Genomic DNA, 288,358 nt, shown 5'->3' on the forward strand with positions numbered 1-288,358 from the left:
TTTTGGGGTCGCTGTCCCACATTATCAATGACATCCCTTGGATTCTTCTGTGAGGCACTGCACCAACGAGTTTCATTTCTATAGTCACCAAGGGTAGCATTAACATTCTGCAGTTTTATCCATTCATGCTTTAGCATATTGTCCTGACACTTTTCACAAACCAGCTGGATACAAGCGTCCATGGGCACAGATCCCAGCAATTCCAGTTCCTGTGGTTCAATGTCTATTTCCAGGAGGCAATTAATCCAAAGTGCCATGCTAGTATTATTACAGTTTGTTGCAATGCCTCTGCATCGACCACTATTTTGAAACAATTGTGTGGTGCTGCTGTAGTCATCAAGGGGGATGCCAACCAAGCATGTGTGGAACGGGTTTTCTGGAGATGCCATAGCTAGGCATATGGAGTCCTGGTCAGTCATGTTGGCTAAAGTACTCCACATGTTAGTCTTTGTCTGTGCCGGCTTCCAAAACACAGCAGCTGCAACAATCATTGTCAGGAAGATAACACAGGTTTCACGTTTCGTGCCAGCAACCATTGCGGCCCTTGATCTGTAAAGACACAAGCATAACCTCTCCCCCAGGGTATCAATTGATGTGGCCTTTTCCATTGACCATTAACTAGTGATTTGGCCATAACTAATGTAGGTTCTTTCTGATTTAGCATGGTTTTGGGTCACACTTGGAAAGTATTTCATCACATACAATGATTTTGACAATTGGTTTTGTGGTGTTTTCCCTACTTCTCCCTCCTTTTTGTTTTAAAAAAAACCAAAACCAAAACAAAAAACCACAGTTCAGAAGCAGATACGTGCATTGGACCTTGACTACGTACTCAGAATCACAAATCAAATTTAGAGGTTCCTCCTTAAAAAGCTCTAAGTAATGTAAATCTGTGCCAAGTTCTGCTAATTGGGTTGAACCTTCAATAATTTTTACAGAATGATGCCAATTGTTATCTTTATGCCAAACTACTACAGCTTTATGAGACTTCCCAGAACCCTCAACAAAAACTTTGCAAGTATGTAGGATCAGACCAAATACAAGTATGGCCTATGACCTGATGTTAAAGACTTGCAGGTTCTGCAGCAATTTACATTTTACATTTATGCATGCCAAAAGCTGTGCTGTTAAGAAAACCAGCTAGTGCAACTTACAAAGACATAGATTACAAATAGAATAAAAAAATCTGAATTAAATTTCACAGATGGTACATATATGACAAAAGGATCATGGCCTATTGAAACTTAAATTCATTCCCTGCTTTTCTTGATCAGAGTAACAAGCAGTATATCAGTCTGCTAGCAATCTCATCATACTGTCCCACAATAGCCACAGGTTGTTTCTATGTTGCAGCTATAAATAGACAAATCTGCAAGTCCAATCGAACGCAGCCAGCCTGTAAGGTTGTCACAAATTTATTCCTCAAAGTTTCCAACTCCATTTTGGCTGTCATATTTATAGGGTATTGTTTTCCTTTACCAGATCGAAGTCCTGTTTCAGATCTATTAGTGTAGTATTTGCTTTATCGAAACATTGGCTATTAAGAGTAGTGGAAATACAGCATTTGAAATTTCCTTGGAGATTTCTCACTTGCAGCAGGCAGATCTGCACCATCCCAGCAGCTTCTTGTAGGCCATGCAACTAAACAGAATTATCAGAAAATGTTATTTGAGCTTACAATTTACTTAACAAATCTTAACCTAAGAGAGGTGTAGGAGTTTCTAACAACTATAAGAATTCATGTATTATAACTTTGTTCCAAATTTGGCATTCCATTGGTCTCAAAAAACGGCCTTTCTTTTGTTCTCTCTCATGACCTCAAAAACTAGCATGGTGAATTTACTAAGAAGTCACTTACAACTAATTACCACAGAATAAGTCTATTAACAAAGTTTTGGTTTAATTTTCCAGTTTCATTAGAACTATGGATCCACTGGTGATGCCTTTAAAGTTCACCCTCAGACTCCTTCACGCAGTATTACAGCTCTCTAGCAGTAACATTGCTTGGGGGAGGAGCGCGAGGGGGAATAAAACTTCCCTCTCGCCCCCATCTGAGATGGCAAGACGTACAGCCCAGCATGAAAACACATCCGTTTGAACTCCACATCAAATCGATGTGGCTCCACTCCACACTCAAATCAGTACCAGTCTGACCCAGAGAAGCACTGAACACTGTGACCCCCCCAAAGCTGACCGGTGTGAAAAGACTGACTTCAGCAAGGAGGTAAAAGTATGAGCTCTTTTCCCCAGATGTGCCAAAACCTAGGAAACAAGACAGAAGCAAAAATAAACAACACCAACAACCCCTGATTCAAAGCCGAAAAACAAGAGAGTGCCACAACAAAAATGGATGACAATACTTCAGGGAAAAAAAAAAAGGACAGATTGGGGGCAGTAAAGCCCCCCTTTCTCTGCTTAGCAGCGGGAAAACAGGTTTTTTCCATTTTTGTTTTTTTTTTTTCTTTTTCTTTTTCTTTCTCTTCTCACCGCAGTTCAGATATAGCCAAGGCCATGCAGCTGGTATAATCACTGGTACGAAGTGGGAGGCTCTGGCAAACTCCTCAGTTACAATGAGCTGCACATAGGCCTGGGATATTTTGCTGTTTTGTTTTCCCATTTCATTCCAGCTAGACTTTATATGCAATTTCAAGTAGCTCAGAAATAGTTACATTCCTTAGCTCCATTTACCTTTTACAATTTAGAGATGTCAAAAACCAGTATAAACCAGTATAATAAACATAAATCCATTAGTCTATTTTCCTAGATCCAAATCAGTTAATATTCTAGCAATTTTTAAATATAACCTCTTCCAAATTCACAGCTATCATAGCATTTTAACAATTTAAATGCTTTTCTAACAATATAAGCAATCATTCTAATGTGTAAGGATGCATCCTAAGGGGAGGCAAGGTGGAATTTTAGCAGTGGAACCGGTTCCCATTTTGTAATTATCTCCCCAAACAAGATTCTTTTGGTACCAAATATGAATATGCAAACTAAAATACTGAGCTCAGATATGAAACCCATATACCCAGTTCAAATATGCAGATGGATCACAGTTACATCAATTTAAGACAATATCTCAATTTTTGCATTGCACCTTTGGGCCGCCTACTGCTCAGCCAGGTGGAGGTACCTCTGGGTCTCCCTGACAAAATAGGTCAGTGCGCGCTGGAGCCCAAGCGGCACCCGCCCCCCCGCCGCAGCGAGCCAGACTGGGCAAGGCCTTTTTTTTGTTTTGTTTTGATTTGGTTTTTTTAGTGTCTCATCTGGTGCGCCACAGCTGTTATTCCAAAACCAGGATTCTTTACATGATGTGCATACGGAAAAACCAAATCCAGCACACCGAGATGAGACACAGCCTGTCACAGAGTTGCGCAAGTCTGAATGCCAGAATAAAGGTAGCACGCTAGAGAAAAAAAAACCAAAAAAAAAAACCAAAAAAAAAACCAGCTGCTACACACAAAATTTACTATCACATTCACGCAGTAATGAACTAAATTACTTATGATCTTCTGTATTATCACAAAACGTACATTTTGAGTCAATGAATTCTCATGATTTAACAGACTGTGAACTTATCATACCATATAACAAAGACCTACCAAAATTGCAACATACTTAAACAGATACCCACAAAGAGAACAGGTTAATAAGGAAAGCATCTTGCAGACTTTAACAAGTTTTCTGTGACCTGTGTGTTATCAGTTAATTCTCTCTCAGCTTGTTGACGTTCAAATCGTTCCAGCTGTAAAACTGTCTGTAATGATCTAATGATCTCTTGTAGAGATTTATTTTGTCCTGCTCTTCTCACCTTAAAAACAACATTAATTGCAATAAAATTCTATTCTCCAGACAGTTTTCCCAATCATTTAACTTATACCGCAGCCACCATTAATTACAATATTTAACAAGATCTTCCTTCCTTATAATTCCGAGTGCTTTCCTAAGTTTTAAAACACCTCCCAATACTTATTTTTCAGGAACACAACTGAAAACAATTACTCCTGACCCCATCTTGCAAGTAAAAACCTTGAGAAGGGGGAGGGAGGGAGGGGTGCTACTTGCAGTACGACTGGGAAAAACGGGGAGAGAGTTTTACGGTGCACTTATACCACAAAGAAACAATTCTAACAACAACCAGTAAAACAATTAACTCACATTCCTGACAAGCTGCTTGATTTTCAGAGAGGCAATACACAGAAACACATAATATGTACTGTAAAACTTGCAGATAGCAAACATTAGCATTCTCTACTGCTAATTTCAACACCAATGCTTCCTTAGCTTCTAAGTTTTCAACCTGCTTATTGATGGCCTCTTGAAGATGGTCAATAAATTGCATGTAATTCTCGCTGGGACCCTGATTAATAGTTGCAAATGATTTGGCTGCTTTCTTGGTTTCAGGCACCTTTATCATAGCTTGATATGCGAGGTCTGTTGACTGCCTCAGGATTTCAGAAAGTTATCGTGCCTGTAGTTGTGGTGTGTCAATTAGTGTCTCTTCCAGAAACGCACAGGGTCCCGTGGTTTAACTGTAATCGAAACTGGGGGTAAATCCCAGCTTTTTGGTAAGTTCGGTTTATGCTCTGAAACTCTACCCCCACCCTCAGGAATTTGCTTTGCAGCAGCATGGGAGGGAGGTGGGGGCAGGTTGGGGGGACCCAAATCTATAGGAATTATGTTATTTGGCTCGGTCTGGCTCACCATGGGGGGCTCCTCCCCACCCAAATCTCCAGGCAAGGGGGGATAGGAAAAAAAAATGTCCATTTTTTTCTTCCGCAACTGATAGCGGCGGGGCAGAGGGTTGAACTGTGATTAATGGCGGTGACGCAGACGGCATAACCGCGGTTGATGATGGTAGAGGAGAGGTTTGAGCCGTGATTGATGATGGCGGAGCAATCGGCCAAACGCACTGCTCTGATCGGTGCTCCGACCGGTGCTTCGAGGGCTCCTCCCGAGACCATGCACAACCCAACGCTGTTTTTTCATGTGAGTCTTTCATAGCTTTTATCTAATCTCAGGGCCACACATATGTATACGACTCTTTCATAATTTTTTTCTGATCTCGGGGCCACACATACGTGCGCTCCTCCTTTATTCCTTTTAACTTTCCAAGAAAGTGCCGCGGATCCTTATCCATGTTAGATAATATGGACTTGGGCGGTTTTGACGAATCCTTAGTAACAGGGGGGGTCGGAGTAGTACTTAATCTTGCTTTTTTCTCCGAATCTGGCCCAGGAGAGCCAGGAAGACCATCCCCCTCCGCTACCTCTGCCTGTTGCTGTTTTAACTCTTTCAGAGTATCTAATAACAAGCGCCATGTCATTAACAGTTCAGTTGCTTCCTTGGACCCTTGGGTAGCACTATCAAACAATTTATCTCCCAAGTCCATCCATTGTGACACACTAAATGCTGTCACAGGATTAACCTCTAAACCTTGTGCTTTGCCCCATAGTAACATTTTTCTTAAAGTCAGTTCCGGAAGGCTAACACTCTGCTTCTTCAGAAGCAGCTTCCATGTAGATAATATAGTACCCTCTTCTTTAGATAAGTTTCACCCCCCCTGTTCCCGGTAGCTCACCCACTCCTTAGCGAGATGTCTTTTCAATCGATCCGGATCATCGGCAGCTCCTTTGACTGCTCTCATCAGCTGTACCGGGCTCCATCTCCACAGTTCTTCTTCGGCTGTTCATAGCTTCCACGCTGTCACCTTGTTAGGCGAGATCCTCTTCAGGCAGGATCACGTTGGGGTCACCATATGTCGCGGTTGAGACGGACAAACGACATGGACCAAATTCTTTCAGGGTGAAAGTAATAGGTGCCATTTATTGCTACAAGTGCATTTTATACAATTCTACCAGTTAATGTGTCTCTTCACTATTGGTTACAAGTTACAGCACTAACATCTCATTGGTTAATTTTGCTATCATCCATGTTATTCTTCTATCCCCTTCTCTCTCACGGGTAAATCTCTCCTCTCTCCGGATACTCCTTTACTCCCATCCTTCTCAAGGGTAAATCTTAATATCTCAAGGCTGATCTCTACTCTCATATTTTCTGTCAAGGATTCCACAGACCCGCTGCAGTTTCCCACAGTTTTGCCATAGACATTGTTTATGGTCCATAGACATTGTTTATGGTCCATAGCCTTGCAGGTACTGTTTTGTCTGAATAAATACTTTCTTTTCAGTGAAGTGCAAAATAGGCCCCATTTTGCAGATGTCTGTAATGTCTCTGCATTAACCTTGGAATCATTATTTTTCTGCAGTCAGTTCTGTTCTTCCCAGCAAATTGCAAACTAGGCCTTATCTTGCAAGTGCTCAGTGTAGTTTATAGTTGGTTTTGGTAAATAGGAGCAGAACTTTCCAGCTTATGATTTTAGCAAATCCAGCTTACCGAGTAACATGAAGCAAAGAGTATATTAAAAACATAAAACTTTATACCGCTAAATGATTCATTATATTTAGTGTGCATTTACTTAAACTAATTGATTGATATTAAATTGGGCTCATCCACTGACCTGTGAGTAATAATACCATTGCCATACAGCTCACTTATTTAGCAGGGAGAGCTCAAAGTAGGCTCATCTAGGCTGCCATATTTATAGAATGAATTGGTTGACTTGTAGCCAAATTGCATACAGTAGGAAAAGTATGCACGAGACTCCCTGTGTCCACAACTCATCAGTGTTCAGTGTGCTGTTCTGCTTCCTTGTGGGTTTCCTAGAAGGAGTTCTTGGCCTGGCTATGGCTCAGGCCCGTCCCTCCTCTGGATCCTGGACCAAACTGCTGCTGGTTTGGCTGGGAGGGGGTTGAGTGCATCCGCCACAGTAGGTGCGTTGGACTAGATGGTCTCCAGAGGTCCCTTACAACCCTAACCATTCTGTGATTCTGTGATTCTCTGGGTGAAAGGACCCCCCTCTTGGACAACTCACCCTGCGTCTTCATCGTGGATAACCCCTCCTGTGAGAAAAATTGGTGTACCAGGTCCCCACATCCCTTGGTCCCCAGCACCCTTCCCTGTGGGTGTATGGCCACCCGGTTCCCACAGGCAGCTGGACCATGCTGACATCCCTTCCTCCCTGCAGCCCCTCTCCATGCTGGCCATCCAGGGTTTGGGCACTGGCCTCACCTTCATCATGTTCAGCATTTCCAGCTTCCTCATCTTCAGGTCAGTTGGGGCTGGGGGGTGCCTCTGCCTGGGCACTGGGCACCCCTCAACCTGGTGGGGGAGTGGACAGGACAGGGGCCTGCAGGGACCTGACCCCCATGTGCCTCCCAGGAAGCTTATGTTGGAGAAGGAGCTTGCCAGAATGCTCAGGAGGATCTGCTGGGATGAGCTGCCATTTGAGAGCCCCGAGCAGTACCACAAGGCAGCAGGCAGCTGTCTCACCCTGTCCCTGGTTGAGCTGCCAGTCCTGGGGTACCACCTTCCTCCTGACCCTGTGCCACCCTCCCTTCCTGCACAACACTCCTCCCTTACAAGGCTGCATCATGTTGATCCCCTACACAACCCTTCCTCCCTCCATAGCTCTACATCCCCTATAAAGCTACATTTCATCCATCTCCTATGTGACACTCCATCCCCTACACAGCTCTGAATCCTCTACAGAGCACCAGACCTCATCTGTCCCCTATGCAGTCCTCTGTCCTCTGTGCAGCCACACCTTATCCATCCCCTGCAGTGCACCATAACTCATCCTATAGACTTCACCCTCTCTACAGAGCATGCAGAGCTTGTGCTGACCCATCAGAGCTTGTCCTGCACTATCCCCTGTACACCCCTGGGTGTCCCTGCCTGCCTCCATTGGTGCTTGTCACCTCTCACCCCAGGGTCCCCACCCCTAACTCTCTCCTTCCCCGCAGCACAGCTCCAGCTACGGCTCCCTGATGACCACGCATGGCAAGTATCAGATCTTTGCCAACACCTACCACTTCAAGGTCAGTGTGGCAGGTGGGGAGTTTAGCCCTCTCCCCAAACCCCCCTAGTCCTGCTGGAGTGCTCCCTCTTGGCTGCATGTGGGGGACTATGGTGGGTCTGTGGATTCCCTGGCGGACGGTATGGGAACAGAGATTGACCTTGAAGATATTAAGGTATAGTCTGCAGTTGATTTTGGTAAATACAAGCAGGACCTTACAGCTTAAAATTTTAGCAAATCTAATCTACCAACTAACATGAGTCAAAGAATACACTAAAAATCATACAACCTTATATCACAGTATCACAGTATGTTTGGGATTGGAAGGGACCTCAGAAGATCATCTAGTCCAATCTCCCTTCCAGAGCAGGAATGCCTAGATGAGGTCACACAGGAACATGTCCAGGTGGGTTTTGAACGTCTCCAGGGAAGGAGACTCCACAACCCCCCTGGGCAGCCTGTTCCAGTGCTCCGTCACCCTCACTGAGAAGAAGTTTCTTCTCAAATTTAAGTGGAACCTCTTGTGTTCCAGCTTGATCCCATTACCCCTTGTCCTATCATTGTTTGCCACCGAGGAGCCTGGCTCCATCCCCATGGCACTCACCTTTTATATACTTATAGACATTAATAAGGTCCCCCTCAGTCTCCTCTTCTCCAAACTAACGAGACCCAGCTCCCTCAGCCTTTCTTCATAAGGGAGATGCTCCACTCCCTTAATCATCTTGGTTGCCCTACGCTGGACTCTCTCAAGCAGTTCCCTGTCCTTCTTGAACTGAGGGGCCCAGAACTGGACACAATCTCTAAATAATCCATTACATTTGGTGTGCATCTACTTAAGCTAAATGATTAATATTGAACTCACTTATTTAGCAGGGAGAGCTCAAAGTGGGCTCATCCAGGCTGTCGTATTTATAGAATGAAGTGCTTGACTAGTAGTCAAATTGCATGCAGTAGGAAAAGTATGCACGAGACTCCCTGTGCTCACAAGTTACTGGCATTCAGTGTGCCATCCTGCTTCCTTGTGGGTCTCTTGGAAGGAGTTCTTGGCCTGGCTGCAGCTCAGGCCCTTATCTCCTCTCGAGCCTTGACCAAACTGCTGCTGTTTTGGCTGGGGGGGGTGGTCGAATGCATCCGCCACACTCGCATTTAAATGGACTGGGTTATAAAACTTGCTCACTTGGGACACTTTTTAGTCTGTGTTGTTTGTGTGGTTTTTGTCTTTGTGTGTGTGTGTGCTGCATGGCATTAATGAAGTTTTGTACCCACCACAAGCTAGAACAACAGAGTGGTGAGATCTTATCTTTCTTCTGATATCTTAAACTATCTCTCTCCTTTTCCTCTCTCTCTCTCTATTTCTAATTTTATTCTGGGCATATAAGAGTAATATTGTTTTTGTTGTTAAAGTATTGCTAAGTTTTATGATATAGTTACTAACTTTTGCCAAGCCACTATTCCCTGTAATTCTGAGTGATGTTTTTAGTAAATTCATGATTTAATTGAACCTCTTGAGTAATTGTTGTCACTTTGTATTACCACACAGAATATTCCAAAAGTTAACCTTTGCCCTCATCCCAGCTGAGTTGGGATGGGGCAGGAGCCCAGGATTTACTCACTCCCCCTGACCCAGCAGGTGGAGACCATTGGGGATGCCTACATAGTGGTGTTGGGGCTGCTGGTGCACAAGAAGCAGCTGCATGCCTGAGAGATTGTTCGCATGGCTCTGGCCTTGCTTGAGGCTGTCAAAACCTTCAAGATCCATCACTGGCCCAATGACCAGCTCTGCTTGCGTATTGGCTTACACACCGGTGAGCTCTTACACCAGCTAACACTGTGGCTGGGGGATGCTCACCTGCCCTGCAGCAGTCTCAGGCATCTCTGTGCCTGTAGGTTCTGTGTGTGCCAGAGTTGTAGGTCTGAAGATGCTGCGGTACTGCCTGTTTGGGGACATGGTGAACACTGCATTCTGCATGGAGTCCAACAGCCAGGGTAAGCCGCAGGACTGGCAGCTGGGGTCCGGTGCCACAGGTCATGCCTTGCTCCCAGACACAGTCATGTCCCTTTTGCCCCTCTGTGCTATCCATCTCTGAAGATCCGCATCTCCTCCACCCCTAAGGAAGTCCTGGATGAGTTTGGCTGTTTTGAGCTGGAGCTGCACGGGGATGTGGAGAGAAAGGTTAGGGTGCAGGGTCTCGGGCTGTCTTCCTGCCACAGGGTCATGTGCTGGGTGGACAGGTGGGGGCTGGGACCTTCTGTCCCACTCGATGCTGGGCATAGCACCCGAGAGGCAGCACCGGGAGCTGGGGAGGGTCTCACCGCCCACCTCTGGCCCCTAGAGCAAGGGGAAGATGTGGATGTACTGGCTGCTGGGTGAGAGGAAAGACCCCAAAGTCATTTGATCCTGGTGGTGGAGCCCCCAACCCCAATGGGCCGCTATGCTTCCCAGCACCTGGCCCCTGGGATGGACCAGGGCCCCCCGCCACTGCAGCTTCCCCCTACCACTGCAGCCCCTCTGCTTCAGCAGGGCTTGAGTGGGCCAGTGGCCATGGCACCATCTGCCCCTCTCCATCAGCACCAGCAAAGTCCACCTGCCTCTGCAACCTTCACTGGAGGGGGAACCAGCCCCAATCCAGCCTGGAGGACCCCATATTCCCTCACCCTCTGGGATCTTTGGCCCCCCTGCCTTCTCCCCAGCGGCTCAGCTGTCTCTGAGCTGCTCTCAGGACCTAGCTGCCCCGTAGGGCACTTTGTGGTCTCTTATTGGTACCTAGCTCCTGGCAGAAGTTGTGACACGTCACCCCCTCCTGGGGCAGGGGAGAAACAGAGGCTCCTGCTAGGACTGGCCCCTCAGCCACAGCAGGGCAGACTTCAATGCCGTGGCTCCCCCCTGCCCAATCTCCCCCATCCCTGTATATAGCCCCATGGGGTCATGTAAATACATAATCCCAAATGTAAATATAAGAGTCACTGCAAACTATTTTGTTGAAATACAAACTTCCCCAAACCCCTTCATCCCCTGACCTCTCCTTCACTCTGGCCTGGAGCGCCACACAGGTTGCGGGGAGCCAGGGAAGACCCCAGCATCAAGCTCAGCCTAGGCTGGGAACGGCTGCCCAGAGCATACTGGAACATTGTACCCCGGGGTTCTGGACATGGCATGGGGCATGGGTCTGAGTGGGTGTGAGGAGACAGAATAGGGCAGCTGTGGCACAGTGGCAGCTGGCGAGGGCCTGGGATGGTGTTGGGAAGGTAGAGCCATAGCAGCAGGGTTTGCTTTGGCAGGAAGGCTGCGGTGCATTCCTCTGAGCTCACGCTCTAGCCACACTACTGCCACCTTTTGCTGGAACCCACCTGTGTCTGGGGACAGGGATGGGGGCTGCATGTCAGTTGCTGCAGGCACCAGGAGAGGCTGGGCCATGCCAGGGCTCTCCCTCCATGGAGGAGGGTTGGGACCATGCTATGCCCTGGGGGACAGATGGGGCAGCAGAGGGGCTGTTCCCACATTTTGGAGCAGTAGTGAGCAGATGGGCTGAAGGGTATTCCCACTCCCTCACTGCACACTCCTATGGGGCTTGGGGTGCCCGGGACATGGGGCTCCCCCTCCAAATGCCCAGCCTGAGGACGCCCTGTAGTGGTGGGGATGCTGGGACTGCCTGTGCCCCCCTGCTCCTTATAATTTGTGTGGTCTGAGCCAGCAGTTCTGGGGGGCACAGGACAGGAGCTGCTCCAGATACTCAGTGATAGGGGTGTCAAGGTATGTGGAGGGGTTTTGATAGTGATGTGATTGAGCAGCTCTGGGACTTTGAGGACAGCCTTGCTGTTTCTCTGCAGGCTTGTGTCTCTGCTGTGGAGAAACTATGTGAAAAATCTGATGAGTGGTTCAAAAAGCTGTTGCAAGAAATCAAAGAACTCAGAGAAGACAGGTACCATTCATGACCTGTACGAACCAATGTTTCAGCTATTAGGAGAAGGCGTTTCGAATCTCGAGAGAGAGGACAGAGGCAGCCCACAAAAAGAGGTTCACTGTGGTTCTTCCTACATGAGCAGGGAGAAAACATGAATAAGTGGCATGGAAGACCTACCTGAGAACTTCAGGAATGGGTACGTGAGATAAAAGGAAAAACTCCTAGGAAGGTGGCTGCTCCAGTTTACAAAAGGAGCAGAAGAGATTCTGATGCTCTTGAAGGAACCTCTAATTCACACCCAGAGACTGTGCAAAACAGAAATTAGAGGTGCCCTGCCTCCAACCAGGTGGAGGAAAGAGATAACAGAGTTTATTGGACTGTACAAATACGGTGGCCTGGTACAACACACTCCCCAGGAGTACAAAGCTTTAGTGGACTCTGGTACTCAGTGCACAATAATTCCTTCTAATTATAAAGGAACGCAATCCATCGATATTGTTGGAGTGACTCGGGTATCCCAGCAGAGACTGTTGTAGAGGCTGAAATGAGCCTAACTGGAAAAAACTGGCAAAAGCATCCCATTGTGACTGGTCCAGATGCTCCGTGCATCCTTGGCATAGACTACCTCAGGAGAGGATATTTTAAGGACCCAAAAGGGTGGCATTTGGTATAGCAGCTGTGGACACTGAGAAAATTGAATAGCTGTCTGATTTGCCTAGTCTTTCACATAATCCTTCTGTTGTAGGACTGCTGATGGTTGACGATCAGCAGGTGCCAATTGCTACCACGACAGTGCATCGCCGGCAATATTGCACCAATTGAGACTCTTTGATTCCTATCCAGAAGTTGATCCGTCAATTGGAAAGCCAGGGTGTGATCAGTAAGACTTGCTCACCTTTTAACAGCCCAATCTGGCCAGTGCGTAAGTCTAGTGACGAGTGGAGACTAACTGTAGACTATCGTGGCCTGAATGAAGTTACGCTCAAGTGGAAGAGAAGAGTTTATAGATCATGGAAGGAGGGGCTGGCCACTTGGGGAGAATATAAGGCTGTTGTCAGAGGGTGTAGGGAGGCAACTAGGAAAGCTAAGGCCTCCTTAGAATTCCACCTGGCCAGAGGGGTCAAGGTCAACAGGAAGAGCAACTGTAGACTATTGTGGCCTGAATGAAGTTACGCCACCAGTGAGTGCTGCTGTGCCTGACATGCTAGAACTGCAATTTGAACTGGAGTCAAAGGCAGCTAAGTGGTATGCTACAACTGATATTGCTAATGCATTTTTCTCTATTCCTGTAGCAGCAGAGTGCAGGCCGCAGTTTGCTTTCACCTGGAGGGGCATCCAGTACACGTGGAATCGCTTGCCCCAGGGGTGAAAACACAGTCCTACCATCTGCCATGGACTGATCCAGACCACGCTGGAGCAAGGTAAAGCTCCCGAACACTTGCAATATATTGATGACATCATCATATGGGGCAACACAGCAAAAGAAGTCTTCAAGAAAGGTGAGAGAATAATTCAGATTCTTTTGGATGCTGGTTTTGCCATAAAACAAAGCAAGGTCAAGGGACCTGCACGAGAGATCCAGTTTTTAGGAATAAAATGGCGAGATGTCCGTCGTCAGATCCCAATGGATGTGATCAACAAAATTGCAGCAATGTCTCCACCTACTAATAAAAAGGAGACACAGACTTTCTTGGGCGTTGTAGGTTTTTGGAGAATGTATATTCCTGAGTACAGCCAGATTGTGAGCCCTCTTTATCGAGTGACTCATAAAAAGAACCAGTTTCAGTGGGGCCCAGAACAACAACAAGCCTTTGAACAAATTAAGCGTGAGGTAACTCATGCGGTGGCCCTCGGAGCGATTTGGACTGGACTAGATGTTAAAAATGTGCTCTACACCGCAGCCAGAGATAATGGACTTACCTGGAGCCCCTGGCAGAAAGCACCAGGAGAAACCCAAGGTCCACCCTTAGGTTTTTGGAGTTGAGGATACAAAGGATCTGAGGCCCACTATACTCCAACTGAAAAAGAGATACTGGCAGCATATGAAGGAGTTTGAGCTACTTCAGAAGTGATCGGTACTGAAGCACAGCTCCTCCTAGCACCTTGACTGCTGGTGCTTAGCTGGATATTCAAAGGGACGGTTCCCTCTACACATCATCCAACCGATGTTACATGGAGTAAATAGATTGCATTGATCACGCAACGAGCTCAAATTGGAAATCCCAATCGTCCAAGGATCTTAGAAGTGATTACAGACTGGCCAGAAAGCAAAGACTTTGGGATGTCTCCAGATGAGGAGGAAGTAACACGTGCTGAAGAAGCACCACCGTATAATACTCTTTCAGAGACTGATAAGCAGTATGCACTGTTCACAGACAGATCCTGTCGTCTTGTAGGAAAACATCGAAGGTGGAAAGCTGCTGTGTGGAGTCCCACACAACAAGTTACAGAAGCCACTGAAGGACAAGGTGAATCTAGTCAATTTGCAGAAATGAAAGCCATCCAGATGGCTTTGGACATTCCTGAACGGCAGAAGTGGCCAGTACTTTATCTCTATACTAAGTCATGGAGGGTAGCAAATGCCTTGTGGGGGTGTGTGGAGGGGTTTTGATAGATAAAGACTTTGTTGCTGAATTAGTCTGGCTCAAAGGAATCTCAAGGCCACTTCGAGAAGCTGGGAACAGAATCTGCTGTGAGAAAGAGGGGCGTTTCTCAATCAGCGGGGTCCTGGCGTGGCGTGAATCATCGGACGTATCATCAGTGAGACTCCAGTGCATGGACAGCCCATGATACTCATTTAGTAAATCCATGCTTGGAGCGTGGACGCGTGATTAGAATATAGTTGCATATATAAGGAGGCTTGTTTCTGTAATAAATGGCTTTAGCGTGATTCACATTGAATTGAATTGTTTGCTGAGTCCTTTATCGCTCCAACAAATGGTGAGCCCAACATGATACTCTGAACGGCGTGCCACTGAGGTCGGGGAAAAGCCTGGAGCGGCCCAGCCGGAGGCGGATCAGCTGGACTGAGAACTGGGCAGAGGCGTACGGACATTCCGCATTAATTTTGTTGAAGAAAGCACCGGAAAAGGTGAGCGGCTGGGAGCAGGAGGAGGGAAAAGTTAAGTTACGGGGCAAAATATATCCTCTGAGGCTATAGTTAAACTCCTCCTGCATATTCTCTCTATGAGAGGACTTAAATATGAAGAAAGTAACATCCGTAGACTGTTGGTTTGGTGTAGAACTAACGGCTACCCGACAGAAGCTGAAAAAGCTTTAAAAATTGAACTTTGAGACGATATAGGGCAGAAATTATGGGATAAGATTACCGATGGAGATAAAGAAGCTAAATCACTAGCGACTACATGGAAGCTTATAATTACCACCTTAAAAGAACTTAAGGCTGAACTAGCTGCGGTTACTGGAATTTTTACAGTGTTGCAGCCTGATAAGAACTCTAAAAATAACTGTGAAGCTTACCCAGTTTGTGTCTTTGATTCTTTTCCTGCCCCAAGCCCTATTGTGCCATCGGCACCCCCGATGATACAGCAGTCTGGGGCGGGGGGAGGAAAATCACTCAGTACATGGCCTCCTATACCATCACATGACCCTAAAGAGACCAAGCAGTCCAAGGAACTGGAGTCAGACAATTTGTCAAAAGAACTGTTGAAAGCTGAAAATGCTAAAGTCATAAATAAGTGTAATATCAGTCCTTTTACTGATTCGTGTCCGCCTTTACCACCTTCTACCACTCTAACTTCTACGCCAGAGCAAAAGGAGTCGCCGGAAAAGAACTGGACAAAAGAACCGTGTGAAAAAATAGATCAGCTACTACTGAAAGAATCCAGCACTCAGAAAGGCAATTATCTTGATGGTGACCAGAAGGGGGGTGCGGCAGGGGGTGCGTCGGGGGGTTCAGGTTCTACAGATGATTATGACATTAAAAAACATTGGCGAGGAATTATCAGAAATGCGATGATAGAAGGTGAAATAACAAGTGCATACCCAGTCATTTACCAGCGAGACGAACAGGGTAATCAGAATCCTGGGTGGGCTGGGTTGCGTTCGGAGGAGATAAAAGAGGCTAGAAAAGCGATGCAACAGTATGGATTGCATGGAAAGTATACACAAGGCTTTATTAGTACTCTTTTTGATGGGCAAATACTAACGCCTTACGATTGTCGTCAGCTGGCTGCGTTGCTACTAACACCAATGCAAGAAGTTCTCTGGAGAAGTAGGTGGATTGATGCTTGTGAGGAAGCAGCTATTCTTAGATCGCAATGACGGAGACCCGTTGCGCCTTGCTTCGAAAGACAAGCTGATAGGGGCGGGGGAATTTGCTAACCCTCAGGTGCAGGCACAGTTAGATACTGCCATCTTGCGGCAGAGTTCCTCTCTTGCAAGAGATATTCTCCGAACTCTACCGGAAGAAGGTAAAGCAGTCCCTCCGTACTCTCAGGTAAAGCAAAAGGACAATGAATCGTACATGGCTTTTCTTAACGGTCTAAGGGAAGCTTTGGATAGGGCACCGATTGATAGTAATGTAAAAGAACCTTTGCTTATGACACTCGCAGTTGACAATGCTAACCCAGTCTATAAGAAAATTTTGCTTGCTTTACGAAAGCATAGCTCAATAGCTGAGATGATGGATGCTTGTGCCAGGGTGGGCTCAGAGGAAGAGAAATTTGGTCTTATGGCTTCTGCATTTGCGGCTGCTATGAAGCCCCTGTTAGCTCACAATCCAAATAGATCAGGCCGAGTTTGTTTCAAATGTGGAAAAACAGGGCATTACAGATCCCAATGTCATGTCAATCAGACTTATCGAAGATCAAATAAGAGTGGTACAGGTCCAATAGACAATAATGTATGTTACCGCTGTGGAAAATTTGGACACAAAGGTAAAGACTGTAGGTCTATTCTTCATAAAAATGAGCAGGCACTGGGAAACGGGGAAACGAGCACACCGAGACCCGGCGCGATGACACAAGTGAGGTCTCAGGCTGCTTGGACACAGTCACCGCTGCCACCTCAGGGAGTGACGGAGTGGATGTAGAAACTATGAAAGATGTAACATTAATTGACACTCAGGTACAATGCATACCAACAAATGTGACTGGACCACTAGGGCATGGTTTAAGTGCTTTGCTTCTAGGGAGACCATCTGCCACTAGAAAAGGCATGTTTATACTTCCAGATATAATTGATGCAGATTTTGCCGGCATCATTTCGATTATGGTATGGACTCTTGGTCCACCAGTCCACATTCCCAAAGGATCAAAGATAGGTCAATTGGTTCCATTTAAAGCAAATGTTCCAAAAGTTTCAATTAAAGAGTGTGCAGAAGGAAGCTTTGATTCTACTGACAATGCAGAGTTGTATTTAGCTCTAGACATTAGTAAGGCTAAGCCAATGGAAAAGGTGACTCTTTTAGACAAAACTGGCTGTTCACAGACTTTTGAAATTCTGGTAGACACAGGTGCTGACGTGACTATTATCAGCAAAAAAGATTGGCCAGTTTGGTGGTCTCTCGAGTCTCCGCAAATACCAGTCATGGGTGTTGGGGGTATGCAGAATACCCAGGTGAGCAAACATCACTTACAAATGCAGTTATCTGATGGTTCATTATGTTCTGTACGACCTTATGTGATGTCTATCCCTGTTTCTCTATTAGGACGAGATGTGTTAGGACAACTAGGAGCAACTCTGGTGACAAAACAACAGCATTTCTAGAAGCGGCCATTGATGATGGGCGACCAGTACTGAAATTACAGTGGAAAAATGATGATCCGGTCTGGGTAAATCAATGGCCGCTCAGTAAAGAAAAACTCGCCCATGTCGAAGGTCTAGTACAGGAACAGCTTGAAAAAGGGCATTTAGAGCCGTCTACAAGTCTCTGGAATACTAGTGGGTGATCTGAATTGGGTCCGGACCGTTTGTGGGATCACTAATGAGGATTTAGCTCCAATTGTAAAACTGCTAAAAGGGGATAGTGACATTAGGTCTCCCAATTCAGATCACCCACTAGTTTCTGCACATCATTTAAGGATCGAATGACAGGCCGACATACTATTTTCTGAGGTTTCACTGTGGACTGAGAAATTTCCCAACCAAGATATTTCCATGCTGGTTGAATTTGTACCTTTTCTGGAGTAATTTGTAATCCCCTATGCTGCAATGTATCAGATACTTCATTTATCAACAAATCAGTCGAAAAAGTTTCCCCAGCTATTAATATGTCATCCATGTAGAACCCGAACCCCCCGACGCACCCCCTGCCGCACCCCCCTTCTGGTCACCATCAAGATAATTGCCTTTCTGAGTGCTGGATTCTTTCAGTAGTAGCTGATCTATTTTTTCACACGGTTCTTTTGTCCAGTTCTTTTCCGGCGACTCCTTCTGCCCTGGCGTAGGAGTTAGAGTGGTAGAAGGTGGTAAAGGCAGACACGAATCAGTAAAAGGATTGATATTACACTTATTTACGACTTCAGCATTCTCAGCTTTCAACAGTTCTTTTGACAAATTGTCTGACTCCAGTTCTTTGGACTTCTTGGTCAGTTTTGGGTCGTGTGATGGTATAGGAGGCCATCTACTCGGTAATTTTCCTCCCCCTGCCCCAGACTACTGTATCATCGGGGGTGCCGACGGCACAACAGGGGTTGGGGCAGGAAGGGAATCAAAGACAAGAACTGGGTAAGCTTCACAGTTATCTTTAGAGTTCTTATCAGGCTGCAACACTGTAAAAATTCCAGTAACCGCAGCCCGTTCAGCCTTAAATTCTTTTAAGGTGGTAATTATAAGCTTCCATGTAGTCGCTAATGCTTTAGCTTCTTTATCTCCGTTGCTAATCATATCCCATAATTTCTGCCCTATATCGTCCCAAAGTTCAAGTTTAAAAGCTTTTTCAGCTTCTGTCGCGTAGCCGTTAGTTCTACACCAAACCAACAGTCTACGGATGTTACTTTCTTCATATTCAAGTCCTCTCATAGAGAGAATATGCAGGAGGAGTTTAACTATAGCTGCTTCCTCTGAGGATATATTTTGCCACTAACTTCACTCTTCTCTCCTCCTGCTCCCAGACGCTCACCTTTTCCGGGGCCTTCTTCAAAAAAATTTATCTGCGGAACATCTGTATGCCTCTGCCCGGTTCTCAGTCCAGCTGATCCGCCTTCGGCTGGACCGCTCCAGGCTTTTCCCCTGTCTTAGTGGTATGCCATTCAGAGTATCATGTCGAGGTCACCATTTGTTGGAGCGATAAAGGACTCAGCAAACATTCCAATTCAATGTGAATCACGCTAAAGCCATTTATTACAGAAACAAGCCTCCTTATATATGCAACTATATTCTAATCACGCGTCCACGCTCCAAGCATGGATTTGCTAAATGAGTATCATGGACTGTCCATGCACTGGAGTCTCACTGATGATACGTCTGATGATTCATGCCACACCAGGGCCCCGCTGATTGAGGAACGCCCCTCTTTCTCACAGCAGATTCTGTTCTCAGCTTCTCGAAGCGGCCTTGAGATTCCTTTGAGCCTGACTAATTCAACAACATATCTCCTTCTAGTGAAACCCCTCCACAGCCCATCACAGAGTTGTGCAAGTCTGGATATTGGAATAAAGCTAGCATGCTGGAAAGAAAAGTAACAGCTACTACACACAAAATTTTGCCATCACATTCACGCACTAAAGAACTAAATTACTCATGATCTTCTGTATTATCACAAAATGCACTTTTTGAGTCCATGGATTCTCATTATTTAACAGTCTATGAACTTACTGTACCATATAACAAAGACCTATTAAACTGTAATATGCTTAAACAGATACCTACAAAGAAAACAAGTTAATAAGGAAAGCATCTTGCAGACTTTTGCAAGTTTTCTATGACCTGTGTGTTATCAGTTAATTCTCAGCTCGTTCAAGTTCTAACCGTTCCGCCTGTAAAACTGTCTGAAATGATTTAATGATCTCTTGTAGAGATTTATTTTGTCCTGCTCTTCTTGCCTTAAAAACAACATTAATTGCAACAAAGTGTTATACTTCAAGATTCTATTCTCTGGACACTTTTCCCAATCATTTAACTTATAGAGCAGCCACCATTAATTACAATATTACACAAGATCTTCCTTCCTCATATTTCCAAGTGCTTTCCTATGTTTTAAAACACCTCCCAATACCGATTTCTTGGGAACACGACTGAAAACAGTCATTCCTGACCCCATCTTGTAAGCAAAAACCATGAGAAGGGGGGGGGTGTGGGGGGGGGAAGCACAAGGCTGCTTGCAGCGCAAGTGGGAAAAGTGTGGAGAAGGTTTTACGGTGTACTTATACCACAAAGAAACAATTCAAACAACAACCACTAAAACAATTAACTCACATTTCTGACAAGCTGCTTGATTTTCAGAGAGGCAATACACAGGAGCACATAATATGTACTGTAAAACTCACAAATAACACGTTGATAGCAAACATTAGCATTCTCTACTGCTAATTGCAACACCAGCGCTTCCTTAACTTCTAAGTTTTCAACTTGCTTATTGATGGCCTCTTGAAGCTGGTCAATAAATTGCATGTAATTTTCATTGGGATCCTGATTAAGAGTTGTAAATGATTTGGCTGCTTTTTTGGTTTCAGGTACCTCTATCATAGCTGACAGAGCCTGACAGAGTCTGACAAAGCACGCCAGAGCTTGACAAAGACTGACAGAGCACGACAGAACCCGTGAAAGCCCAACAGAGCCTGAGAAGGCTTGACAGAGTCCAATAGAGACTGACAGAGCCCGACAAAGCCCAGAGGAGCCTGAGAGAGCCCGAGAAAGCCAGACAGAGCTTGACAGACCTCGAGAGGGACAGACAGAGCCCGACAAAGCCCAACAGAGCCTGATAGAGCATGACAAAGCCTGACAAAGCATGACAGGGCCCAACAAAGCCTGAGAGAGACTGACAGAGCCCAACAGATCCCGACAAAGCTTGACAAAGCACCACAGAGCCTGACAGAGCCCAACAAAGCCTGACAGAGCCCGTCAAAGCCTGACAGAGCGCGACAGAGCCTGACCAGCTTCGATAGACACCAAGAGGGACAGACGGAGCTTGACAAAGCCCAACAGAGCCTGATACAGCCTGACAGAGACCGATAAAGCTCGACACAGCCTGAGAGAGCCCAACAGGGCCCTAAAGAGCCCGACAAATCCCGAGAGAGACCGAAAAAAAAGACAGAGTTTGATAAAGCCCAATAGAGCTTGATAGAGCATGACAGTGTACAACAAAGCCCGATAGAGCCTGATAGAGCACAAAGGAGCTCGAAAAAGCTGTACAGAGCCCAACAGAGCCCAGCAAAGGCCGCAAGAGCCTACCAGAGGCCTACAGAGCTTGACTAAGCACGACAAAGCCTGACAAGGCCCAACAAAGCCCAACATAGCCCGAAAGAGTCCGACAACACCCGACAAAGCTCAAAAAAGTCCAACAAAGCTTGACAGGGCATGACAGAGATCAAAAAAGCTTAAGTAAGTGTGAACACATCTCGACAGAACCCGATAGGGCCCAACAGACCTCAACAGAGACCGATAGAGCACGACAGAACCCAAGAGAGGCCTACAGAGCCCGACTAAGCCCGACAGAACCTGAGAGAGGTCTACAGAGCCCGGCTAAGCCCGACAGGGCCCGACAGAGCCTGACAAAGACTAACAAAGCTAGACAGAGCCCAACAGAGCCCGACATAGCCTGACAGAGCCCAACAGTGTTTGACAAAGCCTATTAGAGCCCTACAAGCACAGACAGATCTCAACAGAGACCGACAAAGCTGGACAGAGCCCGCCCATTCCTGACAGAGCCCAAAGAGCCCAAAAGAGTTCAACAAAGCCCGAGAGTGTCCAACAAAGCCTGACAGAACCCAAGAGACCTGGACAGAGCCCGACACAGACCGACAGAGCCCAACAGAGCCTTACAAAGCTTGACAAAGACTGACAGAGCTAAACGGAGCTCGAAGGAACCTGACAAAGCATGACAAAGCCCAACAGAGCCTTACAAAGCTTGACAAAGACTGACAGAGCTAAACGGAGCTCGAAGGAACCTGACAAAGCATGACAAAGCCCAACAGAGCCTGACAGAGCCCTACAGAGCTCGACAGAGCCCGACAGTGCCCTTCTCAGCCCAACAGAGCCCGACAAATCTCGACAGAGCTTAACAAAGCTTCACAGAGCAAACAGAGCCCTACAGAGCTCGACAGAGCCCGACAGTGCCCTTCTCAGCCCAACAGAGCCCGACAAATCTCGACAGAGCTTAACAAAGCTTCACAGAGCCAAACAGAGCCCGACAGAGCAGGAGAGAGCCTATCAGAGCCCGACAGGGCCAGACAGAGCCTGACAAAGCCCAACAGAGCCTCACAGAGCTTGACAGGGCCCAACAAAGACTGAAGGAGACCAATAGATCCCAACAAAGCCCAACACAGCCTGATAGAGCACGACAGAGCCTGACAAAACCCAACAAAGCTTGTCAGAGCCTTAGAGAGCCCAAAAGTGCCCGAAAAAGACCAACAGAGCCTGACAAAGTGCAACAGACCTCAACAGTGCCCAACAAACCCTGACAGAGCCTGAGTGAGACAGAGAGAGCCCGACAATTCCTGACAAAGTCAAACAGAGCCTGACATAGCCCGACAGGGCTTGACAGGGCCTGCCAGAGACTGACAGAGACCGTCAAAGCCTGACAGCGCCAGCCAGAGCCCGACAAAGCCCAACAGGACCTTACAAAGCCCAACAGAGCCCAACAGAGCCCGAAAACGCCTGACAGAGCTGGACTGAATCTGACAGAACCCAATAGAGACTGAAAGAGACCGACAGAGCCAGACAGGGCCCGACAGAGCCCGGCAAAGCCTGACAAAGGCAAAAAGAGCCCGAAAGAGCCCGGCAAAGCCTGACAAAGCGCAACAGAGCCCGACAGAGCCTGACAGGGTCCGACAGAGCCTGGCAGAGCCTGACAAAGAATGACAATTCCTGACAGAGCCCAAAAGAGCCCAACAGAGTTCGACAAACCCGAGAGTGTCTGACAAAGCCTGACAGAGCCCAAAAGAGCCCAACAGAGTTCGACAAAACCCGAGAGTGTCTGACAAAGCCTGACAGAGCCCAAGAGATCCTGACAAAGCTGGACAGAGCCCGACACAGACTGTCAAGGCCAATAGAGCCCAAGAAAGCCTGATAGAGCCTGACAGAGCCCGAGAGGGACTGACAGAGCCTGAGAGGGACCGACAGAGCCCGACAGGGCATGACAAAGCCTTACAGGACCTGACAGGGCCCGACAGAGCCCGACAACAGCTGACAGACCCGGACAGGGCTCAAAAATCTTGATAGGGCCTGACAGGGTCCGAAAGGCCCTGACAAAGCCCGAAACAGCGTGACAGAGACTGACAGAGCCTACAAGGCTTGACAGAGCCTGACAGAGCCCGACAGAGCCTGACAGGGCCCACCATAGCCCAACATGCCCAACAGGGACCGAGAACGCCCAACAGGGCTTGATAGAGCCCAACAAAGCCTGACAGGGTCCAATAGAACCCGACAAGGCCTTACAGGGCTCAACAGAGACTGGCAGGGCCCGACAGATCCTGATAAGGCCCGACATGAACCCAAAGAGCATGACAAAGCTCCAAAGTGCTTGATAGAAATTGACAGGGACTGACTGGGCTTGACAGAGCCCAACAAATCCTGACAGAGCCCGACAGAGTCTGACAAAGTCCAACAGAGCCTGACAAAGCCCTAGAGAGCTCGACAGAGACAGATAGAACCCGACAGGGACCAACAAAGCCTGAAAGCGCTTGACAGAGACTAACAGAGCCTGACAGAGCCTGACAGGGCACACCATAGGCCAACAAAGCCTGAAAGGGCCTGAGAAAGACCGACAGGACCCGACAGAGCCTGAGAAAGCCTGACAGGGCCTGACAGAGACTGACAGAGCATGAGAGATTATTAAGGGAGTGGAACATCTCCCTTATGAGGAAACGCTGAGGGAGCTGGGTCTCTTTAGTTTGGAGAAGGGGAGACTGAGGTGTGACCTTATTAATGTTTAAAAATATATAAAGGGTGAGTGTCACGAGGATGGAGCCAGGCTCTTCTCAGTGACAACCAATGATAAGACAAGGGGCAATGGGTTCAAACTCCACTTAAATTTGAGAAGAAACGTCTTCTCAGTGAGGGTAACAGAACACTGGAACAAGCTACCCAGGGGGGTTGTGGAGTCTCCTACTCTGGAGACATTCAAAACCCGCCTGGACACCTTCCTGTGTAACCTCATCTAGGTGTTCCTGCTCAGGCAGGGGGATTGGACTAGATGATCTTTTGAGGTTCCTTCCAATCCCTGACATTCTGTGATTCTGTGAAAGAACCTGATAGGGCTCAACAGAGCCTGACAAAGCCCAAAAAAGCCTGATAGAGCCTGACAAGGCCTGACAGGGCTTGACAGAACCAACAAAGCCCAACAGGACCCAACAGAGACCGATAAGGCTTGACAAGAACTGAAAGGGTCTGAAAAAGCCCAAAAGGGCTTGACAGAGATTGACAGGGCCTGACAGGGCATGTATCGAGGTTTGATTGTCAGGTAACCTGTGACAGAGGGCCACATTTTATTTCAAAAGTTGTACAGCAAATCAGTCAGCACTTGGGAATAGACTGACAGCTACATACTCCTTATCGTCCTCAATCCACTGGCCAGGTAGAAAAAAAATGAATCATCTAATAAAACAACAAATTGTAAAATTGGGGCAGGAGGTGAACTTGGTTTGGCCTCAATCTTTGCCTTTGGCCCTCTTGCATATCATAACAAGTCCAAGGGCAAAGGAAGGGTTGAGTCCTTTTGAAATCCTGTATGGGAGACCCTATAGTTTACAGAAGGGGATGTCTGCACAAGTAGGGGATGAAATTATGACTTCATATATGGTAGCATTGGGTAAACAATTTAACAAAATTGGAAAATGTGTTTGGAACTTGAAGTAGAGGTTTGGATGGGCCAGTACATAACATCCAGCTGGGAGATTATCTGTATGTGAAGTCTCTTTCAGAAAAGACTTTGAAACCACAATGAGAAGGTCCATTTCAAGTCTTCTGATATCTTTCACTGCTATCAAGATTAAAGAACAGAATGCCCAGATCCATCATTCCAGAGTGAAGAAAGCCTGCAAAGCACCATGAAGGATAACCCAGGTGCAACCTTGTTGGAGTGATAAAGGACTCAGCAAACAATTTGATTCAATGTGAATCACGCTAAAGCCATTTATTACAGAAACAAGCCTCCTTATATATGCAACTATATTCTAATCACGTGTCCAGGCTCCAAGCATGGATTCGCTAAATGAATATCATGGGCTGTCCACGCACTGGAGTCTCACTGATGATACGTCCGATGATTCACGCCACGCCAGGACCCCGCTGATTGAGGAACGCCCCTCTTTCTCACAGCAGATTCTGTTCTCAGCTTCAGAAGTGGCCTTGAGATTCCTTTGAGCCTGACTAATTCAGCAACAAATCTTTATCTATCAAGACCCCTGACTTCTGCATTAACATTAAAAATCTGTTTAAGGATAGAGATGGGTTTTCTCAGGTAGAAGTAGCCTTCTTACCTGTGGCCAGAGAAAACATAGATAAAGAATCATCACATTAGTAAAAGAATTTCCTAACCTCTTAGAAAAGGGGGGAATGATACAGCGAATTAACAATTAACTAATTAACACTTAAAGAACTAACACTTAAAGAGTTAAAGCTAACAGAGAGCTAACCCTTTAACCCACATCACTATTGTCTAGCCTTGCTTCGCTTTGTGTAACTTATTGTATGAGAAACAGGAGTTTGCTGACACCTTGTAAAGGTAATAATCCTTAGGTGTATCCTTGGTGCATCCTTGGGTGAACTAGATAACAGAAACTTGGGCACAGGACAGGAGATACGCCAGTTTAAACCAACTCAGCAGTCTGAGTCCTAACCAACTCATCACACTAGACCAAAGGTGACCATGTACAGAGAAGAGGACCCGGGTTCACGATCACTGCGCAGCTGCAACCAGGAGGAACTGGAGGTGGAGACTATGGAAATGGTCTCCCGGAACTCATTGTAATAAGAACCGCCTTCTCAGGGACAGGTTATGAATATGTATAGGCGTTCCTAAAACTTTCATGAATATGTAACACTTGACTGCATTTAACCAAGCTTACAGCTACTGGAAATTTACACATGTATTAGGTGAAATTATTCCCCGTGTGTCTGGTGCTGTGTAAATAAACCCCCGCTGAGGCGGGTCGCGTCTCGATCCTGCTCCGGCTAGCACCGAGGTATTCTTGGGGAGTGCATCGGACGCGGCCGACCCTCTGCTGCTCATGACGGACCTCTGACTGGTAAGAAGGTGCTTTATCTGGATTATTTGGTACCCACCTGGTCTGGTTTTGGTCTGGTAGCCTGCTGGTCAGGCATCTGGTAGCCTGCCGGTCAGACGCGGCGAAAGCCATGCTCGGTTGGGCAGGGAGCTCCCGGGGTATTGCCTAGGCAGCCGTCCGTCAGACAGAGGGAAACCTCTGCAGGCTCGGCATCTGGTTATTTGTGCCGCAGGCTCGGCACCTGGTCTGGTTATTTGTGCGCACCTGGTCTGGTTATTTGTGCTGCTCAGCACCTGGTCTGTAGTTCTGGTGATTTAATCTGTATTTACTGTTGAAACCGGTGATTTGATCCGTGTTTACTGTTGTTCTGGTAAAGTTACCTGTGTTATCTTTCTGTGTTAGTTATCTGTATCCTTCTGTGTTGATATGTGCGATACAAAGATGTCACCATTAGATTGCCTGTTGAAACATTGGAAGGAGGGTGGATTCGGACAATCAATGAGTAAAAAGAAATTAACTGAATATTGTACTCGCCGGTGGCCTGAATATGACCTGCCTAATGAAGTACAGTGGCCACCGGAGGGTTAATGTTAGTCCGGAGGAGTGGTACTAATGATAAATGTATGGAATGTACAGCAGAAAAGAAATGCACGACGTGTATGGCTATAGAAAACAGTAGCAGTAGCGCTTTAGAATTGGATCTGCCGTGTCTTGATGTTGCACCTTCGGAAACAGAACCCTCTGCACCTAAACCCCTTAAACCCTCGGCACCCGTGCGTTTTACTGAAAGTGATACCGATTCCAGTGGTGATGAGGGGGCAGCAAGCGGTGTAAAAGGAGTAACAACACCACCAATATCCCACAGGACTAGGAACAGACAAAAGGAAGCCCAAAAGGGGGGTGGACGATCAAAGGTAATAGCACCCCTAAGACAGGCGGTAGGATGGGGGGGAGAACCAATTTATGTAAAAGTTCCGTTCTCAGGAGATTTAATGATCTGGAAACAATCAGCTGGTCCTTACCGAGAAAACCCGGACAAGGTTGCAAAGGTAATTAAAATGATAATTAAAACGCAGAATCCTGATTGGGATGATTTGCAAGTGATTCTTGACGCATTAATGGACTCTACAGAAAAAGATATGGTTATACGGGTAGCAAGAGATAAAGTAAGGGAGGATATTCGGAATGGGACAGTGGGCGGTAATGTTGATGAAAATTTTCCAAAGGAGGATCCCAATGGGATTATAATACTGGAGGCGGTTTATGTTGCCTCCAGAGCTATCAGGACTGGTTATTAATCGGCGTTCAGACTGCTATACCTAAACAAATGAATTGGTCAAAACTGTATAGTGTTAAGCAGGAAAAGAACGAATCCCCTTCAGCCTTTTTAGAAAGATTAAAGGAAACTGCAAAGAGATATACAGATTTAGATACTGAAACAGAACAAGCAAGTGCTCAGTTAGCTTTAATCTTCTTAGGACAGTCTCAAGATGATATTCGAAAGAAATTACAGAAGCTGGAGGGGGCGCAATTACAAGATCTGGATGTTATGTTAGAAACAGCCTGGAAAGTTTATAATAATAGAGAAAAGGAACAGTCAAGGCGTTATCAGCAAGACCTGTTGGCCCTGGTCCAAGGACAAGGTGGGGGAGTAGGAACAGGAGTCCGTGGTAGAGGAATTAGAAACGGTCAAGGGCGTGGGTTTCGGAATGTTCAGGGAATTCCTTTGGGACCTGTTGTAAAGCTTAGTTCAAATCAATGTGCTTATTGTAAGCAGCAAGGACACTGGAAAAATGAATGCCCAAACCGTCCTGGTTCCATGAGTCGGGTATCAAATGCAGTAGGAAATGCAGTACAAACTATGGTGCTGGGGGAGGATAGTAATGACAGCTGACTATATGAAAGCATGAAAATGGATACCCAGAATAAGGAGCCTTTGGTGACAGTACAAGTGGGGGACCGGGATGTGAGATTTTTAGTGGACACGGGGGCTACCTATTCTGTGCTAAATTCCTTACAGGGAACAGTAGGTCATAAAACAACAACGACTGTTGGTGCCACAGGGAAGGAAGAAGTACGGCCATTCCTACAACCCTTAGATTTGTGTTTTGGAGGAAAGAAATTAACCCACGAGTTCTTATATGTTCCAGACTGTCCAGTTTCCCTTTTAGGACAGGATTTATTGACCAAATTGGATGCTGTAATAACATTTGAGGATGGAAACCTGGTAATGAAAATTCCAGAATCTAAGGTAGGACAAATTCTGTTATTAAAAGAAAACCAGGTAGTGAAAATACCGCAAGCAGTGGAGGAGGCTGTGATTCCTATGGTATGGGAGACTGACATACCTGGGAAATCAAAAACAGCCCAGCCCGTAAAAGTGGAACTGAAGGAAGATGCCAAGGCAGTACAGTTGAGGCAGTACCCACTGAAACTAGAAGCTAGGTTAGGAATAGTACCTCTAACTGGAAAATTCTTGAAATATGGTATTCTAGAGGAATGTGAATCAGAATATAATACTCCAATTTTTCCAGTAAAGAAACCTGATGGTAGTTATCGATTAGTCCAAGATTTGCAGGCTGTAAACCAGATCACTAAGGACATTTATCCGGTAGTTGCAAATCCATATACCTTGTTAACATCTGTGAAAGAGAAATATAAATGGTTTGCTGTACTTTATTTAAAAGATGCCTTCTTCTGCATACCCCTTGACCATGAAAGCAAAAAGCCTTTGAATGGGAAAATCCACACAATGGGAGGAAAACTCAATTAACCTGGACACACCTTCCACAAGGGTTCAAGAATAGCCCAACCATCTTTGGAAATCAACTAGCCAAGGAACTCGAGGAATGGACTACAAAAGGTCATATCATGATCCCTCGACAATGGTATTTGTTGCTACAATATGTAGATGATATTCTGATTGAGACTGAGACACGAGAACTCTGCATCCAGGTAACAATTGAAATATTGAACCAGTTGGGAATGAACGGGTACAAAGTATTGAAAAATAAAGCTCAGATTGCATCCGAGACTGTGATCTACTTAGCATGTGAGCTCTCTCAAGGACAGCGAAGGCTAAGCCTGAACAGGATACATGATATTTGTGCTATTCCAGAACCACAAAACTTACATGAGTTGAGATCTTTTTTAGGAATGACAGGGTGGTGCAGACTCTGGATTATGGACTATGGGTTGATCGCCAAACCTTTGTATGAAGCACAAGGGAATAAAACGTTCAAGTGGGGAAAGCCACAACGTGAGGCCTTCCAAAAGCTAAAACAGGCTTTGATGCAGGCACCTGCTTTGGGCCTGCTGGACTTGAGCAAAGACTTCCAGTTGTTTGTACACGAGCGACAAAGACTTGCCTTGGGAGTATTAACCCAACGACTAGGATCCTGGAAAAGACCTGTTGGCTATTTTTCCAAACAGCTAGATCCGGTAAGTGCTGGGTGGCTGGCACGCTTACGGGCGGTAGCTGCTACAGTAATGCTGATCCAGGAGGTCCGAAAATTAACTATGGGAAAAAGGATAGAAGTGTTTGTATCCCATATGGTGACAACAGTATTGGAACAAAAGGGGGGCCATTGGCTTTCCCCAAGCAGAATGATGAAATACCAGGTAATTCTGACAGAACAAGATGATGTTGTTCTGAAAACTACTAACCTAATGAATCCTGCTGAGTTTTTGGGTGCAGGTACTGAAGAAGGAGATCTGGAACATGACTGTGTGGAAGTCATCGAATACACCCATGCAAGTCGTCCTGATCTGAGAGACACCCCGCTGGCAGAAACTGACTGGGAACTCTTTACTGATGGTAGTACCTTTGTGGAAAGTGGAGTACGGTATGCAGGATATGCGATCACTACTGTCAAGACAGTAATTGAGGCCAAACCCTTACCACCAAACACCTCAGCACAAAAAGCGGAATTAATCGCCTTAACCAGGGCATTTGAACTCAGCGAGAACAAGAAAGTTAACATATGGACTGACTCAAAATATGCTTTCGGAGTTGTTCATGTGCATGGAGCCCTTTGGAAAGAGCGGGGACTGCTCTCTTCACAAGGAACAAACATTAAATACCAGAAGGAAATACTGAACTTGATTAATGCCATTCAGAAACCATCGCAAGTTGCTATAATGCACTGTAAAGCTCATCAAAGTGGAACATCGAAAATTATTGGGGGAAATCGGCTTGCTGATCAAACAGCTCGGTCAGTGGCACGGCAAGTGAGAACAATGGTGGGTCTTGTCTCCCAGAAGGTAAGAGTAATTGATTTATTACCTTCAGAGCCACCTAAATATTCCATAGAAGATGAAAAACTGGCAAGTCTAGTAAGAGCCAGCAAGAATAATTCTGGGTGGTATGTAACCACCAATGGACAAGTTGTGGTGCCAACCACTATTATGAGAGGAATACTTCAGACGGAACACCAGAAGTGTCACTGGGGTGCAGAAGCATTGGTAACTTATCTAAGAAAACAAATTATCTTGGTCCAGATGTTAACAATGGCAAAGTCTATTACAGCTAAGTGTGAAATTTGCTTGAAAAATAATACTCTAGTAAAAAGAAAAATAGAAATGGGGAAAATTAAGACAAGCATGCAACCCGGGGATTATTGGCAAAGAGATTACGCGGAACTCCCCAGAACTCGTGGATATAGGTATCTACTCGTTGTGGTGGATACCTTTTCTGGATGGCTAGAAGCCTTCCCTTGTCGCACCAACCAAGCAAAAGAAACTGTGAAATGGTTATTAAAAGAAATAATCCCTAGATTTGGGGTACCAATAGGAATATCATCCGATAGGGGGCCCCATTTTGTGGCACAACTGGTAAAGGAGATTAGCAGATGTTTAGGGATTCAGTGGGATCTGCATACTCCCTGGAGGCCCCAGTCCAGTGGACAGGTAGAGAAAATGAACCAAACTTTAAAAAGACAACTTAGTAAGGTCTGTCAGAAGGCAAAGATTCAATGGCTGCAGGCCTTACCAATAGCATTGTTGAGTATCAGGATAAAACCTAAGAGCGGAATGTCAGTAAGTCTGTACGAAATTCTGTATGGCAAACCCTATGAAGCACCAAACCCAAATCCAGAGGTCCACATAAAGGGTAATCAGGACTTGTACAATTATGTGTTGTCTCTTGGCAGGACACTGAATCAACTCCCATCTGCATTAGTGTGGATTCGACCACTGGCACTTGAAAATCCAGTACATAATATAGAACCTGGGGACACTGTATATGTGAAAAACTGGAACGAAGAGCCTTTGAGAGAACGTTGGGATGGACCCTACCAAGTACTCTTGACCATGTTTACCGCAGTTAAAGTTGCCGGAGTAGACTCCTGGATACATTACACCCGTGTGAAGAAGGTTCCAAGAGCGTGGTCATCACATATCCTAGGTCTAACCACACTCAAGATTACATCGCAATAATGCCTGGTTTGCATTACCAAGCTTTGGTTTTGGTTATACCCCGAGTTTTTGTGCTTTTGAAAATTGGAGAGGGAAGTGCCACTCTATTCCACAAGGCCCCTGATAGACAGTGGGAAAGCTCGCCCGATGCATGGAAAATTTATAAATGCAAAAATGAGACTATTTGAATGGAATTGCAAATTAGGCCACGAAGAGCAGTAGATAGTAATGAAAGTACCCAGATACCACAGGTAGTACAAAGTGTACAAAATCAGGCAGAGAACCTAATGATAGGATTAATCCGAGACTTTGCACGAACACAAAATATCAGTAGCATCGCTGCCTGCCTTCCCATACCAAAATCAGCTGAGGACCCAGTACAGTGGGGAATAATCGCTACTACCTTACCAGAAATAAACAGAACGGGTAAGATAGCATGTGAATCCCACACTAGAATAGAAGAAGTCCCAACTGAACAAAGGATAAGAGAACGACAAAAATGGAAAATGCCAGGACACAGGGCAGATTGTTTAAAATTACCTAAAGCGAGGTATATTACAATAGGACGATTCCACGATGTAGGATGATGCTTCTATGACAAGTGGACCACTAAAACAGTGAATCAAAAGGTTGAACAGACCTACTGGGAATGCAAAGATCAGGATAACAAAAACATAACTGAATTATGGAACAATATGTGGACATTAAGTATTGTACAACAATACCAATACAGTGAAGCAATTCCATGGTGCATACGGTGGTCCGATGTAACAGAAGGAATGGCAGTACCATGGTGGAATTGCTCACGGGTGATAAATTGTCAAACAGACATTAAAGAGATACCTTTGTCCATTGTCAAAGTAGCAGTGATTACAGGCTGCATTTGTTGGAAACAATTAGACTCACAGGCAGCCTTTAAAATTGGCATTGATAAAGACAAAATTGACTGTAAAGGAGTTATAGGCAGTATGGGACATTTAGTTTGGGCCTTAAGTGATGGGACCTGGACTACACATTTGCCAATGGGAGGACCAATTAGAGAAATTACTTTGGGGTTGCCAATACTATGTCCCATTTGGAAAAGGTCACCTTTGAAAAATAGGCAAGAACTTTTACAGGTCAGACATAAACGAGAAATAAACGAGGATGATGTGTGGCATGAACCATCCAGCAGTGTTAAATTTGGCTGGGCACTAGAATCTTTCTTTGCACCAATTGCAGCCTATAGGAATAGAGAAATGATTGATAAATTGATCGGGCAAATGGATCGATTGGCCAGAATAACTAAAAAAGGTTTTCGAGATCTTAATATACAATTACAAGCTACGACTAAAATGACCTTGCAGAATAGAATTGCACTCGACATAATGTTATTGAAAGAAAATGGCGTCTGTGGATATTTGAAAGACAGAATCAATCACTGCTGCATCCATATTCTAGACATAACTTCAGAGGTTGAGAAAGACATTTCCGAGCTGACCCAAACAGAAGTGGAGCTGCAAAAAGAAAGACAAGATGCAGAACAGAGCTGGATAGGAGCTCTGTTGAATAAATTCGATTTAAATTTGGGAGGATGGGTGCATTCACTACTAGAAAGTGTAGTTGTACTTGCAATTGTGATTGTTCTTCTTTGTTGTATGTGGGTATTAAGCGCATAATTAGTCAAACAAATGCTAGGAATAATCACATTTTCAGTATCCTGAGTAGGAATTATGCTAATTCTATATTTGATAACCCTCCAGCTTATGAAGAGGCACGACTGGAACTATCACACCTGAAGGGGATTACCAATCAATAATAGCAAATGAATCAATAATTGAAGAAATTGATTGAGGTGAAAATGCATTGTCTAAGAACAGAAAAGCATTTTCGAAGGGGGGAAATGTTAGCAACAGAACCAGTTTTACAAAATGTTCCTGAAAGGATGAATCAGTTTTGTAAACTGTCCCTGAAAGGATGTTCAAGCATATCATGTTCGAGTATACTCTTATCTTAACAACCTAGCTTTATCTTAGCCTAAATACGCATAGAGTGAGGAGAAGTACATGCAGTATCTCCGGAGGTTGAGCAAGTCAGCAGTTATCTAGCTATAGAAGTAATACGCCTGTGCAGTACCCAAAGGTGAAAGGGACAGAAGTGATGAAGACTACTTACTTCATCCTGAAGACCCCCTGAAAGACCACCAGAGGACACTGCACATGATCAAAATAGTTCCAAGATGTTGCAATCGATGTTGCAATCAATGTTGAGTAACCGTTACGTATCTTAATGAATATATGAATATGTATGTGAATGGACTGTATAAATACTGTGTAACTTAAAGTGACCAGCGAAGCCAGCTTTGGGTGTGAACCCCTGGTTTCCCAGCGCTGAAATAAAGCACCGCATATAACTGCACCCGTGGTTATGTGTCCTGATTGCTAACATACCTCTTTACAATCTTAGGGGTTGTAAAGTAATTTCTGTGCCTCATTACTTCCTCCTCATCTGGAGATATCCCAAAGTCTTTATTTTCTGGCCAGTCTGTAATCTCTTCTAAGATCCCTGTGTGATTGGGACTTCCAATTTGTTGTGTGATCGATGCAATTCATTTACTCCACATAACATCGTTTGCATGATGTGTAGAGGGAACCGTCCCTTTGAACATCCAGCTCAGCACTGGCAGTCGAGGTGCCAGGAGGAGCTGTGCTTCAATACCAAGCACTTCTGAAAGCAGCTCGGACTCATTCATATGCTGGTAGTATCTCCTTTTCAGTTGGAGTATAGGTGGCCTCAGATCCTTTGTATCCTCAACTCCAAAAACCTAAGGCTCGACCTTGGGTTTCTCCTGATGCTTTCTGCCAGAGGCTCCAGGTAGGACCATTATCTCCATCTGCAGTGTAGAGCACATTTTCAACATCTAGTCCAGCCTGACATAGCCCTAGAGAGCTCGACAGAGCCAGATAGAACCGGACAGAGACCAACAAAGCCTGAAAGCGCTTGACAGAGACTAATAGAGCCTGACAGAGCCTGACAGGGCACGCCATAGTCCAACAAAGCCTGAAAGGGCCTGAGAAAGCCCAACAGGACCCAACAAAGCCTGAGAAAGCCTGACAAGGCCTGACAGAGACTGACAGAGCATGAAAGAACCCGATAGGGTCCAACAGGGCCCGACAGAGCCTGACAGAGCCCGACAAAGCCTGAAAAGGCCTGACAGGGACTGACAGAGCCTGACAACACCTGATAGGGCCCGATTGAGCCCCACATGGTCTGACAGAGCCCAACAAAGGTCGATAGGGCCCAACAGGGACCGAAATGGCCCAACAAAGCCTGAAAGGGCTCAACAGAGACTGACAGAGCCTGACAGGGCTTGACAAAGCCTGACAGAGCCTCTTAGGCCCGACAGAGCCTGACAGGGCTTGATAGAGCCTGACAAGACCTGACAGGGCCTGACAGAACTCAATAAGGCTGGACAGGGACAGAAAGGGCCCAACAAAGCCCGCAAAGGCTCGACAGAGATTGACAGGGTCTGACAGGGCCCGACAAAGACTGACAGGTCCCAAGAAAGCCTGACAGAGCCTGACAGAGTACAACAGGGCCCGACATAGCACGACAAAGTCTGACAGGGCCCGACAGTAACTGACAGAGCCCGACAGAACCCAACAGGACTTGACAGAGCCTGAAATGGCCCAGTAGAGCTCAACAGAGCCCGACCGGTCTCGACAAAGCCTGACAGGGTTCAACAGAGCCCGACAAAGCCCAAGAGGGCCCAATAGAACCCGAAAAGGGCTTACATGGCTCAACGGAGCCCAACAGGGCCCGACAGATCCTGATAAAGTCCAACATTAATTGAAAGGGCCTTGCAAAGCCCCAAAGTGCTAGACAGAGATTGACAGGGACTGACAGGGCTTGACAGAGCCCAACAAATCCTGACAGAGCCCAACAGAGTCTGACAAACTTTGACAGAGCCTGACAAAGTCCGACAGAGCCTGACAAAGCCCTATAGAGCTCGACAGAGCCAGACAGAGCCTGACAGGGACCAACAAAGCCCTAAAGCACTTGAGAGAGACTGACAGAGCCTGACAGGGCACGCGATAGCCCAACAGAGCCTGAAAGGACCTGAGAAAGCCCGACAGGACCCAACAGAGCCTGAGAAAGCCCGACAGGGCCTGACAGAGACTGACGGAGCATGACAGAACTCGATAGGGCCCGACAGGGCTCGACAGAGCCTGGCAAAGCCCAAGAGGGCCTGATAGAGCCTGACAGGACTCAACAGAACCCAGCAAAGCCTGACAGGACCCAACAGAGCCAGATAAGGACCGACAGGAACTGAAAGGGCCTGACAGAGCCCGAAAGGGCTTGACAGAGATTGACAGGGCCTGACAGTGCCCAAGAGAGACCGACAGGTCCCGAGAAAGCCCAACAGATCCCAACAGAGACTGACAGAGTCTAACAAAGTCGGAAAAGGCCTAATAGGGCCTGACAGAGCCCGACAGGATGCAGCAGAGCCTGTCAAAACCCAACAGGGCCGGACAGAGCCTGATACAGTCCGATAAAGCCCGAGAAGTCCCGACAGGGCCTGACAGAGACTGACAGAGCACAGCAGAGCTCGATAGGGCCTGACAGGGCATGACAGAGCCTGACAAAGCCCAAGAGGGCCTGATAGAACCTGACAGGACTCAACAGAACCCAGCAAAGCCTGACAGGACCCAACAGAGCCAGATAAGGACCGACAGGAACTGAAAGGGCCCGACTGTGGATGGGTTTTGATAGATTAAGACCTGTTGCTGAATTAGTCAGGCTCAAAGGTATCTCAAGGCCACTTCGAGAACAGAGTCTGCTGTGAGAAAGAGGGGCGTTCCTCAATCACCGGGGTCCTGGCGTGGCATGAATCATCGGACGTATCATCAGTGAGACTCCAGCGCACGGACAGCCCACGATACTCATTTAACGAATCCATGCTTGGAGCGTGGACGCGTGATTGGAATATAGTTACGTATATAAGGAGACTTGTTTCTGTAATAAATGGCTTAGCGTGATTCACATTGAATCGACTTGTTTTGCTTGGTCCTTATCTCGCTCTACACCCAACAAAGCCTGAAAGGGCTTGACAGAGATTGACAGGGCCTGACTGTGCCCGAGAGAGACCGACAGGTCCCGAGAAAGCCTGACAGATCTTGACAGAGACTGATAGGGTCTAACAAAGTCCGAAAAGGCCTAAGAGGGCCTGACAGAGCCCGTCAAAACCCGACAGGGCCCGAAAGAGCCTGATATGGTCCGATAATGCTCGAGAAGTCCTGGCAAGGAACCGACAGGGCCCAACAAAGGCCAACAGGACCCTCCATAGCCCAACAAATCTCAACAGGGCCTGACAGACACTGACAGAACCCAACAGGGCCTTACAGGGCCCGACAGAGCTCAACAGAGCTTGATAGGGCCAGAAAAAGCATGACAGGGCCCAACAGAGCCTGAGAAAGCCCAACAGGGACTGACATAGCCCGACAACACCCGACAGGGCCCGATAGATCCTGACAGGTCCTGACAGGGCCTGACAGGACACAACAGGTTGTGAAAGGGCCCAGCAGACCCTGACAAACCTGACAGGGTGTGATAGAGCCCGACAGGGCCAGACAGAGCCCAACAGGGCTGGACAAGGCCTGACAGGGTCTGACAAAGGCCAAAAGGGCTTGAAAGAGACTGAGAGAGCCTGACAGGGCTTGACAGAGTCTGGCAGAGTCTGGCAGGTCCCAACAAAAACCGACAGGGACTGACAAAGCCCTAATGAATCTGACAGAGCCTGCAATAGCCCAACAAAGCCCCCTACAGGGTCTCACAGACACTGACAGAGCCAGACAGAGCTTGACAGGGCCCAAAGAAGCCTGACAGGGCCTGACAGACACTTACAGAGCCCGACAGGGACTGAAAGGGCCCGACAAAGCTTGAAAGGGCTCGAAAGAGTCTGACAGAGCACGACAGAGCCCAACGGGGCCTGATAGGGCCCGTCAGAACCTGACAGGGCCAATATGGGGCTCAATAAAGCCCGACAGAGCCAGACAGACACCGATGGAGTCCGACAGACACTGACAGATCCCAAAAGGGCCGAACAGATCCTTACAAAGCCTGACAAAGCATGACAAAGCCCCACAGGGCCTGACAAAGCCCAACAAAGACTGACATAGCCCGATAGAGTCCGACAAAGCCTGACATGGCCCGATAGAGTCCGACAGTGTCCAACAGAGTCCAACAGGGCCCGACAGAGCCCAATAAGACCTGACAGGGCTAAACAGAACCCGATAAGGCTGGACAAGGATAGAAAGGGCCCGACAAAGCCCGCAAGTGCTCGACAGAGATTGACAGGGTCTGACAGGGCCCGACAAAGACTGACAAGTCCCAAGAAGGCCTGACAGAGTACAACAGGGCCCGACAAGGCTGAACATAGCTTGACAAAGTCTGACAGGGCCCGACAGTAACTGACAGAGTCTGATAGAACCCAACAGGGCCTGACAGAGCCTGAAATGGCCCAGAAGAGCTCAACAGAGCCCGACCGGTCTCGACAAAGCCTGACAGAGTCCAACAGAGCCCAACAGAGCCTGACAATGCCCGACAGGGCCCAACAGGGCCTGACAGAGCCTTAGAGGGCCTGAGAAATCCTGACAGGGCCTGACAAAGCCCGACAAGGCCTGACAGAGACTGTCAGAGCCTGACAGGGACCATCAGGGCCTGACAGAACCCCACAGGGCTTGACAGGGCCTGACAGAGCCTGACAGAGCCACACAGAGCCTGACAGATCCTAACAGAGCTTGACAGAGTCCAACAAAACCCAACAGAGCCCTACAGAGTCCGACAGGGCCCAACAAAGCCCGACAGAGTTTGATAGAGCCCGACAGAGCCCTACAGGGATCAACAGAGAACGACAGGGCCCGACAGAGCCTGTCAGGGCCTGACAGGGCCTGACAAAGCCCGACAGGACACGACAGACAGTGACAGAGCCTGACACAGACCAACAGGGCCCAAAAAAGCCTGACAGGGACGGACAGAGCCTGACAGAGCCTGACTGGGACTGAAAGGGCCCGAAAAAGCTTGAAGGGGATCAACAGAGTTTGACAGAGCACAACAGAGACCAACAGGGCTTGATAGGGCCCGAAAGAACCCCACAGAGCTTGACAGGGCTTGACAGAGACTGAGAGAGCCCGACAGGTCCCAACAAAGCCCAACAAGACCTAACAGAGCTTGAAAGAGCCTAAAAAGGCCCGACATAGACCGAAAGGGTCGACAGAGCCTGACTGAACCCAACAGAACCTGACAGAGACGGACAAAGACCAACAGGGCCCAACAGAGCCCAACAGGGACCGATAGAGCTCGACAGAGCCTGACAGAGACCGACAAAGCCTGACAGGGACCGATACAACCTGACAGAGCCTGATAGGGCCTGACAAAGCCTGACAGAGCCTGACAGAGCTTGACAGGGCCTGACAGAGCATGACAGGGTCTGACAGAGCCTGACAGAGCCCGACAGGGCCAAATGAAGCCTGAAAGGTTTTGACAGAGACTGACAGCACTCAACAGAGACCTACAAGTTCCGACAGAAAACGACAGGGCCCTATAGGTCTTGACAGAACCCGACAGAACCCCAATGAGCCCAAGAGGGCCCGATCGAGCCCAACAGGGCCTGACAGGGCCCGATAGAGACTGACAGAGCCCGACAGATGTCGACATGGCCCAACAGAGTCCGAAAGAGCCCAACAGAGCTAGAAAGGGCTTGACAGAGACCGACAGGGCCCAACAAAACCTACACAGGGCCCGAGAGTGGCTGACAGAGAATGACAGAGTCCTCCAGAGCCCGAAAGGGCCTGATAGGGCCCAACAGAGCCGGACAGAGCCCAACAGACACTTATAGAGCCCAAAAGGGCCTGACAGGGCCCGACAGGGCCTGACGAATCCCAACAGGGCCTGACAAAGCCTGAGAGGAACCGACATAGACTGAAAGAGCCCGACAGAAACTGACAGGGCCCAAGAAAGCCCGACAGGGCTGGATAGAGACTGACAGAGCATGTCAGAACCCAACAGGGACTGACAGAACCTTACAGGGCCAGATAGATCTCGACAAAGCCTGATAGGGCCTGACAGAGCGCGACTGGGCCCGACCAATCTTGATAGGGCTCAACGGGGCACAACAAAGCCTGAAAGAGTCCGACAGTGCCAGATAAGGCCTGACAAAGCCCGAAAAAGCTCAAAATGGCCCGAAAGATCCTGACAGAGCCTGACAGGGCATGTCAGGGCCCAACAGAGCCCGAAAGAGTTTGACAGGGCCTGACAGGAACCAGCAGAGCCCAACAGAACCTGAAAGGGACCGACAAAACCCAACAGGGCCCAACAGGGACCGACAAAGCCTGATAGAGCCCGATATTGCCTTACAGGGCCCAAAGGGCCCGAAAAAGTCCAATAGGGTTCGACAAACCTGACCGGACCCAACAGAGATGGACGGGGCTCGACAGAGACCGACAGGAACCAAAAGAGTTCCTGAAAGATCCCAATAGAGAAGCCTGACAAGACTCAACAGAGACTGACAGAGCCTGACAGGGATCAACAGAGCCCGACAGAGACTGACAGAGCCTGACAGAGCCCAACAGAGCCTGACAAAGCCTGAGAGGGCCTGACAGGGCCTGACAAAGCCCGACAGGACACGACAGACAGTGACAGAGCCTGACACAGACCAACAGGGCCCAAAAAAGCCTGACAGGGCCGGACAGAGCCTGACAGAGCCTGACAGGGGCTGAAAGGGCCTGAAAAAGCTTGAAGGGGCTCAACAGAGTTGGACAGAGCACGACAGAGACCAACAGGGCTTGACAGGGCCCGAAAGAACCCAACAGGGCCCAATAAAGCCCGACAGGGTCTAACAGAGCTCGAAAGAGCCTGAAAGGGCCCAACACAGATGGACAGGGCATGACAGAGTGCGAAAGGGGCTGACAAGGCCCAACATAGCCTGACAAAGCCCGACAGAGGGCGACAGAGTCCGACAAAGCCCGACAAGGCCTGACAGGGTCCAACAGAACCCAGCAGGGCCCTACAGGTCTCGACAGAGCCTGACAGAGCCCATCAAAGCCAGAGAGGGCCCGATCTAGCCTGACTGGGCTTGACAGAAACTAACAGAGCCCTAGGGGGCCCAACAGAACCCGACAGAGCCCTATAGCTCTCGAGAGAGCCTGATAGTGCCATTCAAAGTCTGAGAGGATCCGATCGAGCCCAACAAGGCCTGACAGAGTCCAAGAGGGACTGATCGAGACCGACAAGGCCTGACAGGGCCTGACAAAGCTTGACAGAATCCTACAGTGCCCAACAGGTCTTGACAGAGACTTGCAGAGTACGACAAAGCCTGACAGGGACTGACAGAGCTTGACAGGGTCCAACAGAGCCCGACAGGTCCTGACAGAGACTTACAAGGCCCGGCAAAGTCTGACAGGCCTGACAGGGCCCCATCAGGCACTGACAGAACCCAACACGGTTTGACAGGGCTCGACAGAGCACAGCAGATGCCGACAGGGCCTGACAAACACTGACAGGGCCCGACAGGTCCAACAAAGCCCGACAGGGCCTGACAGAGACTCACATAGCTCGACAGGGCCTGACAGAGCCAGACAGGGTCCAACAGAGCATGACAGGGCTAGAGAGGGCTTGACAGATCTTGTCAGAGCCCGACAAAGCCTGACAAAGCACTACAGGGCCTTACAGAGAGTGACAGAGCACGACAGAGCCCAACAGAGCCTCAAAGGGCCCACCTTAGGCTGACAAAGCCTGACAGGGCCCAACAGAGACTCACAGAGCACGACAGAGCCTGACAGGTCCCAACAGAGACTGACAGAGCATGACAGAGCCTGACAAGGCCTGACAGAAACCAACAGGGCTCAACAGAGACTGACAGAGCCCGACAAAGCCTGATAGGGGCAGACAGGGTCAAACGAAGCCTGAAAGGATTTGGCAGAGACTGACAGAACTCGACAGAGATGTACAAGTTCCGTCAGAAAACAAAAGGGCCCTATAGGTCTCGACAGAACCCCAATGAGCCCAAGAGGGCCCGATCGAGCCCAACAGGGCCTGACAGAGCCCGACAGAGACTGACAGAGCCTGACAGAGTCCGAAGGAGCCCAACAGAGCTAGAAAGGGCTTGACAGAACCTGACAGGGCCCAACAAAGCCTGACAGGGCCCGAGAGCAGCTGACAGAGAATGACAGAACCTGCCAGAGCCTGGAAGGGCCTGATAGAGCCCAACAGAATCTGACAGAGCCTGTCAGGGCCCGACAGGGCCTGATGAAGCCAGACAGGAACCAACATAGACTGAATGAGCCTGACAGAAACTGACAGGGCCCAAGAAAGCCCTACAGGGCTGGACAGAGACTGACAGAGCACAAAAGAACCCGACAGGGACCGACAGAATCTGACAGGGCCAGATAGGTCTCGACAAAGCCTGATAGGGCCCGACAGAGCCTGACTGGGCCTGACCAATCCCGACAGGGCCCGACAGGGCACGACAAAGCCTGAAAGAGTCCGACAGTGCACAATAAGGCCTGACAAAGCCTGAAAAAGCCCCAAATAGCCTGAAAGATCCCAACAGAGTCCGTCAAAGGCAGAGAAGGCCCAATCAAGCCTGACTGGGCTTGACAGAAACTGACAGAGCCTTGGAGGGCCCGACAGAACCCGACAGGGCCCTACAGCTCTCGAGAGAGCCTGACAGTGCCAAACAAAATCTGAGAGGGCCCGATTGAGCCCAACAACAACTGACAGAGTCCAAGAGGGCCTGATCGAGCCCGACAAGGCCTGACAGGGCCTGACAAAGCTTGACAGAGCCCGACAGAGCCTTACAGGGCCCAACAAAGCCAAACAGAGTCTGACAGGGCCCAACAGGTCTCAACAGAGACTTGCAGAGTACGACAAAGCCTGACGGGCTGACAGAGCTTGACAGGGTCCGACAGGGCCTGACAGTTCCCAACAGATATTGACAGAGCCTGAAAGAGCCTTACAGGGCCCGACAAAGCTTGAAAGGGCTTGATAGAGTATGACAGAGCCCAACAGGGTCTGACAGGGCCAGTCAGGGCCCCACAGAACCCTACAGGGCTCGACAGAGCCTGATAGAGCCCAACAGGTCCTGATAAGGCTGTAAAGAGCCTAACAGGGCCTGACAGAGCCTGACAGGGCCCCACAGAGTCCGACAGGGCTCGACAGAGACCAACAGGAATCGAAAGGGCCTGACGAAGCTTGACAGGGTCCGAGAGATACCGAGAGAGCCTGACAGAGTCCGACAGGAGCCGACAGATTCCAACAGAACTCGAAAGGGCCCTGTAGGTCTTGACAGAGCCCGACAGAGCCTGAATGAGCCCAAGAGGGCCTGTTCGATCCTGACAGGGGCTGACAGGGCCTGACAGGGCATGATAGAGCCTGATAGGGCCAGGCGAAGCCCGACAAGGCTTGACAGGGACTGACAGGAACTGAAAAGGCTCAAAAAAGCCCAACCCTGCCCAACAGAGCCCGAAAAAGGCCCGACAAAGCCTAAAAGATCCCAACAGAGCTTGACAAGAACTGACAGAGACCGATAGGTTTAAACAAGGCCCGACAGGGCCCGATGGAGCCCGAGAGGGACTGATAGAGCCTGACAGAGACAGACAAAGCTTGGCAGGGATTGATAGAACCCGACAGAGCCTGATAGTGCCTAACAAAGCCTGACAGAGCTTGACAGTGCCTGACAGAGACCCATAGGGCTAGACAAAGCCTGACAGAGCCCGACGGAGCCTGAAAGAACCTGACCGGGCACGACAAAACCCAACATTGCTTGACAGAGACTGACAGTGCATGACAGAGACCGACAGGGCCAGACAGAACACACCAGGGCCGGACAGGACCCAACAGAGACCGACAGGAACCGAAAGAGTTCCTGAAAGATCCTGACAGAGCTCAACAGGACCTGACAGAGGCCGATAGGGCTGAATAAAGCCCAACAGGACCCGACAGAGCCCGACAGGTATCGACAGAGCCCGACAGGTATCAACAGAGCCCGACAGAACCTGATAGGGCCCGACAAAGCCTAACAGAGCCTGACAGAGCTCAACAGGGCCTGACAGAGCCCGACAGAGCAAAACAGGGCCTTACAGAGCCTGACAGAGACGACAGAGCTCAACAGGGCCTGACAAACACTGACAGGGCCCGACGGCCCAACAAAGTCCGACAGGGCCTGACAGAGCCTGACAGGGCTAGAGAGGGCTTGACAGAGCTTGTCAGAGCCTGACAAAGCACGACAGGGCCCAACAGAGACTGACAGAGCACGACAGAGCCCAATAGAGCCTCAAAGAGCCCATCTTAGGCTGACAAAGCCTGACATGGCCCGACACACACTGAAAGAGCCTGATAGATTGCGACAAGGCCCGACAAAGCCTGATAGGGCCTGACAGAGACTGACAGAGCCTGACAGGGTCAACAGGGCCTGACAGGGATAGAGAGGGCTTGACAGAGCTTGTCAGAGCCTGATAAAGCCTAACAAAGCCAGACGGGGCCCAAGAGAGACTGACAGAGCTTGACAGAGCCTGAAAGAGCCTGACAAGGCCCGACAAAGATTGAAAAGGCTTGAGAGAGTACGACAGAGCCGAACAAGGCCCGACAAGGCAAGTCAGGGCCCGACAGAACCCTACAGGAGCCGACAGAATCCGACAGAGCCTGACAGGGCCCAACTAATCCTGATTGGGCTTGAAAGAAACTGACAGAGCCCGAGAGCGCCCTAGGGGGCCCAACAGAACCCAGCAGGGCCCTATGGCTCTTGACAGAGCTTGAGAGAGCTTGACAGGACCTGACAGGATCGGACAGGTGCTGATGTAGCCCAACATGGCCTGACAGAGACCGACAGGGCCTGACAGGGCCCGCCTGACAAAGCCCGACAGGGCTTGACAAAGGCTGAAAGATGCTAAAAGCACCCGACGAAGCCTGACAGGGCCTGACAGGGGTCGACAGAGTCAGACAGAGCCCGACAGGGCCCAGCTAATCCTGACTGGGCTTGACAGAGCCCGACAGAACCCTAGGGGTCCTGACAGAACCTGCCAGGGCCCTATAGCTCTTGAGAGAGCCCAATAGAGCTCTACAAAGTCCGAGAGGGCCCGATCGAGCCTGACAAAGCTAGACAGATTCTAATAGGGCACAACAGACTCCGACAAAGACTGACAGGCCCTGACAAAGCTTGACAGAGCCTGACAGAGCTTGACAGGGCCTGATAGAGCCCAATAGGGCTAGACAAACCCTGACAGGGACTGATGAAGCCTGACATGGCCTGACAGAATCCGACAGAGCCTTACAGGGCCCAACAAAGCCCAACAGAGTCCGACAGAGCCCGACAGGTCTCAACAAAGCCCAGCAGGGCCGGACAGAGCGTGACACGCCTGACAAAGCCTGACAGGGTCCAACACAGAGTGACAGAGCCCGACAGAGCCCAACAGGGCCTGACAGTTCCCGACAGATACTGACAGAGCACGAAAGAGCCTGACAGGGCCCAACAAAGCTTGAAAGGGCTCTACAGAGTATAACAGAGCCCAACAGAGCCTGACAGAGCCTGACAGGACCTGACAGAGACCGACAGAGCTCGATAGAGACCAACAGAAATCGAAAGGGCCCGACAAAGCCCGAACGGGCCCAACCGACCTGAAGGGGACTGAGAAGGCCTGACAATGCCCGATGAAGCCTGACAGGGTCCGAGAGATACTGACAGAGCCCGACAGGGCTCTATAGGTCTCTACAGAGAGCCTGACAGGGCCAGAAAGGGCCCATCAGGGTACGACAGAACTCCACAGGGCCCGACAGGGCCTGACAGGGAACCTGACAGAGCACGACAGAGCCTGACGTTGTGTGACAATGCCTGACTGAGCCCAACATATCCTGACAGGGCCTGACAGAGTCCAAGAGAGTAGACCAACAAGACAGGGACCGACATTGCCTGACTGTGGCAGAATGCAACCACCCCTCTCTCCCCCTCCCTCCTTCAGTATGGAGGAGTGGGCACATCTCCCTCTCTCCCGGCTACTTGAGGCTAACAGCTTCTTTTGTTTGGCCCCAGAGCACCCTGGCCAGGGCCATTAGAGCCGCTGGGCGCCCACGCCCAGGGTGGGGGATGTTTTTGGGAGGCTTCGGGGGCACCCACAGCCAGTGTGGGGGGTGCAGAGGAGCTTAAACAATGCCTACAGTCAGGTCTGATCAGATAACAAAAACAAGATTCTCGTCGAAACTCAGCCCATTGTCGCGGGTCTCTCGGAGCACGAGCTTAGCCACTGCCGCCAGGAGTCACGGCCCCCCTCCGCTCCCCGGGACGGAGTCTCCTCTTGCCTCGCCACCACGGCTGTGAGTAAAACTTCTCACAGGATTGCGAGTATATTTATACTTTCCATGCACATATGCACGTGTAACTTTCCGTGCACATTTGCACGCGTACTTTAAATTATTTCCTCGCACAATCGCGAGTGTACTTTCCTCCCGTGCTTCCACGTAAGCACGTGTAATATTCCATGCACATTTGCACGTGTAAGTAAATTAACTCTCGCAGGATTGCGAGTGTATTATAAATTTACCCTCGTGGAGTGTACACTTTCTGTACTCACTACGAGTACGTGTATCTCTTTAAAATAATCCCGCATCGTGTTTAGGCAAGTGTGTACTTCTCCGGGACTCAGGGGCGACTCCGGCTTTGTTTTGAGTGAAGCCATGTGCATGCACTCTGTGGACTGCCTGTTGTATTGGTTGCTGCCCCTAAATAATTTTCCTCAACTGATATCCGAACCTGTATTTAAGTCACTTTTGGAGTGCTAAAACCTTGTTTCTCACCGGTTTAATAAAAGTTGTTTTGGACCCTGTTGTCCCTTAAATTAACCTCGGGGTGCCTCCGTGACACTGACAAAGCCTGAAAGAGCCTGACAGGCCCTGACAGGGCTCGACAGAGTCCAACAGTATGACAGAGCCAGACAGGGCCCGACAGGGACTGTCAGGGCCTCACAGAAACCCACAGGGCTCGACAGGGCCCGACAGAGCCTGACAGAGCCAGGTGAAGCCCGACAGGTCTTGACAGGGCCCAATAGGGTCCAACAGGGCCCGAAAGAGCCCTGCAGAGTCTGACAGGGCCCGACAGTTTGATAGAGCCTGAAAGATCCCTACAGGGATCTACAGATACTGACAGGGTCCGGCAAAGCCCAACAGAACCCAACAGGGCCCTACGAAGCCTAACAGGGCTTGACAGAGACTGACAGGGAACGACAGAGCCCGACAGGGAATGACAGAGCCTGACAGGGCCCAAGAAAGCCCAACAGGGCTGGACAGAGACTGACAGAGCCCAACAGGGGCTGAAAGAGCCTGACAAAGTTTGAAAGGGCTCGAAAGACTCTGACAGAGCACGACAGAGCCAATAGGACCTGAAAAGGCCCATAAGGGATCGACAGAACCCTACAGGGCTCGACAGCGCTTGACAGTTCCTGACAGAGCCCGACAGGGACCGACAGGAACAGAAAGAGCCCGACAAGGCCTGACAGGGCCTGACAGAATGCAAAAGCGGCTGACAGGACCCGACATAGTCCAATGAAGCTCAACAGGCGCCGACAGAGTCCGACACAGTCATACAGGGCCCAACAGGGTCCGACAGAACACGACAGGGCCCTACAGGGCTTGACAGAGCTCGACAAAGCCCAAGAGGGCCCAATTGAGCCCGAGAGGGCTTGACAGAGCCAGATAGAGGTGAACAGGTCCAGACAGGGAACAACAGAGCCCCACAGAGCTTGACAGGGACTGACAGGGCCCAACAGAGCCCGACAGAGCCTGACAACGACCTACTGTGGGGGACTACAGTGGGTCCATGGATTCCCTGACGGAGGGCATGGGAACAGAAATTAGACTTGAAGATATGAAGGCCTACCCATGAGAAAGATGGGAGCAAAGGAGTATCCGGAGATGTTAAGGATATACCCCTGAGAGAGAAGGGAGTAAAACAGTAACATTGATGATAGCAAAATTAGCCAATGAGATGTTACTGCTGTAACTTGTAACCAATAGTGAAGAGACACATGAATTGGTAGAACTGTATAAAAATGCACTTGTGGCAATTGCGAGCAGCGGAGGAACAAGCTGAGACAACTCAATATGAGTGATAAAGCATAGTTCGATTTATTAACGATAACAGCACATATTTATACAGGTTACACTAATTATGCCTACTAGTCACTTACTAATTGGCTTAAGCTCTAATGATTACATTTGCATGGTCCTCCTACTTGCGGTTAGCTAGCTATGCAAGTTCCTTGTTCTTTCAGCTCTCACTTCTTCAAAGTTGTTTAGGGAACTTGTCAAGGTCACAGTGTCCTTGCCGTTTCTCTTAAGATCAGCAATTTCTGCTGGGGCATAGTTATGCTAAGCTCCTGAGTCATGTCAAGCTACCAACTTATCTCTATCAGAACAAGCTCTGATCGTACAATTTTTCCATGGATTCGTGTCCATTATCTTTGAGCCATTTCCCGACAATTCCCTCTTTTTCTTTTTGTATGAGCAGAGCTTGTCTCAACGTGCGCTCAAATATTCTCTTAATACAAGATAAAGCACAGCTTAAACACAAAGCCCAATAACTGCAATAATCACAATAGCTAACAGACTTTGCAAAAGGTCTTTGACCACTCCCCCCAGTCCCAGCCACTTCGTCAAACTTTCTAGGCCGAAAAAAACCATATCCTTTTGAATCTTTTGGGAGTGGTCCATAAGTTGTTGAATTTCCTTATGGATTGAAATCTATTTATCTTTTAGGTCCATACAGCAGAGACCATCAAATTCTTCACACCCATGTCCTTGAGCTAATAACAAAAGTCTCCTGTGACTGTATTCTGCAGTGTAGCATGTTTTACAGAATCTACATCTAACAAAAGTCCACTTAAAGCCTTAGAAGTTCTGCTAGTTTGCTTAACTAGCCAGCATCCTAATTTTCCTAAAGTATTTAAAGCTTTAGCTGTGCCAACACCAGATACAAGAGATCAAGAAAATGCAGGGAATGAATTTAAGTCTTAATAGGCCATGATCCTTTTGTCATATATGTACCATTTGTGAAATTCAATTCTGATTTTTTTTTTTTTATTTGTAATCTATCTTTATAAATTGCACTAGCTGGTTTTCTTAACAGCACAGCTTTTGGCATGCCTAAATGTAAATTGCTACAGAACCTGCAAGTCTTTAACATCAGGTCATAGGCCATACTTGTATTTGGTCTGATCCTACATACTTGCAAAGTTTTTGTTGATGGTTCTGGGAAGTCTCATAAAGCTGTAGTGGTTTGGTGTGAAGATAACAATTGGCATCATTCTGTAAAAATTATTGAAGGTTCAACCCAATTAGTAGAACTTGGCACAGCTTTAAATTACTTAGAGATTTTTAAGGAGGAACCTCTAAATTTGATTTGTGATTCTGAGTACGTAGTCAAGGTCCAATGCACGTATCTGCTTCTGAACTGTGTTTTTTGTTTTGGTTTTGTTCTTTTTTAAAACAAAAAGGGGGGAGAAGTAGGGAAAACACCACAAAACCAATTGTCAAAATCATTGTATGTGATGAAATACTTTCCAAGTGTGACCCAAAACCATGCTAAATCAGAAAGAACCTACATTACTTATGGTCAAATCACTAGTCAATTAAAAAGGCCACATCAATTGATAACCTGGGGAAAAGGTTATGTTTGTGTCATTACAGGCCGAGGACTGAAGTGGATTCAACAAAGATTCAATGGATGCAGATGGACAGGAGGGAGATAAGTTGTGAGGACTGTTTCAGTTGTAAACCATGGATCCTAATTCAGTTTTATAGATGCTCACAGACCTGGTGGTCTAGAAGCATATTAGCCAGCAGGTGGTGTACCTTCTGTGGAGAATGGCAATTTGAACAATCAGCAGGAGATCCAAAAGGGTGATGTTATCATTAGATAGTCAATGCATAGATAAGGTAAAATTATGAGATATCTCTACCATAGTAATCTAAGTTTAGCAACTTATAAAGTTTTAGAAGGGATATTAAGGTTAAGCTATTGATCTTTTAAATAGGTTAAGATAACTTTTAAGATATTAATTCAATTATTAGTATATACTGATGGTATTAAGTATGTTACCCTATAAACTGCGCAGTTATAGATTTTTTAGGAATTTAAGAGAATATATTGTATTAACTTGTCTGGTTATTTTGAATCTATTAAAATAGTGTGTTAATAAGGTTGTCATAATAGAATTAAGGTTTTAAGAATAGGCAGGTAGTTGTTTGATCTTATTAAGTGAGGTTTAACTGCATTATATGCAATTGTAATTATGTTGTTAATCACGTGTTCTATGTTGCAGTATATTTCAAAAATGATGCACCGTGCGGTTAAAGGTGCCTGACGAATTCAAGAACAGAAAGGGGGAAGTGTGGAGGGGTTTTGATAGATAAAGGTTTGTTGCTGAATTAGTCAGGCTCAAAGGTATCTCAAGGCTGCTCCGAGGAGCTGAGAACAGAATCTGCTGTGAGAAAGAGAGGCGTTCCTCAGTCAGCGGGGTCCTGGCGTGACGTGAATCATCGGACGTATCATCAGTGAGACTCCAGTGCTTGGATAGCCCATGATACTCATTTAGCGAATCCATGCTTGGAGCGTGGATGCGTGATTAGAATATAGTTGCATATATAAGGAGGCTTGTTTCTGTAATAAATGGCTTTAGTGTGATTCACATTGAATCCAATTGTTTGCTGAGTCCTTTATTGCTCCAACACAGAGCCGCACAGGACCCAAACTAGTCCAACAGGGCCCGACAAACCTGAGAAGGCCCGACAGGGACCGACTGACACTGACAGAGCTTGACAAGGCCTGACAAGACCTGACAGAGCTCGATAGATCCTGATAAAGCTCAATAGAGCCCAACAAGGCCTGACAGAGTCCAAAAGAGACCCACAGGGCCCAACAGAGCCTGATAAATCTTTACAAGGCATGACAGAGACAGACAGAGCCTGACAGGGCCTGCCAAGGCTCGACAAACCCGACAGGGCCTGACAGGGCCTGACTGAGCCCAAAAGGGCCTTACAGAGCCCGACAGGGCTCAAAAGAGCCTGACAGAACCCAACAGGGCCTGCCAGAGCTTGACAGAGCCCAATAGAGCCTAAGAGACCAACAGATCTCGACAGGGTCCAAAAAAGTCTGACAGAGCCCGACAAGGCCCGACAGAGCCAGACAATGCCTGACGTGGCCTGACAAAGCCTGACAGAGCTCGACAGAGCCCAACAGAGCCAGACAGGGCCTGACAAAGCTCAACAGTGCCTGACAAGTCTGACAGAGCCTGATTGGGCTTGACTGAGACTGACAGAACTCGACAAGGCCCAGCAGGGCTTGACAGGGCTCAACAGAGCCCGACAAGGCCTGACAGGAACCGACAGAGCCTGATATAACCTTACAAAGGCTGACAGGGCCTTACGGGACCTGACTGAGCCTGGCAGAGCTTGACAGGGCCCGACAGAGCTTGAAAGCTTAACAGGTCCTGAGTGCCCCAACAGAAACTGACATGGCCTGAGAGGGCCTGACAGGGCCTGACAGAGCACGACAGTGCCTGACAGAGCTCAAAAGGGCCCAACAGGGCCCAGCAGAGATTGACAGATCCTGACAGGCCCTACAGGGCCTGACAGGGCAAGACAGAAATCAGAGCCTACACAGGGCCTGATAAGGCTAGACGGAGCCTGACAGAGCCTGAGAGAGCCCTACAGAGCTCAATAGGGCCCGACAGACCTGGACAGAACCCAAAAGAGCCCGACAGAGGCCAACAGGGTCCAACATGGCTAGACAGAGCCCAACAGAGACCGACAGGACCCGACATTGCCCGACAAAGCCTGACAGGGCCTGACAAAGCCCGACAGAGCCTGACAAGGCTTAACAGAGGTCGACAGAGCCTAGCAGAGACTGACAAAGCCTGACAGACCCCGACAGAAACCAAGAAAGCCTGAGAGAGTCCAACAGAGCTCGAGAAAGCCCAACAAAGCCTGACAGAGCCAGACAGAGCCTGACAGAGCTTGACAGGGCCCGACAGAGCGTGACAGAGCCCAAAAAAGCCCGACAGGACCCAATAGGGATTGACAGAGCCCGATAGGGTGTGACAGGGCCCGACAGAGCCCAACAGGGCCAGACAAAGCTCAACAGAGCCTCACAGAATGTGACAGAGCCCGACAGAGCTGGACAGGTCCAGACAAATCCTGACAGTGCCCGAAAGTGAGCGACAAAACCCAATAGAGACTGACGGAGCCCGAATGGCCTGACAAAGCCTGACAGGTCCTCCAGGGCTCAACAGGGTCCAACAGAGGCCGATAGAGATGGACATAGCTTAAAGAGAGTCTGACAGAGCCCAAAAGAGCCTGACAGGGCCTGACAGGGTCCGACAGAGCCAGACATGGCTTGACAGGGCCCGACAGAGCTTTACAAGGCCCAATAGAGCCTGACAGAACCTGAAGGATTTTGATAGGGCTCGACAGAATCTGATAGGGCCTGACAAAGCGCGACAAAGCCTGACAGCCCAACAAAGCCTGTCAAGGTCTGACAGAGTCTGACAAATCCCAACAGAGCCTGATCAGGACAAACAGATCCTGAAAGCGCCTGAAAGAGCCTGACAGCCTGACAGAGCCTGACAGAGCCCGAGAGAGACTGACACTGCCTGACAGAGATCAACAGAGCCTGACAGAGCTTGACAGGTCCTGACAGAGCCTGACATAGCCTGAAGGAGCCCAACAAAGCCCAAAAGATCCACACAGAGCCTGAAGAAGCCTGACAGGGTCAGACAGGTCCTGACAGAGCCTGACAGAGCTTGACAAATCCTGTCAGGGCCTGTGTATGGGAATATAGTGCAAGATTGGTGAGGAGATTAGTTAAATGTAAATACGCTCAAGTAACTTGCACCTGTCTGTAGAAAAAGCACATACATCACACTAATTGTTTTACTGACCTTGTGTGCTTGATGAGTAGAACCTCTGTGTTAGATAACATAGGCCTGTGAGAAACTCTAGGCTCCTTATCACTATGTCTGAGATTCTTGCTTTGTTGTGAGAAAGAGTGGGATGCTGCGTCTGCCTGAAGCCTTGAAATACAGGTGAGCTCAGCAGGCCCAGTGATCTTCCAGCAGGGCTGAACTTACCAGGGCCTGCATCCCCGCTTGTGTCACCTCTGCCTGGGAGCTTAGGCGCAACTTCAGAGATCCCCCAATAGAGAGGTAACTAAAATAAAACTTGCTCTTTGCAATGCATTGCTGGCCTCTGGCTCTTCTTGCGTCGTGCCTGTGTATGTGTACACATTTGGCGTTAGTCAGCAGTCCCTAGAACCAGCCATGCTGTGGTTTGCCAAAACACGAGGGACAGGGGAGGCCTCGAGGGTGACTCCCCAAATTCCAGGATGGCCCAGTACAGAGCTCTGGGCTCCCTTGGCTGCTCTCCTGTCTGAATTCACTCTGCCGGAGGCATGGCCTCTGATGATGGGGCAGTGATTGCCCCCAGGTAATTCAAGCAGCTATGCTAAGGTTTCCATGGAGAGCAGCACTGACTTCTTCTCACAAATTAGTGAGGAGATTGGGATGTTTATTCGTTACCGGTCTTAGAGCTCTTGCATTGCAGAGTAAAATAAGAGAATTGGAAAAGGAGGTTGAAATTTTACAGGATGCAAAGGTGATTGCACAAGAAGTAATTACTGTTCAAGCAGAGCAGTGCTATGAGCTGCAAGATAATGTAGACCAGTTGCTAGTATGTATTGCTAAGGAACAAAAGGAAAAATACGCAAAAAGTGAGTTTTTGTATTCTCAGGTTTGTGCTCTTACCACAAAACACTCTTGGAATCCCAAGGAATGGGATGGAAATGTTTGGAGTGAATCCTTGGACTCCAATATTGAATTTGAATTTGATCCTGACTTGAATGGCAGGGAAGTGGTGGGAGCACAACCCCCCATACAAATGATGCAGCAGCACAAACAAGCAGATGAGGGGAGGCAGATCACATGTACTCACTCTCCGAAGGAGTTAACGGCATTTTCAGAGATCTCTCAGCAGACGAGTGGGGAAGGAACACCGGCACAGACTTTTGCCAGCTTGAGATAGTGGAGCTGTGTCTATCCATTTATTAGCAGATGAAAAAGATTTATTAAGCCCTATAGACAATGACGATCAGATACAACAACAATATGCTCAGCTGCAAACTGTCAGAGGTCTGGACAGGCAAGATATTATTGCACCTACACTATATCAGTGTTTGTGTGCAGCAGTTTTAACAGCATATGCTGAACCTGTTGAATCTCTGTTGTCCCATGGAAATTGGTGCACAGTGAAGGAAAGTATTGATTTAGTGCAGCAGATGGGGGTGGCGTACGCATTGATTATGGGATCCGATTCAGACAGGGTAGCAGTGACAAGAAGTATTAAAATGCAACTTTTGGGAGGAGCGCCTGCCTCACTAATACTCGTGATTCTGCCAGCAGTGACAAATGCTACAGGTAATGCAGGCACTCTAGCAAATGCCTTGAGGGGAATTGGGGCTGTAATTTCAGGACCCTCTGTTTGGATGGTGGATAATGGAAATCCGGCAAAACTGAAAGGAGTTGCAGCACAGTTGATGAGAACATAAATGTGGAATGATTTAGTACAAGCTGGTATCCCATGATCAGAAATAAGCGGGATCATACCATTACAAATTTTTTGCCACTTGCAAAAGTTAATGCTTATGCAAAAAAGCCGAACAGCCCTAGCCCCCCTGGCAACACTGCACCCACCCTCCACCCCACCTGCCACCTCAGTGCAAGACCAGTTTGCCTTTACCTGGCAACAAAAGCAATATACTTGCCGAGTATTGTCTCAGAGATACAAACACAGTCCCTCCATTTGCCGCCAAATGATAGTAGCTGATATAGCACTATGGTCAGGTACCATTACTGATTGCCATTATATTGATGATCTGTTGATTATAGCAGTGTCACAACAAGAAACTGAAACAGCTGCTGAATTTTTGAAGGTGTATTTGCAGGATCAAGGCTGGGCAATTAATCTGACTAAAACACAGGGCCCTAGTGCTACTGTACTATTTTTAGAAATAGTTTTGCATAGGCAGCTTAGAGAAATACCAGATAAGGTACAGCAAACAGTCCAGCAGTTTTCTGTACCAGCTGCAATAAAACAATTACATGCCTTTTTAGGATTTTTAGGGCATTGGAGAATTTTCATCCCTACATCTACTGTGGATTAACCCTTGTGAAGGGTTAAGAGCAGAGCACAATAAAGTTGATTCATTTGAGTCTCAAAACAGTAAGGAAGCAGATAATATGACCTCTGCCAAGCTGCATGCTCAAGCTCTAAATGTGCATATAGCTTGTGGACATGGATCAGCTTATGTTGCATACGCATGGGACATTGCTCACAATCAAACCCCTTTGCTGTTATATACTTGTAAAGCATGCTCACATCGTTGTGTTACTTGTACACAGCTACATTTAAGAGCATGGGGAAAGGTAAAATGAGGTCAGTGGGCCTTGAATACCTGTCAGGTTGATTATATCAGCCCCCTACCCCCGTCTAGGGGGTGGCAATATGTATACACTTCTGTGGATACAGTATCAGGACTAACTACAGGGGAAATGAAATCATTCACACCAATGGATTGTGAAGGGCCTGCAAGGGTCCGACAGAATCTGACAGAGGCTGACAGAGTCTGACAGAGCCAGACAGAGCCTGAGAAAGCCCGACAGGGCAGGACAGGGCCCGACACGGTCCGACAGAGACCAACAGAGGCTGACTGGGCCCAACAGAGACCGACATGGACTGACAGGGACCAAAAGAGCACAACAGAGCCTGATAGGGCCCAATAAAACCTGACAGGGCCTGACAGGGCTTGACTGAGACCTGACAGAGCCCAACAGGGACCTACACAGACCGACAGATGCCAATAGGGCCTGACAAAGCCTGACAGTGCCTGACTGAGTCCGACAGAGACTGACAAGGACTGAAAGGGCCCGACAGAGATCAACAGAATCCAACATAGCCTGACAGAGCCCGATAAAGCCCGACAGAGCCTGAAAGAGACCAACAGAGCCCAACAGGGACCAACAAAACCCGACAGTGCCCGAAAGAGCATGACAGAGCCCGACAGTGCCCAACAGAGATTGAGAGAGCCCAACGGAGCTCCACAGGGCCCAACGGGGCCTCACAGAGACCAACAGAGCCCGACAGAGCTCGACAGCGCCCGACAGGGCCTGACAGGGCTCGACAGGGCCTGACAGAGCCCGATAGGGTCCGACAAAGCCTGACAGAGCCTGACAGACCCCCAAAAAGCCTGATAGGGCCCGACAGAGCCCAACAGAGATTGAAAGGGCCCGACAGAGCACGACAGAGCACAATAAAGCCTGACAGGGCTTGATAGAGTCAGACAGACAATGACAGGGCCTCACAGGGTGCGACAGAGACTGACACAACCTGACAGAGCCTGACAGGGCCCTACAAAGCCTGACAGTGTCCAACAGAGACTGACAGGGCCTGACAGAGCTTGACAGGGCCTGACAGGGCCTTACAGAGCATGACAAAGCTCGACAGAGCCTGGCAGGGCCTGACAGGGCTCGACAGAGCCTGGCAGAGTCCGAGAGAGACTGATGAGGCACAGAAATTACTTTACAACCTTTGAAGTTATAAAGAAGTTATGTTTATTCAGTGCTAGACACACAGGGGACTCCCAACTCTGCCCAAGACTTGTTTAAATTTCCAGCAGCTGTGAGCTTGGTTAAATGCTGTAAAGTATTACATATTCATGAAAGTTCAAGGGAACACCTATACATATTCATAACCTGTCCCCGAGAAGGCGGTTCTTATTACAGTGTGTTTCAGGAAGTAATTTCCATAGTCTTCACCTCCTGGTTACGCCTGCGTGATGCCACCTGGTGGTCGTGGGCTGGGACTCAAACTGATGAGTTGGTTACAATTGGCTTATCTCCTGTCCTGTGCCCAAGATTCTGTTATCTAGTTCACCCAAGGATGCAGCTAGGGACCTGACAGAGCCAGACAGAGCCCAACAGAGCTCGACAGGTCTGGAGCGAGCCCGACAGGGCCCGATAGAGCCCGACAGAGCCCGAATGGGACTGACAGGGCCCTACGGGGACTGACAGAGCCCGACAGCACCTGACAAGGCCTGACAAAGTCCAAGAGGGCCTGACAGAGCCTGAGAGAGCCAGACTAAAATTGACAGGGCCTGACAAAGCCTGACACAGCCCAACTGAGCCCGACAGCTTGATGGGGCCTGACAAAGCCTGACAGTGCCCGACTGAAACCGACAGAACTTGACAGAGCTCAAAAGGGCCCAAGAGGGTCCCACAGAGTCTGACAGAGCCTGACAAAGCCCAACAGGGTCCGACAGAGACCGACAGAAACTGACTTGGCCCAACAGAGACTGACATGGCCTGACAGGGACCAACAGAGCCCAACAGAGCCTGATAGGGCCTGACAAAGCCTGACAGGGCTTGACTGAGCCTGACAGAGCCCGACAGGGACCGACAGAGCCAGACAGAGCTCGACGGGTCACCACAGGCCCAGACAGGGCCTGACAGGGCCTTAAAGGGCCCAACAAAGACCAACACAGACTGACAGAGCCCGACAGAGCCCGACAAAGACCGACGGAGACTGAAAGAACCTGATGGAGCTCGACAGGGCCCAACAGGGCCAGGCAGAGACCAATAGGGCCTGACAGAGACCGACAGAGCCCGATGGAGTTAGACAGGGCCCAACAGGGCCTCACAGGGCTTTGCAAAGCCTGACAGAGACTGACATAGCACGAAAAAATCCGACAGGGCCAGATAGGCCCAAACAAATTCCTGCACAGCCCAACAGAGACTGATAGGGATGAACAGATCCTGAAAGGGACTGAAAGAGCCTGACAGAGCCCAATGTAGACCAAGAGAGACTGATAGTGCCCAACAGAGCCCGACAGAGACCAACAGAGCCAGACATGGCCTGACAGGGACCGAAAGAGCCTGACAGGGCTCGACAGGCCCTGACAGTTCCCGACAGGGAGTGACAAAGCCCGACATGACCGGACAGAGAATGAGAGAATCCGACGTAGCTCAACACAGCCCAACAGAGCCCGAGAGAGACCGACAGGGCCCAACAGAACCCAAAAAACCCCCAAAAGGCCCAACAGGGAGCGACAGAGCCCGACAGGACCCAACAGAGACCGAGAGAATCCGACAGAGCTTGACAGGGCCCGACAGGGACTGACAGAGCCCGACAGAGCTCGATAGAGCCAGACTGGCCCGGTGTCGAGGGTTTAGATTGCGGGGTGACAATAAAACCCTGGCAGATGTATTGTTAACCTCCTCTCCCCCCAACTTCCCCCTTCAGCCCCTCCCTCTCCCCACTTCCCACTAAGGACAGGCGATCGGGAGAGAAAAAGAAGGACAGAGAGAAGAGAGTTGGAAAAAATTAACGATGTTTTACTAATGCTACTAATAAGAATAGAGAAAATAATACAAAATATACAAAACCAATCTTGAAAGTCTCAGCAACTGCAGAGCCAGCAACCAAAGTCCTGGATTAGACTCTGCAGCCAACCGAAGCTGGATTCAGGCTGTCACTAGGCCTCAGTTCACAGGGACGACTAGCAAGGTCCTCTCCTAATGTCAGCCATAAGCAGAAGGAAAAAGGGAAAGGGAAAGGAATGAGATCCTCGTGATCTCCCACTTTTATATGAAGTATTCACGTGAATGGAATGTTATACACAGTTGGTCAGCTTCTTGGTCACTTGTTTCTCGTCACCCCTCTCGCGAGATGTCCATCCGTGCTTATCAATAAGTTTGCATTCCATTGCTAGGTTTACCAAAACATGTGTCTGGTTCTCCAGGAAAATGCAGCTAATATGAAGGCTTTAGCTGACAGGCAAAATCACTAAAAGAGAAACTTGTTTTTAACAAAACTGGGACACCCAGATAGAGCCCGACAGTGTCTGACAGGGCCCGACAGAGGCCAACAGGGCCTAACAGGGCCTGAATGAGCCTGACAGAGCTTGACAAGACCTGACAGGGCAAGACAGAGCCTGACATGGCACAACAGAGCCTGACATAGCTCGAAGGAGCCTGACAGGGCCCGACAGGTCCAGATATGGCCAGACAAAGCCTGACAGGGCCTGACAGAGCCTGACAGGGCAGGACAGGGCCCAACAGAGGCTGACAGTGCCCGAGAGAGATCGCCAATGTCTGACAGGGACTGACAGAGCCTAACAGAGCCCGACAGGGTCTGACAAACCTGACAGAAACCGGAAGAGCCAGAAAGAGGCCAACAGGGCCTGACAGAACCTAACAAAGCCCAAAAGGGCCCAACAGGGAGTGACAGAGCCTGACAGTTCCCGACAGTGCCCAACAAAGCTGAACATGGCCTGACAGAGCCCAACAGGGCCCGATAAGGCAAGGCAGAGACCGACAGAGCCCGACAGGGCTTGACAGAACCTAAGAGAGACTGACAGGGCCCGACAAAGCCTGACATAGCCCGAAAGAGCCCAACAGAGCCTGACAAGGCCAGATAGGGCCAGACAAAGCCTGACACAGCCCGACAAGGCCGACAGAGCCTGACAGGGACTGACGGAGCTCGACAAGGCCGACAGAGATTGGCAGGCTTTGACAGGACCCGACAGGGCCCAACAAAGCCTGAAAGGGCCCAACGGGGCCTTACAAACCTGACAGAAACTGACAGAGCCAGAAAGAGGCCAACAGGGCCCGACAGGACCTGACAGAGACCGAGAGAATCTGAGGGAGCTTGACAGGGCCCGACAGAGATTGACAGGTCCTGACAGACCCCAACAGGGCCCAACAAAGCCCGACATGGCCAGACAGAACCCAAAAGAGCCTAACAGGGCTCAATAGGGCAAACCAGAGCCCGACAGAGCCAGACAGGGCTTGACGGAGATTGAGAGAGGCTGACAGGTCCCGACAGAGACTGACAAAACCTAATAAAGCCCGACAGAGCCAGACAGAGCCTGAAGGAGCCTGATGGGGCCCGACAGTTCCTGAAAGGGCCCGACAGAGCCTGACATTGCACGACAAAGCCTGACAGGGCCTGACAGACCTCAAGAGAGCCTGAAAGGGCTCGACAAAGCCCATCAGCACCCGACAGGCCCCGACAAAGCCTGACAGGGCATGCAGAGCCCAACAGAACATGACAAAGCCTGACATGGCGCGACAGAGCTTGAGAGAGACCGACAGATCCTGATAGAGCCCAACAAAGCCCAACAGGGCCTAACAGAGCCCAACAAAGCCCGACTGGCCTGGGCAGAGCCTGAAAAGGCATGACAGAGTCTGATAGAGCCTGACAGGGCTCACGGGGTCCGACAGGGACCAACAGGGTATGACAGTGTCTGACGAAGATTGACAGGGCCCGACAGAGATTGACAGGTCTTGACAGGCCCCGAGAGTTCCTGAAAGAGTCCAACAGAGCCCGACATTGCACGACAAAGCCTGACAGGACCTGACAGATCTCAAGATATCCTGACAAAGCTTGACAAAGCCTGTCAAGGAATGACAGAACCTGACAGAGTCTAACAGGGCCCGAATAAGCCTGACAGACCTCGACAAAACCTGACAGGTCAAGACGGAGACTGACATGGTCCGACAGGGTGCGACAGAGCCAGACATGGCTTGACAGGGCTCAACAGAGCTAGACAGAGCTGGACAAAGATTGACAGGGCAGGACAAGGCCCAATAGAGACTGACAGAGGCTGACAGTGCCCAACAGACACTGACAATGTCTGATAGGGCCTGACAGGGCCTGACAGGGCCTGACAGAGCCTGACAGGGCCTGACAGAGCCTGAAAGAGACTGACCAGTCACAGAATCACAGAATCACAGAATGTTAGGGATTGGAAGGGACCTTGAAAGATCATCTAGTCCAATCCCCTTGCCGGAGCAGGAACACCTAGATGAGGTTACACAGGAAGGCATTCAGGCAGGTCTCCAGAGTAGGAGACTCCACAACCCCCCTGGGCAGCCTGTTCCAGTGTTCTGTCACTCTCACTGAGAAGACGTTTCTTCTCAAATTTAAGTGGAACCTCTTGTGTTCCAGTTTGAACCCATTACTCCTTGTCCTATCATTGGTTGTCACTGAGAAGAGCCTGGCTCCATCCTCATGACACTCACCCTTTATATATTTGTAAACATTAATGAGGTCACCCCTCAGTCTCCTCTTCTCCAAGCTAAAGAGACCCAGCTCCCTCAGCCTTTCCTCATAAGGGAGATGCTTCACTCCCTTAATCGTCTTCATTGCCCTGTGCTGGACTCTCTCCAGCAGTTCCCTGTCCTTCTTGAACTGAGAGGCCCAGAAGTGGACTCAATATTCCAGATGTGGTCTCACCAGGGCAGAGTAGAGGGGAAGGAGAACCTCTCTGGACCTACTAACCACGCCCCTTCTAATACACCCCAGGATGCCATTGGCCTTCCTGGCCACAAGGGCACAGTACTGGCTCATGGTCATCCTGCTGTCCACCAGGACCCCCAGGTCCCTTTCCCCTACACTGCTCTCTAATAGGTCATTCCCCAACTTATACTGGAACCTGGGGTTGTTCCTGCCCAGATGCAGGACTCTACACTTTCCCTTGTTAAATTTCACTAGGTTATTCCCCGCCCAACTCTCCAGTTTGTCCAGGTCTCGCTGGATGGCAGCACAGCCTTCTAGCGTGTCAGCCACTCCTCCCAGCTTAGTGTCATCAGCAAACTTGCTGATAGTACACTCTATTCCCTCATCCAAATCACTGATGAATATATTGAATAATACCAGCCCCAGTACTGACCCTTGAGGCACTCCACTAGACACAGGCCTCCAACCAGACTCTGCCCCATTGACCACAACTCTCCGGCTTCTTCACTTCAGCCAGTTCACAGTCCAACTCACTACCCGATCATCCAGACCGCACTCCCTCAGTTTAGCTGTGAGGATGCTGTGGGAGACTGTGTCAAATGCCTTACTCAAGTCAAGGTAGACCACATCCACTGCTCTGCCATCATCCATCCATCTTGTTATGTCCTCATAAATGTCAATGAGGTTGGTCAAGCTCGACTTCCCTTTGGTGAAGTCATGTTGACTGCCCCTAATGACCCTCTTATCCCTGATATGCCTTGAAATGGCACCAAGGATAAGTCGTTCCATCTATTTCCCAGGGATGGAGGTGAGGCTGAGCAGTCTGTAGTTACCTGGGTCCTCCCTCTTGCCATTTTTGAAGACTGGAGTAACATTTGCTTTCCTCCAGTCCTCAGGCACCTCTCTCGTTTCCCAAGACTTGGCAAAGATGATGGAGAGTGGTCCAGCAATGACCTCAGCCAGCTCCCTCAGCACCCGCGGGTGCATCCCATCTGGACCCATGTATTTATGGATGTCCAGATTGCCTAACTGCTCCCTAACCCAGTCCTCATCAACCGAGGCAAACTCCTCCATTGTCCTGCCTTCCTCTGGGGCCTCAGTGGTATGGGTCACCAGGGCACCCACCTCGTTCATCAGTGGGCCTACATTGCCTCTGGTGTTAGTTTTATCTGCCACGTATTTGAAAAAGCTCTTCCTGTTGTCCTTGATCCCTCTCGCCAGCCTTAGCTTTCCTAGTTGCCTCCCTACACCCTCTGACAACAGCCTTTTATTCTCCCCAAGTGGCCAGCCCCTCCTTCCATGATCTATAAACTCTTCTCTTCCACTTGAGCTTACCCAGCAGCTCCCTGTTTAACCATGCAGGTCTCCTGGCTCCCTTCCTTGACTTCCTACGTGTCAGTATGCTCTGATCTTGTGCCCGGTAGAAACAGTCTCTGAACACTAACCAACTATCTTGGGCCCCTTTACCTTCAAGCAGCCTTGCCCGTGGGATTTCCCCTAGCAATTGCCTGAAAAGGCCAAATTTTGTCTTGCTGAAATCCAGGGTTGCAATTCTGCTTGCTGTTCTGCTCCTACCACATGAGATCCTGAACTCCACCATCTCATGGTCGCTGCAACCAAGGCAGCCCTCAATCTTTATCACTTCAACCAGACCCTCCTTGTTAGTGAGGATGATGTCCAGCATTGCACCTCTCCTAGTCGGCTCCTCCACCCTTTGCATCAGGAAGTTATCAAGGCACTGGAGGAACCTCCTAGCCTGTGGCTGGCTGGCCGAGTAGTCCTTCCAACAAACATCAGGGAAGTTAAAATCCCCTACCACAACCAGGGCCTGTGATTGCGAGGCTGCTCTCATCTGTCTGTCCCGACAGAGCCTGACAAAACTTGACAGGTCCGGACTGTCGTGGTTGAGACAAACGACATAGACCAAGTTCTTCCAGGATGAAAGTAGTAGATGCCATTTATTGCCACAAGTGCATTTTTATACAGTTTTACCAATTCATGTGTCTCTTCACTATTGGTTACAAGTTACAGCAGTAACATCTCATTGGCTAATTTTGCTATCATCCCTTCTCTCTCAGGGGTACATCCTTAACATCTCCAGATACTCCTTTGCTCCCATCTTTCTCACGGGTAGGCCTTCATATCTTCAAGGCTAATTTCTGTTCCCATGCCCTCCGTCAGGGAATCCATGGACCCACCATAGTCCCCCACACTGGACAGAGCCAGACAGAGGCCAACAGGGCCCGACAGGGCCTGACAAAGCCCAACAGAGCCTGACAGGGCCTGACGGGGCCTGGCAGAGCCCAACAGAGCCTGACAAAGTCTGACAGGCCCTAAAAAGGCCTGAATGAGCCCGACAGAGCTCAACAAGACCTGACAGGGAGAGACAGAGCCCGACAGAGCCTGACAGGATCTGACAGGTTACAACAGAGCCAGACATGGCCCGTCACAGCACGACGGAACCCAACAGGGCCCGACAGAGCCTGACATAGCCCAAAAGAGCCTGACAGGGCCTGACTGTACTGGAAAGTCTGACAGAGCCCAACTGGGATGAAGGGAGCCTGACAGGGCTCAACAGAGCCCGACAGAGCCTGATCAGGGACTGACAGGGCCCTACAGTGCCTGACGAAGCTCAACAGGGCCGACAGAGATTGACAGGTCCCGAAAGTTGCCAACAGGGCCTGAAAGTGCCTGACAGAGCCTGACAGAGCCCAACAGAGCCAGACAGAGCCTGACTCAGCCTGACAAAGCCCAACAGAGCCTGACGGAGACCGACAGAGCCTGACAGAGCCCGAAGGAGTGGAACAGGGCCCAACAAGGCCAGATAGTGCCAGACAAAGACCGTCACAGCCCGACAGAGCCCGGCAGGGACCAAAAGGGTCTGACGGAGCTCAACAGGGCTGACAGACATTGACAGGTCTTGACAGGATCTGACAGGGCCTGACAAGGCCTGACAGAGCTTGACAGGGCCCAACAAGGCCCGACACAGACAGACAGAGCCCAACAGAGCCTGATCATGGACCGACAGGGCCCTACAAGCGTCTGAAGAAGCTTGACAGGGCTGACAGAGATTGACAGGTCCCGACAGGCCCCAACAGGGGGCCTGACATGGCCAGACAGATTTCAAGAGAGCCTGGCATGGCTCAACAAAGCCCATCAGCTCCCGACAGGCCCCGACAGATCCTGACAAAGCCCGACTGGCCGGGAGAGAGCCTGAAAGGGCCCAACAGAGTCTGACAGAGCCTAACAGGGACCACAGGGCCTGACAGAGACCAACAGGGCACGACAGTACCTGACGAAGATTGACAGGGCCTGACAGAGATTGACAGGTCCTGACCGTCCCTGACGGTGCCTGACAGTGCCCGACAGTGCCCGACAGAGGCTGATAGGGCATGACAAAGCCTGACAGGGCCTGACAGAGCCTGACAGAGCTCGACAAGACCTGACAGGGCAAGACAGAGCCTGACAGGGTCCGACAGTGCACGACAGAGCCAGACATGACCCGACAGGGACTGACAGAGCCCAAAGGAGCCCGACAAGGCCCGAAAGGCCATAGTCTCCACCTCCGGCTCCTCCTGGTTGCAGCTGCGCAGTGATCGTGAACCCGGGTCCTCTTCTCTGTACACGGTCACCTTTGGTCCAGTGTGCTGAGTTGGTTGGGACTCAAATTGATGAGTTGGTTAGAACTGGTGTATCTCCTGTCCTGTGCCCAAGTTTATGATATCTCGTTCACCCAAGGATGCACCCAAGGATTATTATCTTTGCAAGGCATCAGCGAACTCCTGTTTCTTGTACAATAAGTTACACAAAGCTAAGCAAGGCTAGGCCCAACAGATCCTGAGAGAGCTTGGCAGAGATCGACAGAGCCCAACAAAGCCTGACTGAGCACAACAGATCCTTACAAAGCCTAACAGGGCCGGACAGAGCTTGACAGAGCCCAAAAGAGCTCGACAAAACCCAGCAGTTCCTGACAGAGCTTGACAAAGCCTGACAGAGCCAGAAACAGCCTGACAGAGTCCACCAGAGCCCGATAGGGCCCGACAAAGCCTGTCTATGTCAAACAGGGACCAAAAGAGCCTGACAGAGACCGACAGAGCCTGACAGGGCCCAACAGGGACCGAAAGAGCCCGTCAGTTCCAGAAAAGGAATGACAGAGACTGACAGGGCCTGAAAGAGACTGAGAGAATCTGACAGAGTTCGACATGGCCCGACAGAGCCCGACAGGGCCCAAAAGAGCCCTACAGACCCCGACAGAGCCAGACAGGGCCCTGCAGTACCTGGCAGATGCTGAAAGAGCGTGACAGAGCCCAACAGGGCTGGAGAGAGCCCGAAAGAGCCCAATAAGGGACCAACAGGGCCCTACAGTGCCTGACGGAGCTCGACAGGGCCGACAGAGATTGATAGGTCCCGAGAGGCCCCGACAGGGTCTGACAGGGGCCAAGAGTGCCCAACAGGGTGAAACAGAGCCTGAGAGAGACTGACAGGTCCCGACAGAGCCCGACAAAGCCCAACAGGGCCTGACAGAGCCAGACAGAGCCCAACAGGACACGACAGAGACCAAGAGAATCTGATGAAGCTCAACAGGGCCCGACAGGGCCCAACAGGGCTAGACAGAGCCTCACAGGGCCCAAAAAAGCCTGACAGGACACAACAGGACTGGACAGAGCCTGACAGAGCCTGATAGAGCCCAACAGGACCGGAGAGAGCTTGACAGGGCCGGACAGAGCCCAAAAGAGCCTAACAGGGCCCAACAAAACCTGAGAGCTCAACAGAGATCCATAGGGCCCAATAGAGCTGACAGATGGCAACAGTGCCTGACAGGGCCTGACAGGTTTGGACAGAGCCTGAGAAAAATCAGCAGAGCCTGACAGAGCCTGGCAAAGCCCGACAGGACTGGGCAGTGCCTGACAGAGCCCGAAAGAGCCCAACAGAGATCAACAGGACCCAACAGAGCCCAACAGAGCTTGAAATGGCTCAACAAAACCCAACACTGCTTGACAGAGCTTGACAAAGCCTTACAAAGCCTGGCAGGACCCGACAGAGCCTGACAAAGCAAGACATGGTCTGACGGAGCCCAAAAGAGCCTGACAGGGCCTGATAGAGCTTGACATAGCCTGACAGGGCCCGACAAAGCCTGGAAGGGCCAGACAGAGCCCAAAAGAGCCCAACAGAGATCGACACAGCCCAGCAAAGCCCGACAGGGCCGGGCAGGGCCTGACAGAGCCTGAAAGAGCCTAACAGAGATCGACAGAGCCCAACTAATTCTGACAGAGCCCAACAGATCCTGACAAAGCCTGAAGGGCCCAACAGAGCCCAAAAGAGCTTGAAGAGGCTCGACAAAAACTGACCCTGCCTGACAGAGCTTGGCAAAGCCTACACAGAGCCTGGCAGAACCCAACAGAGCCTGACAGAGCAAGACATAACATGACAGAGCCCGAAAGAGCCTGATAGGGCCTGATAGAGCCTGACAGAGACCGACAGGGCCCAAAAGAACCCTGCAGACCCTGACAGGGCCAGACAGGGCCCGACAGTGCCGGACAGAGACGGAAAGAACCCAACAGAGCCAGAGAGGGCCCGACACTGCTGGACAGAGACGGAAAGAACCCAACAGAGCCAGAGAGACCCCGACAGAACCTGATAAGTGTGGGAGATTTGAGGGATTTTCTTGAAGTTAATGTGTGGATGGGTTTCTATTAGATGGAGATTTGTTATTAAACTAGCCAAGCCCAAAAGAATTTCAAGGCCACCTTGGAAAGCTGAAAACACGACGTAAATCAACAGACCTATTAGCAGTGAGACTCGGGTGCGTGGACAGCTCGTGAACATAGACAATATGCAATCAGCTAATGCATGCTTGGAGTGTGTACGCGTGATCAGGAAATAACTGCATATATAAGGAGGCTTGTTTCTGTAATAAAGGGCTTCGCTTGAATTCATATTGGATTGTGTGGAGTGCATGAGTTTTCGCCCTCGCAAGTGGTGACCCTGACGTGATCCACAAGGAGAATTTACGGCGAGGGGACGACTGCAATGAGGAACGAGTCCCAGCTGGAGACGACTCAGCTGGACCGTGACCGGGACGTAGTCTGCGGGCTGCGTGACTCCTGATTGATCACTACAGAAGCGAGAGAGGAGGGATAAAGGATCCGATATCGTTGCAACGGACAACTCAAGAGGTGAGCAGCTGGGGGTAAGAGGAGATGGGGCAGAATATATCTAAAGAAGAAGAAATTCTGCGGCTCCTCTTGCATATCCTCTCTATGAGAGGGATGAAGTATGAGGAGAGTAACCTCAAAAGACTATTAATTTGGTGCAGAGGCAATGGGTTTCCTGCTGATCTATCAGGAACTTTTCAAATAGAGACTTGGGGAAAAAGTGGGAACTGTGTTGTGGAAGGCGATCAGTCGCAGTGAAAAAGATATTCTCAGCCTTCTAACTGCCTGGCAACTGATAATTACTACACTGAAGAAATTAAAAGCTGAAAAGACTGTTATGAGCATTAGTGACTCAAAACTTAAACTTGAACTTTGGGAAAATATAGGGCAGAAATTATGGGATAAAGTCAGCAACGGAGATAAAGAAGCTAAATCATTAGTAACTACATGGAAGCTTATAATTACTACCTTAAAAGATCTTAAGGCTGAACTGTCTGCTGCTGCCATAATTTTTGCAGCGTTGCAGCCTGATAAGAAACCTGAAAATCGCTATGAAGCTTACCCGGTTCATGTCTTCGATGCCCTCCCTACTCCATCCTCTGTTGTGCCTTCGGCACCCCCAATGGTTCAGCAGTCTGGGTCGGGGGGAGGAAAAATGCCAAGCGAGTGGCCTCCTGTACCATTGCCCAACCATGGTGAGAACAACAAGTCCAAAGTATTGGAATCAGACAACTTGCCCAAAGAACCTGTGAAACCTGAGAATGCTAAAGTCATAAACAAATGTACTATCAGTCCTTTTACCAATTTGCATCCGCCTTTACCGCCTTTTAACCCTCCAACTTCCACGAGAGAGCAGAAGGAGTTACTGGATAAGAACTGGACAAAAGAACTGTGTGAAAGATTAGATCAGCTAATAGAGAGTGAATCCAGTAGTCGGCAATGTGGTCATGCTGATCGTGACGGGAAAGGGGATGCTCCTGGGGACTCAGGTTATATGAATAATTATGATGCTAGAAAGTATTGGCGAGAATGTGCACTGTTCTAAACCCCCTTGTTACTAATGATTCTCCAGCACCGTTCAAGTCCATGTTATCTGATGACTTGAATGAGGATGAGGTTTTGCAGCATTTTCTTGAAAAGTTAAAAGGAAAACGAGTATGTGTACGAGTTGCCCCGAGATCAGATAAAAACCGTGAAAGACTCAAGCAAAATTAGACCTATGCAATGTAACAGCTATAGATCATTTAGCCCTGCACCCCCAAATCCTGCACAACTAAACCCTACATCCTAAGATCCTTCACTCCCAAACTCTGCCCCCCCCAGATCCTGTAGACCCCAGATCGTGCACCCCAAAACCGTGCACCCCAAGCTGTGAATCCCAAAACAATGCACCCTAAAATCCTGCCCCACAAGCCCTGCACCCCCAAATCCTGCCCTACCCAACCCTTCACCCCCAATCCCTTCATCCCAAGATCCTGCTAATCTAAAACTTGAAACTCCAAATCCTGCATCCCAGGATCCTACCCCCAAACCTGCATCCCCAAATCCTTTGCCCTAAATCCTGCATCCCCAAATCCACCAACTCCCATCCTGAACCCTCAAACCTTGCACCCCAAAATCTTTCACTTGCAAATCCTGCAGCTCCAAAACCTGCAGCTTCAAAAGCTACACCCCCAGATCCTGCCTCCAACAATCATGCACCCCCAAATACTGTACCCCAAAACACTGCACCCCAAATCTTGCCCACAAAGCCCTGCACCCTCAAATCCTGCATCCCCAAACCTACCCTCCCAAACCCTCTACGCCCAATCCTGCACCCTAAGTTCTTGAAATCACAAAACCTGCACCCCTAAATGCTCATGCCAAAGCCCTGCACCCCCAAATCTTGCCCTACCAAACCCTTCACCCCAAACTCCTTCACCCCAACATCCTCCTACCCTAAATGATCAACACCCTGCACTGATAAATACTGTACGCCCAAAAAATGGTGCCCCCAGTTTCTCAACCCCCAAACCCTGCACCCCTAAAGACTGCACCCCAAACCCTGAAACACAAGATCCTGCATCCCCAAACCCTTGACCTCAAATACCTGTATTCCCAAATCCCTGCACCCCAAATCCTGCACCTCAAAACCCAGCATTCTCATACCCTGCCCCCTAAAATGCTGCACCTGCAAATCTTGCCCTCAAACCTGCCCCTCCAATCCCTGCACCCCCAAATTATCCCATCCCCAAACCCTGTACCCTTAAAAAATGCACCACTAGATCCTGCCCCCCCATAACTTGCACCCCCAAACCCTGCTCCCCGAACTGTACACCCCCAAAACCTGACCCTCAAATCTTGCACCACAAACTCCTGCACCCCAAGATCCTGCACCCCTAAACCCTGAACTCCCAAACTCTGCACCCCTAAATTCTGCACCTCAGTTCCTTCCCCAACACCCTGCACCCTCAAATCTTGCACAAACCCAACAGCCCATATCCTGCCCCCTCAAACCCTGCACCCCAAAATCCTGCCCCCCACAAACTTGAACCCCCAAACCCTGCACCCCCAAATAATGCATCCTCAGATCCTGTACCACAAATCCCTGCACCCTGAAATCCTGCACTCCCAAAACTCTGCAACCCCATAGCCTTGAACCCCCAAACCCTGCACCCTCAAATCTTGCACCCCAAACCATTCAACCCCAAACCCTGTACCCCCAGGGACAAGCTTGTGAGCTTGTGAAGAAATGCTCTGCTTTTCTTTCTTGTTATTACATATTCTGTTTCATTTCTCTTGTAGATCGATTGCTAAGGGTCTTTCTTCAGGCAACTGTGAAGGGTTTGCCATGGTAAAGAAGTATCATGGCACAGTTTCATTTCTGCCTTCGTCTGTCTTTGTTCCTTTACTAGCAGAGTTGCCGTGCATCTGTCCACATAAGAAATGCAGGACTGTGCAACCAGATATACAAGGAACCTTTCCAACAAACAGCACGGCTATGCACTCACACAAGCTTACGTATGAATGGAGCCCACATCAAGGCACATGCATGTGGACAGACAAGCATTTATAAGCACACCTGCTTTCACGCACAGGGTCATCCAAGCACAGGCACATATTTGCAGGTACCCTCCAAATGTGTATTCTCGTGCAGCCACGTATACGTGTGTGCAGTATCCCAAACATAAACAGACGTGTTTACCCTCAAGCATGAAAGTGCGTTTCACGTACATCTTTCTGTAAATAGATGTGAGGGGGGCGTGCTTGCAGAATTGCGCATGTATCTGACAACACTTTTGCTTATATATCAGTGTGTGAACAGGTATGTGCTTTTCTGTAGCTGCGTATGCATGCAGGTGGTGGGTGCACATATCTGGATGCTTGTGGAAAGGCTTCTGCGTGTGTTTTGGTGAGGAATCTTATGTGTGCTCGTGGACAAATAGAAGGGATAGCAACTAGGTTCCAACACTGAAGAAGGCAGACGGCAAGATTTCCTACGCTATCTCTTTCTCTCGGTATACCTAGTCGTACAAAGAAAACCGCTAAGAATTTGATCTTGCAAGAGAAATACAACAAAACGTGTCCTACTGAGAAAGAACAGTAGAGCATCCATTCACAACCTTGTCTGTGGTTTAGGGTTGAACGCAAACACGTTCCTACTTCTCTGAGAGCGAACAGTTCCATTTCAGTCTGATTGCGTACACTGGTGCAAGTAGTTGTACATACATACAGTCCTTGGGTGCAGGGCTTTCAGAAGTGTGTCTGTAGGCACATGTGATTATATGCCATTGTCTGAACAAGAATACTCGATAATTTACCAACATATATGCAGAAGCGTTTTCACACATAGTTTGGCACACACAGAGATATCTCTGTAGATAAGCAACCACTTAAAGCCATATGCATGCACAGAAAAAAAGGACCACTTTGCCTCCGTATGAACATACAAACATCTATGCAGATGTTTGTACACTCACAGACACGCAAACTGGTATACCTGCAGCCATATTACACAGGCTCTGCTGTTCTTTGGTTAAATCTCCTGTTTGTATTCTCATGCAGCCACGTATACGTGTGTGCAGTATCCCAAACATAATCAGATGTGTTTACACTGAAGCATGAAAGTATGTTTTATGTGCCTCTTTCTTGCATGTGGACACACAAGGTATATGAAGAGAAGGCACTAATTTAATGTATACTCTGATTAAGACACAAAAGACATACCCATCTTTAACCAATTGACATGATAAGTGCTTTCTAACAACCTGCAAAATGAGGGGATACTGTTTGAGTTTTAGATCCTTGTGCATTACATGAAAGAGACAGAAGAAGAAGTAATACATTGTTTAGGACCAGAGTGCCTAGCTTACATTTTACTGGGAATTCATAGATGTATTCTAATAAGGAAACTAATAATTTACTTCTGTGTGTACTAGTTGTGTTTCCACCAAGAGCTGACAATGTGGAGAGGTTGGTCAGCGACACATAATAAAGACCTTCAGAAGTGCCCAAGAAAGAGACTGGAGAACATCTAAGAGGATGCTAGATAGCAGCAAAGAATGTGAAATAACTAACGCCATCCCAACCTTAGGGTTAAGTCACTATTTCTTAGTATAGATGTATTGTATGTGAAAAACTTCCAAAAACAGCAGAGTCTGTGATAAAAAGCTGATGGGTATGTGGCTACATGTATGCAAGTTCGCGTGTCTGTGTGTGTCCAAACATCTGGGTATAAATTTACATGTTCACACAGAGGCAAAGTGTTTCAGTTCGGGTGTTGAGCTCTGACGAGCCCTGTCAGGCCTTGCTTGGATTTATTGATATCTATCATGCCCTGTCGGGCCCTGTCTGGTTCTGTCGGGCTCTGTCCAGCTCTGTTGGGCTCTGACAGGTCCTGTTGGGGTTTGTTGGGCGCTGTTGAGCTCTTTCGGGCTCTGTCAAGTCCTGTCGGGTTCTGTCAGGCTTTGTCAGGCCCTGTCAAGCTCTGTTGGGTTCTTTCAGGCCCTGTCAGGCATTGTCGGGCATTGTTGGGCTTTGTCGGGTTTTGTCGGGCTCTGTCCAGCTCTGTTGGGCTCTGACAGGCCCTGTCAAGCTCTGTTGGGTTCTTTCAGGCCCTGTCAGGCATTGTCGGGCATTGTTGGGCTTTGTTGGGCTCTGTCAGGCTCTGTCAGGCCTTGTTGGGCCCTGTCGGGCCTCTTTGTGCCCTTTCAAGACTTTCTGGGCTTTATCAAGCTCTGTCAGTCTCTGTCGGGCCCTGATAGGCCCTGATTGGCTCTGTCGAGCCCTCTCAGGCCTTGTCAGGATTTGTCGGGCTCCATTGGGCCCTTTTGGACCCTGACGGGCCTTGTCAGGCTTTGATGAGCTCTGTTGGTATCTGTCGGGCTCTATCATGCTTTGTTGGGCTCTGTCACATTTTGTTGGGCCCTGTCGGGCTTTGTCGAGTTCTGTCGGGCTCTGCCTGGGTTTGTTTGGCACTGTTGAGCTTCGTTGGGCTCTATCAGGCTTTTTCGGGTTTTGTCAAGCTCTGTTGGGCCCTGTCAGGCTCTGTTGGGCCATGTCAAGCCTTGTTGGGCTTGATCGAGCTCTGTCGGGCTTTGTCGGGCTCTGTCAATCTCTCTCAGGCTTTATCTGGTTCTCTCGGCCTTTGTCAGGCTGTGTCGGGCTTTGCCAAGCTCTGTTGGGCTTTGTTGGGCTCTGTCAGTTCTGTCTGGCCCTGTCAGGCCCTGTCAAGCTCTGTCAGGCTATGTCGAGCTCTGTCAGGCTTTGCCAAGCTCTGTTGGGCTTTGTTGGGCTCTGTCGGGCTTTGTTGGGCTCTGTCAATTCTGTCTGGCCCTGTCAGGCCCTGTCAAGCTCTGTCAGGCTATGTCGAGCTCTGTTGGGATTTGTCAGGCTCTGTTGGGCTTGGTCAGGCTTTGTCGGGCCTGGTCGGGCTTTGTCAGGCTCCATGGGGCTCATATGGGAGCAAAGGAGCCCTGTTTGAAAGGACAGATCCGCAAACTCTTCTCTGTCCTGGCCCAGCGGTGGAGATGTGATGGAAAGAGCAGGACATGGCCCCTCACCAAGAGAAGCAAAGGACTCTGAGAGGAGAGTGCGGACCCCTAGGAAAGGCTCAGCATTCCTGGGGATCCTACAGCAGAGCTGGGCCTTTCTGGGGGCAGCTCGTGAGCCCAGCAGGACAGGCAGAGCAGAGTCAGGGCTCCTGAAGATGGGATGCCCTAAAGGGAGAGTCAGATCATTGCCCAGTAGACAGCACCCAGCAGACTTGTCCAGAGAAGGACCAAAAGAGCTCCTGAGCACCCCCTGCTCTGCTGCCTGGAGCTGTCCCTGCCTGCAGCTGTGTCCCCAGGTCTCCTCCCTGTCAGTGTCACCGACCCCATCCCACCCGCTGTGTGCTCAGCTCTGCCCTGCAGACCCCTCCCAACAGCCGGGCACTGCCCAGGGGCAGCTCTGTGTGGGCCAGCTCTGATGGCAACATCAGACCAGCCCTGATGAGGCTGGAAAAGTGATCCTGGTGCTGTCTATAAGCCACGGTGTGTTGATTTCTGATACTCCCAGGTTTATTCACCTCTAAGAGAAGGGTATTTGGAATTTCAGTGCCTACTCCTAAAGCGAGAGATGATTTTCTATGTCCCAGTGCCACCCCCGAGAACCAAGAGTAAGAGACTGAAATAACAGGATTTTGCCATTTCAGGTAGCCACTACCTTGCTGTACTATTTTAAAAGTCCCCTGGGAATATTCTGCAGTGATCTGGAGCTGTGTGTAGCTCTGACCCATGCATCACCCTCTACAGCCGAAGGACTCTGCATTGCCGGGGTTGTTAATTTCATGCAGTGCGGCGATTAGGAACAACACATACCAGGATGCAGACAGAAATTCATGCAGAGGCAGGGATCTTGTTCAGGAAGGAGCGCAGACTCTGGCCAAGCAGAGAGCTGACCTAGGCCTAGGCTGCCTTCTTTATTCGCCATTGACAATTTATAGGATTTACAGGTACAGGCCTGGACTAAGATGTTTACAAAAAGGTGCTTTTCCACTAATTGTTATTAAGAACACACTAAACTCATGTGATGTTCGTCTCACTTGTTTTTCCACTCATTCACAGACCAGGTACAAGGACATTCACACATCCCATGCACTTGGGGGCGGTTATCCGGCCCGAGATACCATTCTCACGAGTCTGGGCTATAACTTTTTACAATTATGAGAAACGTACTTCAAAGTAATCTGTCCAAGGCCCTTTATATATTATCATGTTAGTATTATGTCTTTGACCATCCAGATGGTCATGTTAGTATTGATCTTCCTTTATCATCCAGGTGGCTGGAACCGCACATCTTGCTTTCCCACATTTTACTTTCCAACATTTCCCCCTTTTTTGTTTTAAACATCAGGTTCTCAATGAGCACAGTAAGGACCCTGGCTTTGTTCTTCTTTGCATTCTGTATCATTCTCCAGATGATTTGAAGGACTACAAGAAAAAACATCACACAAGCATATCCAATTCCCACAAAAACCCATATATGCAGATTGAGAGATGAAAATGAAGTTTTAGGGTCTAATCACTTTATGCTATTAGATAATGTTAGCCATTTTGTCTTACAGTCCTAATTCTTACAAACTATGTAATTATTTTGTAGGGTAGTGGCTAAATCCTAAATCAGGCCTTGCACATTAGCTAAGACTGTTATTTTACTTCATATCACTCATAAACACTATAATTCAATTTCAACGGTATTACACATATTTAGCACTCTGATAACAGAAAATACAGGTTCAGATATCAGCTAAGGAGATTATTTAAATACAATATCATAAGGATAATGAGGACCCACAACATGCATGTAGTCATTCACAAGAAACAAAACTAGAGGCCTTTTACTTCAGGGTACTCACAAGAAATAGTCACTCACTCAAAAAAATAAGTGAGGTGTCATTAATCCCAGGAAGTTTCCTTAGATGCTGTTCCTGTCTAAGGAAAGGACTCCAGTTTACAGACCCGCAGCTCCGAGAAAACCACTCAAAGGGTGTCTTCGGTGGGAACCCCGTTTCATTGTTTGGCCAGATGTGGCTGTGGGCATTACAACATAGTCCAGAAGTTTCTAAGCCAGTCTGGGCACCTCCTTTGTTAAGGACCCTGTCAAGTGACCAAGGGTCCCACCCCTCCTGACCCATCAGTTGGTAGAGGTGAAGCTAATTGACAACACCTTGGTACCATTCTAGGTGTATATATGCGGGGACAGGCACGGTGGGGCACAGAAGGTGCTAAAGAGCCATCAATTTCCTCATTGAAGGCTCCAGATTTCAGGGGAATGTGCACTGCCTCACAGTCCAGCCTGTGACCACAGTCAACTGAGAAACTACTTTAGAGTGGTGCTGCAGTCATCTCTTGCCTCCAAAGTCAAAAGGGGGCATTCTGTTGGTGAGTTTGAATGCCCACTGTGGATCATCATACCTTATGTGTCATTTTCTTGTTGCAAATCAACCTGCAATAGAACAGAATAATACAAATTACAACAATTACAGCTATTAACAAATATTGGAGAAAGCTGGTTAGCCATACTAATAAGGAAAACAAATGCATTGAAAGTTTTTTGGCCAGTTAGTCCCCAGTCCAAATAATGTAAATCTGTATCATTCTGATATGCTAGTGCCTCTTCCTTTGGTCTCTTCTGTTTCTTTGTTGCCCTCTGCTGCAGGGACAGATGCTGTATCTCTGGCATTAGGTCCTGCATCATGTTTGTCCAACTCATAGAAAGGTTTAACATATTTTGCAGGAAGCCACTTTGGTCCTGTTGGAAGAAGAACACAAGCATACCCCCTTCCCCAGGTGATAAGTTCTACAGGCCCTTGCCACTGACTGTTGTGCAAGGGATCCCGGTATAAAACCTTTGGTCTCTGAGACAGTGAATCTGGAACACGAAAGTGGTTTTCCACTGCTGCGATAGAGGAGGGAGGCATAGTACAATTCAAAAAATTTAAAGTATATGTTGCATTGTCTAATTGTTCCTGAGGTGTCATATTCCCCCTTTTTTGTTTTAATAACATCTATTTCAATGTGGAATGTGTTTGTTCAATGATAGCCTGTCCAGTGGGAGAATGTGGAATACCTGTAACATGCGAAACACCCCATTGCTGTAAAAAAAATTGCGTGGATCTAGCAGTGTATCCAGGACCGTTGTCAGTTTTAATCTGTTATGGTACTCCCAGCATAGCAAAACAGCGGATCCAGTGATGGTGAACATCTCTGCTTTTCTCACTTATATGCGCAGATGCACAAAGCATACCTGAAAAAGTATCTATAGAAACATGTACATATTTCAAACGGCCAAAAAATGAAACGTGTAACATCAGACTGCTAAATGTCATTAGCTGAGAGTCTGCGAGAGTTAACTCCAATGGAGGGCGAGCTTGTAATCAGACCTTGATATTCCGGGCAAGAGCGCACTATGTCTCTCGCTTGCTCGAGAGTGAGACCAAACATCTTTTTTAAGGCAGCAGCATTCTGATGGAAGAAAGCATGTGAAGCCCTGGCAGACTGGAAGCGGACTCTAGCTACAGTATAAGAATCCGCAACTGCATTACCTTCAGTTGTGGGACCTGGTATAGTTGTATGAGAGCGTATATGAGTAACAGTGGGTGTTTGCGAAGCTGTAATGCAGTTTGCAATGATACAAACATATCAAAGAGTTGCTGTTGTAAGATTTCTTTAAGAAAAGTGGAGGGGATGTGCTGTAGGACCTTGACTACGTACTCAGAATCACAAACCAATCACACACCCCCTCCCTCTTGCTTCGAAAAAGCCTCTGGGAGGGCAGCGACGCGTTGCTGCCCATCAGGCGCTGGGAGGTGAACGTGCTTGTGAGGCAGGTGAGCACTACCCACACTGTGCTGCAGCAGCGACTGGGGCTGCTCGTGCAGTAGGGTTCAGAGGTTCTGTCACTCCTTGCTGTTAGACCTCTCACTTGTTGCTGGTGACACAGACTGGGGTGTGGCAGGGCAAGTAGACTGGACACAACTAGCTCTTGTAGGTGAGTTTGTCCGGGGTTTCATTTTGTTATCTTGTCCCCAATTTAACTAAGGGTAGTAATGGTTTCTAGAAAAAGGAAAGCTGTTGCTGCCATTAATACAAAGAGTGTGTCTACACAGACACTACCTGCCAAGAAGGATGCAGCCACCCAGGCTTCTGGCTGTGCAGAGTGTCTGTGCCTGGCATTAGTACCAGAGAATGGTATGGGAGGCACCTGTGTACGATGTGACCAGGTCAATGACTTACTGTGCCTAGTGGCAGAGCTTAAGGAAGAGGTGGAGAGACTAAGGAGCATTAGGGAGAGTGAAGAAGAAATTGACTGGTGGGGTCAAACTCTTTTGACTCCTAAGGGTGTGCAACAGGAGATGGCAAAGCCTTGTCCCTCCTGCCATAAGGCAGATAGAGCAGATCTAATTGATGGGGGGGAATGGAAACAGGTCCCTGATCCGAGAGGTAAAAGAACCCTCTCTCGATCCCCATCACCACCCTTAGTGCCCTTAACAAATAGATATGAGGCCCTGGACCCTGAAAATCAGGCAGAGGACAGCCAAGAAGATCCACCTGGAGAGCCCCCTGGATGGACCTCATCCAGAAGAAGGATTACAACTGCAGCTGTAAGAAGAAAAAAAAAAAGAAGAGTGGTAGTAGTCGGCGACTCCCTTCTGAGAGGAACAGAGGGCCCTATATGTCGCCCAGACCCAACCCACAGGGAGGTCTGCTGCCTTCCTGGGGCCAGGGTGAGGGACATTAATAGAAGACTTCCGAAGCTAATTCAGCCCTCAGACTACTATCCCCTGTTAGTAGTCCAAGCTGGCAGCGAGGACATCAACAGAAGAAGTACTAAGATAATTAAAAAAGACTTTAAAGCACTGGGTCGGTCAGTTCATGGGACGGGAGCACAAGTGATATTTGCCTCAGTTCCTGTGCTATCTGGGATGGATGAGGAGCTAAATAAAGAGAGGAGTGGAAAAGCCCATCTCATCAACAGGTGGCTTAAGGATTGGAGTCACCGTCAAAATTTTGGGTTTTTTGACCATGGGGCAAACTCCATGGTACCTAGTCTCCTCAGATCAGATGGGCTTCATCCTTCTAGGGAGAGCAAGAGGACATAAGTTGGCAGGGCTGATCAGGAGGGCTTTAAACTAGGTTTGAAGGGGGAAGGGACTGAAACCGGGCTCTCCAAAGATCAGCCTAAGGATGGAAAGCCTGAATTAAGAGTGAAATCAGCAGCCCACTTGAAGTGCATGTACACTAATGCACGCAGTATGGGCAACAAACAAGAGGAGCTGGAAGCCATTGTGCAGCAGGAAAGCTATGACATAGTTGCCATCACAGAAACATCCAACCAGGATGACTCATATGACTGGAGTGCTGCTATGTGTGGCTACAAGCTCTTCAGAAAAGATAGGCAGGGTAGGAGAGGTGGAGGGGTGGCTTTATATGTTAGAGAGTCACTCAACTCTGTTAAACTTGAGGTCAGCAGTGACAAGGTTGAGTGCCTGTGGACCAGAATCAGAGGGAAGTTCAACAAGGCTGACATCCTCGTGGGTGTCTGTTATAGACCGCCCAACCAGGACGATGAAGGAGATGAATTATTCTACAAGCAGCTGGCAGATGTCTCAAAATCGATGGCCCTTGTTCTTGTGGGTGACTTTAATCTGCCGGATATCTGCTGGGAGCTCAATACAGCACAGAAGAGGCAGTCTAGGAAGTTCCTAGAGTGTATAGAGGACAATTTCCTTCATCAGCTGGTAAATGAGCCTACCAGGGGCAAGACCCCCCTAGACCTACTGTTTACAAACAGAGAAGGGCTGGTGGGAGATGTAGTGGTTGGAGGCCGCCTGGGGCATAGCGACCATGAAATAATAGAATTTTCAATACTCAGAGATGCAGGGAGAACCATTAACAAAACCTCTACGCTGGACTTCCGGAGGGCAGATTTTTGCCTATTCAGAAGCCTAGTTCAGAGCATACCCTGGGAAACAATGCTTAAAAACAAGGGGGGCCAGGAGGGTTGGACATGCTTCAAGCAGGAGGTTTTGAGTGCACAGGAACAGGCTATACCAGTGTGCCGAAAGGCTAGATGGCGGGGAAGACAACTGGCTTGGCTAAACAGGGAGATTCTGAATGAAATCAGAAATAAAAAGAGACTTTACCGACTGTGGAAAAAAGGGCTGGCTACTTATGAAGAATTTATGGAAATAGCTAGATCATGCAGAAAAAAATCAGGGAAACAAAAGTGAAATTTGAGGTTAATTTGGCCAATTCTGTCAGGGATAATAAAAAGTCCTTCTTTAAATATGTTAATAACAAAAGAAGGGGCAAGGAAAACCTCCATTCTCTGATGGACTTTGAGGGAAATATAGTTAACAAAGATGAGGAGAAATCTTCCAACAGTCCTGGCTCACTGGGGAGGTCCCATATGATTGGAAATTGGCCAATGCTACCCCAGTCCACAAAAAGGGCTGCAAAGCTGACCCTGGCAACTACAGGCCTGTCAGCCTGACCTCGGTGCCTGGCAGGGTTATGGAGCAGATCATCCTGAATGGAATCACACAGCACCTTCAGGATGGACAAGGGATCAGACCCAGCCAGCATGGGTTTAGGAGGGGCAGGTCCTGTCTGACCAACCTGATCTCCTTTTATGATCAGGTGACTCACCTGGTGGATGAGGGGAAAGCCGTGGATGTGGTCTATCTGGACTTCAGCAAGGCCTTTGACACTATCTCCCATAATATACTCCTTCAAAAGCTGGTAGCCCGTGGCTTGGACAAGTGTACTCTACGCTGGGTTAAGAACTGGCTGGAGGGCCGGGCCCAGAGAGTGCTGGTGAATGGGGCTGCATCTAGCTGGCGGCCAGTCACTAGTGGTGTTCCCCAGGGGTCAGTGTTGGGTCCAGTCTTGTTTAACATCTTTATTGATGATTTAGATGAAGGGATTGAGACCATCATCAGCAAATTTGTTGATGACACCAAGTTGGGAGGGAGTGTCAACCTGCTGGGAGGCAGGAGGGCTCTGCAGAGGGATCTGGATAGACTGGAAAAATGGGCTGATTCAAATGGGATGAAGTTCAATAAGGCCAAGTGCCGGGTGCTGCACTTCGGTCACAACAACCCCCTGCAGCGCTACAGGCTGGGTGCAGAGTGGCTGGAGAGCAGTCAGTCAGAAAGGGACCTGGGGGTACTAATTGACAGGAAGCTCAACATGAGCAATCAGTGTGCCCAGGTGGCCAATGGTATCCTGTCCTGTATCAAAAATAGCGTGGTCAGCAGGACAAGGGAAGTGATCCTTCCCCTGTACTCTGCATTGGGGAGGCCACACCTGGAGTACTGTGTTCAGTTCTGGGCCCCTCAGTTCAGGAAAGACATTGAAGTGCTGGAGCGGGTCCAGAGAAGAGCAACACGACTGGTGAAGGGACTTGCACATAAGTCCTATGGGGAGAGGCTGAGGGAGCTGGGGTTGTTTAGTCTGGAGAAGAGGAGGCTCAGAGGTGACCTCATCACTCTCTATAACTACCTGAAGGGAAGTTATAGCCAGGTGGGGATTGGTCTCTTCTCCCAGGCAGTCAGCAATAGGACAAGGGGGCATGGGCTTAAACTCTGCCAGGGGAAATTTAGGCTGAATATTAGAAAGAAATTCTTTACAGAGAGAGTGGTCAGGCATTGGAATGGCCTGCCCAGGGAGGTGGTGGACTCGCCGTCCCTGGAGGTTTTTAAACTGAGATTGGACATGGCACTTAGTGCCATGATCTAGTAAACAGACTAGAGTTGGACCAAGGGTTGGACTCGATGATCTCTGAGGTCTTTTCCAACCCAGTCGATTCTGTGATTCTGTGAAACCAAATTTAGAGGTTCCTCCCTAAAAAGCTCTAAGGCATGCAAAACTGCGCCAAGTTCCACTAATTGGGTTGAGCCTTCAACAATTTAACAGAATGATGCCAATCGTTATCTTCACGCCAGACCACTACAGCTTCATGACACTTCCCTGAACCATCAACAAAAACTGTGCAAGCATTTGGGATAGGACCTAATACAAGTACAGTCTGTGGTCTGATATCAAAGACATGTAGATTTTGAAGCAATTTACATTTAGGCATGCCAAAAGCTATGCTGTTAAGAAAATCAGCTAGTGCAATTTGCAAGGACATAGATAGCAAATCTATGCAAATAAAAAATCAAAATTAAATTTCACAAATGGTACATATATGACAGATGGATCACGGCCTGCTAAAGCCTGAATCCGTTCTCTGCCTTTTTTGATCAGAGTAACAATGAATTCCAGGGGCTCAGTAATAGCTTTACGAAAAGAATTGGGCAAAAAAATCCATTCCAAGTATATCAGTCTGTTTGTATTCTCATCATACTGTCCTGCAATAGCCACAGGTTGTTTCTATGCTGTAGCTATAAATAGACAACTCTGCAAGTCCAATCGAATACAGTCAGTTTGTAAGGTTGTCATAAATTTATTCATCAAAGTTTTTAACTCCATTTTAGATGTTATATTTATTGGATATTGTTTTCCCTTACCGGATAGAAGTCCTATTTCAGTTCTATCAATGTAGTGTTTGCTTTACCGACACTTTGGTTGCCCATGCTAGTGGAAATACAGCATCCAAAATTTCCTTGGAGATTTCTCACTTGAAGCAAGCAGATCTGCATCATTCAAGCAGCTTCTTGTAGGCCATGCAACTAAACAGAATTCTCAGAAAACATTATTTGAGACTGCAATTTACTTAACAAATCTTGACTCAAGAGAGGTATAGGGCTTTCTGGCAAATACAAGAATTCAACTGTTAAAACTTTGTTCCAAATTTAGCATTCCATTGGTTTCAAAAAATGTTCTTTCTTTCTTTCCCACAATCTCAAAAACCGGCATGGTGAATTTACTAAGAAGTCTTTTACAACTAGTTACCACAAGATAAATCTATTAAAAGATTTTTGGTTTAATTTCTCAGTTTCATTAGAACTACGGAACTGCTAGGGATGCCTTTAAATTTCATCCTCAGACTGCTCCATTCAGTATTACAACATTTCTGCAGTGAGGGGGAGGGAAAACCCCCCTTTCACCGCCTTGAAAACGGATAGCCAGGTTTTTCTTTTTTTTTTTTTTCCTTCTTGCTGCAGTTTAGATACAGGCGAGGCCACACAGGTGGCGTTAATTGCTGGTGCTAAGTGGGAGGTGCCAGGGAGTTAAGTTTATCTTGCAGCTTGATACAGGCCTGAAATGTTAAAACAGCACAGCACAGGCCTGGGATATTTTGCTTTTTTTATTTTCCCATTTCATTCCAGCCATAATACATTATATATGCAATTCTAATTAGCTGAGCAATAGTTACATTCCTCAGCCCCATGTACCTTTTGCAATGTCTTACGGATGTCAATAAACAGCATATTAAACATCAATCCATTATTTTCATTGTCCTAGATCCAAATCAGGTCATATTCTAGCAACTTTTAAATACAACCTCCTCCGAGTTCACATTCATCATAGCATTTAGTTTTCTTTCCCATACCTCCAACAAACACATAAATTCAATGCAAATCAGAGTTTAACTACTTAAATTCTTTTCTGGTTTCAAAATTATTAGATAACAATAAGAGCAATTACTCTAATGTATAAGGATGCATCCTAAGGGGGAAGCAAGGTGGTATTTTAGTAGCGGAACCGGTTCCCATTTTGTAATTATCTCCCCAAACAAAATTCTTTTGGTACCAGATATAAATATGCAAAATAAAAATGCTGAGCTCAGATATGAAAACCAAATACCAAGTTCAAATATGCAGATAGATCACAGTTACGCTTATTCAAGACAATATCTCAATTTTTGCATTGCACCATTGGGCCGCTTACTGCTCAGCCAGGTAGCAATGCCGCTGGGTCTCCCTGACAAAACAGGTCAGTGCGCGCTGGAGCCCAATCGGCACCTGCCCCCACGCCACCACAGCAAGCTGGATCGGGCAAGGTTTTTATTAGTGTCTCATCTGGGGTGCTACAACTGTTATCCCAAAACCAGGATTCTTTACTTGATGTGCATACAAGCAGAATGGTTTTAACTTCAACAGGCAAAGAGAGAATTAGCTGATAACAAATGAATCACAGAAAACTTGCAGAACTGTCTGCAAGATGCTTTTTAGTACCTTTTTTTTTCTTTGTAGGTATCTGTTTAAATGTATTACAGTTTCATAAGTCTTTTGCCTATTATATGGTACAGTAAGATCACAGATTGACCCAAAATGTACATTTTGTGACGATGAGCAATTTAGCTCTTCACTGTGTGAATGTGGTGATAAGGTTTTGTGTGTGACAGCCATTACTTTTCTTTCTAGCATGCTAGCTTTATTCCAGCATCCAGACTTGCGCAACTCTGTGATAGGCTGTGTCTCATCTTCGTGTACTAAATTTGGCTTTTCTTTTGTATGCACACCAGGTAAAGAATCCTGTTTTGGGATAACAGTTGTAGCACCCCAGATGAGACACTAATAAAAGCCTTGCCCAGTCCCGCTTGCCGGAGCAGCAGGGGGGCAGATGCCGATTGGGCTCCAGTGCGCACTGACCTGTTTTGTCAGGGAGACTCGGCGGTCCATTTCCAGTCTGCCAGGGCTTCACATGCTTTCTTCCATCGGAATTCTGCTACCTTAAAAAAGATGTTTGATTGGACACTCGAACATACAAAAGACATAGTTTGCTCTTGCCCGGAATGTCAAGGCCTTATTACAAATTTACACTCCCTTTACACATTACAACATTGCCAACTCCTTGGAGTTAACCCTTGCGAGCTCACAGCTAATGCCATTTAGCAGACAGATGTTACGCATGTCTCATCTTTTGTTCGTTTGAAATATGTACACATTTCTATAGATACTTAAACATATCAATTGAGAACTGTTAATAAAGGAGAGCTCAACTCTGCCTGGCTCTGCTCTCGCTGCTAACAAGAACTCTGTGCCTGTGCATCTCTGTCTGTGTCTGTCAGCGTTGTTCCTCATCGCCACAGTACCTCCCTGCCATCCCCTGCAGTGTTGATGTCTACCCCTTAGCAATGCTGCCAGTGTCCTCTCCCACCCAGCACAGCTTCTGTCCTCAAGTCTGTGGTGTCTTGAGCTGAGTCACTTCCTTGGCAGCCCAGCTTCAAAGGAGAAGCTCCTGAAGTCCTGTCTGTTTCTCCCTGTTCTTTCTCAGCAGGAGCACTGGGCCATGTTTCCTTGTCCCCCTCCCTGCCCCGCCTCCGCTGTACTTGTTCTTCCCTCAAACTCTCTGCAGTTGAGGTTTCAGCTGAAGAGCAGACACCAATGCTGTGAGTCCTGCCAGGCAGATGTCTCTGTGGCAGCAGATTCCATAAGCCCATTAAACCCTGTGGGGCTCTGGGTTGTGCAATGTGTGGGGCTGGGGAATGATACCATTCTGTCCCAGTCAGAACAGTTTTAGGACATCCCAGTGCTTCCCTGGTGTGATATTGTTGGAGGATGTTGAACACATCTTCCATATCACAAGTGGATTATGATTAGATATAAAGTAAAAATGAGAACTTTTCCTCCCTTTCCCAGGTCCCGGTGCTGTAAGGCAGGGCTGACTCCTGGGAGCCCACAGGAAGAGGCCCTGATCCTCACAGCACATTCAGAAAGCACAAACCACAGCTCCAGCCAGGGAGATGACCACAGGTCCTGCCAAAAAGGAGAGAAAAAATTTGCAGTTCTCTGTGGGGTGGGACAGGCAGGAGTTGCAGAGGGGTGGTGGCTGAGGATTGAGGATGGGAAGAGATTTTCTGGGAGAATTCTGTCCCTATTTCTCAATGTGCTCTCTTTCTTCCACAGTAACCCATGCCCAGTGGCAGCAAATGTCCAACAGCAGCTCCATCACCCAGTTCCTCCTCCTGCCATTCACAGACACATGGGAGCTGCAGCTCTTGCACTTCTGGCTCTTCCTGGGAATCTACCTGGCTGCCCTTCTGGGCAACGGCCTCATCATCACCATCATAGACTCTGACCAGCACCTCCACAGCCCCAGGTATTTCTTCCTCCTCAACCTCTCCCTCCTCAACCTGGGCTGTATCTTCACCGTTGTCCCCAAATCCATGGCCAATTCCCTCTGGGACACCAGGGCCATCCCCTATGCAGGATGTGCTGCACAGCTCTTTCTGTTTACCTTCTTCTTAGATGCAGAATATTCTCTCCTCACGGTCATGTCCTACGACCGCTACGTTGCCATCTGCAAACACCTGCACTACAGAACCCTCTGTGACAACCTTGAAGCGCTTCCCCCCCCATCCTTAGCAGAACAAAGGACCTTGTTATGCCTTAAACGTCTATTTTTTGTTACTTTGGGAGGAAGAGATAGATGACACCTCATCTTATCTTTCCCAAAGTTTTATGGCCATGAAGGCAGACACCTTGGAAGATAAGGACAATTAACAGTGTTGCTGTGAAAGGCCTCATGGCCTAATTGGGATGATAGAGATGAACCATCCGTCGGACAACCAACTACCAGAAGAAACCACAAACCAACAGCTACCCCTGACGGGCAAGACAACTCACTTCTGGTCAATACCGTGAACTTTCCCCTAGTTTGAAGACCCCAGACCCATTTCCAGAAGAGTCTTCCTAATTAGCATGAAGAGCGAGCAGAGGGAGGAGACGAACTGCCCACATGTAAATTAACTGGGTTATAAAATGACCCCGCGCGTGGCATCAGGTGTGGCGTGTATATGCTGTGCAGCGTGACCGAAGTCTTCAACGCGTCCACCCTCCCTTCACTGGACATCGCTGGATCGATAACCTGTGGAGTGGTGATATCTTACTCTCTCTCTCTCTCTCATATCTTAGTTTTCCTTCTCTCTCTCTCTCTTTTGTTTTTTCCTTTTTTCTTGAACATATAAACATAACATCATTTTAAGTTCTGCTGTTAAAGTCTTGTTAAGTTTTGTATTATAGTTACTAATTGTTGCTAATCCATCGTTTGTAGAAGTACTTTTGCTGCTCCCTTGATAAGTTTTGTGATAACATACTTTTGCTAAGTCACTAATCGCTGTAATTTGTATTCCACTATGTGCTTTTAGTAAATTCGTAATTGGACCCCCGGAGTGACTGTCATTCACTTCACATTGCCGCGCAGAATTACCCAGAGTTAACTCACACTTGATCTCATCTGTTGAGTAAGGGTGCGTGTCGCGTTCAGAGTTAACTCATCCCTCATCCCATCTGTTGGGATGGGACACCCTCCTGGGCAGCAGAGCTTGTGTCCACATGGCAGCAGCTGCCTGGGGCAGTGGGTTTCTCAATGCTCTGCTGCACATGGCCAATACATTTTCACTGCCACTGTGCAAGGGCAATGCTGTGGACCAGTTCTTTTGTGAATTCTCCCAGATCCTCAAGCTCATCAGGTAGGCTCATGCCTACCTCAGGGAAGTTGGGCTTGTTATATTTGGTGCCTCTGTATTCTTTGTATGTTTTGTGTTCATTGTGCTGTCCTATGTGCAGATCTTCAGGGCCGTGCTGAGGATCCCCTCTGAGCAGGGATAGCACAAAGCCTTTTCCACGTGTGTCTCTCACCTGGCTGTGGTCTCCCTGTTTGTCAGCACTGCCATGTCTGCCTACCTGAAGCCCCCCCTCCATCTCCTCCCCATCCCTGGATCTGGTGATGTCTGTTCTGTACTTGGTGGTGCCTCCAGCACTGAAGCCCTCATCTACAGCATGAGGAACAAAGAGATCAAGGATTCCCTGAGGAAATTATTTGAGCATGGACTACTGCAGTATCAATAAGGTGTCTATCATCCTCAGGAAAAAGTTTGGAGGCTTTTTTTAACATATATGTCTTGTTTTTCTTTTTGTTTAATATACTTCAAATAATATTCCCACTGAAATAATATTATTTATTGCCCTCTAAGAGTGTTTTCTGATGTAAAGTCCTCATATACATATGGAACATTGCTCCCTGTGTAGGTAAATGCATTAAAGAAACCAGCAGAAAATTATTTGTCTCTGTCTCATCTTGTACATGTCCTCTGGAGCTGGGGGTGCAGCCCCAGCACACAGGAGGGGTCAAGGATGCAACAGCACAGCTGCGATGTGGAGGATCAGGCATGTGTGGGCCTCAGGGCTGCTCCTCACTGCCTCAGTGGACAGATCCTTTCTGCCTCTTTTGCATTGGGGCTGCTGCTTTTCTGGAGCCGTGGCCACGGAAAACAGCAGAACCTGGTCTTTCAGAGCAGCGGGGCCAGCTCAGGGCCCTGAGGAGAGCACAGAGCGGGAACCAAGGCTGGCTGGCCAGACCAGCCTGGACATGGTCACCCAGGGTGATGTGCAGAAACAACTTTACAACCTATAAAGTCATAAAACTTTACAACTCGTAAGGTTATAAAGCAGGTATGTTTATTCGACGTCGGGTGCAAGGGGGATGAATCCATCATTCATGCACGCCTTCTAACAATAAGAGGTGTGTTTAAATACAGTAAGGTGTTACATATTCATAATGACCCCAGGAACACCTATACATATTCATAACCTTTCCCCGCTTCTTATTAAAATGAGTCCCAGGTAATCATTTCCATAGCCTCCTCCTTGACCCCTCCCTGTTGCGCCTGCGCAGTGCCACCTGGTGGTCTTGAGAAGGGGTCTTTGGATGAAGGCTCCTTCAGCTTCGTCACAGTGAACTTTTTACCTTTGGCTCATTATGTTGAATTGACTGGAACCCAAGCTGCCAGGTCGATTGAAACCAGACTGGTTCCCCCCCTTTTGTTGTAAATCTTTGTTATCTTGTCTCCTCAAGGTTACAGCTAGGTGCTGTAAAACTTCTTATCTTGGCATTGATGGGGTTCTGTTTTTTCTTAACATAATTGTTTACATAAAGCTCTAAACTAGGCACTTATTGTGTGGCTGCTGGGCAGGGCTGGGCTGGGCTGGGCTGGGCTGGGCTGGGCTGGAGAGAAAACAGGAGCTGTGGAGAGAGCTGGGGAGGGGAGGGGCTGGGCTGAGCTGGAAAGAGAGGACACCCCTGTGAAAAATGTAATTATGATTCGTGCTAAAAAAGAGCGCAGCTATTCTGCTTGCATGGAAAGTTACAAAAAGGACATTATGAAAGTTACAAAAGACATTGCGATTGCTAATAAGACCCCCTCTTAACCAAATAAGGCATGGAACTAAGATAAAGGCAATAACGACTAAGCTTTGAGCAAACTGTGTGGCTAACTATAAACCTGGCTTGCTTTAAACCAACTCTAAGACTAATTGTGAAACTAGAAGGTAATAAGAAAGAAGAAGACACGGAGGAAAAAGAGGAACTTCCTCCAGAATGACCAACCGCAAGAAGGCCTCCTGAAGACCGCAAAAGGAAAGGACACAAATACTGAAGAAAGGAAAATAAGCTGAAACTAACCGAAATCAGGAACTCAAGGACAATAAAAAGGGGCCAGTTCGGAGATCTTGGTGTGCATGTTTGTGGAGCGCAGACTCCCCGCACACCCAGTGCTGTTTTGCTTATGCTTTATCGAACACATTATAATAAATGGTATTAAGTGCTGCTATCCATGATTGGAGTAGCTTGAGTTGTTTATTTCACCGTCACTGCTGGCTGAGCTGTGTGACCATGCAGGGGGAGGACACACTCCAGTGTTGTGAGGTGCAGAGCCAAGACACGCAGGGGCAGAAGAGAGGAGGCCAGTCTGAGCCCTTGGTGCATGGACAGACTGGGAAGGTGCCCAGAACATTTGTCTCTCCCATCGTCATTTCGAACATTGTTGGTGGGTCAGGTTTGCTCTCCCCGGCTGCGCGGGGCGGGGCAGGGGGTGCGGCGGTGACGGGCGGTCGCCATGTTGCTGACGGGCGGCAGTGGGGAGGTCCCGTTGATCGTCGCCCCTCCCCCCGGAGTTCCGCGGTTCGAAATCTTCCTCAGCAACGCGCCGGGGCCGCGATCGCCGCCGGTTCCGTCCCGGAGGAGCGGCGGGGGTGGGCTGGGGGTGGTTGTGGGGAGCGGGGGGGAAGACTTGGTTGTTCCGTGGGGTTGTGGGGGGCACAGGGTGGGGTCTGGGGGTGCAGGGGGGGCTATAGGGGGATTGGGGGGGTTGGGGTGCAGCCAGTAGGAGGGACCAGAGTTGGGGGCCCTGGGTCTCTTGTGGGGGAGGAGGAGTCCCAGGAGTCCCTTCTGACCTTGCCCCCCCCTCCCCCCCAAATATCCTCCGGAACCCCCAACCCCTTCGGGGATCCCCCCCTCCACGTCCCGATAGGTCTCCGCCCCCCGTGACTCCCCCAAAATCCCCCTGATCCCCATATCCCCCTTTTTTACCCCAAAACAGCCCCCCATGAACCCCCCAATGTCCCCTTGACCCCCCGGCACCGAGGCCTCTGGGGTCTCCACTCGGTTTATTCCCACCAATAATTAATATTTCTCTGCAAAATCCTTTCATTTCCCTCTGTGCAGGTGGGGGGGGGGAGCCCAGGGGATCCCCCAGGGGGGTTTCTGAGGGGGGCCTGGGGGATCCCTGTGATCCTGGGGTTTCTCTGAGGGAAAAAAGAATTTGGACGATAGAACTTTCTAAGGGGAAAAGTGAAACATCCCTTTTCCCTCCGTTTTACAAACCCCAGCTTGTTCTCAGAGGCTCAGTTCAGCAGAGTCTAAAGCAATAAAATCAATAAAATATAAACGTTGTTTTAAATTTCTTCCTCATGTCCTGCCTGAATCTCCCTCCTTTAGTTTAAAACCACCACCCCTTGTCCTGTTGCAACGGGCCCTGCTCAAAAGTCTGTTCCCATCTTTTTAATGAGCCATTTTAAGTACAGAAAGGCCAGAATAAGGTCTCCCTGGATCTTCTCCAGGTCATGAATCCTTTTTGTGCTGAGACCGACCAGTGAGAAAAATAAAAACAATTTCACAAGGGGAAAAAATCTACAAACCGTGTCCCTGAACTTCCCTTCAGCCGCACAACATGTGTTGGATGAGATTATTTCTGTGTCAAGCGATTTGCTGATCACCAGCGATTGATGGATATCAGCAGCGGGAAATGATCTCGTGACACTTAAAGAAATGGGGCTGCGGAATTTTGATGGATTTGGGAAGGGCAGGAGATCTGGTGAGTCCTGCCCAGGGAGAAAGAGGCACCACGGGCAAGTGGGACGGGATGAGCTGGGATTGGAGCCAAGGGAAGAATCATGGGGAGAAGCAGGGACAGATTCAAATCCCAAGAATTCCAGTTCTGTGGTCAGTAGGTACCAAGAGGAACTGTCACCTCAAAAAAAACCCCGGGGACCCCAAACCTCCTGTATGACCCACATCAGGGTGTGGGGAGGGACCCAGGAGTTCAGGGGGGACCCAGGAGTTCAGGGGGGATCCAGGAGTTCGGCAGGGGGACGGGGACACTCAGGTGTCTGGGAGGGACCCAGGAGTTTGGGAGGGACCCAGGCGTTTGGGGGGGACGACCCAGGAGTTTGGAGGGGACCCAGGAGCTCGGGAAGGTCCCAGGAGTTCCAGGGGGATCCAGGAGTTCGGAGTGGGACCTACGAGTTCGGGGGGGGGGGATGATCCAGGAGTTCGGGAGGGTCCCAGGAGTTCGGGGGGGGGGGACCTAGGCGTTCGGGGTGGGGGACAGAGGAGTTCGGGAAGGACCCAGGCGTCCGGGCCGCTCTCCGGACCGTGCTGTCCCGGGGCTGTTTGTTCATTTGCTCAGTAATTAACGGGGGAGGGGCTGACACGCAGCCGGACTCCTGGGTCCCTTTTGGGGGGGTGGGGACAGTCCCCGGACGCCTGGGTCCCTCGGGGGGGGCGGTGCCCGGACGCCTGGGTCACTTTTAGGGGATTGGGGAGGAGGTACCCAAACGCCTGAGTCCCTTTTAGGGGATTGGGGAGGGGGTACCCAGACACCTGGGTCCCTCTGCAGGGTGCAGAGGGTCCCCGAACACCTGGGTCCTTTTGGGGGGGTGGGGAGGGGGTACCCGGATGCCTGAGTCCCTCTTGGGGGGTACCCGGAGGCCTGAGTCCCTGGGTCCCCCTCCGCCCCTCCCCCTCATTGTTCTGCAGAACAAAAGGCTTCACCCAGCGCTGCCCCAATTATCCAGCGCAGGGGAGCAGAGGGACCTGCTGGGCCCGGCCCGGACGCCTGGGTCCTCGGGGGGGGAGGGGAGAGAGAAGGGTGGATGGAGGAGAACATGGGTGGAGAAGAACGTGGATGGAGAAGAACAAGGATGGAACAAGGATGAAGAACATGGACAATGAAGAACATGGATGATGAAGAACAAGGATGGTGAAGAACAAGGATGGAGAAGAACAAGGATGGAGAAGAACAAGGATGGAGAAGAACAAGGATGGTGGAACATGGACAGAGGAGAACATAGATGGATGAAGGATGGATGGATGGATGGATGGATGGATGGAGAAGAACGTGGATGGAGACAGATGAAGAAACAGTGGAGGAAGGATGGGGGATGGAGTGATCAAGAAATGGGAGAAGAAGGTTGAATGGATGGATAAATAGATAGATGATGGATGGATGGATGGGGGATGGACAGATGGGTGGATGGAGAAGATGGATGGATGGACAGATGGAGAGAAGGTTAGATCAATGAAGAGATGGACAGATGGGGGATGGATGGACAGGAAGACACATCCCTGCGTGGACAGACAGACACGGGAGGCCCCACCCCCCCAGTCCCAGATCTTATCTGTGCCCAGGGCCAGAGTGCCCCCAGCCCCACCTCTCCCAGGGGGCGGAGCTTGCACCCCATTGGCTGACGCTGCCCCATGGGCCCTTATAAAAACCTGGAGCCCTCAGAGGAGTTGCTGCCTTATGACCCTGACATGGTGAGTCCTGGATGCCTGGGTCCCCTTTCTGGGCTGGGGGGTCTATGGGACAGGGGGGTCCCGGATGCCTGGGTCTCCTTTCCATTCTGGGGGTCTATGGGGGTCCCGGACACCTCGGTCCTCTTCCAGGCTGGGGGGTACCGGACACCTGGGTCCCTTTTCTCGTCTGGGGGGGTTTATGAGGCAGGGAGGGTTCCGGATGCCTGGGTCCCTTTTCCATTCTGTGGGGTCTATGGGGTGGGTGGGTCCCAGACACCTGGGTCCCTTTTCCATTCTGTGGGGTCTATGGAGTGGGTGGGTCCCAGACACCTGGGTCTCTTTTCCATTCTGTGGGGTCTATGGGGTGGGTGGGTCCCAGACACCTGGGTCCCTTTTCCATTCTGGGGGTCTATGGGGCAGGGGGGTCCCAGATGCCTGGGTCCCCTTTCCATTCTGTGGGGTCTAGGGGGCAGGGAGGGTTCCGGATGCCTGGGTCCCTTTTCCATTCTGTGGGGTCTATGGGACAGGGGGGTTCCAGACACCTGGATCCCTTTTCTATTCTGAGGCTCTGCGGGTCAGAGGGTCCCGGATGCCTGGGTCCCCTTTCCATTCTGTGGGGTCTAGGGGGCAGGGTGGGTCCTGGACACCTGGATCCTCTTCCTCACCCCCCATGTGGGGGGCAGATGGGGCCCCCGCAGACACTACTGCTCTGGGTTTGGTTCCTGCTCCCGTGTGGTGAGTCTCATTTTGCCCAAAACCCCTGGTTTTCCACCAAATCCCACCCCCCCTTCCCCCCAGCTCCTCCTTCTCCCCCTCTTATTTTCCATCCCCATCCTCAAATTTGGTGTTTCCAGACCCCAAATCACCTACATTTTCCTTCCTTCTCTTACTTCCAATCTCTAGCCCCAGATTTGGAGTTTCTAGCCCCAAATCTGGTGTTTCTAGGCCCAAATCCACCCACATTTTCTTTTCCCCACTCCCTTTTCATCTCCAGCCCCAAATTTGACGTTTCCAGCCCCAAAACCTCTCACCTTTTCCTTCTGCTTCTCCCTTTTAATCTCCAACTCCAAATTTGGCATTTCCAGCCCCAAATCCAGCCACCTTTTCATCCCCCCTCTCCTTTTCCATCTCCAGCCCCAAATTTGGTGTTTCCATCCCCAAACCTCCCACCTTTTCATTCCACTTCTCCCTTTCCATCCCCAATCCCAAATTTGGCATTTCCAACCCCAAAAGCTGCTGCCTCTGCTCCCAGTTTTGTGCCCCAGGTGCCGACCCAGCGGCCAATTGCTGCTGAGGGGTGAGATGTGGAGACAGGACCATGTGCAAGATGGTGTATGGGGGACCCAAATGTGTCCCAAAACCTTCATGTAAGAATTTCCACTGTGGACAAGGAACCATGTGCAAGATAGCAGATGAGTGACCCAAGTGTGTCCCCAAACCCTTGTGTGACAACGTCCATTGTGGAAGGGGAACCCAATGCAAGATGGCAGCTGGGCGGCTGTGCTGTGTCCCCGCCCCCTCGTGTGGCGCCGTCCCCTGCAAGGGCCCCACGCCGGTTGGTGGGCAAGCAGCCCAAGTGTGTCCCCACTCCCTCGTGTCACCGGTTCCGCTGCGGTGACGGCACCCAGTGCAAGATGGTGGGCAAGTGGCACAAGTCCGTCCACGTCCTGGCCTCCTGCCGTGCCATTTGCTGCCTGTAGGGTGCACAGTGCAAAATGGTGGGTGGGTGGCCCAAGTGTGTCCCCAGGCCCTCATGTGACAGCGTCTGTTGTGGACAAGGAATCCAATGCAAGATGGCGGACGGGTGGCCCAAATGTGTCCCCAAACCCTTGCGTGACAACGTCCGTTGTGGGGAAGGAACCACATGCAAGATGGTGGATGGGTGGCCCAAATGTGTCCCCAAACCATCATGTAAGAACTTCCATTGTGGACAAGGAACCCAATGCAAGATGGCTGCCGGGGGGCCCAGTTGCGTGGGGCAGCAGCTCCTCTGCAGGGCCGTGCTCCCCCCCCATCTCTTTGGGTGTCCCCTGCCCTGTCCCCAAGGGACCACATGCCATCTGGTCTCTGGTTGGCCACACTGTGTCCCCACAGTGACACCCCTGACAGGAGCCCCCTGCGGTGCCATTTGCTGTCCCCAGGGGACCATGTGTCGCGTCGTTGACTCTTGGCTGTGGTGTCTCCAAGTCAATACGCCCCCAACCCAACAGTGCCAGGATAGCCAGTGTCCCAGGAGAACCATGTGCAAGATGATGGACGGATGCCCCAAATGTGTCCCTAAACCTTTGTGTGACAACATCTGTTGTGAACAAGGAACCCAATGCAAAATGGCGATCAGTGGACCCACACATGTGGGGCCTGTCCCGTCCTGCGGGGACAGGACACCTGTTGTCCCCACAGCACTGTCTGCAGGATGGTCCGTGATTGGCCCAAGTGCATCCAGGACCTGCCCACCTGCAGCGGGTTCCGCTGCCCCCGTGGCACCGAGTGCATCCTGGTGTGTGGTTGGCCATGGTGTGTCCAATCTAAGATGTCCCTGAGGACACCTTCATGTAGTGACGTCCACTGTCCCAAAGGGACCAGGTGCCAGTTGACTAATGGCCAACCACAGTGTGTCCATCACCAACTGTCCTGCCAGGATGTCCAATGTGAGAAGGGAACCAGGTATCACAGAGTCAATGGTTGGACACGGTGTGTCCAAGTCAAGACATTCCCAAGGCCACCATCTTGCAGGGACATCCAGTGTCCCAAAAGAACCACGTGCAAGATGGTGGATGGGTGACCACAGTGTGTCCATTACCAATCGTCCTGCCAGGACATCCAGTGCAAGAAGGGAATCACGTGTCACATAGTGGAGTTGGCCACAGTGTGTCCAAGTCAAAATGGTCCCAGGAACTTGCAGTGACATCCAGTGTCCCAAAGGGACCAAGCACAAGATGGTGGATGGTCAATCACAGTGTGTCCACAATGAAACTTCCTGCAGTGACGTCCGGTGTGAGAAGGGAACCACATGTCAGATCATTGATTGTCAGCCATGGTGTGTCCAAGTCAAGATGTCCCTGAGGGGGCCTTCATGTAGTGGCGTTCACTGTCCCAAAGGGACCACGTGCAAGATGGTGAATGGTCAACCACAGTGTGTCCACAATGAACCTTCCTGCAGTGACACCCAGTGCCAAAAGGGAACCACGTGTCAGATGGTTGATGAGTGGCCCAGATGTGTCCAAACCAAGCCCTCCATCAAGAGACCTTCCTGCAGTGACATTTGTTGTTCCAAGGGGACCACGTGCCAGATGCTCCAGGAATGGCTTCAGTGTGTCCAAGATGGTCTGTCCTGCAATGACGTCCAATGTCAGAAGGGAACCTTGTGTCAGATCATTCATGATTGGCCATGGTGTGTCCAGTCCAAGACCTCCATCAGACCTTCTTGCAGTGACCTTCAGTGTCCCCAAGGAACCACGTACCAGATGCTCCAGGGGTGGCCTCAGTGTGTCCATCACCAACCGTCCTGCCAGGACATCCAGTGCGAGAAAGGAACCATGTGTCACATGGTGGATGGTTGGCCATGATGTGTCCAGACTAAGACCTTCATGAGGAGCCCTTCTTGTGGGCACATCCAATGTCCCAAAGGGTCCACATGTTACATGATCGATGGGTGGCCACGGTGTGTCCAAACCAAGGGTCCACTCAGAAGACCTTCTCATAGCAACATCCAGTGTCCCCAAGGGACCACATGCAAGATGGCAGATGGTCAACCACGGTGTGTCCATCACCAACCATCCTGCCAAGACGTCCAATGTGAGAAGGGAACCACATGTCACAGGGTGGACGGTTGGCCACGGTGTGTCCAATCCAAGATGTTCCCAAGGGGATCAACTTGCTGTGTCCTCCAGTGTCCCCAAGGGACCACGTGCAACTTGGCCAACCATGGTGTGTCCACTACCAGCATTCCTGCCATGATGTCTAATGCCAGGAGGGAAGCACATGTCACATGGTTGATGGGTGGCCCAGATGTGTCCAATCCAAGATGTCCATTAAGAGACGTTCTTGTAGTGACATCCATTGTCCCAAAGGGACCATGTGTCAGATGCTCCAGGGGTAGCCTCAGTGTGTCCAAAACCTCCCATCCTGCCAGGACACCCATTTCCAGGAGAGAACCACGTGTTAGATCATTGATGGTTGGCCACAGTGTGTCCAAGTCAAGACCTCCATGAGGAGACTAACTTGTGGGGACATCCACTGTCCCCAAGGGACCATGTGCACAATGACCAATGGGTGGCCCCACTGTGTCCATCACCAACCATCCTGTAATGACATCCAATGTAAGAAGGGAACCATGTGTCAGATCATTGATGCTTTGCCATGGTGTGTCCAATCCAAGATGTCCCTGAGGGCACCTTCGTATAGTGACATCCAGTGTTCCAAGGGGACCACGTGCCAGGTGATCAACAGCCAATCACGATGTGTCCAAAGTGTCCTGCCATTATGTCCAGTGTCCCAAAGGAACTATGTGCAAGATGGCGGATGGTCAACCACAGTGTGTCCACAATGAACCTTCCTGCCATGATGTCCAGTGTGAGAAGGGAACCACGTGTCAGATCATTGATGGCTGGCCACAGTGTGTCCAAGACCTCCATGAGGAGACCTTCTTGTGGGGACATCCAGTGTTCCAAGGGAACCATGTGCACAATGACCAATGAGTGGCCCCACTGTGTCCATCACCAATCGTCCTGCAGTGACACCCAGTGCCATAAGGGAACCGTGTGTTAGATCATTGATGGTTTGCCATGGTGTGTCCAATCCAAGATGTTCCCAAGGAGAGTGACCTGCAGGGGCATCCGGTGTCCCTATCAGGAGCCCACGTGCCGTGTGGTCCATGGGTGGCCCTGGTGTGTGCGGATGATGTGGGACGTCCCCATCCCCTCCTGTGCCAGGGTCATCTGTGGACCCAGGACTGCGTGCCACCTGGTGGACAGGTGCGAGTGTTCTCAAGTTGGCGGCTGAGGAAACATGCAGTCCGACTCAATATGAGTGATAAAGCATAGTTCGATTTATTAGCAATAACAGCATATATTTATACAGGTTACACTAATTATGCCTACTAGTCACTTACTAATTGGCTTAAGCTCTAATGATTACATTTGCATGGTCCTCCTACTTGCGGTTAGCTGCTATGCAAATTCCTCATTCTTTCAGCTCTCACTTCTTCAAAGTTGTTTATGAAACTTGTCAAGGTCACAGTGCCCTTGCCGTTTCTCTTAAGATCAGCAATTTCTGCTGGGGCCTAGTTATGCTAAGCTCCTGAGTCATGTCAAGCTACTAGCTTATTTCTATCAGAACAAGCTCTGATCATACAATTGTTCCATGGACCCATGTCCGTTATCTTTGAGCCATTTCCCGACAGACAGGTGGCCCAAATGTGTCACCAAGGAGCCGTTGTGTGACCAGATGTGTTGTCCACCCGGAACCTCGTGCCACATGGTGGAAACGTCCCTGAGATGTGTCCCCAACAATTCGTCGTGCAATGATGTCTCTTGTCCAAAGGGAACAACATGTCAGATGGTGGAAAACACCCCAACAGCCCATCCTTCCATGACCTGAATTATCCACGTGGAACCATGTGCCAGGTGGTGGAAACGTCCCTGAGATGTGTCCCCAACAACCCATCATGCAATGATGTCCCTTGCCCAAAGGGGACAACATGTCAGGTGGTGGAAAACACCCCAAGATGTGTCCCCAGGAACCCGCCCTGTGACAATGTCCCTTGCCCAAAGGGGACAATGTGCAGGATGGTGGAAATGTCCCTGAGATGTGTCCCTAACAAGTCGTTGTGCAACAATGTCCCTTGTCCAAAGGGGACAATGTGTCAGATGATGGAAAACATCCCCCAGATGTGTCCCCAACAACTCATCGTACAACCATGTCCCTTGCGCAAAGGGGGCAACATGCCAGATGGTGGAAACTTCCCCAAGATGTGTCCCCATGTCCCATTCCCCCCTCGTGTACCATGTCCTGAGCCACTGGCACTACTGCAGCTTCAAGGCCCAGACCCACGGTTTGGCCAGGCCCTGCACCCACACCCTGGTCACCAGCTGCGGCGGCCCTGTGTCCCCCCTGCGGGTGACCGTGGGCGGGCAGGTGAGCAGAGGACCCAGCGCCACCTTTGGCCATGTGACGCTGTGCGGGAACAGCTACAAGGTGACACTGGTGCGAAGAGAGGAGACCACAGCCAGGGTGAGGAGGGGACCCAGGTTTCCGGGGCTGCTCCCCACCCCCGTCACTGGGAGGGGACCCAGGCATCCGGGAGGGGACCCAGGCGTTTGGGGCTGCTCCCCACCCCCGTAACTGGGAGGGGACCCAGGCGTCCAGAGCTTCTCCTCACCCCCATACCTGGGTGTCCCATAGGTGTCCCCATCTCCATAACTGGGTGACCCATGGGTGTCCATCCCCCCCATGACAGGGTGTCCCATGGGTGTCCCCATCCCTGTAACTGGGTGTCCCACAGGTGTCCCATGGGTGTCCCCACCCACACGGGTGGAGATGGGAACAGGGTGGGAGGGATGGAGATGTGGGAGGTGGGATGGAGGGCAAGGTGAAGATGGATGAAGAACATGGATGGATGGATAGAGAAAGATGGACAGACAGAAGAACGTGGATAGAGAAGAATGGATACAGAACATGGACAGATGAAGAACATGAATGGGCGGATGGATGGATGGATGGATGGAGAAGAACATGGATGGATGGAGAACATAGATGGCTGGAGAAGGACATGACTGGAACAATGGAGAGGTGGAGAAATGGAGAAGACCGAGGTGGGTGGATGGAGAAGGGATGGGATGGACAGATGGGTAGAGAAGAACATGGATGATGAAGAACATGGATGGATGGATGGATGGAGTGGTGGGAGGAGGACGAAGGGCTAGAGAAGTGGGTGGAGGTGGCCAGAGGGGGGGACATGTGGGTGATGTGGGGTGGAGGGACAGACAGAGGGACAATGGGATGAATCGGGGGACAATGGGAGGGACCAAGGGACAATGGGAGGGACAGAGGGACGATGGGACAACCCAACAGGATGATGGGACAACCAACTGTCCCCACCCCTACCCCTCCTGTCCCCACAGCCCTGTCCTGCTCGGCCACGCCCCTCCAGGAGCCCTGTGACCCCGCCCCCAGGAACCAGAATTCCCCCAGTCTAACACAATTTACCCCCAATTTAACTCAATTTACCCCCAATTTAACCCGAATTGCCCCCAATTTAACCGAAATTCCCTCATTTTATTCTGCATTCTCCCCATTTTTCCCTGATTTTCCCCCAATTTAACACAATTTCCCCCATTTTAATCTGCATTCCCTCCAGTTTCCCCCAATTTCCCCCAATTTAACCTGAATTCCCCCCAATTTACCCCAATTTCTCCCCAATTTACCCTAATTTACCCCCAATTTAACCCAGTTTGCCCCAAATCCCCTCGCCCCTCCAGGCAAATAGTGCCCCTGCACAGCTCCCACTGTCCCTGGGGTGTCCCCCTGCTGTTGCTGGCTGCAAACCCCCTGGGGGGTCATGGTGATGTTTGATGGGTGCCACAGGCAGGTGAGTGTGCACATCCCCCTGGAGGATGACTCCTGCAGAGAGAGCAGGGGCACCGTGCTGCCCTGGAGGACACCCCGAGTCTGCTGTGAGTCACCCCCGGGGGACATGGGCAGCTGGGGGAGACACAGGGACACATAGGGAACCCAGGCATCCAGGTTGCAGTGGCGCACATAGGGCATCCAGGGACCCAGGCGTTCAGGTGGGGGGACCCAGGAGTCCAGGTGGGGGGACACGGAGAGCAGCTGGGGACCCAGGCTAAGGGGACAAGGACTCATGGGGGACCCAGGTGTCCGAATGGGGGACAGGGACACATGGGAGGACCCAGGCATCTGGGTTAGTGGGGACACAGAGCATCCAGGGACCCAGGCATCTGGGGGGAGTAGGGGGGGGGGGCAGGATGTCACCTCATAGAGCACCTGGGGACACAAGGGTCTGGGCGGGGGGGACAGGAACACCCTGGGGGGACACAGAGACCCCAGGGGGAACATGGGGACCTGGGAGGGGACAAGAACACCTGGGGGTGACCCAGGGACACTGGGGGGGGATCCAGACAGTTTAGGGGGGCCCAGAGACCCCAATAGGGGGTCACGGGGACACAGGAGGGGACACAGACACCTGGGGGGGACATGGACACCTTGAGGGGGGACCCAGAGACCCAGGGGGGAACAGGGACACAGGAGGGGACACAGACATTTGGGGGGGACCCAGAGACCCTGGGGGGGACAGGGACACTGAGGGGGGCCCAAAAGCCCCGGGGGGAACCCAGGGGCCCTGGGGGGGACACAGGAACCTGAGAGGGGACAAGGACACCTGGGGGGGACACGGACACTTGGGGGGGGACCCAGTGACCCAAGGGGGACTTGACCACCCTGGGGTGACCCCGAGGGTCCATTGACACCCCGGGGTGACCCCAATGTCACCCTCTGTCCCCTTCCCAGGCATCCGAATGTCATCCAGGCACCTGCTACAGCCCCAGTGTCCCCAGCTGCGTGTCCCCCTCATCCCCAGGTGACACAGCGGGGAACATGGGGGGTGACAATGCAGGTGACACCGTGGGGACCTGCTGGGCAGTGGGGACGCGTCATTTTGTCACCTTCATGGGGGCAGCGGTGGCCACAGTGGACAGCTGCTCATTGGTGGTGGTGCGGAGCTGCAGCCACCACTCCCCTGGGGGACAGTTTGGCATCACCATCAGCGACTCTCCCTGCAGAGGCGGGGCCAGGAGTGTCATTGTCACCATGTGGTGGCAGCGGCTGTGGATGAGGGATGGGGAGCTGGAGGTGAGAGGAGGGAGAACATGGATGGGGAAGAATGCAGATGGATGGAGAACATGGATGGATGGAGAAGAAGGTTGGGTGGGTGGATAGATGGAGAAGAAGATGGATGGAGAAAATGGATGGATGGAGAAGGATCGATGCATGGAGAAGAACATGGATGGAGAACATGGAGGGAGAACATGGATGGCTGGAGAAGAAGATGGATGGAGAAAGGTGGATGGATGGAGGGATGGATGGATGGCTGCAGAAGGAGGTTGGCTGGTTGAAGAGCATGGCTGGGTGGAGAAGGTTGGATGGATGGATGGACGCTGGAGAAGGTGGTTGGTGACCAGAGAACATCAATGGCAGAGGCTGGAGGGCCCAACAGCACCAACACTGTCCCCTCTGTGCCCTGTGTCCCCCCTGTCCCCCCATCCTCTCTTGTCCCCTCTGTCCCTCCTGTACCCCCTTGTGGCAGATGCACACCCCTCTCTCTCTCCCCCTCCCTTCCTTCGATATGGAAGGTGCAGACACATCTCTCCTCCCACTCTCCTGCAATGGGGTTAACAGCTTCTTTTGTTTGACACCAGAGTCCCTTGGCCAGGGTTGTTAAGAGAGAGGAGGAGGGGGCGCAGAGGCCCGAGGAGCCGCTGGGCACCCACAGTCAGAGTGGGGGTGCAGAGAAGCTTCTGGAATGCCCACAGATCTGACAAGGCTACATAAACAGGACCCCCGCTGAAGATTGGCCGCCGGTTGTGCGGACCTCTTGGAACGCAGGCCAAAGTCTGCGGCTGAGAGCCCTTGACGCACGGAAACAGCTTTACAACCTATAAAGTCATAAAACTTTACAACTCATAAACTTATAAAGCAGGTATGTTTATTTCAACGTCGGGCGCAAGGGGGATCGTTCCACCATTCATGCGGAACTTCTAAGAATATGAGGTGTGTTTAAATACAGTAAGGTGTTACATATTCATAATGACCCCAGGAACACCTATACATATTCATAACCTTTCCCCGCTTCTTATTAAAATGAGTCCCAGGTAATCATTTCTATAGTCTCCTCCTTGACCTCACCCTGTTGCACCTGCGCAGTGCCATCTGGTGGTCGTGAGGAGGGGTCTTTGGGGGTCTTTGGATGAAGGCTCCTTCAGCTTCGTCACTGAACTTTTTACCTTTGGCTTATTATATTGAATTGACTGGGACCCAAGCTGCCAAGTCGATTGAAACCAGACTGGCGCCCCCTTTTGCTGTAAATCTTCGTTATCTTCTCTCCTCAAGTTTACAGCTCGGTGCAGTAAAACTTCTTATCTTGGCATTCGATGGGGTTCTTTTTTTCTTAACATAAGTTTACATAAAGCTCTAAACTAAGCACTTATTGTGTGGCTAAGCCTTAAAGTGTTAGTTCGTTAGTAGGCACCCATTATATGTTTAGTTAACCCTTAAAATATTAGTTCCCTCTATCACCCTCCCCCTTAGGCAGGATGTCTGCCTAAGGTAATCTCCTGGGACCGGGATTCCCCCACTGAGCCACGTGGGTGAGTGATAAAATTTTCTTTAATAATTCCTCGCAGGATCGCTGGTGCTTATTCCATGCTTAGATATAAGCATGTGTATTTTCTTTAATAATTCCCTGCCAGATTCAGGCAAGTGTATACTTTTCCCAGAGTCAGGGACAGCTCTGGCATTGTTTTTGGTGAGCTACGCGTATGCACACTGTGGATCTCCATTGTTATTTTTGCTACACCTCAATAATTACCTCGACTGATACTCGAACCTTTCTTTATGTCACTATTAGAGAGCTAAAACCCCATTTTCCACCAGTTAATCTGCTGCACCTTCTTTACCAAATAAAAGTTTGTTTTGGACCCTGTTGTCTGTCTAAACTAGCTTCGAGGTGCCTCCGTGACACCCCTTGTCCCCCTGTGTCCACTCTGTCGTCTCCCACCCCCCCATCCCTGTGTCCCCTCCTGTCCCTGTGTTCCCTCCTGTCCCCTCCATCCTCATCATCCCCTCTTGTTCCCCCTGCCGCCTGTCCCCTCCTGTCCCCTCTGTCACCACTTGTCCCTCTGCATCCCTGTGTCCCACTCTGTCCCCATGTGCATCCCCATGTTCCCCGTGTCCCCCTGTCCCCACAGGTGGCCAGTGTCCCTATCTCCATCCTGTTCTGCCTCCCAGCTGCCCCTGCCTGCGTGTCCCGCCACGCGTCCCCCCACGGTGCCACCTCCCTCGTCCTTGTCACTCCTTTTGGGCTCCGTGTCACCGCTGGCCCTGGCACCTCTGTCACTGTCTCCCCCCCACTCTGCAACATCACCTGCAGCCTCTGCACCGGCCACAATGTCCCCCGCCATGAGTTGGGGACACTGGGAACACGGAGGGGGGGGATGCAGAGCAGAGTCATGCTGGGGACGGGCCTGGTGGCACCTGAGGGGACGGGGGTGTTGGTGATGTCACCATGGGGCTCTGGTGGCCTCAGTGTCACCATGAGGTCACCAAGTGTCCCTAGTGACCTGTGTCCATCCTTGTGGCATCTAAGGGAACATGGACACTTATGATGTCCCCAAGTGTCCCTGGTGGCCTCAGTGTCACTGTGGTGGCATCTGAGGGGACATGTCCCCCTATGATGTCCCCACATGTCCCCTGGTGACCTCAGTGTCATTGTAACATTCTCTGTCCCCCCCATGATGTCTCCAAGTGTCCCTGGTGTCCCCTGTGTCACCACAATGTCCCCACGTGTCCCTGGTGGCCTCAGTGTCACCGTGACACCCTCTGTCCCCCCTGCTGTCCCCCGTGACATGTCCCCATGTCCCCAACACCCCCTGTGTCCCCTCCAGCCCCCTGGTGTCCCAAGGCTACTTGGTGCCTTCCTGGTGACACGTGTGTCCCCAACTCCAGAGTGCGGTGATGGCAGCAGGACCTGTTGATGGGTGAGGGGACACAGGGACAATGGGGACATTGGGGGGATATGGGGGGACATTAGGAACATGGGGGATGCTGGGGGGGACATGGGGACACGTAGGAGGACATGGGGTACATTTGGGACATGGGGACAATGGGGGGACAATGGGACATTTGGGGAACAAGGGGGACGTGGGGGGGACACAGGGGCAAGGGGGACAGGGGGAGACACGGGGACCTTGGGGACCCTGAGGTGCCGTCCCCATGTCCCTAGATCCCCTCCTCCCCCTCTGCGGTGTCATCCAGTCCCTGGTGCCCCCCGTGGGTCCAATCCTGGGGGGGTCCCTGGGGCTGCCCCCCATTCCAGGGCTCCCCCTGCTCCCCTAGGGGCAACAGGGAACCCAGGCATCTGGGAAGGACCCAGGCGTCCAGGTGTCTCCCTCCCCCCACCCCAATTAATTAAGACCTTTTGAATCCAATTTACGGGTATCTCAATGTGTCCCCTCCCTCCCCCTGCCACAGGGGACCCAGGAGTTCTGGGGGATCCAGGCATCCAGAACAGACCCAAATAAGGGACCTAGGTGTCTGGGGGACCCAGGCAATCAGGAGGGGTCCCAGGCATCTGGCCCCTCACCGCATTGTCACCCCCAGGTGCCACCAGCCCAGTTTAACCCTTTATTGTCTGTGCCACCAGACGGTGCCCGTGCTGTCCCCTCCCCCCGTAGTGGCCGTGTCCCCCCCTGTCCCCGTGTGTCACTCTCCCATGCAGGGATGCTCAGATCTTGCTGGGGAAGGTCCCCTCAGTGCGATACTCATCCCACGTTGTTACCTGCACAGACACAGGAACACTGAGAGGGGGACACACAGGTGACATGGTGACATCATGAGGGATGTGGTGATGTCATGAGGGACATGGTGACACTGTGGGGGACATTGTGAAGTCATGGGGGACATGGAGACACTGAGGGGGACACAGGGACCATGGGGACACTATGGGGACACTATGAGGACATGGGGACCATGGTGATATCAGAGGTGGATGGTGACACCACATGATGGTGACATGGGGACAATGGGGACATTGTAGGGGACATGAGAATGTCATGTGGAACATGGTGACACTGCAGGGGACACAAGGACCATGGGGACACTATGGAGACATGTGGAACCATGGGGATGTCACAGGGGGATGGTGACACCACAGGGAACACGGGGACACTGTGGGGGACATGGGAACACTGTGGGGACACTGAGGGGGGGACTTGGGGACACCAGGGTGACCCCAGAGATGTCTCAAGGGCTGTGGGGACACTGTTGGCACACCGAGGGCCACAGGGTCATGGAGACACTCCCCCAGGAGACTGGAGGGGACACGGGGGTCACACGGGATGACAGAGAGGGGACATTGGATGACACCCATGGGGTGGGACACGTGAGGAGACACAGGTGACAGAGGTCACAGTAGAGGGGACATTGGTGACACTGACGCATATGGTGGGACACGGAGGGGACAGGGAGAGGTGACACGGGGGACACCCATGAGGTGGGACAGGGGGTGATAGGGGGAGGCGACAGAAGGGACAAAGTTGAGATTGGTGACACTGACCCATGTGGTGGAACACAGGGGGTGCCAGGGGGAGGTGACAGGGTCACATTGGGTGATGGTGACATTGGTGACACTCACCCAGGAGGTGGGACACACAGGGACTTGTAGACCCAGAAGTACCACTGGCAGGGGGAGGGGACGTCAGGGGACAGCGGGGACAGGAGATTATGATCTGGTGGCAATTACAGAGACATGGTGGGACAGCTCACATGACTGGAATGTGGTCATGGATGGCTATGTCCTTCTCAGGAAAGACAGGCCAGCCAGGCGAGGTGGTGGAGTTGCTCTTTACGTGAGAGAGCAACTACAATGTATTGAGTACTGTCCAGGCACTGATGAGGAGCGAGTTGAAAGTCTGTGGGTGAGAATCAAGGGGCAGGCTGGCAGGGATGATACTGTTGTGAGTGTCTATTACAGGCCACCAGAGCAGGGTGAGGAAGTTGATGAAGCCTTCTACAGACAGCTGACAGCAGCCGCACAGTCAAAGGTCACAGGCCCTGGTTGTGGTAGGGGATTTTAACTTCCCTGATGTTTGCTGGAAGGACTACTCAGCCAGCCAGCCACAGTCCAGGAGGTTCCTCCAGTGCCTTGATGAGAACTTTCTAATGCAAATGGTGGATGAGCCAACTAGGAGAGGAGCACTGTTGGATCTCATCCTCACTAACAAGGAGGGTCTGGTTGAAGCAGTAAAGGTTGAGCTGAGGGCTGCCTTGGTTGCAGCGACCATGAGATGGTGGAGTTCAGGATCTCATGTGGCAGGAACAGAATACCTAGCAGAATCGCAACCCTGGACTTCAGCAGGGCAAACTTTGGCCTTTTCAAGCAATTACTGGGGGAAATCCCCTGGGAAAGGGTACTTGAAGGGAAAGGGGCCCAAGATAGCTGGTTAGAGTTCAGGGAATGCTTCTTCCAAGCTCAAGATCAGAGCATCCTGACACGTAGGAAGTCAAGGAAGGGAGCCAGGAGACCTGAGTGGTTGAATAGGGATCTGTTGGGTATGCTCAAACAGAAGAGGAGAGTTTACAGGTCATGGAAGGAGGGGCTGACAACTTGGGAAGAATATGAGGGTGTTGTCAGAGGATGTAGGGAGGTAACTAGGAAAGCTAAGGCCTCCTTAGAATTCAACCTTGCAAGAGGGGTCAAGGACAACAGGAAGAGCTTTTTCAAATACGTGGCAGAACAAACTAACACCAGAGGCAATGTAGGCCCACTGATGAATGAGGTGGGTGCCCTGGTGACAGAAGATACAGGGAAGGCAGAGTTACTAAATGCATTCTTTGTCTCTGTCTACTCTGCCGGAGGCTGTCCTGAGGAGCCCCGTACCCCCGAGGCTCCAGAGGAAGGAAGGACAATGGAGGAATTTGCCTTGGTTGATGAGGACTGGGTTAGGGACCAATTAAGCAATATGGACACCCATAAATCCATGGGTCCTGATACGATGCACCTGCGGGTGCTAAGGGAGCTGGCTGACGTCATTGCTAGGCCACTCTCCTTCATCTTTGCTAAGTCGTGGGAAACAGGAAAGGTGCCTGAGGACTGGAGGAAAGCAAATGTCACTCCATTCTTCAAAAAGGGCAGGAAGGAGGACCCGGGTAACTATAGACCGGTCAGCCTCACTTCCATCCCTGGGAAAGTGATGGAACAACTTATCCTTGGTGCCATCTCAAGGCATATCAAGGATGAGAGGGTTATTAGGGGCAGTCAACATGGCTTCACCAAGGGGAAATCATGCTTGACCAACCTCATAGACTTTTATGAGGGCATAACCAGGTGGCTAGATGATGGCAAAGCAGTGGATGTGGTCTATCTTGATTTCAGTAAAGCATTTGACACAGTCTTCCACAGCATCCTTGCTGCTAAATTGAGGAAGTGTGGACTGGATGATCGGGTAGTGAGGTGGATTGGGAAATGGCTGAAGGAAAGAAGCCAGAGAGTCGTGGTCAATGGAGCAGAGTCTAGTTGGAGGCCTGTATCTAGTGGAGTCCCTCAAGGGTCTGTAGTGGGACCAATGCTATTCAATATATTTATCAATGACTTTGATGAGGGAATAGAGTGCACTTTCAGCAAGTTTGCTGATGACACCAAACTGTGAGGAGTGGCTGACACGCCAGAAGGCTGTGCTGCCATCCAGCGAGACCCGGACAGGCTGGAGAGTTGGGCAGGGAAAAATTTAATGAAATATAACAAGGGCAAGTGTAGAGTCTTACATCTGGGTAGGAACAACCCCAGATTCCAGTATAAGTTGGGGAAGGACCTGTTAGAGAGCAGTGTAGGGGAAAGGGACCTGGGGGTCCTGGTGGACAGCAGGATGACCATGAGCCAGCAATGTGCCATTGTGGCCAAGAAGGCCAATGGCATCCTGGGGTGTATTAGAAGGGGGGTGGTTAGTAGGTCGAGAGAGGTTCTCCTTCCCCTCTACTCTGCCCTGGTGAGACCACATCTGGAATATTGTGTCCAGTTCTGGGCCCTTCAGTTCAAGAAGGACAGGGAACTGCTGTAGAGAGTCCAGCACAGAGCCACGAAGATCATTAAGGGAGTGGAGCATCTCCCTTATGAGGAAAGGCTGAGGGAGCTACGTCTCTTTAGCTTGGAGAAGAGGAGACTGAGGGGTGACCTCTTTAATGTTTATAAATATATAAAGAGTGAGTGTCACGAGGATGGAGCCAGGCTCTTCTCGGTGACAACCAATGGTAAGACAAGGGGCAATGGATACAAACTGGAACACAGGAGGTTTCATTTAAATATGAGAAGAAACTTCTTCACGGTGAGGGTCACAGAGCACTGGAACAGGCTTCCCTGGAGGAATTGTGGAGTCTCCTTCTCTGGAGACATTCAAAACCCGCCTGGACGCTTTCCTGTGTAACCACATCTAGGTGTTCCTGCTCTGGCAGTGGTATTGGACTAGATGATCTTTCAAGGTCCCTTCCAATCCCTAACATTCTGTGATTCTGTGATCTTACATCTTGGTACCTTCACAGGGTACAGGGATGGGACGTCTTGGTGGCCTAAGGGGGCTGGAAATGGGACATCTTAGACTTAGTGTCCCCAAAGTGTCCAGGGACGGGTGATCTTGATTTCACGGATGGGACATCTTGGCCTGGGTGGTCCAAGGGATCCAAGGGTTTGGACATCTTGGTCTTGTTGGCCCAAAATGTCCAAAGATGGGACATCTTGGGTCTTGGTGGCACAAGGTTTCCAGAGATGAGACATCTTGGTGGCCTATGAAGTCTGGAGATGGGACATCTTTGTCTTGGTGGTCCAAGGGGTCCAGGGATGGGACATCCTGCGTCTTGGTGGCCTCACAGTGTCCAGGGATGGGACATCTAGGCCTGGGTGTCTCAAAGTCTCCAGGGATAGGACATTTTAGGTCTTGGTCACCCAATTGTCCAGGCATGGGACATCCTGTGTCTTGGTGGCCTCACAGTGTCCAGGGATGGAACATCCTGGTCTTGGTGGCCTAAGGGGTCCAGAGATAGGACATCCGGGTCTTGGTGGCCCAAAGTGTTCAGGGATGGGACATCTTGATCTTGGTGGCCCAAGGGGTCCAGGGATTGGAAATTTTGGCTTTTGATGGCCTCACAGTTTCCAGGTATTGGACACTGTGGTCTTTTTGGCCCAAGGGGTCCAGAGATGGGACATTTTAGGTCTTGGTGGCCTCACAGTGTCTAGGGATGGGATATTTTGGGCTGGGTGGCCCAAAGTCTCCAGGGATGGGAAATCTTGGTTCCAGAGATTGGACATTTTAGGTCTTGGTGGCCCAAAGTGTCCAGGGAAGGGACATACTTGCTCTCAGTGGCCCAAGGGGTCCAGGGATGGGACATCTTGGTCTTGGAGGCCCAAGATGGCTGGAGATGGGACATCTTGGTCTTGGTGTCCCAAAGCATCCAGGGATGGGACATCTTAGGTTCAGGGATGGGACATTTTGCCCTGGGTGGTCCAAGGGTTCCAAGGTTTGGGACATTTTAGGTCTTGGTGGCTCAAGATGGCTGGAGATGGGACATTTTGTGTCCAGGGATGGGACATTTTACATCTTGGTGGCCCAAAGTGTCCAGAGATAAGACATCTTGGTCTTGGTGGCCCATGAAGTCTGGAGATGGGACATCGTTCTCTATGTGGTCCAAGGGGTCCAGGGCTGGGACATCCTGGATCTTGGTGGCCCTAAGTGTCCAGGGATGGGACGTCTTAGATGCAGGGATGGGACATCTTGGTCTCAGTGGCCCAACATGTCCCAAGATGGGACATCTTGGGTCTTGGTGTCTCCAAAGTGTCCTGAGATGGGACATCTTGGGTCTTGGTGTCCCCAAAGTGTCCAGGGATGGGACATCTTGGGTCTTGGTTGTCTAAGCTGTCCAGAGATGGGACATCTTGAATCCAGAGATGGCACTTTTTAGGTCTTGGTGGACTAAGGGGTCCAGGGATGGGACATCCTGGGTCTTAGTGGCCTCACAGTGTCCAGGGATGGGATATCTTTGCCTGTGTGTCCTAAGGGTTCCAGGGATGGACCATCTTGGTCTTCGTGTCCCAAAGTATCCAGGGATGTGGCATCTTAGGTTCAGGGGTGGGACATTTTGTCCTGAGTGGTCCTAGAGGTCCAAGGGTTGAGACATTTTAGGTCTTGGTGGCCCAAAGTGTCCAAAGATGGGATATCTTGAGTCTTGGTGGCACAAGGGATCCAGAGATGAGACATCTTGGTCTTGGTGGCCCATGGAATCTGGAGATGGGACATCTTGGTCTTGGTGGTCCAAGGGGTCCAGGGATAGGACATCCTGGGTCTTGGTGGCCCAAAGTGTCCAGGGATGGGTCAACTTGGGTTCATGGATGGGACATCTTGGCCTGGGTCGTCCAAGGGGTCCAAGGGTTGGGATGGTTTAGGTCTTAATGGCCCAAGACGACTGGAGATGGTACACCTTGTTTTTGGTGGCCCAAGGGGTCCAGAGATGGGACATCCCTGGTCTTGGTGGCCCAACGTGTCCAAGGATGGGATGTCTTGGGTGCAGGGATAGGACATCTTGGATCCAGGGGTGGAACATCTTGGCTCTCGGTGGCCCAAAGTGTCCCGAGATGGGACATCTTGGGTCTTGGTGTCCTCAAAGTGTCCAGGGATGGGACATCTTGGATCCAGAGGTGGGACATTTTAGTTCTGCACTGTCCCGGTGCAGGAGATGCAGGAGGAACCCCTGGGCCAGCCGGCAGCCCTGGGGGTGCAGCGTGAGGAGGCCCCACAGGGACAGAGGTGCCAGTTGCAGTGCCAGTGGCAGTGCCAGTGGTGGCGGTGCCAGTTTTCTTGTGTGGTGGATGCACTCAACTCCCCCCAACCAAACCAGCAGCAGTTTGGTCCAGGCTCCAGAGGAGGTAAAGGCCTGAGCCACAGCCAGGCCAAGAATTCCTTCCAGGAGACCCACAAGGAAGCAGAATGGCAACTGAACACCGGTAACTCATGGGCACAGGGAGTCTTGTGCAGACTTTTCCTACTGTATGCAATTTGACTATGAGTAAACCACTTCATTCCATAAATACAACAGCCTGGATGAGCCCACTTTGAGCTCTCCCTGCTAAATAAGTGAGCTGTATGGCAATGGTTTTACTACTCAGAGGTCAGTGGATGAGCCCAATTCAAGTTCAATATTAATCATTTAGCTCAAGTAGATGCACACTAGATATAATGAATTATTTAGAGACATAAGGTTGTATGATTTTTAATATACTTTTTGATTCATGTTACTTGGTAGACTAGATTTGCTAAAATTTTAAGCTCATATTTACTGAAAGCAACTTCAGACTACATTAAATGCCTTGCAAAATAAAGTCTAGCTTGCATTTTGCTGGGAAGGATAGATCTGACTGGGAAAACAACGATCCAAGGCTAACACAGAGATATTACAGACATCTGCAAAGCGGGGTCTATTTTGCACTTCAGTGAGAAGAAAGGATTTATTCAGACAAAACAGCACCTGCAAAGATACAGACCAAAACCAATGTCTATAACTGAACAAAACAGAGTCCCACATGGAGTCAGGGAAAAAGGGGTGGAGGGGATGGAGTCTCGATGAGAGTCCCATTTTTTATAGGCTGATCAGATCTGACTGTAGGCATTCCAGAAGCTTCTCTGCACCCCCACACTGGCTATGGGGTGCCCCTGAAGATTCCAAACATCCCCCACACTGGCCACAGGCACCCAGCGGCTCCCTGGCACCTTGTACTCCCTTCTCCTTTCTCTTAAGGGCCCTGGCCAGGGGGCTCCTGAGGCCAAACAAAAGAAGCTGTTAGACTCAAGTAGCAGAGAGAGAGAGAGGGAGATGTGTCTACTCCTTTCATATCGAAGGAAGGGAGGGGCAGAGAGGGAGGTTTGCATCTTGCTACAGCAGGGAATGAATTTAAGTCTCAATAGGCCATGATACTTTTATCATATATGTAGCATTTGTGAAATTTAATTTTGATTTTTTTATTTGCAGTCTATGTCCTTGCAAATTGCACTAGCTGATTTTCTTAACAGCACAGCTTTTGGCATGCCTAAATGTAAATTGATGCAGAACCTGCAAGTCTTTAACATCAGGTCACAGACCATACTTTTATCTGGCCTGATCCTACAGACTTGAACAGTTTTTGTTGATGGTTCTGGGAAGTCTCATGAAGCTGTAGAGGTCTGGTGTGAAGATAACAATTGGCATGATTCTGTAAAAATGATTGAAGGTTCAACCCAATTAGCAGAACTTGGCGCAGCTTTACATTACTTAGAGCTTTTTAAGGAGGAACCTCTAAATTTGCTTTGTGATTTTGAGTACGTACTCAAGGTCCAACGCACGTATCCGATTCTGAACTGGTTTTTTTTGTTGTTGTTGTTTGGTGGGGTTTTTTTGTTTGTTTTTGTTTTTCATAAAAAAAAAAGGGGAGAAATAGGGGAAACACCACAAAACCAATTGTCAAATGCATTGTATGTGATGAATCATTTATATCTAAGTGGTACAGCCCAAATTTGCCCTGTGATGAAACACATTAAGTATGACCCAAGTAAGTATGACCCCAAGTATGACCCAAATACATGCTAAATCAGAAAGAAACTACATTAGTTATGGTCAAATCACTAGTTAATGGTCAATGGAAAAGGTCACATCAATTGATAACGTGGGGGGAGGCTATGCTTGTGTCTTTACAGATCAAGGGCTGCAATGGTTGCTGGCCTGAAATGTGAAACCTGTGTTATCTTCCTGACAATGATTGCTGCAGCTGCTGTGTTTTGGATGCCTGCAGAGACAAAGACTAACATGTGGATTACTTTGGCCAACATGACTGACCAGGACTCTATATGCATAGCTATGGCGTCTCCGGAAAACCCATTCCACACATGCTTGGTTGGCATCCCCCTTGATGACTACAGCAGCATCACACAACTGTTTCAAAACAGAGGTCGGTGCAAAGGCATTGCAACGAACTGTAATAATACCAGCATGGCACTTTGGATTAATTGTCTCCCGGAAGCAGATATTGAACCACAGGAACTGGAATTGCTGGCATCTATGCCCATGGACGCTTGTATCCAGCTGGTTTGTGAAAAGTGTCAGAACAATATACAAAAACATGAGTGGATAAAACCGCAAAACGTTAATGCTACCCTTGGTGACTATACAAATGAAACTCAGTGGTGTAATGCCTCACAGAAGAATCCAAGGGATGTCGTTGATAATGTGGGACAGCGACCCCAAAACCTCCTGCATGGTGTATTTTTGATCTGTGAAGACAGAGCCTGGCCAGGAATCCCTTCTAATGCTGTTGGAGGACTGTGTATTTTGGGACAATTAACTCTCTTAACACCCAATGTGTCTATGATAATAGATCACAGAAGAGCAAGATGGGAAAAACACTTTTTGCATGTATATGAGTCAAAATGTAATGATAATGTAGATTTTTGGGAATCACGGTTAAGGGTTTTAGGATCTCTTATATCTGGTGTTGGCACAGCTAAAGCTTTAAATACTTTAGAAAAATTAGGATGCTGGTTAAGCAAACCAACAGAACTTCTAAGGCTTTAAGTGGACTTTTGTTAGATGTAGATTCTGTAAGACATGCTATACTGCAGAATAGAGCCACAATAGACTTTTTGTTATTAGCTTAAGGACATGGGTATGAAGATTCTGATGGAATTCGTTAAATAAATCGCTTAGTGGTTGGGGGCTTTCAGGGTGGTTGTTACCAGTAGTGAAAATGGGACTGATTGTCTTGATGATTGCTGTGATTGTGTTACTAATGTTTCCATGCATGATTTCTCTGCTGCAAAGGGCCCTGCAGTGGACAATGAAGGCAATTTTTTTAGCACAAAAACAAAAAGGGGGAATTGTGGGAGTATGGTGGGTCCTTGGATTCCCTGACGGAGGGCATGGGAACAGAAATTAGCCTTGAAGATATGAAGGCCTACCCGTGAGAAAGATGGGAGTAAAGGAGTATCTGGAGATGTTAAGGATGTACCCATGAGAGAGAAAGGAGTAGAAGAGTAACATGGATGATAGCAAAATTAGCCAATAAGATGTTACTGCTGTAACTTGTAACCAATAGTGAAGAGAAACATGAATTGGTAAAACTGTATAAAAATGCACTTGTAGCAATAAATGGCATCTACTACTTTCATCCTGGAAGAACTTGGTCTATGTCATTTGTCCGTCTCAAACACGACAGGTGAGTGTCCCCTCCTCCCCACAGGTGACAGCAGACCCCTGTGAGGAGCCTGCCCATGTCTATGCACTGACAGGGCAGGAGGAGTGTGACACCCTGGAACTGTACAACCCCACCAATGCCCAGCGTGGCTTTCATGTCAGCTTCCCCCCCTTCCATCTGCTTCCAACAAGTGGTCATCACTGACACAGAGGCAACGTTGAGACTTCTGCTGCTCACAGGTTTGGGGGGTGGACACTGAGGGGATGGGGGAGACACCTTGTGGTGTGTGGGGCCATGGGGGGTACATCCCCCCTCAAATTCAGCCCCCTGACCCCCCTATATTTAAACACAGAGGAGGTGCAGGTGTACAGCTTTTGACTAGACATGGATCCCTTGGCCCTGCACCCCATTGGCCTCAGTCAGCCGGTTCATGCTATGGCTGCTGGCCACAATGCTGTCACCTTTCTCACTGTCCCAAACCTCTCCAAATCCCCTAAATTCACCCCAAAACCTCCCACCCTGTGACCCACGATCTCTCGCAGAGATGGGGTATGTCTTCCTGCAGGCACGAACCTTGGGACGCCCTGCCCGCCCCGTGCCCATCACCCTGCCACTGCCCATCAACGTAAGGGGCAGGAGGGTACCTAGAGGGGTCCCTGCCACACTCTGGTGTGGTGTTCCCAGTGATGTCACCTTGTTGTCACCCTGTCCCCAAGGTGGTGGCCTGCTCCATGGGGTACAACCCCCTAGGGCTAGTGGATGACCAGGGGTGAGTCTTCGTGCAAAGGAGGAACCACTATAGTCAGCTGGGGACCAGAGACAGGCTGTATGACATGGAGTCAGCTGATCGGAGCCAGCCCAGTGAGAGCCGGAGCCGGCAGGGTTCAGCCGACCACGAGGTTCAGCCGAGATTAGGAAGCTCAGAGGGAAACGTACAAGGACAGCGTGATTCCCGGTGGGTCCCGATCCCTGCAGCCCCGGCAGCCATTGCGAGAGAGCGGCTGACGTGGCGGGGAGCGTTCCCATGGTGACGGTGACCACACCCCCTCCCCTTGCCTTGAAAGAGCCTTTGGGACTAGTCACTGCCCACCAGGTGCAGAGAGGAGCAACCAGCTTGTATAGCGGGTGAGTCCCACCCGCACTGTGCTGCAGCAGCGGGTGTGGTAGCTTGTGCAGCAGGGTGCAGAGAGCACTTGTTGCTTGTCAGCCCCTCTAACTTATTGCCAGCATCCCAGACTGCTGACGACCATGGTCGCCTCCAGGAGGAGAGCTTGTCTCAAACAGACTGTGGCAACGCAGACTGAGGTTCTGTCCTGAATGGTGGCTGTTCAGGTCTCTGGCTTCAGGGAGTGCCAGAGCCTGCTGCTGCCAGGGGAGGGAGGCCAGCACTCCACCTGTGTGAGGTGTGAGCAGGTGCAAGACCTGCTCGACAAGGTTGTGGAACTTAAGGAGGAGGTTGAGACGCTGAGGACCATCAGGGAGTGCAAAAGGGAGATCGACTGGTGGAGTAACACCCTGATGTGCCAGTCGGAAAGGTCCCAGGGAGGTACCCCCCAAAAGGAGATGGACCTCCTGTCCTCTCGGACAGAGGCGGAAGTCCTGAGACGGCCCCACCCTTGTTGCTGTCCGGCAGAGGTAGGAGACCTAAAAGACGACGAGGGTTGGAAGCGTATTCCGGTTCGGCGTCACGGGCAGCCCCCCTCCCTGCCTGCTTTGTCTCCCCAGGTGCCCCTCCGTAATAGGTTTCAGGCCCTGGATCTTGAAGAAGAGGTAGGTGAGGAGGTGGTGCCAAGCCTGCCTACAAGATCACATAGGAAGAGGCGGTTGACTTCACAACTTAAGACTGCCTCTGATAAGAAAGAAAGAAGGGTGATTGTAATAGGAAATTCCCTTCTGAAAGGAACAGAGGGCCCAATATGCAGAGTTGACCCTCATCTTAGGGAAGTTTGTAGTCTACCTGGAGCCCGGATCAAGGATATCACTAGAGAGCGCCCCAAACTGGTGCACCCGACAGACTACTACCTGCTGCTGGTCTTCCAGACAGATGGGGAGGAAGCTGCTTCCCGTAGTCTGAGGGGAATGAAGAACGATTTCAAGGTCTTGGGAAGGATGGTGAAAGACTCAGGGGCTCAAGTGATCTTCTGTTCACTCCTTCCATCTTCAAGTGACAATGTGGGATGGAATAGGAAAATTGAGTCTCTAAATGGTTGGCTCCAGGATTGGTGCTACAGGCAGGGCTTTGGATTTTTTGATAATGGTTGCTATAATAAGACTCCAGTCCGTACAGTCTCATGCGGGAAAGGTTTATCTCGCAGGGGCAAAAGCATGCTGGGGCAGGAATTAGCTGGGCTCATTTGGAAAGCTTTAAACTAGGCTTGAAGGGGGATGGGGTTGTAGCTGGCCTTGTCCCAGTGGGGCAGCATTCTGAAACTGATGAGGGCCGGGTGGCCTCCTGTGCCCCTAGGGAGAAATTGGTGTGCTCTGCTCACTCCCTGAAATGCCTGTACACCAATGCACGCAGCATGGGGAATAAGCAGGAGGAGTTAGAATCATATGTTCGGTCGGGAGATTATGATCTGGTGGCAATTACAGAAACATGGTGGGACAGTTCACATGACTGGAATGTGGTCATGGATGGCTATGCCCTTTTCAGAAAAGACAGGCCAGCCAGGCGTGGTGGTGGAGTTGCTCTCTATGTGAGAGAGCAACTACAATGTACTAAATTCTGCCCAGGAGCAGATGAGGAGCTAGTTGAGAGTTTATGGGTCAGGATCAAGGGGCAGGCTGGCAGGGGTGACACTGTTGTGGGAATCTATTACAGGCCACCAGATCAGGGTGAGGAAGTTGATGAGGCCTTCTATGGGCAGCTGAGAGTGGCCTCACAGTCACAGGCCCTGGTTGTGGTGGGTCATTTTAACTACCCTGATGTTTGCTGGAAGGACCAGCCACAGTCCAGGAGGTTCCTCCAGTGCATTGATGATAACTTCCTCATGCAGATGGTGGAGGAGCCGATTAGGAGAGGTGCACTGCTGGACCTCATCCTCACTAACAAGGAGGGTCTGGTTGAAGCAGTAAAGGTTGAGGGCTGCCTGGGTTGCAGTGACCACGAGATGGTGGAGTTCAGCATCTTGTGTGGCAGGAACAAAATAGCAAGTAGAACTGCAACCCTGGACTTTAGCAGGGCTAACTTTGGCCTTTTCAAGCAACTGCTGGGGGAAATCCCATGGGCAAGACTGCTTTGAAGGAAAAGGGGCCCAAGATAGCTGGATTGCATTCAGAGATTGCTTCTTCCACGCTCAGGATCAGAGCATCCCCACACGTAGGAAGTCAAGGAAGGGAGCCAGGAGGCCTCCGTGGTTGAATAGGGATCTGTTGGGTATGCTCAAGCAGAAGAGGAGAGTTTACAGGTCATGGAAGCAGGGGCTGGCTACTTGGGAGGAATATAAGGCTGCTGCCAGAGGATGTAGGAAGGCAGATAGGATAGCTAAGGCCTCCTTAGAATTACAGCTGGCGAGAGGGGTCAAGGACAGCAAAAAGAACTTTTTCAAATACATAGCAGATAAAACTAATACCAGAGGCAATGTAGGCCCACTGAGGAATGGGGTGGGTGCCCTGGTGGGAGAAGATACAGAGAAGGCAGAATTACTGAATGTCTTCTTTGTCTCCGTCTACTCTGCCGGAGGCTGTCCTGGGGAGCCCTGTACCCCTGAGACCCCAGAGGAAGCCAGGTCAATGGAGGAGTTTGCTTTAGTCGATGAGGACTGGGTTAGGGACCAATTAAATAGTCTGGACATCCATAAATCCATGGGTCCAGATGGGATGTATCCGCGGGTGCTGAGGGAGCTGGCTGAAGTCATTGCTGGACCGCTCTCCATCATCTTTGCCAAGTCTTGGGAAACGGGAGAGGTGCCTGAGGACTGGAGGAAAGCAAATGTCACTCCATTCTTCAAAAAGGGCAAGAAGGAGGACCCGGGTAATTATAGACCGGTCAGCCTCACTTCCATCCCTGGGAAGGTGATGGAACAACTTATCCTTGGTGCCATTTCAAGGCATATCAAGGATGAGAGGGTTATTAGGGGCAGTCAACATGGCTTTACCAAGGGGAAATCATGCTTGACCAACCTCATAGCCTTTTATGAGAATGTAACAAGGTGGATGGATGATGGCAGAGCGGTGGATGTGGTCTACCTTGATTTCAGTAAAGCCTTTGACACAGTCTCCCACAGCATCCTCACAGCTAAGTTGAGGAGGTGTGGTCTAGACAATAGAGTAGTGAGGTGAGTTGCAAACTGGCTTAAGGAGAGCAGCCAGAGAGTGGTAGTCAATGGTGCGGAGTCTAGTTGGAGGCCAGTATCTAGTGGAGTGCCTCAGGGGTCAGTACTGGGGCCAATATTATTCCATATATTCATTAACGATTTAGACGAGGGAATAGAGTGTACTATCAGCAAGTTTGCTGATGACACTAAGCTGGGAGGAGTGGCTGACACGCCAGAAGGCTGTGCTGCCATCCAGCGGGACCTGGACAGGCTGGAGAGTTGGGCGGGGAATAACCTGATGAAATTTAACAAGGGAAAGTGTAGAGTCCTGCATCTGGGCAGGAACAACCCCAGGTTCCAGTATAGGTTGGGAAATTACATATTAGAGAGCAGTGTAGGGGAAAGGGACCTGGGGGTCCTGGTGGACAACAGGATGACCATGAGCCAGCACTGTGCCCTTGTGGCCAGGAAGGCCAATGGCATCCTGGGGTGTATTAGAAGGGGGGTGGTTAGTAGATCAAGAGAGGTCCTCCTTCCCCTCTACTCTGCCCTGGTGAGACCCCATCTGGAATATTGTGTCTAGTTCTGGGCCCCTCAGTTCAAGAAGGACAGGGAACTGCTGGAGAGGGTCCAGCGTAGGGCAACAAAGATGATTAAGGGAGTGGAGCACCTCCCTTATGAAGAAAGGTTGAGGGAGCTGGGTCTCTTTAGTTTGGAGAAGAGGAGACTGAGGGGTGACCTTATTAATGTTTATAAATATATAAAGGGTGAGTGCCATGAGGATGGAGCCAGGCTCTTCTCGGTGGCAAACAATGATAGGACAAGGGGTAATGGGATCAAGCTGGAACACAAGAGGTTCCACTTAAATTTGAGAAAAAACTTCTTCTCAGTGAGGGTGACAGAGCACTGGAACAGGCTGCCCAGGGAGGTTGTGGAGTCTCCTTCTCTGGAGACATTCAAAACCTGCCTGGACATGTTCCTGTGTGACCTCACCTAGGCGTTCCTGCTCCAGCAGGGGGATTGGACTAGATGATCTTTTGAGGTCCCTTCCAATCCCAAACATACTGTGATACTGTGAGTCCACACAGGTGATGGGCTATCCCCTTCCTGTCCCTGTCCTTGTCACTGTCCTCTCACTGTCCCCACAGGTGTCCCATCTCTGTCCCTGTGACTCAGTGTTGTCCAGGCAGATGACCTGTCCCCACAGGCTCCTTGTCCCCACAGGGGCTCTGTCACCATCCCTGTCCCCAGTGTCACCCCTACAGGTGTCCAGTCCCATCTCTTTCCTGTTAGCATCATCTGGGGCCCTCTCTCCATCTCTGTTCCCACCCTTGTCCCTCTCTGTCCCTGTCGCTGTCTCCAGTGACCCAGTCAGTCCTTATCAAGCAGGTCCCCTGCCCTCCCTTTGTTTGGTGTGGCCTCAACTACTTCCTGGTGCTGACATAGGATGGGACCCTGCTGGGCTATGGCTGCAGGACTGGCGGCCGCCTGCCAGGGTGGCCCTGTGGCAGTGTCAACTTTGTCCACCTCCGTGTCACGGTGAGACCAGGAGACACTGTAGACTCCACTGGGGACCACACCAAGGATTCCACTGGCATCAGATGGGACCCTCTGGGCAGCCTCTCACCTCTCTGCCTCCTCCATCCTTCCCCAGGTCCCCCATTGGATCAGCAGCCTCAGCACCTCCTGCCATTGGCTCTTCCTGCACTGCGGCCATGACATCAAGGGGCTGCAGCTCTACCAGCGGGCACAGCGGGGACAGGAGCCGCGGCAATGGCGCCGGTGCTGGTGGATGTGCCAGCGGCTGAGGAAGTAAAGGTCGGGCCGCTCTGCTGGGCCACCATCTGGCAAGGGGTGCCAGGGCCCCTGGGGGCCCCAGGGCAGCTGGTGCAGCTCCCCTCCTGTGTGCAGCTCCCCACTGTGGGTGCAGCTCCCTGTCTCCCTGCCTATGGCTGGGGACAGCAGGTGGTAATGGGGATGCTGGTCCCCAGCCAGCCAGTGGGGTGGGCTATGGTCCATGGGGAGCCCCTGCACCCCACAGTCTCCTGCCCACTGCATGTTCCTGCCTACCCTGCCCCCCCCCGCCATGTTGCTGCTTCATGGCACAGCAGTGGGTACAGGGGACACCCTGTGCTCCAAGCTCTGCCCAGCAGCGCCCATAAGCCATCAGAGGCCTCCAACAAGGCTGGGGCAGCTATCAAGGACAGCAGCTCTGCTGCCAGCCCACACCAAGCCACCCTGGCTCTGCCAATCAGCAGAACTATGACAAAGCCCAAAGGTGAGGCTTGGGAGATGGCAGAGCCCCTGGGCGGGTGGGCAAGCTGAGGAAAGCTTGCATCATCCTGGGGTTGGGTTGGCTTTTTTTGGCTTTTCAGCAGCGGTGACCACTCCAGTAGCCCCAGGGATGCCTGTGGAGCTGCCTGAGTAGGAGGCAGGCACCTCTTAAGCCTTTCCTGAGCAGGCAGAGGACACCACCATCAACCATATGCTCACCTAGCTCAGCAGAGCAGATGGTGTAGACACTGTCCCCGAAGTACCCGACAGCCCCAGCTCAACCACCTTCCTCCACGAGCTCACTGACCTCTCCAAGTATGTGGCAAAGTGCGGCTGCACCAAGGAGCGAGTGGTGGTGACAGGGCTGGGGGACAATAAGGACATCATCCCTGATTGTCCTTGGTTTCCCCAACAGCCTCGCCAGCATTGCTTTCCTCAATGAGCTCCACAACTTCTTGGAGTGCGTGGTGGACAGTGACTGCCCCCAGGACCAAGCAGTGAGGGACAGCAAAGAAATCATCTTGACTGCCAATGTCCCCAGCTTGACCACTGAGGTCCTTGATGAGCTCCCTAACCTCTCCCAGTATGTGGCAGAGGGCGGCTGCCCCAAAGAATGAGTGGTGGTGGTGGCAGGGCTGAGGGATGGTGGGGACACTGTCCCCGATGTCCCCAACTTGACCACCTCTCTCAACAGGCTCCCTCCCCTACCTCTTGCAGCAGAGGCCAGAGGACAGCTGCAACAAGGAGCATGTGATGGCAGTGATGCTGGTGGATGGTGAAAACCCCTTCCCTGATGTCCTCGACAGCCTGGCCAGCAGGGCCTCCTTCAACAAAGTCCCCAACTTCTTGGAATATGGGGGGAGGGCAACTCCCCCAAGGACTGCCTGGTGGTGGTGATGTTGGGGGACGCTGACCCCTTCTGGGAGCTGGTGGCGTCCCCCTTGCAGGACCCCAAGGGGAAGCATGGTTGGGTGGTAGCAGTCCTCCCCCCCTGGCTGCCAATGAGTCCCTTGGAGACATGTGAGGAGAGGTCTCCAGAGAGTTCAGAGGAGACGTCAGAGGACAGTCTTGCGGGGAGTCCCAGAAGGATCCCCTGATGGGTCCTGTGGACAGTCTCCTGCTGATCCCCCTGCAGATCCCACTGCTGAGTCCCCTGGCAAGGCCCCAGCTGCCACCCTGTGTTATCCACCCCTCACGGCCCAGCTCGTGGAGGAGGTGCCATGGAGGCAGCCCTGGGTGTTTTTGACCCACTTTCTGCTGCCACCGGGTGTCGTCTCCTCCCAGGTGGTGCCCAGGTTGGGAGAGGTGAGCGGCAAGAAGGCCAAATGCCCTGCGCCAGCTAGCACCATCAAGATACAAGAATCCCCCCCACAGGAAACCCAAAAAAGAAGATGGTGGCACGGAGGGTAACCAAATACTGGAAAACCCTCTGGAAGGGGAAGCTGGATGCAGATAGTGCAATATGTTTGGTGGAATGGGTGACACAGCGCTGACAGCCACCAGCACCACTGGTGTCAGCTCCTGGAAGGACTGGGCCACACGCTGCTGAGGGTGCCCCATACCGACCTGAGACTGCGCTTGCTGAACTCCATTGAGAATTTCCACCCACTGGGACAAAGAGTGAAGGTGGTGGGGTTGGCGTGTCAACCGCCTGACCCAGAGCCCCAAACCAGCCTCAGCTCTCCACCAGGGTCACCAGTACCCTGCTGGTGGTCCCAAGTCCCAGCATGGGGCCAACTGCCTGCAAGCCCCAGCAGATGGCAAGAAGGAAATGGCACTGGCAGTGTCATCAAGCAGCAGGGCCACATAAGGGCTGCCAAACCCAAACAGCTGAGCTGGCTGCACCCATCACCCATGTGGGGCCATACCCCATGAGAGGGGCTGTTGCAGCAGCTGTGCATGCCGCCACAGTTGCCACACCCTCTTGCCCACTCCCTGCCACCCCTCAGATGCCTCATGGGTGTGCCCACCCCACTGGAGGAGCAGGAGGAGTTGGTGCCCACCACACCTGAGCAGTGGCTCCAGCGAGAGCGCAGGAAGAAGCTGTCCAGGAGGAACAGGAGCAGGCAGCCCTGCAGATGTCACTGGGGCAGATGCAGGGCTTTGTGCAGAGAGACACCAACACGGAGAAAGCCAACGAGTATGGCCAGCCGTAACCTACCACTCCAGCACTGTCCTCCATAGCAGAGGTATGGATGCAGAGACCTGCACCCACCTGCTGTCACAGAGGCACCCCGAAGTTAGTTTAGACAGATAACAGGGTCCAAAACAAACTTTTATTCAGTAAAGAAAGTGCAGCAGATTAAACGGTGGAAGACGAGGTTTTAGCTCTCCAGTAGTGACATAAATCATAGAAACATAGAATCATAGAATGCTAGGGATTGGAAGTGACCTCGAAAGATCATCTAGTCCAATCCCCCTGCCAGAGCAGGAACACCTAGATGAGGCTTACACAGGAACGTGTCCAGGCTGGTTTTGAATGTCTCCAAAGTAGGAGACTCCACAACCTCCCTGGGCAGCCTGTTCCAGTGCTCTGTTACCCTCACTGAGAAGTTTGTTCTCAAGTTTAAGTGGAACCTCTTATGTTCTAGTTTAAACCCATTACCCCTTGTCCTATCATTGTTTGTCACCGAGAAGAGCCTGGCTCCATCCTCATGACAGTCACCCTTTCTATATTTGTAAACATTTATAAGGTCACCCCTCAGTCTCCTCCAAACTAAAGAGACCCAGCTCCCTCAGTCTTTACTCATAAGGGAGGTGCTCCACTCCCTTAATCATCTTGGTTGCCCTGCACTGGACTCTGTCCAGCAGTTCCCTGTCCTTCTTGAACTGAAGGGCCCAGAAATGGACACAATATTCCAGGTGTGGTCTCACCAGGGCAGAGTAGAGGGGAAGGAGAACCTCTCTCCACCTTCTAACCACCCCCCTTCTAATACACCCCAGGATGCCATTTGCCCTCTTGGCCACAATGGCACAATGCTGGCTCATGGTCATCCTGTTGTCCACCAGGATCCCCAGGTCCCTCTCCCCTACACTGCTCTCTAATGGATCATTCCCCAACTTATACTGGAACCTGGGATTGTTCCTGCCCAGATGCAATACTCTACATTTTCCCTTGTTATATTTCATTACATTTTTCCCCACCCAGCTCTCTAGCCTGTCCAGGTCACGCTGGATGGCAGCACAGCCTTCTGGCGTCTCAGCCACTCCTCCCAGCTTGGTGTCATCAGCTAACTTGCTGATAGTACACTCTAGTACCTCATCAACGTCATTGATGAATATATTGAACAGTACTGGCCCCAGCACAGACCCTTGAGGCACTCCACTAGATACAGACTCCAACCAGACTCTGACTCATTTACCACGACTCTCTAGCTACTTTCCTTCAGCCAGTTCACAGTCCACCTCACTACCTGATCATCCAGACAACCCTTCCTCATTTTAGCTATGAGACTGCTGTGGGAGTCTGTGTCAAAAGCTTTACTGAAGTCAAGGTAGAGCACATCCACCGTCCTGCCATCATCTATCTACCTCGTTATATCTTCATAAAAGGCTATGAGTTTGGTCAAGCACGACTTCCCCTTGGTGAAGTCATGTTGACTGCCCCTAATGACCCTCTTATCCTTGATATGCCTTGAGATGGCACCAAGAATAAGTCGTTCCATTACTTTCCCAGGGATGGAGGTGAGACTGACCGGTCTATAATTAGCCAGGTCTTCCTTCTTGTCCTTTCTGAAGACTGGGGTGACGTTAGCTTTCCTCCAGTCCTCAGGCACCTCTCCCGTTTCCCAAGACTTGGCAAAGATGATGGAGAGTGGTCCTGCAATGACGCCAGCCAGCTCCCTCAGCACCTGCGGGTGCATCCCATCTGGGCCCATGGATTTGTGGATGTCTAGATTGCCTAATTGTTCCTTAACCCAGTCCTCATTAACCAAGGCAAATTCTTGCATCATCCTGCCTTCCTCTGGGGCCTCAGTGGTACGGGGCTCCTCAGGACACCCTCCGGCAGAGTACACAGAAACAAAGAAGGCATTCAGTAACTCTGCCTTTTCTGTATCTTCTGTCACCTGAGAACCTGCCTCATTCATCAGTGGGCCTACACTGCCTCTGGTGTTAGTTTTATCTGCCACATATTTGAAAAAGCTCTTTCTCTTGTCCTTGACCCCTCATGCCAGCTTTAATTCTAATGAGGCCTTTGCTTTCCTAGTTGCCTCCCTACATCCCCTGACAACAGCCTTATATTCTTCCCAAGTGGTCAGCCCCTCCTTCCATGATCTGTAAACTCTCCTCTTCCACCTGAGCTTACCCAGCAGTTCCCTGTTTAACCAAGCAGGTCTCCTGGCTCCCTTCCTTGACTTCCTATGTGTCGAGATGCACCGATCTTGAGCTTGGTAGAAGAAATCCCTGAATATTAACCAGCTATCTCGGGCCCCTTTACCTTCAAGCAGCCTTGCCCATGGGATTTTCTCTAGCAATTGCTTGAAGTCCAGGGTTGCAATTCTGCTTGCTACTCTGTTCCTGCCGCACAAGATCCTGAACTCCACCATTTCATGGTCACTGCAACCAAGGCAGCCCTCAACCTTTACTGCTTCAACCAGACCCTCCTTGTTAGTGAGGATGAGGTCCAGCAGTGCACCTCTCCTGGTTTGCTCCTCCACTATTTGCATAAGAAAGTTATCTTCAGTGCACTGGAGGAACCTTCTGGACTGTGGCTGGCTGGCTGAGTAGTCCTTCCAACAAACATCAGGGAAGTTAAAATCACCCACCACAACCAGGGCCTGTGATTGTGAGGCTGCTGCTCTCAGCTGCCTGTAGAAGGCCTCATCAGCTTCCTGACCTTGATCTGGTGGCCTGTAATAGATGCCCACAACAGTGTCTCCCCTGCCAGCCTGCCCCTTAATTCTCACCCATACACTCTCAACTCGCTCCTTATCTGTGCCTGGCCAGTACTCAATACATTGTAGTTGCTCTCTCACGTAAAGAGCAACTCCACCACCTCACCTGGCTATCCTGTCTTTCCTGAAGAGGACATAGCCATCTATGACCACGTTCCAGTCATGTGAGCTGTCCCACCATGTCACCCAGATCATAATCTCCTGCCCGAACACAGGTTTCTAGCTCCTCCTGCTTGTTCCCCATGCTGTGTGCATTGGTGTACAAGCATTTCAGGGAGCGAGCTGAGCATACTGATTCTACCCTAGGGGGATGGGAGGCCTCCCAGTCTCCATCAATTCTAGAATGCTGCCCTACTGATGCAAGCCCAACTAGAACCCCATCCCCCTTCAAGTCTAGTTTAAAGCTCTCCAAATGAACCCTGCTAATTCCTGACCCAGCATTCTTTTGCCCCTGCGGGATAAACCATTCCCACACATCACTGTGTGGACTAGTGTCCTATGAATCCAGCCGTTATCAAAGAATCTGAAGCCCTGCCTGTAGCACCAATCTCGAAGCCAATTGTTTACAGATTGAATTCTTCTATTCCATCCCACGTTGTCACCCAAAAACGGAAGGAGTGACGAGAAAATCACTTCAGCTCCAGACTCTTTCACCATCCATCCCAGAGCCTTGAAGTCTTTCGTTATTCCCCTCATACTGCAGGATGCAGCCTCCTCCCCACCTGTCTGGAAGATCAGCACTGGGTAGTAGTTTGTCGGGTGCACCAAGTCAGGGAGTGCCCTGGTGATATCCCTGATCCGGGCCCCAGGTAGGCTACAAACTTCCCTATGATGAGGGTCAACTCTGCATTTTGGGCCCTCCGTGCCTCTCAGAAGGAAATCGCCTATTACAATCACCCTTCTTTCTTTCTTGTCAGAGGTAGTCTTGAGGTGTGGAGTTAACTGCCTCTTCCTATGTGTCCCTGTAGGTGGATCTTGCACCGTGTCCTCACCTACCTCACCTACCTGCTCTTCAAGCCCGGGGCTTCAAACTTGTTACCAAGGGGCACCTGGGGAAGTAAAGCAGGTAGGGAGGGGGGGGTTTCCTGTGACACCGAATGGAAACTCGCTTCCAGTCTTCCTCATCTTTTAGGTCACTTACCGCTGCGTGACAGCAACAGGGCAGGGGCTGTCTTGGGTCTTCCACCTCTGCCCGACAAGGTAGGGGGTCCACCACCTTTTGGGGGGTATCCCCCTGAGGCCTTTCTGAGTGGCACGCCACAGAGTTACTCCACCAGTCTATCTCCTTTTCACACTCTCTGATGGTCCTTAGTGTCTCAACCTCCTCCTTGAGTTTTGCAACCATGCTGAGCAAATCTTGCACCTGCTCACACAGGTCAAATTCTGGCCTCCCTCCCCCAGCAGCAGCAGGCTCTGGCACTCCCCACAGCCAGTGACCTGAACAGCCACGGTTCAGGGTAAGGTCTCTTTTTGAGTTGCCACAGTCTTTTACAGGCAAGCTCTCTTCCTGGAGGAGACCATGGCCAGCAGCAGTCTAGGACACTGCCAATAGATGAGAAATCTAGCAAGCAAGGAGAGCAGAACCTCTGTGCCCTACTGCATGAGCAACCACACCTGTTGCTGCAGCACAGTGTGGGTGAGCTTCACCATCTCACAGCTACTTCCCCTCTCAGCACCTGGTGAACCTCCCAAAGGCTTTTTCAAGACGAGGGTGGGGGTGTGATCACCGTCACCGTGGTAACGGCCATGCCAGGTCAGCCACCCCTGCAAGGACTGCCAGGGACTTCCGGGTTGCGATATTGAAAACGCGACCCGGAAGTCCCTCTTTCATACTGCTGTAGCTTTGAGATTTCACTCATGGCTCTGGCTGAGCTGGCTCAGTCAGCTGATCCCAGAAACTGTGTGCTTGTCTCAAGTTACAACCGCTTTTAAATCTCCTGCGTCACCGTGGTAACGGCCATGCCATGTCAGCCACCCCTGCAAGGACTGCCAGGGACTTCCGGGTTGTGATATCGAAAACGCGACCAGAAAGCCCTCTTTCTTACCGCTGTAGCTTCAAGATTTTGCTCACGGCTCTGGCCAAGCTGGCTCAGTCAGCTGATCCCAGGAACTGTGGATACAGGTTTAAGTATCAGTCAAGGTAATTATTAAAGGTGCAACAAATAATAACAATGGAGATCCACAGTGTGCATACACGTGGCTCACCAAAAACAATGCCAGAGCCGTCCCTGACTCTGGGAAAAGTATACACTTGCCTGAATTTGGCAAGGAATTATTAAAGAAAATACACGTGGTTATATTTAAGCACGGAATAAGCACCCGCGATCCTGCGAGGAATTATTCAAGAAAATTTTATCACTCACCCACGTGGCTCAGTGGGGGAATCCTGGTCCTGGGAGATTACCTTAGGCAGCCATCCTGCCTAAGGGGGAGGGCTTTCGGCCGCAGACTTTGGCCCGTGCTCCAAGTGGTCTGCACAATCGGCGGCTGGCCTCATCAGGGGTCCCGTTTATGTAGCTTTGTCAGATCTGACTGTAGGCATTCCAGAAGCTTCTCTGCACCCCCACTCTGGCTGTGGAGTGTCCTGAAGCTTCTAAGCACCCCCACTATGGCTGTGGGTGCCCAGCGGCTCCTTGGTGCCTCTACACCCCCACCCCTTCTCTCTCTTAACGACTCCGATCAATGGGTTCTGGGGTTAAAACAAAAGAAGCTGTTAACCCCATTGCAGGAGAATTGGGGGGCATATGTGTCTACACCTTCCATATCGAAGGAAGGGAGGGGGAGAGAGGGGGGTGTGCATCTGCCACGCCTGCCCACTCCAGTGTCGCGGTTGAGACGGACAAACGACATGGACCAGGTTCTTTCAAGATGAAAGTAATAGAGCACCATTTATTGCTACAAGTGCATTTTTATACAATTCTACCAGTTCATGTGTCTTTTCACTATTGGTTACAAGTTACAGCACTAACATCTCATTGGTTAATTTTTCTATCATCCATGTTATTCTTCTATCCCCTTCTCTCTCATGGGTACATCTCTTCTCTCTCCGGATACTCCTTTACTCCCATCCTCCTCAAGGGTAAATCTCTACTCAAGCCTCCTCAAGGCTGATCTCTACTCTCATATTTTCTGTCAAGGATTCCACAGACCCGCTGCAGTTTCCCACAGTCCAGCCCCAGCCCTCTCCCAGATCCCCCTTTCTTGCTTAATTCATTAAAAGAGTTGGGTGTTCACTTTGCAGTGCCTCTCTCTTCCTGTGGTCATTTATGCAGCAGGGGGAGGGCAGGGAGTTAATGCAGCTTCCCTGCAGCCCGAGCAACCCCGCCATTGCCTGAAGGACGGTGAGAGGAGGGAGGACATGGCCACCATCAAGTGTCTGTAAAAAGTATTGAGCAGCGTGGAGTATCTTACAGACAGTGATCTTGAGTTACTGGAACAACCTCGACCAAAATAGAATGAGAAGCCAGAATGTTTTTGCACAAGAAAAGATATTTACAATGTGTTAGCCAAACTGCCAGAGCATGTGCAAGATTAAGTAAACCAATCACAAGATAACTTTAAACGTGTGAACAGGTAGCATAAGCCAATTAAAACAGAAAGTTAAACGCGTGTACAACAGCTACTACCTATAAATGTAAGTGCATTGTGGAAATAAAGAGTCTTTTGGTTCACTCATGCCAGGAGTCCATGTGGTCAATCCCTCAAATGGTGACCCCGACGTGATAGGGTCAAAAAAGTGCTGAAGCGAGCGTCCGGAGTGACTCCAGCCAAACTATCATTTCGACAGCCGGACTGATCAAGAAACAAAGCAACACAAGAGAAAGAGAAATGTCCTGGTTTGGTTAAAAAGAAGACCAGTTCTTATTTAGTGATTTTTCTTTTAGCTAAGTTCTTCTAGGTGGCTGTACTTTTCTGAGTTTTAGCCTGCATATTTTTCCTAGGATGCTGTACTCGGTGCTGATAAGAGACCAAAAGAATGCTGAAGAAGCTCGTGTTCAGATTTATTACTATGGTAGCTAAGAAAGACTGATAAGTTTTCCCATCATTCCGTTGTGAGAGGGGCGTGTTTGAGGAGGGGTGGATGGAACAGGTGACTAGAACTGACCAACGGAAGTATTCCATCCCATAATCGTCATACCCCCTATATAAGAGGGTGATCACAAGGGTCACTTTCTCTTTGACCATGGCTGGCATCTAGAGAGGACCCTGCCTGTCTGCCTGTGATCTACAGGCCTTAGGGCCTGCATCCCTGCAACCAGGTTCCGGTCTGCTGTGAAGTCCCACCCATGACTTCCGGGGGCCTGAGCTGCACCTGCTGGAGCCACGCCAGCTCCACACACCCAGCTCCACCACCGCTGGAGTGACACCAACTCCACATCGAGCACTTGAGATTGGTTTTGTATATTTTGTATATATTCTCTATTTATTAGTAGCATTAGTAAAACCCTTTAAAACTCTCCAACTTGAAGTCTAAGTCTCTCTTCCTTTCCCCTTATCTTTCCTATCATCTTTCCGATCTAAAGGAAAAGGGTGGCGGTAAGTGAGGGGATAACAGGGAGTGTCTGCCACAGTTTATTGCCACCTTGCCTTAAACCTTGACAAAGAGAAAGAGAAATGCACCCAGGTAATCACCATATCATGAATACAGGTGAGCGGCTGGATAGTTAAATATGGGATCTAATTTTTTGTAGAAGAAGCAGCTAAGTGAAACTATTTCTGTAAATTTTACAAAAGCGGGGTGTTAGAGCGAGATAAGGACTAAGCAAAACAAGTCGATTCAATGTGAATCACGCTAAGCCAATTATTACAGAAACAAGTCTCCTTATATACGTAACTATATTCTAATCACGCGTCCACGCTCCAAGCATGGATTCGTTAAATGAGTATCATGGGCTGTCCGTGCGCTGGAGTCTCACTGATGATACGTCCGATGATTCATGCCACGCCAGGAGCCCGGTGATTGAGGAACGCCCCTCTTTCTCACATCAGACTCTGCACTCAGCTTCTCGAAGAGGCCTTGAGACTCCTTTGAGCCTGACTAATTCAGCAACAGATCGTTATCTATCAAAACCCCTCCACACTTCCCCCTTTCTTTTCCTGAATTAGTCAGGCCCCTTAAACCGCACGATGCATCATTTTTGAAATATACTGCAACACAGAACACGTGATTAACAACATAATTACAATTACATATAATGCAGTTAAACCTTACTTAATAAGATCAAACAACTACCTACCTATTCTTAAAACCTTAATTCCATCATGACAACCTTATTATCACACTATTTTAATAGATTCAAAATAACCAGACAAGTTAATACAATATATTCTCTTAAATTCCTAAAAGATTTATAACTGCGCAGTTTATAGGGTAACATACTTAATACCATCAGTATATAATAATAATTGAATTAATATATTAAAAGTTATCTCAACCTATTTAAAAGATCAATAGCTTAACTTCAATATCCCTTCTAAAACTTTATCAGTTGCTAAACTTAGATTACTATGGTAGGGATATCTTATAATTTTACCTTATCTATGCATTGACTATTTAATCATAATATCACCCTTTTGGATCTCCTGCTGATTGTTCAAATTGCCATTCTCCACAGAAGGTACACCACTTGCTTGCTAATAGGCTTCTAGAACACCAGGTCTGCGAACATCTGTAACACTGAATTAGGATCCATGGTTTACAACTGAAACAGTCCTCACAACTTATCTCCCTCCTGTCCGTCTGCATCCATTGAATCTTTGTTGAATCCACTTCAGTCCTCGGCCTGTAATGACACAAACATAACCTTTTCCCCAGGTTATCAATTGATGTGGCCTTTTTAATTGACTAGTGATTTGACCATAACTAATGTAGGTTCTTTCTGATTTAGCATGGTTTTGGGTCATACTTGCAAAGTATTTCATCACATACAATGCTTTTGACAATTGGTTTTGTGGTGTTTCCCCTACTTCCCCCCTTTTTTTAAAAAACAAACAAACAAACAAACAAACAAAGTTCAGAACCAGATACGTGCGTTGGACCTTGACTACGTACTCAAAATCACAAATCAAATTTAGAGGTTCCTCCTTAAAAAGCTCTAAGTAATTTAAAGCTGTGCCAAGTTCTGCTAATTGGGTTGAATCTTCAATAATTTTTACAGAATGACGCCAATTGTTATCTTCACGCCAACCCACTACAGCTTTATGAGACTTCCCAGAACCATCAACAAAAACTTTGCAAGTATGTAGGATCAGACCAAATACAAGTATGGTCTATGACCTGATGTTAAAGACTTGCAGGTTCTGCAGCAATTTACATTTAGGCATGCCAAAAGCTGTGCTGTTAAGAAAACCAGTTAGTGCAATTTATAAAGACATAGATTACAAATAAAAAAAAAAATCAGAATTAAATTTCACAAATGGTACATATATGACAAAAGGATCATGGCCTATTAAGACTTAAATTCATTCCCTGCATTTTCTTGATCAGAGTGACAATTGGTATATAACAGTCGGTATATTAGTTTGCTAGCAATCTCATCATACTGTCCCACAATAACCACAGGTTGTTTCTATGTTGTAGCTATAAATAGACAAATCTGCAAGTCCAATTAAATGCAGTCAGCCTGTAAGGTTGTCATAAATTTATTCATCAAAGTTTCTAACTCCATTTTGGCTGTCATATTTATTGGATATTGTTTTCCCTTACCGGATCGAAGTCCTGTTTCAGATCTATCAGTGTAGTGTTTGCTTTATCGAAACATTGGCTGTTAATACTAGTGGAAATACAGCATTTGAAATTTCCTTGGAGATTTCTCACTTGCAGCAGGCAGATCTGCACCATCCAAGCAGCTTCTTGTAGGCCATGCAATTCAACAGAATTCTCAGAAAATGTTATTTGAGCTTACAATTTAATTAACAAATCGTAACCTAAGAGAGATATAGGACTTTCTGGCAAATATAAGAATTCATGTATTAAAACTTTGTTCCAAATTTGGCATTCCATTGGTCTCAAAAAATGGCCTTTCTTTCATTCTCTCCCATGACCTCAAAAATTAGCATGGTGAATTTACTAAGAAGTCTCTTACAACTAATTACCACAGAATAAGTCTATCAACAAATTTTTGGTTTAATTTTCCAGTTTCATTAGAACTATGGGTCTGCTAAGGATGCCTTTAAACTTCACCCTCTGACTGCTCCAGTCAGTATTACATCGCTGCAGTGGGGGGGAGAGAGAACCCCCCTTTCACTGCTTTAAAAGAGGGCAGCCAGGTTTTTCCTTTTTTTTTTTTGTTTCTTTCTCTTCTTGCTGCAGTTCAGATTTAACCAAAGTCACGTAGCTGGCATAATGGCTGGTACGTCGTAGGTGACTCTGGGAAACTTCTCAGTTACAATGAGCTGCACACAGGCCTGGGATATTTTGCTCTTTTGTTTTCCCATTTCATTCCAGCCATAATACACTTTATATGCAATTTCAAGTAGCTCAGCAATAGTTACATTCCTTAGCTTCATTTACGTTTTACAATTTAGAGATGTCAAAAAACAGTATAAACCAGTATAATAAACATAAATCCATTATTCTATTTTCCTAAATCTAAATCAGTTAATATTCTAGCAACTTTTAAATACAATCTCTTCTAAATGCACATCTATCATAGCATTTTAACAATTTAAATGCTTTTCTAACAATATAAGCGATTACTCTAATGAGTAGGGATGCATCGTAAGGGGGAGCAAGGTGGAATTTTAGCAGTGGAACCAGTTCCCATTTTGTAATTATCTCCCCAAACAAGATTCTTTTGGTACCAAATATGAATATGCAAACTAAAATACTGAGCTCAGATATGAAAACCATATACCAAGTTCAAATATGCAGATGGATCACAGTCACACTAATTTAAGACAATATCTCAATTTTTGCATTGCACCTTTGGGCCGCTTACTGCTCAGCCAGGTGGAGGTACCTCTGGGTCTCCCTGACAAAATAGGTCAGTGCGCGCTGGACCCCATTGGCACCCGCCCCCCCGCCACCGCAGCGAGCTGGACTGGCAAGGCCTTTTTTTTTCTTTGTTTTGTTCTGTTTGTTTTGTTTTTAGTGTCTCATCTGGTGCGCTACAGCTGTTATTCCAAAACCAGGATTCTTTACATGGTGTGCATATGGAAAAGTCAAATCCACCACACCGAGATGAGACACAGCCTGTCACAGAGTTGCGCAAGTCTGAATGCTGGAATAAAGTTAGCATGCTGGAGAGAAAAATAACAGCCACTACCTGCAAAATTTTACCATCACATTCACGCAGTAAAGAACTAAATTACTCATGATCTTCTGTATTATCACAAAATGCACATTTTGAGTCAACGGATTCTCATGATTTAACAGACTGCGAACTTACTGTACCATATAGCACGGACCTATCAAAATTGCAACATGCTTAAACAGATACCCACAAAGAAAACAGGTTAATAAGGAAAGCATCTTGCAGACTTTAACAAGTTTTCTGTGACCTGTGTGTTATCAGTTAATTCTCTCAGCTTGTTGACGTTCAAATCGCCCCACCTGTAAAACTGTCTGAAATGATTTAATGATTTCTTGTAGAGATTTATTTTGTCCTGCTCTTCTGGCCTCAACAACAACATTAATTGCAACAAGATTCTATTTTCCGGACACTTTTCCCAATCATTTAACTTATACAGCAGCCAACACTGATTTCAATATTTAACAAGATCTTCCTTCCTTTTAATTCTGAGTGCTTTCCTAAATTTTAAAACATCTCCCAATACTGATTTTTTAGGAACACAACTGAAAACAATTATTCCTGACCCCATCTTGCAAGTAAAAACCTTGAGAAGAGGGAGGGAGGGAGGGGGAGGAGGGGAGGAAGGCACAGGGCTCCTTGCAGCGTGAATGGGAAAAGCGGGGAAAAGGTTTTACGGTGCACTTAAAAACAACTAGTAAAACAATTAACTCACATTCCTGACAAGCTGCTTGATTTTCAGAGAGGCAATAAACAGGAGCACATAATTTGTACTGTAAAACTCGCAAATAACATGTTGATAGCAAACATTAGCATTCTCTACTGCTAATCTCAACACTCATGCTTCCTTAGCTTCTAAGTTTTCAACCTGCTTACTGATGGCCTCTTGAAGGTGGTCAATAAATTGCATGTAATTCTCATTGGGACCCCGATTAATAGTTGCAAGTGATTTGTTCAAGATCTGTTGACTGCCTCAGGATTTGAGAAACTTATCGTGTCTGTAGTTGTGGTGTGTCAATTAGTGTCTCTTCCAGGAGTTGTGGGATACCTGCCCCTTTCAATGAATCCCCATTGTTCTGTCCTAAATGATCTATAGCTGTTACATTGCATAGGTCTAATTTTGCTTGAGTTTTTCATGGTTCTTATCTGATCTCGGGGCAACTTGTACACATACTTAACTTTTCAAGAAAATTACTTCAAACTCTCATCCCCTTCCGAGTCATCAGATAACATGGACTTGAACGGTGCTGGAGAATCATTAGTAACAGGGGGGTTTGGAACAGTGCACATTCTCGCCAATACTTTCTAGCATCATAATTATTCGTATAACCTGAGTCCCCAAGCGCATCCTCTTTCCCGTCATGATCAGCACGACTGCATTGCTGACTGTTGGATTCACTCGCTAATAGCTGATCTGATCTTTCACACAGTTATTTTGCCCAGTTCTTAACCGGCAACTCCTTCTGCTCTTTTGTAGGAGTTAGAGGGGTAGAAGGCGATAAAGGCGGACACGAATCAGTAAAAGGACTGATATTACACTTATTTACGACTTTAGCATTCTCAGCTTTCAACAGTTCTTTTGATAAATTGTCTGACTCCAGTTCCTTGGACTGCTTGGTCTCTTTAGGGTCGTGTGATGGTATAGGAGGCCATCTACTGAGTGATTTTCCTCCCCTCGCCCCAGACTGCTGTATCATCGGGGGTGCCGACGGCACAATAGGGATTGGGGCAGGAAGGGAATCAAAGACACAAACTGGGTAAGCTTCACAGTTATTTTTAGAGTTCTTATCAGGCTGCAACACTGTAAAAATTCCAGTAACCGCAGCCCGTTCATCCTTAAGTTCTTTTAAGGTGGTAATTATAAGCTTCCATGTAGTCGCTAGTGATTTAGTTTCTTTATCTCCGTCGCTAATCTTATCCCATAATTTCTGCCCTATATCGTCCCAAAGTTCAATTTTTAAAGCTTTTTCAGCTTCTGTCGGGTAGCCGTTAGTTCTACACCAAACCAACAGTCTACGGATGTTACTTTCTTCATATTTAAGTCCTCTCATAGAGAGAATATGCAGGAGGAGTTTAACTATAGCTTCTTCCTCAGAGGATATATTTTGCCCCTGTCACGGAATATTACCCCGAGGGACAACAGGGTCCAAAGCAGCCTTTATTAAACTGGTGAAAACAGGATTTTAATATTCCAAAAGTGACTTAAATACAGGTTCGAATATCAGCTGAGGAAACTTATTTAGGGGCGGCAACCACTACAGCAGGCGGTCCACAGAGTGCATGCACGTGGCTTCACTCAAAACAATGCCGGAGTCGCCCCTGAGTCCCGGAGAAGCACACACTTGCCCAAGCCTATCCGTAATTATTTTAAAGAGATACGCGTACTTGTAATGAGTACGGAAAGTGTACGCTCGTGATTGTGCGAGGAAATAATTTAAAGTATGTGTGCAAACGTGCACAGAAAGTATAAATATACTCGCAATCCTGCGAGAAGTTTTACTCACGGCCGTGGCGGTGAGGCAAGCGGAGACTCCGTTACGGGGAGCTGGGGGGGGGCCGTGGCTCCTGGCGGCAGTGGCTAAGCTCGTTCTCCGAGAAAACTCCGGCCAAAGGGAAGTTTTCGACGAGAGTCCCGTTTTTTAAGAGCTTGACCTGACTGCAGTCATTCCTCCTATTCCCGGAAGCCACCCAAAAACATCCCCCACCCTGGGTGTGGGCGCCCAGCGGCTTTTGCCCCTAACGACTCTGGTATGGGTGCTCTGGGGCCAGACAAAGAAGCTGTTAGGCCCACGGCAGTCAGGAGAGAGGGGGATGTGCCCACTCCTCCATACTGAAGGAGGGAGGGGGAGAGTGGGGGCAGAAGAGGGGGGAGAGAGGCGGGGGGGGGTTGCATTCTGCCACACCCCATAACTTCACTTTTCCCTCCTCCTGCTCCCAGCCACTCACCTTTTCCGGTGATTTCTTCAACAAAATTAATGCGGAACATCCATACGCCTCCGCCCGGTTCTCAGTCCAGGTGATCCACCTCTGGCTGGGCCGCTCCAGGCTTTTCCCCGACCTCAGTGGTCCGCCGTTCAGAGTATCACGTTGGGGTCACCATTTGTTGGAGCGATAAAGGACTCAGCAAACAATTCGATTCAATGTGAATCATGCTAAAGCCATTTATTACAGAAACAAGCCTCCTTATATATGCAACTATATTCTAATCACGCGTCCACGCTCCAGGCATGGATTCGCTAAATGAGTATCATGGGCTGTCCATGCACTGGAGTCTCACTGATGATACGTCCGATGATTCACGCCACGCCAGGACCCCGCTGATTGAGGAACACCCCTCTTTCTCACAGCAGATTGTGTTCCCAGCTTCTTGAAGCAGCCTTGAGATTCTTTTGAGCCTGACTAATTCAGCAACAAAATCTTTATCTATCAAAACCCCTCCACATCAGACTATGTCGGGATTTGTCAGGCTCTGTCCAGCTTTGTCGGGCTCTCTCAGTCCCTCTCAGACTCTGTTGGGCTCTGTCGAGATTTGTCATGCTCTTTTGGGCTTTGCCTGGCTTTGTCAGGCTCTGTCGGGCTCTCTTGGACTTTGACGGGCTCTGTCGGGCTTTGACGGTCTCTATGGGGCTCTGTCAGGTTCTGTCTAGCTGTGTCAGACCCTGACGGGCTTTGTCGGGCTGTTTTGGTCTTTGTTGGGGGCTGTCTGGCTCTGTCAGGCTCTGAGAGGCTTTGTCAGTCCATGTCAAACTCTGTGGGGCCCTGTTGGGCTCTGTATAGCTCTATCAGGCTTTGTCAAGCTCTGTCAGGATCCTTTGGGCTCTGTTAGTCTTTGTCGGGCTCTGTCAGGATTTGTCGCGCTTTGTTGGGCATTGTCAGGCTCTGTCAGGCTCTGTCTGGCTCTGTCAGGCCTTGTCATGCTCTCTTGGGTTCTGCTGGGCTTTGTGGGCCCCTGTCAGGCTCTGTCAGGCCCTGAAGGACTCTGTCAGTCTATTTCGGGCCCTGAGGGGCTCTGTTGGGCTCTGTCTGGCTGTGTCAGATATTGTCAGTCTCTCGGGATCCGTTGGGCTTTGTCAGACCCTGTCAGGCTCTGTTGGGCCCTGAATGACTCTGTCGGTCTCTTTTGGGCCCTGTGGGGCCCCGTTGGGCTCTGTCTGGCTGTGTCACGCTTTGTCAAGCTCTGTCAGGATCCATTGGACTCTATCGGGATTTGTCACACTTTGTTTGGCTTCCTCAGGCTCTGTTGGGTTGTGTCCAGCTCTGTCACTCTTTGTCGGGCCCTGGCAGGCTTTGTCGGGCTCTGTTGGGGTCTGTCTGGCTGTGTCAGGCTTTGTCAGTCTCTCTCGGGATTTGTTTGACTTTGTCAGACCCTGTCAGGCTCTGTGGAGCCCCGAAGGGCTCTGTTGGTCTCTGTCAGGCTCTGTCGGTCTCGGTCGGGCTCTGTCATGTTTTGTTGGGCTCTGTCATGCTTTGTAGGGCTCTTTTGTGCTTTGTCAAGCTCTCTTGGGCTGTATCAGCATTTGTTTGGATCTGTCAGGTCCTGTCAGGCTGTGTCACGCTTTGTCAAGCTCTGTCAGGATCCGTTGGGCTCTGTCGGACTCTATCAGGATTTGTCGCACTTTGTTGGGCTTTGTCAGGCTCTATTGGGTTGTGTCCAGCTCTGTCACTCTTTGTTGGGCCCTGGCAGGCTTTGTCAGGCTCCATCGGGGTCTATGGGGCTGTCTTGAACTTTGTTGGGCTCTGTTGGGGTCTGTAAAGCTCTCTTGGACGTTGTCAGGCCCTGATGGGCTTTGTCAGGCTGTTTTGGTCTTTGTCGGGCACTGTCTGGCTGTGTTGGGCTCTGTCAGGCTTTGTTGGTCTGTGTCAATCTCTGTGGGGCCCCGTCGGGCTCTGTCTGGCTGTGTCACACTTTGTCAAGCTCTGTCAGGATCCGTTGGGCTCTGTTGGTCTCTGCTGGTCTCTGTCAGGATTTGTTGCGCTTTGTTGGGCATTGTCTGGCTCTGTTGGGCTCTGTCTGGCTGTGTCAGGCTTTGTCATGCTCTCTCGTGATTCACTGGGCTTTGTCGGCCCCTGTCAGGCTCTGTCGGGCCCTGAAGGGCTCTGTCATGCTTTGTAGGTCTTCATCGGGTCCTGTCAGTCTCTGTCGGGCTTTGTCAGGCCCTGACGGGCTCTGTTGTGCACTGTCAGGCTTTATCTGTTTGTGTCGAGCTCTGTGGGGCCTTGTTGGGCTCTGTCTGTCTGTGTCACACTTTGTCAAGCTCTGTCAGGATCTGTTGGGCTCTGTCAGGCTCTATCGGGATTTGCCGCACTTTGTCAGGCTTTGTCGGGCTCTATTGGGTTGTGTCCATCTCTGTCACTCTTTGTTGGGCCCTGGCAAGCTTTGTTGGGCTCTGTTGGGGTCTGTCTGGCTGTGTCAGGCTTTTTCAGGGTCTCTCAGGATCCATTGGGCTTTGTCAGCCCCTGACAGGCTGTGTCAGGCCCTGAAGGGCTCTATCAGTCTCTTTCAGGCCTTGAGGGGCTCTGTCAGGCTCTGTCTGGCTGTGTCATGCTTTGTCAAGCTCTGTCAGGATCCGTTGGGCTCTGTCAGGCTCTATTGGGATTTGTCGCACTTTGTCGGGCTCTGTTGGGTTGTGTCCATCTCTGTCACTCTTTGTTGGGCCCTGGCGGGCTTTGTTGGGCTTTGTCGAGTTCTATCGCACTCTGTCTGGCTGTGTCAGTCTTTGTCAGTCTCTCTCGGGATCCGTTGGGCTTTCCCGGGTCCTGTCAGGCTCTGTTGGGCCCTAAAGGACTCTCTCAGTCTCTGTCAGGCTCTGACGGGCTCTTTCAGGCTGTGCCGGGCACTTTTGGTCTCTGTCAAGCTCTATCAAGGTTTGTAGAGGCTTGTCGGGCTCTGTTGGGCTTTGTTGGGAGCTGTCGGGCTTGATCGGTCTCTGTTGGACTTTGTCGAAATCTGTTGGTTTTTCTTGGGCTCTGTCAGTTTTTTTGTGGCTCTGCTGGGCTCTGTCAGGCTGTGTCGATCTTTATCGGCCTTTGACGGGCTCTATCGTGTTTTGTTGGGCTCTCTTGGGCTCTGTCAGGCTTTGTAGAGCTCTCTAGGGCTTTGTCAGGCTCTGTTAGGCCCTGTCGGTTTGTGTCGAGCTCTGTGGGGCCCTGTCAGGCTCTGTCAGCTGTGTCACATTTTTTCAAGCTCTGTCAGGATCCGTTGGGCTCTGTTGGGCTCTATCGGGATTTGTCGTGCTTTGTTGGGCTTCGTCTAGCTCTGTTGGGCTTTGTCGGGCTCTCTAAGGCTGTGTCTGTATTTCTCCATCTCCATCGGGCCCTGTAAGGCTCTGTTGGGCTCTCTAGAGCTTTGTCAGGCTCTCTCAGGCTCTGTTGGGCTCTTTAGGGCTTTGTCAGGCCATCTCAGACTCTGTAGGTCTTTGTCAGGCTCTTTTGGGCTTTGTTGGGCTCCGTCACGTTCTATCAGGTCCTGTCAGGTCCTGTCAGGCCCTGTCAGGATCTGTAAGGCTTTGTCAGGCTTTCTCGAGCTCTGTCAGGCCTTGTCCTGCTCTATAGCACTCTGTAGGGCTCTGTCTGGTTTTTTCAGCTTTGTTGAAATCTGTCAGACTCTTTCTGGCTTTCTTGGGCTCTATTGGGCCCTTTTGGTCTCTGTCAGGCTCTGTTGGGCTTTGTCAGGAACTGTCGGGTTCTGTCATGCTCTGTCAATGTTTTTTGGGCTCTGTTGGGCTTGGTCGGGCTCTGTCTGGCTCTGTCGTGCTCTTTCCCATTGGTTGGGCTCTGTCAGGCTTTGTTGGGCCCTATCGAGCCTTTTCGAGCTGTGTCGGGCTCTGTCGGGTTTTGATGGGCTTTGTTGATCTCTGTTGGGTTTTGACGGGCTTTGTTGGGCTCTGTCTGGCTATGACGGGCTTTGTCAGTCTTTGTCCAGCTCAGTCAGGCTATGTCAGCCTTTGTCGGGCCCTGTTGGGCTCTGTCAGGCTTCTTCAGGCTTGTTTGGTCTCTGTTGGGCTCTGTTGGCCTTTGTAGGGCTCTGTCGGTCTCTGTTGGTCTCTGTTGGCCTCTGTCGCGCTCTGTCAGGCTTTGTCAGGCCTTCTTAGGCTCTGTTGGGCTTTGTCAGGCCCTGACGGGCTCTGTCAGGCTGTGTTGGGCTTTTCTGTTTTTTGTCGGGCCCTGTTGGGCTCTGTCAGGCTTTGTCAGTCTGTGTCAAGCTCTGTCAGGATGCATTGGGCTCTGTTGGTCTCTGGACATCTCTGGCACTCTTTGTCAGGCCCTGGCAGGCTTTGTCAGGCTCTGTCGGGCCCTGAAAAACTCTGTCGGTATCTTTGTTGGGCCCTGAGGGGCTCTGTCGGGCTCTTTCTTGCTCTGTTGGGCTCTGTCTGGCTCTGTCAGGCTTTGTCAGTCTCTCTCGGGATCCATTGGGCTTTGTCGGACCCTGTCAGGCTCTGTCAGGCCCTGAAGGGCTCTGTCAGTCTCTGTCGGGCTCTGACGGGCTCTTTCAGGCTAAGTCGGGCACTGTTGGTCTCTGTCAAACTATCACAGTTTGTAGAGGCTTGATCGGTCTCTGTTGGACTTTGTTGGAATCTGTTGGTTTCTCTTGGGCTTTGTCGGGTTTTTTCTGTCTCTGCTGGGCTCTGTCGGACTCTGTCAGGCTGTGTTGATCTTTATCGGGCTTTCTCAGGCTCTATCTTGTTTTGTTGGGCTCTCTCGGGCTCTGTCAGCCTTTTTAGGGCTCTTTTGGGCTTTGTCAGGCTCTCTCAGACTGAGTCAGGATTTGTCCGGATCTGTCGGGCCCTGTCGGGCTCTTTCGGGCTCTGTCAGGCTCTTTCAAGCTTTGTCAGGCCATCTCATGCTCTGCTGGGATTTGCCAGGCTCTGTCGGGCCCTGTCAGGCTCTGTCAGGCCATTTTGGGCTCTGTCAGGCTCTGTCGGCCTTTGTAGGTCTTTGTCACGCCCTGTCGGGCTCTGTTTTGCTCTGTAAGGCTTTGTCAGGCTCTGTCCATCTCTGTCTAGCTTTTTGTCTTTGTCAGGCCCTGTTGGGCTCTGTCAGACTCTGTCAGGCTTTGTCTGTCCGTGTTGATCTCTGTGGGGCCCTGTTGGGCTCTGTCGGGCTATGCCAACTGCCCCAGGACTACAGAGGGACAGAGGGACGGGAGAGGGACAAAGGGATGAGGAGAACAGGGGCAGCTGGGCAGGGGGTGCAGGAAAGAAAATCCTGGTTAGGAACTGGCAGAGGATGTAGCGGGGAAGAGCTGGAGGGGACAGGGCGTTTCTGTGGGGTGACCCTGGTCGGACACCAGACCCCACCCAGATGTTTGAGGATGAGTCTGGGTCCTGGCCCATAGGGTTTGTACAGCCATGTACAGCCTCCTGTTTACCAGGCTGAACGCCCCAGGTCCCTCAGCCGCTCCCATCGCTCTTGTGCTCCGGCCCCTTCCCCAGCTCTGTTCCCTTCTCTCAACTCATTCCTGCAGCTCAAGGGCTTTCTTGGTGTGAGGGGCCCAAAACTGACCCCAGGACTTGAGGTTTTGCCTCCTCAGTGCCCAGCCCCTGGTCCCGCTTCCTCTCTTCACCCCTCCCATAGCTCTACCTCCCCCTTCCCTCGTGTTCTGGACCCCCTGTCTCTGTGGGACCCACCACCTCACAGAGTCAGTGTCACATTATCACAGAACCCCAGCCTGATTGGGTTGCAGGGACCTCTGTAGATCCTTGTAGATTCAAGGTTTTAGGGAAGCCAGAGCTCCTACAGAGTTTACATTTGCAAGGAAGTTCAGGGGCACAACAACGAGCCATTACTACTCCAGAAACAGTTAAACAGAAATGAAGATAATGTGTGGTCACTGCTGAATTTGCTAAGAGTTGGTGTAGATGGATGTGTGTGGATGGGTTTCTGTTAGATGGAGATTTGTTACTGAACTAGCCAGGCCCAAAGGAATTTCAAGGCCAACTCAGAAAGCTGAAAACAGGACCTGCTGTGGGAGTGAGGCAGTTCTACAATAACAAGGCCTCAACATGACGTAAATCAACAGACCTACCAGCAGTGAGAATCCAGCGCATGGACAGCTCGTGAACATAGATGATATCCAATTAGTGAATGCATGATTGGACACGTGATCATAGAATAGTTGCATATATATGGAGGCTTGTTTCTGTAATAAATGGCTCTAGCGTGATTCACATTGAATCAGAGGGCAGGGTCCTTTATTCACTCCAACAGATGTGAGGTACTGTTGGCCTTTGTTTTCACCAGCAAGGTCTCCCAGTTCCATGTGCCAAAGAGGCAGAACACCAGGAAAAAAAACAGCAGTGGATGGAGATCAAGTCAGGAGTTACTTAAGCAAAGCTCAACCTTTAATGGTCCATTGGACTAGATAAGATGAATACAAGGATGTTGAGAGACCAGGCAGCTGTCATAGCAGGGCTGCTCTGATACATTTTGGAAGGTCACCATGACTGGAGAGAGTACAAAGCAAATCCTGCACACATCTCAAAAGGCCCAAGGACTGGGCAAGGGAATTCCAGGCTGCAGTGGCAGAGGCCAGGGGCTGCGTGGCTGGGCAGCACCTCTGTGGAAATGGCTCTGATGGGCCCTGAGAATTTTTAGGCAAAGCATTAGCCAGCAGCAAAGGTGGACAACAGCACCCTTGTTGCTTTTTCCACGCGAGAGATGGAACCTGACACACCGATGTAATGTAATGTTGGGGGGGGCTCTGCCATTACACACCCTGGGCTGTATGATCTGGAGCACAGCCAGAAGAAGAGATTTTCCCCCTCTGCTCTGAGGGATTGACCACACAGACTCCTGGCATGGGTGAACCAAGAGACCCTTTATTTCCACAAGGCACTTACATTTATAGTTAGTAGCTGTCGTACATGCATTTAGCTTTCTGTTTTAATTGGCTGATGCTAGCTGTTCACGCGCTCAAAGTTATCTTGCCATTGGTTTACTTAATCTTGCACACGCTCTGGCAGTTTGGCTAACACATTGTAAATATCTTTTCTTGTACAAAAACATTCTGGTTTCTCATTCTGTTTTGGTCAAGGTCATTTCAGTAACTCAAGATGACTCTCTGTAAGATACTCTACAATTGCCCCTTTTTGTTTTTCAATTAGCCATAGACCTTTCATAGATTTTTCTACTGTACATTGTACACACTGTAAGATACAAGGGACAAGCATTAATATTACTAATACAACCATCAATAGAACTAGACCATTTTTTATTAAATCCTTAATCCATCCTATAATACCCCAACCATTCAACCATTTATCTAAACCCCAATCTTCATAAGTTAATTTCTTGGTCATATCATCTAACCTTCTGATCACTTTGTGAATTGATTCAGAATGATCAGACAAGTTCGTGCAATACAACCCGTCAAAATCTTCACAACCATGTCCTTGCGCTAACAACAAAAAATCTATGGCAGCATGATTTTGAAGCGTAGCATGTCTAATTGAATCAACATCTGCTAAAAGCCTGGACAATGCTAAGGAGGTGGTGTTAGTCTGTTTTGCTAACCAACATCCTAATTTGTTAAGCGTATTCAAAGCGTTTGCTACTGCAACTCCGGGCACAAAAATGGAAGTCAATACAGTTTCATGTGTTCCCCAAAAATCTATATTATCCTTGCAATCTTTGTCAAAGGCTTGAATACTTCTTTTTCTTCATTTATGCATTAAAATGTTTGATGTGTTTGGAGATAATACAGTTAACCTCCCTAAAGAACATGGCCCTCCTTTTATGTGGGAAGGAATTCCTTGCCAGGCTCTATCACCAAAAATTAAAAATATTCTTGGGGGTAATTTCAAAGGGGTGTTGGTGGCCTTAGATACATTGGGACTGGTATAATTACACCAAAAACTCTGATTGCAATATACAGCTGATGAGGTGTTTATCACTTGCACGAGAGAGGTGTTTTTTCCTGAGTAATTGAAATATAGACAAAAATCCATTTTTACTGATCCTAGTAACTCAATTTCTTGGAGTTCCAAACCACCTTGTGGTCGGTCTATGACCCAGCCATCCCAATTATTTGTCACATCTTGACCACCAGCCAGCTTATTTTCGGGGATAGGCCAGGTGTCCAATGGAACACCAACCAAACATGTTGAGAAAGGATTGCTCGGAGATGCAGTAGCTAAACAGATAGAGTCTTGTTGTGTCGTGTTGGCTAAAGTTATCCAAATATTAGTCTTTGGTTGAGTGGGAAGCCGAAAAGCATTGCTTATGTCCAACAATACTGATGATGCTTACTACTCATTGTAATACCCACAACATCATTGACATGCTGTACAGACGATCAGAGAGGCTACATTACATAGTCCTAAAGGTTTGGGACTAGTCAATTGTGGATCACCCTCGTTGTTGTCATCTAGCTGAATGTCAGGTAGCAAATCGGTGTCACCACCAGGTGCTGCAACTGCTTCTTCAACTGTTGGCTTGAGCTTCTTTAGGAACAGTCTGACACAACATGCAGGCACCCACTGCGAACCTTGTTCTATAACAGCACAAGCATAACCTCAACCCCATGATATCAATTGATGTGGCCCTTCCCATTGGCCATTAGCTAGTGATTTGACCATAACTAATGTAGGTTCTTTCTGATTTAGCATGTTTTGGGTCATACTTGCAAAGTGTTTCACCACAGGGGGAATTTGGGCTGCACCATTTAGATATAAGTGATTCATCACATACAATGCTTTTGACAATCGGTTTTGTGGTATGAGAATGTATACAAATAACAAATAATGGGTGTCTGCAAAGCTGTAATACAGTTTACGATGATACAAACATTTCAAAGTGCTGCTGTTGTGAGATTTCTTCCTGCACCTTCCAAGCACCTTCTTATAGGACATGCAACTAAACAGAATTCTCAGAAAATGTTATTTGAGCTTACAAATTACTTAACAAATCTTGACCTAAAAGAGGTATAGGGCTTTCTGGCAAATACAGTAATTCATCGATTAAAACTTAGTTCCAAATTTGGCAGTCCATTGGTTTCAAAAAATGGCCTTTCTTGCTTTCTTTCCTATAACCTCAAAAACTAGCACAGTGAATTTACTATGAAGTCTCTCACAACAAGTTACTCCTTCTTTTGTTGTTGTTTTGTTTTGTTTTGTTTAATTTCCCAGCTTCATTAGAACTATGGATCCGCTGGGGATGACTCCATTCAGTATAACAGTTTCCCAGCAGCAACATTGCCTGTGGGGGGGAGGGGGAGAAGCCCCCTTTTCGCTGCTTTAGCAGCAGACAGACAGATTTTTCTATTTTTTAGTTTTTTCTTTATTTTCTTGCTGCAGTTTAGATATAGGCGAGGTCACGCAGGTGGCATAAACGCTGGTGTTAAGTGGGAGCTGCCAGGCCCTGGCAGACTGCTGGGTTACAATGAGCTGAGTTTATCTTGCAGCTTGACACAGACCTGAATTTTATGTTCAAGCTGTACAGCACAGGCCTGGGATATTTTGCTTTTTTGTTTTTCCATTTCATTCCAGCCATAATACACTTTATATGCAACTCCAATTAGCTCAGCAATAGTTACATTCCTCAGCCCCATTTACCTTTTGCAAATTCTTACAGATGTCAAAAACCAGTATATTAAACATCAATCCATTACTTCAATTTTCATTGTCCTAGATCCAAATCAGTTCATATTCTAGCAACTTTTAAATACAACCTCCTCTGAGTTCACATCCATCATAGCATTTAGTTTCCTTTCCCATATCTCCAACTATCGCATAAATTCAATGTGAATCAGAGTTTAACAACTTCAATTCTTTTCTAGTCCCAAAATTATTAGATAACAATATGAGTAATTACTCTAATGTGTAAGGATTCATCCTAAGGGGGAGCAAGGTGGTATTTTAGCAGTGGAACCGGTTCCCGTTTTGCAGTTATCTCCCCACACAAAATTCTTTTGGTACCAAATATAAATATGCAAATTAAAATATTGAGCTCAGATATGCAAACCAAACACCAGGTTTAAATATGCAGATGGATCACAATTACACTAATTCAATACAATATCTTGATTTTAGCATTGCAACTTTGAAACACTTACTGCTCAGCCAGGCAGAGGTACCGCTGGGTCTCCCTGACAAAACAGGTCAGTGCATGCTGGAGCCCAATTGGCACCTGGCCCCCGCTGCCCTAGCAAGCTGGACTGGGCAAGGCTTTCATTAGTGTCTCATCTGGCGTGCTACAAGTGTTATCCCCAAACCAGGATTCTTTACCCAGTGTGCATACAAAAGAGCCAAATTTAGTACACCGAGATGAGAAACAGCCTATCACAGAGTTGCACAAGTCTGGATGTTGGAATAAAGCTAGCATGTGAGAAAGAAAAGTAACAGCTGTTAGACACAAAATCTTATAATCACATTCACACAATAAAGAACTGAATTACTCACGGTCTTCTGTATAATCACAAAATGTACATTTTGAGTCAACGGATTCTCATGATTTAGCAGTCTGTGAACTTACTGTATTATGTAACAGGCAAAGACTTATTAAACTGTAATATGCTTAAACAGATACCTACAAAGAAAACAGGCTAATAAGGAAAAGTATCTCGCAGAGAGGTCTGCAAGTTTTCTGTGACTTGTGTGTTATTGGTTAATTCTCAGTCTGTTGAAGTTCAAACCATTCCACCTGTAAAACTACCTGAAATGATTTAATGATCTCTTGTCCTTCTCTTCTTGCTTTAAAAACAACATTAATTGCAACAAAGTGTTATACTTCAAGGTTCTATTCTCCGGACACTTTTCCCAATCATCTAACTTACACAGCAGCCACCACTGATTACAATATTTCACAAGATACTCTTTCTTCATATTTCCAAGTGCTCTCCTATGTTTTAAAACACCTCTCAATACTGATTTCTTTGGAAACACGGCTGAAAACAGATGTTCCCTACCCCATCTTTTAAGTAAAAACCATGAGAATAGGGAGGGAGGAGGGGGAAGCACAGAGCTGCTTGCAGTGCGAGTGGGAAAAGTGAGGAGAAGGTTTACGCACACTTACACAATTAATAGCACAAAGAAACAACTGTAACAACAAGCAGTAAAACAATTAACTCACGTTCCTGACAAGCTGCTTGATTTTCAGAGAGGCAATACACAGAAGCACGTAACATGTACTGTAAAACTCACAGATAACACATTGATAGCAAACATTAGCATTCTCTACTGCTAATTTCAACACTAGTGCATCCTTAGTTTCTATGTTTTCAACCTGCTTATTGATGGCCTCTTGAAGACGGTCAATAAACTGCATGTAATTCTCATTGGGACCCTGATTAACAGTCGTAAATTATTTGGCTGCTTTGTCAGTTTCAGGCACCTTTATCATAGCTTGATATCCAAGTTCTGCTGACTGCCTCAGGATTTCAGGAACTAATCACACCTATAATTATGGTGTGCTGATTAGTGTCTCTTCCAAGAGTTGGGGGATACCCGCCCCTTTCAAGGGATTCCCATCGTTTCATCCTAAATTAGCTATAGCTGTTACGTTACACAGGTCTAATTTTGCTTTTTCTTCATCTGAATCAGTTACTTCTACGTTGTTCTTACCATGTAAGAAGTTTGAGACACTGAACTTTTCCAGGTTTGTTGAATCCTGCAGTGTTACGATGTCTTGCCGAGTAAAGGGCTCATCTGTTAAAAGATCCTTGTAGCTCTAGGGACAGTGGGCTCCTTTTTGGCTACAGGGTTGGTATCAAAAGGTGGCAATAAAGGTTTAGAAATTGCCATGCCAGGTATAGTCACATTAAGGTCTGTTAGGTCACGTTCAGAAATTTTTTCAATTATATTGATACTTTTCTCTGCACTCTTTTCTCTGTCTTTGCTGACATCTACTGGGGAGCTTGAAGATTGTCTCGCTGCTCCTGCTACTTTCTTTTCTGCTTTAAGAGTCTCTGTTACTAAGTGCCACATTGTCATTATTTCTTTTGCTTTAAGATCACCTTTGGAAGCAACTTTCCAAATTATAGTCTCTGCGAGTTCCCAAGTGTCTGAATCAAAGACTGCTACTACTGTTGCTGCTACAGTTGTTGGAGCATCATTTACTTTAAGCCATTTTAACATTAGTTTAACAATACACTCTTCATATTTTGTTCCCCACTGTGGAGGGGTTTTGATAGATAAAGATCTGTTGCTGAATTAGTCAGGCTCAAAGGAGTCTCAAGGCCTCTTCGAGAAGCTGAGTGCAGAGTCTGATGTGAGAAAGAGGGGCGTTCCTCAATCACCGGGGTCCTGGCGTGGCATGAATCATCGGACGTATCATCAGTGAGACTCCAGCGCACGGACAGCCCACGATACTCATTTAACGAATCCATGCTTGGAGCGTGGACGCGTGATTAGAATATAGTTACGTATATAAGGAGACTTGTTTCTGTAATAATTGGCTTAGCGTGATTCACATTGAATCGACTTGTTTTGCTTAGTCCTTATCTCGCTCTAACACCCCGCTTTTGTAAAATTTACAGAAATAGTTTCACTTAGCTGCTTCTTCTACAAAAAATTAGATCCCATATTTAACTATCCAGCCGCTCACCTGTATTCATGATATGGTGATTACCTGGGTGCATTTCTCTTTCTCTTTGTCAAGGTTTAAGGCAAGGTGGCAATAAACTGTGGCAGACACTCCCTGTTATCCCCTCACTTACCGCCACCCTTTTCCTTTAGATCGGAAAGATGATAGGAAAGATAAGGGGAAAGGAAGAGAGACTTAGACTTCAAGTTGGAGAGTTTTAAAGGGTTTTACTAATGCTACTAATAAATAGAGAATATATACAAAATATACAAAACCAATCTCAAGTGCTCGATGTGGAGTTGGCGTCACTCCAGCGGCGGTGGAACTGGGTGTGTAGAGCTGGCGTGGCTTCAGCAGGTGCAGCTCAGGCCCCCGGAAGTCATGGGTGGGACTTCACAGCAGACCGGAACCTGGTTGCAGGGATGCAGGCCCTGAGGCCTGTAGATCACAGGCAGACAGGCAGGGTCCTCTCTAGATGCCAGCCATGGTCAAAGAGAGAGTGACCCTTGTGATCACCCTCTTATATAGGGGGTATGACGATTATGGGATGGAATACTTCCGTTGGTCAGTTCTAGTCACCTGTTCCATCCACCCCTCCTCAAACATGCCCCTCTCACAACGGAACGTGGGAAAACTTATCAGTCTTTCTTAGCTACCATAGTAATAAATCCTAACACGAGCTTCTTCAGCATTCTTTTGGTCTCTTATCAGCACCGAGTACAGCATCCTAGGAAAAATATGCAGGCTAAAACTCAGAAAAATACAGCCACCTAGAAGAACTTAGCTAAAAGAAAAATCACTAAAAAAGAACTGGTCTTCCTTTTAACAAAACCAGGACATTCCACCCCTTATTCCATACCATTTGAGTCATACCGAAATCACTACTGCTTTCTGCCTGTCTTCAAATGTATATACACACCAACAAAAATATGTATTTCACTAGTTCATGAGTGCAAGTCTCTCTATCACAGCAGTCTTCTCTCTCTAGACAGGAGAGATGATGTGCAATTTGATGCAGTTCATGTCCAGGAATTTTAAGTCAGAGATGTCAGTCTCAGGCAAGTTACTGGACGCCACTCGATCAGGTTAGCTCAGGGTTCATCACCACCACTGCATCAACCCGAAAGACACTTATGGAACAGTGTTAGTGTCATGCAGCAATTTCCCTCATACAGTTTGAAACTGAGTATTCTCACCCAGAATCAAATCTACTTGAGGTACACATTGGACTTCACCATCCTTCAGCATCACCCACCAAGTACATCCAGGCCCTTGAGCAAAAACAATCCCACAAATGGGTTTGTCTTTGCCCAAAGCAGGAATAACCCAGACAGCTTTTCCAAACATGTTCTTTCCATGCACCACAGGGGCTTTATCCCCTTCCACTGTATGTAAAAGCTCTGACTGAGTAGGGCCAGCTCGATTGATTCATCCCCTGGTGTTAACCAACCAGGTGGCTTGTGCCAAATTCTTCTCCCAATTTTTAAAAGTTCCACCTCCCATTGCCTTCAGAGTAGTTTTTAACAAACTATTATATCACTCAATCTTCCCAGAGGCTACAACAAGGAGGCTTGTTTCTGTAATAAATGGCTTTAGCGTGATTCACATTGAATCAAATTGTTTGCTGAGTCCTTTATCGCTCCAACAGTCCAACACAGCCCAACAGGTACCAAACGAGCCCGAAGAAGCCTGATAGAGCCCGACAGGGCCTGACAAAGCCCGACAGAGCCTGACAGGGCTGGACAAAAACTGACAAAGCCTGTCAAAACACGACAGAGCCCAAAAAAGCCTGACACAGCCTGACAGAGCCCAACACAGCTCAAAAAGGCCTGATAGGGCCCAACAGAACCCGATAGGGTGTGACAGAGCCCAACAAAGCCTGACAGAGTCTGACAGAGCCGGAAAGAACCTGAAAGAGCCAGACAGGGCCCGACAAAGATTGACAGAGCCCGACAGAGCTCCACAGAGCCCGATAAAAGTTGACAGAGCCCAACATAGCCTGACAGAGCCTGACAGAGCCTGACAGTACCTGACAAAGCCTGACAGAGCCCAACAAAGACCGACAGAGCCTGACAAAGCCTGACACAGCTAGACAGAGCCTGGCAGAGCCCAACATAGCCTGATAGAGCCCGTCAAAGCATGACAGAACCCAACAAAGCCCGTTAAGGCCCGACAAAGAGTGACAGAGCCTGACAGAACCCAACAGAGCCCAACAAAGACCAACAGAGCGCAACAAATCCCAACAGAGCTTGACAGAAACTGACAGAGCCCTTCAGGGCCTGACAAAGCCTGACAGGGCTTGACAAAGCCCAACGGATCTTGACAGAGACTGACAGAGCCCTTCAGGGCCTGACAAAGCCTGACAGGGCTTGACAAAGCCCAACGGATCTTGACAGAGCTTGACAAAGCCTGACACAGACAGACAGAGCCCAACAGAGCCCAAAAATGACCAAAAAATCCTGACAGAGCCTGTCAGGGCCCGAGAAAGACTGACAGAACCTGACAAAGCCTGACAGAGCCTGACAGAGCCCAAAAAAGCCTGACATGGCTCGACAGAGCCTGACACAGCTCGAAAAGGCCCGATAGAGCCCAACAGAATGCAATAGGGTGTGACAGAGCCCAAAAAAGCCTGACAGAGCCTGAAAAAGCCTGACAGAGCCTGAAAAAGCCAGACAGGGCCTGAAAAAGATTGACAGAGCCCGACAAAGGTCGACAGCCCAAGAGAGCCCGACAGTGCTCGACAAAGCCCAACAGTGCCTGACAAAGGCTGACAGAGTCCAAGAGGGCCCAAAAAAGACCGACAGAGCCTAATAGAGCCTGAGAGGGACTGACAGAGCCCGACAAAGCCACATAGAGCCTGACAAATCCTGACAAAGTCCGACACAGCCCGACAGAGCCTGACAGAGACTAAACAAGCCTGCCACAGCAGGTCCAGTTTTCAGCTTTCCGAGTTGGCCTTGAAATTCCTTTAAGCCTGGCTAGTTTAATAACAAATCTCCATCTAATAGAAACCCATCCACACATTAACTTGGAGAAAGTCCCTCAAATCTCCCACAATTCCCCCTTTTTGTTTTTGAACCAGCCAGGCCTTTTTTACAACACGCTGAATCATCTTTGAAATGTGCTGCAGCATACAACATATGATTTACAACAATTATTACAGTCACATATAATGTAGCTAAGCCTTACATAATAAGATCAAACAACTACCCACCTATTTCCAAGCTTTTAAACCATTTGTCAAACCCTAATTCTACTATGACCATCTTATTAACGTGCTGGTTTAGTTTGTCTAAAGTACTATGAATAGATTCAGAATGATTAAACAAGTTAATACAACATCTTTCTCTTAAATTCATCACAACCATGTCCTTACTATAACAAAAATCTATAGCAGCACGACTTTGAGGTGTAACATGCCTAATACCATCAACATCTACTATTAATTGAGTTAGTATCTCAGAAGTTAGATTAGCCAGTTTAAAAGACCAATAGCTTAACTTTGATACGTCTTCTAAAGCTTTAACAGCTGCTAGATCAGGGAGAAAGAGTGCAGTAGATACTCTGGTAGGAATGTCTCATAATTTTACCTCATTTTTGCATTGACTATCTAAGTGTAATATCACCCTTTTGGCTCTCCTGCTGTTTGTTCAAATTGCCATTCTCCACAGCAGGTACACCACCTGCTTGCTAATAGGCTTCTGGACCACCAGGTCTGTGAGCATCTATAACACTGAATTAGGATCCACGGTTTATATCTGAAACCGTCCTCACAACTTATCTCCCTCCTGTCCGTCTGCATCCGTTAAATCTTTGTTGTCTTTATTCGGCCATGGTTTGGTCCATTTCACAGGAATCCACTTCGATCCTTGGCCTGTAATGACACAAGCATAACCTTTTGCCCCAGGTTATCAACTGATGTGGCCTTTTCCATTGACCATTAACTAGTGATTTGACCATAGCTAATGTAGGTTCTTTCTGATCTAGCATGTTTTTGGGTCATACTTGCAAAGTGTTTCATCACAGGGCAAATTTGGGCTGCACCACTTAGATATAAGTGATTTATCACATACAATGCTTTTGACAATCAGTTTTCTGGTTTTCCCTACTTCTCCCCCTTTTTGTTTTTGAAAAAAAAAAAAAACACAACAAGAAAAAAACAGTTCAGAATCAGATACGTGTGTTGGACCTTGACTACGTACTCAGAATCACAAATCAAATTTAGAGGTTCCTCCTTAAAAAGCTCTAAGTAATGTCAAGCTGTGTCAAGTTCTGCTAATTGGGTTGAACCTTCAATAATTTTTACAGTATGATGCCAATTGTCATCTTCACGCCAAACCTCTACAACTTTATGAGACTTCCCAGAACCATCAACAAAAACTGTGCATGTATGTAGGGTCAGACCAAATACAAGTATGATATGTGACCTGACGTTAAAGACTTGCAGGTTCTGTATCAATTTACATTTAGGCATGCCAAAAGCTGTGCTGTTAAGAAAACCAGCTAGTGCAATTTACAGGGACGTAGATTGCAAAAAAAAATCAAAATTAAATTTCACAAATGGTACATATATGACAAAAGGATCATGGCCTATTAAGATTTAAATTCATTCCCTGCATTTCTTGATCAGAGTAACAATCGGTATATGTCTGTTAGCAATCTCATCATACTGTCCCACAATAGCCACACGTTGTTTCTCTGTTGTAGCTATAAACAGACAAATCTGCAAGTCCAATTGAATGCATTCAGCCTGTAAGGTTGTCATAAATTTATTCATCAAAGTTTCTAACTCCATTTTGGCTGTCATATTTATTAGATATTGTTTTCCCTTACCGGATCGAAGTCCTGTTTTCAGTTCTATCAGTGTAGTGTTTGCTTTATCGAAACATTGGCTGTTAATACTAGTGGAAATACAGCATTTGAAATTTCCTTGGAGATTTCTCACTTGAAGCAAGCAGATCTGCACCATCCAAGCAGCTTCTTGTACGCCATGCAACTCAACAGAATTCTCAGAAAACATTATTTGAGCTTACAATTTACTTAACAAATCCTAACCCAAGAGAGGTATTCTGGCAAATATAAGAATTCATATGGTAAAACTTTGTTCCAAATTTGGCATTCCATTGGTCTCAAAAAATGGCCTTTCTTTCATTCTCTCCCATGACCTCAAAAACTAGCACGGTGAATTTACTAAGAAGTCTCTTACAACTAGTTACCACAGAATAAGTTTATTAAAAAAAATATTTTGCTTTAATTTCCCAACTTCATTAGAACTATGGATCCACTGGCGATGCCTTTAAATTTCACCCTCAGACTCCTTCATACAGTATTACAGTTCTCTAGCACAAACATTCCTGGGGGGAGAATAAAACCTCCCTCTCACCCCCATCTGAGATGGCAAGATCTCCAGTCCAGCATGAAAACAAATCAGTTCGAACTCCACATCCAACCAACCTGGCTCCACTCCACACCCAAATTAGTACTAGTCTGACCCAGAGAAGCACTGAGCACTCTGACCCCCCAAAGCTGACCAGTGTGAAAAGACTGACTTCAGCAAGGAGGTAAAATGATGAGCTCTCTCCCCAGATGTGCCAAAATCTAGGAAACAAGACTGAAGCAAAAAGAAACAGCACCAACAACCCCTGATTCACAGTCGAGAAGTGTTGGAATGATGAAGGACTCAGCACTCTAATTCAATGTGAATCACTCAAAGCCATTTATTACAGAAACAAGCCTCCTTCTATATGTAACTATTCTCTGATCATGCATCCATGCTCCAAGCGTGCATTCACTAATTGGATATCATCTATGTTCACGAGCTGTCCACGCGCTGGAATCTCACTGCTGATAGGTCCATTGATTTACGTCTTATTTAGGCCCTGTTGTTGTAGAAATGCCTCACTCCCACAGCAGGTCCTGTTTTCAGCTTTTCGAAGTGACCTTGAGATTCCTTTGGGCCTGGCTAGTTCTATAACAAATCTCCATCTAATAGAAACCCTTCCACAGAGAAGCAACACAGTGCCACAACAAGGATGAATGACAACACTTCAGGAAAAAAAAGACAGAGCGTGGCGAGTAAAGCCCCCTTTCTTCGCTTAGCAGTGGGCAACCAAGTTTTTCCTTTTTTTTTTTTTTTTCTTTCTTTCGCTTCTTGCTATGATTGAGATATAGCCAAGGCCACGCAGCTGGCGTAATCGCTGGTATGAAGTGGGAGGCTCTGGTAAATTCATCAGTTAGAATGAGTTGAGTTTATCTTATAGCTTGACACAGGCCTGAAATTTATGTTCAAACACAGGCCTGGGATATTTTGCTTTTTTGTTTTCCCATTTCATTCCAACCATAATACACTTTATATGCAATTCCAATTAGCTCAACAGGTGTTACATTCCTCAGCCCCATTTACCATTTAAAATTTACAGATCTAAAAAAACAGTATATAGAACATCAATCCATTATTCCATTTTCTTAGATCCAAATCAGTTAATGTTCTAGCAACTTTTAAATAAAACCCCATAAAATACCAAGTTCACATCCATCATAACATTTAGGTGTGTTTTGTTTGTTTGCTTTTTTGTTGTTTATTTTCAATGCGAATCAGAGTTTAATAATTTAAATTCTTTTCTGGTCTCAAAATTACTAGGTAACAATATAAGCAATAACTCTAATGTGTAAGGATGCATCCTAAGGGGGAGCAAGGTGGTATTTTAGCAGTGGAACCGGTTCCCATTTTGTAATTATCTCCCCAAACAAAATTCTTTTGGTACCAAATATAAATATGCAAATTAAAATACTGATCTCAGATGTAAAAAACAAATACCGAGTTCAAATATGCAGATGGATCACAGTTACATTAATTCAAGACAATATCTCGATTTTTGCTTTGTAACTTTGGGCCGCTTACTGCTCAGCCAGGCAGAGGTACCGCTGGGTCTCCCTGACAAAATAGGTCAGTGTGCGCTGGAGCCCAATTGGCACTTGCCCCACCGCCGCCTTCAGCAAGCTGGACTGGGCCAGGCTTTTATTGGTGTCTCATCTGGTGTGCTACAACTGTTATTCCAAAACCAGGATTCTTTACCTGGTGTGCATACAAAAAAGTCAAATCCAGCACATCGAGTTGAGACACAGCCTATGTTAGAGTTGCACAAGTCTGGATATTGGAATAAAGCTAGCATGCTAGAAAGAAAATTAACAGCAGATACACACAAAATTTTACCATCACATTCACGCAGTAAAGAACTAAATTACTCATGATCTTCTGTATTATCACAAAACGCACATTCTGAGTCCATGGATTCTCATTATTTAACAGTCTATGAACTTACTGAACCATATAACAGACAAAGGCCTATTAAACTGTAATATGCTTAAACAGATACCTACAAAGAAAACAGGTTAATGAGGAAAGCATCTTGCAGACTTCAGCAAGTTTTCTGTGACCTGTGTGTTATCAGTTAATTCTCAGCTTGTTGAAGTTCAAATCGTTCCACCTGTAAAACTGTCTGAAATGATTTAATGATTTCTTGTAGAGATTTATTTTGTCCTACTCTTCTGGCCTCAAAAACAACATTAATCACAACAAGATTCTATTCTCCGGACACTTTTCCCAGTCATTTAACTTATACGGCAGCCACCATTAATTACAATATTTCACAAGATCTTCCTTCCTCATATTTCCAAGTGCTTTCCTATGTTTTAAAACACCTCCCAATACCAATTTCTTAGGAACACGACTGAAAACAGTCATTCCTGACCCCATCTCGTAAGTAAAAACCATGAGAAGAGGAAGGGAGGGGGGAAGCACAGGGTTGCTTGCAGTGCAAGTGGGAAAAGTGGGGAGAAAGTTTTATGGTATATTTATACCTACAAAGAAACAATTCAAACAACAACCAGTAAAACAACTCACATTTCTGACAAGCTGCTTGATTTTCAGAGAGGCAATACACAGGAGCACATAATATGTACTGTAAAACTCGCAAATAACCTGTTGATAGCAAACATCAGCATTCTCTACTGCTAATCTCAACACTCGTGCTTCCTTAGCTTCTAAGTTTTCAACCTGCTTACTGATGGCCTCTTGAAGGTGGTCAATAAATTGTATGTAATTCTCATTGGGACCCTGATTAATAGTTGCAAATGATTTGGCTGCTTTGTTGGTTTCAGGCACCTCTCTCATAGCTTGATATGCAAGGTCTGTTGACTGCCTCAGGATTTCAGAAACTTATCGTGTCTGTAGTTGTGGTGTGTCAATTAGTGTCTCTTCCAGGAGTTGTGGGATACCTGCCTCTTTCAACGAATCCCCATTGTTCTGTCCTAAATGATCTATAGCTGTTACATTGGATAGGTCTAATTTTGCTTGAGTTTTTCATGGTTCTTATCTGATCTCGGGGCAACTCGTACAAATACTTAACTTTTCAAGAAAAATGCTTCAAATCCTCATCCTCTTCCGAGTCATCAGATAACATGGACTTGAACACTGCTGGAGAATCATTAGTAACAGGGGGGTTTGGAACAGTGCACATTCTCGCCAATACTTTCTAGCATCATAATTATTCGTATAACCTGAGTCCCCAAGCGCATCCCCTTTCCCGTCACGATCAGCATGACCACATTGCTGAATGTTGGATTCACTCGCTAACAGCTGATCTGATCTTTCACACAGTTCTTTTGCCCAGTTCTTATCCAGCGACTCCTTCTGCTCTTTCGAAGGATTTAGAGGGGTAAAAGGCAGTAAAGGCAGACACGAATCAGTAAAAGGACTGATATTACACTTATTTACGACTTTAGCATTCTCAGCTTCCAACAGTTCTTTTGACAAATTGTCTGATTCCAGTCCTTTGGACTTCTTGATCTCTCTAGAGTCGGGTAATGGTATAGGAGTTCATCCACTCAGTAATTTTCCTCCCTCCGCCCCAGACTGCTGTATCATTGGGGGTGCTGACGGCACAGCCAGGGATGGAGTGGGGAGGGGGTTAAAAGACACGATCCGGGTAAACTTCATAGTCATTTTTAGGTTTGTTATCAGGCTGCAACGCTGGAAAAATTCCGGCAATGGTAGCCCACTCAGCCTTAAAGTCTTTTAAGGTGGAAATGATAAGCTTCCATGTAGTCTCTAATGATTTAGTTTCTTTATCATCTCCATTGCTGACCTTATTCCATAATTTCTGCCCTTTATCATCCCAAAGTTAACGTTTAAAAGCCTTCTCGTTTTCTCCCGGGTATCCATTAATTCTACACCAAATTAATAGTCTACATATGTTGCTTTCTTCTTATTTAAGTCCTCTCATAGAGAGAATATGCAGGAGGAACTTAACTGCAGCTTGTGCTTCAGAGAACATGTTCTGCCCCATAACTTTACTCTTCCCTCCTCCTGCTCCCAGCCGCTCACCTTTTTCCTTTGCTGCGTTGATGACTTTATTCCCGGGGCATCCTTATGCCTCCGTCCGGTCTTCAGTCCAGCTGAAGCAGCTCCCGGCGGGGCCGCTCCAGGCTTTTCCCCGATCGTAGTGGTACGTCATTCAGAGTATCACGTCGGGGTCACCATTTGTTGGAACGATAACGGACTCAGCATTCCGATTCAATGTGAATCACGCAAAGCCATTTATTACAGAAACAATCCTCCTTATATATGCAACTATATTCTAATCACACGTCCATGCTCTAAGCATGGATTCGCTAAATGCGTATCATGGGCTGTCCATGCACTGGAGTCTCACTGATGATACGTCCGATGATTCACGCCACACCAGGACCCCGCTGATTGAGGAACACCCCTCTTTCTCACAGCAGATTCTGTTCTCACCTTCTCAAAGGGGCCTTGAGATTCCTTTGAGCCTGACTAATTCAGCAACAAATCTTTATCTATTAAAACCCCTCCACACAGTGTGGCCAACATGTCTCAGGGCCACTGGCTGAGGGTCCTCACTAGCATTCTGCCCCTCTAATCTTGGCATCTCATCCCACAGCTTGTCATGGGCAAGCCTGATATCCTCCTCCCCCATATCTAGTTTAAAGCTCTGTCAATGAACCCCGCTAGCTCATAAGCAAAGACCTATCTGACGCCAGCAAACTTGGTGCCGTGAAGGCCATCCCAGTATCAAAAACCAACAACATTTTGGTGGTGACACCTGCCACAGAGCCTTGTGTAATATTAGTAGACTGGGTCCGTCTGTTTCTTCTAATGTCACTGCCTGCAACTGGAAGGAGAGAGGAGAAAATAACTGCGGTGATTGAGAACGATGCATACAGAGACACATAGGGAGATGCAGACAGAGATGCAGACAGCAAGAGCAGAGCCAGACAGAGCTGAGCTGAGCTCCCTTTAATTAACAGTTCTCAATTTATAGGTTTACAGATACGGATCTGGACCAAGAGGTTAGACAGGATTTTTTTTCAATGATTATTATTCCAAACATACCACACTCATGGTGTGACTGTTTCCAGTCATGTTCCCATGCATATCTTGTGGGCAGCATTCCGACCCACTCATTCACACGCCCAGGCCCAACATTTATATGTTATACACATGGGGGCAATTTTCTGGCTCGAGATATCATTGGCCTGGGCTATCACTTCTTACAATCATAAAAAACATATTTCTGTATAACCTGTCCAAGTCCCTTTATGTTTTAATTAATCACTGTAATTTAATTATGTTAGTATTATTTGTCCAAATGGTCATGTTAGTATTGATCTTCCTTTATCATCCAGGTGGCTGGAACCAGATGTCCTGCCGTTCCCACAAATAACCTCTTCTCTCGATTCCCTTATCAACCATCTCAAGTCTCTGAAGTCTCTTTTGATTGCCCTTGGACTATGGGTCTTCCCGTAGGTGGATGGAGTGGAACACTACCTTAGCACAATCATGATGCAGCTCACTATTGGAGATAACAGGCAGTAAAGTTGCTGAATTCAAAACATTACATATTTTTAGAGTAATATTATCCACATTTTAAATCTTTAATTCATAATAATGATCTCTTTGTGGGGACAATGCTTGTATAGCATATTCTTTAAGAATCACTTCTACTTCATGCAGGACATATATGGTTGTTGGGTGACCCAGAACTAGTGGTCTGCTTCTTTTTATGATATTTGCTGTTGCTGTTATCACTTTAACACTGGAGTAATACCCTGCCACTACAGGAACCATTTGAGTTGAGTAATAAGCCACAGGTTGGTGGTGTAAGGAGTCTGCTAGCTACTCCTTTGTTCTCATGCACAAATAGTTCAAAGGGCTTGGAGTAACCCAGCAATCCCAGTGCTGGAGCAGAAGCTAAAGCTCCTTTAATAGTTTGGAAATTCGTCTGTTTTTTCTGGACTCTAAAGTATAGGCTCTACTTTCTCTGTTTTGTTAGCTTCTGCCCCAGTATCCAGGGTCTGCAGTATCCTACTGTGCCTAAAAATCCTTGCAATTGCTTCTTTGTTAGTGGTCGAGATATTTCTACAATAGCCTGGACACGTTTTGGGTCTACTAATTTTCTGTCCTTCTTTTAATATGAATCCAAAATATTTTACTTCCTGCTGACACAACTGAAGCTTAGAAAGAGATGCACGGTGACCTTCTTCTGCTAAAGCAATACATAGACAAACAGTATCTTTTGAAAAATCTTTGTTGGGATAAGCTGTCTCAGCTGTGTCCCCTCCCAGCTTCTAATGCACTTCCAGCTTGCTCACTGGCAGGGCAGTGTGAGGAACAGAAAAAGCCTTGACTCTATGTAAGCACTGCTCAGCAATAGAGACAATGTTCCTATATTATCAACACACTGTTGTGTTGTAATACAATTTCCCATAACATACTGCAAGGTATAGTTTACTGATGTTGGTTTGAGGAGACAGCCTTCCAGGATCAGAGACATAGCCTTCATATCTGTGTCTTATCAGCAGCTTGTCTCGCAGTATAGTCTGCCAATTCATTTCCGTTTCCTGATCAGTGTTTCCCTTTTGATGCTCCTTGAAATGCATGATGGCAGCTTTTCTAGTAACAGCACAGCTTCCAACAACTGGAGTATCATGTTTAATCTGTTTTATTTGTGCTGTTAATAAACTTCGCTCTTTTCAAATGGCTCCATGGGTATGCACCACTCTAAAAGCATACTTTGGATCAGTCAAATATTAGTCTTCTTCTTTTTGGCAATTCTAAAGCTTGTGTGAGTGCACCTTTCTGGGCAGAAGTCCCAGGAGGCAAAGGTTTAGCTTCGATTACCTTGTGGGTAGTTTTACAGCATAGCCAGCTTTATGTACTCCTTGCTTTACAAAGCTACTGAACCAGAAGTCAGTGAACCAGAAGTCCTCAGCATTTTCCAGTGTCTGTTCCTTTAAATCCAGTCTGCTGGAATAAACAGCTTCCATGGTTTCCAAGCAATCGTGGACCACAGGCTTTGAAACAGATCCACTAAAGAAAGAATCACAGAATGTTACAGATTGGAAGGGACCTCAAAAGATCATCTAGTCCAATCCCCCTGCCGGAGCAGGAACACTTAGATGAGGCTACACAGGAAGGTGTCCAGGCGGGTTTTGAATGTCTCCAGAGTAGGAGACTCCACAACCCCCCGGGCAGCCTGTTCCAGTGCTGTTACCCTCACTGAGAAGTTTCTTTTCAAATTTAAGTGGAACCTCTTGTGTTCCAGTTTGATCCCATTACCCCTTGTCCTACCATTGGTTGTCACCGAGAAGAGCCTGGCTCCATCCTCGTGACACTCACCCTTCATATATTTGTAAACATTAGTAAGGTCACCCCTCAGTCTCCTCCAAACTAAAGACACCCAGCTCCCTCAGCCTTTCCTCATAAGGGAGATGCTCTACTCCCTTAGTCATCTTCGTTGCCCTGCGCTGGACTCTCTCCAGCAGTTCCCTGTCCTTCTTGAACTGAGGGGCCCAGAACTGGACACAATATTCCAGATGTGGTCTCACCAGGGCAGAGTAGAGGGGAAGGAGAACCTCTCTCGACCTACTAACAACCCCCCTTCTAATACACCCCAGGATGCCATTGGCCTTCCTGGCCACAAGGGCACAGTGCTGGCTCATGGTCATCCTGTTGTCCACCAGGACCCCCAGGTCCCTTTCCCCTACACTGTTCTCTAACAGGTCCTTCCCCAACTTATACTGGAACCTGGGGTTGTTCCTACCCAGATGCAGTACTCTATACTTACCCTTGTTATATTTCATTAAATTTTTCCCCACCCAACTCTCCAGCCTGTACACGTCTCACTGGATGGCAGCACAGCCTTCTGTTGTGTCAGCCACTCCTCCCAGCTTGGTGTCATCAGCAAACTTGCTGGATTGACAATGTTAGTCAGTTGTGAAAATGCCCTCCTGGCTTCTCTTGTCCAATTCAACTTGGAGGTGTTTTCTTTTAACAATTCATATAAAGGCTTTACTAAAAGTCCATAATTATAAATTCAAAGTCTGCACCAACCTGTCATTCCAATAAATGTCCAGAGCTCTTTTACCATTGCAGGTTCTGGCATCCAGCAAATAGCTTCTTCTTGCTCTGTCCTCAGCTCTCGCTGTCCTCCAGAGATCTTGAATCCCAGATAAGTCACTTGGCGCTGTATCAGCTGGGCCTTCTGTTGGGAAACTCAATACTCCCTTAATCTCAGAAAATTAGTAAACTTACAGTCCATTGCACGCAATCTTCTTTGGGTTTTTGTGGCTATAATGAGATAACTATGTCCCATTTCCTGGAAGAGCTTACCAGGCTTCAAGTTCTTGTGCTGACTGGTTCTCAAAAATCCTAGGGCTGTTCTTGAATCCCTGGGGTAAAACTGTACAAGGGCCAAAGTGCAGGTAGAGCTGGGCCTGGCCACTGCTGTGAAAGGCAACAGAAAATGTTTCTATAAATACATTAGCAGCAAGAGGACTAAGGAGAATCTCCATCCCCTGATGGATGCAGAGGGAAACATAGTGACAGAGGACGAGGGAAAGGCTGAGATACTAAATGCTTTCTTTGCCTCAGTCTTTAATAGTCAGAACAGTTGTGCTCCAGGTACCCCATAACAACCCCAGGCAGTGCTACAGGCTCAGGGAAGAGTGGCTGGAAATATTTCTTCAAGACATAATCCATCCTGAGTTGATGTTCATCTGTTATTGAGAGAGTTGTCCTGTCTAGACAGAAAGATAATATAATTGAAAGAAAGTGAAATTAAACCGACAGGCAGGGGAAAACTAACTGCCTGGCCTCAGGTTTATCCTGATTTGGATTATAAAAAACAAACAAATAGAGATAATTGCCTAACAATGGTTAGAAATCTGATAAAAGTGATTAGAGCTTGCAAAGAGATAAGGTGCAAACACGAGCCAGAACAACACCCCAGCGAGTACTGGAGAAGATTGTGACAGGCTCTGTTGATATATGGGGGAATGACTCTCCAGAATTTTAATAATGAACTGGCAGAAAATGTGTTTGTGGACCAAGCTGCCTCTGATATCTGTAACTATTTTCAGGATCACATGCTGGGGTGGCAAGGACAAAATTTGAAAGATATTATATTACCAGGAGGTTTGTGATGGTTCTGGCTGAGACTGAAGAGAAGCTGATAATTTAATGTATACTGTGATTGAGTTACAGAAGATGTACCCATCATTAACCACTTGACATGATAAATGCTTTCTAACCACCTGCAGAATGAGGGGATATTTTTCAATTTTTAGATCCTTCTACATGACAAGGGGGAGACAGAAGATTAAGTAACACATTGTTTAGAATCAGAGTGCTTAACTTACATTTGACTAACAATGAATAGATGTATTGTAAGTAAGAAACTAATAAATTATAACTAACTTCATCAATTATTTCTTAGTATAGATGTATTATATGTTAAAAATTTCCAAAAATTGTAGTGGTTATGCAATAATTGTGTGAATATAAGCAACACAAGACCATCCAGTCATTGGAGCACTTATGGAGGATGATCCCCAGAGCTCCCCAGTGCTGTCAGTAAAGAATGCCTGCTTAACAGTATAATTGATTCTGCTGTTGAGTTTATTTCTTCGTTTCAGTTGGCAAGCCAGGCAGGACAACTGACTCTGCCCAGCTGCAGGACCCGTTGCATCAAGGACTCTCTTGGCACGCCCCAGAAATTTCTCTGGAGAGACTCCTCATCTCAATCGGATCACTGCGGGGACAGACAAGCACCTCTGGAAAGAAGGTATTCTTTTCTGAAAGTTGGGACTGGTCACGTGGTTGTAAACTATCCATAACTTTAAGTTATGGTACTTTAATGTTATTCTTAAAGAGACAAGGAAAATGGAGTCAAGTTATGTATGCTGATATATTTTTCACTTTACAAAATGACTCAGAGTGGCAGAATGAATGTTGTGGTAATTTGGCATCACAGGATCCTTTTGTTCTAACATTGGAAAAGGAGTGGAACAAAGTGCAGGGGAAGCTGAAACTATGTTGTTCAGTGGGTAGTATAAGACAGGGTAGGAGAGGGCTTCCTAGGAAGAGTGATGAGTCCCGACCTAGACTCCACTTAAAATGGAATCAATGTGCTTTTTGCAGAGAAGAAGAGCCCAAAATTGAAATCTGCAGTCATAGCAGAAGTTGATTGACAGTAACCTGGGGAATCTGCCCTAGAAGATCTACTGGTTATAGTAAAGCTAGGGAAACAGGGAAAATAAATAGTTTTTAATTGGTACTGGAGCATCTTATTCGATTTTGAATCAGGAATTGATACTATTAAATAAAGATTTTGTAACAGTAGGTGGAGCTACTGGCCAACACAAGAAAGCTTTTTTTTTTTTTTTCAGCCAATCAAAAATAAATTGAGAAAAAAAATAGGAATTCATAAGTTCTTATATATGCCTGGGTCTCAAAAACTATTACTAAGATGAGACCTATTAAAACAATTGAAAGCAATAATAATATCCAAACAAAGTGAAGTGAAACAGAGATTCAAACTTACAAGCAAAGCCAAATTCCTCAGAAAATATTGGATCAAGAATTTCCTGTGGTATGGGCTTCAAGAGTTCCTGGTAAATCAAAGAATGCAGAACCAGTGAAAATTAATTTGAAACCTGGAGCTGGACCAGCCAAAATCAAACAATATCCTCTGAAATTAGAGGATAGAGGAAAAAAAAAAGATAAAAGAAATAATCAGTAACTACCTGCAGTTTAGACTGCTGATAGAATGTGAGTATACAAAGTAGAAACTAAGAGCTAAAAGGTTAGTGTAGGATTTGAGTAATAAATAAAATGACACCCAATAGTAGCTAACCCTTACACATTGTTAACCAAAAATTGTAATGAATATGTAATAATTGTGTGAATATAAGCATTGCAAGAGTATCCAGTAATGGGAGCACTTATGGAGAATAATTCCCAATGTTCCCCAGCGCTGTCAATAAAGAATGCCTGCTTAACAGTATAATTATCTCTGCTGTTAAGTTTATTGTTTTAGATGGAAGCTCCACAATCTCCCTCTGGCAACCTGTTCCAGTGTTTGATCACCCTCATAGTAATCAAGTATTTTCTTGTGTTCAGATGGAATTTCATGTGTTTCTGTTTGTGCCCATTTCCTCTTGTCCTGTCAATGAGCACTACTAAGAAGAGTCTGGCTCATTCTTCTCCATTCCCTCCCATCAGGTATTTATACACATGGATAAGATACCCCCTGATCCTTGCTCTTCTCTCAACTGAACAGTCCCAGCTCTCTCAGCCTGTCCTCATAGGAAAGATGTTCCAGTCTCTTAATCATCCTTGTGCCCCTGTCCATATCTTCTTATGTAAGTTCATATCTTTCTTACATAGGGAAATCCAGAATTGGACATAGCACTCCAGGAATGGCCTCACCAGTGCTAAGTAGAGAGGAAAGATCACCTCCCTCAACCTACAGGCAGCAGTCTTTCAAATGCAGCCCAAAATGCTGTTGGCTTTCTTTGCTGTGAGGGTGCATTGCTGGCTCGCAGTTAGCATGTTGTCCACCAGGACCCCCAGGTACTCCCCTGTGGAGTTGCTTTCCAGCTGGTCATCCCCCTGCACATACTGGTGCCTGGGATTATTCCTCCCCAGGTTCAGGCCTTTGCATTTCCATTTGTTGAACTTTATGGGATTCCTCTCTGACCAATTCTCCAGCCTGTCCAGGTACTTCTGAATGGCAGCACAGATATCTGGAGTATCATCCACTCTTCCCAGTTTTGTATAATCTGCAAACCTGCTGAGGTTGCACTCTGTCCTATCATCCAGGTCAGTAATTAAGAGGTTAAACAGTATTAGACCCAGTATTGACCCTTGGGGTACACTACTAGTGACTAGCCTCCAACTGGACTTTGTGCCACAGATCACAACCCTCTGCACCTGGCTGTTCAGCCAGTTTTCAGGCCACATCACTTTAGACTTCCCTAACCCATACTTTGTCAGCTTGTCTATGAGGATGTTGTTGGAGACAATGTCAAAAGCTGTGCTAAAGTTGAGGTAAACAACATCCATTGCTCTCCCCTCATCCACCATTTAGCCACTTCATTGTAGCAGGCTATCAGGTTGATCAAGCCTGATTTCCCCTTCATATATCCAGGCCGACTACTTCTAATAACCTTCCTGTACTTCATGTGCCTGGAAATGGTTTCCAGGATTAGTTGTTCCATCACTTTACCAGGGATCGAGGAGTGCAGGCTGACAGGCCTGTAGTTCCCTGGGTCTTCCTTCTTGCCCTTCTTGAAGAGAGGATTGACATTTGCTTTCCTCCAGTCCTCAGACACCTCTCCCAATTGCCATGACCTTTCAAAGATAATCAAGAGTGGCCTCACTGTGGCATCAGTCAGCTCCCTCAGCACTCATGAGTGCATCCCATCAGGGCCCATGGACTTGTCAGGTTGGATGGAGATTTGAGCAACCTGATCTAGTGAAAGTTGTCCTTGGCCACAGCAAGGTGGTTGGAACTAGCTAATCTTTAAAGGTCTCTTCCAACCCAAACCATTCTATGATTCGATGACTAGTAAAGACTGGAGCAAAGAATGCATTCAGTATGTCAGCCTTTACCATGTCCTGTGTCACCAGGTCCCCTGCCTCATTCAGTAGTGGCCCTACATTTTCTCTATTCCTCCTTATGTGCTTATAGAAGCCCTTCCTGTTGCCTTTGACATATCTTGCCCGATTCAACTCCAGGTGAGCCTTGGCTTTCCTAACCCCATGGCTGCAAGATCAGACAGGAACTCTAGACTCCTGGGTCATCTGCCCTGGCTTTTTTAATATGGCCATGAGATTGGAATAATTGGGCACCAGTTAGTCTATGGCTCTCATTTGGCTTTGGTAGGAGCAAGGCATTGAGCTGTTTGTGTTGAAATAATTCATGACAAACTGGGATGCAGAATTTAAGGTTTTCAAGAACCTTCAGGTTGCAGGGAAACCTTCAGTGAATTCACCATTGGGCATGAAAAACTCATGAATCACATGCTGGTACTTGAGGCCTAACTCTTTTTCTGGATATGGATCTGCATCCTGTATCTATGGGTTTGTCACAGATGAGGGATTTAGGGTCCTGCTTGCCACAGAGTAGTGTTTATATCACTGAAAGAAAAGCACGATTTAACAGAGTTTGATGGCAAGGTTCGCTCTATTACTGCATGGAGGAAATATGCCAAAGAGAATTGGGTGAGAGTTGTTTTAGAGTGATTTATATGGAGACAGGAGATGTGAAAGGGTAGAGAGAGGCTTTCCTGTTGAGTCACGAGGTTCAGAATGGACCCCCTTGCTTTCTAAACTTCGCAGAGAGGAGTCCAGGTGTGGCTGGATCCAAACTTAGCCCCAAACTTGATCAGTGGTTCATGTCTAAGAGACATAGAGGGTAAGGGATTGTATGTGTTTATGGCTAAAGGATTATCTGTGCACACCTGATTCTTAATATCACTTGGCTAGGATTTCAAAGTTTCATCATTCTGCATCTAAACCTGCTTACCTCCCCTCTAGGGGCCTGGTGTCAGGTTGCTTCGAAGTCCGGATCATAGTTTTCTCGAAGTAAGCTCCCAGGCATCAATGCTCATTGGTGATAAGGATGGGATTCTAGGTCTCTTGAAGCAAACTCTCAGGCATTAAAGTTTGTATAAATAAGTAAATAATGGAGTAGTACACCAGCAAGATTGGCTCAAGCTGGGTGTCTTTGCAGAGGTGCTGAGCCGAAAATAGAAGTCCCTAGGTAATTATACTCTTACAGACTATTTACCCATCCCTCACACGATGATTCAGCCCAATAGTAATATTTGAGTCTGGGGTCTTCTTACTTCTCACTGGATTCTTTCACTGTCTTCAGACCGGCACTTGTTTTGTTTAGTTCCAGTCATTGTTGATTGTAACTGCTTTGTGCTGACCTTGAAAGCGCGAAGGCAAAAAATCATGGACTCCACACAATCCAATGTGAATTCAAGTGAAGCCAACACTCATGCTTCCTTAGCTTCTAGGTTTTCAACCGGCTTATTGATGCCCTCTTGAAGGTGGTCAATAAATTGTATGTAATTCTCATTGGGACCCTGATTAAGAGTTGCAAATGATTTGGCTGTTTTGTTGGTTTCAGACACCTCTCAGCTTGATATGCAAGGTCTGTTGACTGCCTCAGGATTTCAGAAACTTATCGTGTCTGTAGTTGTGGTGTGTCAATTAGTGTCTCTTCCAGGAGTTGTGGGATACCTGCCTCTTTCAACGAATCCCCATCGTTCTGTCCTAAATGATCTATAACTATTACATTGCATAGGTCTAATTTTGCTTGAGTTTTTCATGGTTCTTATCTGATCTCGGGGCAACTCGTACACATACTTAACTTTTCAAGAAAATTGCTTCAAACCCTCATCCCCTTCCGAGTCATCAGATAACACGGACTTGAACACTGCTGGAGAATCATTAGTAACAGGGGGGTTCGGAACAGTGCATATTCTCGGCAATACTTTCTAGCATCATAATTATTCATATAACCTGAGTCCCCAAGTGCATCCTCTTTCCCATCATGATCAGCATGACCGCATTGCTGACTGTTGGATTCACTCGCTAATAGCTGATCTGATCTTTCACACAGTTCTTTTGCCAAATTCTTATCTGGCGACTCCTTCTGCTCTTTCGAAGGAGTTAGAGGGGCAGAAGGTGGTAAAGGCGGACACGAATCAGTAAAAAGACTGATATTACACTTATTTACGACTTTAGCATTCTCAGCTTTCACCAGTTCTTTTGACAAATTGTCTGATTCCAGTCCTTTGGACTTCTTGATCTCTCTAGAGTCAGGTAATGGTATAGGAACCCATCCACTCGGTAATTTTCCTCCCTCCGTCCCAGACTGCTCTATCATCGGGGGTGCTGACGGCACAACAGGGGATGGAGTAAGGAGGGGGTCAAAGACTCGATCCGGTTAAGCTTCACAGTTATTTTTAGGTTTGTTATCAGGCTACAACACTGAAAAAATTCCAGCAACTGCAGCCTGCTCAGCCTTAAAGTCTTTTAAGGTGGAAATTATAAGCTTCCATGTAGTCTCTAATGATTTAGTTTCTTTATCATCTCCATTGCTGACCTTATTCCATAATTTCTGCCCTTTATCGTCCCAAAATTAACGTTTAAAAGCCTTCTCATTTTCTCCTGGGTAGCCGTTAATTCTACACCAAATTAATAGTCTACATATGTTACTTTCTTCCTATTTAAGCCCTCTCATAGAGAGAATATGCAGGAGGAACTTAACTGCAGCTTGTGCTTCAGAGAACACGTTCTGCCCCATAACTTTACTCTTCCCTCCTCCTGCTCCCAGCCACCCACCTTTTTTCCGGTGCTGCGTCGACACCTTTATCCCCGGGGCATCTTTATGCCTCTGTCCGGTCTTCAGTCCAGCTGAAGCAGCTCCCGGCTGGGCTGCTCTAGTCTTTTCCCCGATCGTAGTGGTACGTCATTCAGAGTATCACGTCGGGGTCACCATTTGTTGGAACGATAACGGACTCAGCATTCCGATTCAATGTGAATCATGCAAAGCCATTTATTACAGAAACAAGCCTCCTTATATATGCAACTATATTCTAATCACGCGTCCACGCTCCAAGCATGGATTCGCTAAATGCGTATCATGGGCTGTCCATGCACTGGAGTCTCACTGATGATACGTCCGATGATTCACGCCATGTTGGGGCCCCGTTAATGAGGAGATGCCCCTCTTTCTCACAGCAGATTCTGTTCTCACCTTCTCAAAGGGGCCTTGAGATTCCTTTGAGCCTGACTAATTCAGCAACAAATCTTTATCTATCAAAACCCCTTCACAGTTGCTAATGATTTAGCTTCTTTATCTCCATTGCTGACCTTATCCCATAGTTTCTGCCCTATATCGTCCCAAAGTTCAAGTTTAAAAGCCTTCTCGCTTTCTGTCGCTTAGCCGTTAGTTCTACACCAAACTAACAGTCTATATATGTTACTTTCTTCATATTTCACCCCTCTCTTAGAGAGAATATGCGAGAGAAGACGCACTATTGCTTCTTCTTCTTTAGATATATTCTGCCTCATCTCTTCTCGCCCCCAGCTGCTCACCTCTTTGGGTGTCTGTTGCAATGATGTTGGATCCTCTATTCCTCCTCCATTGCTTCCATAGCAATCAATCGGGAGCCACGCAGCCCGCAGACCATGTCCCGTTCGCAGTCCCGCTGCGCTGTCTCCAGTTGGGGCTCGTTCCTCGTAGCAGTCATCCCCTCGCCGTAAATTCTCCTTGTGAATCACGTCGGGGTTACCACTTGTGAGGGTGAAAAATCATGGACTCCACACAATCCAATGTGAATTCAAGTGAAGCCAATTTATTACAGAAACAAGCCTCCTTATATATGCAGTTATTTCCTGATCATGCATCCACGCTCCAAGCATGCATTAGTTGATTGGATATCATCTATGTTCACGAGCTGTCCACGCACCTGAGTCTCACTGCTGATAGGTCTGTTGTTTTCAGCTTTCCAAGGTGGCCTTGAAATTCCTTTGGGCCTGACTAGTTCAATAACAAATCTCCATCTCATAGAAACCCATCCACACATTAACTTCAAGAAAATCCCTCAAATCTCCCACATGAAAGTGTTAATATATCTGAATGAATCCTGTTTTTCTCAATGAGGTGCAAAACAGGACTTATCTTGCAGGTGTTGTTTATGGGTTGCAGCCATTTTGTTTTCAAAGATAGAATGCGAGTAGATAAAAGTTTGGTAAATATGAGCCGAACTTTACAACATACAGTTTAAGATTTCAGCAAATTTAGCTTACTAAGTAACGTGAAACAGACATTATATCAAAAATCACATGACTTTATAATTCTAAGTGATCAATTCTATCTGAAATGCGCTTACTTAAGCTAAATGATTAATATAAAACTTGGGCTCATCCATTGTTCTATGATTAGTAAAAGATCATTGCCATACAGACACACTTGTCCAGCAGAGAGAGCTCAATGTAGGCTCACCCAGGCTGTCATATTTATGGAATAAAGTGATTGACTCATAGTCAAATGGGAAAGGTTTGCATGAGACTCCTTGCACCCACAACTTAGTGTTCAGTGTGTTGTTCTGCTTCCTTGTGAGTTTCCTAAAAGGAGTTCTTGGGCTGGCTACTGCTCAGGCCTTTACCTCATTTGGAGCCTGTAGCAAACTGCTGCTGGTTTGGTTGGGGGGGGTCAAGTGCATCCATCACAGAATTATTATTGTTGGCACCCACTGGCATGCATCCTCTGAAAGAATGAGTAGTCCACCACTGAGAGGGCGAAAAATCATGGACTCCACACAATCCAATGTGAATTCAAGCGAAGCCAATTTATTACAGAAACAAGCCTCCTTATATATGCAGTTATTTCCTGATCACGTATCCAAGCTCCAAGCATGTATTAGCTGATTGGATATCGTCTATGTTCACAAGCTGTCCACGCGCCCGAGTCTCACTGCTAATAGGTCTGTTGATTTATGTTGTGTTTTCAGCTTTCCAAGGTGGCCTTGAAATTCTTTTGGGCCTGGCTAGTTTAACAACAAACATCCATTCTGTAGAAACCCATCCACACAGTAACTTCAAGAAAATCCCTTATATCTCCCACACGCCACCTCAGGTCATGCACAGCCAACCTTGAAGACCTCATATTCAGCACAAGATATGCTATTCACTATCCCAAGCAGCTATACAAAAGAATGGGAGACTAAAGCTGTCCAGGGAATGGAGGCTGAAGAGATCAGTAACTTCAGTCTCACATGCACTAATCACAAAATGGGTTGGCCACAGGGGTTGACTACAGCACTGAAAGAGATGAAGATAGCTAGGTACCTCTGTGTACCCTGTGAAACACTGGTCTGAGAGCATATAACCCATGCTGCCTTGCTGCCTGCAGTATCAGACCATTCTAGGAAGAAGCTTGCCCCTGGAATACTGGGGCTCCATACCACATATTACAAGGTCTGTTCTTTCAGTAGTTATTTACTAGCCTTGTTATCTGGTACTAGTTTCACCAGCAGAGTAGAATTCCACCTTACATTATGTTATCTTCACTGCAGCTTGAATCTCCAACATCCACTGTTGCACAGACAACAAATGCCTTCTCCATCAAATCCAACTGTGTGTGGCTTTTAAACAGTCAAGATCCTCTTGACCCAGAAGACAATGCAGGGGATACCGTTAACTGTGATGTTAAGACTGTAGTGGCTGTGGGTAAACAGCCTTCAGGGTTCTCTTTCCAGCTGTTCTTTCCTGCTGACAACATGACTGATCACATAAAAGATCATCATCAAGAGATGGGTATTTCAGGAATGTCACCATTTACTGCAGGGCAACAATAAAACGTGGCAGATGCTGTTAATCCCCTGCCCCCCCACTAAGGAAAGGTAATAAGAGGAAAAGGGAGAGAGACAAATTGGAAAAGTTAAAAATGCTCTACTAATGCTACTAATAAATAGAGAAAATAATACAAAATCAATCTTGACTTTCCCAGTGTAGCGCGGCTGGCCTGCAGGGGAGCTGGCATTGCTCCAGCGGTTGCAGGGCAGCTACCTGGAAGTCCTGGGCTGGACTCAGCAGTAAACCAGAACTGGATTCAGGGATGCAGTGAAACAAAGAAATAAACTTATCAGCAAAGTCAATTATACTGTTAAGCAGGCATTCTTTATTGACAGCGCTGGGGAACACTGCGGATCATCCTCCATAAGTGCTTCAATGACTGGATGCTGTTGCACTGCTTATATTCACACAATTATTACATATTCATTACAATTTTTGGTAATTTTTAACATGTTATCATCTATACTAAGAAATAATTGCATAATCATTAGGTTAGTATGAAGTTATTTATTTCACAGTCTTCGCTGCCATGTAGCGTCTTTTACAGTTACTGCTGTCTCTTTCAGGGGGGCTTCTGAGGGTCCACTGATTGACCTCTCCACATTGGCAGCTCTTCATGGAAGTGCAACTGGTACACACTTACAGAAGTAATTGATTACTTTTTTACTTACAATATATCTATTGATTACTAGTCAAACATAAGCTAAGCACTCTGCTTCTAAACAATGTATTACTTAATCTTCTGTCTCCAGCTTGTCATACAGGAGGATCTAAAATTTGAAAATTATCCCCTTGTTTTGCAGGTGGTTAGAAAGCATTTATCATGTCAATTGATTAATGATGGGTATGTCTTTTATAACTTAATCACAGTATACATTAATTTAGCAGCTTCTCTTCAACAGGGCCTCGAACTAGGCCTAGGATCACAGGCAGAACAGGCAGGGTCCTCTTCAGATGCCAGCCATGGTTGAAGAGAGCGAGACCCTCGTGATCTCACGCTTATACGTGGTGTATGACGTGTATGGGATTGAATACTTAGTTGGTCAGTTTTGGTCACCTCTTCTGTCTTCTCCTCCTTGCAAATACACCCCTATCATTTACAGGACATGTAAAATTTATCAGTAAACTTGGCTGCCATAGCAATAAGTCTAAACCTGTGTCTCTTCTGCATACCACTGTTAGTAACCGAACCAGTTTTACAAAGTGTTCCTGAATCAGTTTTGTAAACTGTCCCTGAGAGGATGTTCAAGCATATCGTGTTTGAGTATACTCTTATCTTAACAACCTAGCTTTTATCTTAGCCTAAATACGCATAGAGTGAGGACACTGCACATGATCAAAATAGTTCCAAGATGTTGCAATCGATGTTGTAATCAATACTGAGTAACCGTTACGTATCTTAATGAATATATGAATATGTATGTGAATGGACTGTATAAATACTGTGTAACTTAAACTGACCAGGGAAGCCAGCTTTGGGTGCGAACCCCTGGTTTCCCAGCGCTGTAATAAAGCACCGCATATAACTACGCCCGTGGTTATGTGTCCTTGAATGCTAACATTTTGGCGACCCAGATGGGACCTCGTGGGCTGCTGAGGCGGGTTGCATCTCGATCCTGCTCTGGCTAGCACCGAGGTATTCTTGGGGAGTGCATCGGACGCGACCGACCCTCTGCTGCTCACGACGGACCTCTGACTGGTAAGAAGGTGCTTTATCTGGATTATTGGGTACCCACCTGGTCTGGTAGCCTGCTGGTCAGGCATCTGGTAGCCTGCCGGTCAGACGTGACGAAAGCCACGCTCGGTTGGTCAGGGAGCTCCCAGGGTATTGCCTAGGCAGCCGTCCGTCAGACAGAGGGAAACCTCTGCAGGCTCGGCATCTGGTCTGGTTATTTGTGCCGCAGGCTCGGCACCTGGTCTGGTTATTTGTGCGCACCTGGTCTGGTTATTTGTGCTGCTCAGCACCTGGTCTGTAGTTCTGGTGATTTAATCTGTATTTACTGTTGAAACCGGTGATTTGATCCTGTTTACTGTTGTTCTGGTAAAGTTACCTGTGTTATCTTTCTGTGTTAGTTATCTGTATCCTTCTGTGTTGATATGTCCAATTCAAACGTATCGCCGTCAAATTGCTTTCTGAAACATTAGAAGGAGGCTGGGTTTGGACAGTTTATGCATAAAAAGAAGTGTAATTGTGACCTGTTTGCATATTTGAACTCGGTATTAGTTTGCATGTCTGAGCTCAGTATTTTAGTTTGTATGTTTATATTTGGTACCAAAAGAATTTGTTTGGGGAAATAATTGCAAAATAAGAACCGGTTCCATTACTAAAGTGCCACCTTGCTCCCCCTTCAGATGCATCTGTACACATGAAAGTAAATTGAGTTAGCTGTATTGCAGTTAGTGTTGTTCTGTGGATAGACTGATTTGGATCTAAAATTAATGTCAGGGATTGATGCTTAATATGCTGTTTATTGACACCTGTAAGAAGTTACAAAAGGTAGGAGCTGAGAGATGTAACTATTGTTCAGCTAATTAGAATTACATATAAAGTTTATAATCGCAGGAATTAAATGAAGAGAGAAAAGGGCAAAAGGAGCCCAAACCTGTGCCCGGCAGCTTCTCCTTGATAAACTGCGGAGAAAAAAAAAAAGCTGACTGTCTGCTAAAGCGGTGAAAAAGGTGGGGGGAGCGGCGGCTGCTAGACTGCTAGAGCTGAGGCAGCTCCTCTCCTCCGGGCTCCCCACCCGCCCCGCGGGGGATGAAGCGGGGAGGGGGATCATCAAACGTAATAGCACCCCTGCGGCAGGCAGTAGGTGTGGGGGAAACCAGTCTATGTAAAAGTTCCGTTTTCACCAGAGGATTTAGTAATCTGGAAACAATCAGCTGGTCCTTACCGAGAAAACCCGGACAAGGTTGCACAGGTAATTAAAATGATAATTAAAACGCAGAATCCTGGCTGGGACAATTTGCAAGTGATTCTTGACGCATTAATGGACTCTACAGAAAAAGATATGGTTATACGGGTAGCAAGAGATAAAGTAAGGGAGGATATTCGGAATGGGACAGTGAGCGGTAATGTTGATGAAAATTTTCCAAAAGAAGATCCCCGATGGAATTATAATACAGGAGGCGGGTTATGCCGTCTCCGGAGGTATCAGGATTGGTTATTGATTGGCGTTCAAACTGCTATGCCGAAGCAAATGAATTGGTCAAAATTGTATAATGTGATGCAGGAAAAGAATGAGTCGCCCTCGGCCTTTTAGAAAGATTAAAAGAAGCTGCCAAAACCGGATGTAAAATTTTTAGTAGACACAGGGGCTACTTAATCTGTACTGAATTCCTTACAGGGGACGGTAGGTCACAGAGCTACAACAACTGTTGGTGCCACAGGGAAGGAGGAAGTATGGCCATTCCTACAACCCTTGGATTTGTGTTTTGGAGAAAAGGAACTAACCCACAAGTTCTTATATGTTCCAGACTGTCCAGTTTCCCTTTTAGGACGGGATTTATTGACCAAATTGGATGCCATAATAACATTTGAGGATGGAAACCTGGTAATGAAAATTCCAGAATCTAAGGTAGGACAAATTCTGTTATTAAAAGAAAGCCTGGTAGTCAGTGGAGGAGGCTGTGATTCCTATGGTATGGGAGACTGACATACCTGGGAAATCAAAAACAGCCCAGCCCGTAAAAGTGGAACTGAAGGAAGATGCCAAGGCAGTACAGTTGAGGCAGTACCCTCTGAAACTAGAAGCTAGGTTAGGAATAGTACCTCTAATTGAAAAATTCTTGAAATATGGTATTCTAGAGGAATGTGAATCAGAATATAATGCTCCAATTTTTCCAGTAAAGAAACCTGATGGTAGTTATCGATTAGTCCAAGATTTGCAGGCTGTAAACCAGATCACTAAGGACATTTATCCGGTAGTTGCAAATCCATATACCTTGTTAACATCTGTGAAAGAGAAATATAAATGGTTTGCTGTACTTGATTTAAAAGATGCCTTCTTCTGCATACCACTTGACCATGAAAGCAAAAAGCTATTTGCCTTTGAATGGGAAAATCCACACAATGGGAGGAAAACTCAATTAACCTGGACACACCTTCCACAAGGGTTCAAGGATAGCCCAACCATCTTTGGAAATCAACTAGCCAAGGAACTCGAGGAATGGACTACAAAAGGTCATATCATGATCCCTCGACAATGGTATTTGTTGCTACAATATGTAGATGATATTCTGATTGAGACTGAGACACGAGAACTCTGCATCCAGGTAACAATTGAAATATTGAACCAATTGGGAATGAAAGGATACAAAGTATTGAAAAATAAAGCTCAGATTGCATCCGAGATTGTGATCTATTTAGGATATGAGCTCTCTCAAGGACAGCGAAGGCTAAGCCTGAACAGGATACATGCTATTTGTGCTATTCCAGAACCACAAAACTTACATGAGCTGAGATCTTTTTTAGGAATGACAGGGTGGTGCAGACTCTGGATTATGGACTATGGGTTGATCCCCAAACCTTTGTATGAAGCACAAGGGAGTAAAACGTTCAAGTGGGGAAAGCCACAACGTGAGGCCTTCCAAAAGCTAAAACAGGCTTTGATGCAGGCACCTGCTTTGGGCCTGCCGGACTTGAGCAAAGACTTCCAGTTGTTTGTACACGAGCGACAAAGACTTGCCTTGGGAGTATTAACCCAACGACTAGGATCCTGGAAAAGACCTGTTGGCTATTTTTCCAAACAGCTAGATCCGGTAAGTGCTGAGTGGCCGGCATGCTTACGGGCGGTAGCTGCTACAGTAATGCTGATCCAGGAGGTCCGAAAATTAACTATGGGAAAAAGGATAGAAGTGTTTGTATCCCATATGGTGACAACAGTATTGGAACAAAAGGGGGGCCATTGGCTTTCCCCAAGCAGAATGATGAAATACCAGGTAATTCTGACAGAACAAGATGATGTTGTTCTAAAACTACTAACCTAATGAATCCTGCTGAGTTTTGGGTGCAGGTACTGAAGAAGGAGATCTGGAACATGATTGTGTGGAAGTCATCGAATATGTGCATGGATCCCTTTGAAAAGAGTGGGGACTGCTCTCCTCACAAGGAACAAACATTAAATACCGGAAGGAAATACTGAACTTGATTAATGCCATTCAGAAACCATCGCAAGTTGCTATAATGCACTGTAAAGCTCATCAAAGTGGAACATCGAAAATTATTGGGGGAAATCGGCTTGCTGATCAAACAGCTCGGTCAGTGGCACGGCAAGTGAGAACAATGGTGGGTCTTGTCTCCCAGAAGGTAAGAGTAATTGATTTATTACCTTCATAGCCACCTAAATATTCCATAGAAGATGAAAAACTGGCAAGTCTAGTAAGAGCCAGCAAGAATAATTCTGGGTGGTATGTAACCACCAATGGACAAGTTGTGGTGCCAACCACTATTATGAGAGGAATACTTCAGACGGAACACCAGAAGTGTCACTGGGGTGCAGAAGCATTGGTAACTTATCTAAAGAAAACAAATTATGTCGGTCCAGATGTTAACAATGGCAAAGTCTATTACAGCTAAGTGTGAATTTTGCTTGAAAAATAATCCTCTAGTAAAAAGAAAAATAGAAATGGGGAAAATTAAGACAGGCATGCAACCTGGGGATTGTTGGCAAATAGATTATGCGGAACTCCCCAGAACTCGTGGATATAGATATCTACTCGTTGTGGTGGATACCTTTTCTGGATGGCCAGAAGCCTTCCCTTGTTGCACCAACCAAGCAAAAGAAACTGTGAAATGGTTATTAAAAGAAATAATCCCTAGATTTGGGGTACCAATAGGAATATCATCCGATAGGGGGCCCCATTTTGTGGCACAACTGGTAAAGGAGGGTAGCAGATGTTTAGGGATTCAGTGGGATCTGCATACTCCCTGGAGGCCCCAGTCCAGTGGACAGGTAGAGAAAATGAACCAAACTTTAAAAAGACAACTTAGTAAGGTCTGTCAGGAGGCAAAGATTCAATGGCCGCAGGCCTTACCAATAGCATTGTTGAGTATCAGGATAAAACCTAAGAGCGGAATGTCAGTAAGTCCATACGAAATTCTGTATGGCAAACCCTATGAAGCACCAAACCCAAATCCAGAGGTTCACATAAAGGGTAATCAGGACTTGTACAATTATGTGTTGTTTCTTGGCAGGACACTGAATCAACTCCGATCTGCATTAGTGTGGAGTTGACCACTGGCACTTGAAAATCCAGTACATAATATAGAACCTGGGGACACTGTATATGTGAAAAACTGGAACGAAGAGCCTTTGAGAGAACATTGGGATGGACCCTACCAAGTACTCTTGACCACGTTTACAGCAGTTAAAGTTGCCGGAGTAGACTCCTGGATACATTACACCCGTGTGAAGGAAGTTCCAAGAGCATGGTCATCACATATCCTAGGTCCAACCACACTCAAGATTACATCGCAATAATGCCTGGTTTGCATTACCAAGCTTTGGTTTTGGTTATACCCTGAGTTTTTGTGCTTTTGAAAATTGGAGAGGGAAGTGCCACTCTATTCCACAAGGCCCCTGATAGACAGTGGGAAAGCTTGCCCAATGCATGGAAAATTTATAAATGCAAAAATGAGACTATTCGAATGGAATTGCTCACGGGTGATAACTTGTCAAACAGACATTAAAGAGATACCTTTGTCCATTGTCAAAGTAGCAGTGATTACAGGCTGCATTTGTCGGAAACAATTAGACTCACAGGCAGCCTTTAAAATTTGCATTGATAAAGACAAAATTGACTGTAAAGGAGTTATAGGCAGTATGGGACATTTAGTTTGGGCCTTAAGTGATGGGACCTGGACTACACATTTGCCAATGGGAGGACCAATTAGAGAAATTACCTTGGGGTTGCCAATACTATGTCCCATTTGGAAAAGGTCACCTTTGAAAAATAGGCAAGAACTATTACAGGTCAGACATAAACGAGAAATAAATGAGGATGATGTGTGGCATGAACCATCAAGCAGTGTTAAATTTGACTGGGCACTAGAATCTTTCTTTGCACCAATTGCAGCCTATAAGAATAGAGAAATGATTGATAAATTGATTGGGCAAATGGATCGATTGACTAGAATAACTAAAAAGGTTTTCGGGATCTCAATATACAATTACAAGCTACGACTAAAATGACCTTGCAGAATAGAATGGCACCCAACATAATGTTATTAAAAGAAAATGGCGTCTGTGGATATTTGAATGACAGAATAGATCACTGCTGCATCCATATTCCAGACGTAACTTCAGAGGTTGAGAAAGACATTTCCGAGCTGACCCAAACACAAGTGGAGCTGCAAAAGGAAAGACAAGATGCAGAACAGAGCTGGATAGGAGCTCTGTTGAATAAATTTGATTTCAATTTGGGAGGATGGGTACATTCACTACTAGAAAGTGTAGTTGTACTTGCAATTGTGATTGTTCTTCTTTGTTTGTTTTATGTAGGTATTAAGCACATAATTAGTCAAACAAATGCTAGGAATAATCGCATTTTCAGTATCCTGAGTAGGAATTATGCTAATCCTATATTTGATAACTCTCCAGCTTATGAAGAGGCACAACTGGAACTATCACACCTGAAGGGAATTACCAATGAATAATCGAAGAAATTGATTGAGGTGAAAATGCATTGTCTAAGAATAGAAAAGCATTTTCAAAGGGGGGAAATGTTAGTAACCGAACCAGTTTTCAAGTATACCCTTATCGTAACAACCTAGCTTTTATCTTAGCCTAAATACGCATAGAGTGAGGACACTGCACATGATCAAAATAGTTCCAAGATGTTGCAATCGATGTTGTAATCAATACTGAGTAACCGTTATGTATCTTAATGAATATATGAATATGTATGTGAATGGACTGTATAAATACTGTGTAACTTAAACTGACCAGGGAAGCCAGCTTTGGGTGCGAACCCCTGGTTTCCCAGCGCTGAAATAAAGCACCGCATATAACTACACCCGTGGTTATGTGTCCTTGAATGCTAACACCACTGCTACTGTTATCAGCTCCAGAGTGAACAGTGTCTGAAAAAACATGCAGCCAACATCAGAGAAGTGCAGTTACTTAGAAGAACTAAGCTGAAAGGAAAATTCACTAAAAGAGAACTGGTCTTGTGCAGCGATGAGAATGATGCATACAGACATGCATATGGAAAAGCAGACAGAAATGCAGACACAGAGTTCTTGTTAGCAGGGAGAGCAGACCCAGGCAGAGCTGAGCTGAGCTGAGCTGAGTCTTCTTTAATTAGCCTTTCTCCATTTATAGCTTTACAGATAAGGGCCTGGACCAAGAGATTAAACAGGATGTTTTTTTCAAAAAATGTTATTCTAAACACAGGCTCAGGCCCAACACTCACATGCCATACATCCTGGGGATGGTATTTTGGCCCAAGATATCATTCTTACTGGCCGGGGCTGTCACTCCTTCACAAACACACAATCCTGTGTAACTTGTCAAGGCCACCTTTTTTTTTACTGATTGCTGTGATTTAATCATGTTAGTATTAGTCTACTTTGACGGTTCAGATGGTCATGTTAGTATTGATCTTCCTTTATCATCCAGGTGGCTGAAGCCATGTGTCCTGCCATTCCCAGTCTTGTTTTAAACAAAACCAGGACATTCCACCCCTTATTCCATACCATTTACATCATACCCAAATCACTACTGCTTTTTACCTGTCTTCAAATGTATATACACACAGATATCACTAGTTCATGATTCATCTTTCTTCACAAAAAGTTTGTTAAGATCATTTAGTTCATGGCTGCAGGTCTCTGTCACAGTAGTCTCTCTAGGCAGGAGAGATGGTGTATAATCTGGTGCACTTCATGCCCAGGAACTACAGCTTAGGCATGTCAGTCTTGAGGAAGTTACTGAATGCCACTCAGTGAAGCTAGCTCAGGTTTCATCAACACTGCATCAGCCTAAAAGATAGTTCCTAAACACTTAGTATCACGCAGCAATTAACATCATACAGTTTGAAACTGAGTATTCTCACCCAGAATCAAATCTCCTTGAGGTATACATTAGACTTCACCATCCTTTAGCATCACCCACCAAGTACATCCAGGCCCTTGAGCAAAAACAGTCCCACAAATGGGTTTGCCTTTGCCCAAAGAAAGAATAACCAGGACAGCTTTTCCTAACATATTCCTTCCATGCACCACAGAGACTTTATCCCCTTCTACTGTATGTAAAAGGTCTGACTGAGCAGGGCCAGCTCGACTGATTGATACCGTGGTGTTAACTAACCAGGTGGCTTGTGCTAAATGCTTATCCCAGTTTTTAAAAGTTCCACCTCCAATTGCCTTCAGGGTAGTTTTTAACAAGCCATTGTATTGCTCAATCTTCCCAGAGGATGGTGCATTATAGGAAATATGATATACCCATTCAATGCCATGCTCTTTGGCCCAGTTGTTTATGAGACTGTTTTTAAAATGAGTCCCATTGTCTGACTCGATTCTTTCTGGAGTGCTATGTCACCACAGGACTTGCTTTTCAAGGCCCAGGATAGTGTTCCAGGCAGTGGCATGAGACACAGGATATGTTTCACACAGTATCACAGTATCACAGTATGTTTGGGATTGGAAGGGACCTCAAAAGATCATCTAGTCCAATCCCCCTACTGGAGCAGGAACCAGCCATCCTGCGGTTGCTTCCACCATTGTGAGGACATAGTGCTTGCCCTGGCAGGTTTGAGGGATTATAATATAGTCAATCTGCCAGGCCTCCCCATATTTATTTTTCAACCACTGCCCCCCACACCACACAGGCTTTAACCTTTTGGCCTGCTTGATTGCAGCACGTTTAACAAACATGGATAACCTGTCCATGGTTAAGTCCACCTCTCGGTCACGAGCCCATCTGTTCTTGCATCCCTTCCTTGATGGCCTGAAGCAGCATGGGCCCACTGAGCTAGAAGAAGTTCACCTTTACATTGCCAGTCCAAATCCACCTCAGCTACCTTAATCTTAGCAGCCTGATCCGCTTGCTGATTGTTTTGGTGTTCCTCAGTGGCTCAACTTTTAGGCACATAAACATCTACATGATGTACTTTTACAGTCAGGTTCTCTAGCCAAGCACCAATGTCCTGCCACAAGGAGGCAACCCAAATAGGTTGGTCTCTGTGCTGCCAGTTATTTTGCTTCCACTGCTTTAACCACCCCCATAGGGCATTTGCTACCATCCATGAGTCAATGTAGAGATAAAGTACTGGCCACTTTTCTCTTTCAGCAATGTCTAATGACAGCTGTATGGCTTTTACCTCTACAAACTGGCTTGATTCACCTTGTCCCTCATCAGCCTCTGTGACTTGTGTAGAACTCCATACAGCAGCTTTCCACTTTTTATGTTTTCCTACAAGACAACAGGATCCATCAGTGAACAGGGCATACTGCTTTTCATTATCTGGTAATTCATTATATGGTGAGGCTTCTTCAGCACGCATCATCTCTTCTTCTGGTGACATTGCAAAATCTCTGCCTTCTGGCCAGTTTGTGATCATTTCTAAGATCCCTGGGCAATTAGATTTTCCTCTTTGAGCCTGCTGTGTGATTAATGCAATCCACTTACTCCATGTAGCATTGGTTGTATGATGAGTGGAAGGAATCTTACCCTTGAACATCCAGCTCAGTACTGGTAATTGGGGTGCCAGGAGGAGCTGTGTTTCAGTACCAACCACTTCTGAAAGAGTTCAGACCCCTTCATATGCTGCTGGTATCTCTTTTTCAGTTGGAATATAGTTGGCCTCCGAGCCTTTATATCCTCTACTCCAAAACCCTAGAGGTCGACCTCAAGTCTCACCTGGTGCCTTTTGCTAGAGGCTCCAGGTGGGACCATTGTCCTCAGCTGCAGTATAGAGCACATTCTTAATATCTTGTCCTGTCTGGACTGGTCCAAGGGTGACTGCATGTACAATCTCTTGTTTAATTTGTTCAAAGGCTTGTCGTTGCTCAGGACTGCATAGAAAATCATGTTTCTTTCAAGTCACTTGGTAGAGAGGGCACACAATCTGGCTGTAGTCCAGCATATGCATTTTCCAGAAACCCACAACACCTAAGATAGCCTGTGTTTCCTTTTTGTTAGTTGGTAGGGACATAGCTGTTATTTTGTTAATCACCTCTATCGGGATCTGGTGATGCCCATCTTGCCATTTAATTCCCAGAAACTGAATCTCTTGGGCAGGCTTCTTGACCTTACCTTACCTCTCTTTATGGTGAAACCAGCTTTCAAAAGAATTTGAATTATTCTCTCACCTTACTTGAAGACTTCTGCTGCTGTGTCACCCCATACAATGATGTCATCAATGAACTGCAGGTGTTCCGGAGCTTTACCTTGTTCCAGTGCAGTCTGGATCAGTCCATGGCAGACAGTAGGACTATGCTTCCACCCCTGCAGCAATTGATTCCAGGTGTACTAAATACCCCACTAGATAAAGGCAAAGTGTGGCCTGCCTTCTGCTGCCAAAGGAATAGAGAAAAATGCATTAGCAATGTAGTTGTAGCATAACACTTGGTTGCCTTTGACTCCAGTTTATATTGCAGTTCTAACATGTGCAGCATGGCAACACTTAACAGTGACGTAACTTCATTTAGGCCATGAGAGTCTACTATTTGTCTACATTCTCCATTTGGCTTTAGCACTGGCCATATAGGACTGTTGAAAGGTGAGTCTTACTGGTCACTCCTGGATTCTCTAGTTGTCAAATCAGTTTATGAATGGGGATCAGGGAATCTTGATTGGTGCCATATTGTTTTCTGTGCACCATCGCCGTAGCAATCGGCACCTGTTGCTCTTTGACCTTAAGCAGTCCTACAACATAAGGGTTGTCTGAGAGATCAGACAAGGTAGACAGCTGTTTAATGTCCTCAGTCTCTACAGCTGCTATACTAAAGGCCTATCGATACCCTTTTGGATCCTTAAAATACCCTCTCATGAGGTAAGCTATACCAAGAATGCATGGAGCATCTAGGCCAGTCAGAATAGGGTGCCTTTCCCACTCATTTCCAGTTAGGCTCACTTCAGCCTCTAATACAGTCAATTATTTGATTCCCTCAGTCGCTCCAACAATACTGATGGATTCTGACCCTTTATGATTTCATGGCATCATTGTTCACTGTGCGCCAGTGTCTACCAGGGCTTTATACTCATGTGGTTCTGATGTACCAGGCCATCGAATCCACACAGTCAAACTCAGTTGTCATTGTCCCTCTCCTCCACCTGGCTGGAGGCAGGGCCCTTCTAATTATGTTTACTTGACTCTGGTAGGGAGACACAAGAATCCCATCTACCTTGGCTGGAAAGCTTCTCACTGGAAACCAGAGCAACTTTTCTCTTGGGAGCTTTCTTTTTCAACTCATGTACTCGTGCCTCTAGGTCAGCAGTGGAATTACTCATATATTCCCCCTGGTCACACAGGAAAAAACATAATTCACCTCGTGATGTCTTCCATTTCTCTCGAGCTGGTCCTGCAGAAGGGCATCTTCTCCTAATAACTGTGACTTGCACCCGTGCAGGTAACAAGTAGAATCTATGCTCCCTCTTGGACAGTTTGTCACACAGTTTCTCCACAGCTGAGATACAGGCTTGCAGGGGAGAAGAGAGAGTGTCTTCATACTGCTGTGATACAGGGAACTAACTAACTAACACTTAAAGAGCTAACCCTTAACCCACATAGCAATTGTTTAGCTTAGAGCTTTGTGTATTGTATGAGAAACAGGAGTTCACTAATGACTTTCACAGGCCTTGCAAAGATAAAAAACCTAGCTGCATCCTTGGGTGAACAAGGTAACAGAATCTTGGGCACAGGAGAGGAGATAAGCCAGTTCTAACCAGCTCATCAGTTTGAGCCCCAGCCAACTCAGCACACCAGGCCAGAGGTAAAAGTGTACAGCAAAGAAGACCACAGTCCACGACCACCAGGTGGCACTGCACAGGCGCAACCAGGAGGGGCTGGAGGTGGAGACTATGGAAATGATTTCCCGGAACTCATTGTAATAAGAACCGCCTTCTTGGGGACAGGTTATGAATATGTATAGGCGTTCCTAGAATTTTCATGAATATGTAATACTTAACAACATTTAAACAAGTTTGAGGCTGCTGAGCATTTGCCACACCTGGGAGGAGTTATTCCCGTGTGTGCCCAGCGCTGAATAAACATACCTTCTTTATAAACTCACAGGTTGTAAAGTAATTTCCACGCCTCAGCTGCAACATGTTAGCTACTTCACCCACAGTTGCTGGCTGGTCTCCCACTGAAATGACGAATAATCCCAAAGCGTGGGCATAAGTTGATGGTGTACTCCACACAAACTTCTGCTGTATAGCTCAAGTACATGGCATTTCATCAGGATCTATAATTGTCTGTGGGTCACTGTAAATTATCTCTGGCACGGCCAGTTCTCTCAGATACCTAATACCTTTCTCCATGGTGGTCCATTTGGTTGGGTGGCATACAATATAATCTTTTAAAGGATACCTGATCTTTACTGCTTACAAGATTCACCTTTGAGAGCCTTTGAGTTTGTTTCTTCTTTGTAATTGCCTTATCAATGCCACCATCTCTGGCCAGGGATCCCAACTGCCTGGCTTCATTGCCATCTAATTCCACACTAGTGGTCCTACCATCCCAGCACTGAATCAACCAAGTGACAACTGTTTCACCTTCACGGCAGCTAAAATCTTGTTTCACGCATCTCAACTCCTTCAGAGATAAGGAGCGGACTACTACCTCTTCCTTTACTGATTGCTCTGCTTCAGGAGGACCCTCTCCTTCCTTCCCTGATTGTTCTATTCCAGAAATAACCTCTCCCTGCTCTTCACAATGGATTCTAACTGTGGGGTTTTTTTGCTTCCTGCTTGAAGTGGCAACCAATAGTGCTGAAGTCTGAATGGCCACATCACATATTGTGGAGGTTTGAGTGGATGCAGTAACTGGCATTGGAGTTGGCTTAGCTACAGTGACAGTTGTTGAAGTTTCAGTGGCCGCAGTAGCTGTAGTCAGCATTGGTGTGGCTGTGATGCCAGCTGTTGGAGTTGCAACAGCGGCATTAACTGTCGTTAGCACTGGAGTGACTGCGGTTAGGAATTGGAGTGGCTGCAGTGCTTGTCAAGGGGGTTACAGTAGCTGTTGTATCTGTTGTCAGAATTGACATGGCTTCAGAATCTGTCATGGGAGTTTTTGAGTGGCTGCAGTGCATGTTGCTGAGGCTTCAATAGCCACAACACCTGTCACAGAAGTTAGCATCACTATAATCCTCCTAAGTAGTTTTACCACCAGCAAAGAATGACACACATTCCAGACACCCAGTAATACCAACAAGCTTCACTCGATTGTCCAGGGATATTCAAAATTCTCAAAAGCATCTGTAATTTGCCCTAATGAAAAAGGCAAAGAGTAGTTGAATGGCTTTCCTAAAAGTTGACTTCTGCACCTGAAAAAACAAAAGGTACAGTTTCCTTTAATTTCTTTTACTTCTACCAGAATGCTCCAAAAATACATACTCCCGAAGTATGACAACAATGAATATAAATAAACCATTGGCTTAACTATGACTATATAGATCAATGCTACACAACTCAGCAACAAAGCTATTATACAACTTTATCCCAACTTCCAGAGATGATGTTCTGCACATAAACACTAACAAGAAGCATCAACCCCAAAAAAGGCATCATTGACTACAGCCAAGTAAGCAAATAATACAAATAATATCAGATTTGCAACAATGCCCTTTAAATCAAGATAATAACTGCAATCTGCTTTAACATCACCAAATGACCCATGAAGCACACAAATCTATTGTTCTCTCACTTCTCTGAAAGTTTCAAAGAAAAAGCTGATACTCTTTCAAGTGAGTTTTCCAAGGTTTCCTCCCACCAGAAGCAGGATTAGAACTTGGACTGCTCTAATCGGGAGTCCGATGTTCTCCTGCTTGCACTACCTGGGAAGTTGTTTAGGCAAATTGTCAGAGACCACTCTTAACTTTTCTCACTTGCCCCACATTAAGTGCCAATAAATCTATCACTGTTTACTGCAGGATGACAATAAACCATGGCAGATGCTCTCTGTTAACCCGCTGCCCTCCCCACTAAGGAAAGGTAATAGGAGGAAAAGGGAGAGAGACTTACAAGTTGCAAAAGTTAAAAAAATGTTACTAATGCTACTAATAAATAGACAAAATAATACAAAATATACAAAACCAATCTTGAATTTCCCAGTGTAGCACAGAGACAACACACGGCTGAGCTGGTGTTACTCCAGCAGCTGCAGGGCAGGCACCTGGAAGTCCTGGGATGGACTCTGCAGTAAACCAGAACTGGATTCAGGGATGCAGGGCCTAGAACTAGACCTAGGATCACAGGCAGAATGGTCAGGTCCTCTTCAGATGCCAGCCACGGTCAAAGAGAGCGAGACCCTCATGATCTCACACTTTTATACGGTGTATGATGTATATAGTATGGTGTGTGGGAATTGCACAGGAATGGCGAAGAGCGTAATTGCAAATGCGCTCAAGCAACTGCAGCTGGGGTGTAGAAAAAGTACATACATCGCACTAATTGTTTTACTGACCTTGTGTGCTTGACAAGTGGAACCTCTATGTTGCGAGGGTGAAAAATCATGGACTCCACACAATCCAATATGAAGTCAAGCGAAGCCATTTATTACAGAAACAAGCCTCCTTATATATGCAGTTATTTCCTGATCACGCGTCCACGCTCCAAGCATGCATTAGCTGATTGGATATTGTCCATGTTCACGAGCTGTCCATGCGCCCAAGTCTCACTGCTAATAGGTCTGTTGATTTACATCTTGTTGAGGCCCTGAGGCCTCACTCCCATAGCAAGTGCTGTTTTTCAGCCTTCGAGCTGGCCTTGAGATTCCTTTGGCTAGTTCAGAAATAAATCTCCATCTAATAGAAACCCATCCACACAACAACCTCAAGAAAATCCCTCAAATCTCCCACACTATGTTAGATAACATAACCCTGTGAGAAACTCTAAGGCACCTTATCATTATGCCTGAGTGTCACAAAGATGGAGCCAGGCTCTTTTTGCTTACAACCAATTAAAAGACAAGGGGCAATGGGTACAAACTGGAACACAAGAGGTTCCACTTAAATATGAGAAGAAACTTCTTCACAGTGAGGGTGACAGAACACTGGAACAGGTTGCCCAGGGAGGTTGTGGAGTCTCCTTCTCTGGAGACATTCAAAACCCTCCTGGAGACATTCCTATGTAACCTCATCTAGGTGTTCCTGCTCTGGCAAGGGGATTGCCGTGGTTGAGACGGACAAACGACATAGACCAAGTTCTTCCAGGATGAAAGTAGTAGATGCCATTTATTGCTAAAAGTGCATTTTTATACAGTTCTACCAATTCATGTGTCTCTTCACTATTGGTTACAAGATACAGCAGTAACATCTCATTGGCTAATTTTGTTATCATCCATGTTACTCTTCTACTCCCTTCTCTCTCACAGGTACATCCCTTCTCTCTCATGGGTACAACTTAATATCTCTGGATACTCCTTTGCTCCCATCCTTCTCAAGGGTAAACTGTAATATCTTCAAGGCTGATCTCTATTCCCATACTCTCTGTCAAGGATTCCACAGACCTGCTGTAGTTTCCCACAGGGGATTGGACTAGATGATCTTTCGAGGTCCCTTCCAATCCCTAACATTCTGTGATTCTGTGATTCTGCTTTGTTGTGCGAAAAAGCGCAAGGCTGCGCCTGCTTGAAGCCTTGAAATACAGGTGAACACAGCAGGCTCAGTGCTCTTCTACCAGGGCTGAATTCTGCAGCGCCTGCATCTCTGCTTCTGTCACCTCTGCCTGGGAACTTAGGTACTGTTTCAGAGATCCCCCAATGGCGAGGTAACTAAATAAATTTGCTCTTTGCAATTGCATTTGTGGCATCTGGTTGCTTCTTGCCACGAGCCTGCATTGGTTCACAGAGACGGAATACTTAGTTGGTCAATTTTGGTCACCTGATTTTCCGCCTCTCCTTGCAAATATGCCCCTCTCACTTATGGGATGTGCAAAATTTATCAGTAACCTTGGCTGCCATAGCAATAAGTCTAAACCTGGGCATCTTCTGCATACCATTGCTACCATTATCAGCTCCGGAGCAAACAGTGCCTGAAAAACATGCAGCCAGCTTCAGAAAAGTGCAGTTACTTGGAGGAACTTATTTGAAAGGAAAATTTACTGAAAGAGAACTGGTCTTGTTTTAAACAAAACCAGGAAAAGGAATTACATTCCATCCTGCCAGGATAAATGAGGTCAACACTTAGAGCACCTGTGGAGCCAGGTGCTCCATCAGCAAGTTTGCTGATGACACCAAACTGGGAGGAGTGGCTGACACAAAAGAAGGCTGTGCTGCCATCCAATGAGACCTGGACAGGCTGGAGAGTTGGGCAGGGAAAAACTTAATGAAATATAACAAGGGCAAGTGTAGAGTATTGCATCTGGGCAGGAACAACCCCAGGTTCCAGTATAAGTTGGGGAAGGACCTATTAGAGAGCAGTGTAGGGGAAAGGGACCTGGGGGGCCTGGTGGACAACAGGATGACCATGAGCCAGCACTGTGCCCTTGTGGCTAGGAAGGCCAATGGCATCCTGGGGTGTATTAGAAGGGGGGTGCTTAGTAGGTCGAGAGAGGTTCTCCTTCCCCTCTACTTTGCCCTGGTGAGACCATATCTGGAATATTGTGTCCATTTCTGGGCTCCTCAGTTCAAGAAGGACAGGAAACTGCTTGAGAGAGCCCAGCACAGGGCAATAAAGATGATTAAGGGAGTGAAGCATCTCCCTTATGAGGAAAGGCTGAAGGAGCTGGGTCTCTTTAGCCTGGAGGAGACTGATGGGTGGCCTCATTAATGTTTATAATTATATAAAGGTTGAGTGTCACTGTTGGAACGAGATAAGGACTCAGCAAAACAAGTCGATTCAATGTGAATCACGCTAAGCCATTTATTACAGAAACAAGTCTCCTTATATATGTAACTATATTCTAATCACGTGGCGACGCTCCAAGCATAGATTCGTTAAATGAGTATCGTGGGCTGTCCGTGCACTGGAGTCTTACTGATGATACGTCCGATGATTCACGCCACGCCAGGACACCGGTGATTGTGGAACGCCCCTCTTTCTCACAGCAGATTCTGTTCTCAGCTTCTCAAAGCGGCCTTGAGGTTCCTTTGAGCCTGACTAATTCAGCAACAGATCTTTATCTATCAAAACCCCTCCACACTTCCCCCTTTCTTTTCCTGAATTATTCAGGCCCCTTAAACCGCACGGTGCATCATTTTTGAAATATACTGCAACATAGAACACGTGATTAACAACACAATTACAATTACATATAATGCAGTTAAACCTTACTTAATAAGATCAAACAACTACCTGCCTATTCTTAAAACCTTAATTCCATCATGACAACCTTATTATCACACTATTTTAATAGATTCAAAATAACCAGGCAAGTTAATACAATATATTCTTTTAAATTCCTAAAAGATTTATAACTGCGCAGTTTATAGGGTAACATACTTAATACCATCAGTATATACTAATAATTGAATTAATATCTTAAAAGTTATCTTAACCTATTTAAAAGATCAATAGCTTAACCTTAATATCCCTTCTAAAACTTTATCAGTTGCTAAACTTAGATTACTATGGTAGAGATATCTCATAATTTTACCTTATCTATGCATTGACTATCTAATCATAATATCACCCTTTTGGATCTCCTGCTGATTGTTCAAATTGCCATTCTCCACAGAAGGTACACCACCTGCTGGCTAATAGGCTTCTAGACCACCAGGTCTGTGAGCATCTATAAAACTGAATTAGGATCCATGGTTTACATCTGAAACAGTCCTCACAACGTATCTCCCTCCTGTCCTTCTGCATCCGTTGAATCTTTGTTGAATCCACTTCAATCTTCGACCTGTAATGACACAAACATAACCTTTTCCCCAAGTTATCAATTGATGTGGCCTTTTTAATTGACTAGTGATTTGACCATAACTAATGTAGATTCTTTCTGATTTAGCATGGTTTTGGGTCATACTTGCAAAGTATTTCATCACATACAATGCTTTTGACAATTGGTTTTGTGGTGCTTCCCCTACTTCCGCCATTTTTTTTAAAAACAAACAAACAAACAAACAAAAAAAGTTCAGAACCAGATACGTGCGTTGGACCTTGACTACGTATTCAAAATCACAAATCAAATTTAGAGGTTCCTCCTTAAAAAGCTCTAAGTAATTTAAATCTGTGCCAAGTTCTGCTAATTGGGTTGAACCTTCAATAATTTTTACAGAATGACGCCAATTGTTATCTTCACACAAAACCACTACAGCTTTATGAGACTTCCTAGAACCATCAACAAAAGCTTTGCAAGTATGTAGGATCAGACCAAATACAAGTATGGTCTATGACCTGATGTTAAAGACTTGCAGGTTCTGCAGCAATTTACATTTAGGCATGCCAAAAGCTGTGCTGTTAAGAAAACCAGCTAGTGCAATTTATAAAGACATAGATTACAAATAAAAAAAATCAGAATTAAATTTCACAAATGGTACATGTATGACAAAAGGACCATGGTCTATTAAGACTTAAATTCATTCCCTGCATTTTCTTGATCAGAGTGACAATTGGTATATAACAGTCGGTATATCAGTTTGCTAGCAATCTCATCATACTTTCCCACAATAGCCACAGGTTGTTTCTATGTTGTAGCTATAAATAGACAAATCTACAAGTCCAATCGAATGCAGTCAGCCTGTAAGGTTGTCATAAATTCATTCCTCAAAATTTCTAACTCCATTTTGGCTGTCATATTTACTGGATAGTGTTTTCCCTTACCAGATCGAAGTCCTGTTTCAGTTCTATCAGTGTAGTATTTGCTTTATTGAAACACTGGGTGTTAATACCAGTGGAAATACAGCATTTGAAATTTCCTTGGAGATTTCTCACTTGCAGCAAGCAGATCTGCAGCATCCAAGCAGCTTCTTGTAGGCCATGCAACTAAACAGAATTCTCAGAAAACGTTATTTGAGCTCACAATTTACTTAACAAATCGTAACCTAAGAGAGGTATAGGACTTTCTGGCAAATATAAGAATTCATATGGTAAAACTTTGTTCCAAATTTGGCATTCCATTGGTCTCAAAAAACGGCCTTTCTTTCATTCTCTCCCATGACCTCAAAAACTAGCATGGTGAATTTACTAAGAAGTCTCTTACAACTAATTACCACAGAATAAGTCTATCAACAAATTTTTTGGTTTGATTTTCCAGTTTCATTAGAACTATGAGTCTGCTAAGGATGCCTTTAAACTTCACCCTCTGACTGCTCCATTCAGTATTACATCGCTGCAGTGGGGGGGAGAGAGAACCCCCCTTTCACTGCTTTAAAAGAGGGCAGCCAGGTTTTTCCATTTTTTTTTTTTTTTGTTTCTTTCTCTTCTTGCTGCATTTTAGAGATAACCAAGGTCATGCAGCTGGCATAATGGCTGGTACGAAGTAGGAGGCTCTGGGAAACTTCTCAGTTACAATGAGCTGCACACAAGCCTGGGATGTTTTGCTCTTTTGTTTTCCCATTTCATTCCAGCCATAATACACTTTATATGCAATTTCAAGTAGCTCAGCAATAGTTACATTCCTTAGCTTCATTTACCTTTTACAATTTAGAGATGTCAAAAAACAGTATAAACCAGTATAATAAACATAAATCCATTATTCTATTTTCCTAAATCTACATCAGTTAATATTCTAGCAACTTTTAAATACAACCTCTTATAAATTCACATCTAGCATAGCATTTTAACAATTTAAAGGCTTTTCTAATAATATAAGCAATTACTGTAATGTGTAAGGATGCATCTTAAGGGGGAGCAAGGTGGAATTTTAGCAGTGGAACCGGTTCCCATTTTGTAATTATCTCCCCAAACAAGATTCTTTTGGTACCAAATATGAATATGCAAACTAAAATACTGAGCTCAGATATGAAAACCATATACCCAGTTCAAATATGCAGATGGATCACAGTTACACCAATTTAAGACAATATCTCAATTTTTGCATTGCACCTTTGGGCCGCTTACTGCTCAGCCAGGTGGAGGTACCTCTGGGTCTCCCTGACAAAAAAAGTCAGTGCGCGCTGGAGCCCCATCGGTGCCGCCGCAGTGAGCTGAACTGGGCAAGGCCCTTTTTTTTTGTTTTGTTTTGTTTTGTTTTGTTTTTAGTGTCTCATCTGGTGCGCTACAGCTTTTATTCCAAAACCAGGATTCTTTACATGGTGTGCATACGGAAAAGCCAAATCCAGCACACCGAGATGAGACACAGCCTGTCACAGAGTTGCGCAAGTCTGAATGCTGGAATAAAGGTAGCATGCTGGAGAAAAAAATAACAGCTACTACATGCAAAATTTTACGATCACATTCACGCAGTAAAGAACTAAATTACTCATGATCTTCTGAATTATCACAAAATGCACATTTTGAGTCAACGGATTCTCATGATTTAACAGACTGTGAACTTATCGTACCATATAGCACAGACCTACCAAAATTGCAACATACTGAAACAGATACCCACAAAGAAAACAGGTTAATAAGGAAAGCATCTTGCAGACTTTAACAAGTTTTCTGTGACCTGTGTGTTATCAGTGAATTCTCTCTCACCTTGTTGAAGTTCAAAGCACCCCGCCTGTAAAACTGTCCGAAATGATTTAATGATCTCTTGTAGGGATTTATTTTGTCCTGATCTTCTGGCCTCAAAAGCAACATTAATTGCAACAAGATTCTATTTTCTGGACACTTTTCCCAATCATTTAAGTTATACCACAGCCACCATTAATTACAATATTTAACAAGATCTTCCTTCCTTATAATTCCGAGTGGTTTCCTAAGTTTTAAAACACCTCCCAATACTGATTTTTTAGGAACACAACTGAAAACAATTATTCCTGACCCCATCTTGCAAGTAAAAACCTTGAGAAGCGGGAGGGAGGGAGGGGAAGGGGGAGGTGGGGAGGAGGGCACAAGCGGGGAGAAGGTTTTACGGCGCACTTAAAAACAACTAGTTAAACAATTATCTCACATTCCTGACAAGCTGCAAGATTTTCAGAGAGGCAATACACAGGAGTACATAATATGTACTGTAAAACTTGCAAATAACACGTTGATAGCAAACACTAGCATTCTCTGCTGCTAATTTCAACATCAATGCTTCCTTAACTTCTAAGTTTTATACCCTAAGTCCCCAGGAGCACCCCCTTTCCCGTCACGATTATCATGACTGTATTGCCGACTGTCGGATTCACTTGCTGTTAACTGATCTAATCTGTCACACAGTTCTGTTGTCCAGCTCTTATCCAGTGACTCCTTCTGTTCTCTCGTGGAAATTGGTGGGTTAAAAGACAGTAAAAGCAGATTGGTAAAATTGGTAAAAGGACTGATAGTATACTTGTTTACGACTTTAGCATTCTCAGCTATCACAGGTTCTTTGAGCAAGTTGTCTGACTCCAATCCTCTGGACTTGCTGTTCTCACCAGGGTTGGATGATGGTACAGGAGGCTACCAGCTCAGCATTTTTCCTCCCCCCGCCCCAGACTGCTGTATCATCGGGAGGACGGCACAACAGGGGATGGAGTGGGGAGGGGGTCAAAAGACACGATCCGGGTAAACTTCACAGTCATTTTTAGGTTTGTTATCAGGCTGCAACGCTGGAAAAATTCTGGCAACGGTAGCCCGCTCAGCCTTAAAGTCTTTTAAGGTGGAAATTATAAGCTTCCATATAGTCATTAATGATTTAGTTTCTTTATCATCTCCATTGCTGACCTTATTCCATAATTTCTGCCCTTTATTGTCCCAAAGTTAATGTTTAAAAGCCTTCTCGTTTTCTCCCGGGTAGCCATTAATTCTATACCGAATTAATAGTCTACATATGTTACTTTCTTCTTATTTAAGTCCTCTCATAGAGAGAATAGGCAGGAGGAGTTTAACTATGGCTTCTTCCTCAGAGGATATATTTTGCCCCATAACTTCACTCTTCCCTCCTCCCACTCCCAGCCGCTCACCATTTACGGTGACTTCTTCAACAAAATTAATGTGGAACGTCCGTACGCCTCCGCCCGGTTCTCAGTCCAGCTGAACCGCCTCCGTCTGGGCCGCTCCAGGCTTTTCCCCAACTTCAGTGGTACGCTCTTCAGAGTATCACGTCGGGGTCACCATTTGTTGGAACGAGATAAGGACTCAGCAAAACAAGTCGATTCAATGTGAATCACGCTAAGCCATTTATTACAGAAACAAGTCTCCTTATATACGTAACTATATTCTAATCACGCGTCCACGCTCCAAGCATGGATTCGTTAAATGAGTATCGTGGGCTGTCCGTGCACTGGAGTCTTACTGATGATACGTCCGATGATTCACGCCACGCCAGGACTCCGGTGATTGTGTAATGCCCCTCTTTCTCACAGCAGATTCTTTCTCAGCTTCTCGAAGCGGCCTTGAGGTTCCTTTGAGCTTCACTAATTCAGCAACAGATCTTTATCTATCAAAACCCCTCCACATGTCACGAGGATGGAACCAGGCTCTCCTCGGTGACAACCAATGGGAGGACAAGGGATAACGGGTTCAAACTGGAACACAAGAAGTTCCACTTAAATTTGAGAAGAAACTTCTTCTCTGTGAGGGTAACTGTCATGGAGGCACCCCGAGGTTAATTTAAGGGACAACAGGGTCCAAAACAACTTTTATTAAACCGGTGAGAAACAGGGTTTTAGCACTCCAAAAGTGACTTAAATAAAGGTTCGGATATCACTTGAGGAAAATTATGAAGGGGCAGCAACCAGTACAACAGGCGGTCCACAGTGTGCATGCACGTGGCTTCACTCAAAACAATGCCGGAGCCGGCCCTGAGTCCCGGAGAAGAACACACTTGCCTAAACCCAGTGCGGGATTATTTTTAAAGAGATACACGTACTCGTAGTGATTACGGAAAGTATACACTCGCGATTCCGCGAGGGTAAATTTATAATACACTCGCAATCCTGCGAGGGTTAATTTAGTTACACGTGCAAATGTGCCCGGAATATTACACGTGCTTATGTGGAAGCACGGGAGGAAAATACACTCACAATTGTGCGAGGAAATAATTTAAAGTACACGTGCAAATGTGCACAGAAAGTATACGTGCTTGTATTAAGCACGGAAAGTACGTGTGCTTGTATTAAGCACGGAAAGTACGTGTGCAAATGTGCACAGAAAGTTACGCGTGCATATGTGCACGGAAGGAAAATACACCCGCGATTCTGCGAGGATTAATTTTACACGTGCTCATATGGAGCACGGAGAGTTATACGTGCATATGTGCACAGAAAGTATAAATATACTCGCAATTCTGCAAGAAGTTTTACTCACAGTCGTGGCGGCGAGGCAAGCGCAGTCTCCATCCCGGGGAGGGGGGCTCTCGGCGGCAGCGTCTTGCTCGTGCTCCGAGAGACCCACACAAAATGGGCGGAGTCTCGACGAGAGTCCCGTTTTTATCTTATCAGACCTGACTGTAGGCATTCTAGAAACTCCTCTGCACTCCCACTCACTGGTGCCTTGGCACTCCCTTCTCCTAATGGCCCTGGCCAGGGTGCTCTGGGGCCAAACAAAAGAAGCTGTTAGCCTCAAGTAGCAGAGAAAGAGAGGAGATGTGCCCACTCCTCCATACTGAAGGAGGGAGGGGGAGAGAGGGGGCAGAGAGGGGAAGTGAGGGGGGGTTGCATTCTGCCACAGTAACAGAATATTGGAACAGGCTGCCCAGGGAGGTTGTGGAGTCTCCTTCTCTGGAGACATTCAAAACCCACCTGTACACATTCCTGTGTAGCCTCATCTAGGTGTTCCTGCTCCGGCAGGGGGATTGGACTAGATGATCTTTTGAGGTCCCTTCCAATCCCTTACATTCTGTGATTCTGAGCTGTAGTGAGGAAGCAGAGAAACCTTCCTACCCTGGGCATAGCAGGACACCATAAAGACCTCTAACTCCAGCACAATTGGCCAGAGAGCTAATGTAAGTTTTATTTGTTCTACTAGTGTAGTATCACTGGGGCAAATCACATTCTTAACATGCTCCCATCTCACCTCAGCACACTTCAGAGTATCCCAGTATAAAAAGTTGAATCAAAGCTAGAATAATAAACTGCTCACTCATGCAGGAGACTCCCTAGGACACTTCTAACTATGACTGTAACACACTAAGAAGGACTTTAGCTTGGGCCAAGGACACAGCCTACCATGCTGAAAGCACATTAGGCAGCTGTCCAGGTGAAAGAAATGTTCAAGTCTACATTTATGTGCAAGCAGTTTGACTCTATATGACTTTAAAAATCAGGGAAATGCCTGCTGCACAACAGGATGGCTCAAGTATGGATCCTCACCTTTATAGAATCATTAGTTTTTAAGTTTAAGGCCTGGGGACTGTGTGAAAGACAAGATGCTAAGTGCAATATGACTTGCTTAGAAGAATGAACACTAACTGGGACTAAGAGCTTTTACCTCGGGGTCAATGTGACATGAAGACCCAACCTAAACTGGCTCTTGCCAGCTGATAACCCCCCATACTGACAATAAAACAATACATTTGTCTTTCAAAAAAACCCCACAACAGGTGTGTAACCATGACCAGAACAGCAATTGACCAGAATCTAGTATAAAACCACTCCACCTGTATGGGACATGGGTTTAGAACAATGAAGACTAGCACACCAGTAAATACACACCATTATGTACCATTATGTGCCATTATGTGCCATTATGTGCATAGCTAATATGAGAGAATAAATTCCCTTGCTAATTCTGTGCTAAGCATCCTTGTCTCCCTCCTCGTCTGGCAAAGAACCAACTTTTACTACTTCAGGTCCCATTTTCTCTGTAGACATTAGAAAAATATGTAACAGCCAATGAGAAACAGCACTGATTATGATTGCCTTGGGAGAAATGATAAGGCTGTCTTCTCAGAAATACAGAAGGGAGAAATTTAATCAACAGATTAATTACATAGGATTGCATCATTCGCAAGGTTCTTGTATTCATTTGTTTTGATTTGCAGTCTTTTTCCCCTCATTTTTTCATAAGACCTACAGGCTGGGCTTGAGAAAAACTCTCGCTGAATTTAACCAACTAATAGGTTTGCTTCAGCTATTCTTTTACTACCAAGCGATATAAACAAAATACTGGCCACTACAGTCAAATGGGATTATACAGAATATGGGAATTAGTACTTGATCTTTCAATATTACTCTGTGCTCAAAACCATTGCCAGTCAGCACCAGTAATGGCAGTTGGTCTTGCCTTACTGTTCAGAAAAACAGATGTATTGTACTGCAGGTTGTAAATCAGTACCACACCACAATGATTTAGACAATTTTATTGTATATTTATTGTAAATAATGCATTATATAGAATTCAATAAAACAAATTAAAATATTTCACCATGTTATGAAAAAATACAGCTCTAGTACCTGTGCAATTGCTATTTGATTTGCATTAAATTTTGGCTTCACACCACCATCATAATGTCAACTGCAGAAGAAAGTGTGTTATGAGCCTACAAAGAAAACATCTGATAATTCATCATCCTGCACATTTTGATGTAAACAATTGTTGAGCATTGATAAGGATCATGGCTGAAAACATTGTGACAAGTTCATCCAGGAGAAGACCCATTCAGAGCAGGGGGAACTGCAATCTACACATGAACGGTGAGCTAACAAGCCACAGATCAGGTTGGCTGACCGACTGGAAGATGGAGGATGTGCTGGAGGGCACATAGCCCCATCTCCTGATATGCCCAGCTTGGCAAACAAAGGGGAAAAGTTGAGACCCTTTATCATGGCCCAGGGCTTGTCAAAACTTGTTGATCTTTTGCAGTCACCACTTTCTCCCCCCCAGACTTTCCTCTACTCTGGGAGCTATAAAAAGCCCAGCTAAAATAGCATGGTTTGGGCGGAATACCAGTCTCATCCAAGAGCCTGTCCAGTCACCATCAATGGAATACCAGCTCGGCCTCACCGGATGAGCCTACCAGTCTCACCGAAGGAAATACCAGCTCAGCCTCGCCAAGAGAATACCAGCACCCTGAGGACCCTCACTCTGAACCAGACATCAGAGGACTGCACTCCTGACCCCAGCATCCTCACGGTGGAACACCGAGGCTACACATCATCACACAAATCCTGTCATCCACACTGCGGGGCCGTAAGAGACTGGATCTCTCACTCCTTTCTTCCTTTCTCTCTGATTTTCCTTCTATCCTTTTTTCTATACTCCCATTTCTTTGTCTCTCCTTCCATAAATATATATTACTCTCTTTTTCGCTCCCTTATACCTTAGTTTTCTTCCTTCTCTACCACTCTCTTCCTCTCTTTCCCTTTTGAACATAAGCATAGCACCATCTTTAAGCTCTGCTGTTGATTTCTGGTTAAATTTCATATTATAGCTACTGATGGTTGTTAATACACAGCTCGTAGTAGGACTTTGGCTGTTAATGTGTTGATAAGTTCTGTTATACTTTTGCCAAGTCATCATTCACTGTAACCAATATTCCAACAAGTACTTTTAGTAAAACTCACAATTGAATTGGACCCCAGAGGTGATTGTCTGTCATTCACTTCACATAACCGCGCAGAATTAACCCAGGGTTAACTCACACCTGGTCTCATCTGTTGAGTCAGGGCGCGTGTCGCGTCTAGAGTTAACTCATCCCTCATCCCATCTGTTGGGACAGGACAACAATAAGTATCACTGCCCACAATGTGTATTTCAGAATACCTGATTGTTTTGAAAAATACTTGGCTTAGTGCAAATATTGACTTCAATACATCCATTTTCTTAGTATATATTACGTTACTTGTACAAAAGGGCTTTTTTCCTTTTCATTGAATATCTTGCCATCTTGACTGGAAAGAACTCCAGTGGCTCAAAATTATGGGATTCAGCCTGTACATTTAATTGTTCATCCCACACACATTTAATAGAGGCTGCTTCTTTCTTCATACATCAGACTCCATTTTCAAAAGGGAATGTCTGGAATTACATAGGAAAAGCCTTCAGAGGAAGGAATTGGGGAAGACAGAGAGACTATATAGGATTTAAAAGCAGTGCCTTATTCAGAATTTTCTCCAGAGTCAGAAGAAATAAAGCCCAGTGTTTCAGAAATTAGTACTGGAATAGCTGAAACAATTGAAGATTCTCTAAGAAAAGTTCACGAGCTTGTGAAAGAAACAGTAGCTGCAACTGCTGCTTATTTAGCAATGCAAGATACTTTGGAAAGAGAAACTACTGAAAGTCCAGAAAGAGTGGAAAAATCAACAGTGGAGGTAGAAAATGTTCTTGTTGATTTGAAAGACTAAAGTACTATGTCTTCACCTTCAGAAGAGCTGGCAGAAAGAGACAAAGAACATAGCTCTCATGAAGAGAAGCTTCTTTGAGGGTGACAGAGCACTGGAACAGGCTGCCCAGAGAGGTTGTGCGGTCTCCTTCCTTGGAGACATTAAAAACCCACCTGAACGCATTTCTGTGTGATCTGCTCTAGGTGAGCCTGCTTTAGAAGGTGAGTTGGACTAGATGAGCTCCAGAGGTCCCTTCCAACCCCAACCATTCTGTGATTCTGTGAAAGCTAAACGATAAAGCAGGAAAAAGCAATAGAGAAGCAACTTGAATCTATGCTTTTAAAATCTAAAGATATTGGAGGTGTGGATAAAACAAACAAGTTTAGCTTCTTTATTGGAAACAGTAAATTCTGCAGTTCAAGAAGTAGTGACTCAACCGTATTCAGAAGAGAAAACTAAGCTGGAGGAAGAAAATATTCTTATTAATGAAACCAAAACAGCTGATAAAGATGCAAATGTGCATGGACCAGTGCCTGCTGGTGTCTCTGAGAAAGTGTCACGGGGGAGTGATTTTAGGGTTCTGCCTGCTGCAGAACAATGTTTAGATTTCTTAGAGAAGTGCCACCTTAAAGAGTTTGGTGGCGGGTTTGCTCTATTATTTACTGCATGGGGGAGATATACCAAGCCAAATGTTGCTTACCTTCTTTTCAGGCACGCGTATCCATTTGTGAAGCAAATCTTCAGACGTCTTCTTTCCCTGATGACCGTTCACTCCAGGGGCTGTTTTGAGAAGATCCAGAGGCAAACTCTCAGGTGAGACATATATCTGTCATGATGCAAACGTTCAGGATTCTTCTTTCCCTGATAACCGTTCACTCCGGAGCCTGTACTTAGAGCTCCAAAGGCAAACTTTCAGGAGAGACCCATAACCGCATGCAAAGCAGACTTTCAGGAAACAAAATTTTCAGAAAAAAAAAAAAAAAAAAAAAAGAGGAGTAAAATAGCAAAAGGGCTGGCTCAAGCCAGGTACCTGAACAGAGGTCCATCCGAGCATAGAAAACTACAAACTTTTATATCTTTACAGACCATTCACACCAAGATCCAGTCCAACAGCAACATTTCACCACCAGGTCCTTCACTCCCCATTGAACCCTTTTTCCCTTACTCCACGTGGGCCTCTGTTTTGTTCAGTTGTAGACATTGGTTTTGGTCCATATCCTTGAAGGTGCTGTTTTTTCTGGATAAATTCTTTCTTCTCAGTGAAGTGCAAAATAGGCCCCACTTTGCAGATGTCTGTGATGTGTCTGCGTTAGCCTTGAATCACTGTTTTCCCAGTCAGTTCCATTTTTCCCAGCAAAATGCAAGACTTTATCTTGCAAGAATTTAGTGTAGTCTGCAGTTGTTTTTGGTAAATACAAGCTTAAAATTTTAGCAAATCTAGTCTACTAAGTAACACAAATCAAAGAGTATATTAAAAATCATGCAACCTTATATCTCTAAATAATCTATTACATTTGGTGTGCATCTACTTAAGCTAGATTAATATTAAACTTGAATTGGGCTCATTCACTGACCTGTGAGTAGTAAAACCATTGCCATACAGCTCACTTATTTAGCAGGGAGAGCTCAAAGTGGGCTCATCCAGGCTGTTGTATTCATAGAATCAAGTGGCTGACTTGTAGTCAAATTGCATACACTAGGAAAAGTATGCATGAGACTCCCTGTGCCCACAAGCCACCAGCATTCAATGTGCCATTCTGCTTCCCTGTGAGTCTCCTGGAAGGAGTTCTTGGCCTGGCTGTGGCTCAGGCCCTTACTTCCTCTGCTGCTGGTTTGGCTGGGGGGGAGGTCGAGTGTACCTGCCACAGAAAGGAATCACCAAGCTTGATGTTTCTAGTGTTGCAGCAGATGCAGAAAGACTGGAAATGAAAGACAACACGTCTAGAAGCACCTCTGCCCCCAAGATCCATAAAGCTTGTATCTATGGGTGGGAATTTCTTTCCCTGCACTGGACATGGATGGGAACCTGTGATTATTTTCACTATTTGAAACTCTGAAAATTTGATACTTTAAGTCCCTCATTTTCTTTTTGCCCAAGGCAGACATCTATTCTCCTATTACAGTTTCTCTAAAACTAGCATAGCCCTTGGGGGTTAATACAGCTTCCATTAAACTCAGTGGGACTTTTAAAATTGATTTCACTAGTGTGGCGATTGAGAACGACAGTTTTGGGCCCCTCATCATAAGAAGGACACTGAGGTACTCGAGAGAGTGCAGAGGAGGACGATGAAGCTGGTGAGGGGCCTGGAGCACAAGTCTTATGAGGAGTGGTTGAGGGAACTGGGGCTGTTTAGCCTTGAGAAAAGAAGGCTGAGGGGAGACTTTATTGCTGTTTACAACTATCTGAAAGGAGGTTGTAGCATGGAGGGTGTTGGTCTCTTCTCCCAAGTAGCAAGTGATAGGTCGAGAGGAAATGGCCTCAAGTTGTGCCAGGGGAGGTTTAGATTGGGTATTAGGAAAAAATTCTTCACAGAAAGGGTTGTCAGGCATTGGAATGGGCTGCCTAGGGAAGTGGTGGAGTCACCATCCCTGGAGGTGTTTAAAAGGCATTTAAACAAGGTTCTTAGGGACATGGTTTAGTGCTAGAGTTAGATTAGGTTATGGTTGGACTTGATGATCCTGAGGGTCTCTTCCAACTGAAGTGATTCTAAATTAGACATTCTACTGGTTTCAAAAATGGCCTTTCTTTCTTTCCCATGACCCAAAGAGCTAGCATGATGAATTTAGAAAGAAGTCACTTACAACTAGTCACCACAGAATAAGTCTATTAAAAAAAAAAATAAATATTGTTGTTTAATTTCCCAGCTTCACTGTAACTACAGATCTTCTGGGGATGCCTTTAAATTCACCCTCAGACTCCTTCATTCAGTATTACAGCTCTCTAGTAGCTATATTGCTGTGGCAGGGGGGAGGGGGAGAAAGCTCCCTTTTTGCAGCTTTAGCAGTGGGCAGCCAGCTTTTTCCATTTTTTTTTTTTCCTTCTTTCCACTGCAGTTTAGATACAAGCAAGGCTACACAAGTGGTGTAATCACTGATACCAAATGGGAGCTGCCAGACCCTGGCAGATACCTCGGTTACAATGAGCTGAGTTTATCTTGAAGCCTGACACAGGCCTGAAATTTAGCTGTACAACACAGGTTTGGGCTCTTTTTGCCTCTTTTTTTCTACTTCATTCCTGCTATTATACACTTTATGTGCAATTCCAATTAGCTGAGCAATAGTTACATTCCTCAGCCCTGTTTACCTTTTGCAATTTCTTACAGATGTCAATAAACAACATATTAAACATCAATCTATTATTTTCGTTAATTTTCATTTTTCTAGATCCAAATCAGGTCATTTTCTAGCAGGTTTTAAATACAACCTCTCCTAAGTTCACATCCATCACAGTATTTAGTTTTCTTTCCCATATCTCCAATTAGCGCATAAATTCAATGCAAATCAGAGTTTAACAACTGAAATTCTTTTCTGGTCTCAAAATTATTAGATAACAATAAGAGCAAATTAACATACAGCACTGTACTTCATACCATTTTCCAAAGTTCTGCACAACAACATTAATTGCAATATAGTACTATAACTTATTTTTGTATAGTATTACAACTTATATAGTATATATAACTTATATAGTATTATAAGTTTATTTTTATTTATTTCATATTTATTATTACTTATACTATAACTTATATAGTATTATAACCTTATATTAGGGCCACTGTCTTCATTATCCAATTTATCCAAAAGCCACAATTAAGTACAGTATTGTTTCAAATTTTCTTTTATCAGAGGAGGATTCTACTTATTTCTGAAATAATTTTGGCAACAAAATGTTGTCCTCAGTCAGAGGACATACCAATTGGGATACTAAATCTAGGCATGAATTCTTAGTATTCAAAACTGGATATGAGGCTTCAGTATCTACCAGACACTCAACCTCTGATCTTCCTCTCCCAGTTTAATTTTGCTGGGGAAGATTTCGCTGGTTCCTGTCATTCATTAAGTTTAGCAACCTTATTTAAGCACAGCAACAAACAAACACCAAATTTCTATTCTGGACACTTTTTCTTAATTGAGGGCAATCTCTTTTCCAGTATCTGTCTCATTTAGAATACGCACACTGATTTTCTCTGAGCTTCTGGGGTCCAATACCTCGCCTTTGTCCTTTTCCTCTATTTCCTCGAGTAATTCCCCAACCCCAGCTTACTCCCTGATCTTTATCAGAAATTCCCTCTAAAGTAGCAATGAATTGAGCTTCTCATTTATCTTTCTGTCAACCTCTATCATGACACAATCCTCCAAGCAACATCCAAATCATTAGCATCATTTCCTTGCAATTTTTGCAGTTTACATATGAAACAATACCTTTTCAGATTTCTATCTTTTCCTTGCTTTTCTCACTTTAAAAACAACATACATTGCAACAAAATATTATACTTCAGGGTTCAATTCTCCAGCCACTTTTTCCAGTCATCCAACTTCCACAGCAGCCACTATTGATTACAATATTTCGCAAGATCCTCCTCCCTCATATTTCCAAGTACTTTCCTATGTTTTAAAACACACCCTAATACTGATTTCTTAAGAACACCACTGGGAACAGACGTTCCTGAGCCTATCTTGTAAGTAAAAACCATGAGAAGGGGTAAGAGGATAGGGAAGCACAGAGCGGCTTACAGCGTAAGTGGGAGAAGCGGGGAAGAAGCCTTACAGTGTGCTTACACAAACAACACCATAAAGAGACAGTTGTAACAACAACCAATAAAACAATTAACTTACATTCCTGACAAGTTGCTTGATTTTCAGAAAGGCAATACACAGAAGCACATAATATGTGCTATAAAACTTGCAGATATAGCTTATGTACAGGGGAAGCAGCTTGTCCCATACTAACTCAATCCCACAGCTCTCTCATTCAACGAGGACTGCTTATCCCTGTTATACCCAGGGATGTGTGGCCACAAAAATTTACTCACCCACTGGATTGCGTGGTCGCTGCCATGCACATTCTGCTAGATGAAGAGCCTCACAGGGGTCAGACACTCACACGTGTGGAGAGTTTTTACCAGAAAGAGTTTTTGGCTGTGTGCTATGAACAAGCCAGCGCTTGATGTGACTGTGGTGCACTAGGACAGCACGGAAGTAAACAGAAGCTGGTCTGCCCTCAACCCAGACTGCAGGAGGGGCACTGTCAGGCTGCACATGAACAGTTTGTGGACAGTGCCCTGCAGCTAATCACCATAGTGGGGGGGGAAGAGTGACTGCAAGTGTAACCAATCGTAGCCTGTGCTTGCTGCACGGCCTTTGGGTATAGAGTATATAAGGGTTGGAAAAACGTGGTCTGGCGGACATTGATATTCAGTGTTGTTAAGAGTTCATTAAAGGGTATTGATGTTAAATTCATATTGAATTAGACTCATTACTCTCGCCGGCCCACCCATTGTGCTCAAAGACGTCCTGCCGGCAATTTTGCATTCTCCACATCATATGTCAAATGGTAGCAGAGGATGGTTCGCAAAGCAGGATCTCCGGAGGGCAATTTACTGTGGTAAGCAGCATTCATAAAGACGGAGCCAAGCCGGGTGGTAGGAGAGTGTGCCTTGTCCGGTATCAAAAGACAAGCACCAGACGAGCTGGCCACTCGCCTTCTACCGAAAAGACCGTTTTCCTAAAAGCGTAAAAATTGGAGCTCGAGGCAACAGCGGCACTGTCGACAAGTATACTCTCTAAGAGAGTTATCGAATCGTCACAGGAAAAGTTAATCACATTGATTTTTTTAGCTCAGAAGTGGGGACACTTTAAAGAAATTCCACTTTCGTTTTCCCCAACGGAGTGGGACACCACGTGGGATAAGTCTATCAGAGGGGAAGAAGAGAAAGAAATTAAAGCTCTGAGAGAAATTTGTGGAGAATCATGTTAGAGACATTGCCTGCCGTTCGGGGTGGTTGAGGGGTCCCAGCTCAGTCAATACTCTTGCAATCCGATCTACGGCGGGAGTTGGAAACTTTGCCGTCCGTAAACAAAGAACCGGAAGTTTCCCCCTCTGAGTCTCTGGGGCAATGTGACAAGAAACCGGAAATGCAACTAGGGGACTGTCCGGATGCGGGAGGCCCTGAGTGCCGCCCTCCACCTACAGCTCCACCTCTGCCCTGCCCCGAGCCAGACACGCCCCCCTCTAAGATCATCGCATCAGCCGGGCCACGCCCGGCCGGGCCATGGGGGCCGGGGCCGCCCCACAACTTGCCTCCACAAAAACCTGTGGAATTTTCTTATGAGCCTCCTACATCATTGGGCTCACCCCAAGTAGTAGAGCAGTTACTACAAGAGATTACCAGCAAGCTTGAACAACTTGACTTGCGAATGTCAGATGTAGAGAAAAATAAGAGACAAATAGAGTTTCAAAAACCAGCTTGCCTTCCACAAACAATGCAACCAAGGGTACCTATAGATTCTACTGACCAACCACAGCCCCGACCTGGCAGATGGTCAGGGCTCATCAAAGATGCCATCCTAGAAGGTGATTGGTCTCCAGCAAAATTAGCCCTACCGGTAATTCAGAATATGAACACCCAGACAGCGGTATGAGAACCACATGAATGGAAAATTTTACAGCAAGCAAAACAAACAATCACCAACTATGGTATACGTTCAGAAGCGACCAGACAAATACTGCATTGGATTTTTACCACTGACTTATTGTGTCCCATGGACTGCCAAAATTTAATGTGCTTATTACTAACTCCGGCACAATTCCTCCTGTGGGAATCGGCCTGGTATCAACGAGCGCAGCAAGAAACAGCCAAACACACCAGTCCAAATGACCCATTAACCAATGTGGTTCCCGACGCCTATACGGATCGTGGACAGTATGCTACAACAGAAGTCCAACTGTGATTTGGTGCTGAAGTTCACCAGAAAGCTGCACAACTTGCCCTAGATGCTTTCTTAACCTTACCAGGACCCTTAGCTCCCTCATTCAGCGGAATACACCAAGGCACTACAGAAAATTTCTCGCATTTTATTGACCGGCTACATGAAGAAGTAATGCAAAACCCGGACTTGTCAGAAGAAATGAAAAATCAAATGTTTCGGTTGCTAGCTTTCGATAATGCAAATTCAAAGACTAAACAAATATTAGCAACTCTGCCACTGGGATCTTCAGTAGAACAAATGCTAACACGAGTAGCCAGATCAGAAGAACACCAAAGTGCGGAGGTGATGGCTGTCGCTTTTGAAGGGGTCATGCAGAGATCTCTTCGGCAAGTTAGCCAGCAAGTCTCATCTACAATACAACCAGTTGTAGCAGCAGTTCAACGATCTGTCCATTTGTGATGCACAGATTCGTCCACAAAAAATCGAATTCCATACTGATTTACAGACATTAAATGATGTCCAAAAATTGTTAGGGGACATACAATGGATTAGAAATTGCGTAGGCATTACTAACAATGATATAGCACCTCTTACTTCACTTCTAAAAGGAGATGATCCAGCTAAGAAAATAAGCTTACAGTCCGTGCACCTCAAATGTCTTTCTGATATTATACAAAAGGTACAGACAAATTGGTCTAGCCAAAGACTTTCTGATGGACCAATTTCCCTTCTTATTAGCAATCTAGAACATCCATGTGCAATCATCTGCCAGCGGCAAAACAAAGACGGGGAATTCTCCATAGATCTTGCTACAGATTCTTCCTTTTGTGCCACTGTCAGATTGAAAACAGAAAATGATTTACGATTATTAGAATGGCTTTTTCTTAGTGTCCAACCAAAATTCAGCATTCAAACAAGACCAGAAGCAGTTGGAGAATTGATTCGAAAAGGAAGATCTCGAATATTAGAAATTAGCGGTCAGGAACCAGATGACATCAGTATTCCGATAAATGGAGCCAATTTAGAATGGTGGCTGAGAAATTCGGTGCCTATTCAGAATGCATTATTAGGATTTATAGGCAAGGTACATTCTCGACAACCAAAAGGGAAGCTATGGCAATTCCTTAGAACAAATCAGTGGTTAGAGAGAAGCAAAGTAAAAGCAAAACCTGTTGAAGGGCTTACAGTATATACAGATGCAGGAAAACGAAGACACCAGGCAGCATGTGTCTGGCAAGAGAATAGTCAGTGGAAACAGCATTTAATTGAAGGTTCAAAAGAGGATTCATTGCAGACGTTAGAGCTCACGGCAGTAATATGGGCCTTAAATAATTGGCTGAAATCTGCTTTAAATGTTGTCACAGATTCTTTGTATGTAGCAGGTGTAATACCCAGAATGGAAAATGCTCTGCTAAGACAATCGAATAATCCTCGATTAGGAAAATTGTTTGTACAGTTGAGAGCTATTTTAAGTCAAAGAAAAGAACCCTGCTGTGTGATTCGCATTCGTAGTCATCAATGGAATCTTGGTCTAGGTGAAGGAAATCAAATTGCAGATAGTTTAGTAAGTTCAGTACAGCACATGCCTCCAACAGATAAATTCCAACAAGCGAGACAAAGTCATGAGAGCTTTCATCAAAATGCCAGAGGTCTGCAAAGACAATTTGATTTAACTTAAAATGAAGCAAGAAGTATTGTACAGGCATGTCCTCAGTGTGGAGGCCAGATGTTAGGTGTAGGAATCGGTGTCAATTCTCGAGGTTTAAAAGCCTTAGAAGTATGGCAAATGGATGTGACACATGTGCCAGAATTCGGAAGACTTAAATATGTGCATGTCACAATTGATACTTTTTCAAAAATGATATGGGCTATTGCTTTACCAGGGGAAAAAGCACAACATGTATGTAAACATCTCGCAGCTTGCTTTGCTGTAATGGGTGTCCCAGAAAAGATTAAGACAGACAATGGCCCTGCCTATGTTAGCCAGAAAGTTAGAACTTTTCTAATGAAATGGGGAGTGAAACATGTTACAGGTATACCTCATTCCCCAAAGGGCCAAGGAATCATCGAGAGGGCACATCAAATGATTAAGGGGTATTTGAACAAACAGAAGCAGGAAGAGTTAGATTGTCAACAGCGCTTAGCAAAGGTGTTGTTTACCTTGAATTATTTATGTTTAACTGGAGATCATGAGGAGCCCCCTGTGATCATTCATCATTATCAGATCAGACTAGGAAGGAAGAACACTTTACCGGAATTCATGGTGAGATATCGTGATCCCACCACTGGAATGTGGAAGGGACCAGTACCTGTTATTTTTAATGGTAGAGGGTATATGTGTCTCTCCACAGATCAGGGTCCATTGTAGGTTCCAAGCCGAGCAGTAAAGCCAGAGTTGAAACAAATTCAACCGAATCAACTCCCTGCAACAGAACCTTCGGAGGACACAGAGTGAGGCGTAACCTTTGCATTAATTTAGCTGTGACATGTATGCGTAATATATAAGTAGGCCTTTAAACACCACTACCTTCTGAGTAAGTTTATCAACATCTAGCACATCGTTTGTTACATGTTAAGTAGGAGTACCATTAAACCAAAGTTCTTGGAATTTGTTTAATTAATCCATTGCGATATTTAAACGGCAATGGAATACCTCAAGTTTACTAAGAAGAAAAATATTAGCGCATGGTTTGACAACCATGATAATTGCAATGATCGCCTTTCCGTAGGGCCAGAGCCACAGGAAATCGAACCGATTGATTTTTGGTTTAAAAGGTTTAACAAATTGGCTTGGCCTAGAGGGGTGGATTAAGAGTTTATTGCAAAGTACGTTGTTTATGTTGATTGTTGTTGTAATTGATATGTTATGTATAAGTTGTCCTTTATCACGTATCAAAGAGGAATTAGAATGCATAGCTAATCAAGCCTGGCTTGTCCAAAAAGAAAAAAAAAAAAAGGAGGAATTGTGGAGAGTTTTTACCAGAAAGAGTTTTTGGCTGTGTGCTATGAACAAGCCAGCGCTTGATGTGACTGTGGTGCACTAGGACCGCGCGGAAGTAAACAGAAGCTGGTCTGCCCTCAACCCAGACTGCAGGAGGGGCACTGTCAGGCTGCACATGAACAGTTTGTGGACAGTGCCCTGCAGCTAATCACCATAGTGGGGGGGGGAAGAGTGACTGCAAGTGTAACCAATCGTAGCCTGTGCTTGCTGCATGGCCTTTGGGTATAGAGTATATAAGGGTTGGAAAAACGTGGTCTGGCGGACATTGATATTCAGTGTTGTTAAGAGTTCATTAAAGGGTATTGATGTTAAATTCATATTGAATTAGACTCATTACTCTCGCCGGCCCACCCATTGTGCTCAAAGAGGTCCTGCCGGCAATTTTGCATTCTCCACATCGTATGTCACACACGAGTCACCATTTGCAGCGATGAGGAGCAACGCATACAGATGTAGACAGAGATGCACAGATACAAGGCTGAGCCAGGAAGAGCTGAGCAGAGCTGAGCCAGGCTGAGATCACTTTTATTAACAGTTCTCAATTTATACATTTACAGATATGGGCCTGGACCAAGAGATCTCCTTAAGTATGAAGCATGACGCTAATGGGATGGAATACTCTTACTGATCAGTCTGGATGTCAGTCAAGCTCTGCCCCATCCATACCCCCCTTCCTTGATGCCTCACACCTGTGGGCAGAGCACTCAGGTGTCCTTGGCTCTCAGACCAGAGCAATTAAAAACATTAACTCTGTGCTAGGGTGTTATCTCTTGTTCTCAAACTAAGTTCAAATGATGAGCATGCTAGCTATGAAAAAGAAAGATTTCTAACTGCATGAAGAAAAATAACCCATTTTCAGTCAAACCACCACAAGTGGCAAGCAATATCTCTGTATTACTCCCATGTTGCCTGACCTTGCTTCCCCTGACCATGTAATTTCTTTTTTTGCTGTATTTCAAGAAGAAGATCCCTGCTCAACCAAGCTGTCTTTTTGCCTCACCTGCTGGATATTTGGCATTTTGGAAAGTACTTGGAAATACAAGGAAGGAGGATCTTGCGAAATATTGTAATCAATGGTGGCTGCTGTGGAAGTTAGATGACTGGAAAAAGTAGCCAGAGAATGGAACCCTGAAGTATAATACTTTGTTACAATGTATGTTGTTTTTAAAGTGAGAAGAGCAAGACAAAAAATAAATATTTGCAAGAGATCATTAAATCATTGCAGACAGTTTTACAGGCAGAATGGTTTGACCTTCAACAAGCTGAGAGAGAATTAACTGATAACACACAAGTCACAGAGAACTTGCAGAACACTCTGTGAGATGCTTTTCATTATTAACCTGTTTTCTTTGTAGGTATCTGTTTAAACATATTACAGTTTCATAAGTCTTTGCCTGTTATATGGTATAGTAAGTTCACAGACTGCTAAATCATGAGAATCCATGGATTCAAAATGTACATTTTGTGATGATCTGAAGACCATGAGTAATTCAGTTCTTTACCATGTGAATGTGATTATAAGATAATACTGATAATTTTCTTTCTAGCATGCTAGCTTTATTCCAGCATCCAGACTTGCACAATTCTGTGATAGGCTGTGTCTCATCTTGGTGTACTAAATTTGGCTCTTTTGTATGCACACCAGGTAAAGAATCCTGCTTTTGGGATAACAGTTGTAGCACCCCAGATGAGACACTAATAAAAGCCTTGCCCAGTTCAGCTTGCTAGGGCACTAGGGGGGCAGGTGCCAATGGGGCTCCACCGTGCACTGACCTATTTTGTCAGGGAGACCCAGCGATACTTCTACCTGGCTGAGCAGTAAGCAGATCAAAGGTGCAATGCTAAAATTTGGTTCTGCTACTAAAGTACCACCTTGCTCCCCATTAGGATACATCCTTACACATTAGAGTAACTTTGTGCGGGAATCCTCTGATAAAAGAAAGTTTGAAACAATATTGTATTCACGTGTGGCTTGAATGTGGGATTCTGGGTTATAGTGCTGTATTGCAATTAATGTTGTTCTGCAGATCTTTGGAAAAAATGGGATGAAGTACAGTACTGTAAGTTAATTTGCTCTTATTTTTATATAACAATTTTGAGACCAGAAAAGAATTTAAGTTGTTAAACTCTGATTTGCATTGAATTTACATGCTAGCTGCAGATATGGGAAAGAAAAGTAAATGCTATGATGGATGTGAACCTGGGAGAGGTTGTATTTAAAAGTTGCTAGAATATTAACTCATTTGGATCTAGGAAATTGAAAATAATGGATTGGTGGTTAATAAGCTGTTTATTGACATCTGTAAGAAATTGCAAAAGGTAAATGGGGCTGAGGAATGTAACTATTGCTTAGCTAATAGGAACTGCATATAAAGTGTATTATGGCTGGAATGATATGGTAAAATAAAAAAGCAAAATATCCCAGGCCTGTGGTGTACAGCTCGAACATAGATTTCAGGCCTGTGTCAAGCTGCAAGATAAACTCAGCTCATTGTAACCAAAGAGTCTGCTAGGGCCTGGCAGCTCCCACTTGGTACCAGCGATTATACCACCTGCGTGTCCTTGCCTGTATCTAAACCGCAGCGAGAAGAGAACAAAAATTAAAAAAAATTAAAAAAAAAAAAAAAAGGAAAAATCTATCTGCCCACTGCTAAAGCGGCGAAAGAGGGGCTTTCTTTATTCCACCCCCCAGCAATGTTGCTGCTGGAGAACTGTAATTCTGAATGAAGGAGTCTGAGGGTGAAATTTAAAGGCATCCCCAATGGATCCGTAGTTCTGATAAAGCTGGGAAATTAAAACAAAAATCTTTTAATAGACTTATTCTGTGGTAACTATTTGAAAGAGACTTCTTAGTAAATTCACCATGCTAGTTTTGGAGGTCATGGGAAAGAAAGAAACCACGACATATGGTGACTCCAACGTGATCCTGCATGAAGAGGATTTTGCATGAAGAAGAGACAGTGGTGAAGCTGTGACAGCCAAAGATGAACGAGCTGTGGAGACGGAGCCCGGTACAGCTGATAGAGTAGCAGGGAGGAGCTGCCAAAGATCCGGATCCTTGAAAAGACACAACGCCAAGAGTGGGTGAGCTGCTGAAAACGGGAGGGGGAACTTATCTAAAGAAGAGGGTACTATATTATCTACATGGAACTTGCTTCTGAAGAAGCAGGGTATTACCGTTCTGGAATTGACTTTACAAAGGATGTTACTATGGGGCAAAGCACTACCCAAAGATTGAAAGAAACAACTTAACTGTTAACGCCATGGCACTTGTTGCTAGACACTTTGAGAGGACTGAAAGAGCAATGGCAACAGGCAGAGACAGCGGAGGGGGGTGGCTTTCCTGGGCTAGTTTTTGAAAAAACAAACAAACAAAACCAACCAAACAAAACCAACGAACCAAAAAAAACCCCAAAAAGGTGCACTGTTCCGAACCCCCCTGTTACTAATGATTCTCCAGCACCGTTCAAGTCCGCGTTATCTGATGACTCAGATGAGGATGAGGGTCCACAGCATTCTCTTGAAAAGTTAGAAGGAAAAGGAGTATGTGTACATTTTGCCCTGAGATCAGATAAAATCCATGAAAGACTCAAGCAAAATTACACCTATGCAATGTAACAGCTATGGATCATTTAGGACAGAATGATGGTGATTCGTTGAAAGGGGCGGGTATCCCCCAACTCTTGGAAGAGACACTAATTGGCACACCACAATTACAGGGGCTATTAGTTTCTGAAATCCTGAGGCAGTCAGCAGACCTTGCATATCAAGCTATGATAAAGGTGCCTGAAACCAGCGAAGGGGCCAAATCATTTACAACTATTAATCAGAGTCCCAATGAGAATTACATGCAATTTATTGGCCATCTTCAAGAGGCCATCAATAAGCAGGTTGAAAACTTAGAAGCTAAGGACGCACTAGTGTTGAAATCAGCAGCAGAGACTGCTAATGTTTGCTATCAATGTGTTATCTGTGAGTTTTACAGTACATATTATGTGCTTCTGTGTATGGCCTCACTGAAAATCAAGCAGCTTGTCAGGAATGTGAGTTAATTGTTTTACTGGTTGTTGTTAGAGTTGTTTCTTTGTGGTATTGATTTTATAAGTACGCTTATAAGCTTCTCCCCACTTTTCCCACTCCTGCTGCAAGCAGCCCTGTGCTTCCCCTCCCTCCCTCTTCTCAAGGTTTTTACTTACGAGATGGGGTCAGTAATGACTGTTTTCAGTTGCATTCCTAAGAAATCGGTATTGGGAGGTGTTTTAAAACATAGGACAGCACATGGAAATATGAAGAAGGAAGATCTTGTGAAATACTGCAATTAATGGTTGGTGCCGTATAAGTTAAATGATTGAGAAAAAGTGTCCGGAGAATAGAATCTTGAAGTATAACATTTTGTTGCAATTAATGTTGTTTTTAAGACGAGAAGAGCAGGACAAAATAAATCTCTACAAGAGATCATTAAATCATTTCAGACAGTTTTACAGGCGGAACGGTTTGGACTTCAACAAGCTGAGAATTAACTGATAACACACAGGTCACAGAAAACTTGCTGAAGTCTGCAAGATGTTTTCCTTATTAACCTGTTTTCTTTGTAGATATCTGTTTAAGAATATTACAGTTTAATAGGTGTCTACAGTTCTAAAAGAATGGTGTGAGCTCCCCCAGAGAAGTTATAGAAACTGAGGGCAACAGAAAGTAGAAATTTGGAAATGTTGTTAGATGAAGCTTGGAGAGTATTCAGTAACAGGGAAAAGGAAGATTGTGGAAAGGATAAGAAAGTAGGGAACTGAAGAGGTTGGAAGGCTTTGGAAGCCTTTAGAGAGAGATCGATGTATATTGGGAAAAGGAATGTTGGGGAAGGTACAGAAGAAGCCACCCCCACAAGGCATTTGCTACCACCCACGAGTCAGTATAGAGATAAAGTACTGGCCACTTCTCTTGTTCAGCAATGTCCAAAGACAGCTGGATGGCTTCCACTTCTGCAAATTGACTAGATTCACCTTGTCCTTCAGTGGCTTCTGTAACTCGTCGTGTGGGACTTCACACAGCAGCTTTCCTACAAGACAACAGGATCCATCTGTGAACAGTGCATGCTGCTTATCAGTCTCTGAAAGAGTATTATGCGGTGGTGCTTCTTCAGCACCTGTTACTTCCTCTTCATCTGGCGACATCCCAAAGTCTTTACTTTTTGGCCAATCTGTAATCACTTCTAAGATCCCTGGGCAATTGGGACGTCCAAATAGAGCTCGTTGCATGATCAACGCAACCCACTTACTCCACGTAGCATCGGTTGCATGATGTGGAGAGGGAACCGTCCCTTTGAACATACAGCTCAGCACCAGCAGTTGAGGTGCTAGGAGGAGCTGTGCTTCAGTACCGATCACTTCTGAAGCAGCTCGGACTCCTTCATATGCTGCTAGTATCTCTTTTTCAGTTGGAGTATAGTTGGCCTCAGACCCTTTGTATCCTCGACTCCAAAAACCTAAGGGTCGACCTCGGGTTTCTCCTGGTGCTTTCTGCCAGAGGCTCCAGGTAGGACCATTATCTCTGACTGTGGTGTAGAGCACATTTTTAACATCTAGTCCAGTCCAAACTGGTCCAAGGGCCACCGCATGAGTTATCTCACGCTTAATTTGTTCAAAGGCTTGTCGTTTTTCCGGGTCCCACTCAAATTGATTCTTTTTCCGAGTCACTCGATAGAGAGGGCTCACAATCTGGCTGTAGTCAGGAATATGCATTCTCCAAAAACCTACAACGCCCAAGAAAGTCTGTGTCTCCTTTTTATTAGTAGGTGGAGACATTGCTGCAATTTTGTTGATCACATCCGTTGGGATCTGACGACGGCCATCTTGCCGTTTTATTCCTAAAAACTGGATCTCCCGTGCAGGTCCCTTGACCCTGCTTCATTTTATGGCAAAACCAGCATCCAAAAGAATCTGAATTATTCTCTCACCTTTCTCAAAGACTTCTTTCGCTGTGTCACCCCATATGATGATGTCATCAATATATTGCAAGTGTTCTGGAGCTTTACCTTGCTCCAGGGTGGTCTGGATCAGTCCATGGCAGATGGTAGGACTGTGCTTCCACCCCTGGGACAAGCGATTCCATGTGTACTGGATGCCCCTCCAGGTGAAAGCAAACTCTGGCTTGCACTCTGCTGCTAAGGGAATAGAGAAAAACACATTAGCAACGCCAATTGTAGCATACCACTTAGCTGCCTTTGACTCCAGTTCAAATTGCAGTTCTAGCATGTCAGGCATGGAAGCACTCAATATTGGCGTAACTTCATTCAGCCCACGATAGTCTACAGTTAGTCTCGATTCTCCATTAGGCTTTGGAACAGGCCATATAGGACTATTGAAAGGGGAGCGAGTCTTACTGATCACTCCTTGACTCTCTAGTTGTTGGATCAGTTTATGAATGGGGATCAGGGAATCTCGGTTGGTGCGATATTGTTGTGCACCATCGTGGTCTCCACTTGTCACTCGACTGGCCAAGTTGGGCTGTTAAAAGGTGAGCAAGTCTTACTGGTCACACCCTGGCTTTCCAATTGACGGATCAACTTCTGGATAGGAATCAAAGAGTCTCGATTCGTGCGATATTGTCGGTGATGAACCGTCATGGTAGCCATTGGCACCTGCTGATCGTCAACCATCAGCAGTCCTACAACAGAAGGGTCATCTGAAAGATCACGCAAATCAGACAGCTGTTCAATATTCTCAGTGTCCACAGCTGCTATGCCAAATGCCCACCTATACCCTTTTGGGTCCTTAAAATACCCTCTCCTGAGGTAGTCTATGCCAAGGATGCACGGAGCATCTGGACCAGTCACAATGGGGTGCTTTTGCCAGTTTTTTTCCAGTTAGGCTCATTTCAGCCTCTGCAACAGTCAGTTCCTGGGATCCTCCAGTCACTCCAACAATATTGATGGATTGCGTTCCTGTTGCAGAATGCAAACCCCCTCTCTCCCCCTCCCTCCTTCGATATGGAAGGAGTAGACACATCTCCCTCTCTCTCTCTGCTGTTTGAGGCTAACAGCTTTATTTGTTTGGCCCCAGAGCACCCTGGCCAGGGCTGTTAGGAGAAGGGAGTGCCGAGGCGTCATGGAGCCGTTGGGTGCCTGCGGCCAGTATGGGGGATGTTTGGAGGCTTCAGGGGCACCCCACAGACAGGGTGGGGGTGCAGAGAAGCTTCTGTAATGCCCACAGTCAGATCTGATCAGGCTATAAAAAACGGGACTCTCGTCGAGACGTGCGGCCTTGCGCACGATCTCTTAGAGTTACGAGCTTAGCCACTGCCGCCAGGAGCCACGGCCTCCCCCTCCCCGGGACGGAGACTCTGCTTGCCACATGTTTAAGTAAAATTAACCCTCTCAGGATTGCGAGTGTATCTACTTTCCGTGCACATTTGCCCGTGTATTTATACTTTCCGTGCACATTTGCCCACGTACTTTCCGTGCTCAATACGAGCGCGTGTATAAATTAATCCTCGCAGAATCACGAGTGTATTTTCCTCCCATGCTTCCACATAAGCACGTGTAATATTCCGTGCATATTTACACGTGTTTTTCTCCTCGCAGGATTACCACAGTATCACAGAATATCACAGTATGTTTGGGATTGGAAGGGACCTCAGAAGATCATCTAGTCCAATCCCCCTGCCAGAGCAGGGACGCCTAGATGAGGTCACACAGGAACATGTCCAGGTGGGTTTTGAATGTCTCCAGGGAAGGACACTCCACAACCCCCCTGGGCAGCCTGTTCCAGTGCTCCGTCACCCTCACTGAGAAGAAGTTTCTTCTCAAATTTAAGTGGAACCTCTTGTGTTCCAGCTTGGTCCCATTACCCCTTGTCCTATCATTGTTTGCCACTGAAAAGAGCCTGGCTCCATCCTCATGGCACTCACCTTTTATATATTTATAGACATTAATAAGGTCCCCCCTTAGCCTCCTCTTCTCCAAACTAAAGAGACCCAGCGAGTGTACTATAAATTTACCCTCGCAGAATCGCGAGTGTACACTTCCCGTACTGAATACGAGTATGTGTATCCCTTTAAAATAATCCCACACCATGTTCAGGCAAGTGTGTACTCTTCCTGGACTCAGGGGTGGCTCCGGCATTGTTTTTGGTGAAGCCATGTGTATGGACACTGTGGACCTCCTGTTGTATTAGTTGCTGCCCCTTAATAATTTTCCTCAACTGATATCTGAACCTGTATTCAAGTCACTTTTGGAGTGCTAAAACCCTGTTTCTCACTGGTTTAATAAAAGTTGATTTGGACCCTCTTGTCCCTTAAACTAACCTCGGGGTGCCTCCGTGACATTTTTGGCGTAGTTGAGCAGGATATCAGATATGGAGGAATTATTTAGAGGGCTGAGTAATATCTCTGCAGTAACCTGGGGTCTTGCTGTAATGTGGATCGCGGTGTGTTTCAGTCTGGCCGTTTGCTTAAAGGTAGCACAGGATCTGTGTAAACTTAAGCTCCGAATGGAGGAAAACCTTTCGCGGCAAAGCGAACAGTCTGACTTTTTTAAGCAGGACCTTTTGCAGCAAAGCGAACAATTTGAGTCTTTAAAGCAGGACCTTTCGCGGCAAAGCGAGCAGTTTGACTCTTTAAAGAAAACCCTTTCACGGCAAAGCGAGCAGTCTGACTCTCTAATGCAGGACTTTTTGTGGCAAAGCATACGATCGGATTTTTTAGAACAGAGATATGGCTTGTTAGAACAGAAACTTGGTTTTTTGGAACAAAAACTTCGAGTTTTTGTTAAATAATACAAGAGCTCCCCCTAGCGTCCCAAAGTTCAGGTGTGCCCCTTGGCCCCCCTGCTTCTCAACAAAGATACAGATTCTGAAAAAAGTGTTGATGAAGGGGGAGTAGAAACAAAGGACATGCGTCCTCTTATTAGAACTGAAACACATACGGAAGGACGAGGCAAAAATCCACGCACGGCTACCCATAGCACGCCATATTCGGGATTGGAGCTAGGAGATTTACAAACTAAATTCTCACGCAAGCCGGGCGAAACAGAGACTGCATATCTTTGGTGCGTTTCACTTACCCGAGGGGGATAGAATATTACTGAGTAAGGACGAGGCCACAGGCTTCTGGGGCCCAGGGGTATTTTTAAGTGATGGTCCGGATGGTAATCAGTCCATCACATCTCGTGTAGCTTACTGGGCTGGTGGTATAGATCCCAGGGAACGTGGGGAGCCAGCTACAATTGTTATAAAAGGTTTATCAGATCTTGCTGAGGGAGTTCAAAAGGCGGCTTGTATACAAGCAATGTATGAAAGAGGCCGACAGTCCTCCCCTATTGGGGCGCCGGTGGATCTGGTCCACCTTCGGCCACTTATTAAAGGATTACCATGATAGAGGGAACTAACAACTAACACTTTAAGGGTGCCTAGTTTAGAGTTTTATGTAACCAATTATGTTAAGAAAAAACAGAACCTCGTCGAATGCCAAGATAAGAAGTTTTACAGCACCTAGCTGTAAACTTAAGGCACCTAGCTGTAAACTTGAGGAGACGAGATAACAAAGATTTACAGCAAAAGTGGGGGAACCAGTCTGGTTTCAAACGACTTGGCAGCTTGGGTCCCAGTCAGTTCAACATAATGCTCCAAAGGTAAAAAGTTCACTGTGACGAAGCTGAAGGAGCCTTCATCCAAAGACCCCTCCTCAAGACCACCAGATGGCACTGTGCAGGCGTAACAGGGAGGGGTCAAGGAGGAGAGTATGGAAATGATTACCTGGGACTCATTTTGACAAGAAGTGGGGAAAGGTTATGAATATGTATAGGTGTTCCTGGGGTCATTATGAATATGTAACACCTTACTGTATTTAAACACACCCCATATTCTTAGAAGTTGCGCATGAATGGTGGAACGATCCCCCTTGCGCCCGACGTCAAAATAAAAATATCTGCTTTATAACTTTGTGAGTTGTAAAGTTTTATGACTTTATAGGTTGTAAAGTTGTTTCCACGCGTCAATTTTGGCGACCACGAAGGGACAAGCTCTGCCCGGCTGTGGAGACCGCCTGAGAGAAACGGACCTCCTAGATGTGTCCCGAACCTTTTGTTACGGAGGGGCTTCGCTCCGCTCCGGCTGGTCACCACAGGGGCAGACAACGACCTTTTGCATTAATCGGATAAGGTATGTTTATGTTTTACTGTAACACGGGCCTGTAACATGGGGGGCCAGTAACTCGCGAGGGATGCCTGCGCATGGCCAGATTCCCCATATTGGTGTAAACGGGTACCTAAGGGGGTTACTGACTTGACTCAACCAGAAGGGTGTCAGCCGCTAGCGATCTTGGGGGTAGATCGAGTAACCCTGAGACTTCTGTTGCGTCTCGATTACGGGAGCCAGGATGGACCTGCTAATGGCTGTTATAGAAGCAGGAGAAGGGTAAACAGAGTCTCCAGTCATGGGTTTGAGTCCCACTAACAATTGTCGGGGGTTTGAGTCCCCTTGGCAATTGACGCCTTATCACATTTTAACCCATGGGAATTGAAATTTATATTGCTGTAGCTGTAATTGGAATACTTATGCTGACAGTTACGTGTTGTATGATCAAGAAGTTTTTGTGCCCGGTACCGTGCTTTGTGTGAATGAGTGCTTTGTGTGAAGGAGTGCCTGAGACGCAGTCTGACTGCGAAGCGAGTGCGGAGTCCCGATCCGCGGTTCCGAGTTCTCCGCGAGGAGACCGGCCAGAGATGGACGAAGCAAATGAACTAATAGCTAGCTTGGTAATCATGTGTGTTATCTTTATAAGTGCCTGGGCATTCCATGTCTATTGTAATAATCTTTAGAGTACAACCATCTGTACGATGAGCAATTTAGCTTTTAACTGTGTGCATGTGGTGGTAATGTTTTGTGTGTGATAAGTGGGTTCAGAAGTAGGGATACAGCAGTTAGTGTTGCTATTTATAAATCAGTCAGCAAATAATATTCAGAGGAAGTTACAGAAACTGAAAGCAACAGAAAGTTGGAATTCGTAAACACTGTTAGATGAAGCCTGGAGAGTATTTAGTAACAGGGAAGAAGAAGACCGTCAGAAGGATAGGTGTATGATAGTAGCAGCACTACAAGAGAGTAGGCAACTGAGAATTGAAAGGGTTGGAAGGTTTCGAAAGCCTTTAGAAAGAGATCAATGTGCGTGGTGTGGGAATAAAAAGGACATTGGCAAAATGAATGTTGAGAAAGGTGCAGAGGAAGTAGGCAAAGGGAGAATCGGACAGTAGCAAAGGTTGAAAGAGACTGAGGAGGACCTGGGGAATCCACCCTAGCGGATCCACTGGTTATAATGAAACTAGGGAAAGAACAAAAAACAAGTGGAATTTGAGTAGATATGGGAGCAACATTCTCGTTCTCAATGCCAATAAGTAATGACTACATAGTAGTAAAGGGAGCCACTGGCCAAAGTGAAAGAGCATATTTTTGTGAATCTTGGAGTACAGATTGGGTAAACAAGTAGGCATTCACAAATTTCTGTATATGCCTAACTCCATGAATCCTCTTTTGGAGAGAGACCTATTGGAACAAATGGGCGCAGTGATAAGATTTGAAAAAGGAGGAATTACTCTGGAGGTAAATGATCAGCAATATGTGCAAATAATGAGCTTCCTTTTAGTAACTGTTCCCACAGAGGGCAAAATTAATGAAGAGGTTGTGAACCAAGTGTATTCCGGAATATGGGCCACTGACGTACCTCGAAGAGCCAAAAATACCCCACCAGTCGAGGTAAAAATCAAAGAAAGATGGCAGCCGGTAAGGACAAAACAATACTCTTTAAAAAAGAGGACAGGGAAGGAATTTGGCCAGTAATAGAGAAATTCCTGGAAATAGGGTTATTAAAGGAATGTGAGTCCAGTTATAACACCCCTATATTACCTGTCTGCAAACCGGACAGGTCATATCGGGTGGTTCAGGACTTACGAGCTATAAACAAAATAACCGAGGACCTCTACCCAGTGGTGGCAAACCCATACACGAAGCAACATACTCCAGCCAACCAGATCTAAAGGACAATCCTATGGAGAACACTGAGAACTGCTTTATGAACGACAGCAGCAATATCCTGAACGGTGAAAGGCATGCTGGTTATGCTATAACTACTAGCCATGAAGTGATGGAATCTGGACCTCTGCCTAAAATACTTCAGCACAAAAGGCAGAAATAATCGCCCTTACTTGTGCTCTGGAACTAGCTGAAGGTAAAACTGTGAACTTTTATACAGACTCTAAGTATGCTTTCAGGGTTGTGCATGCGCACGGAACAATTTGGAAAGAAAAAGGACTCTTGAACTCTCAAGACAAACATATCAAACATGCAGAAGAAATATTGGCAGCTCAACTTCCTAAGAAGGTGGCAATCATGCATATCAAGGCGCACCAGAAAGTGAGCTCGGAATTGGAAAGAGGAAATGAGCTGGTGGACAGAGAGGCAAAACTGGTGCCTAAGCAAAAGGTAAAAGTAGAAAGTGCCCTAGTCCCCGACGGGCAGGTTATTTTAGAAGGTAAGCCAGAATATACTAAGGAAGACCAGAAACTTATTATAGATTTAGAGGAATCATATAATGAGGAAGGGTGGGCTCACACCCCACAAGGGGAAACTTATTGTTACCTCCTATTCAGTTTGGCCTTTAGTAGCAGAAGCATTATATAAACATTTGATCAAAAATAGTAACTACAAATTTGTATACTACTGTAAGACAGGTGACACAGCAATGCAATCTTTGCCTCCAGACTAATCCTAAGAATATACCTAAGCCAGAAATGGGTCAAATTGGGAAAGGAAATGGACCTGGGCAATAATGGCAAATTGATTTTTCAGAACTCCCAAGAAAAGGGGGGTGCCGATATTTGTTGGTACTAACTGATACCTTTTCAAGTTGGTCAGAAGCACTCCCTACCAGAACAGCAAAAGCTCGGGAGGTAACTAAAACATTAGTACAAGAAATAATACCAAGGTTTGGAATTCCAGCTGATATATCCTCTGACAAAGGGCCACATTTTATTTCAAAAATTGTACAGCAAATCAGTCAGCACTTGGGAATAGTGTCTGAATCAAAGACTGCTGCTGCTGTTGTTGGAGCACCGTTTACTTTAAGCCATTTTAGCATTAGCTTAACAATATGTTCTTCATATTTTATTCCCTGCTTTTGTAATATTCGCAAAAATAGTTTCACTATAGCTTCTTCTTCTGCAGACAAATTAGATCCCATATTTAACTGTCCAGCCGCTCACCTGTATTCATGAGACGGTGATTGCCCAGGCGTGTTTCTCGATCAGTCCAGCTGTCGAGATGATCGTTCGGCTGGAGTCCCTCCAGACGCTCGCTTCAGTGTTTCTATGACCCTATCACGTTGGGGTCACCATTTGAGGGACTGACAACACGGACCCCTGTTGCAGGTGAACCAAAAGACCCTTTATTTAGGCAAGGCACTTACATTTATAGCTGGTAGCTGTCGTACACACATTTAACTTTCTGTTTCGACTGGTTTATGCTAGCTGTTCATGCACTTAAAGCTGTCTTGCAATTGGTTTATTTAATCTTGCACGCGCTCTGGCAGTTTGGCTAACACACTGTAGATTGTTGGAGCGAATAAAGGACTCAGCATTCTGATTCAATATGTGAATCACGCAAAGCCGATTTATTACAGAAACAAGCCTTTTTATATATGCAGTTATTTTCTGATCACGCGTCCACGCTCCAAGCATGCATTAACTGATTGGATATCATCTATGTTCACGAGCTGTCCATGCGCCTGAGTCTCACTGCTGATAGGTCTGTTGATTTACGTCGTGTTGCTGCCTTGTAGCTGCTGAACTGTTTTACTTCCACAGCAGATCCTGTTTTCAGTTTTCCAAGGTGACCTTGAAATTCCTTTGGGCCTGGCTAGTTCAATAACAAATCTCCATCTAATAGAAACCCATCCACAGTAAATATCATGCTGACAGTGTGTCCTGGTTTTGTTAAAAACAAGTTTCTCTTTCAGTGAATTTTGCCTGTCAGCTAAAGCCTTCATATTAACTGCATTTTCCTGGAGAACCAGACACATGTTTTGGTAAAACCTAGCAACGGAATGCAAACTTATTGATAAGCATGGATGGACATCTCGCGAGAGGGGCGACGAGAAACAACTGACCAACTGTGTATAACATTCCATTCACGTGAATACTTCATATAAAATGGGAGATCACGAGGATCTCGGCCCTTTTCCCTTTTTTCCCTTCTGCTTATGGCCGACATTAGGAGAGGACCTTGCTAGTCGTCCCTGCGAACTGAGGCCTAGTGAGAGACTGAATCCAGCTCTGGTTGGCTGTGGAGTCTAATCCAGGACTTTGGGTGCTGGCTCTGCAGTTGCTGAGACTTTCAAGATTGGTTTTGTATATTTTGTATTATTTTCTCTATTCTTACTAGTAGCATTAGTAAAACATCTTTAATTTTTCCAACTCTCTTCTCTCTGTCCTTCTTTTTTCCTCCCAATCGCCTCTCCTGAGTGGAAGGGGGGAGAGGGAGGGGCAAAAAGGGGGAAGTGGGGGGGAGAGGGGGTTAACAATACATCTGCCAGGGTTTTATTGTCACCCCGCAATCTTAACCCTCGACACAGTGTTTCATCGACCTCCTCTTATCTTGTAGAAAAACATCCTGGTTCCTCATTCTATTTTAGTCAAGGACGTTCCAATAACTCAAGGTGACTGTCTGCAAGATATTCCACAAAGAAGGGCTTCTTCAAGTACATCAAGAGCAAAAGGAAGGCTAGAGAAAATGTAGGTCTAGTGCTGAGTGAGGTGGGTGCCCTGGTGATAGAGGATACAGAGAAGGCAGAATTACTGAATATTGCCTTTGCTTCCATCTTTACTGCTAAGACAAGCCCTCAGGAATCCCAGACCCTGGAGGTAAGAGAGAAAGACTGGAGAAAAGAAAACTTTCCCTTGGTTGAAGAGGATCAGGTTAGAGATTGTTAGGCAAACTGGACACCCACAAATCCATGGCCTCTGATGGGACGCACCCATGAGTGCTGAGAGAGCTGGAAGATGTTATTGCTAAGCCACTCTCCATCATATTGGAAACGTCATGGATGAGAGGTGCCTGAGGACTAGAAGGCGGCCAACATCACTCCGGTCTTCAAAAAGGGCAAGAAGGAGGACTCAGGAAACTACAGACCAGTCAGCCTCACCTCCATCCCTAGAAAGGTGATGGAACAACTCATTCTGGACATCATCCCCAAGCATGTGGAGGAAAAGAAGGTTATCAGGAGTAGTCAGCATGGGTTCACCAAAGGGAAATCATGTTTGACCAACCTGATAGCCTTTTATGATGGTATGACTGGCTGGGTAGATGAGGGAAGAGCAGTGGATGTTGTCTACCGTGACTTGAGCAAGGCTTTTGACGCTGTCTCTCACAACATCCTCATAGATAAGCTCAGGAAGTGTAGGTTGGATGAGTGCGCGGTGAGATGGATCAAGAACTGGCTGTATGGCAGAGCTCAGAGGGTTGTGATCAATGGTGCAGAGTCTAGTTGGAGGTCTGTAGTTAGTGGGGTTCCCCAGGGGTCCAGTCTTGTTCAACCTGTTCATCAGTGACCTGGATGAAAAGACTGAGTGTACCCTCAGCAAGTTTGCTGATGATACAGAACTGGGAGGAGTGTTTGATACACCAGAAGGCTGTGCTGCCATTCAGTGAGATCTGGACAGGCTGGAGAACTGGGCAGAGAAGAACCTAATGAAGTTGAACAAGTGTAGGTTCTTGTACCTGGGGAGGAATAACCCCAGGCACCAGTACAGGTTAGGGGTTGATGTGTGGGAAAGCAGCACTGCAGAGAAGAACCTGGGAGTCCTGGTCAACAACAGGTTGATCAAGAATCAGCGATGTGCCCTTGTGGCCAAGAAAGCCAATGGTATCCTGGGGTGCATTGGGAAGAGTGTGGCCAGCAGGTCAAGGGAGGTCATCCTCCCTCTCTGCTCTGCCCTGGTGAGGCCGCATCTGGAGTACTGTGTCCAGTTCTGGGCTCCCCAGTTTAAGAAGGACAAGGAATTACTGAAGGGAGTCCAGCAGAGGGCTCCAACTATGACTGGAGCATCTTTCTTATGAAGAGAGACTGAGAGAGCTGGGTCTGTTCAGCCTGGAGAAGGCTGAGAAGGGATCTTATTTATACTTATAAATATCTCAAGGTTGGGTGTCAAGAAAATGGGATTAGACTCTTGTCAGTGGTGCCTAACAATAGGATGAGGGGCAATGGGCACAGACTGAAACATAGGAGGTTCCATATGAATATGGGAAGAAACTTCTTTACTTTGAGGGTGACAGAGCACTGGAACAGGCTGCCCAGAGAGGTCGTGCGGTCTCCTTCCTTGGAGACATTAAAAACCCACCTGAATGCATTTCTGTGTGATCTGCTCTAGGTGAACCTGCTTTAGCAGGCAGGTTACACTAGATGATCTCCAGAGGTCCCCTCCAACCCCAACCATTCGGTGACTCTGTAAATTTTTGGTTTTTACTGTAAGAACAATCATCCACTGGAACAGCCTCCCCAGGGACGTGGTAGAGTCCCCATCGCTGGAGGTTTTCAAGATGCCATTAGATAGGGTGCTAGATAATCTCATCTATGCTCTTGTTCTCACAAAAGGTTGGAGCAGATGTTCTTTCCAGGTCCCTTCCCACCTGGGCTGCTCTAGGATTCTACGATTCTTCATTGGATCATTGTTTAACAACCCTTCACTCTCTCTGGTTTGGAGCCCAGTATCAGCAACAATGTCTGCGAGGCAAGACAAATTCCACCAGGCACCACAGACTTCTAAAACCTATGGTAATCATCCAATCACCCAGTCTCTCTGAATGTATAAGTCATACTTTCCTTCTTCAGAATTCCCCTGCCCCCAGAAGAAGGAACACCTTCTAGATACCTTAGGGAGTTTACACTGACAAAACAATAGATTGCTACCTGGCTCAGTCAGTCAGCAAGCAAACACTGCACCAGTGCAATTTCAAGGAAACGTCATTGTCACGGAAGGACCCCGAAGTTAGTTTTAGGCGGACAACCAGGTCCAAACAGGCTCTTATTCAGGTCCAGGAAAGTCCGGGAAAACAACCAATTAGAAACGGGGTTTATACAATCAGTCTCTCTGGTAACATAAAATACAGATTCGGATATCAACTTTGAGGAAATTATTGGGGTACAGCAAATAAGAATAATGGAGATCCACAGTGTGTATGCACGTGGCTCACCAAAAACAATGCCAGAGTCGTCCCTGACTCCAGGAAAAAAATACACCCACGAGTTTAGTGAGAAATTATATTAAGGATATACGCTTGCCTGAATCTGGCAAGGAATTATTAAAGAAAATACACGTGTTTATATTTAAGCATGGAATACACTCACCTGTCTAGTGAGGAAAACACCCGCCCAAGGGGCGAGGAATTATTTAATACACTCGCTTATCTGGTGAGGAAATATCTAAGTTATCACTCACCCACACGTGGAGATGAGGCAGTCCCATTTTTCTTTCGGGAGGTTACCTTAGACGGCATCCCAGTCCCGGGAGGGCTCTCGGCGGCAGCATTTGGCCCGCACTCCAAGAGGACCACACACAAGGCAGCCTCGGCGGACCCCGTTTATAGCCATGTCAGATCTGGCTGTGGGCAGTCTAGAAGTTTCGCGGCTTCTCTGCACCCCCCTACTGTGGCTACATGAGCTCCCTCCTCTCTCCTAATGACTCTGGCCTGGGTCTCACAATAAGGACCATTAACTTGCCCCATTGCAGGAGAGGAGGGAGATGTGCACACATGCAGCTGCCACATCAGTTCTCAGGGAGGGGGGGGGGGGGGGGGGGGGGGGTTGGGGGAGAGTGTACTGCCACAGTCATGTGTCAGTTTCCACCTACTTCAGGTAAATAATTTCCATCTCCTCCCCGGGAAGATGAAAGATAAGTGAAGCCCTCAGCTTACTTAACACGCCTGTGTCACCAAACTTCACCTGATGGCTTGGGGATATAGAAGAGAAGAAGATGCCTTCCAGCGGGCATCTCAGATGCCTCAGTATTATAGTGAAGGATCGCCCTGCTTTGCCATGCACATCTCCCTTTTTTAATAGCTGTTAAAGATTAAATTTGTCGTCTCATGATGTACTTTTGGTTTGCTCTCACAGCAAAGAAGACGGTCTCTCCAACCACCCCCACCCCCACCATCCAGTGAGCTGGGGGTGGGCAAGAGGTTGGGAGGGGACAGAGCCAGGACAGCTGACCCAAACTGACAAAAGAGATATTCCACTCTGCTAGAGAAGCACCAGAACTGCCATTCGGACCAATTGTTTTCTCCTACCATATCCCTCCTCACCAGAAAAGGGATACAAGAACCATAGAATAGAATAATATAAAAATAGAATCACTTCAGTCAGAAGAGATCCTTCAAGGTCATCGAGTCCAACCATAACCTAACTCTAGCACTAAACCATGTAAACTAAACCTCATCTATATGCCATTTAAACACCTCCAGGGATGGTGACTCCACCACTTCCCTGGGCAGCCTGTTCCAATGTCTGACAACCCTTTCCGTGAAGAATTTTTTCCTAATATCCAATCTAAACCTCTCCAGCACAACTTGAGGCCATTTCCTCTTGTCCTATCATTTGCTACTTGGAAGAAGAGACCAACACCCTCCATGCTACAACCTCCTTTCAGATAGTTGCAGAGAGCAATAAGGTCTCCCCTCAGCTTCCTTTTCTCAAAGCTAAACAGCCCCAGTTCCCTCAACTGCTCCTCATATCACTTGTGCTCCAGGCCCCTCACCAGCTTCGTCGCCCTCCTCTGCACTCTCTCTAGTATTTCAATGTCTTTCTTATAATGAGGGGCCCAAAACTGAACACAGCATTCAAGGTGGGGTCTCACCAGCGCCACGTACAGTGGAACAATCACTTCCCTAGTCCTGCTGGCCACACTATGCCTGATACAATCCAGGATGCTGTTGGCCTTTTTGGCCACCTGGGCACACTGCTGGCTCATATTCAGCTGGTTGTCAATCAACACCCCCAGATCCTTTTCTGCCAGGCAGCTTTCCAGCCACTGTTTCCCGAGCCTGTAGTGCTGCCTGGGGTTGTTGTCACCCAAGTGCAGGACCCAGGACTTGCCCTTGTTAAACCTCATACAATTGGCCTGAGCCCAACAATCCAGCCGGTCCAGATCCCTCTGTATAGCCTTCCGACCCTCAAGCAGATCAACACTCCCACTGAACTTAGTGTCGTCTGCAAACTTACTAAGGGTGCACTCAATCTGTGGCGATGAGAACGACGCATACAGAGATGCATAGACAGAGACGCACAGACACAGAGTTCTTGTTGGCAGCGAGAACAGAACCAGGCAGAGCAGAGCTGAGCTGGGCTGAGCCTTCTTTAATTAGCCTTTCTCCATTTATAGCTTTAAAGATATGGGCCTGGACCAAGAGGTTAAACAGAATGTTATTTTCAAAAAATGTTATTCCAAACACACACGCCCAGGCCCAACACTCACACGCCATACATCCGAAGGGCGGTGTTCTGGCCTGAGATGTCATTCTCACTGTTTTGACTGATTGCTGTGATTTAATCTTGTTAGTAGTATTTCTTCTTTGACGGTCTGAATGGTCATGTTAGTATTGATCTTCCTTTATCATACAAGTGGCTGGACCTGCATGTCCTGCCGTTCCCACACAATCCCCTCATCTGGATCATCGATAAAGATATTAAACAGAACTGGCCCCAATACTGAGCCCTGAGGAACACCACTCATGACCGGCTGCCAACTGGATTTGGCTCCATTCACAACTCTTTGGGCCCAGCCATCCAGCAAGTTCTTTATCCATCAAAGAGTACACCCATCCAGGCCATGAGCTGTCAGCTTCTCCAGGAGGATGCCATGGGATCAGTGTCAAAGGCCTTACTGAAGTCTAAGTACACAATATCCACAGCCTTTCCCTCATCTACAAGGTGGGTCACCTTGTCATAGAAGGAGATCAGGTTGCCTGCCTTTCATAAACACATGCTGACTGGGCCTGATCGCTTGGTTGTCTCGTATGTGCCGTGTGATGGCATTTAGGATGATCTGCTCCCTGACCTTCCCCGGCACTGAGGTCAGACTGGCAGGCTTGTAATTCCCCAGATCTTCCTTTCGGCCCTTCTTGTAGATGGGCATCATGTTTGCCAACTTCCAGTAAACTGGGACCTCCCCAGTTAGCCAGCATTGCTGATAGATAATGGAAAGTGGCTTAGTGATAACCTCCGCCAGTTCCCTCAGCATCCTTGGGTGTATCCCATCTGGCCCCATAGACTTTTGGGTGTCCAAGTGGTGTAGCAGGTCACTAACCATTTCCCCTTGGATTATTTGGGCTTCATTCTGCTCCCCATCCCTGTCTTCTGGCTCAGGGGGCTGGGTACCTGGAGCACAACTGGCCTTACTATTAAAGACTAAGGCAAAGAAGATATTTAGTACATCAGCCTTTCCCTCATCTTCTGTCACTGTTTCCCCTCACATCCATCAGGAGATGGAGATTCTCCTTAGCCTTTCTTTTGTTGCTGATATATTTATAGAAACATTTCTTGTTGCCTTTTACAACAGTGGCTGGGATTAAGTTCTAGTTGGGCTTTGGTCCTTCTAATTTTCTCCCTGCGTAACCTCACAGAGTTCTTGTATTCCTCTTGAGTCACCTGCCCCTCCTTCCAAATGTTATAAATTTTCTTTTTATTCCTAAGTTCCAGACACAGCTCTCTATTCAGCCAGGCCAGCCTTCTTCCCCGCCAGCTCACCTTTGGGCACATGGGGACAGCCTGCTCCTGTGCCTCTAAGATTACCTTATTGAAGAGAGACCAGCCTTCCTGGACTCCTTTGTCCTTCAGGACTGCCTCCCAAGGGACTCTGCCAACCAGCCTCCTAAACAGATCAAAGTCTTCCCTTCGGAAGTCCAAAGTAGCACTTCTGCTGACCACCCTCCTTACTTCTCCAAGAACAGAAAACTCAATCGTTTCATGATCACTATGCCCAAGGTGACCTCCAACCAACACATTGCCCACAAGTCCTTCTCTATTTACAAACAACAGATCCAGCGGGGTACCTTCCCCAGTAGGTTCACTGACCAGCTGTGTCAAGGAGTTGTCTTCCATACACTCCAGGAGCCTCCTAGACTACTTCCTCTCTGCTGTGTTTTATTTCCAGCAGACATTTGGTAGGTTTAAGTCCCCCACAAAAACGAGGGCTAGCGATTGGGAGACTTCTCCCAGCTGCCTGAAAAATATTTCATCTGACTCTTCATCCTGGTTGGGTGGTCTGTAACAGACTCCTACCAGGATATCTGCCTTGTTGCTCTTCCCCTTGATTCTCACCCATAGACACTCAACCCTATCATCACCCTCATCATGCTCCAGACTATCATAACACCCCCTAACATACATGGCTACCCCACCTCCTCTCCTTCCTTGCCTATCTCTTCTGAAGATTTTATAACCATCTAATGCACCACTCCCGTTGTCAGAATCATCCCACCATGTTTCTGAGATGGCTACTATATCATAGTTTTTCTGCCTCACAATGGCTTCCCGCCCCTCCTGTTTGTTGCCCATGCTGTGTGCATTCATACAGATGCACTTCAGCTGGGCCATTAATCCCACCACCTTTTTCTGGTGAGAAGCCCTAAATTCCTTGGCGGCCATCCTCAAGTGCTTCCACGGTTTCTGACAGATCATTAACCCTTGTGTTTAACTTACTGCATGGCTCTCCATTCCCTGCCTCCACTGGGATGGCAGTCTGAAGGGCCTCGCTAGCACCCCTTCCCTCAAATGCTGGCATGCCACCCTTGGGTATGCTTCTGCCACATCTGGTTTCCTCCCCTCCCCGCTTCAAATCTAGTTTAAAGTCCTCTCAATGAGTCCTACTAACTCCTGCCCCAGGATCCTTTTCCCTTTTTGAGACAGGTGTGTCATATTTCTTGCTAGCAGGCCAGGTGCCTTGTAACCCAGCCCATGATCAAAACCAAAAAATTCTGCCAGTGACACCAGTCCCACAGCCAGGTACTGATCTGGCGGTCTTCCTGCATCTTTCCTCCTGAAACCCTGCAACTGTGGGGACAGAGGAGAACACTACTTGTGCTCCTGATCCTTTGATCAGTCATCCCAAGACCCTGAAGTCTCTCTTGATTGCCTTTCGTTTTCCCTTTTCACTTTCATCATTGCCTACCTGAAAAATTATTAGGGGATAATAGTCTGAGAGCCTAACATGGGCAGGAAGTTTACTTTTACGTCTTTAACGCTGGCCCCAGGGAGGCATCAGACTTCCCTAAGAAGTGGGTCTAGCCTGCATATAGGGCCTTCTGTTCCCTTTAGAAGGGAGTCTCCCACGAACACAACCCACCTTTTTTTCTTTGTGGGAGCTGTTTTGATGGAGGGCACAGAATGACTTATCCTCTGCGGCACCTCCAACTTAGCGGAACCGCCTCCCTCAATGTTGCTGTTTGGTTCCACTTGCAAGGCCTCATACCTGTTTTGCGAGGGAACCTGGGAAGGTGGGGTGGTCGCAAAAGGGACCCTCCTCCTTCTACGCCGAGCAGGAACACGCTGCCATTGCCCCCTATCCCTCGTGTCACTGCATTCCACATCCAGAGCCTCATGCCTGTTGAACAGAGGCACCCAGGAGGGTGGGGTGGGTAAAGGGGTGTTTCTCCTGCCAACCCAAGTGTGGACTTTATTCCGTTCATCCCTTTCCCTTGTCCTGATTTTTTCAGTCAGGCAAGGGGAGGATACAGGAATCCCTTGATCTTCATTTCTTGCTGGTGGTCTTTCCTGTCTCTGGGTGACCAAAGCTTGATCCCACAGGTCGATTTCCTTTACCAGCTCCCTGATACTTCTCAACCTTTCTAACTCCTCTTTCAGTTCTACTACCAGGCTGAGGAGGTCATCCAACTTCTCACACCTCACACAAATGTTTTCTCTACTGCCACTCTATACCAGTGAAAGGCTCTGGCATACTCTGCAGCCTGAGGTCTGGGTGGCTGCATGTTCCCATGGCAGCTCTGTCTGGGTTGATACCTCTATGTTGTTGAGTGCAGAGTACTTACCTTTGCCCCGAGTGGGTACCATAGTTGGCTCCTTCTGCGAGGGTGACAAAAAACAATTGAGGTAATCACTTGAGCCAGCAAAGCTTCCTCACCCTACCCACTCACCCTTCAGCGCAAACTGCCACACTAACTGCCTCACCCCTGTTTGCTGGCCTTGTTTGCTACGCTCCCTAGGAGGCCATTTGAATTTTCCTCGGTTGCTCCTGGCAATGCCCCCTCTGCATCAGCCCCTCTCACAAGATCAGCTGGTTCACAGCAATTCTCTCAGTATGACCACAGTTTTGCCTGGCTACAGGATTCCCTCCTCATCTCCTCAATCCATGCCTAGGCTCAGCTCTTAACATAGCCACTGCTGTGCTCTTCGTTTCACCACATTAAAATATCTGGCAGTTTCTCTGTAGCCGTTGCTGTGCTTGTCGCACGTCGCTGACTGAGAGGCCATAAAACACAGCCATTGATAAAGCGCTCCAACAGGAGTTGGATGCTTCCAACACATTGCACTGTGCCGAAACCACCCTTGTATGGCACACCTGTAGCGTCACATACGGTATTTTCTACAGTTTTAGCAGCAGCCTACACTGGTGTGCTGGTTTGACTGAAAGAGAGTTAATTTTTTCATGCAGTTAGAATTTTTTTTCATAGCTAGCACGGTCATCATTTAGATTTAATTGGAGAACAAGAAGATAACAGCCTGGGACAGAGTAAATGGTTTTAATTGCTCTGGTCTGAGAGCCAAGAACAGTTCTGAGTGCTCTGCCCACAGGCATGAGGCAGCTAGTAAGGGGGCCATAGATGGGGCAGACCATGACCGACATCCAGACTGATCAATAAGAATATTCCACGCCATTAGCATCATGCTTCATACTTAAGGAGAGTCAAGATCTTGCAGCTAGCTCTTTGTCAGAGCCGGGCCAGAGACCTGTTTGGGAGAGTTCTGTTCAGGGCTTTATTTTGGCCTCTGGCCATCCTGCCATTTTGCACAGGCCTCTGGACCTTACAGTCTTTTTCTCTCTTCTCTCTCTGGGATCGGCTGTTCGGGACCAGGGTGCTGCTTCCTGGGACTGGCTGCTTGGCACAGAGTTCGTGAGAAATTGCATTCAGTATCTTTTATTTTAGATTCTATTTTCCATTTTCTATATATGACTATTAGTACATTAGTGTTATTTTATTAAACTGTGTTTGTTTATCTCAATCCAAGTTTCTCCCTTCCCTTTTGATTCTCTCACCCATGCAGGATGAGGGGAAGTGAGCGAGCAGCTGTGGTGGTTATATTGCTAGCTTGATTTAAACCATGACAGCTGGCTTCAAGTACATTTGCATACTACTTCCAAAAAGCTAAGAGTTTGCTTCCTACAAGATGCAGGAGACTATTGCGAAGCAGTTCCAGCATCACGCTTCAAATGACTGGGCAAATCATTATCTATCTATAGAACACTGTTAACGGACTGAAATGTTCCACATACTTAAGCTCAGGGGAGACACCATTTTAACTCATACAACTATTTCCCTCAGTAAAAACGCACAAGACAGAGATGATATCCCCATGCTAAATCTTTATTGTGCAACCGCTGCTCAAAGCTTTTAGTACTTTCCACAGACACACATCACACAAAATCAGACATCAGCTGTGTCGAGATTGACGGGCAACAAACAAAATCCATTCAGTGGCCACTCGTACACATGCAGCAACTCCTGTGGTGCAAAAATCTTAGCCAGGCAGCCAGCCCAACTCACAGCCACCCAGAATAGGTAAATGTACGTGACAGACAGACTGCCCACACTCGGGCCCTTCATCCACAACCATCCGGAATCCATTGGTCAGGCCCAGGTGAGCAGCACGCTTCTTGCCCACAATCATTAAATGCCTAAGAAGCTGGAGAAGGAAGTACAGAACCATAAATAAATAAAATAAAAAGCCACACGCAAAGAGGAGAAAGGGCACAAAGGGAAGGAATGAGAACAGATAACCACACAGAGAAACCAGTTAGCCCATTCCTACCAATTCAACCATTGCGCTTCAAATTACTGTCTGTCCACCCACCTGCAACTGACATTTTCCAAGCAAAGCTACAAAGACCGAGTATGCACACCACTGTGGGGGAAAAACAGAGCTATGCCATTTTTTTCAGGCTAGACACTAGCAGACTGCATAACAGTCACAAAAGCTAAGTTTGTCTCTGGGTTAAAGCCCCCATTATAACTTCAGGCAACATAAGCAATTCTGGTGCAAAATAAACTTTAGGCTGTCTTTTGCATGGGTTTACAGAGTCTTTGAACTTGACTTTCATAGCTAAAAATAAAGCATCCAGCACCTCTCAGCCAGCTTTGCCCTTCCTCACCCCTGACCTACCAAAAACCCCAAGCCATTTTCTCCGTATTAGAAAAAGTAGTACTAGTAGTAGTACTCTTACTCTATAAACCATGACAACAGGCATCAGACTGCGCTCCGAAACAACGCTGCATTTTGCACCAGAAGTACATACTCAGAGGTGAGCATTGCTTTATATCACTGCTTTTAGTCAAAAAGCTCAATTGCATTGCAAGCTAGAGGCAAGAGACTATAGCGTCAGAAAACCCAAAATAGCCTGCTGTGCCCTATCAAGAAGAAAAGAGGGGATAGGAAAGAGTCTAATAAATTAGGAACTATTTACAGGTACAGTTTAGCATACAAAAAGCTTCCACAGTACTTACAGAGTCACCAGAATCTTCTGCTTCAGATAACCTGATAACTGGCTCCTTAGGCATGGCTAGGAAAAGTGTCCGAGCTTGGGGTGAAAGACCATGGAATGCAAGGCACTGGAGGAAGAGTAAACAGTTAAAATGTAATTGGCTTCAGAGAAAGGTCATAGCTTAAGCAAATCAATATGCCGCACTGTGTTGGAACGATAAAGGACTCAGCATTCCGATTCAATGTGAATCACGCAAAGCCATTTATTACAGAAACAAACCTCCTTATATATGCAACTATATTCTAATCACGCGTCCACGCTCCAAGCATGGATTCGCTAAATGAGTATCATGGGCTGTCCACGCGCTGGAGTCTTACTGGTGATACGTCCGATGATTCACGCCATGTTGGGGCCCCGTTAATGAGGAGACACCCCTCTTTCTCACAGCAGCTTCTGTTCTCAGCTTCTCGAAGCAGCCTTGAGATTCCTTTGAGCCTGACTAATTCAGCAACAAATCTTTATCTATCAAAACCCCTCCACAGCACTGGACTTGTACAGAAGCAGATTACCAGATAGCCCAAACGTTGATTTTTCTTATGTGACATTAATACTTTCTATATGCATAATAAAACACATTTACAGAGTCCCCTCTAGAAGTGGGATTCAGCATGCAAGACAATGGGGGCAAGGAAATGGGCCAGTCCTTCAGATTAGCAACCTCCACTATGTTTTCATTTGGGTTGATTGTTTCTTAAGCAGCTTTTCTATTCAATGTGGTCCACGCAGAGGCAGGAGACAAATGGCTTAACTCAATCAGCAAATAATTTAGCAAAGTGGAAGTTCAGCGGCCACTCATTTCCCATGGTACAGGGGGAGCTCAAGTATGGAATGAAAGCATAATCACAGAAAAAATAATAAGAAAAATAAGAAAAGCTGTAATTCTTTGCTTTAATAATCCAGTTTTGGGCTTCAGAACCAAAGCCTAGCACATCAGAGCTGCGAAATCTCTATAATACTATTATGAGGCACATCAAGCCCTGCATTTCTCTGTTGGAAAGTAAAATGTGGGAAAGCAAGATGTGCGGTTCCAGCCATCTGGATGATAAAGGAAGATCAATACTAACATGACCATCTGGACAGTCAAAGACATAATACTAACATAATAACATATAAAGGGCCTTGGACAGATTACTTTGAAGTACGTTTCTCATAATTGTAAAAAGTTATAGCCCAGACTCGTGAGAATGGTATCTCGGGCCGGATAACCGCCCCCAAGTGCATGGGATGTGTGAATGTCCTTGTACCTGGTCTGTGAATGAGTGGAAAAACAAGTGAGACGAACATCACATGAGTTTAGTGTGTTCTTAATAACAATTAGTGGAAAAGCACCTTTTTGTGAACATCTTAGTCCAGGCCTGTACCTGTAAATCCTATAAATTGTCAACGGTGAATAAAGAAGGCAGCCTAGGCCTAGGTCAGCTCTCTGCTTGGCCAGGCTCTGCGCTCCTTCCTGAACAAGATCTCTGCCACTGCGTGAATTTCTGTCTGCGTCCTGGTATGCGTCGTTCCTAATCACCGCAAATGGTGCCCCGTGTGAGTGTGTGACCCCTGGAGGCTCTTCATGGAGCAGTGTGCATGGCGGCGACTACGCAATCCGATGGGTGAGTAAATTTTATTTGTGGCCACATTAATCCCTACGGTATAGACAGGGACGAGCAGTCCTCGTTGAACGAGAGAGCTGCGGGATTGCATTAGCATGGGGCAAGCCGCTTCTCAGGAACATAAATTGTATTTGCAGGTTTTACTGCAGCTGTTACGTTCTTCTGGGTATCGTATTTCTGAGAAGCAGGTAGCTTCACTCCTGGTATGGGTGAAAGAGCATTGTGCTTGGTTTCCGAGTGAGGGGACGTTTGACAGTAAAATTTGGAAACAGGTCAGGGAACAGCTACATGCGCAAAAGAATTCAGTTCCCAATAGTTTACATATTACTTGGAGATTTGTGTACTCTGTGCTATCGCAGTAGCAGTCGGCAGAGCACATTCTGCAAGGGCAAACAGGGGAGGATGGACAGAAAAACACAAATGAGCAGGTTGCTAATGATTTGAGTCTTGACAGCACTCATCCTTTTGAGTCAGGCTCTGTAGATCTCAAAAAAGAGTCAGTTTTATATCCATCATTAATGCCATCACAGCTGTGTAAAGATAAGGCCGGAATCTGTGTGGAGCTGGGTCAGGAGTCTAAAACTCTGCCCTCAGCACCTCCATTGCCTGATTTTAATGATGCTTATACATCTGTATTTGAGAAAAAGGATAAATGTACTCGGGAGTGGACCCCCCAGTTTGTAGCAAAATCCTGAGGAAATATAAGAAAGAAACTAGAAAAACTTGAAGAGATGAGGAGGAGAAACAAAGAGCAAAGGAAAAAAATCTTAGTAGCCGCAGTAAGGGAGAGTCAAAAGAAAGAAAAAAAACCAAAAAACCAAACCTGCCCTCGTAGTGGAAGCAAAGGGAGAACCCTTTAAAGTTCCCATACTGGATAATGTGGAAATTGAATCTGAAAAAAAGAATTTACCCAGAGGCTGAAAATAATCTATTGGGGAGAGATTTAATTGTGGCATTAGGCATGACTATAGAAATTGAACAGGGAACATTAAAAGTAAAACTATATGTGTTAATACCGCAGGACAAAGTTAAAATCAACCATATATATCGATTCAAAGTATGCTTACATAGTAGTTCACACATTTGGGAAAATTTGGAAAGAGAGAGGGTTAATAAATACCCAAGGAAAGGAATTAGTACATCAAGAACTAGTGGTTAGAGTTTTATAGGTCCTTAGAGGATCATCAGCAATAGCAATAGTCCATGTAAAAGGACGAGAGAGGAACCAGGTTTAAAATTAGAGGAAACAACTTGGTGAATCATGAAGCTAAACAGACAGCAATGTTATCTTTAAAACCTATTGTCCTACAACCTCTAAGAGACAAACAAACAAAAAGGCAGAGAAAAAGTTCACTATAAAAGAAAAAGGAGAATTAGAGAACATAAGTGCAGAATTCAAGAATGGGGGATGCTTGTTTTTTTTTTTTACCAGATAGTAGAGAGATGGTCCCCAAAAATTAAGTTAGGGGAATTCTAAATTTACTACATCAGAAAGCTCATTGGGGAAACAGAGCTCTCTGTGATAAGTTTTTGAAGTGTTTTGGATGTTTTGGGATATTTGAAATAGCTACACAAATTACGTATGGGTGCTTGACTTGTCAAAAAGTAAATAAAGAAAGTCTGAGAAAATCACCCGCAGGGGGAAGAAAAACAGCATAGATCTTTTGAAAGGATTCAAGTGGATTATACTGAATTGCCCAAAGTGGGAATATATAAATACTTATTGGTTATAATAGACTAACTAACGCACTGGGTGGAAGCCTTTCCTGCCACGAGAGCAACTGCCTAATTTGTAGTTAAAAGGTTATTGGAACAGGTTATTCCGAGATTTGGGATGATTTTAGTTATTGACTCAGACCAAGGTACTCACTTCATTTCTAAAGTTTTAAAAATCCATGGTGTCTGCCTTAGGTTAAAGCATAAGCAAAAGAATTGAGCTCCCTGAGGATTACTGAAGTACACCTGCAGTCAATTCTGATCTTACCCGCTGAGCAGTATTCTGTGAAATTTTTCTTGCAATCTGCTCAAGTGCTTTTTGTGCTTCTGGTGTAAGGCACCGTGGTTCTTGGGGGTCTCGTCCCCCGCGGAGGAGACTAAACAAGGGTTGCAAATCTGTATTTGCATCGTGATGCAATATTTAGGATATGAACTAACTCAGGCCATATTTAGACCTCAGAAGCTTACTGTGAAAGCAAAGGTAGCAACCCTTCACGAATGCAATGAAGTTGGTAGGGGACTTGCAGTGGATAAGAAATGTTGTGGGAATCTGTGATAATCTGTATTTGTAATTCCCAGATCAGAATTGCCTGTTACTCTTTATGTCTATAATACCAATAAGGAGGTGGCAGGACTTTTGGCCCAGTGGAGCATGGAAGAAAAGGATCCGTTGTTAGTATTAGAATGAATATTTTTAAACAGCCAAAACCAAAAAACCATCATTCAAAGGTGGGAAGCCATTGCCCAAGTTATAGTGAAAGGACTAAGCCGATTTCTGACCTTGTCTGGATTGTATGTTGCTAAAATTGTGATCCCCATTTCTCTCAATTTGTTTGAACAGATCCTTCTCAAACATGACGATCTTGCCTTAGCTCTTGCCTGGATTCTGGTGCAGGTGGACAATCATTATCCACCGCATCCCATATTTAAAACCAACCTCCCCTTGGAGCCTATGTAATTTGTTAGTGAGCGTCCATTAGATGCCATAACCATTTTCACAGATGCGAGTAGTCGTTCACGCAAAAGAGGTTTTGTATGGTTTGAGAATGGTCAGTGGCATTGACAGACTGTTGTAGCTGAAGGATCGGTTCAAATTTTAGAGTTGCAAGCGGCGATAGCAGCATTACAAAAATGGCATAACTGCCCAATTAATCTGGTAGCAGATTCTCTTTATGTTGTGGGAGTTGTACAAAGAGTTTCCAACCCCTTGTTGTTTGAAGCATTGTTAGATTTGTGGAATGTGTTAGATTATAGGACAGCGCCAATATTTATAATGCATATAAAAAGCCATTCTAACCTACCAGGTGGTCTAGTTGAGGGAAAAAACATTATAGACAAACTTGTGGCAGTGACAGATGTATCTCCTTTTGAACAAGCCAGACAAGCTCACGAATTCTTTCATCAATCCTCAGCATCACTCCGAAAACAGTTTGCACTTACCAAGGAACAAGCTCGATCCATTATTGCAGCTTGTCCTGATTGTGCCCGCATAGTGCCTCTGCAACAAAAGGGAGTAAATCCTCAGGGCTTGCAGCCAGGTCAGTTATGGCAAACTGATATTACTGAATTTGCACCGTTTGGCCCACAAAAGTACATTCATGTGTCCATAGATACCTGTTCAGGACTGCTGTGGGCTACAGCTTTGACCTCAGCAAATGCAAAAGCGGTAAAACGTCATTTATTACAAGCTTTTGCTGTCATGGGTGTTCCTACACAGATCAAAACAGATAATGGTCCCGCATACCGTTCTGATACACTTGCAACCTTCCTCGTCCAGTGGAAGGTACAACACCTGTTCGGAGCCCCTTATAATTCTACTGGCCAGGCAATTATTGAGCGTGCACACCGCACCCTGAAAAATCTTTTGTCTGTTTTGAAAAAACAAGGGAGAATTGGTGTGGTTCCAGAAGAGGTATTGATGAAGGCATTGTATGTGCTGAACTGGCTTAATCCTAAAAGTGAGACTGAAATGGAACCTGTTGTTATGCACCATATCAAAAATGTCAAAGATTTTTCCGAAAATGTACCTAAGGTTAGTGTGTTTAATCTGACAACACAACAATGGGAAGGTCCTATGCCATTAATAACCTGGGGAAGGGGATATGCTTTTGTTTCTACAGGAAACCATAAAAATTCATGGATCCCAGCAAAGTGGGTGAGACCTTGGCTAGCTAACAAAGAAGAAACCGATTGCAATGATGACAACCCTTAACCTCAGAGGTGTTATCGCTTTTAGCAACGGATGTAGCCAATGTTGAGAATACCACTTTGTAAAACAGAGCAGGAATTAATTTTTTTGTTATTGGCCAAATCTCGGAATAGCCTGTTCCAATAACCTTTTAACTACAAATTAGGCAGTTGCTCTCGTGGCAGGAAAGGCTTCCACCCAGTGTGTTAGTTAGTCTATTATAACCAATAAGTATTTATATATTCCCACTTTGGGCAATTCAGTATAATCCACTTGAATCCTTTCAAAAGATCTATGCTGTTTTTCTTCCCCCTGCGGGTGATGTTCTCATACTCAAACGGCCAAAAGATGAAACGTGTAACATCAGACTGCCAAATGTCATTAGCTGAGAGTCCGCGAGGGTTAACTCCAAGGGAGGGCGAGCTTGTAATCAGGCCTTGACATTCCGGGCAAGAGCGCTTGCTCGAGAGTGAGACCAAACATCTTTTTTAAGGCAGCAGCATTCTGATGGAAGAAAGCATGTGAAGCCCTGGCAGACTGGAAACCGACTGTAGTTACAGTATAAGAATCCGCAACTGCATTACCTTCAGTTATGGGACCTGGTAGAGTTGTATGAGAGCGTATATGAGTAACAAACAGTGGGTGTTTGCGAAGCTGTAATGCAGTTTGCAATAATACAAACATATCAAAAAGTTGCTATTGCGAGATTTCTTTAAGAAAAGTGGAGGGGATGCGCTGTAGGACCTTGACTACGTACTCAGAATCACAAACCAAATTTAGAGGTTCCTCCCTAAAAAGCTCTAAGGCATGCAAAACTGCGCCAAGTTCCACTAATTGGGTTGAGCCTTCAACAATTTAACAGAATGATGCCAATCGTTATCTTCACGCCAGACCACTACAGCTTCATGACACTTCCCTGAACCATCAACAAAAACTGTGCGAGCATTTGGGATAGGACCGAATACAAGTACGGTCTGTGGTCTGATATCAAAGATGAGAAAATGTTTAAAGAGGATGAATAGGGGTGTCAGGGGCTCTATTTGTTAGGGGCCAAAGCGACTAACGAGCCCTTGATAAAACTTAAAATAGGCCCCTATCGTGAAGAAATAACATTTTTAGTAGATACGGGAGCAGAAAGATCCACAGTACAGCAGCTTCCTAAAGGATGCACATTAAGTAGAAAAACTGCTTTTGTAGTTGGTGCAAAGGGAGAACCCTTCAAGGTCCCTGTTTTATGTGATGTAGAAATAGAATGAGAAAAACAGATTTGCCTTAATGATTTATTGTTAGTTTCTGAAGCTGAGAATAATTTGCTGGGGAAGGACTTGATTGTAGCTTTAGGGCTGACCATAGGGGTTGACCAGGGAGAGTTGAAAGTAAAAATTTATACCTTAACCCCGGATGATGAAACAGAGATCAATCCTGCTGTGTGGTCAGCCCCTGAAACCGTGGGGAAATTAGTAATAGAACCTATAAGGATAGAAGTAATAGACCCGGACACTCCAATTCGAGTGCGCCAATATCCTATTTCCCTGGAAGGAAGAAAGGGATTAAAACCTGTAATAGAAAGGTTGCTAAAACATGGCACTTTAGAGCCATGTATGTCTCCTCATAATACCCCAATCCTGCCAGTCCAAAAGGCAGACGGGACATACAGACTCGTTCAAGATTTAAGAGCAGTAAACCAGCGAACTAAAACCCGATTTCCCGTAGTGGCAAACCCGTATGCGTTATTAAATCAGATATCTCCCGAAAATATTTGGTATAGTGTAGTGGACCTAAAGGATGCGTTCTGGGCTTGTCCTCTAGATGAAAATAGTAGAAATTATTTGCATTTGAGTGGGAGGACCCTGACACGGGGAGAAAGCAACAGTTAAGGTGGACTGTGCTGCCCCAGGGATTCACTGAATCTCCCAACCTGTTCGGACAAGTGCTGGAAAAATTATTGTTAGAATTTGAATCGCCTTTGGGGGTAAAACTCATACAATATGTAGATGATTTATTAGTTGCTGGAAAGGAAGAAGAAGCAGTGTGAACAGGGACTATTAGATTACTCAATTTTTGGGGGGAAAAAGGACTGAAGGTTTCAAAAAGCAAGTTGCAGTTCGTAGAGCCAGAAGTAAAATATTTAGGACACTGGCTAGCGAAAGGGCAGAAGAAGTTAGACCCAGACCGAGTGTCAGGGATTATAGCCTTGCCAGCGCCAAGAAGTAAGCGAGAAGTCAGGCAATTGCTGGGACTATTAGGATATTGCAGACAGTGGATAGAAGGCTATAGCGAGAAAGTAAAATTTTTATATGAGAAACTAGTAATAAACTCACTCAAATGGAGTGACGAAGATGAAGAACGTTTGAGAATATTAAAAAACTCTTTGATGATAGCCCCTGTTTTAAGTTTACCTGATGTAGGGAGACCATTTCAGCTTTTTGTAGAAACCACTAACCAAACTGCATATGGAGTATTGACCCAAGATTGGGCAGGGAGCAAGAAACCTGTAGGGTATTACTCAAAATTATTAGATCCTGTAAGCCGAGGATGGCCTACATGCTTACAAGCTTTAGTGGCAGTAGCTTTGTTGGTGGAGGAAGCTAAGAAAGTAACATTCGGGGGGGAATTAACTGTTTATACCCCACATGATGTAAGAGGGATCTTACAACAGAAAACAGAGAAATGGTTAATAGATAGTAGGATGCTGAAATATGAAACCATTCTCCTGAGCTCCCCTCACTTAGAGCTGAAAACAACGGGAGCTAGGAATCCAGCACAATTCTTATTTGGAAATGTAGCTGAATCTTCTAAACATGATTGTGTGCAGTTGATAGAATTACAGACTAAAATCAGACCTGATTTAGAAGAAGAGGAATTAACGAAAGGAGAAAAGTATTTTATTGATGGGTCTTCAAGGGTGGTAGACGGGAAACGAAAATCGGGATATGCGATAGTAAATGGAAAAACTATGAGCGTTCTCGAGTCAGGATCTTTAAGCTCTGCGTGGTCGGCGCAGGCTTGTGAGCTTTTTGCTCTATATCGAGCATTAGAACTTTTAAGAGGGAAAGAAGGTACCATATATACAGATTCCAAATATGCTTACGGAGTGGTGCACACATTTGGAAAGCTTTGGGAAGAGAGAGGGCTTGTTAACACTCAAGGGAAGGGGCTAGTACACCAAGAGTTAATAATCAGAGTGTTGCAAGCCCTGAGAGAGCCCTCAGCGATAGCAGTGGTTCGTGTAAGGGGACATCAGAGAGGAACAGGGTTAAGAATTAGAGGGAATAATTTTGCTGACCAAGAAGCCAGGAAAGCAGCAGTGCTACCTTTAAAACCAGTTGTTTTACAGCCTCTGAAAGACAGATCAGAAAGTACGGGGGAGAAGTCGTTCACTCCAAAAGAAATGCAAGAATTAGAAAAGATAGGAGCACAACTTAAAAATAATAAGTGGGTATTACCAGATAACAGAGAAATGGTTCCAAAAAGTTATGCTAGGGTAATTTTACACCAGTTGCATCAGAGAACTCATTGGGGAACCCGAGCATTGGGTGATCAATTTCTTAAATATTTTGGGTGTTTTGGCATATTTGAACTAGCGAAACAAATCACCCACGGGTGCATGACTTGTCAAAGGATAAATAAAGGAAACATGAGGAGGGCCCAAGCAGGGGGAAGAAAAACTGCGTATAGACCTTTTGAAAGGATCCAAGTGGATTATACAGAACTTCCAAAAGTGGGACGGCACAAATATCTGCTAGTTATAGTGGATCAATTAACACACTGGGTCGAAGCCTTCCCAGCAGCAGGAGCTAATGCTCCGTTTGTGGCCAAGATATTGTTAGAACAAATCATCCCCAGGTTTGGGATGATTCTGGCCATTGATTCAGATCAGGGAACGCATTTTACATCCAAAATACTAAAGGCTGTAGTATCTGCTTTAGGCATAGCCTGGGAATATCATACTCCATGGCATCCCCAGAGTTCCGGAAGGGTAGAGAGAATGAATCAGACTCTGAAACAACAACTCTCTAAACTGATGATTGAAACTCAGTTATCTTGGATAAAGTGTTTGCCTTTAGCTTTACTGAACATAAGGACAATGCCTAATTCAGACACTGGCCTTTCCTCTTATGAAATGTTGTATGGCATGCTGTTTACTCAGTGGATGCCTACATCTCCTGAAATTGAAGATTTATCTTTCCAACATTATGTGATTACGGTAAACAAAAATCAAAATGAACTAAGAGAGAAAGGGATTTTAAATCAGACTCACCCTTTAGGGTTTCCGATTCATAAAATCCAACCTGGGGATAAAGTACTAATTAAAACCTGGAAAGAAGATACTCTAACTCCACGATGGGAGGGGCCTTTTCTTGTTTTGTTAACTACAGAAACAGCTGTTCGGACTGCAGAGAAAGGATGGACACACGCATCTCGAGTTAAAGGACCCCTGACGGAAGAAAGAACCTGGAAAGTAACTCAAGGACCAGGGGAATTGAAATTGAAATTAACACGGGATCGGTGATGTAACTACTATCAGTATGGTTCATATGAATGTTCAGTATAAATGAAAATCAGAATGTTTTAATATTTAAGCATGTTGAACTAAGTTGTATATGTAATTTTCTTATCTGTATTTGATGTTTGGGTTGTAATGAACTGTGGTATAAGCATATCCACGAAGGGAAAATTACCAACAGGATTGTGTAATAAGCATTTAAGAATAGAAGATAAGGAAACCAAAGCTAGGTTGAGAATTCTAACAGTCACTGGAGGAATACAAAAAGAATAGTGGAGAATGATGGGAGGTACTTACTAAAGGTGTGGGTGGTAACTTAGAGAGTCCACCAGTGATAGGAAGAATAGAGTTCTGTGTTGTCCTGTTGCTCCTGGGGAGTGAAGGCCAAGAGTTTGGAATACGATAGAAAGTCACCACCTAACGGCAAAAACAGGAAAGGCGGGGACACTACCCTTGCTGCCGAGAAGATGATGAACTCGGCTGCCAGCTGCAACCTGATAGGCCAGAGAGGCAGAGGGTGTAGAAACCTGGACCTGATCCTCTTGCTAGGAGTGGTGACTTATTGTTCCCAACTTAGCCTGGCCAACCCCTGTACCAAATGCTATGAGCGCGTGAGAATAGGACGACTGACACAATATGTTCTCAGTTATCACACTCATGTTAATTCTGGGTGTTAGGATAGAACAAAATTGGAAAAATGTGAAATCCAAGGGCAGAAGTTATGGGTGGCAACTAACCTAGGGAAAGGTGGACTTGGTGTAGGCTTTGTCTCCTGCCCTAGGGGAGAACAGAATATCTGTTTTACACAAGCTGGTATGTGGGGCTATTCAGATGGAGGGGGAGTGCAAGATCACTATAAGGAGGAGTTAGTTAAGAATGCCACTCAGGAATTGAAAAGGAGGCAAGAGAAACAGAAATTGGTACCAAAAAATAGTGATTGGTATGAAGAAATAAGGCAAAAAGACAAGGGATTACAATTACCAACAGTAGGGAAAAACCTGTTTATAGATCTTATGGAAAAGACAGCCCGGGAATTAAATGTCACATCATGCTGGATATGTGGGGGGTCTCAAATGGCAGAACAGTGGCCTTGGAGAGGAGAGAGTGTAAGTCCAGAAGGATTACTGGTATGGAACAGGACTCATGTAACTCGGGAAAAAAGACCAGAAGGATGGGTATTAAGTCACTTAATAATAGGGCAGATATGCATATCAAGGGATGATGGTAAACTGGATTTTACTGAATACGTTGGGCAAACCCCTTGTAAGTTAGTGTTACGAGTAAATTCATCAAATACCTCTATTCCTCCCACTTGGTGGCCAGGTCCACCTAATGGATATTGGTCTCGAAATTGTAGCCTGGGAAATGAAACGATATGCTGGAAGAATCGAAGCAAAGCAAATCCTTTTGAGGAAACTGGGGATTTAAGGAGATATTGGCAGAATCCTGGTTCTACCGATGTAAACGAACCATGGAAAGCTCCTGATGGATTATTTTGGATATGTGGGAATAGAGCTTATAATGAGTTAATGCCTAAATGGAGAGGGTCTTGTACAATAGGGATAATTCAACCAGCATTTTTCCTTTTACCAAAGGAAAAAGGGAGTCATCTAGGGAAACCTCTGTACGAAACTTTAAACAGAGAAAAGAGGGGTTTAATAAATGTTCCCATAGGAGGAATGCAAACTTGGAAAGATGATGAATGGCCTGCGAAAAGGATAATTGAATACTATGATCCAGCCACCTGGGCCCAAGATGGAAGCTGGGGATACCGTACCCCAATATATATGCTAAACCGAATTATCCGGTTGCAAGCAGTGGTTGAAATAATAAGCAACTGGACAGCTGAGGCACTGAATCTTATAGCAAGACAATTGTCTCAGACCAGGGCTGCAGTGTACCAGAATCAGGTAGCTGTAGATTATCTTTTAGCTGAAGAGGGGGGTGTCTGTGGGAAATGGAATACTTCTGAGTGTTGTTTGGAAATAGATGATAATGGGGAAGCTATAATGAAAATAGCAGAGGAGATAAAACGAGTTGCACATGTACCAGTACAGAAATGGAATTCTATACTTACTAGCCATTGGTGGGATAACTTATTTGGGGGAGCCTGGTGGAAGAAAATAGGGTTCATGATAGTATGTGCATTTCTGGGTTTACTGTTTGTACCATGTATGATCCCGTGCTTTATTCGGTTAATACATTCAGTAGTCCAAGGCATGCAAATCTCAGCCATGCCTATGGATCCTGAAATGGCAACAAAAGGAACAGGGTATAAATTGATGATTTTAAAAGATAACACCAAACTGGACCTAGCCGCCGCTAGGCAAGTATTAGCTAACTTTGAGGCCAAAGCACGAATCAATAGGATAAAAAGAAAATGGGGGAATTGTGAAAAATGCAGTTGTGATTCGTGCTAAGATGTTTAATGTTTACAGATATAACCAAATGAGGCACGGTCTCTGAACCTGGAAAAAGGTGGTTAAGTTCTATGTAAAAAGTTATGAAACTTGCTTATGAAGTTATATTGACAGAGGGAACTAACATTTTAAGGGTTAACTAAACATATAATGGGTGCCTACTAACGAACTAACACTTTAAGGCTTAGCCACACAATAAATGCTTAGTTTAGAGCTTTATGTTAAGAAGAACAGAACCCCATCGAATGCCAAGATAAGAAGTTTTACTGCACCTAGCTGTAAACTTGAGGAGACAAGATAACGAAGATTTACAGCAAAAGGGGGCGCCAGTCTGGTTTCATTCAACTTGGCAGCTTGGGTCCCAGTCAATTCAACATAATGAACCAAAGGTAAAAAGTTCACTGTGATGAAGCTGAAGGAGCCTTCATCCAAAGACCCCCAAAGACCCCTCCTCAAATTCACCAAGTGGCACTGCGCAGGCGCAACAGGGGAGTGTGTATGGAAATGGTTATCTGAGACTCATTTTAATCAGAAGTGGGGAAAGGTTATGAATATGTATAGGCATTCCTGGGGTCATTATGAATATGTAATACCTTATTGTATTTAAGTACACTTCTTATTGTTTAAAGGTGTGCGTGTTGGGTGGAGCGAATCCCCCGCGCACCCAGCGCTGTTTTGCTTATGCTCTAATGAACACGTGTTTAAGGAATACAAGGAATTGGATTAAACGTTGTTTATCCACAGAAAAAGTGTAAGTTATTTATTTTAAATAGAATAATCCGATTATAGGCTGTAATAGAAATAATATATAACCAGACAGCTGAGGCTCTAAAACTAATAGCAAAACGATTATCACAAACCTGAACTGCAGTATATCAAAATCGGGTAGCCTTAGACTACCTCTTAGCAGAAGAAGGAGGTGTTTGTGTAAAGCAGAATACCCCTGAGTGTTGTTTAAAGATAGATGGTAATGGGGACACAATAATGAAAATTGTAGAAGAAATCAAACGGGTCGTACATGTATTGGTAAAAAAAATGGAATTCTTTACTAACAGATGATTGACACACAGTAACCCCTTCATGACTAAGACAGCAGAACACAAAGGGGTGATGCAAAATGCCGTGAAAAGGCTATGGAGCACGGCGATTTTTCTTTCGCCTTTCCAGTTACTTACAAACCATAACAACCACCAGAACGTGACGGAATACCTGCTTCTGTGTATTGCCTTTCTGAAAATCAAGCAGCTTGTCAGGAATGTGAGTTAATTGTTTTATTGGTTGTTGTTACAGTTGTTTCTTTGTGATATTGTTTGTATAAGTGCACTGTAAGCCTTCTCCCCACTTTTCCCACTCGCGCCGCAAGCTGATCCGTGCTTCCCCCTCCTCCCTCCCTCTTCTCATGATTTTTACTTACGATTTTTAATCGATTGATAGTTAATATCCTGTTTATTGACATCTGTAAGGCGTTGCAAATGGTAAACAGGGCTGAGGAATGTAACTATTGCTCAGCTAATTAGAATTGCATATAGAGTGTATTATGGCTGGAATGAAATGGGAAAATAAAAAAGCAAAATATCCCAGGCCTGTGCTGTACTGTTTGAACATAAATTTCAGACCTGTGTCAAGCTGCAAGATAAACTTAGCTCCCTGGCAGCTCCCAGGCAGCTCCCACTTAGCACCTGCGTGGCCTTGCCTGTATCTGAACTGCAGCAAGAAGAGGGAAAAAAAAAAAAAGAAAAAACTGGCTGCCCACTTTTAAAGTGGTGAAAGGGGGGCTTTCTCTTCCCCCCCACTGCAGCAATGTTGTAATACTGAATGGAGCAGTCTGAGGGTGAAATTTAAAGGCATCCCTAGCAGATCCGTAGTTCTAATGAAACTGGGAAATTAAGCCAAAAATTTGTTAATAGACTTATTCTGTGGTAACTAGTTGTAAAAGACTTCTTAGTAAATTCACTGTGATAGTTTTTGAGATTGTGGGAAAGAAAGAAAGATCATTTTTTGAAACCAGTGGAATGCTAAATTTGGAACAGGACTTCCATCCGGAAAGGGAAAACAATATCCAATAAATATGACAGCCAAAATGGAGTTAGAAACTTTGATGAATAAATTTATGACAACCTTACAAGTTAACTTCATTCGTTTGGACTTGCAGATGTGTCTGTTTATAGCTACAACATAGAAACAACCTGTGGCTATTGTGGGACAGTATGATGAGATTACAAACAGACTGATATACTTGGAATGGATTTTTTTGCCCAATTCTTTTCGTAAAACTATTACTGACCCCCTGGAATTCATTGTTACTCTGATCAAAAAAGGCAGAGAACTGATTCAGGCTTTAGTAGGCTGTGATCCATCTGTCATATATGTACCTTTTGTGAAAGCAGATTTTGACGTCACTTGGTGAATTTGAGGAGGGGTCTTTGGGGGTCTTTGGATGAAGGCTCCTTCAGCTTCATCACAGTGAACTTTTTACCTTTGGTTCATTATGTTGAATTGACTGGGACCCAAGCTGCCAAGTTGAATGAAACCAGACTGGCGCCCCCTTTTGCTGTAAATCTTCGTTATCTTGTCTCCTCAAGTTTACAGCTAGGTGCAGTAAAACTTCTTATCTTGGCATTCGATGGGGTTCTGTTCTTCTTAACATAAAGCTCTAAACTAAGCATTTATTGTGTGGCTAAGCCTTAAAGTGTTAGTTCGTTAGTAGGCACCCATTATATGTTTAGTTAACCCTTAAAATGTTAGTTCCCTCTGTCAATATAACTTCATAAGCAAGTTTCATAACTTTTTACATAGAACTTAACCACCTTTTTCCAGGTTCAGAGACCGTGCCTCATTTGGTTATATCTGTAAACATTAAACATCTTAGCACGAATCACAACTGCATTTTTCACAATTCCCCCATTTTCTTTTTATCCTATTGATTCGTGCTTTGGCCTCAAAGTTAGCTAATACTTGCCTAGCGGCGGCTAGGTCCAGTTTGGTGTTATCTTTTAAAATCATCAATTTATACCCTGTTCCTTTTGTTGCCATTTCAGGATCCATAGGCATGGCTGAGATTTGCATGCCTTGGACTACTGAATGTATTAACCGAATAAAGCACGGGATCATACATGGTACAAACAGTAAACCCAGAAATGCACATACTATCATGAACCCTATTTTCTTCCACCAGGCTCCCCCAAATAAGTTATCCCACCAATGGCTAGTAAGTATAGAATTCCATTTCTGTACTGGTACATGTGCAACTCGTTTTATCTCCTCTGCTATTTTCATTATAGCTTCCCCATTATCATCTATTTCCAAACAACACTCAGAAGTATTCCATTTCCCACAGACACCCCCCTCTTCAGCTAAAAGATAATCTACAGCTACCTGATTCTGGTACACTGCAGCCCTGGTCTGAGACAATTGTCTTGCTATAAGATTCAGTGCCTCAGCTGTCCAGTTGCTTATTATTTCAACCACTGCTTGCAACCGGATAATTCGGTTTAGCATATATATTGGGGTACGGTATCCCCAGCTTCCATCTTGGGCCCAGGTGGCTGGATCATAGTATTCAATTATCCTTTTCGCAGGCCATTCATCATCTTTCCAAGTTTGCATTCCTCCTATGGGAACATTTATTAAACCCCTCTTTTCTCTGTTTAAAGTTTCGTACAGAGGTTTCCCTAGATGACTCCCTTTTTCCTTTGGTAAAAGGAAAAATGCTGGTTGAATTATCCCTATTGTACAAGACCCTCTCCATTTAGGCATTAACTCATTATAAGCTCTATTCCCACATATCCAAAATAATCCATCAGGAGCTTTCCATGGTTCGTTTACATCGGTAGAACCAGGATTCTGCCAATATCTCCTTAAATCCCCAGTTTCCTCAAAAGGATTTGCTTTGCTTCGATTCTTCCAGCATATCGTTTCATTTCCCAGGCTACAATTTCGAGACCAATATCCATTAGGTGGACCTGGCCACCAAGTGGGAGGAATAGAGGTATTTGATGAATTTACTCGTAACACTAACTTACAAGGGGTTTGCCCAACGTATTCAGTAAAATCCAGTTTACCATCATCCCTTGATATGCATATCTGCCCTATTATTAAGTGACTTAATACCCATCCTTCTGGTCTTTTTTCCCGAGTTACATGAGTCCTGTTCCATACCAGTAATCCTTCTGGACTTACACTCTCTCCTCTCCAAGGCCACTGTTCTGCCATTTGAGACCCCCCACATATCCAGCATGATGTGACATTTAATTCCCGGGCTGTCTTTTCCATAAGATCTATAAACAGGTTTTTCCCTACTGTTGGTAATTGTAATCCCTTGTCTTTTTGCCTTATTTCTTCATACCAATCACTATTTTTTGGTACCAATTTCTGTTTCTCTTGCCTCCTTTTCAATTCCTGAGTGGCATTCTTAACTAACTCCTCCTTATAGTGATCTTGCACTCCCCCTCCATCTGAATAGCCCCACATACCAGCTTGTGTAAAACAGATATTCTGTTCTCCCCTAGGGCAGGAGACAAAGCCTACACCAAGTCCACCTTTCCCTAGGTTAGTTGCCACCCATAACTTCTGCCCTTGGATTTCACATTTTTCCAATTTTGTTCTATCCTAACACCCAGAATTAACATGAGTGTGATAACTGAGAACATATTGTGTCAGTCGTCCTATTCTCACGCGCTCATAGCATTTGGTACAGGGGTTGGCCAGGCTAAGTTGGGAACAATAAGTCACCACTCCTAGCAAGAGGATCAGGTCCAGGTTTCTACACCCTCTGCCTCTCTGGCCTATCAGGTTGCAGCTGGCAGCCGAGTTCATCATCTTCTCGGCAGCAAGGGTAGTGTCCCCGCCTTTCCTGTTTTTGCCGTTAGGTGGTGACTTTCTATCGTATTCCAAACTCTTGGCCTTCACTCCCCAGGAGCAACAGGACAACACAGAACTCTATTCTTCCTATCACTGGTGGACTCTCTAAGTTACCACCCACACCTTTAGTAAGTACCTCCCATCATTCTCCACTATTCTTTTTGTATTCCTCCAGTGACTGTTAGAATTCTCAACCTAGCTTTGGTTTCCTTATCTTCTATTCTTAAATGCTTATTACACAATCCTGTTGGTAATTTTCCCTTCGTGGATATGCTTATACCACAGTTCATTACAACCCAAACATCAAATACAGATAAGAAAATTACATATACAACTTAGTTCAACATGCTTAAATATTAAAACATTCTGATTTTCATTTATACTGAACATTCATATGAACCATACTGATAGTAGTTACATCACCGATCCCGTGTTAATTTCAATTTCAATTCCCCTGGTCCTTGAGTTACTTTCCAGGTTCTTTCTTCCGTCAGGGGTCCTTTAACTCGAGATGCGTGTGTCCATCCTTTCTCTGCAGTCCGAACAGCTGTTTCTGTAGTTAACAAAACAAGAAAAGGCCCCTCCCATCGTGGAGTTAGAGTATCTTCTTTCCAGGTTTTAATTAGTACTTTATCCCCAGGTTGGATTTTATGAATCGGAAACCCTAAAGGGTGAGTCTGATTTAAAATCCCTTTCTCTCTTAGTTCATTTTGATTTTTGTTTACCGTAATCACATAATGTTGGAAAGATAAATCTTCAATTTCAGGAGATGTAGGCATCCACTGAGTAAACAGCATGCCATACAACATTTCATAAGAGGAAAGGCCAGTGTCTGAATTAGGCATTGTCCTTATGTTCAGTAAAGCTAAAGGCAAACACTTTATCCAAGATAACTGAGTTTCAATCATCAGTTTAGAGAGTTGTTGTTTCAGAGTCTGATTCATTCTCTCTACCCTTCCGGAACTCTGGGGATGCCATGGAGTATGATATTCCCAGGCTATGCCTAAAGCAGATACTACAGCCTTTAGTATTTTGGATGTAAAATGCGTTCCCTGATCTGAATCAATGGCCAGAATCATCCCAAACCTGGGGATGATTTGTTCTAACAATATCTTGGCCACAAACGGAGCATTAGCTCCTGCTGCTGGGAAGGCTTCGACCCAGTGTGTTAATTGATCCACTATAACTAGCAGATATTTGTGCCGTCCCACTTTTGGAAGTTCTGTATAATCCACTTGGATCCTTTCAAAAGGTCTATACGCAGTTTTTCTTCCCCCTGCTTGGGCCCTCCTCATGTTTCCTTTATTTATCCTTTGACAAGTCATGCACCCGTGGGTGATTTGTTTCGCTAGTTCAAATATGCCAAAACACCCAAAATATTTAAGAAATTGATCACCCAATGCTCGGGTTCCCCAATGAGTTCTCTGATGCAACTGGTGTAAAATTACCCTAGCATAACTTTTTGGAACCATTTCTCTGTTATCTGGTAATACCCACTTATTATTTTTAAGTTGTGCTCCTATCTTTTCTAATTCTTGCATTTCTTTTGGAGTGAACGACTTCTCCCCCGTACTTTCTGATCTGTCTTTCAGAGGCTGTAAAACAACTGGTTTTAAAGGTAGCACTGCTGCTTTCCTGGCTTCTTGGTCAGCAAAATTATTCCCTCTAATTCTTAACCCTGTTCCTCTCTGATGTCCCCTTACACGAACCACTGCTATCGCTGAGGGCTCTCTCAGGGCTTGCAACACTCTGATTATTAACTCTTGGTGTACTAGCCCCTTCCCTTGAGTGTTAACAAGCCCTCTCTCTTCCCAAAGCTTTCCAAATGTGTGCACCACTCCGTAAGCATATTTGGAATCTGTATATATGGTACCTTCTTTCCCTCTTAAAAGTTCTAATGCTCGATATAGAGCAAAAAGCTCACAAGCCTGCGCCGACCACGCAGAGCTTAAAGATCCTGACTCGAGAACGCTCATAGTTTTTCCATTTACTATCGCATATCCCGATTTTCGTTTCCCGTCTACCACCCTTGAAGACCCATCAATAAAATACTTTTCTCCTTTCGTTAATTCCTCTTCTTCTAAATCAGGTCTGATTTTAGTCTGTAATTCTATCAACTGCACACAATCATGTTTAGAAGATTCAGCTACATTTCCAAATAAGAATTGTGCTGGATTCCTAGCTCCCGTTGTTTTCAGCTCTAAGTGAGGGGAGCTCAGGAGAATGGTTTCATATTTCAGCATCCTACTATCTATTAACCATTTCTCTGTTTTCTGTTGTAAGATCCCTCTTACATCATGTGGGGTATAAACAGTTAATTCCCCCCCGAATGTTACTTTCTTAGCTTCCTCCACCAACAAAGCTACTGCCACTAAAGCTTGTAAGCATGTAGGCCATCCTCGGCTTACAGGATCTAATAATTTTGAGTAATACCCTACAGGTTTCTTGCTCCCTGCCCAATCTTGGGTCAATACTCCATATGCAGTTTGGTTAGTGGTTTCTACAAAAAGCTGAAATGGTCTCCCTACATCAGGTAAACTTAAAACAGGGGCTATCATCAAAGAGTTTTTTAATATTCTCAAACGTTCTTCATCTTCGTCACTCCATTTGAGTGAGTTTATTACTAGTTTCTCATATAAAAATTTTACTTTCTCGCTATAGCCTTCTATCCACTGTCTGCAATATCCTAATAGTCCCAGCAATTGCCTGACTTCTCGCTTACTTCTTGGCGCTGGCAAGGCTATAATCCCTGACACTCGGTCTGGGTCTAACTTCTTCTGCCCTTTCGCTAGCCAGTGTCCTAAATATTTTACTTCTGGCTCTACGAACTGCAACTTGCTTTTTGAAACCTTCAGTCCTTTTTCCCCCCAAAAATTGAGTAATCTAATAGTCCCTGTTCACACTGCTTCTTCTTCCTTTCCAGCAACTAATAAATCATCTACATATTGTATGAGTTTTACCCCCAAAGGCGATTCAAATTCTAACAATAATTTTTCCAGCACTTGTCCGAACAGGTTGGGAGATTCAGTGAATCCCTGGGGCAGCACAGTCCACCTTAACTGTTGCTTTCTCCCCGTGTCAGGGTCCTCCCACTCAAATGCAAATAATTTCTACTATTTTCATCTAGAGGACAAGCCCAGAACGCATCCTTTAGGTCCACTACACTATACCAAATATTTTCGGGAGATATCTGATTTAATAACGCATACGGGTTTGCCACTACGGGAAATCGGGTTTTAGTTCGCTGGTTTACTGCTCTTAAATCTTGAACGAGTCTGTATGTCCCGTCTGCCTTTTGGACTGGCAGGATTGGGGTATTATGAGGAGACATACATGGCTCTAAAGTGCCATGTTTTAGCAACCTTTCTATTACAGGTTTTAATCCCTTTCTTCCTTCCAGGGAAATAGGATATTGGCGCACTCGAATTGGAGTGTCCGGGTCTATTACTTCTATCCTTATAGGTTCTATTACTAATTTCCCCACGGTTTCAGGGGCTGACCACACAGCAGGATTGATCTCTGTTTCATCATCCGGGGTTAAGGTATAAATTTTTACTTTCAACTCTCCCTGGTCAACCCCTATGGTCAGCCCTAAAGCTACAATCAAGTCCTTCCCCAGCAAATTATTCTCAGCTTCAGAAACTAACAATAAATCATTAAGGCAAATCTGTTTTTCTCATTCTATTTCTACATCACATAAAACAGGGACCTTGAAGGGTTCTCCCTTTGCACCAACTACAAAAGCAGTTTTTCTACTTAATGTGCATCCTTTAGGAAGCTGCTGTACTGTGGATCTTTCTGCTCCCGTATCTACTAAAAATGTTATTTCTTCACGATAGGGGCCTATTTTAAGTTTTATCAAGGGCTCGTTAGTCGCTTTGGCCCCTAACAAATAGAGCCCCTGACACCCCTATTCATCCTCTTTAAACATTTTCTCATCTTTGATATCAGACCACAGACCGTACTTGTATTCGGTCCTATCCCAAATGCTCGCACAGTTTTTGTTGATGGTTCAGGGAAGTGTCATGAAGCTGTAGTGGTCTGGCGTGAAGATAACGATTGGCATCATTCTGTTAAATTGTTGAAGGCTCAACCCAATTAGTGGAACTTGGCGCAGTTTTGCATGCCTTAGAGCTTTTTAGGGAGGAACCTCTAAATTTGGTTTGTGATTCTGAGTACGTAGTCAAGGTCCTACAGCGCATCCCCTCCACTTTTCTTAAAGAAATCTCGCAATAGCAACTTTTTGATATGTTTGTATTATTGCAAACTGCATTACAGCTTCGCAAACACCCACTGTTTGTTACTCATATACGCTCTCATACAACTCTACCAGGTCCCATAACTGAAGGTAATGCAGTTGCGGATTCTTATACTGTAACTACAGTCGGTTTCCAGTCTGCCAGGGCTTCACATGCTTTCTTCCATCAGAATGCTGCTGCCTTAAAAAAGATGTTTGGTCTCACTCTCGAGCAAGCGCTCTTGCCCGGAATGTCAAGGCCTGATTACAAGCTCGCCCTCCCTTGGAGTTAACCCTCGCGGACTCTCAGCTAATGACATTTGGCAGTCTGATGTTACACGTTTCATCTTTTGGCCGTTTGAGTATGAGAACATCACCCGCAGGGGGAAGAAAAACAGCATAGATCTTTTGAAAGGATTCAAGTGGATTATACTGAATTGCCCAAAGTGGGAATATATAAATACTTATTGGTTATAATAGACTAACTAACACACTGGGTGGAAGCCTTTCCTGCCACGAGAGCAACTGCCTAATTTGTAGTTAAAAGGTTATTGGAACAGGCTATTCCGAGATTTGGCCAATAACAAAAAAATTAATTCCTGCTCTGTTTTACAAAGTGGTATTCTCAACATTGGCTACATCCGTTGCTAAAAGCGATAACACCTCTGAGGTTAAGGGTTGTCATCATTGCAATCGGTTTCTTCTTTGTTAGCTAGCCAAGGTCTCACCCACTTTGCTGGGATCCATGAATTTTTATGGTTTCCTGTAGAAACAAAAGCATATCCCCTTCCCCAGGTTATTAATGGCATAGGACCTTCCCATTGTTGTGTTGTCAGATTAAACACACTAACCTTAGGTACATTTTCGGAAAAATCTTTGACATTTTTGATATGGTGCATAACAACAGGTTCCATTTCAGTCTCACTTTTAGGATTAAGCCAGTTCAGCACATACAATGCCTTCATCAATACCTCTTCTGGAACCACACCAATTCTCCCTTGTTTTTTCAAAACAGACAAAAGATTTTTCAGGGTGCGGTGTGCACGCTCAATAATTGCCTGGCCAGTAGAATTATAAGGGGCTCCGAACAGGTGTTGTACCTTCCACTGGACGAGGAAGGTTGCAAGTGTATCAGAACGGTATGCGGGACCATTATCTGTTTTGATCTGTGTAGGAACACCCATGACAGCAAAAGCTTGTAATAAATGACGTTTTACCGCTTTTGCATTTGCTGAGGTCAAAGCTGTAGCCCACAGCAGTCCTGAACAGGTATCTATGGACACATGAATGTACTTTTGTGGGCCAAACGGTGCAAATTCAGTAATATCAGTTTGCCATAACTGACCTGGCTGCAAGCCCTGAGGATTTACTCCCTTTTGTTGCAGAGGCACTATGCGGGCACAATCAGGACAAGCTGCAATAATGGATCGAGCTTGTTCCTTGGTAAGTGCAAACTGTTTTCGGAGTGATGCTGAGGATTGATGAAAGAATTCGTGAGCTTGTCTGGCTTGTTCAAAAGGAGATACATCTGTCACTGCCACAAGTTTGTCTATAATGTTTTTTCCCTCAACTAGACCACCTGGTAGGTTAGAATGGCTTTTTATATGCATTATAAATATTGGCGCTGTCCTATAATCTAACACATTCCACAAATCTAACAATGCTTCAAACAACAAGGGGTTGGAAACTCTTTGTACAACTCCCACAACATAAAGAGAATCTGCTACCAGATTAATTGGGCAGTTATGCCATTTTTGTAATGCTGCTATCGCCGCTTGCAACTCTAAAATTTGAACCGATCCTTCAGCTACAACAGTCTGTCAATGCCACTGACCATTCTCAAACCATACAAAACCTCTTTTGCGTGAACGACTACTCGCATCTGTGAAAATGGTTATGGCATCTAATGGACGCTCACTAACAAATTACATAGGCTCCAAGGGGAGGTTGGTTTTAAATATGGGATGCGGTGGATAATGATTGTCCACCTGCACCAGAATCCAGGCAAGAGCTAAGGCAAGATCGTCATGTTTGAGAAGGATCTGTTCAAACAAATTGAGAGAAATGGGGATCACAATTTTAGCAACATACAATCCAGACAAGGTCAGAAATCGGCTTAGTCCTTTCACTATAACTTGGGCAATGGCTTCCCACCTTTGAATGATGGTTTTTTGGTTTTGGCTGTTTAAAAATATTCATTCTAATACTAACAACGGATCCTTTTCTTCCATGCTCCACTGGGCCAAAAGTCCTGCCACCTCCTTATTGGTATTATAGACATAAAGAGTAACAGGCAATTCTGATCTGGGAATTACAAATACAGATTATCACAGATTCCCACAACATTTCTTATCCACTGCAAGTCCCCTACCAACTTCATTGCATTCGTGAAGGGTTGCTACCTTTGCTTTCACAGTAAGCTTCTGAGGTCTAAATATGGCCTGAGTTAGTTCATATCCTAAATATTGCATCACGATGCAAATACAGATTTGCAACCCTTGTTTAGTCTCCTCCGCGGGGGACGAGACCCCCAAGAACCACGGTGCCTTACACCAGAAGCACAAAAAGCACTTGAGCAGATTGCAAGAAAAATTTCACAGAATACTGCTCAGCGGGTAAGATCAGAATTGACTGCAGGTGTACTTCAGTAATCCTCAGGGAGCTCAATTCTTTTGCTTATGCTTTAACCTAAGGCAGACACCATGGATTTTTAAAACTTTAGAAATGAAGTGAGTACCTTGGTCTGAGTCAATAACTAAAATCATCCCAAATCTCGGAATAACCTGTTCCAATAACCTTTTAACTACAAATTAGGCAGTTGCTCTCGTGGCAGGAAAGGCTTCCACCCAGTGCGTTAGTTAGTCTATTATAACCAATAAGTATTTATATATTCCCACTTTGGGCAATTCAGTATAATCCACTTGAATCCTTTCAAAAGATCTATGCTGTTTTTCTTCCCCCTGCGGGTGATTTTCTCAGACTTTCTTTATTTACTTTTTGACAAGTCAAGCACCCATACGTAATTTGTGTAGCTATTTCAAATATCCCAAAACATCCAAAACACTTCAAAAACTTATCACAGAGAGCTCTGTTTCCCCAATGAGCTTTCTGATGTAGTAAATTTAGAATTCCCCTAACTTAATTTTTGGGGACCATCTCTCTACTATCTGGTAAAAAAAAAAAACAAGCATCCCCCATTCTTGAATTCTGCACTTATGTTCTCTAATTCTCCTTTTTCTTTTATAGTGAACTTTTTCTCTGCCTTTTTGTTTGTTTGTCTCTTAGAGGTTGTAGGACAATAGGTTTTAAAGATAACATTGCTGTCTGTTTAGCTTCATGATTCACCAAGTTGTTTCCTCTAATTTTAAACCTGGTTCCTCTCTCGTCCTTTTACATGGACTATTGCTATTGCTGATGATCCTCTAAGGACCTATAAAACTCTAACCACTAGTTCTTGATGTACTAATTCCTTTCCTTGGGTATTTATTAACCCTCTCTCTTTCCAAATTTTCCCAAATGTGTGAACTACTATGTAAGCATACTTTGAATCGATATATATGGTTGATTTTAACTTTGTCCTGCGGTATTAACACATATAGTTTTACTTTTAATGTTCCCTGTTCAATTTCTATAGTCATGCCTAATGCCACAATTAAATCTCTCCCCAATAGATTATTTTCAGCCTCTGGGTAAATTCTTTTTTTCAGATTCAATTTCCACATTATCCAGTATGGGAACTTTAAAGGGTTCTCCCTTTGCTTCCACTACGAGGGCAGGTTTGGTTTTTTGGTTTTTTTTCTTTCTTTTGACTCTCCCTTACTGCGGCTACTAAGATTTTTTTCCTTTGCTCTTTGTTTCTCCTCCTCATCTCTTCAAGTTTTTCTAGTTTCTTTCTTATATTTCCTCAGGATTTTGCTACAAACTGGGGGGTCCACTCCCGAGTACATTTATCCTTTTTCTCAAATACAGATGTATAAGCATCATTAAAATCAGGCAATGGAGGTGCTGAGGGCAGAGTTTTAGACTCCTGACCCAGCTCCACACAGATTCCGGCCTTATCTTTACACAGCTGTGATGGCATTAATGATGGATATAAAACTGACTCTTTTTTGAGATCTACAGAGCCTGACTCAAAAGGATGAGTGCTGTCAAGACTCAAATCATTAGCAACCTGCTCATTTGTGTTTTTCTGTCCATCCTCCCCTGTTTGCCCTTGCAGAATGTGCTCTGCCGACTGCTACTGCGATAGCACAGAGTACACAAATCTCCAAGTAATATGTAAACTATTGGGAACTGAATTCTTTTGCGCATGTAGCTGTTCCCTGACCTGTTTCCAAATTTTACTGTCAAACGTCCCCTCACTCGGAAACCAAGCACAATGCTCTTTCACCCATACCAGGAGTGAAGCTACCTGCTTCTCAGAAATACGATACCCAGAAGAACGTAACAGCTGCAGTAAAACCTGCAAATACAATTTATGTTCCTGAGAAGCGGCTTGCCCCATGCTAATGCAATCCCGCAGCTCTCTCGTTCAACGAGGACTGCTCGTCCCTGTCTATACCGTAGGGATTAATGTGGCCACAAATAAAATTTACTCACCCATCGGATTGCGTAGTCGCCGCCATGCACACTGCTCCATGAAGAGCCTCCAGGGGTCACACACTCACACGGGGCACCATTTGCGGTGATTAGGAACGACGCATACCAGGACGCAGACAGAAATTCACGCAGTGGCAGAGATCTTGTTCAGGAAGGAGCGCAGAGCCTGGCCAAGCAGAGAGCTGACCTAGGCCTAGGCTGCCTTCTTTATTCACCGTTGACAATTTATAGGATTTACAGGTACAGGCCTGGACTAAGATGTTCACAAAAAGGTGCTTTTCCACTAATTGTTATTAAGAACACACTAAACTCATGTGATGTTCGTCTCACTTGTTTTTCCACTCATTCACAGACCAGGTACAAGGACATTCACACATCCCATGCACTTGGGGGCGGTTATCCGGCCCGAGATACCATTCTCACGAGTCTGGGCTATAACTTTTTACAATTATGAGAAACGTACTTCAAAGTAATCTGTCCAAGGCCCTTTATATGTTATTATGTTAGTATTATGTCTTTGACTGTCCAGATGGTCATGTTAGTATTGATCTTCCTTTATCATCCAGATGGCTGGAACCGCACATCTTGCTTTCCCACATTTTACTTTCCAACAGAGAAATGCAGGGCTTGATGTGCCTCATAATAGTATTATAGAGATTTCGCAGCTCTGATGTGCTAGGCTTTGGTTCTGAAGCCCAAAACTGGATTATTAAAGCAAAGAATTACAGCTTTTCTTATTTTTCTTATTATTTTTTCTGTGATTATGCTTTCATTCCATACTTGAGCTCCCCCTGTACCATGGGAAATGAGTGGCCGCTGAACTTCCACTTTGCTAAATTATTTGCTGATTGAGTTAAGCCATTTGTCTCCTGCCTCTGCGTGGACCACATTGAATAGAAAAGCTGCTTAAGAAACAATCAACCCAAATGAAAACATAGTGGAGGTTGCTAATCTGAAGGACTGGCCCATTTCCTTGCCCCCATTGTCTTGCATGCTGAATCCCACTTCTAGAGGGGACTCTGTAAATGTGTTTTATTATGCATATAGAAAGTATTAATGTCACATAAGAAAAATCAACGTTTGGGCTATCTGGTAATCTGCTTCTGTACAAGTCCAGTGCTGTGGAGGGGTTTTGATAGATAAAGATTTGTTGCTGAATTAGTCAGGCTCAAAGGAATCTCAAGGCTGCTTCGAGAAGCTGAGAACAGAAGCTGCTGTGAGAAAGAGGGGTGTCTCCTCATTAACGGGGCCCCAACATGGCGTGAATCATCGGACGTATCACCAGTAAGACTCCAGCGCGTGGACAGCCCATGATACTCATTTAGCGAATCCATGCTTGGAGCGTGGACGCGTGATTAGAATATAGTTGCATATATAAGGAGGTTTGTTTCTGTAATAAATGGCTTTGCGTGATTCACATTGAATCGGAATGCTGAGTCCTTTATCGTTCCAACACAGTGCGGCATATTGATTTGCTTAAGCTATGACCTTTCTCTGAAGCCAATTACATTTTAACTGTTTACTCTTCCTCCAGTGCCTTGCATTCCATGGTCTTTCACCCCAAGCTCGGACACTTTTCCTAGCCATGCCTAAGGAGCCAGTTATCAGGTTATCTGAAGCAGAAGATTCTGGTGACTCTGTAAGTACTGTGGAAGCTTTTTGTATGCTAAACTGTACCTGTAAATAGTTCCTAATTTATTAGACTCTTTCCTATCCCCTCTTTTCTTCTTGATAGGGCACAGCAGGCTATTTTGGGTTTTCTGACGCTATAGTCTCTTGCCTCTAGCTTGCAATGCAATTGAGCTTTTTGACTAAAAGCAGTGATATAAAGCAATGCTCACCTCTGAGTATGTACTTCTGGTGCAAAATGCAGCGTTGTTTCGGAGCGCAGTCTGATGCCTGTTGTCATGGTTTATAGAGTAAGAGTACTACTACTAGTACTACTTTTTCTAATACGGAGAAAATGGCTTGGGGTTTTTGGTAGGTCAGGGGTGAGGAAGGGCAAAGCTGGCTGAGAGGTGCTGGATGCTTTATTTTTAGCTATGAAAGTCAAGTTCAAAGACTCTGTAAACCCATGCAAAAGACAGCCTAAAGTTTATTTTGCACCAGAATTGCTTATGTTGCCTGAAGTTATAATGGGGGCTTTAACCCAGAGACAAACTTAGCTTTTGTGACTGTTATGCAGTCTGCTAGTGTCTAGCCTGAAAAAAATGGCATAGCTCTGTTTTTCCCCCACAGTGGTGTGCATACTCGGTCTTTGTAGCTTTGCTTGGAAAATGTCAGTTGCAGGTGGGTGGACAGACAGTAATTTGAAGCGCAATGGTTGAATTGGTAGGAATGGGCTAACTGGTTTCTCTGTGTGGTTATCTGTTCTCATTCCTTCCCTTTGTGCCCTTTCTCCTCTTTGCGTGTGGCTTTTTATTTTATTTATTTATGGTTCTGTACTTCCTTCTCCAGCTTCTTAGGCATTTAATGATTGTGGGCAAGAAGCGTGCTGCTCACCTGGGCCTGACCAATGGATTCCGGATGGTTGTGGATGAAGGGCCCGAGTGTGGGCAGTCTGTCTGTCACGTACATTTACCTATTCTGGGTGGCTGTGAGTTGGGCTGGCTGCCTGGCTAAGATTTTTGCACCACAGGAGTTGCTGCATGTGTACGAGTGGCCACTGAATGGATTTTGTTTGTTGCCCGTCAATCTCGACACAGCTGATGTCTGATTTTGTGTGATGTGTGTCTGTGGAAAGTACTAAAAGCTTTGAGCAGCGGTTGCACAATAAAGATTTAGCATGGGGATATCATCTCTGTCTTGTGCGTTTTTACTGAGGGAAATAGTTGTATGAGTTAAAATGGTGTCTCCCCTGAGCTTAAGTATGTGGAACATTTCAGTCCGTTAACAGTGTTCTATAGATAGATAATGATTTGCCCAGTCATTTGAAGCGTGATGCTGGAACTGCTTCGCAATAGTCTCCTGCATCTTGTAGGAAGCAAACTCTTAGCTTTTTGGAAGTAGTATGCAAATGTACTTGAAGCCAGCTGTCATGGTTTAAATCAAGCTAGCAATATAACCACCACAGCTGCTCGCTCACTTCCCCTCATCCTGCATGGGTGAGAGAATCAAAAGGGAAGGGAGAAACTTGGATTGAGATAAACAAACACAGTTTAATAAAATAACACTAATGTACTAATAGTCATATATAGAAAATGGAAAATAGAATCTAAAATAAAAGATACTGAATGCAATTTCTCACGAACTCTGTGCCAAGCAGCCAGTCCCAGGAAGCAGCACCCTGGTCCCGAACAGCCGATCCCAGAGAGAGAAGAGAGAAAAAGACTGTAAGGTCCAGAGGCCTGTGCAAAATGGCAGGATGGCCAGAGGCCAAAATAAAGCCCTGAACAGAACTCTCCCAAACAGGTCTCTGGCCCGGCTCTGACAAAGAGCTAGCTGCAAGATCTTGACTCTCCTTAAGTATGAAGCATGATGCTAATGGCGTGGAATATTCTTATTGATCAGTCTGGATGTCGGTCATGGTCTGCCCCATCTATGGCCCCCTTACTAGCTGCCTCATGCCTGTGGGCAGAGCACTCAGAACTGTTCTTGGCTCTCAGACCAGAGCAATTAAAACCATTTACTCTGTCCCAGGCTGTTATCTTCTTGTTCTCCAATTAAATCTAAATGATGACCGTGCTAGCTATGAAAAAAAATTCTAACTGCATGAAAAAATTAACTCTCTTTCAGTCAAACCAGCACACCAGTGTAGGCTGCTGCTAAAACTGTAGAAAATACCGTATGTGACGCTACAGGTGTGCCATACAAGGGTGGTTTCGGCACAGTGCAATGTGTTGGAAGCATCCAACTCCTGTTGGAGCGCTTTATCAATGGCTGTGTTTTATGGCCTCTCAGTCAGCGACGTGCGACAAGCACAGCAACGGCTACAGAGAAACTGCCAGATATTTTAATGTGGTGAAACGAAGAGCACAGCAGTGGCTATGTTAAGAGCTGAGCCTAGGCATGGATTGAGGAGATGAGGAGGGAATCCTGTAGCCAGGCAAAACTGTGGTCATACTGAGAGAATTGCTGTGAACCAGCTGATCTTGTGAGAGGGGCTGATGCAGAGGGGGCATTGCCAGGAGCAACCGAGGAAAATTCAAATGGCCTCCTAGGGAGCGTAGCAAACAAGGCCAGCAAACAGGGGTGAGGCAGTTAGTGTGGCAGTTTGCGCTGAAGGGTGAGTGGGTAGGGTGAGGAAGCTTTGCTGGCTCAAGTGATTACCTCAATTGTTTTTTGTCACCCTCGCAGAAGGAGCCAACTATGGTACCCACTCGGGGCAAAGGTAAGTACTCTGCACTCAACAACATAGAGGTATCAACCCAGACAGAGCTGCCATGGGAACATGCAGCCACCCAGACCTCAGGCTGCAGAGTATGCCAGAGCCTTTCACTGGTATAGAGTGGCAGTAGAGAAAACATTTGTGTGAGGTGTGAGAAGTTGGATGACCTCCTCAGCCTGGTAGTAGAACTGAAAGAGGAGTTAGAAAGGTTGAGAAGTATCAGGGAGCTGGTAAAGGAAATCGACCTGTGGGATCAAGCTTTGGTCACCCAGAGACAGGAAAGACCACCAGCAAGAAATGAAGATCAAGGGATTCCTGTATCCTCCCCTTGCCTGACTGAAAAAATCAGGACAAGGGAAAGGGATGAACGGAATAAAGTCCACACTTGGGTTGGCAGGAGAAACACCCCTTTACCCACCCCACCCTCCTGGGTGCCTCTGTTCAACAGGCATGAGGCTCTGGATGTGGAATGCAGTGACACGAGGGATAGGGGGCAATGGCAGCGTGTTCCTGCTCGGCGTAGAAGGAGGAGGGTCCCTTTTGCGACCACCCCACCTTCCCAGGTTCCCTCGCAAAACAGGTATGAGGCCTTGCAAGTGGAACCAAACAGCAACATTGAGGGAGGCGGTTCCGCTAAGTTGGAGGTGCCGCAGAGGATAAGTCATTCTGTGCCCTCCATCAAAACAGCTCCCACAAAGAAAAAAAGGTGGGTTGTGTTCGTGGGAGACTCCCTTCTAAAGGGAACAGAAGGCCCTATATGCAGGCTAGACCCACTTCTTAGGGAAGTCTGATGCCTCCCTGGGGCCAGCGTTAAAGACGTAAAAGTAAACTTCCTGCCCATGTTAGGCTCTCAGACTATTATCCCCTAATAATTTTTCAGGTAGGCAATGATGAAAGTGAAAAGGGAAAACGAAAGGCAATCAAGAGAGACTTCAGGGTCTTGGGATGACTGATCAAAGGATCAGGAGCACAAGTAGTGTTCTCCTCTGTCCCCACAGTTGCAGGGTTTCAGGAGGAAAGATGCAGGAAGACCGCCAGATCAGTACCTGGCTGTGGGACTGGTGTCACTGGCAGAATTTTTTGGTTTTGATCATGGGCTGGGTTACAAGGCACCTGGCCTGCTAGCAAGAAATATGACACACCTGTCTCAAAAAGGGAAAAGGATCCTGGGGCAGGAGTTAGTAGGACTCATTGAGAGGACTTTAAACTAGATTTGAAGCGGGGAGGGGAGGAAACCAGATGTGGCAGAAGCATACCCAAGGGTGGCATGCCAGCATTTGAGGGAAGGGGTGCTAGCGAGGCCCTTCAGACTGCCATCCCAGTGGAGGCAGGGAATGGAGAGCCATGCAGTAAGTTAAACACAAGGGTTAATGATCTGTCAGAAACCGTGGAAGCACTTGAGGATGGCCGCCAAGGAATTTAGGGCTTCTCACCAGAAAAAGGTGGTGGGATTAATGGCCCAGCTGAAGTGCATCTGTATGAATGCACACAGCATGGGCAACAAACAGGAGGGGCGGGAAGCCATTGTGAGGCAGAAAAACTATGATATAGTAGCCATCTCAGAAACATGGTGGGATGATTCTGACAACGGGAGTGGTGCATTAGATGGTTATAAAATCTTCAGAAGAGATAGGCAAGGAAGGAGAGGAGGTGGGGTAGCCATGTATGTTAGGGGGTGTTATGATAGTCTGGAGCATGATGAGGGTGATGATAGGGTTGAGTGTCTATGGGTGAGAATCAAGGGGAAGAGCAACAAGGCAGATATCCTGGTAGGAGTCTGTTACAGACCACCCAACCAGGATGAAGAGTCAGATGAAATATTTTTCAGGCAGCTGGGAGAAGTCTCCCAATCGCTAGCCCTCGTTTTTGTGGGGGACTTAAACCTACCAAATGTCTGCTGGAAATAAAACACAGCAGAGAGGAAGTAGTCTAGGAGGCTCCTGGAGTGTATGGAAGACAACTCCTTGACACAGCTGGTCAGTGAACCTACTGGGGAAGGTACCCCGCTGGATCTGTTGTTTGTAAATAGAGAAGGACTTGTGGGCAATGTGTTGGTTGGAGGTCACCTTGGGCATAGTGATCATGAAACGATTGAGTTTTCTGTTCTTGGAGAAGTAAGGAGGGTGGTCAGCAGAAGTGCTACTTTGGACTTCCGAAGGGAAGACTTTGATCTGTTTAGGAGGCTGGTTGGCAGAGTCCCTTGGGAGGCAGTCCTGAAGGACAAAGGAGTCCAGGAAGGCTGGTCTCTCTTCAATAAGGTAATCTTAGAGGCACAGGAGCAGGCTGTCCCCATGTGCCCAAAGGTGAGCTGGCGGGGAAGAAGGCTGGCCTGGCTGAATAGAGAGCTGTGTCTGGAACTTAGGAATAAAAAGAAAATTTATAACATTTGGAAGGAGGGGCAGGTGACTCAAGAGGAATACAAGAACTCTGTGAGGTTACGCAGGGAGAAAATTAGAAGGACCAAAGCCCAACTAGAACTTAATCCCAGCCACTGTTGTAAAAGGCAACAAGAAATGTTTCTATAAATATATCAGCAACAAAAGAAAGGCTAAGGAGAATCTCCATCTCCTGATGGATGTGAGGGGAAACAGTGACAGAAGATGAGGGAAAGGCTGATGTACTAAATATCTTCTTTGCCTTAGTCTTTAATAGTAAGGCCAGTTGTGCTCCAGGTACCCAGCCCCCTGAGCCAGAAGACAGGGATGGGGAGCAGAATGAAGCCCAAATAATCCAAGGGGAAATGGTTAGTGACCTGCTACACCACTTGGACACCCAAAAGTCTATGGGGCCAGATGGGATACACCCAAGGATGCTGAGGGAACTGGCGGAGGTTATCACTAAGCCACTTTCCATTATCTATCAGCAATGCTGGCTAACTGGGGAGGTCCCAGTTTACTGGAAGTTGGCAAACATGATGCCCATCTACAAGAAGGGCCGAAAGGAAGATCTGGGGAATTACAAGCCTGCCAGTCTGACCTCAGTGCCGGGGAAGGTCAGGGAGCAGATCATCCTAAATGCCATCACACGGCACATACGAGACAACCAAGCGATCAGGCCCAGTCAGCATGTGTTTATGAAAGGCAGGCAACCTGATCTCCTTCTATGACAAGGTGACCCACCTTGTAGATGAGGGAAAGGCTGTGGATATTGTGTACTTAGACTTCAGTAAGGCCTTTGACACTGATCCCATGGCATCCTCCTGGAGAAGCTGACAGCTCATGGCCTGGATGGGTGTACTCTTTGATGGATAAAGAACTTGCTGGATGGCTGGGCCCAAAGAGTTGTGAATGGAGCCAAATCCAGTTGGCAGCCGGTCATGAGTGGTGTTCCTCAGGGCTCAGTATTGGGGCCAGTTCTGTTTAATATCTTTATCGATGATCCAGATGAGGGGATTGTGTGGGAACGGCAGGACATGCAGGTCCAGCCACTTGTATGATAAAGGAAGATCAATACTAACATGACCATTCAGACCGTCAAAGAAGAAATACTACTAACAAGATTAAATCACAGCAATCAGTCAAAACAGTGAGAATGACATCTCAGGCCAGAACACCGCCCTTCGGATGTATGGCGTGTGAGTGTTGGGCCTGGGCGTGTGTGTTTGGAATAACATTTTTTGAAAATAACATTCTGTTTAACCTCTTGGTCCAGGCCCATATCTTTAAAGCTATAAATGGAGAAAGGCTAATTAAAGAAGGCTCAGCCCAGCTCAGCTCTGCTCTGCCTGGTTCTGTTCTCGCTGCCAACAAGAACTCTGTGTCTGTGCGTCTCTGTCTATGCATCTCTGTATGCGTCGTTCTCATCGCCACAGATTGAGTGCACCCTTAGTAAGTTTGCAGACGACACTAAGTTCAGTGGGAGTGTTGATCTGCTTGAGGGTCGGAAGGCTATACAGAGGGATCTGGACCGGCTGGATTGTTGGGCTCAGGCCAATTGTATGAGGTTTAACAAGGGCAAGTCCTGGGTCCTGCACTTGGGTGACAACAACCCCAGGCAGCACTACAGGCTCGGGAAACAGTGGCTGGAAAGCTGCCTGGCAGAAAAGGATCTGGGGGTGTTGATTGACAACCAGCTGAATATGAGCCAGCAGTGTGCCCAGGTGGCCAAAAAGGCCAACAGCATCCTGGATTGTATCAGGCATAGTGTGGCCAGCAGGACTAGGGAAGTGATTGTTCCACTGTACGTGGCGCTGGTGAGACCCCACCTTGAATGCTGTGTTCAGTTTTGGGCCCCTCATTATAAGAAAGACATTGAAATACTAGAGAGAGTGCAGAGGAGGGCGACGAAGCTGGTGAGGGGCCTGGAGCACAAGTGATATGAGGAGCAGTTGAGGGAACTGGGGCTGTTTAGCTTTGAGAAAAGGAAGCTGAGGGGAGACCTTATTGCTCTCTGCAACTATCTGAAAGGAGGTTGTAGCATGGAGGGTGTTGGTCTCTTCTTCCAAGTAGCAAATGATAGGACAAGAGGAAATGGCCTCAAGTTGTGCTGGAGAGGTTTAGATTGGATATTAGGAAAAAATTCTTCACGGAAAGGGTTGTCAGACATTGGAACAGGCTGCCCAGGGAAGTGGTGGAGTCACCATCCCTGGAGGTGTTTAAATGGCATATAGATGAGGTTTAGTTTACATGGTTTAGTGCTAGAGTTAGGTTATGGTTGGACTCGATGACCTTGAAGGATCTCTTCTGACTGAAGTGATTCTATTTTTATATTATTCTATTCTATGGTTCTTGTATCCCTTTTCTGGTGAGGAGGGATATGGTAGGAGAAAACAATTGGTCCGAATGGCAGTTCTGGTGCTTCTCTAGCAGAGTGGAATATCTCTTTTGTCAGTTTGGGTCAGCTGTCCTGGCTCTGTCCCCTCCCAACCTCTTGCCCACCCCCAGCTCACTGGATGGTGGGGGTGGGGGTGGTTGGAGAGACCGTCTTCTTTGCTGTGAGAGCAAACCAAAAGTACATCATGAGACGACAAATTTAATCTTTAACAGCTATTAAAAAAGGGAGATGTGCATGGCAAAGCAGGGCGATCCTTCACTATAATACTGAGGCATCTGAGATGCCCGCTGGAAGGCATCTTCTTCTCTTCTATATCCCCAAGCCATCAGGTGAAGTTTGGTGACACAGGCGTGTTAAGTAAGCTGAGGGCTTCACTTATCTTTCATCTTCCCGGGGAGGAGATGGAAATTATTTACCTGAAGTAGGTGGAAACTGACACATGACTGTGGCAGTACACTCTCCCCCAACCCCCCCCCCCCCCCCCCCCCCCCTCCCTGAGAACTGATGTGGCAGCTGCATGTGTGCACATCTCCCTCCTCTCCTGCAATGGGGCAAGTTAATGGTCCTTATTGTGAGACCCAGGCCAGAGTCATTAGGAGAGAGGAGGGAGCTCATGTAGCCACAGTAGGGGGGTGCAGAGAAGCCGCGAAACTTCTAGACTGCCCACAGCCAGATCTGACATGGCTATAAACGGGGTCCGCCGAGGCTGCCTTGTGTGTGGTCCTCTTGGAGTGCGGGCCAAATGCTGCCGCCGAGAGCCCTCCCGGGACTGGGATGCCGTCTAAGGTAACCTCCCGAAAGAAAAATGGGACTGCCTCATCTCCACGTGTGGGTGAGTGATAACTTAGATATTTCCTCACCAGATAAGCGAGTGTATTAAATAATTCCTCGCCCCTTGGGCGGGTGTTTTCCTCACTAGACAGGTGAGTGTATTCCATGCTTAAATATAAACACGTGTATTTTCTTTAATAATTCCTTGCCAGATTCAGGCAAGCGTATATCCTTAATATAATTTCTCACTAAACTCGTGGGTGTATTTTTTTCCTGGAGTCAGGGACGACTCTGGCATTGTTTTTGGTGAGCCACGTGCATACACACTGTGGATCTCCATTATTCTTATTTGCTGTACCCCAATAATTTCCTCAAAGTTGATATCCGAATCTGTATTTTATGTTACCAGAGAGACTGATTGTATAAACCCCGTTTCTAATTGGTTGTTTTCCCGGACTTTCCTGGACCTGAATAAGAGCCTGTTTGGACCTGGTTGTCCGCCTAAAACTAACTTCGGGGTCCTTCCGTGACAATGACGTTTCCTTGAAATTGCACTGGTGCAGTGTTTGCTTGCTGACTGACTGAGCCAGGTAGCAATCTATTGTTTTGTCAGTGTAAACTCCCTAAGGTATCTAGAAGGTGTTCCTTCTTCTGGGGGCAGGGGAATTCTGAAGAAGGAAAGTATGACTTATACATTCAGAGAGACTGGGTGATTGGATGATTACCATAGGTTTTAGAAGTCTGTGGTGCCTGGTGGAATTTGTCTTGCCTCGCAGACATTGTTGCTGATACTGGGCTCCAAACCAGAGAGAGTGAAGGGTTGTTAAACAATGATCCAATGAAGAATCGTAGAATCCTAGAGCAGCCCAGGTGGGAAGGGACCTGGAAAGAACATCTGCTCCAACCTTTTGTGAGAACAAGAGCATAGATGAGATTATCTAGCACCCTATCTAATGGCATCTTGAAAACCTCCAGCGATGGGGACTCTACCACGTCCCTGGGGAGGCTGTTCCAGTGGATGATTGTTCTTACAGTAAAAACCAAAAATTTACAGAGTCACCGAATGGTTGGGGTTGGAGGGGACCTCTGGAGATCATCTAGTGTAACCTGCCTGCTAAAGCAGGTTCACCTAGAGCAGATCACACAGAAATGCATTCAGGTGGGTTTTTAATGTCTCCAAGGAAGGAGACCGCACGACCTCTCTGGGCAGCCTGTTCCAGTGCTCTGTCACCCTCAAAGTAAAGAAGTTTCTTCCCATATTCATATGGAACCTCCTATGTTTCAGTCTGTGCCCATTGCCCCTCATCCTATTGTTAGGCACCACTGACAAGAGTCTAATCCCATTTTCTTGACACCCAACCTTGAGATATTTATAAGTATAAATAAGATCCCTTCTCAGCCTTCTCCAGGCTGAACAGACCCAGCTCTCTCAGTCTCTCTTCATAAGAAAGATGCTCCAGTCATAGTTGGAGCCCTCTGCTGGACTCCCTTCAGTAATTCCTTGTCCTTCTTAAACTGGGGAGCCCAGAACTGGACACAGTACTCCAGATGCGGCCTCACCAGGGCAGAGCAGAGAGGGAGGATGACCTCCCTTGACCTGCTGGCCACACTCTTCCCAATGCACCCCAGGATACCATTGGCTTTCTTGGCCACAAGGGCACATCGCTGATTCTTGATCAACCTGTTGTTGACCAGGACTCCCAGGTTCTTCTCTGCAGTGCTGCTTTCCCACACATCAACCCCTAACCTGTACTGGTGCCTGGGGTTATTCCTCCCCAGGTACAAGAACCTACACTTGTTCAACTTCATTAGGTTCTTCTCTGCCCAGTTCTCCAGCCTGTCCAGATCTCACTGAATGGCAGCACAGCCTTCTGGTGTATCAAACACTCCTCCCAGTTCTGTATCATCAGCAAACTTGCTGAGGGTACACTCAGTCTTTTCATCCAGGTCACTGATGAACAGGTTGAACAAGACTGGACCCCTGGGGAACCCCACTAACTACAGACCTCCAACTAGACTCTGCACCATTGATCACAACCCTCTGAGCTCTGCCATACAGCCAGTTCTTGATCCATCTCACCGCGCACTCATCCAACCTACACTTCCTGAGCTTATCTATGAGGATGTTGTGAGAGACAGCGTCAAAAGCCTTGCTCAAGTCACGGTAGACAACATCCACTGCTCTTCCCTCATCTACCCAGCCAGTCATACCATCATAAAAGGCTATCAGGTTGGTCAAACATGATTTCCCTTTGGTGAACCCATGCTGACTACTCCTGATAACCTTCTTTTCCTCCACATGCTTGGGGATGATGTCCAGAATGAGTTGTTCCATCACCTTTCTAGGGATGGAGGTGAGGCTGACTGGTCTGTAGTTTCCTGAGTCCTCCTTCTTGCCCTTTTTGAAGACCGGAGTGATGTTGGCCGCCTTCTAGTCCTCAGGCACCTCTCATCCATGACGTTTCCAATATGATGGAGAGTGGCTTAGCAATAACATCTTCCAGCTCTCTCAGCACTCATGGGTGCGTCCCATCAGAGGCCATGGATTTGTGGGTGTCCAGTTTGCCTAACAATCTCTAACCTGATCCTCTTCAACCAAGGGAAAGTTTTCTTTTCTCCAGTCTTTCTCTCTTACCTCCAGGGTCTGGGATTCCTGAGGGCTTGTCTTAGCAGTAAAGATGGAAGCAAAGGCAATATTCAGTAATTCTGCCTTCTCTGTATCCTCTATCACCAGGGCACCCACCTCACTCAGCACTAGACCTACATTTTCTCTAGCCTTCCTTTTGCTCTTGATGTACTTGAAGAAGCCCTTCTTTGTGGAATATCTTGCAGACAGTCACCTTGAGTTATTGGAACGTCCTTGACTAAAATAGAATGAGGAACCAGGATGTTTTTCTACAAGATAAGAGGAGGTCGATGAAACACTGTGTCGAGGGTTAAGATTGCGGGGTGACAATAAAACCCTGGCAGATGTATTGTTAACCCCCTCTCCCCCCCACTTCCCCCTTTTTGCCCCTCCCTCTCCCCCCTTCCACTCAGGAGAGGCGATTGGGAGGAAAAAAGAAGGACAGAGAGAAGAGAGTTGGAAAAATTAAAGATGTTTTACTAATGCTACTAGTAAGAATAGAGAAAATAATACAAAATATACAAAACCAATCTTGAAAGTCTCAGCAACTGCAGAGCCAGCACCCAAAGTCCTGGATTAGACTCCACAGCCAACCAGAGCTGGATTCAGTCTCTCACTAGGCCTCAGTTCGCAGGGACGACTAGCAAGGTCCTCTCCTAATGTCGGCCATAAGCAGAAGGGAAAAAAGGGAAAAGGGCCGAGATCCTCGTGATCTCCCATTTTATATGAAGTATTCACGTGAATGGAATGTTATACACAGTTGGTCAGTTGTTTCTCGTCGCCCCTCTCGCGAGATGTCCATCCATGCTTATCAATAAGTTTGCATTCCGTTGCTAGGTTTTACCAAAACATGTGTCTGGTTCTCCAGGAAAATGCAGTTAATATGAAGGCTTTAGCTGACAGGCAAAATTCACTGAAAGAGAAACTTGTTTTTAACAAAACCAGGACACACTGTCAGCATGATATTTACTGTGGATGGGTTTCTATTAGATGGAGATTTGTTATTGAACTAGCCAGGCCCAAAGGAATTTCAAGGTCACCTTGGAAAACTGAAAACAGGATCTGCTGTGGAAGTAAAACAGTTCAGCAGCTACAAGGCAGCAACACGACGTAAATCAACAGACCTATCAGCAGTGAGACTCAGGCGCATGGACAGCTCGTGAACATAGATGATATCCAATCAGTTAATGCATGCTTGGAGCGTGGACGCGTGATCAGAAAATAACTGCATATATAAAAAGGCTTGTTTCTGTAATAAATCGGCTTTGCGTGATTCACATATTGAATCAGAATGCTGAGTCCTTTATTCGCTCCAACAATCTACAGTGTGTTAGCCAAACTGCCAGAGCGCGTGCAAGATTAAATAAACCAATTGCAAGACAGCTTTAAGTGCATGAACAGCTAGCATAAACCAGTCGAAACAGAAAGTTAAATGTGTGTACGACAGCTACCAGCTATAAATGTAAGTGCCTTGCCTAAATAAAGGGTCTTTTGGTTCACCTGCAACAGGGGTCCGTGTTGTCAGTCCCTCAAATGGTGACCCCAACGTGATAGGGTCATAGAAACACTGAAGCGAGCGTCTGGAGGGACTCCAGCCGAACGATCATCTCGACAGCTGGACTGATCGAGAAACACGCCTGGGCAATCACCGTCTCATGAATACAGGTGAGCGGCTGGACAGTTAAATATGGGATCTAATTTGTCTGCAGAAGAAGAAGCTATAGTGAAACTATTTTTGCGAATATTACAAAAGCAGGGAATAAAATATGAAGAACATATTGTTAAGCTAATGCTAAAATGGCTTAAAGTAAACGGTGCTCCAACAACAGCAGCAGCAGTCTTTGATTCAGACACTATTCCCAAGTGCTGACTGATTTGCTGTACAATTTTTGAAATAAAATGTGGCCCTTTGTCAGAGGATATATCAGCTGGAATTCCAAACCTTGGTATTATTTCTTGTACTAATGTTTTAGTTACCTCCCGAGCTTTTGCTGTTCTGGTAGGGAGTGCTTCTGACCAACTTGAAAAGGTATCAGTTAGTACCAACAAATATCGGCACCCCCCTTTTCTTGGGAGTTCTGAAAAATCAATTTGCCATTATTGCCCAGGTCCATTTCCTTTCCCAATTTGACCCATTTCTGGCTTAGGTATATTCTTAGGATTAGTCTGGAGGCAAAGATTGCATTGCTGTGTCACCTGTCTTACAGTAGTATACAAATTTGTAGTTACTATTTTTGATCAAATGTTTATATAATGCTTCTGCTACTAAAGGCCAAACTGAATAGGAGGTAACAATAAGTTTCCCCTTGTGGGGTGTGAGCCCACCCTTCCTCATTATATGATTCCTCTAAATCTATAATAAGTTTCTGGTCTTCCTTAGTATATTCTGGCTTACCTTCTAAAATAACCTGCCCGTCGGGGACTAGGGCACTTTCTACTTTTACCTTTTGCTTAGGCACCAGTTTTGCCTCTCTGTCCACCAGCTCATTTCCTCTTTCCAATTCCGAGCTCACTTTCTGGTGCGCCTTGATATGCATGATTGCCACCTTCTTAGGAAGTTGAGCTGCCAATATTTCTTCTGCATGTTTGATATGTTTGTCTTGAGAGTTCAAGAGTCCTTTTTCTTTCCAAATTGTTCCGTGCGCATGCACAACCCTGAAAGCATACTTAGAGTCTGTATAAAAGTTCACAGTTTTACCTTCAGCTAGTTCCAGAGCACAAGTAAGGGCGATTATTTCTGCCTTTTGTGCTGAAGTATTTTAGGCAGAGGTCCAGATTCCATCACTTCATGGCTAGTAGTTATAGCATAACCAGCATGCCTTTCACCGTTCAGGATATTGCTGCTGTCGTTCATAAAGCAGTTCTCAGTGTTCTCCATAGGATTGTCCTTTAGATCTGGTTGGCTGGAGTATGTTGCTTCGTGTATGGGTTTGCCACCACTGGGTAGAGGTCCTCGGTTATTTTGTTTATAGCTCGTAAGTCCTGAACCACCCGATATGACCTGTCCGGTTTGCAGACAGGTAATATAGGGGTGTTATAACTGGACTCACATTCCTTTAATAACCCTATTTCCAGGAATTTCTCTATTACTGGCCAAATTCCTTCCCTGTCCTCTTTTTTAAAGAGTATTGTTTTGTCCTTACCGGCTGCCATCTTTCTTTGATTTTTACCTCGACTGGTGGGGTATTTTTGGCTCTTCGAGGTACGTCAGTGGCCCATATTCCGGAATACACTTGGTTCACAACCTCTTCATTAATTTTGCCCTCTGTGGGAACAGTTACTAAAAGGAAGCTCATTATTTGCACATATTGCTGATCATTTACCTCCAGAGTAATTCCTCCTTTTTCAAATCTTATCACTGCGCCCATTTGTTCCAATAGGTCTCTCTCCAAAAGAGGATTCATGGAGTTAGGCATATACAGAAATTTGTGAATGCCTACTTGTTTACCCAATCTGTACTCCAAGATTCACAAAAATATGCTCTTTCACTTTGGCCAGTGGCTCCCTTTACTACTATGTAGTCATTACTTATTGGCATTGAGAACGAGAATGTTGCTCCCATATCTACTCAAATTCCACTTGTTTTTTGTTCTTTCCCTAGTTTCATTATAACCAGTGGATCCGCTAGGGTGGATTCCCCAGGTCCTCCTCAGTCTCTTTCAACCTTTGCTACTGTCCGATTCTCCCTTTGCCTACTTCCTCTGCACCTTTCTCAACATTCATTTTGCCAATGTCCTTTTTATTCCCACACCACGCACATTGATCTCTTTCTAAAGGCTTTCGAAACCTTCCAACCCTTTCAATTCTCAGTTGCCTACTCTCTTGTAGTGCTGCTACTATCATACACCTATCCTTCTGACGGTCTTCTTCTTCCCTGTTACTAAATACTCTCCAGGCTTCATCTAACAGTGTTTACGAATTCCAACTTTCTGTTGCTTTCAGTTTCTGTAACTTCCTCTGAATATTATTTGCTGACTGATTTATAAATAGCAACACTAACTGCTGTATCCCTACTTCTGAACCCACTTATCACACACAAAACATTACCACCACATGCACACAGTTAAAAGCTAAATTGCTCATCGTACAGATGGTTGTACTCTAAAGATTATTACAATAGACATGGAATGCCCAGGCACTTATAAAGATAACACACATGATTACCAAGCTAGCTATTAGTTCATTTGCTTCGTCCATCTCTGGCCGGTCTCCTCGCGGAGAACTCGGAACCGCGGATCGGGACTCCGCACTCGCTTCGCAGTCAGACTGCGTCTCAGGCACTCCTTCACACAAAGCACTCATTCACACAAAGCACGGTACCGGGCACAAAAACTTCTTGATCATACAACACGTAACTGTCAGCATAAGTATTCCAATTACAGCTACAGCAATATAAATTTCAATTCCCATGGGTTAAAATGTGATAAGGCGTCAATTGCCAAGGGGACTCAAACCCCCGACAATTGTTAGTGGGACTCAAACCCATGACTGGAGACTCTGTTTACCCTTCTCCTGCTTCTATAACAGCCATTAGCAGGTCCATCCTGGCTCCCGTAATCGAGACGCAACAGAAGTCTCAGGGTTACTCGATCTACCCCCAAGATCGCTAGCGGCTGACACCCTTCTGGTTGAGTCAAGTCAGTAACCCCCTTAGGTACCCGTTTACACCAATATGGGGAATCTGGCCATGCGCAGGCATCCCTCGCGAGTTACTGGCCCCCCATGTTACAGGCCCGTGTTACAGTAAAACATAAACATACCTTATCCGATTAATGCAAAAGGTCGTTGTCTGCCCCTGTGGTGACCAGCCGGAGCGGAGCGAAGCCCCTCCGTAACAAAAGGTTCGGGACACATCTAGGAGGTCCGTTTCTCTCAGGCGGTCTCCACAGCCGGGCAGAGCTTGTCCCTTCGTGGTCGCCAAAATTGACGCGTGGAAACAACTTTACAACCTATAAAGTCATAAAACTTTACAACTCACAAAGTTATAAAGCAGATATTTTTATTTTGACGTCGGGCGCAAGGGGGATCGTTCCACCATTCATGCGCAACTTCTAAGAATATGGGGTGTGTTTAAATACAGTAAGGTGTTACATATTCATAATGACCCCAGGAACACCTATACATATTCATAACCTTTCCCCACTTCTTGTCAAAATGAGTCCCAGGTAATCATTTCCATACTCTCCTCCTTGACCCCTCCCTGTTACGCCTGCACAGTGCCATCTGGTGGTCTTGAGGAGGGGTCTTTGGATGAAGGCTCCTTCAGCTTCGTCACAGTGAACTTTTTACCTTTGGAGCATTATGTTGAACTGACTGGGACCCAAGCTGCCAAGTCGTTTGAAACCAGACTGGTTCCCCCACTTTTGCTGTAAATCTTTGTTATCTCGTCTCCTCAAGTTTACAGCTAGGTGCCTTAAGTTTACAGCTAGGTGCTGTAAAACTTCTTATCTTGGCATTCGACGAGGTTCTGTTTTTTCTTAACATAATTGGTTACATAAAACTCTAAACTAGGCACCCTTAAAGTGTTAGTTGTTAGTTCCCTCTATCATGGTAATCCTTTAATAAGTGGCCGAAGGTGGACCAGATCCACCGGCGCCCCAATAGGGGAGGACTGTCGGCCTCTTTCATACATTGCTTGTATACAAGCCGCCTTTTGAACTCCCTCAGCAAGATCTGATAAACCTTTTATAACAATTGTAGCTGGCTCCCCACGTTCCCTGGGATCTATACCACCAGCCCAGTAAGCTACACGAGATGTGATGGACTGATTACCATCCGGACCATCACTTAAAAATACCCCTGGGCCCCAGAAGCCTGTGGCCTCGTCCTTACTCAGTAATATTCTATCCCCCTCGGGTAAGTGAAACGCACCAAAGATATGCAGTCTCTGTTTCGCCCGGCTTGCGTGAGAATTTAGTTTGTAAATCTCCTAGCTCCAATCCCGAATATGGCGTGCTATGGGTAGCCGTGCGTGGATTTTTGCCTCGTCCTTCCGTATGTGTTTCAGTTCTAATAAGAGGACGCATGTCCTTTGTTTCTACTCCCCCTTCATCAACACTTTTTTCAGAATCTGTATCTTTGTTGAGAAGCAGGGGGGCCAAGGGGCACACCTGAACTTTGGGACGCTAGGGGGAGCTCTTGTATTATTTAACAAAAACTCGAAGTTTTTGTTCCAAAAAACCAAGTTTCTGTTCTAACAAGCCATATCTCTGTTCTAAAAAATCCGATCGTATGCTTTGCCACAAAAAGTCCTGCATTAGAGAGTCAGACTGCTCGCTTTGCCGTGAAAGGGTTTTCTTTAAAGAGTCAAACTGCTCGCTTTGCCGCGAAAGGTCCTGCTTTAAAGACTCAAATTGTTCGCTTTGCTGCGAAAGGTCCTGCTTAAAAAAGTCAGACTGTTCGCTTTGCCGCGAAAGGTTTTCCTCCATTCGGAGCTTAAGTTTACACAGATCCTGTGCTACCTTTAAGCAAACGGCCAGACTGAAACACACCGCGATCCACATTACAGCAAGACCCCAGGTTACTGCAGAGATATTACTCAGCCCTCTAAATAATTCCTCCATATCTGATATCCTGCTCAACTACGCCAAAAATGTCACGGAGGCACCCCGAGGTTAGTTTAAGGGACAAGAGGGTCCAAATCAACTTTTATTAAACCAGTGAGAAACAGGGTTTTAGCACTCCAAAAGTGACTTGAATACAGGTTCAGATATCAGTTGAGGAAAATTATTAAGGGGCAGCAACTAATACAACAGGAGGTCCACAGTGTCCATACACATGGCTTCACCAAAAACAATGCCGGAGCCACCCCTGAGTCCAGGAAGAGTACACACTTGCCTGAACATGGTGTGGGATTATTTTAAAGGGATACACATACTCGTATTCAGTACGGGAAGTGTACACTCGCGATTCTGCGAGGGTAAATTTATAGTACACTCGCTGGGTCTCTTTAGTTTGGAGAAGAGGAGGCTAAGGGGGGACCTTATTAATGTCTATAAATATATAAAAGGTGAGTGCCATGAGGATGGAGCCAGGCTCTTTTCAGTGGCAAACAATGATAGGACAAGGGGTAATGGGACCAAGCTGGAACACAAGAGGTTCCACTTAAATTTGAGAAGAAACTTCTTCTCAGTGAGGGTGACGGAGCACTGGAACAGGCTGCCCAGGGGGGTTGTGGAGTGTCCTTCCCTGGAGACATTCAAAACCCACCTGGACATGTTCCTGTGTGACCTCATCTAGGCGTCCCTGCTCTGGCAGGGGGATTGGACTAGATGATCTTCTGAGGTCCCTTCCAATCCCAAACATACTGTGATATTCTGTGATACTGTGGTAATCCTGCGAGGAGAAAAACACGTGTAAATATGCACGGAATATTACACGTGCTTATGTGGAAGCATGGGAGGAAAATACACTCGTGATTCTGCGAGGATTAATTTATACACGCGCTCGTATTGAGCACGGAAAGTACGTGGGCAAATGTGCACGGAAAGTATAAATACACGGGCAAATGTGCACGGAAAGTAGATACACTCGCAATCCTGAGAGGGTTAATTTTACTTAAACATGTGGCAAGCAGAGTCTCCGTCCCGGGGAGGGGGAGGCCGTGGCTCCTGGCGGCAGTGGCTAAGCTCGTAACTCTAAGAGATCGTGCGCAAGGCCGCACGTCTCGACGAGAGTCCCGTTTTTTATAGCCTGATCAGATCTGACTGTGGGCATTACAGAAGCTTCTCTGCACCCCCACCCTGTCTGTGGGGTGCCCCTGAAGCCTCCAAACATCCCCCATACTGGCCGCAGGCACCCAACGGCTCCATGACGCCTCGGCACTCCCTTCTCCTAACAGCCCTGGCCAGGGTGCTCTGGGGCCAAACAAATAAAGCTGTTAGCCTCAAACAGCAGAGAGAGAGAGGGAGATGTGTCTACTCCTTCCATATCGAAGGAGGGAGGGGGAGAGAGGGGGTTTGCATTCTGCAACAGGAACGCAATCCATCAATATTGTTGGAGTGACTGGAGGATCCCAGGAACTGACTGTTGCAGAGGCTGAAATGAGCCTAACTGGAAAAAAACTGGCAAAAGCACCCCATTGTGACTGGTCCAGATGCTCCGTGCATCCTTGGCATAGACTACCTCAGGAGAGGGTATTTTAAGGACCCAAAAGGGTATAGGTGGGCATTTGGCATAGCAGCTGTGGACACTGAGAATATTGAACAGCTGTCTGATTTGCGTGATCTTTCAGATGACCCTTCTGTTGTAGGACTGCTGATGGTTGACGATCAGCAGGTGCCAATGGCTACCATGACGGTTCATCACCGACAATATCGCACGAATCGAGACTCTTTGATTCCTATCCAGAAGTTGATCCGTCAATTGGAAAGCCAGGGTGTGACCAGTAAGACTTGCTCACCTTTTAACAGCCCAACTTGGCCAGTCGAGTGACAAGTGGAGACCACGATGGTGCACAACAATATCGCACCAACCGAGATTCCCTGATCCCCATTCATAAACTGATCCAACAACTAGAGAGTCAAGGAGTGATCAGTAAGACTCGCTCCCCTTTCAATAGTCCTATATGGCCTGTTCCAAAGCCTAATGGAGAATCGAGACTAACTGTAGACTATCGTGGGCTGAATGAAGTTACGCCAATATTGAGTGCTTCCATGCCTGACATGCTAGAACTGCAATTTGAACTGGAGTCAAAGGCAGCTAAGTGGTATGCTACAATTGACATTGCTAATGTGTTTTTCTCTATTCCCTTAGCAGCAGAGTGCAAGCCAGAGTTTGCTTTCACCTGGAGGGGCATCCAGTACACATGGAATCGCTTGTCCCAGGGGTGGAAGCACAGTCCTACCATCTGCCATGGACTGATCCAGACCACCCTGGAGCAAGGTAAAGCTCCAGAACACTTGCAATATATTGATGACATCATCATATGGGGTGACACAGCGAAAGAAGTCTTTGAGAAAGGTGAGAGAATAATTCAGATTCTTTTGGATGCTGGTTTTGCCATAAAATGAAGCAGGGTCAAGGGACCTGCACGGGAGATCCAGTTTTTAGGAATAAAACGGCAAGATGGCCGTCGTCAGATCCCAACGGATGTGATCAACAAAATTGCAGCAATGTCTCCACCTACTAATAAAAAGGAGACACAGACTTTCTTGGGCGTTGTAGGTTTTTGGAGAATGCATATTCCTGACTACAGCCAGATTGTGAGCCCTCTCTATCGAGTGACTCGGAAAAAGAATCAATTTGAGTGGGACCCGGAAAAACGACAAGCCTTTGAACAAATTAAGCGTGAGATAACTCATGCGGTGGCCCTTGGACCAGTTTGGACTGGACTAGATGTTAAAAATGTGCTCTACACCACAGTCAGAGATAATGGTCCTACCTGGAGCCTCTGGCAGAAAGCACCAGGAGAAACCCGAGGTCGACCCTTAGGTTTTTGGAGTCGAGGATACAAAGGGTCTGAGGCCAACTATACTCCAACTGAAAAAGAGATACTAGCAGCATATGAAGGAGTCCGAGCTGCTTCAGAAGTGATCGGTACTGAAGCACAGCTCCTCCTAGCACCTCAACTGCTGGTGCTGAGCTGTATGTTCAAAGGGACGGTTCCCTCTCCACATCATGCAACCGATGCTACGTGGAGTAAGTGGGTTGCGTTGATCATGCAACGAGCTCTATTTGGACGTCCCAATTGCCCAGGGATCTTAGAAGTGATTACAGATTGGCCAAAAAGTAAAGACTTTGGGATGTCGCCAGATGAAGAGGAAGTAACAGGTGCTGAAGAAGCACCACCGCATAATACTCTTTCAGAGACTGATAAGCAGCATGCACTGTTCACAGATGGATCCTGTTGTCTTGTAGGAAAGCTGCTGTGTGAAGTCCCACACGACGAGTTACAGAAGCCACTGAAGGACAAGGTGAATCTAGTCAATTTGCAGAAGTGGAAGCCATCCAGCTGTCTTTGGACATTGCTGAACAAGAGAAGTGGCCAGTACTTTATCTCTATACTGACTCGTGGGTGGTAGCAAATGCCTTGTGGGGGTGGCTACAGCAATGGAAGAAAAGCAACTGGCAGTGGAAAGGCAAACCCATTTGGGCTGCCACACTGTGACACTGTGGCACATTGCTGCCTGGCTAGAGAGCCTGCCTGTAAAAGTTCATCATGTAGATGCTCATGTGCCTAAAAGTTGAGCCACCGAGGAACATCGAAACCACCAGAAAGCGGATCAAGCTGCTAAGATGAAAACAGCTGAGGTGGACTTGGACTGGCAACATAAAGGTGAACTTTTCCTAGCTCGGTGGGCCCATGATGCTTCAGGGCATCAAGGAAGAGATGAAATATATAAATGGTCTTGCGATTGAGGGATGGACTTAACTATGGACACTATTGCACAGGTTATTTATAAATGTGAAACTTGCACCGAAATCAAACAAGCTAAACGGTTAAAGCCTGTGTGGTATGGGGGTGATGGTTAAAGTATAAGTATGGAGAGACTTGGCAGATGGATTATATTGTACTTCCACAAACACATCAAGGTAAGCACTATGTGCTTAAAATGGTGGAAGCAACCACTGGATGGTTGGAAACGTATGCCGTACCTCATGCTACAACCCGAAATGCTATCTTGGGCCTTGAAAAGCAAGTCCTTTGGCGACATGGTACACCAGAAAGAGTTGCATCAGACAGTGGCACTCATTTCAAAAACAGTCTTATAGACAACTGGGCCAAAGAACATGGTATTGAATGGGTATGTCATAGTCCATATCATGCACCAGCCTCTGGGAAAACTGAAAGGTACAATGGTCTGTTAAAAACTGCACCAAGGCACTTGGTGGTGGAACCTTTAAAAACTGGGATTCACATTTAGCAAAAGCTACTTGGTTGGTCAACACTAGAGGATCAACTAATCGAGCTGGACCTGCTCAGTCAGAAATTCTAGGTACTGTAGAGGAGATAAAGACCCTGTAGTACACATGAAATATATGTTAGGAAAGGCAGTCTGGTTTACTCCTGCCTCAGGCAAAGGCAAGCCTATTTGTGGGACTGTTTTTGCCCAGGGACCTGGCAGAACCTGGTGGGTGATGCTTAAGGATGGAGAAGTTCCTCAAGGGGATTTGATTTCAGGTTAAAATATTCAGTACTGGACTGCATGATGTGAATTGCCATACTAACAGTGTTTAATAAGTGTCTTTCAAATCAAGACAATGGTGATGACACCAGAGCTAGCTTCTTCGAGTCGCACCTGACAACTTCTTCAAAGTTGATGTCTTTGACTCACAAACAGTGGTCATGAGATGCACTAGATGTACCATTTTTCCTGCCCTGGGAGACTGTTGTGATAAATAAACTTAATGAACTTTTCAAATGATGGTCCACAGACTAAGAGAATGATGGATTACTTCTGTGTATTTATGTACATGTGTGTGTATATATAGTAGTAGTGATTAATTATATTGTATTGAAAAGGTCTAAGTATGCCGTGAATGGCATGGTATAAGGGGTGGAATGTCCTGGTTTTGTTAAAAACATGTTTCTCTTTTAGTGAATTTGCCTGTCATCTAAAGCCTTCTTATTAAATGCACTCTCCTGAAAGTTAGATACTTGTTTTGGTAGACATAGCAATGGTATGCAAGGTCATTGATAATGATAGATCTTGTGAGATGTGCAAGCATGAGGTGACTGAAACTGACTAAAGGAGTAAAACATCCCATTCACATGATACTTCATATAAAAGCGGGAGATCACAAGGATCTCGCACCTTTTCCTTATGGCCGACATTAGGAGAGGACCTTGTTAGTCGTCCCTGCGAACTGAGGCCTAGTGACAGACTGAATCCAGTTCCGGTTGGCTGCCTAGTCCTGTCCAGGACTTCAGGTACTGGCCCTGCATCTGCCCGAGCAGTTGCCAGGACTTTCAAGATTGGTTTTGTATATTTTGTATTATTTTATCTATTTTTATTAGTAGCATTAGTAAAACATTTTTAATTTTTCCAGTTCTCTTCTCTCTGTCCTTCTTTCCCTCAGAATTGCTTGTCCTTAGTGGGAAGAGGAAAGAGGGAGGGGCTAAAGGGGAAGAGGGGGGGAGAGGGAATTAACAACACATCTGCCACAGTTTTATTGTCACCCTGCAATCAAAACCTCGACATTCAGTCGACCAGATCTAAAAGACATTCCTATAGAAAATGCTGAAAATTGATTTACAGATGGAAGCAGCTGTATCCTGAGTGGCGAAAGGCATGCTGGTTATGCCATAACTACTAGCTGTGAAGTGATCTGAACCTTCGCCTAAAAATACTTTCGCACAAAAGGCAGAAATAATTGCCTTACTCGTGCTCTGGAACTAGCTCAAGGTAAAACTGTTAACATCTATACTGACTCCAAGTATGCTTTCAGGGTTGTGCATGCGCACAGAGCTATTTGGAAAGAAAGGGGACTTTTGAACTCTCAAGGCAAACATATCAAACATGCGGAGGAGATATTGAAACTAATGTAAGCAGTTCAACTTCCTAAGAAAGTGGCAATCATGTATATTAAGGCACACCAGAAAGCGAGCTCAGAATTGGAGAAAGGAAATGATCTGGCAGACAGAGAGGTAAAAACAAGCAGCTAAACAAAAGGTAAAAATATAAAGTGCCCTAGTCCCTGACAGGCAGCCCTCTTTGGAAGGTAAGCCAGAATATAATAAGAAAGATCAGAAACTTCTTATAGATTTAGAGGGATCATACCCCACAGGGA

Source organism: Nesoenas mayeri, assembly GCF_963082525.1.
Source record: "Nesoenas mayeri genome assembly, chromosome: W".
In the NCBI taxonomy this organism is placed as follows: domain Eukaryota; kingdom Metazoa; phylum Chordata; class Aves; order Columbiformes; family Columbidae; genus Nesoenas; species Nesoenas mayeri.